The sequence below is a fragment of the Plectropomus leopardus genome, chromosome 19 (genome assembly GCF_026936395.1).
Source record: "Plectropomus leopardus strain MGB_pleo_1.0 chromosome 19, ASM2693639v1, whole genome shotgun sequence".
NCBI lineage: Eukaryota > Metazoa > Chordata > Actinopteri > Perciformes > Serranidae > Plectropomus > Plectropomus leopardus.
The window spans coordinates 22,763,346-23,015,084 of NC_142194.1; the positions used below are offsets into that span (position 1 = coordinate 22,763,346).

The 251,739-nt window shown below is 37.9% G+C and overlaps 11 protein-coding genes and 1 long non-coding RNA gene across 17 annotated transcripts; 3 read left to right on the top strand and 9 right to left on the bottom strand.

Annotated features, from left to right (window-relative positions):
* Window positions 1-6,744: 6,744 nt before the first annotated feature.
* ubtd1b (ubiquitin domain containing 1b) lies at window positions 6,745-25,708 on the bottom strand. The gene is made up of 4 exons (XM_042507459.2): window positions 25,018-25,708; window positions 13,648-13,875; window positions 13,397-13,554; window positions 6,745-12,866 (listed from the first exon to the last, which is right to left on the bottom strand). The coding sequence occupies exons 1-4, from the start codon at window positions 25,097-25,099 to the stop codon at window positions 12,597-12,599; spliced, it is 738 nt and encodes a 245-aa protein (XP_042363393.1). The 5' UTR covers window positions 25,100-25,708; the 3' UTR covers window positions 6,745-12,596.
* A 1,116-nt stretch (window positions 25,709-26,824) lies between these two features.
* Window positions 26,825-48,779, top strand: mms19 (MMS19 homolog, cytosolic iron-sulfur assembly component). 2 transcript variants are annotated; one of them, XM_088070346.1, is made up of 31 exons: window positions 26,825-26,946; window positions 27,437-27,485; window positions 28,283-28,383; window positions 29,098-29,183; window positions 29,373-29,447; window positions 29,945-30,014; window positions 31,877-32,005; window positions 32,137-32,198; window positions 33,327-33,413; window positions 33,527-33,601; window positions 33,759-33,836; window positions 34,840-34,978; window positions 35,864-36,018; window positions 36,757-36,835; window positions 37,734-37,856; window positions 37,939-38,020; window positions 38,204-38,301; window positions 39,055-39,216; window positions 39,672-39,827; window positions 40,320-40,419; window positions 40,800-40,902; window positions 41,194-41,271; window positions 41,364-41,490; window positions 41,583-41,689; window positions 42,845-42,901; window positions 43,034-43,220; window positions 43,537-43,619; window positions 43,767-43,931; window positions 44,035-44,094; window positions 44,927-45,027; window positions 46,071-48,779. In XM_088070346.1, the coding sequence occupies exons 1-31, from the start codon at window positions 26,832-26,834 to the stop codon at window positions 46,099-46,101; spliced, it is 3,120 nt and encodes a 1,039-aa protein (XP_087926472.1). In that variant the 5' UTR covers window positions 26,825-26,831; the 3' UTR covers window positions 46,102-48,779. The 2 variants fall into 2 exon arrangements, with proteins under 2 accessions (XP_087926472.1, XP_042363392.2); XM_042507458.2 differs by having other exon boundaries at window positions 26,836-26,946; window positions 37,731-37,856.
* A 1,580-nt stretch (window positions 48,780-50,359) lies between these two features.
* Window positions 50,360-58,170, bottom strand: zdhhc16b (zDHHC palmitoyltransferase 16b). 3 transcript variants are annotated; one of them, XM_042508475.2, is made up of 10 exons: window positions 57,851-58,170; window positions 54,737-55,045; window positions 54,457-54,651; window positions 53,614-53,702; window positions 53,492-53,520; window positions 52,890-53,023; window positions 51,551-51,636; window positions 51,323-51,446; window positions 51,150-51,220; window positions 50,360-50,595 (listed from the first exon to the last, which is right to left on the bottom strand). In XM_042508475.2, exons 2-10 carry the CDS (start codon window positions 55,010-55,012, stop codon window positions 50,493-50,495), a joined length of 1,107 nt encoding a protein of 368 aa, XP_042364409.1. In that variant the 5' UTR covers window positions 55,013-55,045; window positions 57,851-58,170; the 3' UTR covers window positions 50,360-50,492. The 3 variants fall into 3 exon arrangements, with proteins under 3 accessions (XP_042364409.1, XP_042364408.1, XP_087926473.1); XM_042508474.2 differs by having other exon boundaries at window positions 54,737-55,040; window positions 57,851-58,167; XM_088070347.1 differs by lacking the exon at window positions 57,851-58,170 and having other exon boundaries at window positions 54,737-57,796.
* A 163-nt stretch (window positions 58,171-58,333) lies between these two features.
* On the top strand, window positions 58,334-115,596 carry vps35l (VPS35 endosomal protein sorting factor like). Of its 2 annotated transcripts, none has more exons than XM_042508572.2 (30): window positions 58,334-58,514; window positions 59,804-59,903; window positions 60,465-60,647; window positions 61,308-61,427; window positions 61,538-61,562; window positions 62,486-62,565; window positions 63,482-63,610; window positions 63,714-63,798; window positions 63,873-63,929; window positions 64,058-64,154; window positions 65,449-65,496; window positions 66,030-66,123; window positions 66,995-67,195; window positions 67,330-67,376; window positions 68,267-68,378; window positions 68,543-68,659; window positions 68,748-68,801; window positions 69,671-69,751; window positions 69,868-69,930; window positions 70,026-70,111; window positions 70,232-70,312; window positions 70,485-70,548; window positions 71,833-71,931; window positions 72,014-72,091; window positions 72,220-72,334; window positions 72,864-73,003; window positions 73,178-73,343; window positions 73,692-73,810; window positions 114,951-115,097; window positions 115,246-115,596. In XM_042508572.2, the coding sequence occupies exons 1-30, from the start codon at window positions 58,498-58,500 to the stop codon at window positions 115,342-115,344; spliced, it is 2,904 nt and encodes a 967-aa protein (XP_042364506.2). In that variant the 5' UTR covers window positions 58,334-58,497; the 3' UTR covers window positions 115,345-115,596. The 2 variants fall into 2 exon arrangements, with proteins under 2 accessions (XP_042364506.2, XP_042364505.2); XM_042508571.2 differs by having other exon boundaries at window positions 58,338-58,514; window positions 114,948-115,097.
* On the bottom strand, window positions 106,610-119,568 carry LOC148186362 (uncharacterized). The gene is made up of 4 exons (XR_015775051.1): window positions 119,333-119,568; window positions 119,027-119,164; window positions 117,455-117,582; window positions 106,610-107,317 (listed from the first exon to the last, which is right to left on the bottom strand). It is a non-coding gene; the product is annotated as an uncharacterized LOC148186362 (long non-coding RNA).
* Window positions 119,569-121,193: 1,625 nt separating this feature from the next.
* Window positions 121,194-133,500, bottom strand: get4 (guided entry of tail-anchored proteins factor 4). The gene is made up of 9 exons (XM_042507899.2): window positions 133,316-133,500; window positions 132,119-132,197; window positions 129,608-129,689; window positions 128,682-128,831; window positions 127,225-127,363; window positions 126,751-126,891; window positions 126,341-126,416; window positions 125,414-125,486; window positions 121,194-124,447 (listed from the first exon to the last, which is right to left on the bottom strand). The coding sequence occupies exons 1-9, from the start codon at window positions 133,453-133,455 to the stop codon at window positions 124,356-124,358; spliced, it is 972 nt and encodes a 323-aa protein (XP_042363833.1). The 5' UTR covers window positions 133,456-133,500; the 3' UTR covers window positions 121,194-124,355.
* A 1,351-nt stretch (window positions 133,501-134,851) lies between these two features.
* Window positions 134,852-141,219, bottom strand: LOC121959108 (SUN domain-containing protein 3-like). The gene is made up of 9 exons (XM_088070364.1): window positions 140,018-141,219; window positions 139,153-139,243; window positions 138,837-139,042; window positions 138,596-138,727; window positions 138,371-138,489; window positions 138,090-138,263; window positions 137,895-137,984; window positions 137,499-137,606; window positions 134,852-135,538 (listed from the first exon to the last, which is right to left on the bottom strand). The coding sequence occupies exons 2-9, from the start codon at window positions 139,239-139,241 to the stop codon at window positions 135,524-135,526; spliced, it is 933 nt and encodes a 310-aa protein (XP_087926490.1). The 5' UTR covers window positions 139,242-139,243; window positions 140,018-141,219; the 3' UTR covers window positions 134,852-135,523.
* A 60-nt stretch (window positions 141,220-141,279) lies between these two features.
* On the bottom strand, window positions 141,280-145,214 carry lrrc18b (leucine rich repeat containing 18b). The gene is given in 4 exon segments (XM_088070365.1): window positions 141,280-141,364; window positions 141,366-141,766; window positions 142,652-142,916; window positions 143,346-145,214. Coding segments are annotated over 3 exon segments (723 nt in total). The 5' UTR covers window positions 142,913-142,916; window positions 143,346-145,214; the 3' UTR covers window positions 141,280-141,303.
* Window positions 145,215-154,534: 9,320 nt separating this feature from the next.
* vstm4b (V-set and transmembrane domain containing 4b) lies at window positions 154,535-176,696 on the bottom strand. The gene is made up of 8 exons (XM_042508386.2): window positions 176,021-176,696; window positions 172,341-172,748; window positions 162,298-162,351; window positions 161,984-162,091; window positions 161,810-161,843; window positions 161,592-161,716; window positions 159,530-159,594; window positions 154,535-158,500 (listed from the first exon to the last, which is right to left on the bottom strand). The coding sequence occupies exons 1-8, from the start codon at window positions 176,202-176,204 to the stop codon at window positions 158,375-158,377; spliced, it is 1,104 nt and encodes a 367-aa protein (XP_042364320.2). The 5' UTR covers window positions 176,205-176,696; the 3' UTR covers window positions 154,535-158,374.
* Window positions 176,697-180,653: 3,957 nt separating this feature from the next.
* Window positions 180,654-188,151, bottom strand: LOC121959297 (transmembrane protein 273-like). Of its 2 annotated transcripts, none has more exons than XM_042508547.2 (5): window positions 187,862-188,151; window positions 184,801-184,854; window positions 182,243-182,350; window positions 182,036-182,061; window positions 180,654-180,983 (listed from the first exon to the last, which is right to left on the bottom strand). In XM_042508547.2, exons 1-5 carry the CDS (start codon window positions 187,920-187,922, stop codon window positions 180,954-180,956), a joined length of 279 nt encoding a protein of 92 aa, XP_042364481.1. In that variant the 5' UTR covers window positions 187,923-188,151; the 3' UTR covers window positions 180,654-180,953. The 2 variants fall into 2 exon arrangements, with proteins under 2 accessions (XP_042364481.1, XP_042364479.1); XM_042508545.2 differs by having other exon boundaries at window positions 180,654-180,932; window positions 187,862-188,101.
* Window positions 188,152-194,003: 5,852 nt separating this feature from the next.
* On the top strand, window positions 194,004-203,506 carry LOC121959360 (uncharacterized). Its single transcript, XM_042508635.2, has 3 exons — window positions 194,004-194,172; window positions 194,255-194,348; window positions 195,644-203,506. The coding sequence occupies exon 3, from the start codon at window positions 195,765-195,767 to the stop codon at window positions 201,918-201,920; it is 6,156 nt and encodes a 2,051-aa protein (XP_042364569.2). The 5' UTR covers window positions 194,004-194,172; window positions 194,255-194,348; window positions 195,644-195,764; the 3' UTR covers window positions 201,921-203,506.
* A 1,247-nt stretch (window positions 203,507-204,753) lies between these two features.
* Window positions 204,754-210,106, bottom strand: LOC121958473 (bone morphogenetic protein 2). The gene is made up of 5 exons (XM_042507417.2): window positions 209,681-210,106; window positions 209,283-209,422; window positions 208,760-208,876; window positions 207,326-207,515; window positions 204,754-205,825 (listed from the first exon to the last, which is right to left on the bottom strand). Exons 1-5 carry the CDS (start codon window positions 209,982-209,984, stop codon window positions 205,416-205,418), a joined length of 1,161 nt encoding a protein of 386 aa, XP_042363351.2. The 5' UTR covers window positions 209,985-210,106; the 3' UTR covers window positions 204,754-205,415.
* Window positions 210,107-251,739: the final 41,633 nt, after the last annotated feature.

The following is a 251,739-nucleotide window of genomic DNA, read 5'->3' on the forward strand; positions in this document are numbered from 1 at the left end:
TTTAGGTGAGCACCAGGTGAGCGTTAGGTAAGTGGATGAGAGTCCGGTGAGAGCAGGAGTCTGGGAATTAACTTTTAAGTCACCATAACTAGTCCTAACTCACACACACAAAGCAGACACCCATCGCTGTGCTGAGAGGATTTTACTCCTTCATCTATTCTGGTTCAAGTCCTCTGTTATTCAAAAGTCTGCATGCAAAGTTTGCATAACAATCCCCTGTATTTATCCCACAGAGAGCGTGCACACACTCCTCTTATAAACATCCCGATGACTCAAGAATGACCTCCACTTCCTGTAAATCAGTGCAGATTACCGTAGGTTCATTAACATCAAGGACACATTACACCAAAAGGGAACAGCAGCAATGATGACAGGCTCTATGTGTTTTTTTATGTAGTTAAAACTATCCAAATATATCTGTTTACTGCTAAGAAACAAGGCATATTTGGAAAATGAAGTTCCACCAAACAAAATCATCAGCATGTAAAATATTCTCTCTCTGTCAGTCACAAAGTAATCAAATAAAAATCGAGATTTTACACAGTTTACAGTGGGTCAAAATATTTACTCTGAAGAAAAACTGTGATGAAGGAAAAATAGAAAATATCTGCTGAAGTGATAAAAGCTGGAAAATCACTGGTGATGGAAAAGAGTGAGGGGAAAGCAGGAAATAAGACAAAATTAGAGCTTAAACAGGGCATGGTTACACAAGTAGCTGCAAGAGTGTTTCGTCATTGCAAAATCCTACAGCACCATCAGTTCATAGCTTTGTTGTTGTCTTGTTACTTTCTGGGTTTCTGAAGAGGAAATTATACTAATGAGAAAAGTGTAAGTCAGCACTCCAAGCTGGGGACCATCGAGGTTTCTCAGTATGTTTTCCAAGCCCCAGCTATCTGTTGCAAGCTCTACAAATTTTGCATACACTACCATCTTTTTAAAGTCCATTAAAACCAAGTGGTAGCCTCAAGGCTGAAAAATTAACCCCACGCGGAAGTTCTAAAAACTGCAGTTCCCCCACTGACCACTTGAGGCTGGCTCCAAATAGAGACAGTCCACAGTTTTATTTCTTAATGTTTCTATTTTTTATACATTAACTGAATGTTGTTTATTAAGAGACAAAAATGTCATTAGCTTCTTTCTTGTAATATTTTCAAAAGACATGCTATGCTATATAAAATAAAGAAAACCTGCTAACCTGTTTTGTTAAAGTGAAGTTGATGTTTGCCTGTTGTACAGGCTAAAATGTTACCTCAGGTCTATTAATACATTTGCCACATAACCTTAAACAATATTTTTTGCATTTTTTGTCTCCTTCCCGCTTAGGAAGATAAGTTAAGATAAGTTGTAATCAATTTGTGTGGCTTTCTTAAAGACTGGCTTTTATTTCACTCCCTCTGATAATTAGCTTTAGCGTTAGCTTTTGTACAGTAACGGTCAGTAGAAGTGAAGCCACAGAAGTTGTAATTACAGCCTATATAAGTCGGGAATTTCCAGCTTTGAAGGAAACATAGTGTTTATGTCTAGTGGGGGTGAGGATGCATGAGACCTGGAGGCAACGAGTCCCAACTTTCTCTGGACGCGGTTTTTATTTTACTCTCATTTCTGATTCACCACTTCCTGTGGTGCAGACTTTCCACCATACTGACAAGACAATTTCATTTGACCAAATGTACAGCCGGGTTGTAGCTTTACTTTGTAACTCACTGTGACAAGCTGGGTTTGTTTTGTCTTTTTTGGGAGTTTTTTTTATGCAGCATTAGTAAGGCTTTTTTTTTCTTCATGACTACTTTGGTCCAATTTATCAGCGTTAGGTCTTCAAGCAACTCATTTCAGTACAATATGTTACACAACAAGGAAATAAAGACAAACTTGATTATTAACTTGCTGTACCAGTTGGTGATTAATTTGAGCACTGTAGTTTAATTTCATCTCCTAAAATTTCATCAGACTTTGCAGTTCATCGGGGAGGATGAGTGTAAAACTTTATGTGTCCACTCAGTGGTTTTGCTGCACAGAGAAAAAAGTCAGAGGAAATTGCACACACACATTATGATGTGGGAGTTTCATAAAACACATTGACTGAGATTCAAAGCTGAATTAACAACCAAGCCTGAAACAATGTAATGTCCAAACCCTCTGCGCTCTGTGCTGTGGCGTCAGGTCATCCTGGGTCTGTCGTTGGGGGGAACAGAGTTTAGAAGAAGGCTAGCTGGGCGAGTGACCACAAACACAGCTCTCCCTGTGAAATTCCACCGTCAATAGGGGCTTTTTCCAGGCCCGGTGCACCACAACCCTCCAGAGATCCTGTGTTTGCAGAGACTGAGACCAAGAAAGAGACACGACTGAAAAGTTCCCTGTACAGACAAGATGATTGTGCAAGATGTGCAGCATGACAGCAACAGTAGGCAATGTTTTCACAGTACAGTATCAGTAAGGGACTGTTCTTTATATATCAGAGAAAGTGGGGAGTCTCTCGGGTCTGACTTCTTTTCTTTTTCTTTTTTTTTTACCCTCCCCAAAGTTTCAAATACTTTTTTCCTTCAGCCTCCCTGGGTGACTTGGGGAAAATGCTAACCCTCCCTTCAACATAAATTAGTTATTAGATTTAGAACTTAATTATTTGTAAGTTAAAAGTTGAAGATGAAATACTGGAGTTGATAAGAGCCATATGTTTATTCTTTTTTCCTCTTGTCATGCATGTTGGTTAGTTCATGCAAACTGTTTAATTTTGGCCAATTTTTAAATGGGACACGTAAAAAGTGAATTTGTTTGATTTGGTTATGGGTTTTTATTTTTCGAATGGAAGCTTTTGTCATTAAACTATTGGAAAACGAATCACATCATCATCGTTTTTATAAAAACAAAAATGCTGAAGAAGAATTAAAAAAATGCTGAAAATGTTTAAAGGAAACTAACTCGACAACATTTTTTCAAGAAAAATAAATTGCCAAAAATTTTTTGAGGTAAAAGCAGACCAAAGTTCTTCATGAGACATGTAAAATAAAATAATTTTTTAATTAAATATTACTATTTTAAGCTCAGATTTGGGGGTTTTTTTTGGCTGTGATAAATAATATAATTTAAAAAAAAACATGTACCAAAATGTTTTCTAAAAAATCTGCTTACAAAATACAATCATTTACATTTTAATGGCCCTCACCAAGACAAAATAAAAAAAAAACAAAAACACACAAGTCCTTTCGCAGTGCTTCAAACATCATTTTACATGCCTCCTCCTTTTTACACCACCTCTCCCCCTGCATACATAAAGAACAGTCCCTAAGGAAGCCTCTAATGGCTATTTACTATGACAAAATACTAAGTAATTCTGAGCACAATGGCTCCATTTTCTGCTCCAAACACTCAGCCGATGTCTCACAGCCTTCTCCTGCCTCCCAGACTGGAAATGATGCATTTTACAGTTCTGGTGTGTTTGTTGTAAACAGAAGTAAAATTTGGTAATTAACATAACCACAGACACTCACCACAGCTCGGCAGAAGCTGTAATTCTCTAGGTGGAAAAGAGCGCCGTCCAGAAACTTTAGAGAAAACTCAAGAAAGACAATCCCATTAGGAAAATGTCTTTATTTATCAGAGGAATGGAGTGGCTGCAGTGTGACTTTTTTGTTGTTGTTGTTTTTGTTTTTACCGTACCCAGAGGCACCAATACATAACACACACACTAACAAAATTGCACAAAAAAACTCATAAAAGTTTTAAAATAAAATATAAATCACTTTTTTTTTTTCAAAAGAAAACAAAATTTTTAATGAGGCATATAGAATAAAGTGATGAAAGGACAGTTGGAAATTTGCAAATTTAATGATAATTTCTATTTTTACAGATTCTGACTATGACAAATGTTGTCAATTTCAAAGGAAAAAATAAATCGGCTGTAAAATAAATACAAAATAAAACCACTTAAATTTGCATGTCCCTTCCCTAAGCTAAAATACAAACATAAGTCAGTCCCCCGTGCTCAAAAATTATTTGACATGCTTCCCCCATTTGCACCACCCTCTCCTTCCTCATAAAAATTAACAGTCCTTTAGTTAGTTACCATCCCATCCATGCTGTTTGATTAACAAGTGGCTGCTGGGAAATGCAGAGACATTACAGCGATGTGAGGCCTCAGTTGTTGAACCCTGTGCGTGAGTAACACAGCCTCCAGCCCACCTCTATGCCCATAAAGCCACCTTTGAATGCAACTACCATGCCCACACCCTTATTTTGACCGTGTCAAACAGCATTTTGGGAAAATGTAGGAGTCATTTTCTCGGTTCATGTGCTGTATTTCACTTATTAAGTCCTGTCATAAGGATGTAAAAATAAATCCTCTTAAAAAATAACTTATTCTTGGTCCATATTTTCATCGAGTGAGCTGCTTTCAAGGAATACTGTAAATCATGTAAATCATGTCTGAATAAGTCAGAGGCCAAAACAAAAAAGGCTGTGTGTTACTTTACCCTGCCTTCCTTCGCTCACTGAATATTTACACAAGAGCAGAGCACCATCTTGTGGTAACAATAAATATCTTTCTTTTTTGTGGAGACACGTGTAACATAAAGTCCAACTGAATCAGATTTCTGCCACTTTAAGGCCAATTTTAAGTTTTTTTAGACACCTTTATTCAGGAAGAAGGAGTAAGGATTATAACAAAATAATGTTTTTTTCCACACTAAATTTAATTTAACAGTTTTAAAAACATGTTTGAAAATGAAATCAGCATATAGATAAGGGACAAAAAAAAAAAAAGAAAACATTTCTCTTGAGTAAGTGCTCCATGGCTGTTTTTATGTAAAAGCTTTGTTTAACCCTTTGAAACCTGGATGGAGATTGGGTTCTCTTGTGCTGTATTCAGATGTGTTTCGCAAGTATTTAAAAAGTTTAACGCTCTTCAAAAACAAGGAAAACGGGGGGAAAACAACTGCAAGAAATTGGTAAAACGTTACAAAGAAACCCTGAACATTTATGCTGAAAAAAGGAGAGAGTTCCTGTCTCATTCAGCATTCATCTGAGTTGACTGACTGTAATCAAGTGTAATGGGACACACCTGGGCCCAGTGTTCCCAGTACAAATAAGACAGAGCTGCATTGATTAGTGTTTGGCTGCATGGCAGATGTCCTCGCCACAGCTTTGCTTGTGTCTTTTGTTTCCGTTGTCTTTGTTGCTGCATAACACTTCAGCAGCACATTTTCACTCCTGGCTTGGCTTCTTTTTTGTTATGTTTGTTAAGAAATCACTTTATTTACTAATTTATCTGTGCCTCCCTCTTTTTGTCCCACCTAAGCGCTGGGTTAAGACAAAAGGTACATTTTCTGTTTTACAACTTGAATCCTATAAATAGAAAAAAAAATATTTGACTTAAAAAAACAAAACAAAACAAATATTGTGTGGGTTCACAAAATCAGGCTCCTATTCACTGTTTATCAAGCACTTCATACCCTGTGACATCACAAGTTTAGACTTCTCTGGCTTCTGGCTTTAAGAGAGTGGCTCATGTTCACAAGTATTGACTGAACTTTCCTAAAATGTGGAAATAACTGAAATTTAAGTTGAGGTGACGTTCCTCTTTAAAAGTAAGGGCATCTGGTGATTTCCTTTGAAGCTTTGGCTTCAACACAACGCCTAGTGTGGGTTGGGGCCTCAGGTTGGATACCAGTGATCTAGCACATAAAGCCTTTGAAACCTGAGAAACCTGATTTCTTTCAAAATCATAGGAAGAAGGCAATGAGCAACTTAACAAAAAATGAGAAGTTGCAAGATATTATCTGAAAGTAAGCCACAAAAAAAGTCAAAAAGTTAAAAAAGGTTGTCTGATGAGCAAAAACAAGTAACCAAAGAATTATCAAAAAGCTACCATAAATGTCTATGAACAATTGCAAGATTACAAGAAAATTCTGAAAATAAGCAAATAAAATAGTATAAAATTAGTTTTAAAAAATTCAAGAAAACTGTCTAAAAAAAGTAGAAAAACAGATCTGTAAAACAGAAAAATAGATCTGTAAAATCTGTAAAAAAAGTTACAAGAATATCATCTGAAAACGGAAAAAAAGCAAAAAATTATGAAAAGAGAAGCAAAAATTCATAAAGTAAAAAGCAAAAACAAACTGGAAAATGACCTTAAAGTGCAAAAAACACTCCCCCTCCACCGCCAGTTAATTTTCAGGCCACCTTTTATTAAGCTTTTGCAATTTGCATGACATTTCTTGCCAAGTTCCTCATTTTGTTTTTACCATGTTTAAGAGGAAAATCAACCCTGTTTCTTTAGAATTCACAGGTTTAAATGCATGTAAAAGGTGCCTGAATGCAGCACAAGATAAGATCCAATTGTTGAAGAGTTAAAGATGAACTGCATATTATTATGGATTTTGTATGCCCTCCCCTTACAACAGAGATTTCCAGCTTTCGTCGTATGGAGTGACACTATACAGAATTGCTAGTGGGAAAGGGACTGGTTTTGGTAACTGGTTCTTCTTTAAGTTTACATCATAATAATATTGTACAGTACAGTTTGAAACAATGGCCATTACTTTTTAATAAAAATGAGTTGAAACTCAGAGCATTGGGCCAGACGAGAACAAACATCCACCAAAGCTCACCTCAGCAAGGACGCTGTAACAAGAGATGCTATCGATAAAGTTGTCAACAAAGCTTTTCCCCACCCTGAGGCTCAATGACACCCCATCCTTCACAGCTGAGACTCGCAGTGCAGATTGCTGAACAGACACTGGGTGACAAAAGTTGTATAGGCATTTTTAATGTTTCGGTATTTACTCCGTGAAAGACAAGAGCCCATGTGAAGACATTACAAAGTGACAGACATAGGAACAGCTGATTATCTGACACATTTACCTGTGGATTGACAATACTCGTAGCTGGTGCTGTATGAAATCTGTATTCAGAAGAACAAACTGATATGAGGTCTATGTCTATTGTATTGCACATACAGAGAAAAAGGCTTGTTCAAGTTTGCGTACAATGATTAAGAAATAGCTGAAAAAGGCATGGAAATAATTTTTTAGAAAGGTGATTGTGATTTGCATCAAGACTGAAACTGGACAGAAAAGACACAAAATGGTGATCTTTTTATAGAAAACAAAACATTTTCTTGATGTGGCTCCATTAGGTTTCATCTGATCTTCTACGTGATCGAACTGCTTGAGCATGTTGCGACAGGAGCGGTGAATAAAAACAAGGCACATAAAAGCTACAGACGGGGAAGAAAATGAAAGAATTATAACATGATAACTATGAGATACATTCACAAAGCAGGTCTCGATTCTTTAACCTGAATTGCCTGAAAATCTATTCTGGGATGTAACCCAGATGTGACACGAACATGACCCAAAGTGACAGACAAGCAAAGAGGCAGAGCTGAGATTTCTCTTTTGGATACAATTCACATGGATTGAATCCCCCTCCTTAAAATTTCTATCAAGTAGTACAATTTCAAAAAGTTGATATTTGTTTATGTCTACGCGTCACAAATAAATATAAAATTCAAGTGTCCAATAAGTGTCAAAAAGTCAGCTTGCTAAAGTCAGATAAATTCAGGCACCTAAATCCAAGATCAACTAGAATTACGGCCTCACGGTTGTATGCCCTCGTCATCAGTTTACATCTTTGTGAAAACATGGATGCGTCACACTCGTCTTGCCCCCGGCAGCACAGACCATCTCTACAGTTAGCACAGTTTCAAGATTAGTGCTCCCAATTTGTTATCTGACCAAATGTCTCCCCTTCTGTTCCTGATTTATGGGGTTGGGTAATAACAAGAAAACTGTTTTGTTTTTTTTTTTACATTATGGTGTCATAGTGAAGTTGACCTTTGACAGTACCTTGACTTTTAATCTTTGACCACCAAATATAACTATTCAGGTTCTTCTTGACTCCTAGTGGACATTTGTGCCAAATTTGATAAAAGTCCTTCAAGGCCTTTTTGAGAAACTTGAGAAACCATGTTCACGAGATTGAAACAGATACAAGGTCACAATGACCTTTACCCACTAAATTTTAAGATCTTTGTCAAGTGGATGTTTGTGCCAAATTTGAGAAAAATTCCATTCAAGGTGATCTTGGGACATTGCATTCACACGAATGAGACAGATGCAAGGTCACAGTGACCTTGACCTTTGACCACCAAAGCCTGATAGATTTGTTGTTTAGTCCAAGTGGACGTTTGTGCCAATTTTGGGAAAACGCCTTCAAGGCATTCTAGAGTTATTGTGTTCATGACAATGAAAGAGATGCAGGGTCACAGTGCCCTTTGACCACAAAAATGTTATCATCATCATCATTGAGTCTACGTTGATGTTTGTGCCAAATTTGAAGAAATTCCCTCTGAATGTTCTTGAGATATCAAGTTCATGAGTATAAGATGGATAGACGGAGGGACAACCCGAAAACATAATGCCTCTGGCCATGGCTTACCACCAGCACGGAGGCATAAAGACGGGAACTGGAACATTCAGGCTATTAAACATGATAATGGTAACATTCTGTCAGTCATGTGATCTAAGAAAGAGAAATTCAGATGAGCAACTGGAAATGCTGGACACCTGATTTTTTTTTTTTTTTTTGAAGGATGTGTAATCAGGAATTTGTGATCAGAAAAGCTGACAATAGTCAAACATATAAATGTCTCAAGTTCACGTTAATTTGAGAGTTCAGTGAAATGTCTTCTGCTGGATATGGTTTCTACATGTCCACACGATCCGTGAGAACAAGAAACCAAAGCTTTTGATATTCACAGCGCTCAGACAAAAATCTGATATGTCACATGTGACGGGGAGAAGACTTAAACTGTGCAATTTGAGCTGCAGTGTGAATGTAGCCACCGTGTGTAAATGTGTTCAGACAGTCAGGCCTTGAGCTGCCAGTGCTGACTCAAGGCAGATTTGTCTGTGGTTGACATGTTTGTGTCCTCTGGCAGCCACTGTGGTCAGTGACAAAGATGGAGGTGCAATTCTCAACAATTATCTTTTCTGGACAACAATGAGCTGTACTTGTATTTACAGGCTAAAGAGCAGGTACTGCTCAGCATCAGAGAAAACAGCTTTTGCAAAGAGTGTTTCTTGATTTATGAGAAGTCAATCTTTATCTTTATTTAATTTCTATTTTTTTGTACTATAAAATCTTACTTACTTAAAATAATTGTGAAAACTGACTGCCTTGAGAAAAGAAAGTAAATACAGCTATTAATCTTAATTTATGTTTAGTTCATTTAAAATTAAATTTACCTAAAATTTCACAGTATATACTTAATTTCGGGAAGTTGCCGCAACTTAAAAAATGACACATGACATTATGTTCTTTGTTAATGATAGCACCTTAACTTGATCATAACAAAGAGGATTTCATCAATGATGAATTTAGGAGATCTGCATGTTCTGTTTTCTTAACATGTTTAAGAAATACAAATATGATTGATTCATTTGCAACCAGTGGAATACAGATATATAGCAGAGTAGGCTAAATTTACTTAAGTTGCTAAACTTAGAAAGATTGATTTAATTAAACTTGTCATTTTTCAATTGCAAAAACTTCACCATTTTAAGTTATTTAAAACTAAATTTGAAGTAAACTCAACAATTAGAGATAAAGTAAACAAAGTAAGTAACTAGTAGTTATATCTATATATATTTTTCAAGGCAATCAATTTCCTAGATTTTTTAAAGTAAAATCAGCTTGTTCAATTTTACAGTGTAGGAAATGTCCCATCTCAGTGAAGAACTCACAGCTATTTAAAAACAATAAAAGTTGTTGATTTAAATGTTTCTGCTCAAGCAAGCAAACATTTGAGAGTCACAACATTTTTGGAATAGTGTCGCTCCCTTTGCCCGCCAGACAAAACAAAAAGTCTAGTGTCTATAAAGTTGTATAGTGCTATCAGGATGCTGCCAATAGAGAGGCAACAGAAGTGAAATGTTACATTTGTTCTGATATATAATGAAATAAAAAAAAAGACTGACACTCCAAGTAAAGTAGACTCCAACATGGTGTCTACTTTAAAGGTTGTTGTGTTTAAATCTCTGGACTTTCCCTTTAAGCAATAATTTTGCCAAAACACTAAAATCAATAACTTCCTGCATGAGTTGATAGTACTGCCGGTTCCACTGAGAATCACCTGAAAGTTCTTTGCGTCACTCGGCTCATTGTTTTGATTCACCGCTCCATATAGACTCCCAATCGTTCTCATCAATCTACGGCTGAAACCAACCCAAGAAAATCTTGGTCGATTGAAATCGATTGGTCGATGGGGGGAAAAAATCTGCACATTATTCTAGATAGAGCACAGATCGATAAGTCACTCTGCCTGGAAGCATTGTAGGTGGTGCCTTGGCGTTTTTTTTTTTTTTCCTGTCACAGAGCTCTACATTAACACTTACTGACCAACCATCCAACCAGAAGTGTACAGTCCTACACCAATCTCACATATAAAACCATAGACTGTATAAAATAATGGACATAACAGATGGATAAATAAGACTACAGAATGTTTTCCTGTAGTTCGTTTTAGCCTCGCATTAGCTTTTTACCTCTCGCAAATTACATTAAGGCTTGAAAAATCCAAACTGTTGTTCATTTGTGGAGATTATCTTGCTGAAGAAAACTTGTATCATAAATGTGTGTTTACCAAAGAGCTTTTTTTCTGCAATGATCAAAAATCCAATGGAAAAATCCAATAGGCTTTTTGACAAGGTGAACTAAGGCGACGCAAGTGTCTCCGGGTTGGCCTACAGAAAAACATCATCCCTGGGCCACTCTATATAGAATAGTGAAGTAATGAGTCCTAAAACGTGGAAGTCCGTTAGTCTTTTAGCAGTCCTGGTTCCCTCGTCTTAAAGTCTATGGGTTTTTTTGGTAAAATGCCTTAAAGGCATTTTAAGGTCTGTGGTTAACACAGGCTAAAGGTATTGAGATGTTTTGTTCTGCAACATAAAACACGTCAATTTTTGCACTTTTAAGGTTTTACTCGTCCTAAAAAAGGCGGTAGCTAACAAATGGCTAAATGGGACTACAGTGTTTGTCGGGGAAGTTGGCGTCATCACAGCGGACACAGAAACGCCTTTACAGCTTTACAGGGTCACACTTAAACTTGTAGATTTATCTGTTTATACTATTTTTCGATCGTGTTTACTCGTGTTACTCAACATGGGACCATAATTCACGAACATGAACACAATTCTGTATTGAAGAAGACTAAACTCATTAGAATAATGTTAACTGAGGTCATAAATGAGGTGAGAAAATCATTTTCTCAAACTTTTTAACAATTTGACATCTTTTTAATACCAGTGGGTTGCCCCCTGCTGGCCATTAGCAAGAATGCAGGTTTAAAGCACTTCTGCATACGTCCAGTTCTTTTATACAGTCTATGCATGAAATACATAAGCAAACATTTCTGGCAAACAAACTCAAACAAGCCGGTTGCTGGTAAAGAAAGTCAAACATCAAGCAAACAAATGTGACAGATACTTGAAGTTTTTGGACCACATCAAGCATAAAAAGGCAAATGAATACTGGATTTACATTCATCAGGTGCTGAGAAAAAGGGACAACAAGCCCTAAGCAACTGAACTGACTACATCAGGGCTGTGCTGCTGCCCCCTAGTGGTCTGGGGGTCATTAAGTGGTCAATAATGCAGATTTTAGGACCAACATTTTTTGCATGGGAATTTCTCTTTCACTAATATGATATGATTGACTGCAAAGCTATGACCAGGGAAACAGTCTTGTGCCTGTGAGCTACTGAAATGTATCATACCGGCCACATATTTATTCCTTTTGCCCAAACACACACACACACACACACACACACACACACACACACACACACACACACACACACACACACACACACACACACACACACACACACACACCTGCCAGCACTCACACATTAAATGTCATGAAATCATTAAAAAAAAGGCAGCAAGTATAGCTTGGATTGATCTTCCTGAATCTAAAAAAATACAGAAGGCTTTTCCTAGTGGTAAAACTAGCTGGACATTACCCCTTTTTTTTGTTTCATCTTGTAGAAGGCACACAAACTACCACAAGTATAGTAATTATCTTCAAATGTGCAAAAAAGCTTACATTATTTCCTCAATAAAAGAAAGAAAAAGTTCTGTATCTCCTTCTCTGCCTTCGCCTCCTGTCTCTGTGAAGGAGAAAAAGGAGAGTCCACGGGCGTTCAGAGTAGAAATGTGCTTTAGATCCAACACCTCTGCATTTCCTCCATTGGCACTTAGTTAGCATTGGTGCAGACATAAGGGCAGAGGTGGAGTCTGCGTGTGCAACGGGATGTGCACGTTTTGTATGTGGTTGAAAGGGCTGCACATCAGCATGACGAGTTCTGCTTTACAAGAGAAGACAAGGATGTCCAGAGTTAGTGTGAAGGAACAGACCCCCCAAAAAATACAATGACGTGGTACATGAAAGAAAGCAGCACTTTTGAGTTCCTCCCTCATGTTTTTGCTCCACAATTGTACCTCCACAGTACGATTTCAATACCAGCATAAGTTATCCAGCAATGTGAGGCACCTCTGGTCCTTAACTGTCTCCCCTCCATCTGTCCTCTGTGTCCTTTGTTATTCAGACAATGGCGGGGACGCAGTGTTGGTGGGTGACAGCTTAGAGCCTCGGAGGGCCTGCGGGTTGACAATGACCTGGATGACAAAGTCCTTCTGGATCTTAGTGTCCTGCAGCCGTGTCTTGTCCGTAAGCAGCTTCCCAGAGAAGAACCAGCGCTGGTGGGCGGCGTCGATGTCCTCCTGAGCCTGCAGCTGCTTCTTCAGAAGCCCTATGGTGTCCGCCATGCTGGCACTGAGGCGCAGGTCTGTGCCCGTGGAAAGTCGTACCTACGGTGAACAGGAAATGTGAAAAAAGTTAAAATTGTCTTTTAATGAGACAAACAAGACTTCTTGTAACACCAGCTAGCAGTGTTCCAAGAGGATACAGAGACATCAATTACTGCAAGAAGAGTTTTTTTCCAATGGACCCTTTTTGTGTCCCACCACGTTTTGCTCTGTACTCCAAAAACAGTTGAGCAGGCTTGTTACCTGGTCAAACCTTTGAACGTTACGCTTTAATGTTATGACTCTTGAAACTCTATTGCCTGACACCCAACAACTATGTCTAGCTAAATACACACTGCAGCACTCGGCTAAATGAAATGGGCATCGGCATGTTTCTTTTTTGTCAAGCTTGTCCTACCGAGCACCAGTAACCAAGGGTGGTGGGACTTTGGATCAGTCAGCTGGTGGGTTACATTTAATAAAGATGTTAATGTCCATTTTAACAAATATTATACATTTGTTAGAAACGATTAAACAAAGATGAGAAACTCAGCTCCCAATAAGTCTTTAAAGAGCTTTAGCTGTCACAGTACCTTGAGCTGGAATTCCTTCTTGGGCGCGACAGGAGGTTCGGGGCTGTCGCCGGGGTCGTCGTCATTGCGCTCTGAGATGAGGTTGACAGGTGGAGCCAGGCAGTAGACGGGAAGCTGGTAGCGGTTCCCGAGTTCGTCATAACACTCTGCAAGAGTACCTGAAGACAGACGTCGAAGAAAACGGGACAAGTTGTTTAAGTGACTGAATGAGTAAGAATTGGGTAGTTTGGTGATGTGATTCCTGTCCTCACCATGTGGCAGTGTGATACTGGCTCCATCCACTATCGCCTGGGCCAGCTCGTGGTCGTTACACTCCAAGGCTACGGCCGCAGCTTTTAGGGCATCCCAGATCTCCTTACGGCCCTCGAAGGCCGGCGCAGTGTCCCAGAACTCGTCCCGTTTGCTCCGGAGCTGGCCCTCTGTCATCGGATAATCGCTCTTCCACTTGGGACGCTCTTTCTTCAGAGGCTCATTACGTCCTGCGATGGGAAGGAAAAGCAAAGGAGGATCATTATAGATAATGAAAATATGTGTGATTTCTGTTGGTTTAAAATAGTCCGTGTTTACGGGAGACTCTTGGAGAAAAACTGCTTCTTAACGCTCATGTTTAGCCATTTTTTAAAAAAGAATAGGATTTGTTTTTATGTCACAGTGGCACCTGGTGTAGGTCTTATTCCAGTCTGCATATGACAATCTTTAAACAAAGTTTCCTAATATTTTTGTATTTCTTTCTAGATTAAGTTATCCTGTTTTTTGTTTGTTGATTTTTGTGATCCATTACACTTCAGTATGTAAGTGATAAGAGGCTGAAAATGGGTATACCTTTGGTAAAATTTAAGACAACTCCTCTACCATTTCCTTTCGAACTTGTGGCCCTGCAGACTGAATGAGAGAATTGCAGCTGTGAATGCTAGATGTTGAAAAGCTGGCTTAACACTGCAATGATGACTTTAAATTGTAAAAAAAGTGAAGTAGTAGGAATAGTTACAAAAGTGGAAATGGGTTTTATCAGAAAGAACGTCATTGAATAGTTGAATGATACCAATAAAGTACAAATGTGGAATATTTCAAAGCTTTTTAAAAGCTGGCGGCGAACTCAAGTACTGGCTTTAATGAGTAAGAAGCAGTAGGAAAAGCTAGAAAAGGGGGAAATGGGTTTCATTGGTATGAATGTTACTGAAAAGTTGAATGAAACTAATCGTATACCAAAATGACGTGAAATATTTTAATGTCCATTTAAAGCTATCACCAAACTGAATTACTGTGTTTAATAGTTAAATAATATTTAAAAAAAAGATTTTTTTTAAAAAAATTGAATATTTCAAGATTTGTTGAGAAGTTTACGCTACACTAAGTTGCTGGCTTAAATGCGTAAGAATGAGGTGATGTAATAGGAGTAGTGCAAAAAATGGAAATCAGTCTAACTGCAAAAATACAATTAAAAAGTTGAATAATACCTATCATTTTTTTTAAATATATGGAACTGAACTGCTTACTTTAAAGGTTGAAAAATACCCATAATGTAATAGAATATGTGGAACTACACTGCTGGCTTCAAAAGTTGAATTATGCCAACGATGTATGAAAGATGTGGAACATTTTGAGGTTTGAGTTGAGTTTCAAACTGAAAGTATAAAAGAGTTAAACTTTTAAAATGAATTCTGACTGGAGTGGAATCTATGGAAATATGTTTAATGCATTTTCAGTACCACAGATTTAAACTTCCATAATCACGCGTCAATTTGCACCACATAATGAAAAGAACTGACAGACTGATTCATGAATAACAACATGTTTCCATATAACTCATATCCTGTGCTTTCATCTCTTCACATATCTGGTGGCGGAGAGAAACGCTAGCCGTCACCAGAGACAGAGAACATCTCACCCCACCCCTCCACACTATGTCATCGAATCTAAAATTAGGAGGTCATTCAGAGTTTGCAATATGCATGAAGAATGTGTAGCCTATATCTGTCTGGTAACCTTACCTGTGTTTCCCACCATCAATATTAACACAAAGTGCACGAGGCCAGCAGAGCACTTACAGTATATTAGTGGAAGCCTGAGCACAAAGACAGCAAGGGAACTAACATTTCTGATCAGCAGTTTAACATCTGAACATTCACTCGCACTTCTGCAAGCTGTGGCTAACTGATCAATGCAAGAGAATTTACTAAAACTGCAATTTTCTGGTGTGAAATTTCTAAATATGGGAAGTACTTTTAATCATGGGTGTTTTTTAATAGTTGCCAACTGCCAGTCACTTTTATTTATCCTGTTAAAAACCAGTGGTGGAATGTAGCTAAGTACATTTACTCAAGTACTGTGCTTAAGTGTGAATTTGTGGTACTTGTACTTTACTTGAGTCCATTCTTTCCTGCTTTATGCTTCTAGTGCACTACATTTCAGTTGAAAATACTGCACTTTTTAGTTCACTAAATTTGCCCAACAGCTTTACTAGTTACTCTACAAATTGATTTTTGCATTAAAAGTCTAAATTTATCATGACATTGTGTTATAAAGTACAGTTGGAATAATAATTAATAAATTAGGCAATTGACAGAAAATTACATAGCTATTTACTATTTTTGATCAACATTACAGTCATTTTCTAATTTAGTTTGAGTATCTTTTAGGTTTTTTTTTCTTTCTAAAAAAAGATTTTTTGTGGATTGGATACTTTCAATACTTCAAGTACATGGTTATACTTATTTTTACTTGAGTAATATTTTCAATGCAGGACTTTAACTTGTAAAAGATTATTTTCATAGTGTGGTACTTGTAATTTTACTTAAGTAAATGATCTGAATACTTCATCCACCACTGTCAAATACACCTTTAGTACTCGTCAAATTCAGGTCCTAAGCCTCAGCTTACATCTCCAAATGCCTGAGAGGCAGAGATGCCAGTCACTGATGAGTGGACGGATGGAAAATGAAGAGGAGTATGAAGGAGACCGCACACATCCAAGAGGTTGCGTTTCTTTCAAACAAATTATTTATAGTGCAGGCGGCTTAGGAGGAGTAATTTGGAGGACGCGGGGTGGTGTAGGATTAGCACTCAGAGAGGAGCGAATCCCAAGTGAAGCAAAGGGGCTTCCTCACCGCCACTCAGCCACAGTGTCAGTGGACATGTGGCGTCAAATGGGGTTTAAAGTGCAATATCTATGCTGATATGCTCTGTATATTGCAACATAAGACACACAAGTAGATGTTCAAACATATGGAAGAATGACGTTTAGGTTTTTCCAGTATCCAGGGCCAAAACACACAGCAAACTTCACTACAGGTTTTCAAACTTATTTTCTCAACTAGTGGATTAATCATCTGCTCTTTTTGACTATTTTAACAATTATTTTGTTTCTTATTTGTTTTTAATTCAGAAGTGCTTTTACTTTTATTATTCATTATTTTATCTTTTTTTGTTTTTTACCCGTGTTCATCTTTTATTGGTCTATTTATCTTATTTTATTGTTTTTAGTCCTTTATTTATGTTAATTCATGTGTATTATCATCTTTTAATGGTCTACTTTTAGTATTGTTATTTTGGTATTGTTATTTTATTCAATTTTAATTTTGTTTTATTGGTTCTGATTGAGATCTTTGTATCTTTTATTGGTTTATACTTCTATTTAATTATTAACTTGTGAGGATTTTTTTGTTTGTTTTAATGGTTTTGATTCACTTTTATAGTTGGTTGCTGGCTTCGCTTACAACATGTGCAATGGTATTAAGTTTTGCTTGCTTGCTGTGTTAAACATCAGAAAAATAGAAATAAAAATGGCCAAGGTCACATCACCAAATACCCAATTGCTTTTTCTATCCAACAATCCAAAATAGAACAATTTTTAGATAACTGTGATATAAAGGCAAGAAAATCAGCAAAGGCTCACATTTGAGAAGTTGGAGCTCGATATGTGGATATTGAGCTTTCTTTCATAAAAATTGACTTAATTCATTTATCACCATAATAGATTTGCTTTCTTTCAAAAAAAACAGGGCTCAAGTTGTAGCCAGGAACAAACTCAGTGACCCCATGGCAAAATGATACTTCCTGTTTACGAAGTGGGTGGTGTGTGTGTGTGTGTGTGTGTGAGCGTGGGGAGGGCAATTTTGTCTAAAGTGAACCCACATTATTGTGTGACTTTGAAAAGCCCCAAAATATAAAAATATGTAACTTCTTCTCAAATGGGACGGCTCTGAGGTTTGAGGCATGGATCTATAGATGTTTTCCTGTAGGCCAACGCAGACGTTATAGCAGAAAATAAACTCTGTAGCAATCAGAAGTTCATGATACTATCAAGTTTTGTTTAGCGAGATAATATTAACAAATGAACACAACTTTTATGATTTTTTTTAAGTGTAAATGCAATTGCCAGACTTTAGCATTGCCACCTACACTGTAAAGATGTGTTTCGCATGATGTTCTGTGGCCTCGATAGCAATCCCCTTACATAAGACACACATAAAAGTTTCAAAATTCACAGTCGGGTACTTATTTATTTATTTTATGAATGTGGAAGTCTCTTTAGCTTGTGATAACCACAGACTTTATTTCAGGTACCAACTGACTTCAAAATAAGGGAACTTGAAGGGCAAAAATGCTAACTCATTTCTACATTTTAGGCCTCATTCCTGCAGATCACTATTTTTCACAATTATAATAACAATATAAATAAATCATCTTTATTCTTGTTGTAGACCGGTTTTATGAGTTTCTACTCAACTATTGATATCATTACTAAAAAGCAAGTACTGTTGTGTTGTTGTTTTTTTCAAATATTTTTTACACTTGTTAAAATGTTACCTTTAGAGGTGCCGGTGGATACATTTTGTTACCATTATATATATATATATATATATATATATATATATATATATATATATATATATATATATATATATATATGGACAAAAGTGGTATCGATCTGCTGACTCTTAGTGAAAAATAAACTACGTGCACTTGAGTAAATGTCAAACTCTTCTTTTACAAAACGGTGCACTTGTCCGTTTTGCTGTGCATCCATTAATAAGCTTTTATGCAGTTTGATGAGCCATGATTTAGCACATTTTCCTTTCTCTCTTTACTTACACGTGTCATTATGCTACGCTAATAAATGCCTTGCTACATCACCTTACTTAGGAAACCATTAAAGTTGTCTGAAGAATGTCGTAGTGTTGTGAGCTACCCAGTGATTTCAGCTGGAGTGTTTTGGCGACTCCCATTTCTGAAGAAGACTTAGGCTGGTTATCTCTCAGTGACACATTGAGTCAACATGACATTTTACAAAGGATATTTTCTGGAGAGTCAACTTTAAAGTTTGATTAAAATCACCAGAAGAAGGGGGCGAGCTATGAAACGGAGACAAAACATTCAGAGGAGCTTTATCTTTCTTGCTGTAGGATGTCTGGGAATATTTTAGACTTAAAATAGAAGTTTCTTATTTTAAGAGGTTGACAGATTATCAGTCTGACCAATTATTGGGGCTAATATTTTGTAGATTATCTGAATCTGCATATTTTAATGACTGGCAATAAAATCCATTGATGTCTGCATGGGGGGAACTTTTATTTCGTAAAACCTCGGGGTGCTATTTTTATTTATTCATTTTTATTTAAAAATATGTACTTAAATTTATTGAAAAAAAAGTTGCATGGAACTTGCTTTATATGATGTTGAATGTTTCCCTTTTTATTAAATGTTTGCTAAAGGCATTAAAACAAAGTGTTGTGTTTGAGCTTATTATATGCCAAATTCTAAATATTGAAAATAAGATTTTCATTTTTATTGTACATGCATATCGGTTCCAAATTTTGGTTATTAGTTTCATTAACTGCTTATAATCTGTATCGTATCATATTGGTTCTGCCATTGTACTTTTACTGTACCTTCTAGAAATCGGGATACAGAGCTAAACTCTCAAAATACTAAATGAAACCACCAGCTAAAAAAAATCCTATTTTAAGAAATAACTGCATGAGCAAGTTTTAGAAATAAAATGTAAAAAGTCATTTTTATGGCTGTAAATGTGGTTTGGTGGACTGTGTGTGAAAAGCAGGTAGGAACAAAAAGGAAGTGTGGCCCTGTTTTATCAAATCTAACTGTAGCACACCAAAACAGAGACATGAAGCAACGCATAACAGACGCATGAAGCAATATCAGGATGTCTTCATCCAGCTGGGCTCATAAAAACAGGTGACACGTGATGAGGCTGAAACATGTTGCACTTCATGAAATACGTCATAAACAAATGATCGTACAGACGGCTGTATGTCGGGACACAAACATAACAACACACCCAGACGTGGCTGTTAAAAGGATCACCTGCTTCTGAGGAAAACACATCGTGCTGCTGTGGCCCTGCAGAGACATTTAACAGCCTCTCACATTCCCCCGAAATGAGGCAAAGAATAGATGTGGGGTGTTTTCTGCAGAGAGCCGTGAAGTGGAGCAGATCACCAGTGGACAGAGAGGAAGTGCACCCTTTTAACCAGACTAAGACGGGATCTATGTCTGACTTCCTCCGGACACACATGCACACACAAAAACTCCCACATGCAGTAATCCTTGTAGCCGGTTATCTTATCATCAAACAAGGGGCGCATTTGGCTTTCGGCAGCTACAGATAAAGTCAGCCTCTCTACCTTAACAAAGTCCCGTGTAGCATCTGTAATAATACTTTTGGAAACATTCTCCGCAGACCAGGAATGCATGAAATTTCTGCACAAAATGTTTCACAAACACCCTCTGCAATAACAAATTCAAGGGACTTTTTGGGCCCAATAGAGTGGTGCAGGAAAGAGTCCTAAAACCCACAAATGAGTTAGAAATTCATCACTCCTGGATGCCTTGTCTTGAAGTCCTTGTGATTTTTGATGGGTTTTTGGTAAGGTGCCTGAAATACGGTCTGTCATCAACACAAGTTGACGAGACTTTAATTTTGTTGTTCTACGACCTAAAATACAAGAAAATACCCCACTATGAATTTTGAAGCCTTTACATGTCTTAAAAAAAGGCAGTTCCTAACAAGTGGCCAAATGAGAGTACAGAACATCATCACATTAAACATAGCAGCTTTGTTGTGGTGATGACATGAAGTCACATGACCATAATTTAATTAGTTTACCCTAACGTTAGCTTTCACTTCTGGCGATTGCAATTGCAATTAAAAATCCAAAAAGTGGCGGTCATTTGAGAGGATATTCTTGTTGAACAAAAAGTATCATAAATGTTTGTTTGCCATAGAGTTCATTTTCTGCAATAATCCAAAATCCAATGGAAAAATCCCACACGCTTTGACGAGGGAACCAGGGCAATGTTAACTTCTGTGTTGGACAGCACATCATTCCTGCAGCACTCTTATTCCATCTAATTTAAGGACTCAATGTGGTATAATTTGAGACATGGATCAAGGTTGATTACTGTTATCACACTGAGAATTTCTGTGGAAACTAACATGCCTTAAAAAAGCTTGACAAAAATTAAAAAGAGTCTATTGTGAAAAAAGATTGGACGAACTTCAGTTTCTGGTGAAGTTGCACGAAGTAAATAAATTCAAGCACTTTCAGTGAGTTTCAATTTATGTTTATTTTCAATAACTTCCAGGACCTTGAAATTTCTTAACCCATAGTGCAAAGTATAAATAAATAAATTAAAGATGCCACATTAGCCTTCAGTTGTACTTGACTTTGTCTTCTCACTTGGCTGTCTGTTTTTATATGGGTGTGTCGAGCAGCGTAGATTCAGTCGTGTCAGAGGAGCCAGTCAATGATGCAGCGGGACATGATGCGACTTGTTTGATCGAAGCCTGCGTGAGTGAGGAGTGTCGTGTGTGTGTGTGTGGGGGGAGTGTTGATACCAATCAGGGTGGGAAATTACCAGAAGCCAAAGCCAGAGGAATCTTGACTGTAAACTCCAAAAAGTCTATCCATCTGACACTTTAGCAACAAAACAAAAAGAGACAAATTATTTTGAAAGTCATATTCTGCTCTAAAAATCCACATCAGATGTTCATTTTGGAATACAGCCATGTGGCCAAGAGTCAAAAAAAAAGGCTTTGAGAAAAATGCACAAGGCTGGACTTGTTGTTAAAAAAAAGGCTTTCTGATGTAAACTGGAGACAATTCTTGTTGGAAAAAGATTGAAAAACTTTCCATCAGTAAAGTTTGAGGAGACAAAGGGGACAGAGCCTGCATCCAAATGAATAACAGACACTTAAATTCCCAAACAGTCACTATGACGGGAACTTCACTGCTGGGAAGTGGCCTTAAAGGTCATTTTTCATCCTAAGTGAGTTAATAACTATATAAATCTGCATATCTATACACCCTCTAATAATCACACCATATATCATAGAAACTCAATATCACTGACATTGTTTTCTGGGGTCGAAACTGTGCAGAAATTCAAAACGTCTGCCAATTCAGCGGTGCGGCGCCTGCGTCATTCAGTTTAGTCTGGTTGTAAATATAACATTTACTCTCGCTAAGTGCTGAGGCAGCAATCCAAATTCCATCTGTCACTATCAAAGACAAGTGTAGGGGAACAAAACGTGGCAGGTCGCCAGTGTTTATCTGCAGAGGAATGTTATCTTCCGGGAAGGTGAGCAAGTAATGGACATGAACTCTCTGATGTGAACGCTCGACATATATCAGCAACTTCAAGAATCGATGCAGCCTCTGAGTAACAGCAGCATCCACATTACCAGTGCAGAGGGGTTCACAGGGCGACCATACTACCACTTTTAAGGCAGCAGCTGGCTCAACAAGCTCACCTGAGTGGGATTAAAATGTGAAGCTGGAAATTGCTGGGTGAGAAAATTGCCGGCCTTGTCATAGGTGCAATGTCAGGCGAGTGTAGGTGTAGTGTGGGTGAATTTGGCTGTTATCAGCACTGAGAGTGGGTCTGTGATAGCAGAGTTTGCACATTCTATGTGTAAATAAGAAAAGGACCTTTCTTCATTGTCTATATCTCTTCTCTGTACTCAGTGTGTTACATATAGTAGATGTCAGTCTGCACGCCTCCAGTTTGGAGAAGCAGGCTGGAGTTCTTTAGTGGACAGTTGTCAAAAACAAAACATATTTTAGTCACCTAAAAAAGTCTATGCTAAAAAAAAAAGGCAAAAAACCCCAATATTTGTTTGAGTGTGTGTTATATTGAGTGTATTTTCAGTGATTTACCTTTCTGTCAGACAGCCCGTTCACAAGTCTTCAGCTCCCCGTCTATGCTCTCATCAAAGCCACGAGACTCCATTAAAAAAACAGCAATTTTAGCTTGCAGAACACAGGAGCTGCTGTGGTACTGCTGCTTTCATCAGTTCATTTTTCTGAGATATTGTGTGATTTTGGTGAATTCAAATTAGGCCTTTTAAGTCACACAATAACACAAACAAAATAAATCTTTGAAGCAGCCGTAGACCAGAAGCTCCTGCTTTCAGTTACGTTAAATTTTTTCCTCAATGGGGTCTGGCTTTGACAACAGTGATATAACAGCTCATTTTTCTGTCAGAAAGCACTGTCTGATATTAAGGTGAAACAGTGAAAATACTCTCAATATAGCGCACCGTTAAACTGATACTGATTCTTTTAGGCAGGGCTTTCTATGGATGTCTCAAAATTGTTTTATTGCTGACCCTGTCCACAGAAGTGCATTGCTTAGCTTCTGCATTGGACTGCTTGGACAGCGTGTCAACTGACACCTTCTGTTTCTAATAAACTGACTATGGATAAGTACCTCATACAACCCCACTTCAAAAAAATCTGAACTTTCTCTTTAACATGTGAGCAGAATCCAGACATACAGGTGAACTGTAATGCATACAGCGAAGACTGTGTCTCTAGTAATCAGATAACTGCTTGTCCAAAATCTCAAAATGCAAACTGGAAGCCGTCAGTGTCCTCCCATTTTACTGCTGTGGAATTTATTTCAGCAGGCACATCAGCACTTGTGACTGAACAATAAAGACGCTATCTAATCAACCCACATGAGTATAAACACTGGTCCCAGCATGCCGATGTGCAGTTTTATGTAGAGGAGATATGTAACACAGTGTGAATACAAATGAATCCCTGACCATGGAAAAGGACCACCCAGACTGATGTGCCAAGCAGTTGTTTGTTCTGTTAAGCAGCAGTTGGTTTCCACATAGAAAAACAAAGGTGAGCAAGGAGGTGAAACCCAACCACAAGTGGTCACTTGAGATGCTTCTGAGTCTGATGCAGGAGTGAAATACACCTGGACACAGTGGGTCTCAACCACACTAAGGGCTGTTTTTTTTGCACTTTAGAGACCAAGTGTGTAGGATTTAAAGGGATATATTGGAAGAAGTGGTACATTAAGTATTTTTTCTTTTGTGTATAATCACCTAAAAAAAACTGCATTATTTTCGTTACCTAAAAATTAGCAATTTATATATACATAAGGAGCAGGTCCTCATCTACAGAGATCACTATGTTTCTATGGTAATCCATAAAGGATGAACCAAGCCCTTTTTCTGAAGCAGTTCACTAGGGACACTATGAAGTCCCTTCTTCATGCCGCCATTCATAGACAGAGCCAAACAACAGCACCATCATGCCACACCAGTGTGATATTTTAGACAGCATGCTGGCATTGAGGAAGCAAAAGAGGCATTACGGGCATGACTTGTAACACATCAGCCTCTAGTGGGACATATAAAACATGCAACAGTAGCGCTTTATAAACAATAACAATGCCATAATATGTAAATAACAAATGTTTACCGTCCCTGTTTCATGGCGACTGATCTCGTTCTCTGCTACGAGGGTAAGGAGCTCCTGAATCTCATTGTTTTCCAAATTTGCTGACATTTACAGCCACCGTTCTTCTTTGAGTTAGTGGCTACTGCTAATTTTTAAATCTCCTGCGATGGGTTGCACACATAACACATTATCAAAATTTGACAGTTTTGTGACAGTTTGTCAGTTAGCAGCTCCTCTGTAGCAACCAGTGTCAGAACAACTTTTTTTTCTTATTACATGAAACTGCTTCATTCAGTGTTTTTACCAGTTTAAATAACCAGATGTTTGTTTTGAAGAGACAGAGACCTCTGCGGATAATTCTGCTCACAATAAAATAAATCAAAAAATCCTGAACATCCGGATCTTACATTATCAGAGATAAAAGGTGAACACACATTAGCAGGTTTGATTTATAATGTGAAACTCCTTTTTTCAGTATTTGTAGGTAATTAAGCTCCAGCTAAGAACCTCATGAACAGTAAATACTGAAGATATTCTAAGTGGGAGAAGTTTCATCTGGTTGTAATCTGAAATCCTCACCACTAGAAGCCACTAAATCCCCCTAAATCTTACAAACTGGACCTTTAATGTGTTGAATATATATGTAATATGCATGTAATTGACCAGAATTGGACAGTTTTCCAATGTCACCATTTGCAACAGGGGTTACCACACTGAACTGGCAAAAAGATGTAAAAAGCTGCATGATTTCGCAATGCCATCACTAAAAGTACATAAGCGGAGGGTAGAAGTAGTTGTGCTGCAAGAATAACAGTTTTAGAAATGTTATGACTTAGTAAACCACACACACACACACACACACACACACACACACACACACACACACAAAAGTCTCACCTCCTCGTCCACCATTCCTGGACGAGCCTCGGCTCTGTGTGTCCTCCCAGCCTTCCCAGTATCTCCCCACACATCCTCCCATGGTTAGAGGGATTGTTTCCACGCGTCGTACTAGCTGAACAGGGGGCCCATCACGGCCGAAGAACTAGGTCCGAAGAGGATGACAAGTCCCAGATCCAATGCTGCAAACCTAGAGATCATCCGTAGCTGCAACGACGGAGCAGATCTAAACCTGGAAGATGCTGGTTTAATGTGCGTTTTCTGTCTTTTATGTGTCTGTTTTGTTTGTGTGTGACACCACAAGATTCAGAGATCGCGACCCGCACGTCCGTTTCAAGAGTCTGCCAAACCAGCAAACATCTACCAAACCGTTCTTATAACCAGAAACATATCTAACTTGCCCGTTAAGTTAGTTGTAAACGTTGAACAGCGCGCACCTTCCTCGCTAACAAGCTAACAGGGCCAACCAGCTAACCAGTAAACACAAACTTCCGCGAGCTCGTGAGCATTTCCCCGCGCGTTGAGTTTCTTCCAAAAAAAAGCAGCGGATAGTCCCCGCAGACCTCGATTTACCACTTCAGTTCTTTGACGTTGTCTCTTCAGATTGATTTTCGTTAAATCCCCTGATCGATACTTCCTCCCCTCTCTGCTGGTAAAAGGTGACTGGCGGCGGAGCTTGCGCCACACAACTTTTTTGCGCTTGCGCGTCAGCACGCAGGCAGGTGTTGGGTTCTCTGACGTCAGGATGAAAGCAGTTATGAATGGACGAGTCTGCAAATAAGGAGATATCACTTTACCTGCAGATATATCATACTAGTGGTAATTCATTCAAATTATTTTAACGGTAAAAAGCCTAAGTAAGGGGTTAGTCGGTGTATCTATCACGATAATTCCACGCTAAGTTGTACTAAGTGTGTGAATTCTGACAGCACGTGAAGCTAACACCAAAATAATGTTTAGTTAGGGACTGTTCTCTATTTATCAGAGAAGGGGTGACTAGGGTGTGCCTTTGTTTTGTTTTTTGTTTAAATTAGTTATTAGTTTTCAAACCATTTGATGTTTTAAAGGTAGAAGTTAAAATCCTGGAATTGAATTAAGCCTTTTTTTTTACCATTTCTGTGCATGCTGGTTAGTTTGTGCAAAAGGTTTATTTTTATTTTTATTCTAAATGAGACATAGAATAAAGTGATTTTGATAAAATATTACTATATTAAGCCCAGATTTAGTTATGTACCTCCCACATAAAGTGATCAAGAGCTGCAGGAAATTTAAAAATCCATATACAGTTTCTGGTTATGATAAATAGTTGTAATTTAAAAAAAAATGCGTTCCAAACCCATTGGCTCATTGGGTTATGAAGACATGTTTTCTTAAAAAATAGGAAGTAAAATATGGAAATCCACTTTTTAAAGTTGAATTCCCCTCCCCTAAGCAAAACAAACAAACAAAAAAAAATCAAACACAAAAACAACCCTTCCTCCCTATCCCTTAAAAAATATTCTAAGTGGCTTTATGCACCATCCCCTCCCCACTCATACATAACAAACAGACCGTTGTCATTTAAAAATCCAGAATCGTATCTATCGCAGTGAATTCACAGTGAACACGCACTAATTTCTACAGCACTTAAAGGCATCACCAAAGAGTAATGTTTGGTTTTCATAGTAACATCATAGAAATAATGATAAATCACAAGTGACATAAATATAACGTAGAATTACCTGAATGTAACATGGTATTGTTCGTTAACATCAGCATTACAAAAGTTTTTGGAAAATTATTCACATTTGCGTTTCACAACTAACTTTTCACGCATGCGCAGTCTCCGTTCCAGGGGCACGATGGCTGCGGACAGTATCCTGCTGCTGTCTCTGGTGGAGGAATTTGTCTCGGGACTGCAGGACAGCAAGGCCAAAGATACAGCAAAAGGTACATTAGTCTTTATCACATTTCTAAAACAAGTTGTTGCGAAAAACCCTCCGCTGAAGCTGCTGAGGTGCCGCTTTGAGGATGCGCAACACGGCATGATTGTTAGCTAAGTTAGCGCCACAACATCCTGTGTGGGGTTACAGCCTCATGATGCTAAAACACACCGCCTGTGACACTCGTCTGCTCATTTGGTCACAACAAATACACACATGGAATGTGTCTTTGGCGTTTAATTGTACTGTCATGCGACGGTAATGTGAATTTTGATGCTAGTCCGGTGTGGTATTCACCGCATGCTGCTTGCTAGCTGCTGTGTTTTGTCTGAATGAGCATCCTGTCAATGAACTCAGGACCTTTGAACTCCAGTATTGTCGCTAGTTACACTGTAGTTAACTACTAGAGATAACTTGGTTATACCGCGGTGTAGTTATGTCTGTTTTCTTATTTTACATTTGCTTTGCTACATTTCACTGAACTTGTCTCTGTTCAGCTATCAAAGATGGACAGTTTACAATACTGCAGCTGGCGGAAGCTCTGGGGTAAGCTATCAACATTTTTGTCTGATATTACTGCAATAAGATAAACAATATAAAAAAGCCTTCACTGTAATATAATTGGTTTTTTCTTTATCTGCTTTAATTTGATTTTAGTATGCGTTAAACTAGGGAGGTATGGATGCAAAAAAACGTTAACCCTTTGAAATGTAAGCAAAGTGGCTAGATTCTTTGAAAAACATGGGGCGAAAAAGAAATGGGCAAAATATTAGCAAAGAAATAGTGAACAGGTTACAAGAAAATCACTTGAAACAAAGCAAACAAACCTGTACAACAAACATGAAAATGACCTAGTAGAAGTGCTAATAAAAATGTATTTATTATATTATTTCTTCAATATTTCTGTAACAATATTTGAAATATAAAATTGCTACAATGATAAATGTAATTCTTAGGACTTTCCCCTATTTTTCAAATATTTTTTAAATACCCCCCCTTTTTTTTAAGACTAGCTTTTAGGTAATTTTTTGGCACCTTTTGTTAATTTCTTGTAGCTTGCAAGACATTCCTTACCAAGTTGCTTATTGCCTCTTTCCCCCCTACCAATATGGTTAGGTTTCAAGGAGTCAAATAGCTTGTTAGAGCTGATTAAATGTAGCAAAAGAAAACTGATACTGACCCAGGTTTCAAGGGGTTAATACATTTAAGTGTGTAAACCATAAATTGTAAAAATGTACACACTATATTGTGGAGTTATCTATTGCATGGCATAAATTAAACTTGGTGGCACTTATGTATATATGTAATAGTAATTAGCATTTTCTTTTCCTTCTATGTGACAGACTGAGTCTGACCAGCTCTCAGCCTCACACTCGAGCCAGAGGAGTACAGCTTCTCTCTGAAGTTTTACACGAATGCTATGGAGGTCTTACAGAGAGAGAAGGTATATGTCTTTTCTTATATTATGTATAAATATGTCCCACTCTCTTCTTGTTTGTTGTGTAGGTACTACAAACAATACAGACAAGTTGTTTTGGTGCATATTATCTAGGGATCAACATATTATTGGCCCGGCTGATTAGCAGGGCAAATATTTAGCGGATGATATTTCAGTGATCGCTGATAAAGTTAATAAATGAAAAAGTATACGTGTTACACTCAACCAGCACCAGAGAAGGCAGTCTGCAATACATGCAAAGAAAGTGTCAGCATGGGAGGATCTTTTGCTTTGTAAAACCTGAAGGAGCTGTATTTATTTATTCATTTATTTTTATTAAAATTTTTCACTGAACTTTATAAAAAAGTTGCAAGGAACTTGCTGTATAGGATGTGGAAAGTTTCAGTTTTGATTCAACATTTGCTAAAGGCATTTAAACAAAGTTTTGTGTTGGAGTTTGTTGTATTCCAAATTCTGAATTGACAGAAATATCTTCATTTTTTTATTGTAAATGCATATCTGTTCCAAATATCAGTCATACTTTCATTAAGTACTAGTAAGAATCAGCCCTGAAAAACCAATATCGACTGACCTCTAAAAATTTCATCTCAGTGCTTTGTTGGTTGATATAAAGAATATGTTAAAGCAAGCAAATGTATCAAAATAACTGTATATTTGTGTAAAGAGTGATATTTATCTTCCTGTCTCTGTTGTTCCCAGTGGAAGTGCTCCTTGCCTTTTATGAAAACCGCCTAAAGGACCATTACGTCATCATCCCGCCTGTTTTACAGGGGCTCAGAGCGCTGGTGAGTGTCTTCCTCCAGCAGGATGTTTCTGATGTTGTTGTTCCTAAAAATCCATCAAATATTAAATGACTGCCAAGTTTGCAAGACAGTTGCTGCTCGGCAGGCTTTAGAATCATTTTGAGGAGTTCCAGATGTGTTAGTGGAAATAATGGAGTGGAAATAGTGTGCGCCTTACTTTTTTTTTTCCAGACAAAATGTACAGTGCTGCCTCCCGGCTCAGCTGTGTCCATGCTGAGGTCTTTGTTCCAGGATGTTCATGTTCAGGTGAGACTTCACACAGAGTTAAAATAAAATTCTAGCAAGCAACATTTTACGTTAAAATTCACATGTCAGGATGTCTGATATTTAAGAAAACATGGAGAGTTTTGAAAGGGGGATTTATACAAGAGTGGATTTAGGTTTAATCTAACAGGTACAAAATTGCACTACAATCGTTTTTTAATTGAGTTATGTGGATCAAATGCAACCGATCAACAGGAAAATCCTCGGTGAAGTAGCAAACGAGTCTAATATTCATCTGCTGCTTTTTGAAATGCACAACAGCAGTGAATATTTTTCTCTCTTGTATCTCGAGGTATGCAAACACACACCCATACAATATTTCACCATACTGCTTGGAGTGTGGGATGATGCTGTTCCATGTCTGTGAACCACTTCCTCTTTTATTAAGCATGCTTTCCAAGTAAACTTGACTCATCTAAACTGTTGTTAAATGTGGGAATTGTGGGTAAAAAAGCTCATAGAGTGTGTTTGTTTTGCAGTCTTTGATGCTGGCAGAGAGAGCCTGCGTCTACAACATGCTCATCAACCTCATGGAGACCAGAGAAGCCGGTAAGAGACGGCACTTTGTTTGGCAGATTAGTAAAGAAATGCACAAACAGCTTCTCACTGTGACTGCGAGAGCTCTGCTGAAAGAAAACGTCTCTGGTGAAGATGTAGGTGATTTCGAACTGTAAGGCGTGAGTTTTGGAAGTCAAAAATCTCAGCAGTTGGCTGACTAATCTGGTTATTGCTGACACTAACTCTCTCCAGAGGAAATAGTACTCACACCTTCTTCTGCTTTGTTTGGCAGCTGGATAATTTGCCTGCAATGCATGTTTTTGCATAGACGTATTGTATAGGAAGCAAATAGAAGGATGACAATGAAGTGTTTGTGCGTGGCTGCCAGAAACACACAAGCATGTAGAATGGCAGTGTGACCTCACCTTCTCAGTAACACTGTTAAGAGTGCTTCAATAATGTTTTTACTGTGTATCCATTTATAAAATAAAACTTGATTTACAAGAAAATTAAATGGGCCGTTCACTGTCTCATACTGGCTCTGTATTGCGTATATTTCCTCTTACCTGTAATGCCATTTATCAATCATGATTGTTTTGGTGTGAGTTGCCGAGTGTTGAAGACTACGGCCGTAGAGATGCCTGCCTTCTCTACAATAAGTAAATGACACTTGATGTGCTCAAAGTGGCAAAAATTACATTTGAAAAACTACACCCGCTAACCATTTGACTATGCAGAAAAAAATGTGTGTCTACTCATAGACGAGAGGCATTAACGGCGTCCTTCCCAGCTGAGCTGTAACATAGAGTTGGGTCGATTTCCGGTTTGTCCTGTCAAATGTACGAGCTTAAACCAGTTTGATTTTATGCAAAGCGGCTGAACTGACATTTGTCATTTTGCCACGTTCTGGCAAATTAAAAAGTAGCCTAACTCAGCAACCTGTGCTGACGGTGTCACGGTGCTAAATCTAACTTGTATTGCATTAGTGATCAGAAACATAACAATGGGATGATGATAATGTTATGTTTAGACTAAAGGAGCCACTACTGTCTAAGTGTCTGGTTGTGAGGGGAGCACAGCAATTTGAAGGAGATCAAATTACAGTAGAGGGAGGAGGGGCAGAGCTGCGCATCTCATGTTTGTTTTCATGAAAAGTTCATTTGTTTTTTGGGCTGATGACAGGAGACATGGCAGAGTTAGTCTCTCAAGAAAACTAAATCTGCAACAGCATGGTGACATTTTGGATTAGAAGCAGGCAAAACAGGTGTCCTAACAGGCTGCAGAAGACGCGGTGCATCATGTTGAACTGAGCTTTTGTCAGATGGCCTGTTTCTGTTTTTAGGCTACTCGTTGCTCAAAGGAAGATGACAAGAAGGTTACTCACCACTCTTTTAAATAGTAAGGTCTCTGGTCTAATCTGGAGCACAGCTAATACTTACAGGGTTTGTTTACATGATGTGACAAAAGTTCATCTCTAACATATTCAGTGTGGAGAGAGAGCTCCGATTTTGCGGTGTGGCAATAGTCTAGTCCCGTCGGTCCAGTCTGGCTCTTAATATTGAACAGGTTTGAAAAATTACAGAGGAGAGGAAAAATATGTATTTTTGATTTTGGGGTGAACTGTCCCTTTAAACCTCTTGGCAGCTGATAAATCCTCTAAGGCCAAATATTTGCTGGTCATAGATTCACTAGTTTTTTTTTCTCAATTTCATCTAATAAAATGAATCATTTGTTGCGATTAAGTTTAGATCAAATTCATCCTAACAACTTGAAACTTGAAATCATGTTTTCAGGAAAAGGTATGTCGTGTAATTTCTCCAACTTGACGTTCGCGTCCCCATTCTCCAAACGTGCTAAATTGCTGTCTTGCAGAACTTAAACAAAATTGTGATTCCTGTTTGACTTTTCCACAGAACTGAAAGGTTTGGGAGCGGACTTTGTGTTTGGTTTTGTCCAATCAATGGATGGAGAGAGGGATCCTCGCAACCTGCTGTTAGCCTTCCAGATTGCCAGAGACATCATCCTCAGAGGTTATGATCTAGGTGAGAATGCATACACGTGCACAAACACACATACAGCATCTCTCTTCACTTTCTTTGTCTTTTTCTCAGTCCATTGCACACTTTAAGTATGACTCTTTCGCCTCCCGTTAATTTCCTGTCTGTCGTCTCAGGTAAATTCACAGAGGAGCTGTTCGAAGTGACGTCCTGCTATTTCCCCATCGACTTCAACCCCGTAAGTCCCTGTTTACTCAGCTGCTTTTGCCTGAGAGCTGACGAAAGCAGACAGAATTGTCATCAACGACTTCCTGTGACCTCAGGCTCAATCTGTACAAAACAACAATACAGTGTCTGCCTCGTCATCTGCTCACTCATATTTCCAGTCTCTACCTCACAGAGGATCACAGCTCTGTGATCCTCTGTTGACTCTCTGCACTTTGCCACAATGCTGCTAATATGATGTTGGGTTTTGTGTGACATAAGGATCGCAACATTGTCTCACCAGGTGATAATGAAACAAACTGTAGTAGCATGGCCTGAAATATGTCAGTAGATGAAACCTGACAAAAAAGCAAAGCTGTAAGTAGTGTATCATCTATACAAATTATGATGCTTAAAGTTCAGGCTGTGTGCATAAATGTATCTCTGGGATTGCATACCTTTCAACATGGAAAAGTCTCGTGGAAAAATCTGAGAAACTCTCTTTGGAAACCCAGAAACACTTCTTTTTACACAGTTCATTTTACATGAATTATCAAACTAATCTTTAAATTCACATCAATGCTTTACTACAATTTAGTTATTTGATAAATACCAACCCGATATATTTTAGACTGATAAGGTAATAGAAAACCTGACAGTTATTGGAATATAGACAGTATACATGTAAAATATAAGTCATTGAATATACATTACCAGTGTTAACATACAGAGGAGTGTTTGGATTGGATCTTGTGTGTCACAACAAGGGCTGCAGTCAACCACAGAAAATCCTTGTTGACTAAAATTCAACAGAAACCCCGAATATGTTTTCAGGGTTTTTTCAAGTACGTCTGTACGTCTGTGACCTTGCGTTCATCTTATTCTTATGAACACAAAATCTCAAGGAGGCCATGAGGGAGTTTGCTTAAGTTTGGCGCAAACATCCACTTGGACTCATTGATGTACCGTTTAGATTTTTGTGCATAAAGGTCACGGTCACTGTGACCTTGTGAATGAGATATCTCAGCTTTTCTAACTGCAGAGCCTCTTGTTTCTGACTGAGTCATTACATCTGTGAACATGTGGAGGTTAATTTTCTTATTTTGTGTGTTATCTCTTCTTGGCTCACCCTCTTCTGTCCGATACACATCACCTACATCAGCCTCCCAGCGACCCACATGGCATCACCAGAGAGGAGCTCATACAGATGCTAAGGGACGTCCTTACTGGGACACCTAAGTTTGCTGAGGTAAGACAATCGATGAACATTTACATTTTGCTTGTTGGTGCAGTGGAGGTCTTGTGACCCTCTTTCTGGGCCTAAAGGGAGTTAATTTGCTGTTTATTACTTCACTCTTTCAGTTTCTGTTACCTCTCATCATTGAGAAACTGGACTCAGATGTTCAGAGTGCAAAGCTGGACTCGCTGCAGACTCTGGTAAATCTCTATCTTCTAAAATATGCTAGAAGATAGAAGAAATATGGATGATACACAGTTGATTGTCTTTGAAGCAACACAGTCACTCATTACAGCTACAGTGGAGCTGCTCAGGAGCGATGCCTGGTTTCTTATCTCACCACACTTTATTTTTCAGACTGCTTGTGTGTCTCAATATGAACATAAGGATTTGGCGGAATTCCTCGAGGGACTGTGGGCGTCGCTGCGCAGAGAGGTTTGTTTGAGATACAAAAAAAATATTTTACTATTACTATTACTATTTTACTTGTGATTTTGATTGATTTGATATGTGTATGTGGTGTCTCAGCTTTGTAAGGAAATAATTAAACAATATTGTTGTTTTCTTCATAGGGCTGTCAAGCGATTCATTTTTAAAATCGTAATTAATTTCCATGCGATTAATGCGATTTTTTTTTGTTTATTGAATGTTTTCTATCCCATTATTTTGCATTTCAAAACAGTCATGAAGTACATGTTGACAGGGCAAAGCAGTTTTTACCAGATTGTCTTGATGAGGAATGAAATTACATTAAAAAACTGCATGAGATTAGCATAAACTAGACATTATTTATTTGGCCCCCTGACTGAGAACACAGCATGACATGGTCGCATCTCTTTCGTCACAGTCGCATCACGATTAACATGTTAACGCTGACAGCCCTAGTTTTTTTGTGAAGATGACATTCTAGGTGCTATGAATAAAAACATTTTTTCACACTGTAGTGTTCACTACATGCTACGTTCACATCCACCAAGTTTGGAATATTTTCTTCAGACTGTGCTGTGTTTAGTCTTTTAATTTGTTGTTTTTCCAGTTGTAAACAATACCATGAAGTCACAGTCTTCTTACAATAGAACTGATGGTTAATTCCTCAGAATTGAGCAAGTAATTGATCGCATCTAAAGGAAATTATGCAAAAATCAATGCATTATGGGAATAAAGAAACATATACAGTTTCTCATGTTGTTAAGATCAATAAAAACGAAGCAAAGTCTGGATCAAAGCTGATATTAAGGATTTTCTTGTGTTCTTGTACAAATTCCTCATCCTCCAGACGCTTGAAAAACATTTGATGAAATTATATAAATTCACCAGAGAAATTTGTTACCATCTAACAGTTTAGTCCAAAGTCAATGCACTGTTAGGTTGATCACCTCTCAGTGAATCTGAAGAACAAACTAATGTAAAATATTCCCCTCTCGTTGTTTCCCTGCAGGTGTTTCAGACAGCGAGTGAAAAGATCGAGTCTGCCGGCCTGGCTGCTCTCACCGCACTCACTTCCTGTCTGTCTCGCTCAGTCCTCAACTCAGACTCTGAAGACTCACTCAGCACCTTCCTGGATCTTGTTCTCAAAGGTGAAATGTTGTGAAATGCACAAAGATACATTTGGTCCTGGAGTTTCTAAAACTTGTCAAACGAAAATTACAGTCAGTTTTATTAAAACTCCAGTCTGAAAACACAAAAACATCAAACCTTGAAAACACTTGTTGAATAGCTAATTGTGCTGATGCAGGTGGAGTGACTGTAAGGCGGTAAGAGAGGGCGTGCAGATGGAACTGTCAGAACTGTGGTAATGGGAGGGTTTACTGCAGCGGAGCACTGCTCAAATAGATGGGCAGGAAGCTGAACCACAGTGACTGTTCAGGCCTTTAATTTCAAGGAACTGCTCATACAGTGAACACATCATGTTAACAGGGTACAAGACACAATGTTCGCCTCAAATGAGTGGAACTCAGCAACCAATATCACAGACTAGTATTAGTTGATTTCTACGGGCCAATAGAATCATCATTATTTTAATCTGAAATTGTTGAAACTCCAACAGATATATGCAATGCTTTATAAAGTTCTTTTACATCCCCAAAAAATTGAAAGATGTATTTTAAGGGTGGAAATGCCAGTGAAACAGCATGTGAAACACGCAAACTCATTAATGAAACCAGAATATTTCATTGTTTGCTACTCTTAAAGGGATAGTTCAGATTTTTTGTTGTCACATGCTTTACTTTAATGTCAGGCAGGAAACTTAAGCCATCATGTTGTTTCTACAAAGCCAGACTCCTTTGAGAAAAACAGTGATTTTAAATGACTGAATACAGGAGCTGCTGTTTTTTTTTTGTTTTTTTTAAATCTCATTTTTAATAAAAAACTAGCTGATGAAACATGAGAAATATATATAGTATGTGGAACAAGTCATTTGTTCGTGCTCTTGTTTTACTTAAAATGTGATGTTGTTCCAGACTGCAAACATCACCTGTGTGAGCCAGACCTGAAGCTCGTGTGGCCCAGCGCCAAGCTGCTACAGGCCGCCTGCAGCGCCTCCAACAGGGCGAGCCACATCATAACAGCCGCGGTCATGCCTTCGCTCGTCGAGCAGTACAACAGCAGAGCACAGGTAAATGAGAAATACTGACTCTTAGGTGAAATTTGGTGTTTTTAACCCATGGACCCCATTTTCCATGTTTTTGTCTAAGTGATTAATGGCAACACCACTTTTAGAAACTGGTCCAGTATTGAGCGAGAGTGCTGCAGCTGGCAGCTGCCAAACAGACTGCAATATAACTATATGGGGCATATGCGCACTGTCAATTTATTTCCATTAAAAGTGGTTGTTTTTGCCACTGAAAGGCTCAGATTATTATTCTGTAGGTCTGACAATGTATGAAAAAAGATCCCTACAGATATAGACCTTTTCATTAAGGAGTCAGATCCTTTTCTTTTTAACCACAAAGAGCTCCGAACTTATATTACCAAACCCACCTGACTCCATTTAAATATACAGTCAGCATGTTTTAGAAAAAGTTGAATAATTGTCTGACAAAAACTGGACTTTATAAATACATATAAACATGTTAGCATGACCAAAACCTTACTAAACTGAGTTTTCGAAGTCGGACTAACACACCCAGATAATTTGATCGGAAGTCAAGCTATTTTGTCTTGCGAAATCATCAACACCTCAATTGGACCTTGACTGAACTAGGTGTTCTCCGCATGCTCCTAGACGTCACACAGGCCTCCCTCGATGTTAAGGGATAGTTATTGACCCTAAAGTCAGAATTTAACATAGTATGTCATGATATCAGTAGCACTTTTTAAAAACCGGAAAACTTGAATCCTTCTCTTTGTGCAGTGTTCCCACAGACGAACATTACTGGAGGTGATGCAGCGATTTATCCAGTCAGTGAAAACCAGCCAGTCGTCAGAGAGCGGTAAGTGCTGTTTATTGCCGTCTCACTTTAGGCCGCTCATGTGTAGGGTTGCAAAGGTATGGTGCGCTCCCTATTTGCAGAAACAGAAGGGGTATGCACCTCTTAGGGGTTGATATTTAAATGTACTTTAGCCAAAAGATCAACATTAGTCTAAGTCGACGCTATATTTAGAGTATTTTCACCACTTTACCTTGTCGTCACACAGCTTTTTTCTTTGGAACTACGTTTCTCATCTGCCGCAAGCCAGCTTTTTGGGGTCAGAAAGTGCTGTTAGCGTCTGTTACACGATCCGACTGAAACCAAATTTCACGTTTCAATACAGAATACACTTAGTGTATATTGTATTGTTTCGATGGTGTTTTATAAAGAGGTGTCAACCCCTTTATACAGCTTTGTAATGCTGAGCTGTTGGGTGCACTCTGTCTGTTTCTGTCAGCTACTGTATGAAATACACTGACTATACATAAGTATCTCATACAGCCCCACTTCAAAAATCCACAGCTATCGCTCTAATCTATGTCTTTTTTGAATGGCAGTCGGATACAGTCTTTATATCTAAAACTCATGGGCTTTACAGCTCATTAGTTTCATGACAGGCTTAGACTGTGGTGTTTGTGTTTGAACGTAAACTAAAACCCCCCATGCAATGATAAGAATGAAAAGCATGCTTCTCTTGACATTTAATCATGAGATTTCCAGATGTGCAATGACGTGTATGTTTATGCTGTTAGTTCGTCATTAAGGAACTTCAAAAAGTGATGATGATCTTTTTGTTTTTTTTAAATGATTGTAACTGTGTTTAGGTGCTGTTTATGCAGAACCATGGAGCCTAGCTTTCAGGTTTTAACTCATCGGTTTCTGTTTTTTCTGTCTGTGTTTCGTCTCTCCGCATTAGAAGAGGGTGTGCTTTTGGTCTTCCGTCCGTCTCTGTGCAGCGTGGTGTTTTCAGCTTTGACAGAGACTAACGGCAGCCTGCAGATCACAGCCACCTCTGTACTTACCTCACTCGCACAACAACCAGGTGAGATGCAATAACATCTTCACAGCAGAGTCAGATTTGGTCAGGACTTTTTCAGATGTTCTAAATCTGCTGTCCCTCTCAGGCCTGCTGTTGGACTCTGATATCGAGCTGGCTGTAGATCACCTGACCAGATTGCTGCTGACAGAGGAGGACACTCAAGTCAGGTCAGCTAGTGTTCAACATACTTCCACCTGTCTCTCCTCTGTCATCCTTTTATTCATGTGTTCTCACTTCTCTGTTTACCTCAGTTGCCCTGACACTCATACTGAGTAAATATTTGTTGGTCATGCAGTTGAACTAATCAGAAATGATATCTCTTTGTGTCTTTATGCTGTTTCTGCCTTCAGTCTTGCTGTGGTGGAATGTGCTGGAGCTTTAGCATCACTGCACCCAGCAGCCTTTATCGCTAAACTGATCCCAAGACTAAAGACAGAGATCTTTTCTGGTGAGGGAAAAGCACACACAAAAAAAATGAATAAAAACACTACAGATACTAATATTTGGATTTCACAATACTTAAAAAGTACCTCCCATTGGATTTCTCCATGTTGTTTTTCTCACCAACAGTGAATTTATTTAGTAGTTTTGACACTAATAAGCAAAAATGTTGTTTTAATTTTGAAGTGAACATAAATCTCTCTACAAACTAATCCAACCACAAAAATTTCAAGACATGAAATAGTTCATTGTGCTTCCAGAGGTCTATCTTTGTGTGAAAAATGTGACTCAGAGGAAAGTTATTTACTGTACAGCTGCTCTCTTTGTCCCAAATACAAGGTTACTCTTTTGGTGTAATCCTTGTGAAGGTGCACATTGAATTATTTGTTACTAAATTGATATCTATACTTTTTTTTTTTGCCCCCGCAGCAATGCCGAGGCTGGAGGCATTATGTTTTGGGGTTGTCTGTGCATCAGTCAAATTCTTCTGAACACGATATCTCAAGAAGGCCTTGAGGGAATTTCTTCAAATTTAGCATTACGTCCACTTTGACTCAAGAATGATATATTTGTTTAATTAATACATTTTCATATTATCTTTTAGGTGTGTTCTTCCTTCGTCTTGAAATTATGTTTTCTTATCTTTGAAAATGACAAAAAAATTTAAAACAATTCATCCTATTTGCCATTAAACATAAGGTCAGCGGGCTCATTATTAATATACTCTACAAACCTTTTTCTCTCCATCTCCTCCGCTCAGAGCCCATGGTTCAAGACAACAACAGCGTAGCTTCTGACCAGCATTCCCATCATGCACTGCGCCAGCGGTGTTTGTCTGCTCTGGCTGCAGTGTCCACCCAGCCCAGTGTTGTCCAGGAGAGCACCCCTGTCCTCTTGGAGGTCCTCAGCTCAGCACACACAGGTAACCTGTCTGGAAAGATGGATTTTCTTACTTGATTGGTGGAAGTCGGCATTAAAAATAAACCGATCACACAACAACAACATTAGATTAGAAAACACACGTTAACTAAAGCAGACTTTTTGAGCTGTATGGACCACACAAAGAAAACTCGTCTAGATGAGCTTCATATTATTTCTTTACTCCAAACACAAAAAGATGTTAAACAGGATGAGAGCTATGATACAGTAACAGTACCCTGCAATTTCTGAAATGTGAGTGTCAGTACAGCTAGCTGACATTTCAGATTTCCCATCTGCATTGTGTTTGTGTCAAATGACCAATATCTGTCTTTGCATGCAGTGATATGTGTTTAAAATCACTGGAATTGTCTTGTGGACTGTCTAATGACCTGAGAAAGAATCAAATAAGACGTTTCCCGTGAATATTGTCATTTCTTGTTTTTTTTTTTTTTTCAGGCAGTGTTGGTTTCTCAGTGGGGGAGGTGGTGTTGGCATGTCGCAGCCTTCAGAGAATAGCGGAGCAGGTTCAGGACACCGAGGAGACGGGACGATGCTTCCATGATGTCATCATCCCGCGCCTGCTGTCTCTGGCGCTCCAGGCAGCACTGCAGGGTGAGCAGCTCCTCTTTACACCTATTTGAAGAACACAAAAATTAAGAAGATGAATTATTGTAGCTGCAGCCATAAACTCTAAGGAACCCATGCAGAAAATTCATCCTGTCTTGTTTATCATGCGTCTGCATTTGTGTGTGTTTGCGTGTGTGTGTCCCTTTGTGTATAAGGATGTACATGTCTGTGGGTGGGGATCAGGCAGGGTTGTGTGTTCGTTGTGTCTGTGTGTATGTGCATAATAAGTATGTATAAATTTGTGTGAGTGGGGACACAGTGTCTAATGTGATGACTGTATATGACTATGGTGTATATGTGGATGGTACCTTAAACATAATTAGGTCACGAAATCGGATTATTTTGAACAATGATTATGTAACATACTGAAAATGAAATGTATTGTTTTCAAAATCGTGTCCACCCAATAAAAGAAATAATTAAAACAAAGAATTATTGTAGCTGACATTCAAACATTGTGTACTTCCTGTTGTGTAGGTGAGGCGTCACCTGGTCGTGGTAGTCCTCTTCTGGAGGACGTGGTTCTGTCTGCCATCGTGCCTGTCATCAGTACTTCCTGCTCCAGACTGCAGCCAACGTCAGTACAAACTTAGTTTGGGTTTTTTTTCAACGCATTGTGATACCTCTGTATTTCATGTCTTTGTTCAGAGTGATCTTAGTGGTATACTAGCTGATCACCTGCTTTGCTTTTCTAAACACAGTTCATTGTTCTTACACTCATGTTGTAGTTGTGAAACTGTATTCAGATTAGAACAATTTGCATTTACATGATGTTTATTTTATTTTTTATTTTTAAATTTAAATCAGAAAAAAACTAAGACACTACTAGTTCCTGTCTGTCTCACACCTTGTCTTATCTTGTCAGCCTCTCTGATTTTTTTCTAACAAAGCACTGTAAAGAGCATTTTTGTCATGAGGTTTGCTTGGCTTCCTTTCCCTGTCTTTGATGTTTTACAGGTTGGCAGGAGAGACGGCGTCGAGGGCTGTGTCTCTCTTCCTGGAAGGTGACGTTTCATTTTTGCCCGACAACTCGTTCCCTTCACACATCCGGCTGCTCAAGGTTTGTATGTATACGGATGTGTGTATATGAGTGGCTGCAGGTATTCTAGGGCTGTTATTTAAACATTCGTATTTTGCTTAACACTACAAATTCTTTATCACGGCCTCACTGTGGATTCATTAACAGTTAGATTAAAAATTTTTTTTTTTTTAAATTCACTGAAGAAGGTGCAACTGTATTGCAGAATTATTACTTGTATTATTTTTATTTTCCAGTATTAATTTAGGGGTTGATTTTCTTTAGATTTGCAGCATTTTTTTAATGTCAGCGATGCATGTTGTGTGTCCTCAGAAGCAGCAGGGGGACTCATGGAGCCAGTCTCAGATGGTTTGTCTGCTCATGGGATGTGTGTGTTCATTACCTCGCAGCGTGAGTCTCAACTTGAACACTTAACTCTGTTTTTAATTGTTAGTTGTTTCTCCAACTGAAGGCGTATTCTGGGTGTGGTGTGTGTCATGCAGGTGGAGGTGCCTCAGATAGATCAGCTGCTGTCAGAGCTGGAGGAGATGAGCTGCACCTGCAGCCACCCGTTCTCATACACCTCGGCTGCAAAGTGCTTTGCTAGTCTGGTTAATAAGAGACCGCAGGGTCAGTTTGCATTTTTACAGTCCTTGTACCAAAAACTGAGAGCCTATTTTTGTCAGCTGAAATCAGTTGTAATGGTTTGCATTCTTCTTCAGGTGATTCTCTGGACAGCCTCATTCAGAGCACCATGAAGAGAGTGTGTGCTGAGATGGACACTGCGTCTTCATCTGTGCGCACTCAGGCCTTCACCCTCATGATCTGGGTAAGAGTCACACAATTGTTTGCATCATTATTTCTCTCTGCTAGAATAATTTTGACAAAAATGAAGATATTTGGTATGTGAAGATACACAAAGGTTTAAAGATCCAGCGTGTAGGATTCAGGGATATATTGGCAGAAATGGAATATAACGTACAAGGTAGATTTATGTTTAAAAAAATGAAATTAAAATTTGTCCTAGATCCTGCTACGTCTTTGGAGTTGAAGGATTAGTTGATTAAATTCATCAGCTATAATATAATCTTCATCTGCGGAGATCACCATGTTCATTGTAGAAATTAAAATTGAGAGGAATCATTTTACATGTGATGCCGCCTCTTACATTCAATTTTGCCAAATATTAAAATTTATTAATGGATCTGCTTTGTCATAAACAGTCAGTGCAGCTGTTGTATTTGTGCTTGTGATTGTAATAATTCTAAGCTGACACCCGTGGTCAGCTGTGAAGTGCACCGCAGACGTTAAAATTCACACTTTAAATAGCATTAAATAATTGCAAAACAAAGCGTTGACGGTGTTAAATAATATCTTCTAATACCAATAAATATTGCCAATTACGGCTTTTCATATAGTTTTCACATAGTTATAATGCGTAAAATTGCTGCAGTGAACCTGACTTTATGCACAGTTTGCAGTGGAGACATCGCCATGGCTGTCACACACACTCAGCCTTCTTCTATCACCTCCACCAACACACCTGCACCACATGCACATATTGATGATGTAAATGAGCTGGATCCCAAGTTATCAGAAACAAAAGGTGACCCCCTGCAAGCAGTGACCAGCCGCTCGTCTCCGACATGCCAAACACCATAAGGGAAACACTTATTTGTATGTGAAACTGCTTTTTCGGGTGTTTTCACCAATTTTAATCACCTGGTCTGTTTGTTTTGGAGACTTCTGTGGATAATTCAGCTCCCGGTAAAAACCTGAACAATACTGGAATTCTAACCAGGAGACGTTTCAGCTGGTTGCAAAATGCAATCCTTACTACTAGGCGCCACTGAATTGCTCCTTAAGCCTTATTTCACGTACTTTACTATTAAATGTCGATCAGCAAATCAATTTCACTGATAAATTCAGAATTGGATGTTAATATAAGAAGCAGTGAGTGCAATAAAGTGTCTCATGTTTCCAGGTTGCCAAGGCTCTGCTTCTCCGTTACCACCCTCTGTTCACAACACTGACTGACAAGGTAAAAACAGGAACACACACATGCAACCTTAATAAAGCTTTATTAAATATTCACCTTTTGATTTATAACATTTATTCTTTCCATTTGGAATTTTTAACTTTTAATTTTTCGTCCTGCTGTGTATGTTTGCAGCTCTTCTCTCTGCTCGATGTCACTGATCTGGGTCCGATGGCTGCAGACGGATTTTCGCTGCTGATGAGCGACTCTGCCGACATCCTTAACCGCGGCTGCCACGCTGATGTCCGCATCATGTACCGCCAGCGCTTCTTCAGCGAGAATAAAGCCAAGTTGGTCGAGGGCTTCAACGCTGCGCCGCAAGGTACGAGGTAACAGTACGGTTTAGGTGACTGGTTAATTAGCAAGACCCAAATGGAATATGAACATTATGTTTTACAGTTTTTAGCTGCAATTCTAAAGAGAAATTGCAGGATTCTTGTAGGAAAAAATATTCTCACCTTGGGTTAAATAGATGCTTGATCATGCCAACAAACTCAGTGTGCAATGTTTACAATATGTAAGAACAAATAACTTTCCAGATGACTTGCTGTTTTTGAGGTTTTGGACTTCTTCGCCTGCAAGCAGGTGTTTCTGCTTAAGTATTGCAATAACTTTATTTGTCTGTGTCTCTTCTACAGAGAAGAAGCCCAACTACCTGAAGGCTCTGTCCAACATCGTCAATAAACTGCCCAAGCAGGTTCAAGTCACTGAACTACCAGCGGTGAGTAAGGAGCAAACTGCTGCAGTCAAGTTCATTTTAAAATAATTCTTCAATTACTGAAACCAGTGGCCACCTGCCGCTTAATCAAACAACTTTGAAAATCCAGATAATTATCAGCATAAATGTGAAGCTTTTGTCCCTGTCCAGCTTCTGTTTCTGCTGTTGGAGGCCTTGTCGTGTCCTGACCTTGGCGTCCAGCTGTCCACCCTGTCCTGTCTGGAGCCCGTCCTCATCGACCCCCCACCTGCACTCATCCAGCAGCTGGAGGCTTTGGTCAGCAGGTTGCTGGCCCTCACCTCCAGTCCTGCCATGGTGAGTGAGACTTCACACCTCGGAGTGTTTTCTGTTCTGATCCTGACAGTCAAAATTGTTAATGAGCCAGAGCTCTAACCAGGGTTGTGTTTGTTTCTTGCAGGATGTAAGGATCGTCTCATTGCGGTGCATTCATGCAGTTTCCCGCTTTCCCGAACATGAGGTAAAACTCAGAATTGTTTGTTTTAGATATTTGAGAACCTTGTCACGTTTCCCTAAATTTTGTATTAAGAGTCCTCTTGGCCTACATTTGAGTAAAAATCTGTTTTTAAAAAAAACTTTTTTTTTTACAGAGGGGAATCCAGAATGTTCCTTAAAAAATTCTCAATAGAGGGTTCCAGCCGTCATGGAAAACCTGTAAAATCATGGAAATTTTACCTCAGGACTGAAAAAGTCACGGAATTAGTAAAAATCAACATTCAAAAATCAAACATTTTTTGAAAAATCATGCAATTTTTTGTGTGTATTGACATTGTTGCAGAAGTCTTCTTTGGATAATCTTCCATGTAAATTAACATTATGGCAAATTTATTTTCGGTAGTTGGCAATGAAAAGCAGCTCTAATATGTGTGACGTTTTACCATTGTGTACGTTTCTTCATTTACTTCCCGCGATCTTTCTCTACCTTCATGGAAACCAGCAGGCTGAAATTATGTCGAATAGAGTTTGAATCAAAAATGTCTGAAAACCTCCATGCAAGTGGGAAAGACATTTCAGAAGAAATTATTGACTGTGCAAAGTGAGGAAGAATCTAACGTGTTGTGTAGATTATATAATCAGTTTAAAGCTGCTGAAGTTATGATTTTCCCAGGAGAATATTATTATTCAATAGGGCCACCATAGAAAATAGTGCTCTACCTGGCCCATTGAAACACTGCATATTTGTCCTCTATGTTGAAATTATTGCTTTGTATTACTTTTTGTCATGGCAGTGGAAGAAAATCTGCATCAGACTGCTCACTGATGTAATATTTCTTTGTCTTTTACTTTTTCAGGTCATGCCAATTAGGGCCCGGGTGCTGCGAGCTCTGGCCAAGCCGCTGGACGACAAGAAGAGGCTGGTGAGGAGCGAGGCGGTTCGGGCAAGAGGAGAGTGGTAAGAATCAGAAAACATGCTGGAGGGTATTAAAAATACTCAAATGTGAAATTCCAATGTATCCCTTTTGATAGATTTTACCTTCAAGATTTTTATGCCTCCACATCGGCAATAGCCCTTGCTGGAGTCATGATGTTTTTGGTTTGTCCGTCTGTCCATCCAAACCATTTTCGATATGTCAGGAACACCCTGAGGAAATTTCTATACATTTGGCACAAATGTTTAGTTAGACAAAACACTGAAAGCATTAGCTTTTGGTGGTCAGATTTTGCACAAACGTCCAGTTGGACTCACTTGAACTGATTTAATTTAGATTTTCTAATGTCACTGTAACCTTACGTCTGTCTACCTATTGTTCTTGTTATGTCAAGAACACTTAAATGGAATTTCATTAAATTTGGCACAAATGTCCACTTGGACTCAAAACGATGAACTGATTTTATTTTCTAGGTCAAGGTCATTGTGATCTAGTGTCAGTTTCATTCTCATAAATGCAATATGGCAAGAAGGGCTTGAGGGAGTTTCTAAAGATTTGGCACAAATGTCCACTTAGACTTAACAATGACGTAAATAGAATTTGGTGGTCAAAGGTCACGGTCACTACGACCTTGCATCTGTCTCATTCTCATGAATGCAATATCTCAAAAAGACATTGACGGAATAATCTCATATTTGGCACAAACGTCCACTTGGACACAACAATGATCTGATTATAATGTTCCTGGTGATAACTAACTAAGCTAACTATGACAGAATTTCACACAAATGTCCACGAGGATATTTCATAGCAAATAGGTCAAACTTCAGTGTGACATCGCAATAGTCTGCATAAACACTTCTCTGGCCACGTGCATGCTCCCAAAACACACACGGCTTTCTTCTTTTTCCATAACACGAATTGGCAGATAAACACCCCAAATCTGAAAGTTCTGTTTTGTTATTTTGTCTGTAACACCCTGGTAACTTTAAATGGTCATGTGCAACATTGCTCATTTGTAGTTGGTCTATCACAACAATGTGTGTCTTCCTAATTTTCCTGATAGGTTCCTGTTAGGAAGCCCTGGGGGAAGTTGATCATCCTGCTCAAACACAACCCAAACCTCCCATCCTCCCTGAGCTTGAAAGAATCCAAACGTGGGAAAATCCAGGAGCAGGAACAGCCCTCTCCTCGGTTTGCCTCTCCAGTGCTCCTTCCACTTCTCTTTCAATCTTCCAGCATCCCTCTTTCCTTCTCACTCTCATCTTTTAAACCAGAATCCCTCCATCCTTCACCTTCCCTCCCTTTTTACTGAAATGTTTTTGTTGTAACTTACTTTATCTTTAAACGCACAAAAAAGAGTATATGGACTGACTGTGGAGGGTCGTCTTAAGTTTAATGAATGAAAATAAGCAGTTTGTTTAATATGCAACACAACTCATGTACATCGATGTCTTCTCACTTTGTATTGGAGAAAATGTAGCATCAGATTTCATGGAAGCATCTTGGATGTTAATAATTTGAAACATGATTCTCAAAATGAATTTTAAATCACAATACAATCGCCGCCACACTGGCCCAAAGTTTGATATTGTAGGTTTCGTACATGGTCCTTTCAGCATCTCAAGTAACTATGCACCCCAGAAATCATTACAAAATGATAATGAAGTGAAGGACAGTATTTTTGATGTTAGGTATTAATAAGTAAGTCTTATCAGCTTGTTTTTCTCAGTTAAGCAATAAAACAATCAAAAATTTGGTACATTTTTGTCAAGATTTTAGCAACAGACTCATATAGATGTAAGAAGGTTCTGATATTTGAATTGGCTCTTGTTTAAAGCACTTTGAATGTATCAGCTCCTATATGAAGAGAGAAAACACACATATGTACATTGGATGGAAAAGTCACCGCAGTGTGTATGGGTGATGAATGATCTCAAAAACTGTGGTTTAACACTTTCTCGCTTTTTTCTTTTCTTTTTTTTTTTTTTTTAACTTTATGACCATTTTGAGAAGTTTGGCTGCTGGAAATCTAAATATGTAGAGTTAACAGCCAGTTGATAGCAGAATTGACTCCAGCAGACACTTACAGTCTTTTATCGTCTCGTATGGATGAATGTGTAACTGAGCAGTGATGTCTTAACAGCTGTGTGGGGTTGTTGAGACCGTGGAGAACGTGCCAAGTGTCCTGCCATTGCTCACAGGATGACAAGTTCATGAGTACTTTTACATGCACAAAATATTCCTTTTTTTCCCCTTATTCCGAAAAAGACAATATTCCTACTAAGCTGTTTACGTGGCAATATTCCATATAGTCTAAAGGGATGATAACAGATAATCGATGCTCGATTAATCGGTCATTGAGCATTTAATCGAACATGTGAAATTTAATAGATAGGCTATAAAATGCTGTCAAAATGTATGTAATATGTTTCAGTGAGCTTTAATAAAACAAATTTGGTATTGTTTGAAATAAGCAACGTTTTTTTCCCCCAAATAACGATTAATCAATCATTAATTCTACAGAAAAATAGTTTTGGTACCAGGCTGTAAACATGTTAATCTCTGCCTTCAAGTTGTTGTTTTTAAACGTGTGGGTCTATGGGGATGGACTTGCTCTTGGAGCCAGCCTCAAGTGGCCAGTAGAGGAACTGCAGGTTTTGACACTTTCGCATTGGCTTCATTTAGCATGCCCTAACATGTCGTTTATCACACCCTAATGAAAAAAACGTCTTGCTTTTTTGCATCAAAAAATGTTTTATTCAGTTTCCTAAGGGTGGCAGGCTTGTTGGACCTCACAGAGGTCAGTGTTGTGATATTCTGGCATTTCCAAAAAGCAGTTAATATCCAAGTCTTCAGTAATTTTTAAAAATAGGTTTGTGTCTTCTTTCAACCAGAACTTTTCTTTTGGGCATGTTTCTTTACACCAGCCTGCAAACTGCTGGTGAGTTGGTTTGTATACAGTGTATCCATGACAACACACAGAGCAGATATGAGACATCTGTCACAATCTGCAATAAAAAAACCCAATTGAGACGCATAGTCTGAGTGCGCTATAATACATGTCCAAATAATGCTATTACAGTCTGAATAACATCAGCATATCCCACGTCTCAATCTAAAAATACTACATGCTGAAAAAGGCATATCCAAATAAAATACACCGTTAACATGACCCACATTAAATTCAAAATATTGTCATATTAAGGAACAATAATGGAATATCATAGTGCATGTAAATGTACTCAGTGTTTCCCACCTCCACTGACGAGTTGGATTTTAAGATGCATTTTACATAATAAAATACCTATGTTGAGGTTGATATAGGTTAAATTATGATTCTAAGTTATGTAAACAATTTTCTTAACATCTGCCTTGTATTGTTGCTATTATATCATTATTATTGTCGAGTCATCGCAGTAAGGTCGGCTGAGTTTGGACCTCACATCAACTTATGCCAAGGAGACAATATTTAAAATGTCTAACTTAAAATGCCATTAAACATTTGTTTGTAATAATAGAAAAATGCATTTAATGCCATTATTTATATATATATATATATATATATATATATATATATATATATTATAAATGTCAACACTTCAAACACAAAATATCAAACAGGTGTTTTATTAAAAAAAAGACACAGTGGAGCACAGCTCCTATTGGTTACACATGATATCACAGCTGTATGTCATGTTTCTATGGCAACTACAGATCCAGCCAATCCATCATTAAGTCAAATCTAAAAGGGAATTAAAAATCTGGAATTACATTTCACAGTGCCTGATTCACTCATTTAAAGTGCCTCATTTTAAAGGCTGAACATCCAAACAAGGCACACGGCAATTTCGTGGTCAGTGTCAAAGACAGAAATGTTAAGGAGGATAAAATAAGAACGAGTGCTGTGCAGATGTGTTCTTCTTTACCTAAACTAGGAAATAAATAAATGATTCAAGTCTAAATTTCAAGACTAGCGAATCAAACTTTTGGTTTTTTGCTCATCTTCGGCACCAAAACATTAGTTCACAATTGTTCTCTATCCTGTTTGCACACGCTCCCCAAAACATTACAGTGAAAAATTGCAGGTGTAAACATGCAGAGTAATAAACCTTTAAACACAGATTTTTGAAAATGACAATTATTTAAATAATCACAGTACATTTATAGAAAACATTTGAAATATGTTTCATCTCACCACTTGTTTCCCCTACATTAAGAAACACTTGAATTTGTCCTCAGCCCAAGACACATTACCACAGTTATTATGGACAACATGTACAATCAAAACTAAAGAGCTCTTGAAGAAACAGTCAAAGACATATCCCAAATCTCTGACTCAACTTGAAGTCATGGATCGATACAGCATTAGTTATTAATGTTGCTATGTACTGCACTTTATCGTCAATGAACTGTCAGCACTTTGAAGTTGAAACTTAGAAGATCTGTTTTGTTTTCTTTCTCTGAATGGATCAAATCCTGATAGTGAAACAAGTCATTTTGTGGGGCTTACGATGTTAGAAAAGTTCTTTTGTTTGTTTTTTTGGCTCAGTTGCACCATGTAATATATAGGAAATTGTAAATGCCTGTTTTGACAGATATATCAAATTGGCTTTCGAAGCCCAGCACTGTTCCTGGGGCGAGTCTGTTGTGTTAGCTGTGCCTACCCTCTTTGGTGGACCACCCACTGTGTTACCTTCTCCAGTGAAATACTGTGACTTTTATTAAAATGAAAATCTTCGAGATTACTTTAATTCCGCTAAATTAAAACAATGTGAACAAATAAGACCCTCTGAGAAGCCAAACTGAAAACAGATGTTTACCTCTGTTTCATATTTGAAAGCATTGACATCAAAACTGAAATCAGATTGCAGCCACCAATCAAACTCAAATATTAGTTTACAATGTGCGTGTTGAGGTTGGAAAATGCAACACATAGCACTTTTAATACGCTGTTAACTGTGAGCTCTGGTGCTCTCCAGTGCCTTTTATACTGCCTTATCGCCCATCCATCAATCTTACTACCACTTGTCATTAGAGGCTGTCATGTTGGTGCACAATTTTCAGTCCAAGAGATGCACAAAAAGAGTTTTTGTCTTTTTGCTAAAGAAAGACTTGGGCTTCACAACAATGCTGGCCAGCAGCATAATTTAAAATTCAAATCAGTAAACAGCGCTGCAGTGGCAGGGTGATGTTGGCTTCTGGCAAGGTCTACAAAAAGACCTATTGATCGAGGTGGACAGGTGGAAATGATAAGACGATGAGACACTAGTGGTTATTTCCATGTGGTTCCCACTTCAAGCAGTGCAAATACAAACGCAGCAAAAAACCTTTGTGTTTTTGTGTTACTACAAAGCTTTTCCTTTGTCACTTGATTGCAGCAGCAGGAGCTTCTTTTCTTTGTCACAGCAGTGTGACACATCAGTCACGTTATTCGCAGTGTAATGCAGGTTTAAGAGTTTTTTGATATGGTTTGGAGTAGAAAGGATCAGATGGCCATTGGGTCTCTTCTGGTGAAGGTGCAGTCCCACATGATGCCGTCCCCGTTGGGAATATGGCTGGAGGGCAAGAGGACCCGCGTGAACCAGTGACTGCAGAACAGAAAAAAAAAAGTCTTAATTGTGACTGGAAACAAGGAAGGACATTTTCATTTTCATGTCTAGTTCAGATGAGTTAGTGACTGCGTTTATTGGTTTGCTCGTTCGTCACAGGAAAAAACTTTCAAATGCAGCTTTAAGTTACTGTCTTTTAGGTTTTCAGAAGTTTTCATTTTCACAATAGCCCTGATGACCTTGACCAGGTCACCGTGACCTTGTGTCTATCTCATTCTCATAAACGCAATATCTAACGAAGGCATGGAGGAAGTTTCCTCAAATTTGGCACAAAAATCCAGTATTCAAAACCATAATAAAGGGGTGACATTTGGTCAAATTGACGACACTAATCTTGAAACTGCTGATTGTGTGGATCTTCCGTGCCACCGGGGTGATGATGTGTAAGAAGCATCCATGTTTTCAAACAGTGAATGTGTAATGCACTTTCTTTTACCACGTTAACCACAGATTGTTGCCAAATCAACTTTGACTGAGATTTAAATGATCACATTTTTACAGGCACCGTTTAGGAAAATGGGTTGTGAACTCACCTCCTTTTTTCCACACCAAGCAGTAACCTCCAGTTGTTCATCGTACCATGATGGTATGGATTTCTGAACACCTGCATTTGAAACAGAAGAAATATTAAAAGCTGTTTCTGCGCCATTTTCTGATGTTTGATAGCACTCAGTGGTTCAATACTGATTGTACAGAGTATCTGTACTTTGCCCGTCTCCATGAGTCTTTTGGTCTCTTTTCGGTTGATGTGCCGCTCCACGCTGGTCTCTCCTCTGCTGATGAGTATGCTGTGCCACAGGGTGAGTCCTCCCAGAGCTACTGCCACAGAGCTGCAGGTAGGACACATTACAACCTGAGCTGTCTGCATGATGTCATCAGCCTTTATCTGATGTTTAAACGGGGAACACGCGGTACGCGGTGAAGGGTTCCTTACCTGGTGAGCACCCACAGGAAGATGACGCTCTTGTGAGCAGTGCTCTCTGTGTAGGTGTCGGTTGGTGGAGGGGTCTGGTAGTACCTCTGAGGGCGACAGGAAACAGTCAGGCCTACATAATTATACTGGTGTCAAATATGGAGGTTTTTTTATTTTAGATCTGATCTGAGGATGTTTTAGCTCTCGCTCCCTGAGGTCATTTTGGCTCAGGATCAAAAGGCTGCTTATGGTATGGGTACGTGCTGGATCCTGTTCCTCGTTAAGTGGTGTTTGGGTGGTAGAGAAAGTAAAGTAAAAGTACTAGTACTACACTGTGAAAATACTCTGTTAAACGTAAAAGTCCTGCATTGAAAATGCTACTTAAGTCAAAGTAAATATAATCAGGAAAATGTGTTTTAAGTATTTAAAGTAAAAGTACACACTTCAAAAAATCTAGAACCCCCCCCAAAAAAATTAAAGAAAATATTAGAAAACTGAGAAAAAAGAATATTTATTAACTTAAATGTTTTATACTTAAATGATTATTAAAACAACTGCTTAAGTACTTGATTAAGAAAAAATAAATAAAGAGCCTCAAACTCAAACTATAAAAAATAAAATGAGTTAAATATTTATTGAAATAATCACCAAAGTACCCAATTCAGAAAAAAATGAAAAAAAAAACACCCCAAAAAACTCAAATCTGTTCAAAATAAATAAAGAAAAAAACAAAAACAGATGACTTAAAAGTAAATCAAAATGGTTGCTGATGAATTTTCGGTCGTCCAGCTATTTGATGATTAATCTACTAATCATTTCAGTTGTACTAGTATAAACTATTGGGAGTTTAACTCATAACAAAACATATTGCATACAATATTTTTTACGTTTTTTGCAAAAATCTTAATTTGTAAAGAAAAAAAGTAATGTAGAAATGTAGTGAAGTAAAAAGTACAATATTTCCATAAATGCAGTACTGATGGGTGGCACGGACTTCCAAACTATCAAAGTAATTGGTATTAAAAGCGTAGGGTTGTTTGTTTACCAGCTGGTGCACAGCCGCCTTTGATATCAGGCCTGGATCAGATGTAAACGTGAGCGCAGGGAGCAAAGATCTTTTTCATGTCTCCTGTTTCACTTATCATTTGCCATCTGAGCTCGTCTTCTGTTGTCTTGCTGCCGTCTGGCAGGTGCCACCATACAGAACAATTTATCAGCTTCTCACTTAAACTGAACGCTGTCTTAACCCGTACCAGTAGCATCAGATTTGGCTTTATTAGGTGAAAGTAGCCTAGAGGTCGACCCCCAGATAGTGGTGTTCATTTTTAGTTTAGAGGCGAGATAATTCTCCTGGCCTCACCTCTATAGCGCTGTAGGCATCCAGAAACAAGTCCCTGCTGCTGACGCTGCAGTAGATGCAGCCCAGGGTCATGTAAAGGCAGAAAGAGAAGAAGTAGCGGTGGTTGAAATGGCCCACGCAGTTGTTCAACCAGGCTGGAAGCACGTTCAGGTCCATGTGCACAAAGTGGGAAATTTAAAAATACTTGAAACTATGGCTGCTCCTGGAAAGCTGGAAATTTGAATCATCAGCTGGAGATCCTCAGTAGACTGAGACTGATTCAAATGTTTTTTTCTTTGTAATGTATTTCTGGGGGTGTTTTGGTCCCCACACTTTGCAGCAGAGTGAGCGCTCTTGACTTTCTTGCTACTCTGTGCAGCTTGTTACTATATGACGTGAATGCTGCTGTCACGCTGATCATCCTATGGCGCCCATTTCAACTTTAAAACTTTTTATGGAAATCAAAACGAATCAGCAAATATTCGTATTAAACTATCAAATCTGATTCAACTAGGATAATTCTGAGTTGGGTACAGCCCTACATGAAACATTTACAAATTAAACGCAGTAAAACATTTTTCTCTTTAAATTTTTCTTTTCTGTTTCGATGTTTGAAAGGATACGACAGTGGTGGTCCATCTTCAAAACACACCTGTAATATAACAGAAACAGTTCAAATTAGATTTAAAAGAGACAAATCTGATGAACTCTGTGTGTGATGCTAATTATTATTTGATTATCCTACATGTTGCAGATGCTGCAGTGGTGCGTCCTGGCCGGTTTTGGAGCGATGCATTTCTTACAGATGGACACTGAGGGAATGTGAATTTTTTCCTAAAAAAACAAAGTTAAGGCCCTTAATGTTGATAACAACTTCTGTAGTCTCATTTAGGCACTTGTTAGCAACTTTCTTTAATAAGATGCATAAAAGCTTCAAAGTTTGTGAGTGGGGTATTCACTGATGTGTTTTATGTCATAGAATAAGCTTGTGTGATAACAACAGACCTTATTTCAGACAACAAACTAAAATCCCAATTAACTTGATAATTGCCTTGATAACTCCTAAAACACACTTCAAACTCGACAGAAACAAATTAAAACTCACCCAAATCATCTTGATTACTCTGGCTAGCAGTCTAATTACGAAGCCAACTGTTCCAACAATCACCAGCTCGTTTGGTTAAAATAAATCCTTAATTCACCAAGTTAGATGAGAAAAACATGCCGTGATTCCCCACAACCTCTCTGCTTTTGCTCCCCGCCGGCTGTTTACAGTTCTGTAACTTTTCCTTCCACCACTAGATGTCGTCGTGTCTTTCAGCTCAGCTGCCTGTTCCATCGGTAGAGACCAGAGACTGAGCTCTGGTGGTGCGTGCTGTGCACTACTTACATAGAGTTTAACAGAAAGCGGGATATCATGTTGTCACCCAAGCCTACCGGGACTGCTAACTCATTTTAGGTTTTAGGACTCATTCCTGCAGCACTCTATTGTAAGTAAGACGAACACCATGCAGTCAATGCTTTACACACCTTTAGCCATCAAAAACAAACTGTCTAACCATTCCAGCTCTTTCTAGGAGTTTGTTACCTTGGGCGGGTGTCCTGCAGAGGTGGTGGTGGCCTTGTAGTAATGGAAGACCACCATGACGAGAAGCCAATGACCAAAGCAGAGGTGCCAAAGGATCCAGTACACGGGGTAAGTGCTGAGGATTGTGGGTAGGACGAACAGATAGACGATGACTACAACTGAAGTTGTCAGCAGTACGACGAGACAGACAAACACCTGCAAGAGGGAGAGACACGAAGACAGGGTGATGAATAAAGTTTGGGGGATTAGAGAGAAGAGAAGCATGCAGAAAAAGACTCACCACTCCAAACCAGCGCGTCACATTGTCCACAATCCAGTAAACGGGTTCAAACGCACAGTCCAGCAGAGTGTCTGCGTTGGTGAGGGTGTTAGAGTACAGAGATTTGAGCAGCAGCTTGCAATAGCTCCACAGCACCGACAACCTGCCGCTGATCCACGGCTTGGTGGTTCCCCCACTGCCTCGACTTCCTCTCTGCGGGCGGCACAGCCGGCACCAACGCAGCGCCAGTCTCATGGCCCGGGAGAGCTGCCACCTCCAGCTGCTGCCCATACGCATGCCACCGCCACCTGCTCTCCTACACACTCTGCCCTCCAGGCACACACAAACGCACAGAAACACACACCAGCAGTTACAAACGAGGGCCGCGTAGAACAGCAGCTCTTCATAGCGGAGCCTGATGGCGTTTTCCATTGTCATCTCCGCCTCTGAGTTTCTCGCACATTTAAAACTAACAGCCAAGACGCAAGATGCAGTACACTAAGGGACCTCCGCTCCTAGAAAGCAACTTGTGTGACATCACCCTCTGTGTGACACATGTCCCTCAAAGCAAACAGGGACGAGCTATCGGGTAATAAGCTACACCCATCAGCCCCTACAAATAAACTTCTCCTGTTAATAATTCACAGCAAATCCAGACCTCCACGCCAAAACCCTCTTACAGAGGAGACGCAGAGAGGTAACTCTATAAGAGGGAAATGCAATGAGATGAATGTCTTAAGACGGAAATAAAGTAGCCACCTGATCCAGGGCATCATTTCATGAAAGTGAGTATAGGTTACACAGATAAGGCTTGTTCGGGTTCTCCAAAATGGGATGGCATTAATAATGAGAGGGACCTTAAGTGACAGTAACAGTACGGCTTGACAGCAGGCTGCGACTCAACTATCCAGTGTCCACTGAAAATACCAAAAAACGTCAGTAAGTGCAATAATTGATCAAGCATAACAACTGTAAATGTGACAGATGATGACACTGATAGGTTTTCCATTCTGCATTTAAACTAGGGGTTGACCAATAATAGTTTTTCAGGGCTGATACAATACGATACGATTATTACTTAGTAATGATACCGATAACCAATATTTGGAACCGATATGCATTTACGATACAAATGGAAACTTTTCTGTCAATATTTAGAATTTGGAATTTAACGAATTTAGGAAAATGTCTTCAGCAGATGTTTGGTCAAAACTGAAACCTTTTTTTTTCTAAAGTCAAGTGAAAATTAAACAAACATACCAAAAAAAGATAAAATAAAAAGAGCTCCCTGAGGTTTTACAAAGTTAAAGTTCCTTCCATGCTAACATTTTCTTTGCACAGTCAATTATTATAATAAATGTATTAATAAATCATGATAAACACATGAATTACTCTGTAACATAAGTTTAATTACCCTACACAATAGTATGGAGGAGAAACTAGTGAAAGAAACAAAGAAAAAATAAGAAAAGACAAAAAAGTCATATTCAGGGCTACAACCAAATTTCTTAAAAATTATAAATCTGCAGATTACTAGAAGATTAATTCATCGTTTTGTCTATACAGTGTCAAAAATGGTTTTAAAATCCCTATAATGATTCCTCAGAGTCCCAGATGACTTTAAATAACTTTATTTCACTAACCACTCAATAGGGCTGCAAGTAAACATTTATTTTCATTATCGGTTAATCTGGACATTATTTTCTTGATTAATGAATTGTTGTGCAAACAGGCTGCTCTAAATCTGGTCTACGTAGAAAAGAAGATCACTGTCTCACTGTAATGAGCTTGACTTTGCCCTCTCCCTCTGTTGTGTCTCAGTCTCTTATTCCCGCAGGCTGCTGGTTCTGCAGATACAGTCTGCTGCAATTTCTTTCATTGATGATTATGTTCCAAAATATGCAAGTATTATTTCAAGTATTAATGAAAAAATGCAATAAAATCTGAAGACAGACTAAATAGATCCATACCAATGTGGTCATTCAGTAAAGTCTGTGGTTGTGGTGATTAGGATATTGTGTACAGCTAAAACAAATAGCCAATTAATAAATCAAGAATGGAAAACAGTACACTGTGCCAGGCTCGCCGATATGGGGATGCGCTGTCTTTTCTTTGCTATATGTCATTGTAAAATAAATATCTTTGGATTTGAGGCAGCTGGCCATTATTTTCTGACACTGTATAGACTTAATTAATATTTGGTCAATAATGGAAAATAATCAGAAGATTAATTGATAAGAAAAACTAGTTGTTGCTTCAAGCCCTAAATTTATTATTCAACGTATTCTAAGGGATGGTACTGTATTTATCGGAGTATGGAGGTGACTAGGGTGCCATTTTTTTTTCTTTAAATTTCAAATCATGACCCTTCCTGGAGTTTCAAATATTGTTCCTTTAGCTTCCTTCAGTGACTGGGGGAAAATGCATGACCCTCCACCATAAATAATAATATTTCACTGTGTCTGGCTGTGATAAATAGTGTGATTTAGGGTATTTGTAAAGAAATAATGTCTTTAAAACCTGTGCGCGGCTTTTGGGGTTATAAGATACTTTAAAATATATACAAAATATGATAAAAACCTTGAAAATGTATTTCAAGTGCCTCCACCATTCTGCACCACCACTCTTGGTTCTCATAAATAACGAACAGTCCCTAATGATTTACCCCTTCAAAAATTATTATCCACCCCTGTAGGGTAAATTAGATACTATGTGAAAACACCAACAGTCGCACCAAGAGAACTGTCACACTGTTATACATACAAGTGTTGAATATCTTTGTGTAGTATTTTGGGTGTCAGAGTATCTGTTATTATCATGTAACGTCAGTTCTAATAACAGCACAACGAATATCTTTGTCGAAATGAAGAATCCAATGAACGATTGAGATCAAACTATTTTAAAAATCAAGATTAAGACTGATTACACAGACTGATTGGATAACTCTATACAGAATTGTAAATATCTACTTTAATAGAAGAAACCATTCTCCCGTTTAGCTACAGTATGTCATGCTTTACCGTTTGCTAGCTGCTAGCTGCCTCCAGCTACCTTCATTCCGCCTCGTTAAGAGTCATTTTTTAAAATATATTTAGCACACCAACTCGGACCAAACTTGACATTGACAAACTGTACCTGGTCAGGTGAAGTGGGCGGACAAGCCTGTCGCACTACTATCAGGTCATGGTGAGGTTAAACCGGGTTAAACTGTTAGCCATGTCTCCACTGACTGCAGCAGAACCACAGCGCCGAGCGGCGGAGCTCACAACGATCGTCTATTAAACAGGAGTCTCATACAGCAAGCAAGCGGATGCGTCTTCCGAATGTTCTGGTCACTGGAGAAAAGATGATTTTAATTAAAATTAGCTGTAAGACAAAAGTACAGTTCCAGAAAGGGTAAATGAGCTTGACTGATTTACTCCAAGTAGCCCATGATACAAGAAAAAGTCGGGGAGAGTTCTTCAAAAGAGTTCAGTGCCTAAGTAGGACCTCCTGTTTGGCTCCACATCTTTGATGCAGCTTTCTTAATCGAGCGCAATGTATTCTGGGAAATGAAGTTATATTTTCCTGCAACAGATCATGAAAACGTCTCTTTTTACACGTTGTTGTTGTTACACGTGATAAATTACATAGAGGAACGAATGAAAAAAAAATCAGCCCTTAGGATAATGACCATAAATATCTCCCCAACCGCACATTTGAACCCAAAATAGCGCTTCTCCAAACCATTTGTAAAACTAGGAAATAGAGGAAATAGTGTGTTGTCACATGACTGAAGAAAAATGGCTGTGGTGCAGTGGTGAGAAGCTCCTTTCTCATCTTCAAAAACTGCGTGACTTTAATTTAAAAGGCTGGAATTGTGTATTTGTTGATATCGAGCGAGTTTTGAGAACGTGCATGCTGTGAATACGTGTGTGTCGCGAGCTTAATTGTAGTTTAGCGTCTCGAATGACATGACAGCTTTCCTCTGTAAATTGTCAACATTACAAATCAAATGCAGTATCACCAAATGGTGTTGTGGCTGTGGCCTTCATTTAAATGGACTGTTGACTATGGTTTGGTTGTATTGGGTGTTTTTTTTTTGCCACCACTTTATCTCTGCATTTAAAATATTAGATCCTAGTGAGGCTTAATGAGTGTTTTCTCAAAGGTTTAGATATTTTGAAGTGGAGTTGTGTGGGGTTCTAATCCATAGTCAGTGTTTTCTAAACAGTAGATGTCAGACAGCATGCTCCTAGTTTGGAGAAGCAGGCTGAAGTCTGATACAGAAGCACAGCAATGCACTATCGTGGGCTGGGGAAGCTGCAAAACTTATTTAAAGTCTCCTTAAAAAGAGTCCCACCCAAAAAAGTAAATAGTAATTTAATTGTACGCTAGATTGACAGGATTTTCAAAATATACCGTAATGTTAGACATTGGTTTCCAGTGTTGCTTTATTCAAAGCCTGATTCCACTGAGAAAAACACTGATATAACATCACTGAACACAGGAGCTGCTGGTCTGCCACTGCCTCAATCAGTTAGTTAGTTTGTTATTGTGTGACTTAGATGTTTAAATTTGTTCAATGTGTTTCTCAATGGAGTCTGGTGGCTTTCACTACAGCATATATGGAGAACTGAAGCATTTAATGGCTTTATTGTCGCATCAGGCTGTCTGATTAAAAAAAAAAAACATTGAAAATATTCTCAATATAATGTACACTTGAACTTATATTAATTTTTTTAATGGCAAAAATGCCTCTAAATCTCTCCACAGCAGTAGATTGCTTAGTTTCTGAGAAACTTCATTCTGCTTTTCTAAACTGGGACATGCAGACTGACATCCACTGTATGTAATACACTGACCGTGCATTACCCCATACAACACCGCTTAAGAAAATCAGAATTATCCCTTTAAAGTCAGAAGAAGAGCAAATAATAAGCTTTCAAAACAGTTTTAGAATTAGTTAAATGGTTTTACATAAATAAACTGTATGCTCTCTCCAGTGACTGTTCAGACTGTCACTTTAAGCCCACATGGTGATTGGAAGGTTGTCAGTATTAACAGCTGAATCTGGTCTGGTCTTCTGTCCGTCTGTCATGTAATAAGGCGTTCCCGTGGGCGCAACTACGCGGCAGAGCTGCAGAGATGTCATCCCGAGGCTGCTCCGGTTGAGTTTGGAGACTACCATCCCCTCAAACCCATCATGGTAGACCATCTGTTGTTCCCACTGTCTCCCTGCACAAACGCCACTAACATGCACACATGCACTCACAAAATGTTGTCATTTCATAATGTGTCATTTATTTAATCATGTTATTTTAAAAGGAATTACAATCAGCTGTTGATGTAGTTAAATGGACAGTTCAACCCAAAATCAAAAATACACATTTTTCCTCTTACCTGCTTTGCTGTTTACCAGTCTCGATAGTTTTGGTGTGAGTTGGTTAGTGTTGGAGATATCGTCCGTAGGGATGTTTGCCTTCTCTCTAATATAATTGAACCAGATGGCACTCGGCTTGTGGTGCTCAAAATGCCAAAAAAATACATTTGAAAAACTTACTCAAGATAATCCACAGACTTTCTTACGAGCAGGTTCATGTAGGAACTATTTTCTTTCTACCGAAGTAAAGTCGCCAACCACATAGAGGGAAGGGTTTATTTTTGATTTGGGGCTGAGCTGTCCCTTTAAAAGCATGATTCAGTTATTTCTTGCATTTCATCAGGTGTCCCTTTAACACCTCTGACTTCCCCTCTCCTCTCCACCCAGGTAACAGACACAAAGACTCGCCGTGGAGCTCGTAAAGGCAGTACTTCCTCATCTTCCTCCTCGTCCTCCTCGGCGCCTCCAGACCCTCTTAGCTCCATGCTTGATGGGACCGACCCCCTCTCCATGTTTGCAGCAGCCTCGGCCAGCGAGGCTCCTGTCATGTCCCACAGCGCCTCCACAGGGGTCAGTAATGTTTCAGAAAGACACATACAGAGAGGAATAATGCTCCAGAAGCTTTTCTACTCAGATTTTTTTGTTTAAAATTGCACTGGAAGCTCGTTCAGAGACAGGCTGCTGTTCCCAAAATGCACCCTGAGCCATAAACCTGGGGGGACAAGGAGGGACTGAGGAGGAGGACTATGAGTCCTGACCATGCACTTGATGCACAGAATAGACTTATTTATTTATTTAACTAGTACAGGGGCACTTAATGCACTTAAATCTGATAGTTTAGGTTGTGCGCATATTTATTACAATTATTTTATCACAGAAACCACATGGTTTTTACTCTGCACTTTAACACCCATTTAATGGCTCTTTTATTTGTTTTATTTAAATATGTTATTTTATATCCTTTTTAGATTTTATACCTCTTTTATCTTTGGTGTGTTTTTTAATGTTTTTTGTGGGGTTTGTTGATTTTTTATTTTCTATGTCTGTACAACAAGGAACTGAGAGGCTGGAAACCTGATTTTTTTTTTTTTCGCTTTTGGATTTATAAAGTTACTATCTATCTATTGAAAATTGAAAACATCAGTTATTGGCATTAGTCAATCTTAGTCAACACAAATTGAAGTGAAAATGACAAAACTTGCATGCTAAGGAAAGATGTTGTGCTTCCAGGACCTGGGGAGGAAGAGGAGGGAGAAGGAGGAAGAGGTGGTTGGACCAGACTTTGAGCCCTGGTCGTCAAAACGCGGAGAGATCCTGGCCAGGTTCACCACCACCGAAAAACTCTCAATTGTGAGTCGTAACAGCAGAGATTGAGTTGTGCTGTCACTCTACACTAAAGACGTTTCTTTAATCAGTCTTTGTAAAGCAGAAATCTTATTTCAGTTTCTTTGTCCTCATAGAATCTTTGCATGGGTTCAGATCGAGGTAAGACCTTTGTTTTTGTTTATTTATTAAAACACTTCATTTATCCGTGCTAAACTTGTTGTTGATATCTTTCAAAAACATGGAAAAAATAGGCATGAGCTATTTGGCAAAACATTTCCCACAAACTGAAAGAAATTAGCAAAAGGTGAAGAAAAAATTACATAAAATTTGCTTTATAAAAGTAAGAGAGAGAATTAGTAAAAAAAAAAAGAGAGAAAAAAAAGAGAAAAAAGGAGAAATGTCCAGAGAACTTTAATTATAATTATTGTAACTTTATTTTTAAAATTCTGTTACTTTTTTCCATTTTAATTTGAGCTCTTTTTTTCTAGTTCATTTCCATGTTTTTTTTATTCCCTTTTTTGTGTTTCAGGTAAATTTTATGTTTTTGCTAATTTCTTGCAAATTTGGGGTAATTTCTTGCTAAGTTGCTTATTATCCTTTTCATGTTTTTCAAAGAAATCCGCTGTTGAAGAAATACTTCACCCACAAAATGACAATTTGCACATCAACTGCGCTCCTAGTGTTACACTGAATTTGTGAAGGAAACAGTTTTTCTCGCATGTCTCCACTGCAAACAAAGAATCCAAACATGGTGAAAATTCTTGATGAATTGAAGTAAAAGGGATTTGTGTTTAACAACAGCAAAACTATATCAAAACATCTGTTGACAAACCCTCACACAGCCCCGTTTTTACTCAAGTTTTAATCATCCTGTTTACTGCCAGGGGCCGATGCGGACCCTTGATCGCGTCCACGTGACCATAGCTGTCTGTGGACATTCTTTGCAGAAAGTATGTCAGAGTCAAATGATTTTTGTGGGTGAAGTGTTCCTGTAAGTAATCTTACAAAAATATCAGTACAGAGTCTGTGTGGGTTTTTATCACAGTGGATAGCTGAAAAGTTTATTGTTGTTGTCGCTTTAGGAAAAGCTCCCAGTCCAGGATCCTCAGCTGTTTCAGAGAAAGTTCGAACTCGTCTGGAGGAACTGGATGATCTGGAGGAGGTATGTTTTTACAGTGTGTCCATATACGTACAGTGTATTTGTATGTCTAAATGGGACTTTTTACTTTCAAATCATCTGCAGTCCCGGTATGGAAAGAATCAAATTGGACACCAAATGCTCTGTTTGTATTTGGTATGCATACACATTCTGTAAATACTTTATTAAAGGTACTTTCATAGCCTCCATTGGTGATTAACCCTCTGAAATCTGGAGTGACATCATTTTTCTTGTGCTGCTTTCAGATGCCTATCACAAGTATTTATTTTAAACCTTGAGCAAATTGATGTGATTTTTTTTTTTCATAATATATGGAAAGAAAGACTTGGCAATTTAATAAGACATTTTCTAGAAATTGCAAGATATTAGTGGATTTTAAAAAATTATTTTTAAAAAGCTGGGGGAAAATGTCTTAGAGAAAGATAAAAAAAAATTGGGAAAAATTATATTTATAATTATCATACTTGCATATTTGATATTAAGTTACAGATTTGTTATACTTTATAAGCATCTCCCTTTCTTTCTTTCTTTTATTTATTGTTTTATTTTGTATTGTCTTATATTATATTATATATTTTGTATTTATTGTAATTTTTTATTTTGTGTTTATTTTTTTTAATTTAAATTCTATTTTATTATTGTTAGTATTATTATTATTGTTTGACTAATTTTTAGGTAATTTTCTTGTACGTTTTAGTAATTTCTTGCTAAATTTTGGGTTGTTTCTTACTTTCATTGCCTTTCCATAATTTAAAGAAATCAAACCAATTTGCTTGTGCCTCGAAGGATTAAATCAGCTGCAAAATTCATCAATACAACAGCTTTTCATTGACGTAAACCTCATTCTAGCTCGACAGAATGACTCCATATTATATCAGGGATGTGTTTTGGTCTAACTTGTTTGTCTGTGTGTGTGCAGGGTTCCCAGAGAGAGCTGCTGAACCTCTCCCAGCAGGATTACGCCAACCGTATCGAGGAGCTGAACCAGTCCCTGAAGGAGGCCTGGGCCTCGGACCAGAAAGTCAAAGCCCTGAAGATCGTCATCCAGGTAATCCAGCAGCTAAAAACACTCATCCCCAAAATAATGGAGCAAAAAAGTCTATGTTACCTGGGTAAAAAACATGAACACCGAACTTTGGTCTGTGATCCAGTGCTCAAAGCTTCTCTCCGACACCTCGGTGATCCAGTTCTACCCCAGCAAGTTTGTCCTCATCACTGATATCCTCGACACTTTTGGTGCGTAGAGAATCCTCTTTTTTCTTCATTAAAAACACTGCAGGTATTCTGACTGCGGTCTCACTTGTCTGCAGGCCGGCTGGTGTACGATAGAATCTGGACTATGTGTTCAGACCCACGACCCCTACCAGGTAGTGATTGGATTCTGCCATGTACAGTCATATTTCATTCTAGCATTTCACCTTTTTTTTTCTTGCTTCTGAGGTGATGTTGTCTGTGTCCTTTGTTCAATATTCCTTTTGGCTTCTGCCTTCCTCAGAGTCGTTCACCGTCGATGATGTGAATGACACGGCCAAGGAGACGTGCCTTAACTGGTTCTTCAAGATCGCGTCCATCAGAGAGCTTCTGCCCAGATTGTATCCTTTACCACCATCAGCTGGGCTTTATTGCTTAACTCTATTCTCAAGAACGCTTCACAGAAAAAACAAAACCAGTGTTAGGCCTGTTTTGACTCAGACTTACCTCTTTATCGGGCCTTTTGATCCCTCCTTCTGTTGGCTGATTTAATCCTCCCTGCTGGTGATAGCCGTGGAAAGAGGTAATATGTTTGCGGGTTGTCCATCCCTCCTTCCCATTTTTGTGAATGTGTGATATCTCAAAAATGTTTCTTCAAATTTGGCCCAAACGTCCACTTGTACTCAACAACAAAGTCAGTTGTTGGTGGTCATAGGTCAAATATCAAGGTCTTGGTGATCTTGTCTATCTCATTTTTGTGGGTGTGATACTGAGGGAATTTCTTCAGATTTGGCACAAATGTCCACTTGGACCCAATGATGACCTGATAAGATTTTGGTAGTGAAAGTTCAAGGACAAGGTCACTGCGACCTCACATCTATCTCACTCCTTTGAATGCAATGTTTCAAGAACATCCAGTGGGAGGTTTTGGGTTGTTTTTTTTTTTTCAAATTTGGCACAGACGCCTCTTTGGACTCAATAGTGAACTTTTGTTGGTCAGAGATCAAGGTCTCTGTGACTTCACAAAATGTGTTATTGGCCATAACTCAGGAATTCACTTGCTAATTCCGCCAAAATTTTACACAAATGTCTAATAGGAAAACGAAGAAATGAGGACATCTAGGCTGTGTGCGAGGTCCAAATGCTATCACTTTTGACCCCAACAAACAAAACGGGGGTCCACAAACCAATGGGTGACTTTTGCGATAGTTACATTCATGATTTTATACAATGTTTGCCAAAATTTCAAATGTCAGCATCACTGTGACATCATAATGTTCTGCAAAAAAAACCACTTTCCTGGCCAATACGTAGCCTCATAACTCAGGAACAGAATGAGAGACATTTGGTCAGATACTGAAGTGTTGACACTAATATTGAAACTGTGCTAATTGTATAGATCGTCTGTGCTGCTGGGGGAAGATGTGTGTGGTGCGTCCATGTTTTCACAGACATGGATATAAACTGTAACTGCAACTTGAGTGGTAATCAGAGGCATACAGCCGTGAGGCGGTAATTCTGGTTTACTTTTCCCAATGATAAGTTTGTCAAATGGTTCCATCCACATCCGCTGCATCGGTCTCTTTTTATAAGAAAGGTAACATTTAAAAATGAGTCTATAATGATTTGGGGCTGTCTCCATAAAATCCCTAATGATCACATGTGGAAGTGTGACTCCTTGACCTCTGTGAACAGTTACGTTGAGGCTGCCATTCTCAAGTGCAACCGCTTCCTAAACAAGAGGTTAGTTTGATCCCCTAATGGGCTTTATTAGTCAACTTATTAGATTTTGCACCCCAATTTCTGAATAACACTTTAACATTTTTTTGTAATATATATATATATATATATATATATATATATATATATATATATATATATATAAATATAATATGTCTGTGTGTGTGTGTGTGTGTGTGTATATATATATATATATATATATATATATATATATATATATATATATATATATATATATATATATTCTGCCTTTTCTTGCTGGCCAACAAGGCAAATGCTCTACAAAACATTTTCATCTGAAGAAACGAGCTGCAGCTTTATAAAAATCCCAATTTTAAAACAAATACGAAAACATCCCAAACAACTACAGCAAAAAAGAATTGGCTAAATAATTTATCTTCTAATTAAAATGTCTGTTTATGGTTATTTGAAAGATTTGGGATGTATTTGTTTCAACAGACCAATCAAACAGACCTTTTTTGGTTTTTAGACAAATAACACAGCTTGCTTTCTGCACCTCTGTCCACCCTTCACAGCGGTATTCCGGAGACGCTCCCTCGGCTGACAGCCATGATCAGAGGGATCGGAGACCCTCTGGTGGCAGCATATGCAAGAGCTTACCTCTGCAGGGTGAGATTTGCTCAACTCTTCCCATGTTTCTCTCCTGTCTCTTATTTCTGAGCCTTTTCTTATCTATCGGCTCATTTCCGCTGTCAGTTGAGTGGGATGGTAAGTATGGAATCCCATTTATTGGTGAAAATCAGTTAAGCTGTAAATCATTATAATGAGAAACTTTCTCAAAATAAGGACTTGTTTAGCTCAAAATAATGAGTTTTCTCAAACAATGACGCAGTACCTCAAAATACTGAGAACCGCTTTTAAAATAGAGCTTTTTCAAAATAAGGAACTTGATGATGAGAAAATGAAAATGATGAATTATCTCAAAACAATGATTTAGTACTTCAAAATAATAACGTATATCTGAATAGTGAGTAAGTAACTCAAAAATAAGGAGAACTTTTCTCAAAATAATGAATTTTCATAAAATAGGCAGTTCAAATTGATTGCTTGTCATAAAATAGGGAGTCAGTATGTTCAAAATAATGAGATAATTTCTCAAAAATAATGATCTCAGAATTTTCTGTAAGTAATGACATAGTGTTGTTTCTAATTATTTTGAGATACCAACTGATTATTTTGAGAAAATTTCCCATTATTTTTCTTTCTAAATGAACTCAAGTATTTGTTATACATGTGAAAATGGGCCTCCATAATAATGAAAAAAAACAAAACATTGCATTTTTTTATTAGTTTGTTTTGAATTTTTTTGCTGTTCTGACAACTGAATTTTCCTCCTGGATGATTTTAAATTGTGTTTGAATGAATCTATTATTTTCTTTCGCTTATTGTTAATGTTAACCACCTCCAGAGTAACACTGTGAATGGTTAAGAGAAACAAATGGCCTGGGGCCAGAGATAACAGCGCTCTCTCTCCCTCCAGGTGGGCGTTGAAGTCGCCCCTCACCTGAAAGACAGCCTGAATCGCAACTTCTTCGATCTGCTGGGCACCTTCCGGCAGGTCAGCGGGGAGAGCGTCCAGAACCAGCTGGTCCTGCAGAGAGTGGAAGTACCCGAGTACCTGACACTCTACTCACCCGCCATCAACTGGATCCTGCAGTGCATCGCCTACAGAGCTCCAGAGGCACGCAGACACACACCTTTTACCTGAGCTCATTTAGCCTGAATCTTTCAAAGTGAAGATGTTGAATGTTGCCAAAAATAATCAGCTTTCACAAGCATGTGTGTTTTTAATGCTGTTTGTTTTTTTCATTTTAGCCTCTGCTGACGGAGATGATGGAGAGATGCAAGAAATTGGGAAACAAGTGAGTTTAGTAATAATGACGTGGATTGAATTTGTAGGCTTTTTTCTTCTTGGTGAGCGATTACTGGGAGTTTCCATTTTTATCAGGAGAGAAATATTAAGTCTCATTTAATATCATTTCAACCTGTCTTTAAGATATGCATTCGTTTTTCAGATCACTTTAATTGTAAGATGTTCAACAGGACAGCGTAGAAAAAAAATGCCATTCAGTTTTATTTACATAATGGCTGTCTTTTTTTAAAAAACATAGCATGATTTTATGCAATTAAGAACGGAAGATATAGATAATCGAAAAATTAGAATGAGCAAAAAAAAAAAAAAAACAAACTAAGATAAATACAAAATACTACAAAAATATTATAGTGTGCTGTAAGAAATGAATAATTATTTTATTTAATAAAAGGCAGCAGAAAACAGAAATGTCTTTAGCCTTGAAAGAATTGAGCGTTGCAGCAGTCCTGCAGTTTTCTGGGAGTTTGTATCAAATATGTGGTGCACAAAAACTAAATACTGCTTCCCCGTGTTTAGTCTGGAATCTGGGGACACAAAGCAGGCCTGTCCCAGAAGACTTGAGAGGTCTGGATGGTTCATACTGTAGCAGAAGGTCAGAAATAAACCAAAAATATTATTTAGAAATGAATTCTCTGACAGACAGGAACCCTGGGGAAAGACCTCAGGGCTAGAGTGATGTGATCCACTCTCTTGGTCTCAGTGATGAGTTGAGTCTTGTGAATTTTTTGAATTTTATTTTTCAGAATATGCTGCCTACAAAGAAAACACAATGAAAGTAACAAAAGCTTCACACCACTTTTTTCAGGTGTTCCAGTGGTTACTGGTGGCAAAAAAATATGTCCTTTTTTAAAAGATTTATTGTGTTTCTGTTTCCACTAGTGCTTTGCTGCTAAATTCAGTTATGAGAGCGTTCAGGGCGGAGTTTGTGGCTGCCAGAGCCACCGACTTCATCGGTATGATCAAAGACTGCGACGAGGCCGGCTTCCCAAAGGTCAGAGGACACGAACAGCTGTAATATGGTGATCCAATGAATGTAAATGATTAAAGGAATAATCATAAACTTAATGTTTGGGAAATAGTCTACTGTTGAAGTGAAATTGTTGTCTAAATGTGGCTGAAATATGAATGGAAGCTTGACTGTCATCTCCTCTGCAGCATCTGTTGTTTGGATCTCTGGGTCGCGGTCTGGCCTGTGCCGACCCTCCAGAATCCGAGCGACTGACGATCCTCAATGAAGCCTGGAAGGTCGTAACCAAAGTCCGCAGTCCTCAGGTACTGTCACAATAACGCTGCTTTCACACAGGTGTTTATTCCCATGAAAAAATATTCACTTATGACTGTATATGTTGTTGTTTTTTAGGATTACATCAACTGTGCTGAGATCTGGGTTGAGTTCACCTGCCGACACTTCACAGTGAGTAAAGCATGTACCACCTTTTAAATGTTCCTCTTGCTTTTTATGCCTGCACACTGGTGTTAGTTGTGGGTGGAGGCATTATATTTTCGGGCTGTCCATCCGTCTGTCTGTCTCATTCCATTGAACGCAATATCCCAAGGTTGTCTTGAAGAATTTCTTCAAATTTGGCACAGCTGTCCCTTTGGGCTCAGTAGTGAACCGATTAGATTTTAGTGTTCAAAGGTCACTGGGACCTTCCATCCGTCTTATTTTCATGAAAGCAATATGCCATGAGGGCCCAGTGGGAGCATCATCAAATTTGGCACAAACGTTCACTTGGACTAAACAATGAATTGAAAAGAATTTGGTGGTCAAAGGTCAAGGTCACTGTTACTTTGCATGCATCTCATTCTTGTGAATGCGAAATCTCAAGAACACCTTGAAGGAAGTTCTTTAACTTTGACACAAACATTCACTTGGACTCAACAATGAACTGATAAGAATTTGGTGGTCAAATTTCAAGTCACTGTGACCTTTTGTCTGTCTTATTTTTGTGAATGCAATATTTCATGAAGGCCATGAGAGAGTATCTTCAAATGTGGCACAAACGTCCATTTGAATTTAAGAATGAAATTATTAGAATTTGTTAGTCAAAGGTCAATGTGACCTTACAAAATATGTTTTTACAAAATTTCATATGAATATCTAATAGGATAAAATTATGACGTGTTCCCCTTTAACCTTTTATATCCAAAAGGTTAAATGTTGACTTTACTATCACATTATAATTTGCAAAAACACTTTTCTGGCAGTAATTCTAGTGATTGTGTGGAATTTGAAATTCCTATCACTTTTAAAATCACTTTTCTGTTGTATCTTTCTTTCAGAAACGTGAGGTCAACACTGTTTTGGCTGACATCATCAAACACATGACCCCTGACCGGGCGTTTGAGGACGCGTATCCTCAGGTTAGCAGCTCAGCAGCTAACAGGACAATTCACCCTGCTCACTTTAAACTGAGCCGTCATTCCTCCTCCTGCAGACTGCTCTGTGGTGACTCTGTTTCATTTTGTTTTGCATCCAGTTGCAGTCTGTGATCAGGAAGATCCTCACCTACTTCCACGATTTTTCCGTCCTCTTCTCCATGGTGAGAAACCCGCACTTTAAATGGACATGATGGAGCGTTTTCACTCTGAATGCCTGAAATAATCAGTAAGTTCTGACAATTTGTCTTTTCCCAAGGAGCGTTTCCTGCCATTTTTAGACATGTTCCAAAAGGACAGTGTGAGAGTGGAGGTGTGCAGATCCATCATGGAGGTCTTCATAAAGTAAGAGCCACCGCAGAGTTTAATAAATGAGTATTATTTGCTTTGTAACAAAAAAAGCACCAAATGTGTAAGTTCGTGTTTAAAAATGTTGGACTTCTAATTGGTCTCCATGTCCTGCAGGCACCAGGTGGAGCCCACTAGAGATCCCGTCATCCTCAACGCCATGTTGCACATCTGCAAGACCATGCACGACTCTGTCAAGTAGGGTGTTTGTGTGTGTCTGTGTGTTTGTCCTATATACCTGCAAATACTTAGTTGTTGTCTTAGTACTTACTTAGTTGTTTCAGGGGCTCAGGGAAAATCATTTTTGTCATTTTCTGATGTTATTTTCTCTGGTGACAGCCTTCACTCACCTGCCTGCTCTGTGTTGCAGCGCTCTCACTCTTGAGGATGAGAAAAGATCTTTGGCTGTGCTGATCATCGGCTTCATCCGCATGGTGAGATTTCTCTTTTATTTAGTTATTTCATATTTTCTTGTGGTTCTTCATTAGTCCTACTCTTAAAGCTTTCTCACTTCCAAACTTATACTTTTTTTTCTAAGGGGTAAGTCATTTCTTTAAAAAGCTCAGCGACATAGTTTTTAGGAGCAATTACTCAGTCAGGAGGAAACAGTGTATTATAGGCAGCAGGGGCAGTAATCACCTTTTTAACATTGGTGCACCATTTTCAATGTATGCCTTCTATGATCCAACTGTAAAGGGGGCTCTGGGCGTAGCGCCCCACAGGAGATACTTTTAGAAACTTAACAGCAAACTGACATTTTATAGCACCTTTTCCAGCCTACAAGGAAATTATTATTATTTTTTACATTCATTACTATGACTTTTCTATGACATTTTCATGTCATTTTTATAACATGCTTTTCTGTAACTTTTGTCATCTTATGATTTTTTACAACATGCTATACTTAAACTTTTTTGTCATTTTGACATACTGGACTATGGCTTTTTTGTGACTTACTACACACTGACTATTTTGTCTTCTTTTTGTACATATTGGACTATGACTTTTTATGTCAACAACATACTCTACTATAACTTTTCAATGCTATTTTTATGACATTTTATGTAATTTTTTGACATAACAGATCACTTATTTCTGCTTTTTTTTATATAATTATTATATATTATATAGGACTTTTTCATTATCATGACATACTGTACTATGACATTTTGTGACATTGCTATTACATACTAAAGGAGTACTTTTTCTGGCACACTATGACTTTTGAATGAGTCTTTTAAATGACGTTGTTATTACATGCTATACCACTTTACTGACTTTTTGTTACTTATTATTTAAATATTTTTCATGACATACTGTACTATGACTTTTTAATGACTCTGACAGTGTATTTTGTTTATGCCTCAGTGTTGGGGACTTTTTACAGCTTTACAACATATTTCTTGTGTGTATCTCCATCTACAGGATGATTTATGTGTACTTTACTAAAATAAACTAAAGTGCCTATGCTCATAACTATGAAGAAACATGTATTTGCTTTTGATCTGTTTTAGTTATCTTTTGGACAACGATGGATCTCTAAAACACACAGAAGTAAACTGCGCAATTCAAATGTCTTTTCACGTCTATTTTTCTGAAAAATTAGATTTTTGACTAGTGCAACAGTTAATTATTTGCTTCTCTATCTGTAAATAAAGAATGAACTATTTTTCTCATCTAACACTTATGTATTCTGTCTCGTACATCGTTGCGTTCAGGTTTCTTTTGGCCGTGACTTTGAGCAGCAGCTAAGCTTCTGTGTGGAGGCCAGAGCCACCTTCTGTAACCTGGAGCAAGTGATGGTGCAGCTCATTCACGTCAGTACAAATCTGTTCAATTTGTGTGCGATATTCATGCACACACACGCACCATCCTCAATTTTGACCTTGGTGTTTCCAGACGGTGAACCAGCTGGCAATGGAGACCAACAGGGTGATGAGAGGCAGTCACTCGCGCAAAACAGCGGCTTTTGTCAGGGTGAGTCAACACATCTGATCACTACAAGCCACCGTACATTCTTACTGGATGAGATTTCAGCATTCCTTGAGAAATACTGATCCCAGCTTCAGGCTATTCAAGAACTGTTTTCTTTTCTTCTCCTTCAGGCATGTGCTGCCTACAGTTTCATCACCATCCCGTCTCTCAGCAGCATCTTCAGTCGTCTCAGCCTCTATTTGCTGTCTGGGCAGGTTGCTTTGGCAAACCAGTGTCTTTCCCAGGGTGAGCAGCTGCTTTCCTTCATATTTAAAACGAGTGAAAATTCAGGGCATGTTCAGGATTTTGTGTTTAAAATTTTAGGTGAGGTTGGAACATTTGGTTTTAGCCAAGGTTGGAGGCATTATGTTTTCAGGTTGTCCAACTATCTGTCAGGCACATTAGTGTGAACACGATATTTAAACAACACTTAGAAAGGAATTTCTTAAATTTTTGCATTCAGCATTCACTTGTAGTTCAGAATAAGCTGATTACATTTTGGCAGTCAAAGGTCAAGGTCACCTTGACCTCATCAGTCTCATTCTTGTGAACAAATTGTACTTCTGGCTTTCAGTGATTCCTAACTTTTTTTTACATATCTTCCTCCTTTCTTACCTTCCCACTTCCTTTCCTCCCTTTCTTGATGAACTCTTCTCTTTCTTTTTTTCCCTTCTATCTAATTTTTTGTTACCATTCATCCTCATTGTTTCATTTTTGCACCCCTCAACCTCTATCTCTTCCCCTCTCTCCTCCATCCTTCTTTCCACTTATACAGCGGATGCTTTCCTAAAGGCAGCGGTCAGTCTTCTCCCTGAGGTTCCTCGCTCCATCAGCGTGGAGGGGAAACTTCGCTCTTCTGAAAGCTTCCTGCTGGACTTCATCAACAACTTCCTAGCTACGCTGCTGGTTGTTCCGGTAACACAATCATTTGGAAAATCATCCAAAGCTGAAACATTTTTGGTTTTTCTCATTCCTATGTTCAGATAGCTCAATTAGGAGTTCACTTGTTAAGAGTCAAAGAAGATGAGGCACCAAAACAAAACGCTAGTCTCCCTAAAACACCCAATGTATGTGTAAATGTGTTTGCAGGACCATCCAGAGCATGGTGTACTCTACTTAGTCCGTGGTCTGCTCAACATGGTCCAGGATTACACCTGGGAGGAAAACAGTGACGCCAAGGTGCGGGTCTATATCAGCGCTCTGCCCCTGTTGGCTGCCATGAGTCAGGAAACCTACCTCTATTCCATTCCCAAAGGTACAGGTGTTTCTGATACACTGCAGTCCTTTACTCAGAAATCTAAATCACTTTCCGTGTTTGTTTTATTTTCTCTTGTAAAGACAGTCAACACCTTTACTTTTGTTTTTCTTTGGGTCCTTATGTTTGGAATACAAATCCAGGATTTTCAAGAATTTCAGACAACAGAAGTCCCTAATTCCCCTCAAGATTAATATCTGTGCACATGTAGATAACCCAGCTTTGGTATCAAAGCACTGCAGCTCTGTTTCTGTTCGACTTTAGGACAAGGGCTCCATTTTGTTGTTGTATTGTTTTGTGCGAGTAGTTTTCCAGCTAAATAGATCTTTTTGATCTTTCTCATCTCAGTGGACTCCAATGAGACACTTTATGGAGGAGACCCCAAGTTTCTATCAGAGATCAACAAGCTGTGTGAAACTCTGATCGGACAGATCCTGGACCACCTGAAGGCCCTCGGTCGGGATGAGGTAGGGCTCACTGCTGTTTTGCAAAAAAAAAAAAAAAAAAACTGTAAGAAATTAGTCAAATTATTTTACATTGGAAAAACTCATGAAATAGTATTGGTTTACAGTGTCAAAAAAGTAATAGTGTGATATGTTGAAAAAAAAGTTAGAATAGCATGTGTGAAAAACTATTGAATATGCCATAGTATAGTGTGTCAACATAAACTGCCAAAAACGTCCTAGTATACTATGTTGAAAAACTGTGGTTAAAAAGGTCACAGAATAGTATATATGTAAAAAAAAAAAAAAGTATAATATGTTGAAAAAGTCCTGTCAGAAAACTTACAGTATAGTATGTCGAAAACATGTTGTCAAAAGAGTGTTGTAAAAATCATCGTAGTATAGAATGTAGAAAAAATGTGTTTAAAAACGTAATAGTATAGCATGTCGAAAAATGTGCTATAAATTCTCACACTATATTATATAGAAAGGAATGCTCAATAAATCAGAGTATGCTATGCTAAAATAAGTCAAAGTACACAGTTTTGCAAAAAGGGCTCAAAAAGTCATAGTTGACAAAAAAAGGCCAAAAAGAATCCTAGTGTATTATGTTGAAAAATCTGGTTAAAATTGTCACAGTATGCTACGTTGAAAATATGTTCTCAAAAATGTAATAGCTTTGCATGTTGAAAAATCTGGTTAAAAACATCATATTGAAGTATGTCAAAAACATATCGTCAAAAACATCATAGTACAAGACATTGAAAAAATCTGTTCAAAAATGACAATTAAGTAAGTCAACAAAATACGCTCAAAAATGTCACTCTGAGAGAATGAAACACAGGATAAATATAGCCGCCTTGTTGTTGAGAGTGGCCGACATCTAATGGGACTATGCATGGCAGGGGCATCCTTTCCCTTGAGACAAGCCCAAGCTGACTGCATACCTCCTGGTCTGCTACTTTGGAGCCACTGGCTGCTTTTTTTCTGCTGCCTCTGATGCAGCTTTGATGGCTGAGCGCTGACTCTGGCCTCTGATTCCCAGCTCTACATGCAGTCTGACCCCATTTTGCCCTGGGGCTGACGCTGTTCTTGCCCGACGGACTGCATTTTCAACCTCTTTCCATGTCTGAGAGCTGGTCTCAATGTGATGTTCTGAGGGGTGATTTGGTGGGATGGAATGGTGAGATGTTCATAATGGCTCATAGAGACACACCATGAGATAGCATGTAAAAAAGGGCCAAAAAAATCATAATATAGCATGTTAAAAAAAAAAAAAATCCAAAAAATGCATACTATAGTGTGCCAAAAAAATCTCAAATTTTGACTTGTCCCAAAAATCGCTGAAAACTGGTTGTTATAACCCATAGAGACCATCCATAGCGTAGCACATTGAAAAAGGGCCAAAAACAAGCATTTAGAGGCATGTTACAGTTACAGTCCAAAAACAGCTCCAAAACCCATAAAATAGCATGTTGATAAAATGACGAAACAGGCAAGGCTATAGTATGGCAAAAATGGCAAAATTTGGCATGTCCAAAACCCATAAATGAGCATTTTGAAAAAATGACAAAAAAACGCAAGGTTAAAGTATGGCAATAATGTCAAAATTAGACATATCCAAAAATCATCTTAAAACCACTTAGTAGAGCATAAAGAGGCATGTTATAATATACAGTATTGAAAAAAACATCCAAAAACTGCCCCAAAACCCATGAAATAGCATGTTGAAAAAATGAGGAAAAAGGCAAGGCAAAATGGCAAAAATGTCAAAATTTGACATGTCCAAAAAAAAGCAGCAAACCACTTAGTATACCATACAAGAGCATGTTATTGTGTATAGGGTTGAAAAGACATCCAAAACGGCCCCAAAACCCATTAAATAGCATGTTGAAAAATTGACTAAAAAGCAAGGCTATATTATGGAAAAAATGTTAAAATTTGGCGTGTCCAAAAAAACAGCTGAAAACCACTTAGTAGAGCATACAAAAGCCTGTTATATTGTACAGGGTTCAAAAGTCATTCAAAAATGGCCCCCAGACCCATAAAACAGCATGTTGAAAAAATTAGGAAAAAGGCAAGGCATGGTATGGCAAAAATGTCAAAATTTGGCATGTCCAAAAAACAGCTGAAAACCACTTAGTAGAGCATAAAGAGGCATGTTATAGTATGCAGTGTTGAAAAAACATCCAAAAACGGCCCCAAAACCCATAAAATAGCATGTTGAAAAAATGACGAAAAGACAAGGCTATAGTATGGCAAAAATGTCAAAATTTGGCATGTCCAAAAAACGTCTGAAAACCACTTAGTAGAGCATAAAGAGGCATGTTATAGTATACAATGTTGAAAAAACATCCAAGAACAGCTCCAAAACCCATAAAACAGCATGTTGAAGAAATGACGAAACAGGCAAGGCTATAGTATGGCAAAAATGTCAAAATTTGGAATGTCCAAAAAACAGCTGAAACCCACTTAGTAGAGCATAAAGAGGCATGTTGTAGTATGCAGTGTTAAAAAAACATCCAAAAATGGCTCAAAAACCCATAAAATAGCATGTTGAAAAAATGATGAAACAGGCAAGGCTATAGTATGGCAAAAATCTAAAAATTTGGCATGTCCAAAAAACAGCTGAAACCCACTTAGTAGAGCATAAAGAGGCGTTTTATAGCATGCTTTGTTGAAAAAACATCCAAAAACAGTTCCAAAAGCCATAAAATAGCATGTTGAAAAAATGACGAAAAAGGCAAGGCTATAGTATGGCAAAAATGTCAAAATTTGGCATGTCCAAAAAACAGCTGAAATCCACTTAGTAGAGCATAAAGAGGCATTATATAGTGTACAGGGTTCATAAGACATCCAAAAACCATTCCAAAACCCATAAAACAGCATGTTGAAAAAATGACAAAAAAAGCAAGGCAAAAATCTCAAAATTTGGCATGTCCAAAAAACAGCTGAAACCCACTTAGTAGAGCATAAAGAGGCGTTTTATAGTATGCAGTGTTGATAAAACATCCAAAAACGGCTCCAAAACCCATAAAATAGCATGTTGAAAAAATGACGAAAAAGGCAAGGCTATAGTATGGCAAAAATGTCAAAATTTGGCATGTCCAAAAAAAAGCTAAAAGCCACTTAGTAGAGCATAAAGAGGCATGTTATATTATACAGTGTTGATAAAACATCAAAAAACGGCTCCAAAACCCATAAATTAGCATGTTGAAAAAATGACGAAAAAGGCAAGGCTATAGTATGGCAAAAATGTCAAAATTTGGCATGTCCAAAAAAAAGCTAAAAACCACTTAGTAGAGCATAAAGAGGCATTATATAGTGTACAGGGTTCATAAGACATCCAAAAATGCCCCCAAAACCCATAAAACAGCATGTTGAAAAAATGACAAAAAAAGCAAGGCTATAGTATGGCAAAAATGTCAAAATTTGGCATGTCCAAAAAACAGCTGAAACCCACTTAGTAGAGCATAAAGAGGCGTTTTATAGTATGCAGTGTTGATAAAACATCCAAAAACAGCTCCAAAACCCATAAAATAGCATGTTGAAAAAATGACGAAAAAGGCAAGGCTATAGTATGGCAAAAATGTCAAAATTTGGCATGTCCAAAAAAAAGCTGAAAACCACTTAGTAGAGCATAAAGAGGCATTATATAGTGTACAGTGTTGATAAGATATCAAAGAATGGCTCTAAAACCCATAAAATAGCATGTTGAAAAAATGATGAAAAAGCAAGGCTATAGTATGGCAAAATGTCAAAATTTGGCATGTCCAAAAACAGCTAAAACCACTTAGTAGAGCATAAAGAGGCATTATATAGTGTACAGTGTTCATAAGACATCCAAAAATGGCCCCAAAACCCATAAAACAGCATGTTGAAAAAATGGCAAAAAAAAGCAAGGCTATAGTATGGCAAAAATGTCAAAATTTGGCATGTCCAAAAAACAGCTAAAAACCACTTAGTAAAGAATAAAAAGGCGTTTTGTAGTATACAGTGTTGAAAAAACATCCAAACACAGCTCCAAAACCCATAAAATAGCATGTTGAAAAAATGACGAAAAAGGCAAGGCTATAGTATGGCAAAAATTTCAAAATTTGGCATGTCCAAAAAACAGCTGAAAATCACTTAGTAGAGCATAAAGAGGCATGTCATAGTATGCAGTGTTGAAAAAACATCCAAAAACAGCTCCAAAACCCATAAAACAGCATGTTGAAAAAATGACAAAAAAGCAAGGCTATAGTATGGCAAAATGTCAAAATTTGGCATGTCTAAAAACAGCTGAAACCCACTTAGTAAAGCATAAAGAGGCGTTTTATAGTATACAGTGTTGATAAAACATCCAAAACAGCTCCCAAACCCATAAAATAGCATGTTGAAAATATGACCAAAAAGGCAAGGCTATAGTATGGCAAAAATGTCAAAATTTGGCATGTCCAAAAACAGCTGAAATCCACTTAGTATACCATAAAGAGGCATGTTATAGCATACAGTGTTGATAAAACATCAAAGAATGGCTCTAAAACCCATAAAATATCATGTTGAAAAAATGGCAAAAAAGCAAGGCTATAGTATGGCAAAATGTCAAAATTTGGCATGTCCAAAAAACAGCTGAAACCCACTTAGTAGAGCATAAAGAGGCATTTTATAGTATACAGTGTTGAAAAAACATCCAAAAACAGCTCCAATACCCATAAAATAGCATGTTGAAAAAATGACGAAACAGGCAAGGCTATAGTATGGCAAAAATGTCAAAATTTGGCATGTCCAAAAAACAGCTGAAATCCACTTAGTAGAGCATAAAGAGGCATGTCATAGTATGCAGTGTTGAAAAAACATCCAAAAACAGCTCCAAAACCCATAAAATAGCATGTTGAAAAAATGACGAAAAAGGCAAGGCTATAGTATGGCAAAAATGTCAAAATTTGGCATGTCCAAAAACAGCTAAAACCACTTAGTAAAGAGCATAAAGAGGCGTTTTATAGTATACAGTGTTGATAAAACATCCAAAAACAGCTCCCAAACCCATAAAATAGCATGTTGAAAAAATGACGAAAAAAGGCAAGGCTATAGTATGGCAAAATGTCAAAATTTGGCATGTCCAAAAACAGCTGAAAATCACTTAGTATACCATAAAGAGGCATGTTATAGCATACAGTGTTGATAAAACATCCAAAAACGGCTCCAAAACCCATAAAATATCATGTTGAAAATATGACGAAAAAGGCAAGGCTATAGTATGGCAAAAATGTCAAAATTTGGCATGTCCAAAAAACAGCTGAAACCCACTTAGTAGAGCATAAAGAGGCATTTTATAGTATACAGTGTTGAAAAAACATCCAAAAACAGCTCCAATACCCATAAAATAGCATGTTGAAAAAATGACGAAACAGGCAAGGCTATAGTATGGCAAAAATGTCAAAATTTGGCATGTCCAAAAAACAGCTGAAATCCACTTAGTAGAGCATAAAGAGGCATGTTATAGTATACAGTGTTGATAAAACATCAAAAATGCCCCCAAAACCCATAAAATAGCATGTTGAAAAAATGACAAAAAAGCAAGGCTATAGTATGGCAAAATGTCAAAATTTGGCATGTCCAAAAAACAGCTGAAAACCACTTAGTAGAGCATAAAGAGGCATTATATAGTATGCAGTGTTCATAAGACATCCAAAATGCCCCAAAACCCATAAAACAGCATGTTGAAAAAATGACAAAAAAGGCAAGGCTATAGTATGGCAAAAATGTCAAAATTTGGCATGTCCAAAAACAGCTGAAATCCACTTAGTATAGCATAAAGAGGCATGTTATATTATACAGTGTTGATAAAACATCAAAAAACAGCTCCAAAACCCATAAAATAGCATGTTGAAAAAATGACGAAAAAGGCAAGGCTATAGTATGGCAAAAATGTCAAAATTTGGCATGTCCCAAAAAAAAGCTAAAAACCACTTAGTAGAGCATAAAGAGGCATTATATAGTGTACAGGGTTCATAAGATATCCAAAAACGGCTCCAAAACCCATAAAACAGCATGTTGAAAAAATGACCAAAAAAGCAAGGCTATAGTATGGCAAAAATGTCAAAATTTGGCATGTCCAAAAAACAGCTGAAACCCACTTAGTAGAGCATAAAGAGGCGTTTTATAGTATACAGTGTTGATAAAACATCCAAAAACGGCTCCAAAACCCATAAAATAGCATGTTGAAAAAATGACGAAAAAGGCAAGGCTATAGTATGGCAAAAATGTCAAAATTTGGCATGTCCAAAAGACAGCTGAAATCCACTTTTTATAGCATAAAGAGGCATGTTATATTATACAGTGTTGATAAAACATCAAAAAACGGCTCCAAAACCCATAAAATAGCATGTTGAAAAAATGACCAAAAAGGCAAGGCTATAGTATGGCAAAATGTCAAAATTTGGCATTTCCAAAAAACAGCTAAAAACCACTTAGTAGAGCATAAAGAGGCATTATATAGTGTACAGGGTTCATAAGACATCCAAAAACGGCTCCAAAACCCATAAAACAGCATGTTGAAAAAATGACAAAAAAAGCAAGGCTATAGTATGGCAAAAATGTCAAAATTTGGCATGTCCAAAAAATGGCTGAAAATCACTTAGTAGAGCATAAAGAGGCATGTCATAGTATGCAGTGTTGAAAAAACATCCAAAAACAGCTCCAAAACCCATAAAATCGCATGTTGAAAAAATGACGAAAAAGGCAAGGCTATAGTATGGCAAAAATGTCAAAATTTGGCATGTCCAAAAAACAGCTGAAACCCACTTAGTAGAGCATAAAGAGGCGTTTTATAGTATACAGTGTTGATAAAACATCCAAAAACGGCTCCCAAACCCATAAAATAGCATGTTGAAAAAATGACGAAAAAGGCAAGGCTATAGTATGGCAAAAATGTCAAAATTTGGCATGTCCAAAAAATGGCTGAAATCCACTTAGTAGAGCATAAAGAGGCGTTTTATAGCATACAGTGTTGATAAAACATCCAAAAACGGCTCCAAAACCCATAAAATATCATGTTGAAAATATGACAAAAAGGCAAGGCTATAGTATGGCAAAATGTCAAAATTTGGCATGTCCAAAAAACAGCTGAAACCCACTTAGTAGAGCATAAAGAGGCGTTTATAGTGTACAGTGTTGAAAAAACATCCAAAAACTGCTCCAAAACCCATAAAATAGCATGTTGAAAAAATGACGAAACAGGCAAGGCTATAGTATGGCAAAAATGTCAAAATTTGGCATGTCCAAAAAACAGCTGAAATCCACTTAGTAGAGCATAAAGAGGCATGTTATAGTATACAGTGTTGATAAAACATCAAAGAATGGCTCTAAAACCCATAAAATAGCATGTTGAAAAAATGACGAAAAAGGCAAGGCTATAGTATGGCAAAAATGTCAAAATTTGGCATGTCCAAAAAACAGCTAAAAACCACTTAGTAGAGCATAAAGAGGCATTATATAGTGTACAGGGTTCATAAGACATCCAAAAATGCCCCCAAAACCCATAAAACAGCATGTTGAAAAAATGACAAAAAAAGCAAGGCTATAGTATGGCAAAAATGTCAAAATTTGGCATGTCCAAAAAACAGCTGAAATCCACTTTTTATAGCATAAAGAGGCATGTTATATTATACAGTGTTGATAAAACATCAAAAAACAGCTCCAAAACCCATAAAATAGCATGTTGAAAAAATGACGAAAAAGGCAAGGCTATAGTATGGCAAAAATGTCAAAATTTGGCATGTCCAAAAAAAAGCTAAAAACCACTTAGTAGAGCATAAAGAGGCATTATATAGTGTACAGGTTTCATAAGATATCCAAAAACGGCTCCAAAACCCATAAAACAGCATGTTGAAAAATGACCAAAAAGCAGGCTATAGTATGGCAAAATGTCAAAATTTGGCATGTCCAAAAAACAGCTGAAACCCACTTAGTAGAGCATAAAGAGGCGTTTTATAGTATACAGTGTTGATAAAACATCCAAAAACGGCTCCAAAACCCATAAAATAGCATGTTGAAAAAATGACGAAAAAGGCAAGGCTATAGTATGGCAAAAATGTCAAAATTTGGCATGTCCAAAAAACAGCTGAAATCCACTTAGTAGAGCGTAAAGAGGCATGTTATAGTATACAGTGTTGATAAAACATCCAAAAACGGCTCCAAAACCCATAAAATAGCATGTTGAAAAAATGACGAAAAAGGCAAGGCTATAGTATGGCAAAAATGTCAAAATTTGGCATGTCCAAAAAAAAGCTAAAAGCCACTTAGTAGAGCATAAAGAGGCATGTTATATTATACAGTGTTGATAAAACATCAAAAAACGGCTCCAAAACCCATAAATTAGCATGTTGAAAAAATGACGAAAAAGGCAAGGCTATAGTATGGCAAAAATGTCAAAATTTGGCATGTCCAAAAAACAGCTGAAAACCACTTAGTAGAGCATAAAGAGGCATTATATAGTGTACAGGGTTCATAAGACATCCAAAAACGGCTCCAAACCCCATAAAATAGCATGTTGAAAAAATGACGAAAAAGGCAAGGCTATAGTATGGCAAAAATGTCAAAATTTGGCATGTCCAAAAAAAAGCTAAAAGCCACTTAGTAGAGCATAAAGAGGCATGTTATATTATACAGTGTTGATAAAACATCAAAAAACGGCTCCAAACCCCATAAAATAGCATGTTGAAAAAATGACGAAAAAGGCAAGGCTATAGTATGGCAAAAATGTCAAAATTTGGCATGTCCAAAAAACAGCTGAAACCCACTTAGTAGAGCATAAAGAGGCGTTTTATAGTGTGCAGTGTTGAAAAAACATACAAAAATAGCTCCAAAACCCATAAAATAGCATGTTGAAAAAATGACAAAAAAAGGCAAGGCTATAGTATGGCAAAAATGTCAAAATTTGGCATGTCCAAAAAACAGCTGAAACCCACTTAGTAGAGCATAAAGAGGCGTTTTATAGTATGCAGTGTTGATAAAACATCCAAAACGGCTCCAAAACCCATAAAATAGCATGTTGAAAAAATGACGAAAAAGGCAAGGCTATAGTATGGCAAAAATGTCAAAATTTGGCATGTCCAAAAAACAGCTGAAATCCACTTAGTAGAGCGTAAAGAGGCATGTTATAGTATACAGTGTTGATAAAACATCCAAAAACGGCTCCAAAACCCATAAAATAGCATGTTGAAAAAATGACCAAAAAGGCAAGGCTATAGTATGGCAAAAATGTCAAAATTTGGCATGTCCAAAAAACAGCTGAAAATCACTTAGTAGAGCATAAAGAGGCATGTCATAGTATGCAGTGTTGATAAAACATCCAAAAACGGCTCCAAAACCCATAAAATAGCATGTTGAAAAAATGACGAAAAAGGCAAGGCTATAGTATGGCAAAAATGTCAAAATTTGGCATGTCCAAAAAACAGCTGAAACCCACTTAGTAGAGCATAAAGAGGCGTTTTATAGTATACAGTGTTGATAAAACATCAAAAAACGGCTCCAAAACCCATAAAATAGCATGTTGAAAAAATGACCAAAAAGGCAAGGCTATAGTATGGCAAAAATGTCAAAATTTGGCATGTCCAAAAAAAAGCTAAAAACCACTTAGTAGAGCATAAAGAGGCATGTTGTTGTATACAGTGTTGAAAAAACATCCAAAACTGCTTAAAAAGTCATAAAATAGCATGTGTAAAAATGACCAAAAAAGCAAGGCAGTATGGCAAAATGTCAAAATTTGGCATGTCCAAAAACAGCTGAAAATCACTTAGTAGAGCATAAAGAGGCATGTCATAGTATGCAGTGTTGAAAAACATCCAAAACAGCTCCAAAACCCATAAAATCGCATGTTGAAAAAATGACGAAAAGGCAAGGCTATAGTATGGCAAAATGTCAAAATTTGGCATGTCCAAAAAACAGCTGAAACCCACTTAGTAGAGCATAAAGAGGCGTTTTATAGTATACAGTGTTGATAAAACATCCAAAAACGGCTCCAAAACCCATAAAATAGCATGTTGAAAAAATGACAAAAAAAGCAAGGCTATAGTATGGCAAAAATGTCAAAATTTGGCATGTCCAAAAAATGGCTGAAATCCACTTAGTATACCATAAAGAGGCATGTTATAGCATACAGTGTTGATAAAACATCCAAAAACGGCTCCAAAACCCATAAAATATCATGTTGAAAAAATGACGAAAAAGGCAAGGCTATAGTATGGCAAAAATGTCAAAATTTGGCATGTCCAAAAAACAGCTGAAATCCACTTAGTAGAGCGTAAAGAGGCATGTTATAGTATACAGTGTTGATAAAACATCCAAAAACGGCTCCAAAAACCATAAATTAGCATGTTGAAAAAATGACGAAAAAGGCAAGGCTATAGTATGGCAAAAATGTCAAAATTTGGCATGTCCAAAAAACAGCTAAAAACCACTTAGTAGAGCATAAAGAGGCATTATATAGTGTACAGGGTTCATAAGACATCCAAAAACGGCTCCAAAACCCATAAAACAGCATGTTGAAAAAATGACAAAAAAAGCAAGGCTATAGTATGGCAAAAATGTCAAAATTTGGCATGTCCAAAAAACAGCTGAAACCCACTTAGTAGAGCATAAAGAGGCGTTTTATAGTATACAGTGTTGATAAAACATCCAAAAACAGCTCCAAAACCCATAAAATAGCATGTTGAAAAAATGACCAAAAAGGCAAGGCTATAGTATGGCAAAAATGTCAAAATTTGGCATGTCCAAAAAACAGCTGAAATCCACTTAGTAGAGCATAAAGAGGCATGTTATAGTATACAGTGTTGATAAAACATCAAAGAATGGCTCTAAAACCCATAAAACAGCATGTTGAAAAAATGGCAAAAAAAAGCAAGGCTATAGTATGGCAAAAATGTCAAAATTTGGCATGTCCAAAAAACAGCTGAAACCCACTTAGTAGAGCATAAAGAGGCGTTTTATAGTGTGCAGTGTTGAAAAAACATACAAAAATAGCTCCAAAACCCATAAAATAGCATGTTGAAAAAATGACAAAAAAAGGCAAGGCTATAGTATGGCAAAAATGTCAAAATTTGGCATGTCCAAAAAACAGCTGAAACCCACTTAGTAGAGCATAAAGAGGCGTTTTATAGTATACAGTGTTGATAAAACATCCAAAAACGGCTCCAAAACCCATAAAATAGCATGTTGAAAAAATGACGAAAAAGGCAAGGCTATAGTATGGCAAAAATCTCAAAATTTGGCATGTCCAAAAAACAGCTAAAAACCACTTAGTAAAGAATAAAAAGGCGTTTTATAGTATACAGTGTTGATAAAACATCCAAAAACAGCTCCAAAACCCATAAAATAGCATGTTGAAAAAATGACGAAAAAGGCAAGGCTATAGTATGGCAAAAATCTCAAAATTTGGCATGTCCAAAAAACAGCTGAAAATCACTTAGTATACCATAAAGAGGCATGTTATAGCATACAGTGTTGATAAAACATCAAAAAACGGCTCCAAAACCCATAAAATAGCATGTTGAAAATATGACGAAAAAGGCAAGGCTATAGTATGGCAAAAATCTCAAAATTTGGCATGTCCAAAAAACAGCTAAAAACCACTTAGTAAAGAATAAAAAGGCGTTTTATAGTATACAGTGTTGATAAAACATCCAAAAACAGCTCCAAAACCCATAAAATAGCATGTTGAAAAAATGACGAAAAAGGCAAGGCTATAGTATGGCAAAAATCTCAAAATTTGGCATGTCCAAAAAACAGCTGAAAATCACTTAGTAGAGCATAAAGAGGCATGTCATAGTATGCAGTGTTGATAAAACATCCAAAAACGGCTCCAAAACCCATAAAATAGCATGTTGAAAAAATGACCAAAAAGGCAAGGCTATAGTATGGCAAAAATGTCAAAATTTGGCATGTCCAAAAAATGGCTGAAATCCACTTAGTATACCATAAAGAGGCATGTTATAGCATACAGTGTTGATAAAACATCAAAAAACGGCTCCAAAACCCATAAAATAGCATGTTGAAAATATGACGAAAAGGGCAAGGCTATAGTATGGCAAAAATGTCAAAATTTGGCATGTCCAAAAAACAGCTGAAACCCACTTAGTAGAGCATAAAGAGGCATTTTATAGTATACAGTGTTGAAAAAACATCCAAAAACAGCTCCAAAACCCATAAAATAGCATGTTGAAAAATGACAAAAAAGGCAAGGCTATAGTATGGCAAAATGTCAAAATTTGGCATGTCCAAAAACAGCTGAAAACCACTTAGTAGAGCATAAAGAGGCATTATATAGTGTGCAGTGTTCATAAGACATCCAAAATAGCCCCAAAACCCATAAAACAGCATGTTGAAAAAATGACAAAAAAGGCAAGGCTATAGTATGGCAAAATGTCAAAATTTGGCATGTCCAAAAACAGCTGAAACCCACTTAGTAGAGCATAAAGAGGCGTTTTATAGTATGCAGTGTTGATAAAACATCCAAAACGGCTCCAAAACCCATAAAATAGCATGTTGAAAAATGACTAAAAGGCAAGGCTATAGTATGGCAAAATGTCAAAATTTGGCATGTCCAAAAAACAGCTAAAAACCACTTAGTAGAGAATAAAGAGGCATGTTATAGTATACAGTGTTGATAAAACATCCAAAACAGCTCCAAAACCCATAAAATAGCATGTTGAAAAATGACTAAAAAGGCAAGGCTATAGTATGGCAAAATGTCAAAATTTGGCATGTCCAAAAACAGCTGAAAACCACTTAGTAGAGCATAAAGAGGCATGTCATAGTATGCAGTGTTGATAAAACATCCAAAACGGCTCCAAAACCCATAAAATAGCATGTTGAAAAATGACCAAAAAGGCAAGGCTATAGTATGGCAAAAATGTCAAAATTTGGCATGTCCAAAAAATGGCTGAAATCCACTTAGTATACCATAAAGAGGCATGTTATAGCATACAGTGTTGATAAAACATCAAAAAACGGCTCCAAAACCCATAAAATAGCATGTTGAAAATATGACGAAAAAGGCAAGGCTATAGTATGGCAAAAATGTCAAAATTTGGCATGTCCAAAAAACAGCTGAAACCCACTTAGTAGAGCATAAAGAGGCATTTTATAGTATACAGTGTTGATAAAACATCCAAAAACAGCTCCAAAACCCATAAAATAGCATGTTGAAAAAATGACCAAACAGGCAAGGCTATAGTATGGCAAAATGTCAAAATTTGGCATGTCCAAAAACAGCTAAAAACCACTTAGTAGAGCATAAAGAGGCATTATATAGTGTACAGGGTTCATAAGACATCCAAAATGCTCCAAAACCCATAAAACAGCATGTTGAAAAAATGACAAAAAAAGCAAGGCTATAGTATGGCAAAAATGTCAAAATTTGGCATGTCCAAAAAACAGCTGAAACCCACTTAGTAAAGCATAAAGAGGCGTTTTATTGTATGCAGTGTTGATAAAACATCCAAAAACGGCTCCAAAACCCATAAAATAGCATGTTGAAAAATGACGAAAAGGCAAGGCTATAGTATGGCAAAAATGTCAAAATTTGGCATGTCCAAAAAAAAGCTAAAAGCCACTTAGTAGAGCATAAAGAGGCATGTTATATTATACAGTGTTGATAAAACATCAAAAAACGGCTCCAAAACCCATAAATTAGCATGTTGAAAAAATGACGAAAAAGGCAAGGCTATAGTATGGCAAAAATGTCAAAATTTGGCATGTCCAAAAAAAGCTAAAACCACTTAGTAGAGCATAAAGAGGCATTATATAGTGTACAGGGTTCATAAGACATCCAAAACGGCTCCAAAACCCATAAAATAGCATGTTGAAAAAATGACAAAAAAGGCAAGGCTATAGTATGGCAAAATGTCAAAATTTGGCATGTCCAAAAAACAGCTGAAACCCACTTAGTAAAGCATAAAGGGGCAGGTTATAGCATACAGTGTTGATAAAACATCAAAAAACGGCTCCAAAACCCATAAAATAGCATGTTGAAAATATGACGAAAAAGGCAAGGCTATAGTATGGCAAAAATGTCAAAATTTGGCATGTCCAAAAACAGCTGAAAACCACTTAGTAGAGCATAAAGAGGCATTATATAGTATACAGTGTTGATAAAACATCAAAAACAGCTCCAAAACCCATAAAATAGCATGTTGAAAAATGACGAAAAAGGCAAGGCTATAGTATGGCAAAAATGTCAAAATTTGGCATGTCCAAAAAATGGCTGAAATCCACTTAGTAGACCATAAAGAGGCATGTTATAGCATACAGTGTTGATAAAACATCAAAACGGCTCCAAAACCCATAAAATAGCATGTTGAAAATATGACGAAAAAAGGCAAGGCTATAGTATGGCAAAATGTCAAAATTTGGCATGTCCAAAAACAGCTGAAACCCACTTAGTAGAGCATAAAGAGGCATGTTATAGTATACAGTGTTGATAAAACATCCAAAACAGCTCCAAAACCCATAAAATAGCATGTTGAAAAAATGACAAAAAGGCAAGGCTATAGTATGGCAAAAATGTCAAAATTTGGCATGTCCAAAAACAGCTAAAACCACTTAGTAGAGCATAAAGAGGCATTTTATAGTATACAGTGTTGATAAAACATCCAAAACGGCTCCAAAACCCATAAAATAGCATGTTGAAAAAATGACAAAAAGGCAAGGCTATAGTATGGCAAAATGTCAAAATTTGGCATGTCCAAAAACAGCTGAAAACCACTTAGTAAAGCATAAAGAGGCATTATATAGTATACAGTGTTGATAAAACATCCAAAAACGGCTCCAAAACCCATAAAATAGCATGTTGAAAAAATGACCAAAAAGGCAAGGCTAAAGTATGGCAAAATGTCAAAATTTGGCATGTCCAAAAAACAGCTGAAATCCACTTTTTATAGCATAAAGAGGCATGTTATATTATACAGTGTTGATAAAACATCCAAAAACAGCTCCAAAACCCATAAAATAGCATGTTGAAAAAATGACGAAACAGGCAAGGCTATAGTATGGCAAAAATGTCAAAATTTGGCATGTCCAAAAAACAGCTGAAATCCACTTAGTAGAGCATAAAGAGGCGTTTTATAGTATGCAGTGTTGAAAAAACATCCAAAAACAGCTCCAAAACCCATAAAATAGCATGTTGAAAAATGACAAAAAAGCAAGGCTATAGTATGGCAAAATGTCAAAATTTGGCATGTCCAAAAAAAGCTAAAACCACTTAGTAGAGCATAAAGAGGCATTATATAGTGTACAGGGTTCATAAGACATCCAAAAACGGCTCCAAACCCAATAAAATAGCATGTTGAAAAAATGACCAAAAAGGCAAGGCTATAGTATGGCAAAAATGTCAAAATTTGGCATGTCCAAAAAACAGCTGAAACCCACTTAGTAGAGCATAAAGAGTTTTATAGTATACAGTGTTGATAAAACATCCAAAAACGGCTCCAAAACCCATAAAATAGCATGTTGAAAAAATGACGAAAAAGGCAAGGCTATAGTATGGCAAAAATCTCAAAATTTGGCATGTCCAAAAACAGCTAAAACCACTTAGTAAAGCATAAAGAGGCATTATATAGTGTACAGGGTTCATAAGACATCCAAAAACGGCTCCAAACCCCATAAAATAGCATGTTGAAAAAATGACGAAAAAGGCAAGGCTATAGTATGGCAAAAATGTCAAAATTTGGCATGTCCAAAAAACAGCTGAAACCCACTTAGTAGAGCATAAAGAGGCGTTTTATAGTATACAGTGTTGATAAAACATCCAAAACGGCTCCAAAACCCATAAAATAGCATGTTGAAAAAATGACAAAAAGCAAGGCTATAGTATGGCAAAATGTCAAAATTTGGCATGTCCAAAAAATGGCTGAAAACCACTTAGTAAAGCATAAAGAGGCATGTTATAGTATACAGTGTTGATAAAACATCAAAAACGGCTCCAAAACCCATAAAATAGCATGTTGAAAATATGACTAAAAGGCAAGGCTATAGTATGGCAAAATGTCAAAATTTGGCATGTCCAAAAAACAGCTGAAACCCACTTAGTAGAGCATAAAGAGGCATTTTATAGTATACAGTGTTGATAAAACATCCAAAAACGGCTCCAAAACCCATAAAACAGCATGTTGAAAAAATGACAAAAAAAGCAAGGCTATAGTATGGCAAAAATGTCAAAATTTGGCATGTCCAAAAAACAGCTAAAAACCACTTAGTAGAGCATAAAGAGGCATTATATAGTGTACAGGGTTCATAAGACATCCAAAAACGGCTCCAAAACCCATAAAACAGCATGTTGAAAAAATGACAAAAAAAGCAAGGCTATAGTATGGCAAAAATGTCAAAATTTGGCATGTCCAAAAACAGCTGAAACCCACTTAGTAGAGCATAAAGAGGCGTTTTATAGTATACAGTGTTGATAAAACATCCAAAAACGGCTCCAAAACCCATAAAATAGCATGTTGAAAAAATGACCAAAAAGGCAAGGCTATAGTATGGCAAAAATGTCAAAATTTGGCATGTCCAAAAAACAGCTGAAACCCACTTAGTAGAGCATAAAGAGGCGTTTTATAGTATACAGTGTTGATAAAACATCCAAAACGGCTCCAAAACCCATAAAATAGCATGTTGAAAAAATGACAAAAAGGCAAGGCTATAGTATGGCAAAATGTCAAAATTTGGCATGTCCAAAAACAGCTAAAACCACTTAGTAGAGCATAAAGAGGCATTATATAGTATACAGTGTTGATAAAACATCAAAAACAGCTCCAAAACCCATAAAATAGCATGTTGAAAAAATGACGAAAAAGGCAAGGCTATAGTATGGCAAAATGTCAAAATTTGGCATGTCCAAAAACAGCTGAAAATCACTTAGTAGAGCATAAAGAGGCATGTCATAGTATACAGTGTTGATAAAACATCCAAAAACAGCTCCAAAACCCATAAAATAGCATGTTGAAAAAATGAGGAAAAAGGCAAGGCTATAGTATGGCAAAAATGTCAAAATTTGGCATGTCCAAAAACAGCTGAAACCCACTTAGTAGAGCATAAAGAGGCGTTTTATAGTATACAGTGTTGATAAAACATCCAAAAACAGCTCCAAAACCCATAAAATAGCATGTTGAAAAAATGACGAAAAAGGCAAGGCTATAGTATGGCAAAAATGTCAAAATTTGGCATGTCCAAAAAACAGCTGAAATCCACTTAGTAGAGCATAAAGAGGCATGTTATAGTATGCAGTGTTGATAAAGCTTCCAAAAACAGCTCCAAAACCCATAAAATAGCATGTTGAAAAATGACCAAAAAGGCAAGGCTATAGTATGGCAAAAATGTCAAAATTTGGCATGTCCAAAAACAGCTAAAACCACTTAGTAGAGCATAAAGAGGCATTATATAGTGTACAGGGTTCATAAGACATCCAAAAATGCTCCAAAACCCATAAAACAGCATGTTGAAAAAATGACAAAAAAAGCAAGGCTATAGTATGGCAAAATGTCAAAATTTGGCATGTCCAAAAGACAGCTGAAAACCACTTAGTAGAGCATAAAGAGGCGTTATAGTATACAGTGTTGATAAAACATCCAAAAACAGCTCCAAAACCCATAAAATAGCATGTTGAAATATGACCAAAAAGGCAAGGCTATAGTATGGCAAAAATGTCAAAATTTGGCATGTCCAAAAAACAGCTGAAATCCACTTAGTAGAGCATAAAGAGGCATGTTATAGTATACAGTGTTTAAAAAACATCCAAAAACGGCTCCAAAACCCATAAAATAGCATGTTGAAAAAATGACCAAAAGGCAAGGCTATAGTATGGCAAAAATGTCAAAATTTGGCATGTCCAAAAACAGCTAAAACCACTTAGTAGAGCATAAAGAGGCATTATATAGTGTACAGGGTTCATAAGACATCCAAAAGTCCAAAACCCATAAAATAGCATGTTGAAAAAATGACCAAAAGGCAAGGCTATAGTATGGCAAAATGTCAAAATTTGGCATGTCCAAAAAACAGCTGAAATCCACTTAGTAGAGCATAAAGAGGCATGTCATAGCATACAGTGTTGAAAAAACATCCAAAAACAGCTCCAAAACCCATACAATCGCATGTTGAAAAATGACAAAAAAAGGCAAGGCTATAGTATGGCAAAAATGTCAAAATTTGGCATGTCCAAAAAACAGCTGAAAATCACTTAGTAGAGCATAAAGAGGCATGTTATAGCATACAGTGTTGATAAAACATCAAAAAACGGCTCCAAAACCCATAAAATAGCATGTTGAAAATATGACGAAAAAGGCAAGGCTATAGTATGGCAAAAATGTCAAAATTTGGCATGTCCAAAAAATGGCTGAAATCCACTTAGTATACCATAAAGAGGCATGTTATAGCATACAGTGTTGATAAAACATCCAAAAACGGCTCCAAAACCCATAAAATATCATGTTGAAAATATGACGAAAAAGGCAAGGCTATAGTATGGCAAAAATGTCAAAATTTGGCATGTCCAAAAAACAGCTGAAACCCACTTAGTAGAGCATAAAGAGGCATTTTATAGTATACAGTGTTGAAAAAACATCCAAAAACAGCTCCAAAACCCATAAAATAGCATGTTGAAAAAATGACGAAACAGGCAAGGCTATAGTATGGCAAAAATGTCAAAATTTGGCATGTCCAAAAAACAGCTGAAATCCACTTAGTAGAGCATAAAGAGGCATGTTATAGTATACAGTGTTGATAAAACATCAAAGAATGGCTCTAAAACCCATAAAATAGCATGTTGAAAAATGACAAAAAAGCAAGGCTATAGTATGGCAAAAATGTCAAAATTTGGCATGTCCAAAAAACAGCTAAAAACCACTTAGTAGAGCATAAAGAGGCATTATATAGTGTACAGGGTTCATAAGACATCCAAAAATGCCCCCAAAACCCATAAAACAGCATGTTGAAAAAATGACAAAAAAAGCAAGGCTATAGTATGGCAAAAATGTCAAAATTTGGCATGTCCAAAAAACAGCTGAAATCCACTTTTTATAGCATAAAGAGGCATGTTATATTATACAGTGTTGATAAAACATCAAAAAACAGCTCCAAAACCCATAAAATAGCATGTTGAAAAAATGACGAAAAAGGCAAGGCTATAGTATGGCAAAAATGTCAAAATTTGGCATGTCCAAAAAAAAGCTAAAAACCACTTAGTAGAGCATAAAGAGGCATTATATAGTGTACAGGGTTCATAAGATATCCAAAAACGGCTCCAAAACCCATAAAACAGCATGTTGAAAAAATGACCAAAAAAGCAAGGCTATAGTATGGCAAAAATGTCAAAATTTGGCATGTCCAAAAAACAGCTGAAACCCACTTAGTAGAGCATAAAGAGGCGTTTTATAGTATACAGTGTTGATAAAACATCCAAAAACGGCTCCAAAACCCATAAAATAGCATGTTGAAAAAATGACGAAAAAGGCAAGGCTATAGTATGGCAAAAATGTCAAAATTTGGCATGTCCAAAAAACAGCTGAAATCCACTTAGTAGAGCGTAAAGAGGCATGTTATAGTATACAGTGTTGATAAAACATCCAAAAACGGCTCCAAAACCCATAAAATAGCATGTTGAAAAAATGACGAAAAAGGCAAGGCTATAGTATGGCAAAAATCTCAAAATTTGGCATGTCCAAAAAAAAGCTAAAAGCCACTTAGTAGAGCATAAAGAGGCATGTTATATTATACAGGGTTCATAAGACATCCAAAAACGGCTCCAAAACCCATAAAATAGCATGTTGAAAAAATGACGAAAAAGGCAAGGCTATAGTATGGCAAAAATGTCAAAATTTGGCATGTCCAAAAAACAGCTGAAACCCACTTAGTAGAGCATAAAGAGGCGTTTTATAGTATACAGGGTTCATAAGATATCCAAAAACGGCTCCAAAACCCATAAAATAGCATGTTGAAAAAATGACGAAAAAGGCAAGGCTATAGTATGGCAAAAATGTCAAAATTTGGCATGTCCAAAAAACAGCTGAAATCCACTTAGTAGAGCGTAAAGAGGCATGTTATAGTATACAGTGTTGATAAAACATCAAAGAATGGCTCTAAAACCCATAAAATAGCATGTTGAAAAAATGACGAAAAAGGCAAGGCTATAGTATGGCAAAAATGTCAAAATTTGGCATGTCCAAAAAACAGCTAAAAACCACTTAGTAGAGCATAAAGAGGCATTATATAGTGTACAGGGTTCATAAGACATCCAAAAATGCCCCCAAAACCCATAAAACAGCATGTTGAAAAAATGACAAAAAAAGCAAGGCTATAGTATGGCAAAAATGTCAAAATTTGGCATGTCCAAAAAACAGCTGAAACCCACTTAGTAGAGCATAAAGAGGCGTTTTATAGTATGCAGTGTTGATAAAACATCCAAAAACGGCTCCAAAACCCATAAAATAGCATGTTGAAAAAATGACGAAAAAGGCAAGGCTATAGTATGGCAAAAATGTCAAAATTTGGCATGTCCAAAAAACAGCTAAAAACCACTTAGTAGAGCATAAAGAGGCGTTTTATAGTATACAGTGTTGAAAAAACATCCAAAAACAGCTCCAAAACCCATAAAATAGCATGTTGAAAAAATGACGAAAAAGGCAAGGCTATAGTATGGCAAAAATCTCAAAATTTGGCATGTCCAAAAAACAGCTGAAAATCACTTAGTAGAGCATAAAGAGGCATGTCATAGTATGCAGTGTTGAAAAAACATCCAAAAACAGCTCCAAAACCCATAAAATCGCATGTTGAAAAAATGACCAAAAAGGCAAGGCTATAGTATGGCAAAAATGTCAAAATTTGGCATGTCCAAAAAACAGCTGAAACCCACTTAGTAAAGCATAAAGAGGCGTTTTATAGTATACAGTGTTGATAAAACATCCAAAAACGGCTCCAAAATCCATAAAATAGCATGTTGAAAAAATGACGAAAAAGGCAAGGCTATAGTATGGCAAAAATGTCAAAATTTGGCATGTCCAAAAAACAGCTGAAACCCACTTAGTAGAGCATAAAGAGGCGTTTTATAGTATGCAGTGTTGATAAAACATCCAAAAACGGCTCCAAAACCCATAAAATAGCATGTTGAAAAAATGACGAAAAAGGCAAGGCTATAGTATGGCAAAAATGTCAAAATTTGGCATGTCCAAAAAACAGCTAAAAACCACTTAGTAGAGCATAAAGAGGCGTTTTATAGTATACAGTGTTGAAAAAACATCCAAAAACAGCTCCAAAACCCATAAAATAGCATGTTGAAAAAATGACGAAAAAGGCAAGGCTATAGTATGGCAAAAATCTCAAAATTTGGCATGTCCAAAAAACAGCTGAAAATCACTTAGTAGAGCATAAAGAGGCATGTCATAGTATGCAGTGTTGAAAAAACATCCAAAAACAGCTCCAAAACCCATAAAATCGCATGTTGAAAAAAATGACGAAAAAGGCAAGGCTATAGTATGGCAAAATGTCAAAATTTGGCATGTCCAAAAAACAGCTGAAACCCACTTAGTAGAGCATAAAGAGGCGTTTTATAGTATACAGTGTTGAAAAAACATCCAAAAAACGGCTCAAAACCCATAAAATAGCATGTTGAAAAAATGACAAAAAAGCAAGGCTATAGTATGGCAAAATGTCAAAATTTGGCATGTCCAAAAAATGGCTGAAATCCACTTAGTATACCATAAAGAGGCATGTTATAGTATGCAGTGTTGATAAAACATCAAAAAACAGCTCCAAAACCCATAAAATATCATGTTGAAAATATGACGAAAAAGGCAAGGCTATAGTATGGCAAAAATGTCAAAATTTGGCATGTCCAAAAAACAGCTGAAACCCACTTAGTAGAGCATAAAGAGGCGTTTTATAGTATACAGTGTTGAAAAAACATCCAAAAACAGCTCCAAAACCCATAAAATAGCATGTTGAAAAAATGACGAAACAGGCAAGGCTATAGTATGGCAAAAATGTCAAAATTTGGCATGTCCAAAAAACAGCTAAAAACCACTTAGTAGAGCATAAAGAGGCATTATATAGTGTACAGGGTTCATAAGACATCCAAAAATGCCCCCAAAACCCATAAAACAGCATGTTGAAAAAATGACAAAAAAGCAAGGCTATAGTATGGCAAAATGTCAAAATTTGGCATGTCCAAAAAACAGCTGAAACCCACTTAGTAGAGCATAAAGAGGCGTTTTATAGTATGCAGTGTTGATAAAACATCCAAAACGGCTCCAAAACCCATAAAATAGCATGTTGAAAAAATGACGAAAAGGCAAGGCTATAGTATGGCAAAAATGTCAAAATTTGGCATGTCCAAAAAAAAGCTAAAAGCCACTTAGTAGAGCATAAAGAGGCATGTTATATTATACAGTGTTGATAAAACATCAAAAAACGGCTCCAAAACCCATAAATTAGCATGTTGAAAAAATGACGAAAAAGGCAAGGCTATAGTATGGCAAAAATGTCAAAATTTGGCATGTCCAAAAAAAAGCTAAAAACCACTTAGTAGAGCATAAAGAGGCATTATATAGTGTACAGGGTTCATAAGACATCCAAAAACGGCTCCAAAACCCATAAAACAGCATGTTGAAAAAATGACAAAAAAAGCAAGGCTATAGTATGGCAAAAATGTCAAAATTTGGCATGTCCAAAAAACAGCTGAAACCCACTTAGTAAAGCATAAAGAGGCGTTTTATAGTATACAGTGTTGATAAAACATCAAAAACGGCTCCAAAACCCATAAATTAGCATGTTGAAAAATGACGAAAAAAGGCAAGGCTATAGTATGGCAAAAATGTCAAAATTTGGCATGTCCAAAAAAGCTAAAACCACTTAGTAGAGCATAAAGAGGCATTATATAGTGTACAGGGTTCATAAGACATCCAAAAACGGCTCCAAACCCCATAAAATAGCATGTTGAAAAAATGACCAAAAAGGCAAGGCTATAGTATGGCAAAAATGTCAAAATTTGGCATGTCCAAAAAATGGCTGAAATCCACTTAGTATACCATAAAGAGGCATGTTATAGTATGCAGTGTTGATAAAACATCAAAAAACAGCTCCAAAACCCATAAAATATCATGTTGAAAATATGACGAAAAAGGCAAGGCTATAGTATGGCAAAAATGTCAAAATTTGGCATGTCCAAAAAACAGCTGAAACCCACTTAGTAGAGCATAAAGAGGCGTTTTATAGTATACAGTGTTGAAAAAACATCCAAAAACAGCTCCAAAACCCATAAAATAGCATGTTGAAAAAATGACGAAACAGGCAAGGCTATAGTATGGCAAAAATGTCAAAATTTGGCATGTCCAAAAAACAGCTAAAAACCACTTAGTAGAGCATAAAGAGGCATTATATAGTGTACAGGGTTCATAAGACATCCAAAAATGCCCCCAAAACCCATAAAACAGCATGTTGAAAAAATGACAAAAAAAGCAAGGCTATAGTATGGCAAAAATGTCAAAATTTGGCATGTCCAAAAAACAGCTGAAACCCACTTAGTAGAGCATAAAGAGGCGTTTTATAGTATGCAGTGTTGATAAAACATCCAAAAACGGCTCCAAAACCCATAAAATAGCATGTTGAAAAAATGACGAAAAAGGCAAGGCTATAGTATGGCAAAAATGTCAAAATTTGGCATGTCCAAAAAAAAGCTAAAAGCCACTTAGTAGAGCATAAAGAGGCATGTTATATTATACAGTGTTGATAAAACATCAAAAAACGGCTCCAAAACCCATAAATTAGCATGTTGAAAAAATGACGAAAAAGGCAAGGCTATAGTATGGCAAAAATGTCAAAATTTGGCATGTCCAAAAAAAAGCTAAAAACCACTTAGTAGAGCATAAAGAGGCATTATATAGTGTACAGGGTTCATAAGACATCCAAAAACGGCTCCAAAACCCATAAAACAGCATGTTGAAAAAATGACAAAAAAAGCAAGGCTATAGTATGGCAAAAATGTCAAAATTTGGCATGTCCAAAAAACAGCTGAAACCCACTTAGTAAAGCATAAAGAGGCGTTTTATAGTATACAGTGTTGATAAAACATCAAAAAACGGCTCCAAAACCCATAAATTAGCATGTTGAAAAAATGACGAAAAAGGCAAGGCTATAGTATGGCAAAAATGTCAAAATTTGGCATGTCCAAAAAAAAGCTAAAAACCACTTAGTAGAGCATAAAGAGGCATTATATAGTGTACAGGGTTCATAAGACATCCAAAAACGGCTCCAAACCCCATAAAATAGCATGTTGAAAAAATGACCAAAAAGGCAAGGCTATAGTATGGCAAAAATGTCAAAATTTGGCATGTCCAAAAAATGGCTGAAATCCACTTAGTATACCATAAAGAGGCATGTTATAGCATACAGTGTTGATAAAACATCAAAAAACGGCTCCAAAACCCATAAAATAGCATGTTGAAAATATGACGAAAAAGGCAAGGCTATAGTATGGCAAAAATGTCAAAATTTGGCATGTCCAAAAAACAGCTGAAACCCACTTAGTAGAGCATAAAGAGGCGTTTTATAGTATACAGTGTTGAAAAAACATCCAAAAACAGCTCCAAAACCCATAAAATAGCATGTTGAAAAAATGACGAAACAGGCAAGGCTATAGTATGGCAAAAATGTCAAAATTTGGCATGTCCAAAAAACAGCTGAAACCCACTTAGTAGAGCATAAAGAGGCGTTTTATAGTATGCAGTGTTGATAAAACATCCAAAAACGGCTCCAAAACCCATAAAATAGCATGTTGAAAAAATGACGAAAAAGGCAAGGCTATAGTATGGCAAAAATGTCAAAATTTGGCATGTCCAAAAAAAAGCTAAAAGCCACTTAGTAGAGCATAAAGAGGCATGTTATATTATACAGTGTTGATAAAACATCAAAAAACGGCTCCAAAACCCATAAATTAGCATGTTGAAAAAATGACGAAAAAGGCAAGGCTATAGTATGGCAAAAATGTCAAAATTTGGCATGTCCAAAAAACAGCTAAAAACCACTTAGTAGAGCATAAAGAGGCATTATATAGTGTACAGGGTTCATAAGACATCCAAAAACGGCTCCAAAACCCATAAAACAGCATGTTGAAAAAATGACAAAAAAAGCAAGGCTATAGTATGGCAAAAATGTCAAAATTTGGCATGTCCAAAAAACAGCTGAAACCCACTTAGTAAAGCATAAAGAGGCGTTTTATAGTATACAGTGTTGATAAAACATCCAAAAACGGCTCCAAAATCCATAAAATAGCATGTTGAAAAAATGACGAAAAAGGCAAGGCTATAGTATGGCAAAAATGTCAAAATTTGGCATGTCCAAAAGACAGCTGAAATCCACTTTTTATAGCATAAAGAGGCATGTTATATTATACAGTGTTGATAAAACATCAAAAAACGGCTCCAAAACCCATAAAATAGCATGTTGAAAAAATGACGAAAAAGGCAAGGCTATAGTATGGCAAAAATGTCAAAATTTGGCATGTCCAAAAAACAGCTGAAATCCACTTAGTAGAGCATAAAGAGGCGTTTTATAGTATGCAGTGTTGAAAAAACATCCAAAAACAGCTCCAAAACCCATAAAATAGCATGTTGAAAAAATGACGAAAAAGGCAAGGCTATAGTATGGCAAAAATGTCAAAATTTGGCATGTCCAAAAAAAAGCTAAAAACCACTTAGTAAAGCATAAAGAGGCATTATATAGTGTACAGGGTTCATAAGACATCCAAAAACGGCTCCAAACCCCATAAAATAGCATGTTGAAAAAATGACCAAAAAGGCAAGGCTATAGTATGGCAAAAATGTCAAAATTTGGCATGTCCAAAAAACAGCTGAAACCCACTTAGTAGAGCATAAAGAGGCGTTTTATAGTATACAGTGTTGATAAAACATCCAAAAACGGCTCCAAAACCCATAAAATAGCATGTTGAAAAAATGACGAAAAAGGCAAGGCTATAGTATGGCAAAAATGTCAAAATTTGGCATGTCCAAAAAACAGCTGAAATCCACTTAGTAGAGCGTAAAGAGGCATGTTATAGTATACAGTGTTGATAAAACATCAAAGAATGGCTCTAAAACCCATAAAATAGCATGTTGAAAAAATGACGAAAAAGGCAAGGCTATAGTATGGCAAAAATGTCAAAATTTGGCATGTCCAAAAAACAGCTAAAAACCACTTAGTAGAGCATAAAGAGGCATTATATAGTGTACAGGGTTCATAAGACATCCAAAAATGCCCCCAAAACCCATAAAACAGCATGTTGAAAAAATGACAAAAAAAGCAAGGCTATAGTATGGCAAAAATGTCAAAATTTGGCATGTCCAAAAAACAGCTGAAAATCACTTAGTAGAGCATAAAGAGGCATGTCATAGTATGCAGTGTTGAATAAACATCCAAAAACAGCTCAAAACCCATAAAATCGCATGTTGAAAAAATGACGAAAAAGGCAAGGCTATAGTATGGCAAAAATGTCAAAATTTGGCATGTCCAAAAAACAGCTGAAACCCACTTAGTAGAGCATAAAGAGGCGTTTTATAGTATACAGTGTTGATAAAACATCCAAAAACGGCTCCAAAACCCATAAAATAGCATGTTGAAAAAATGACCCAAAAAGCAAGGCTATAGTATGGCAAAAATGTCAAAATTTGGCATGTCCAAAAAATGGCTGAAATCCACTTAGTATACCATAAAGAGGCATGTTATAGTATGCAGTGTTGATAAAACATCAAAAAACGGCTCCAAAACCCATAAAATATCATGTTGAAAATATGACGAAAAAAGGCAAGGCTATAGTATGGCAAAAATGTCAAAATTTGGCATGTCCAAAAAACAGCTGAAACCCACTTAGTAGAGCATAAAGAGGCGTTTTATAGTATACAGTGTTGAAAAAACATCCAAAAACAGCTCCAAAACCCATAAAATAGCATGTTGAAAAATTGACAAAAAAAGCAAGGCTATAGTATGGCAAAAATGTCAAAATTTGGCATGTCCAAAAAACAGCTAAAAACCACTTAGTAGAGCATAAAGAGGCATTATATAGTATACAGGATTCAGAAGACATCCAAAAACGGCTCCAAAACCCATAAAACAGCATGTTGAAAAAATGACCCAAAAAGCAAGGCTATAGTATGGCAAAAATGTCAAAATTTGGCATGTCCAAAAAACAGCTGAAACCCACTTAGTAGAGCATAAAGAGGCGTTTTATAGTATGCAGTGTTGATAAAACATCCAAAAACGGCTCCAAAACCCATAAAATAGCATGTTGAAAAAATGACCAAAGAAGCAAGGCTATAGTATGGCAAAAATGTCAAAATTTGGCATGTCAAAAAACAGCTGAAACCCACTTAGTAGAGCATAAAGAGGCGTTTTATAGTATACAGTGTTGATAAAACATCCAAAAACGGCTCCAAAACCCATAAAATAGCATGTTGAAAAAATGACGAAAAAGGCAAGGCTATAGTATGGCAAAAATGTCAAAATTTGGCATGTCCAAAAAACAGCTAAAAACCACTTAGTAGAGCATAAAGAGGCGTTTTATAGTATACAGTGTTGAAAAAACATCCAAAAACAGCTCCAAAACCCATAAAATAGCATGTTGAAAAAATGACGAAAAAGGCAAGGCTATAGTATGGCAAAAATCTCAAAATTTGGCATGTCCAAAAAACAGCTGAAAATCACTTAGTAGAGCATAAAGAGGCATGTCATAGTATGCAGTGTTGAAAAAACATCCAAAAACAGCTCCAAAACCCATAAAATCGCATGTTGAAAAAATGACGAAAAAGGCAAGGCTATAGTATGGCAAAAATGTCAAAATTTGGCATGTCCAAAAAACAGCTGAAATCCACTTAGTAGAGCATAAAGAGGCGTTTTATAGTATGCAGTGTTGAAAAAACATCCAAAAACAGCTCCAAAACCCATAAAATAGCATGTTGAAAAATGACGAAAAAGGCAAGGCTATAGTATGGCAAAAATGTCAAAATTTGGCATGTCCAAAAAAAAGCTAAAAACCACTTAGTAAAGCATAAAGAGGCATTATATAGTGTACAGGGTTCATAAGACATCCAAAAACGGCTCCAAACCCCATAAAATAGCATGTTGAAAAATTGACAAAAAAAGCAAGGCTATAGTATGGCAAAAATGTCAAAATTTGGCATGTCCAAAAAACAGCTAAAAACCACTTAGTAGAGCATAAAGAGGCATTATATAGTGTACAGGATTCATAAGACATCCAAAAACGGCTCCAAAACCCATAAAACAGCATGTTGAAAAAATGACCCAAAAAGCAAGGCTATAGTATGGCAAAAATGTCAAAATTTGGCATGTCCAAAAAACAGCTGAAACCCACTTAGTAGAGCATAAAGAGGCGTTTTATAGTATGCAGTGTTGATAAAACATCCAAAACGGCTCCAAAACCCATAAAATAGCATGTTGAAAAATGACCAAAGAAGCAAGGCTATAGTATGGCAAAATGTCAAAATTTGGCATGTCCAAAAACAGCTGAAACCCACTTAGTAGAGCATAAAGAGGCGTTTATAGTATGCAGTGTTGATAAAACATCCAAAAACGGCTCCAAAACCCATAAAATAGCATGTTGAAAAAATGACGAAAAAGGCAAGGCTATAGTATGGCAAAAATGTCAAAATTTGGCATGTCCAAAAAACAGCTAAAAACCACTTAGTAGAGCATAAAGAGGCGTTTTATAGTATACAGTGTTGAAAAAACATCCAAAAACAGCTCCAAAACCCATAAAATAGCATGTTGAAAAAATGACGAAAAAGGCAAGGCTATAGTATGGCAAAAATCTCAAAATTTGGCATGTCCAAAAAACAGCTGAAAATCACTTAGTAGAGCATAAAGAGGCATGTCATAGTATGCAGTGTTGAAAAAACATCCAAAAACAGCTCCAAAACCCATAAAATCGCATGTTGAAAAAATAATGAAAAAGGCAAGGCTATAGTATGGCAAAAATGTCAAAATTTGGCATGTCCAAAAAACAGCTGAAATCCACTTAGTAGAGCATAAAGAGGCGTTTTATAGTATGCAGTGTTGAAAAAACATCCAAAAACAGCTCCAAAACCCATAAAATAGCATGTTGAAAAAATGACCAAAAAGGCAAGGCTATAGTATGGCAAAAATGTCAAAATTTGGCTTGTACAAAAAAGCTAAAACCACTTAGTAAAGCATAAAGAGGCATTATATAGTGTACAGGGTTCATAAGACATCCAAAAACGGCTCCAAACCCCATAAAATAGCATGTTGAAAAAATGACCAAAAAGGCAAGGCTATAGTATGGCAAAAATGTCAAAATTTGGCATGTCCAAAAAACAGCTGAAACCCACTTAGTAGAGCATAAAGAGGCGTTTTATAGTATACAGTGTTGATAAAACATCCAAAAACGGCTCCAAAACCCATAAAATAGCATGTTGAAAAAATGACGAAAAAGGCAAGGCTATAGTATGGCAAAAATGTCAAAATTTGGCATGTCCAAAAAACAGCTGAAATCCACTTAGTAGAGCGTAAAGAGGCATGTTATAGTATACAGTGTTGATAAAACATCAAAGAATGGCTCTAAAACCCATAAAATAGCATGTTGAAAAATGACGAAAAAAAGGCAAGGCTATAGTATGGCAAAAATGTCAAAATTTGGCATGTCCAAAAAACAGCTAAAAACCACTTAGTAGAGCATAAAGAGGCATTATATAGTGTACAGGGTTCATAAGACATCCAAAAATGCCCCCAAAACCCATAAAACAGCATGTTGAAAAAATGACAAAAAAAGCAAGGCTATAGTATGGCAAAAATGTCAAAATTTGGCATGTCCAAAAAACAGCTGAAAATCACTTAGTAGAGCATAAAGAGGCATGTCATAGTATGCAGTGTTGAAAAAACATCCAAAAACAGCTCCAAAACCCATAAAATCGCATGTTGAAAAAATGACGAAAAAGGCAAGGCTATAGTATGGCAAAAATGTCAAAATTTGGCATGTCCAAAAAACAGCTGAAACCCACTTAGTAGAGCATAAAGAGGCGTTTTATAGTATACAGTGTTGATAAAACATCCAAAAACGGCTCCAAAACCCATAAAATAGCATGTTGAAAAAATGACAAAAAAAGCAAGGCTATAGTATGGCAAAAATGTCAAAATTTGGCATGTCCAAAAAATGGCTGAAATCCACTTAGTATACCATAAAGAGGCATGTTATAGTATGCAGTGTTGATAAAACATCAAAAAACGGCTCCAAAACCCATAAAATATCATGTTGAAAATATGACGAAAAAGGCAAGGCTATAGTATGGCAAAAATGTCAAAATTTGGCATGTCCAAAAAACAGCTGAAACCCACTTAGTAGAGCATAAAGAGGCGTTTTATAGTATACAGTGTTGAAAAACATCCAAAAACAGCTCAAAACCCATAAAGTAGCATGTTGAAACACTGACAAAAAAAGCAAGGCTATAGTATGGCAAAAATGTCAAAATTTGGCATGTCCAAAAAACAGCTAAAAACCACTTAGTAGAGCATAAAGAGGCATTATATAGTGTACAGGATTCATAAGACATCCAAAAACGGCTCCAAAACCCATAAAACAGCATGTTGAAAAAATGACAAAAAAAGCAAGGCTATAGTATGGCAAAAATGTCAAAATTTGGCATGTCCAAAAAACAGCTGAAACCCACTTAGTAGAGCATAAAGAGGCGTTTTATAGTATGCAGTGTTGATAAAACATCCAAAAACGGCTCCAAAACCCATAAAATAGCATGTTGAAAAAATGACCAAAGAAGCAAGGCTATAGTATGGCAAAAATGTCAAAATTTGGCATGTCCAAAAAACAGCTGAAACCCACTTAGTAGAGCATAAAGAGGCGTTTTATAGTATGCAGTGTTGATAAAACATCCAAAAACGGCTCCAAAACCCATAAAATAGCATGTTGAAAAAATGACGAAAAAGGCAAGGCTATAGTATGGCAAAAATGTCAAAATTTGGCATGTCCAAAAAACAGCTGAAACCCACTTAGTAGAGCATAAAGAGGCGTTTTATAGTATACAGTGTTGAAAAAACATCCAAAAACAGCTCCAAAACCCATAAAATAGCATGTTGAAAAAATGACGAAAAAGGCAAGGCTATAGTATGGCAAAAATCTCAAAATTTGGCATGTCCAAAAAACAGCTGAAAATCACTTAGTAGAGCATAAAGAGGCATGTCATAGTATGCAGTGTTGAAAAAACATCCAAAAACAGCTCCAAAACCCATAAAATCGCATGTTGAAAAAATGACCAAAAAGGCAAGGCTATAGTATGGCAAAAATGTCAAAATTTGGCATGTCCAAAAAACAGCTGAAACCCACTTAGTAGAGCATAAAGATGCGTTTTATAGTATACAGTGTTGATAAAACATCCAAAAACGGCTCCAAAACCCATAAAATAGCATGTTGAAAAAATGACAAAAAAAGCAAGGCTATAGTATGGCAAAAATGTCAAAATTTGGCATGTCCAAAAAATGGCTGAAATCCACTTAGTATACCATAAAGAGGCATGTTATAGTATGCAGTGTTGATAAAACATCAAAAAACGGCTCCAAAACCCATAAAATATCATGTTGAAAATATGACGAAAAAGGCAAGGCTATAGTATGGCAAAAATGTCAAAATTTGGCATGTCCAAAAAACAGCTGAAATCCACTTAGTAGAGCATAAAGAGGCGTTTTATAGTATGCAGTGTTGAAAAAACATCCAAAAACAGCTCCAAAACCCATAAAATAGCATGTTGAAAAAATGACCAAAAAGGCAAGGCTATAGTATGGCAAAAATGTCAAAATTTGGCATGTCCAAAAAACAGCTGAAATCCACTTAGTAGAGCATAAAGAGGCGTTTTATAGTATGCAGTGTTGAAAAAACATCCAAAAACAGCTCCAAAACCCATAAAATAGCATGTTGAAAAAATGACCAAAAAGGCAAGGCTATAGTATGGCAAATATGTCAAAATTTGGCATGTCCAAAAAAAAGCTAAAAACCACTTAGTAGAGCATAAAGAGGCATTATATAGTGTACAGGGTTCATAAGACATCCAAAAACGGCTCCAAAACCCATAAAACAGCATGTTGAAAAAATGACCAAAAAAGCAAGGCTATAGTATGTCAAAAATGTCAAAATTTGGCATGTCCAAAAAACAGCTGAAACCCACTTAGTAGAGCATAAAGAGGCGTTTTATAGTATACAGTGTTGAAAAAACATCCAAAAACGGCTCCAAAACCCATAAAATAGCATGTTGAAAAAAATGACCAAAAAGGCAAGGCTATGTCAAAATTTGGCATGTCCAAAAAACAGCTAAAAACCACTTAGTAGAGCATAAAGAGGCATTATATAGTGTACAGGGTTCATAAGACATCCAAAAATGCCCCCAAAACCCATAAAAACAGCATGTTGAAAAATGGCAAAAAAAAGCAAGGCTATAGTATGGCAAAAATGTCAAAATTTGGCATGTCCAAAAAACAGCTGAAACCCACTTAGTAGAGCATAAAGAGGCGTTTTATAGTATACAGTGTTTAAAAAACATCCAAAAACGGCTCCAAAACCCATAAAATAGCATGTTGAAAAAATGACGAAAAAGGCAAGGCTATAGTATGGCAAAAATGTCAAAATTTGGCATGTCCAAAAAACAGCTGAAACCCACTTAGTAGAGCATAAAGAGGCGTTTTATAGTATGCAGTGTTGAAAAAACATCCAAAAACAGCTCCAAAACCCATAAAATAGCATGTTGAAAAAATGACAAAAAAAGTAAGGCTATAGTATGGCTGTTACAGCCCACAGATGTTAAGTCTCGGGACAAAGGGAAGCAACACAGCGCTGTGGTTTTTAACAGGTGGGAAAATAGTTTATTGTTCAACACAAGTATAAATGAATGAAAAGTTCCAGCATCACACACAGAAACAAACGAACAAAGGGAGAGGTCAGCGGGTGGCGGCAAATGAGTAAAACAGTTGAAACACCTTATGCCTACCAAACCCACTCCAGAGATTACTACAGCTTTCCAAAAAACACAAATAGCACAACCAGCCCTAAGGCCTAGTGTGTTAGACAAAGAGTTAACTGAGGTGTGTTGTGATGACAAAATGTATTAAACATGAAATACAACAAAGCTAATTTAGAGCCCATCTACCTCACACACAAGTTAACATGAAGTACCTAGCAAACAATCATAAGTTTACATCAACCATATCAGCACAAAACCGAGGCGAACAGCTCATAAATAAGCACAGCCGCACACTGGCAAAGGTATGGCAGGCTTAAATAGACAACAGGAAAACACTTCAATGGAGCAAGCACTCATCAAAAGGGAGGAAGGCGGGACCACTGACACCACCTGATTGGTTGGCAGGAAGGCGTGTAGCAGGAGAAGGAGAAACGAGCCACAGGCAGAGAAACACCCCAGAGTACGGGAGGAAGGAATCCCCGAAGACGTGGCGATTCTCCGATGACATCACCATCCCCAGTCACGCTGCCTGAATAGTTAATATAGCATATAAAAAATAGCATGTTGAAAAAATGACGAAAAAGGCAAGGCTATAGTATGGCAAAAATGTCAAAATTTGGCATGTCCAAAAAAAAAGCTAAAAACCACTTAGTAGAGCATAAAGAGGCATTATATAGTGTACAGGGTTCATAAGACATCCAAAAATGGCCCCAAAACCCATAAAACAACATGTTGAAAAAATGGCAAAAAAAAAGCAAGGCTATAGTATGGCAAAAATGTCAAAATTTGACATGTCAAAAAATCAGCTGAAAACCACTTACTATAACACATAGAAGTGTGTTATAGCATACAGTGTTTAAAAAACATCCAAAAACGGCTCCAAAACCCATAAAATAGCATGTTGAAAAATGACCAAAAAGGCAAGGCTATAGTATGGCAAAAATCTCAAAATTTGGCATGTCCAAAAAACAGCTGAAACCCACTTAGTAGAGCATAAAGAGGCGTTTTATAGTATGCAGTGTTGAAAAAACATCCAAACACAGCTCCAAAACCCATAAAATAGCATGTTGAAAAAATGACCAAAAAGGCAAGGCTATAGTATGGCAAAAATGTCAAAATTTGACATGTCAAAAAATCCGCTGAAAACCACTTGCTATAACACATAGAAGCGTGTTATAGTATACAGTGTTTAAAAAACATCCAAAAACGGTTTCAAAACCCATAAAATAGCATGTTGAAAAAATGACGAAAAAGGCAAGGCTATAGTATGGCAAAAATGTCAAAATTTAGCATGTCCAAAAAACAGCTGAAACCCACTTAGTAGAGCATAAAGAGGCGTTTTATAGTATGCAGTGTTGAAAAAACATCCAAAAACGGCTCCAAACCCCATAAAATAGCATGTTGAAAAAAATGATAAAAAAGGCAAGGCTATAGTATGGCAAAAATGTCAAAATCTGACATGTCAAAAAATCCGCTGAAAACCACTTACTATAACACATAGAAGCATGTTATAGTATGCAGTGTTTAAAAAACATCCAAAAACGGCTCCAAAACCCATAAAATAGCATGTTGAAAAAATGACCAAAAAGGCAAGGCTATAGTATGGCAAAAATCTCAAAATTTGGCATGTCCAAAAAACAGCTGAAACCCACTTAGTAGAGCACAAAGAGGCATTTTATAGTATGCAGTGTTGAAAAAAACATCCAAACACAGCTCCAAAACCCATAAAATAGCATGTTGAAATAATGAGGAAAACGGCAAGGCTATAGTATGGCAAAAATGTCAAAATTTGGCATGTCCAAAAAAAAAGCTAAAAACCACTTAGTAGAGCATAAAGAGGCATTATATAGTGTACAGGGTTCATAAGACATCCAAAAATGGCCCCAAAACCCATAAAACAGCATGTTGAAAAAATGGCAAAAAAAAGCAAGGCTATAGTATGGCAAAAATGTCAAAATTTGGCATGTCCAAAAAACAGCTGAAACCCACTTAGTAGAGCATAAAGAGGTGTTTTATGGTATGCAGTGTTGATAAAACATCCAAAAACGGCTCCAAAAGCCATAAAATAGCATGTTGAAAAAATGACCAAAAAGGCAAGGCTATAGTATGGCAAAAATCTCAAAATTTGGCATGTCCAAAAAACAGCTGAAACCCACTTCGTAGAGCATAAAGAGGCGTTTTATAGTATGCAGTGTTGAAAAAACATCCAAACACAGCTCCAAAACCCATAAAATAGCATGTTGAAAAAATGACCAAAAAGGCAAGGCTATAGTATGGCAAAAATGTCAAAATTTGGCATGTCCAAAAAACAGCTGAAACCCACTTAATAGAGCATAAAGAGGCGTTTTATAGTATGTAGTGTTGATAAAAGATCCAAAAGCGGCTCCAAAACCCATAAAATAGCATGTTGAAAAAATGAGGAAAAAGGCAAGGCTATAGTATGGCAAAAATGTCAAAATTTGACATGTCCAAAAAACAGCTGGAAACCACTTAGTATAACACACAGAAGCGTGTTATAGTATACAGTGTTTAAAAAACATCTAAAAACAGCATCAAAACCAATAAAACAGTATGTTGAAAAATTGACCAAAGAAGCAAGGCTATAGTATAGCAAAAATGTCAAAATTCGACATGTCCAAAAAACAGTTGAAAACCACTTACTTTAGCAGAGAGAGGCATTTCATTGTATACAGTGTTGAAAAAACATCCAAAAACAGCCCCAAAACCTATAAATTAACATGTTGAAAAAATGACCCAAAAAGCAAGGCTATAGTATGGCAAAAATGTCAAAATTTGGCATGTCCAAAAAAAAAAGCTAAAAACCACTTAGTAGAGCATAAAGAGGCATTATATAGTGTACAGGGTTCATAAGACATCCAAAAATGGCCCCAAAACCCATAAAACAGCATGTTGAAAAATTACAAAAAAAGCAAGGCTATAATATGGCAAAAATGTCAAAATTTGGCATGTCCAAAAAACAGCTGAAACCCACTTAGTAGAGCATAAAGAGGCGTTTTATAGTTTGTAGTGTTGAAAAAACATCCAAAAACGGCTCCAAAACCCATAAAATAGCATGTTGAAAAAATGACCAAAAAGGCAAGGCTATAGTATGGCAAAATGTCAAAATTTGGCATGTCCAAAAACCGCTGAAAACTACTTAATAGAGCATAAAGAGGCATGTTATAGTATACAGTGTTGAAAAAACATCCAAACACAGCTCCAAAACCCATAAAATAGCATGTTGAAAAAATGAGGAAAAAGGCAAGGCTATAGTATGGCAAAAATGTCAAAATTTGGCATGTCCAAAAAAAGCTGAAAACCACTCAGTAAAGCTTTGAGAGGTATGTCATAGTATACAGTGTTGAAAAAACTCAAAAACCCAAAACCCATAAAATAGGACGTTGAAAAAATGACGAAAAAAGCAAGGCTATAGTATGGCAAAAATGTCAAAATTTGACATGTACAAAAAATAGCTGAAAACCACTTAGTATACCATAAAGAGGCATGTTATAGTATACAGTGTTGATAAAACATCAAAAAATGGCTCCAAAACCTATAAATTAAAATGGTGAAAAAATGACACAAAAAGTATGGCAAAAATGTCAAAATTTGACATGTACAAAAAAATAGTTGAAAACCACTTAGTAGAGCATAAAGAGGTGTTTTATGGTATGCAGTGTTGATAAAACATCCAAAACAGCTCCAAAACCCATAAAATAGCATGTTGAAAAAATGACCAAAAAGGCAAGGCTATAGTATGGCAAAAATGTCAAAATTTGGCATGTCCAAAAAAAAAAGCTAAAAACCACTTAGTAGAGCATAAAGAGGCATTATATAGTGTACAGGGTTCATAAGACATCCAAAAATGGCCCCAAAACCCATAAAACAGCATGTTGAAAAAATTACAAAAAAAGCAAGGCTATAATATGGCAAAAATGTCAAAATTTGGCATGTCCAAAAAACAGCTGAAATCCACTTAGTAGAGCATAAAGAGGTGTTTTATAGTATACAGTGTTGATAAAACATCAAAAAATGGCTCCAAAACCCATAAAATAGCATGTTGAAAATATGACGAAAAAGGCAAGGCTATAGTATGGCAAAAATGTCAAAATTTGGCATGTCCAAAAAACAGCTGAAACCCACTTAGTAGAGCATAAAGAGGCGTTTTATAGTATGTAGTGTTGATAAAAGATCCAAAAACAGCTCCAAAACCCATAAAATAGCATGTTGAAAAAATGAGGAAAAAGGCAAGGCTATAGTATGGCAAAAATGTCAAAATTTGACATGTCCAAAAAACAGCTGGAAACCACTTAGTATAACACACAGAAGCGTGTTATAGTATACAGTGTTTAAAAAACATCTAAAAACAGCATCAAAACCAATAAAACAGTATGTTGAAAAATTGACCAAAGAAGCAAGGCTATAGTATAGCAAAAATGTCAAAATTCGACATGTCCAAAAAACAGTTGAAAACCACTTACTTTAGCAGAGAGAGGCATTTCATTGTATACAGTGTTGAAAAAACATCCAAAAACAGCCCCAAAACCTATAAATTAACATGTTGAAAAAATGACCCAAAAAGCAAGGCTATAGTATGGCAAAAATGTCAAAATTTGGCATGTCCAAAAAAAAAAGCTAAAAACCACTTAGTAGAGCATAAAGAGGCATTATATAGTGTACAGGGTTCATAAGACATCCAAAAATGGCCCCAAAACCCATAAAACAGCATGTTGAAAAAATTACAAAAAAAGCAAGGCTATAATATGGCAAAAATGTCAAAATTTGGCATGTCCAAAAAACAGCTGAAACCCACTTAGTAGAGCATAAAGAGGCGTTTTATAGTTTGTAGTGTTGAAAAAACATCCAAAAACGGCTCCAAAACCCATAAAATAGCATGTTGAAAAAATGACGAAAAAGGCAAGGCTATAGTATGGCGAAAATGTCAAAATTTGGCATGTCCAAAAAACCGCTGAAAACTACTTAATAGAGCATAAAGAGGCATGTTATAGTATACAGTGTTGAAAAAACATCCAAACACAGCTCCAAAACCCATAAAATAGCATGTTGAAAAAATGAGGAAAAAGGCAAGGCTATAGTATGGCAAAAATGTCAAAATTTGGCATGTCCAAAAAAAGCTGAAAACCACTCAGTAAAGCTTTGAGAGGTATGTCATAGTATACAGTGTTGAAAAAACTCCAAAAAGGGCCCAAAACCCATAAAATAGGACGTTGAAAAAATGACGAAAAAAGCAAGGCTATAGTATGGCAAAAATGTCAAAATTTGACATGTCCAAAAAACGGCTGAAATCCACTTAGTATACCATAAAGAGGCATGTTATAGTATACAGTGTTGATAAAACATCAAAAAATGGCTCCAAAACCTATAAATTAAAATGGTGAAAAAATGACCCAAAAAGTATGGCAAAAATGTCAAAATTTGACATGTACAAAAAATAGCTGAAAACCACTTAGTAGAGCATAAAGAGGTGTTTTATGGTATGCAGTGTTGATAAAACATCCAAAAACGGCTCCAAAACCCATAAAATAGCATGTTGAAAAAATGACCAAAAAGGCAAGGCTATAGTATGGCAAAAATGTCAAAATTTGGCATGTCCAAAAAAAAAAGCTAAAAACCACTTAGTAGAGCATAAAGAGGCATTATATAGTGTACAGGGTTCATAAGACATCCAAAAATGGCCCCAAAACCCATAAAACAGCATGTTGAAAAAATTACAAAAAAAGCAAGGCTATAATATGGCAAAAATGTCAAAATTTGGCATGTCCAAAAAACAGCTGAAATCCACTTAGTAGAGCATAAAGAGGCGTTTTATAGTATACAGTGTTGATAAAACATCAAAAAATGGCTCCAAAACCCATAAAATAGCATGTTGAAAATATGACGAAAAAGGCAAGGCTATAGTATGGCAAAAATGTCAAAATTTGGCATGTCCAAAAAACAGCTGAAACCCACTTAGTAGAGCATAAAGAGGCGTTTTATAGTTTGTAGTGTTGAAAAAACATCCAAAAACGGCTCCAAAACCCATAAAATAGCATGTTGAAAAAATGACGAAAAAGGCAAGGCTATAGTATGGCGAAAATGTCAAAATTTGGCATGTCCAAAAAACAGCTGAAAACTACTTAATAGAGCATAGAGAGGCATGTTATAGTATACAGTGTTGAAAAAACATCCAAACACAGCTCCAAAACCCATAAAATAGCATGTTGAAAAAATGAGGAAAAAGGCAAGGCTATAGTATGGCAAAAATGTCAAAATTTGGCATGTCCAAAAAACAGCTGAAACCCACTTAGTAAAGCTTTGAGAGGTATGTCATAGTATACAGTGTTGAAAAAACTCCAAAAAGGGCCCAAAACCCATAAAATAGGACGTTGAAAAAATGACGAAAAAAGCAAGGCTATAGTATGGCAAAAATGTCAAAATTTGACATGTCCAAAAAAGAACTGAAAACCACTTAATAGAGCATGAAGAGGCATGTAGTATACAGTGTTGAAAAAAATCCAACAAAGGCCCCAAATCCATAAAGTAGTATGTTGAAAAAATGACAAAAAAGGCAAGGCCATAGTATGGCAAAAATGTCAAAATTTGGCATAAATAAATACGTAACTATTTATTCATGTTTCTATTAATTTAGGAGTATAATAAATAAATACGTAACTAAAATAAGTAAATAAATAAGGAAAGGGAGTAAGGGCAGAAAAGGCAGTTATCAGATTTCGAGAATTGTTATTATTTTTCCTGTGATTCAGGAAAGGGGGAAGAAAATGACAGAGAAAAGTAATAATAATGACAATACAACAATAATAATATTAATCATAATAATGCAGAGTAAGAAAATAATACTACTAATAATAAATAATTTTAAAAAGGATTGTGAAAAGAAAAGTTTTTTCCATTGCTGTTTTGACCGAACAGAGGTTATAAATAATTATAATAATAGTAATAAATATAATGGGGGGTATGGTAACACTGGTTGTTATACCCAACTAAAAAGAAAAAAATAATAATAAAAGTGATTCTTGTTGTGATTGATTCAATGCATTAAACAAAATAAGAACCTTAAGAAAAGGGAAATGAAAAAGAAAATTAAAAAAAAAAAAAAAAAAAAAAGAACAATAATACAGAAAATAAAAATTAAAATTAAAAATTGCAAATCAGTGAATAATTTAATAAATCAGACAGGAGGTAGAGGTAACGGAAAAAATTAAATTAAAAAAATAATAATACCAAGTTTGGCACGTTAGTTACTGGTTGCTCATAAACACGGGTATTGGGTAAGAAGTAATAAGTGAATTAATTATTAAGTCAGGAAAAAAAGAGCAATAACAAAAGAAACTAACAGACAAGTCAAAAATATATAACGTGAAGTTATGTATACAAAGAGTCGGTAACATTCTATGCCATGACATGTCTCAGCATGCTATTTTATGTGGTTTTCAGCTGTTTTTTGGACATGTCATATTTTGACATTTTTCTCCATACTGTCGTACGGCATTTTCCGCGTTTTTTTCAACATGCTATATTATGGTGTTTTTTGCTGTTTTTGCAACATTCTATGCCATGGCGTGTCTCGGCATGGTATTTTATGCTATTTTATATGGTTTTCAGCTGTTTTTTGGACATGTCATATTTTGACATTTTTTGCAGTACAATAGTATGGCTTTTTCTGTTTGTTTGGTTTTTTTTTTGACATGCTAGTGTTTTGGGCCATTTTTGCAACATTCTATGCCATGACATGTCTTGGCATGCTATTTTATTTTACTTTATGTGGTTTTCAGCTGTTTTATGGACATGTTATACTTTGATCTTTTTTTGCCATATTCTAGTATGGCGTTGTCGGTCAGTTTTTCGACATGCTATATTATGATGTTTCGATACATTTTTGGAGAACATAATATATTTTGACGTCATAGTATAGTATGTCTTCCAAAAATTGATAAAAACTTCATAGCATAGTCTGAGAAAAACGTCCAAGTGTGGTACATCGAAATCATTGCCAAAGTAGTCATTGTATAATGTGTGGAAAAAACTGCTCAAAAAGTCACAGAGGAGTATGTTAAAAAATTGTATTTTGCTGCACTGAATTTACCTGAGACATTAATTTGTGTTTAAACTAAAATGTCTGTTTTCTTGTTCTCTCGCAGCAGAGTACTCGCCGTCAGGGCGCTCTGGCCTTTTCCCTGTTTGGAGTGCTGCTCGCCCATGGTGACTTGAGGAACAACAAGCTGAGCCAGCTGGCTGTCAACCTGTGGAACCTCAGCCACAAACATGGATACTGTGAGACTCGTGTTTCAGTGAGTTTACACCCACACCTCCAAGGAATTTAACAGCAGCACACTGAATTGTCTGAATGTATGCTGTGCTTGGCTCAGCTTTCAGTAGCATATATTTGAGCAGAAATGATTAGTGTGAACACAGTCTTAGTGACTTTTTGTCTTCCAGGTTCGGACGTTGGAGTATATCAAACACCAGGCTCAACAGGCTGACATGAGCCACTTGTCAGATACGGTCCAGAGGCTGGCACTGCAGTCTCGCACCTGAATGTCAACATAGACCCGGTATTGATTTGTGTAGACTTAGGTACAGAAAACTGTTCATGTGCCAAAATTCCTTTGTTTTCCTTTTTTACTATTTTGAAACCTAAAAAATAGCATATCACAATTAAATATAGCAAACTGTTAAGAAAGTTCTTTCAAGTTTTGTTTGTTGCTTTAATTCTGTGCTGCAATTGGGGGGGTAGATATAGATTAAATAAAGAATTAATAAATAAAGTATGCTACAAAACCGTTTAAAGGAAGAGCTTTTCTTTTCATGTTGTCCAGCCATTTATCTACGAACAAGCCGGTGACATTGAGCCAGTTTTTCCGACGTGCTATGCTGTGACTTTTTGAGCATATTTTTTCTGCATACTCTTGAATGACTCTTTGAGCAGTTTTCTTGTTATATAACGACTTAATATGATTTTTTGGACGACATACTATACTATGACATTTTTATAAATTTTTGGACAACATACTATTCTTTGACATTTTGATCTGTTTTTGGACGACATACTATACTATGACTTTTTTAGGATTTTTTCGAGGACATACTATACTATGACGTTTTTATCCATTTTTCAAACGACATATTCTACTGTCATATTTTGATAATTTTTTGGACAACATACAATACCATGATGTTTTTACAAATTTTTGAAAGACATACTATACTATGACGGTTTGTACTATTTTTGGACAAAATACTACTCTATGACGCTTTGATCTGTTTTTGGATGACATACTATACTATAAAGTTTTTTATGATTTTTTTGGACGGCAAATACTATGACATTTAAGATTTTATGGACGACATACTATACTATGAAGTTTTTATAGTTTTTGGACATCAAAGTATATGATGACAGTTTTATGACTCTTTGAACAACATGGTACTCTATGAGTTTTTAAAGGACTTTTTGGAGGACATACTATACTATGACGTTTTGATGATTTTTTGAACCACATAGAATACTATGACGTTTTTATCTATTTTTGGACGACATACTATACAATGGTGTTTTTGTCCATTTTCAGATATACTATATACTATACTATGATGTTTTGGTCATTTTTTGACAACAGTAACTATGACAGTTTTTTCCTTTTTGAAAGACATACAAACCTATGACACTTCAATTTTTTGACATCAAAGTATACAATATCAGTTTTATGACTCTTTGAACAACATGGTATACATTTTTATGCATTTTTTATGAAATATTCTGCTGTCATATTTTTATCATTTTTTGGACGACATACAGTACTATGATGTATGCATCAATTTTTTAAATTTTTTGACATACTACATGCTAAACTTTGTCGTCAAAAAATAGAGCAAAACATCATACTACACTATGGTGTTTTTATGATTATTTTTGACCACATAAAATACTATAACGTTAATGATTTTTTTAACAACATACTATCCTATGACATTTTTATGATTTTTTTAACCACATACTATACTATGACGATTCTATCCATTTCTGGATGACATACTATATTCGGATATTTTTACAACACTGTTAGGTTTTTATCTATCTTTGGATGACATATTATACAATGGTGTTTTATTAATTTTCAGGTGACATAACCTACTATACAATGACCTTTTTGTCCATTTTGGGACGACATAGTATACTATGACAGTTTTTTTATTTTTGAAAGACACAATACTATGACACTTTTATCAATATTTGGACATCAAAGTATACAATGACATTTTTAAGACTTTTTGAACGACACGGTATACTATGCATTTTTATCCATTTCTCAACCAAATGCTATACTATGATGTTTTTATGATTTTTTGAAAAACATACTATACTGTGCATTTTTATCAATTTTTGGGCGACATAGTATACTATGATGTTTTTATCAGTTTTTGGACAACATACTATACTTTGATATTTTTTGTCAATTTTTGGATGACATACTTTACTATGACTTTTTTAAAATTATTTGTAAGATTGAAGATTAGAATTATTATTAGCAGTTATTTCGACATGCTATACTATGATTTTTCCCGACATATTGTACTGTGGTTTTTTTCAACAACATAGTCAATAAATTACATCACAACACCTACATTACAGTAAACAATTACTTACCTGGACGAACGAAGATGGTCTTGCCTTTTCTATCTGCTCCCCAAGATCCATAAGCCTCTGAAGATGTGGACGGTCCTCTCTGTTCTTCCAGTCAGCTGGCCAGTCGTCAGTGAGTGCAGCTCAGAAACCTTCAGGTGGAGAAAACATTGACCATCTTAGTAATCCACTCTCAAAATTACACCTCAGCTACATCAAGGGCACACACAAATTTGTTAATAAAATAAAGCACCTGCAGGTACTGACTCACACTCTGCTCTTTAATATAGACACAGACTCACTGAACAACAACAGAGACCCATTTGGGTCTACAGGCAAATATAAATATCCAGATCCATCCAGACCCGAGCTACATGAGATCACAGTAACCAAAAATGAGTTTGAATTCAGTAGCTGCTATCTCCAGATGTGAGGATGTGTGATGGAAAGGAAATACTCACTGTCATAAGCAGATATTTACCTGGCTGACTGGTAGGAGACAGCTTCTCATGAAACAAACAAAGCAACCATTCATTTACTTCTGGGGCCTTGACAATATGTTTGGTCTCTGGGTTGTCTTACACAGAATTTGAGACATTCCTCCATGCTATGAATTCTCCCTACCAAAACAACAACAACAACTAAAAACCTGCAAAAAACAACACTTGAATTCTTGGACACAGGGGTCTTCTTTTGTGTTTCCAACAACCAAATGAAACAGTTAGCTTCAATAGTAATTTCAAAGACATCGACAGACAGGCCCTTCTATATAAGACCAGTAACCATCTGAAACACACCTACGGGGGTCTGATCAAATCCGAGCTGACCTTGCACAGAAAATGCACGTTCACCACCAGCACCCTGTTCAGTGCGTTATGGGTAAGAGGATACTCAAAGCGCTTTCTTAGGATCATCAAAGCGGAGGTCAGTGACACACTTAACCTAAATAAGATTTAATACTCCAGCAGCACATTCATCCAGGCCTTTTCTCATCCCTCTGATTATAATCTATTCACAAAGCTCATAAAACTATGCACAACATTTATAAATATAACACTGCTAAAAATATTAATAAAAGTCATAGTGCAATCATAGCACAGTGTGTAATGACAGTTGTTTATTAAGGCAGCTGGTGGCTGAGTGGATAAAACATATGACACCTAAATGTAGGTAGATCTCTTGCTGCAACGGCCTCAGGTTCAATTCCCACTTTTGTCCCTTTGCTGCATTTCATTCCCTTTCTCTCTCTCTCTTTCTCTGTCTCCACCTTTCATGTAAAAAAAAGATATTTTACAGTCTGCCAAAAACTACTCAAAATTGTCAAACCATGGCCCTTCGAAAAAAAACGTCAGCGTAGCATTTTGAAAACATTGTTCAACAACAACAAATGCTCATGGGAGAGTATGTCAAAATCACTGCAAAAAAAGTCATAGTTCAAGATTTAAAGTGAGCAAAAAAGAAAAAATACTTCTCTCTGGGTGTTATTTCTAGTCTAGTGGGCATCTTTAACACAAAGAGAAACGGACAAAGGGAACAATAAGGAACAGATATGCTGCAAAGTTTTAGCTAGTTAAATATTTTCACACACAGGCTAACCTCTAGCTCACTGGGTAGAGTCTGTGTCTCACGTGCATCAGGCTCCATTAGAGGTCTGGGTTCAAGTCCAGCTTACAGCACTTTCCTGCATGTTGCTCCCCTTCTCTGTCCCACATTTCCTGCCTCTCTCAACCTGTCCTATAAAATAAAGGGAAGTTAATCTTTAAAAATTGACAAACATGCTGCAGTAATGCCAAAAATAAAATATTTAACTGTCATAGGGCTTTGTCGGAACTATAAGTTATTCTGTAATGTCCACTTGTTAGGTGCAGGTGTCATCCTGCATGTTAAACAACTAAAACTTACACTTCCACCTTCAGAGCTGTTCTCTGTATCGCTACATAATCTAATGTAAAAGCTTGACTGCAGTCACATGATTCTGATGACGTGCGACGTTCAGATGGCGGGCAGGAAGTAAACAGCAGCTCTGACAGTGATGGAGGAAAGTCAGACGCTACTACAAAAGATAGTAAGTAGGTTAACCACTCTCAAAGGTCGGGTGAAACGCCTCTAAAAACGTGGATCATCGCGAAAGAGGACAGAGAAGTCAATGCAGCTCGTTGTTATTGCGGGATTAGTTATTTAAATGAATGTGTATTTGTGTAACGCTACGCTGGTAACTGCGATTTACGGGTTAATGGTGTTTTAGCTTTTGTTTTAAATCATTAACTAGCGCACATCCACAAGTGAACTTTGCTTAATACTTTTTTCCATTTCTCGTTGATAAGGAAATGTCTGCTCTATTGTTGTTCAGTTATAGAGGTACTAACTCCAACAAATCAAAGAAACAAGCTAACTTCAGTGTTACAGAGTAAAGGAACAGTTAACTTTAAGCTAATGTCACATAAACAAAGCCACAAAAAGCAAGTTACTTGTAACGAAGTGGTCACTACACAACGGGCATTATCCGACTCCGCTCCTCCAAACCGCAGACGAAGGTTGGCGAACCTTTTTCCGGCGTTTTTCGGTCAGCTCTTTGCATTTTTCCCCTTTGTGAGCTACAATCTTGGGCACTCGATAAAAAGTGTTGTTGGTGTCTCGGTTAGACCGCTCAGAGCAACAGTAAACAACGCAGACATCAGCATCATGACTGTTTGGTTGCTTCTACAGTAGAAAATCACTTCCTGCCTTCTGTTTGTATTTCGCGCCACAACGTCGCAGGGAAGTGACGTAAGTGGGATGACGTTTTTTTGTAGGCCAACCCGGAAGTCAGCATCGCACAGGTTCCCTCGTCACCCTTATGGGATTTTTGAATGGGATTTTCGATCATCGCCAAAAAAAAAAAGCTCTGTGACGAACACAAGTTTATGATACTTACAAGTTTTGTTGAGCATGATAATAAATCACAGGTGAACACCACTATTGTGTGTTTTGAAGGGTAAATGAAATCGCTAGACGCAAAAACGCTGTAAGTTCTGCACAGAACCGTTCAGCTGTTAGCCTAGCTCACAGACTGTAAATTAAGATTCTGTAGTATCTTGATTCAGTGTAGCACTGGACTGTTTATGTTAAGGACTATAAAATAACACAAGTGTAATCTGACGATTCTTAAAATAACATCTGTACAGATGTGAAGCCCAGACTGTCGGCTGATCTGATCGGAAAGCTGTTGTGATGTTTTAAATATATTGATGTAGTTTGAGGGTGGCAGATGCACTTGCATCCAGCAGCAAACTGATACGATGCTGATTTTCATGTCAATACAAGTGAAATGAAGGTTAAATCATGAACAGAAAGATCGCCTGTAAAAACTTGAAAGATTTACAGTTTCATCAATACAATAACACGTAACTGATAACTGATATAGGGATATGATGAGATCTGAATGAATAGGAATCAAATCTAAATCTCTCCAACTTGATCACAGCTTTTTGTCACCAGCGAGGCGCAGTTCAGCCTGAACTAACCTGTTACTTCACTGTTCTGTATTGGATTAATAATGGTTTTAACATGTCCTATCCTTGTATTTGTTAAAAAAGACCCTGCTTTGAGTTTAAATATTAAAATACATTTCTAAACTGTTTGTTGTTTGAAGTACAGGGCTAATATACTGTTTTGCTTAATACATACACATATTTCTTATGTTAAAAATTACAATTTTGCTTTTCTTTCTTAGTACACAATGCACTAACTTTCCACAGAATAAAGAAGTGGACAGGACAATATCTGTTTAGAGACATTCTCAAACTCTTCTCAGTTGTAGTTTATTTACTCAATTAGTGAATCATCGAAAAGGCAAACACTCCCCTTTAGTTCTGAAAGGAAAACAAACGATCGAAAACAAAAGCGTGATGACACAGACAGACAGGTCTTTGGTCACACACCTTTTTAAACTGCCAGATAATAAAAAGGAGAATTCCAACAAAACTGACTTTGAGGTTAACAAAAAAAGGAAGTGAATAATTAACGGTGCGTGATATGAGCATGTTGTTGTTGATCTGACTGATGAAATGTGAGCTGATGCGGAACCTAAAGGTCAGTTTTGCCTTGAATTCCCTTTAGACCTCTGTGATGTAGCAGATAATCCTGTCACCAGAACAAACACAATACTGTTAGAGTTCAGTCTTTTAAACATTTGAAGTTGAAGACGACTGCTGCTGTTAACCCTTTGAGTCTGTATCTTTAACATTAAAGAGCAATGTAGTCGCAGCAGAGTATGTACACTATTTCATCTGTCCCTCTGTAGCACTACCACATTGAGCCAATCCGTCCCGTACATCAAAAAATTGAAACTCATGAAACAAAGATTTATGTAAACAAATGAGTAAAATGTTCAAAATGACCCAATTTACTAGTCAATAAGTTATTAAAACAATTAATTTTCATTGAATTTGAACCTTTCTTCATTATTATCCAAAACCTAAAATCATATTCCCTCAACATGAGTATTATCAAGTTTTGTATTGTTCAGTTAAATATTTCACTGTTCTGATTCATACAATTATTTTATTTCTTATTTAGTATAAGCCATTTTTGTGTTCCATAATTACACAAAGGTAAATTAACATTACTTTATTTTGGAAGACCTAGTATTAAGTTGGAATTTGTCTACACGAGGGAGATATGACCCCTTTTAAGATTATCTGGAGCACAATTAGAGCTTTTTTTTGTCTTTTTTTTTTTTTTTTAAATCAAACTGACAAGACCTGGACTGATCGAGTGTCACCACGAGGGTGAAGAGAAGCTGAAGAATCAAATGTGTGAGGAAAGAGAGGTGTCGAGAGGAACGACAGAAGTGTGTTCTCTAAAGGCCGATAACACTGATGAAGAGCAGCTTTTGTTTGACTCACACTTCTGACTGTGCACTGGCCGAACGGACGCAAGAGAATTGATCCACTTGTAAATAAATAAAGAGGAAAATGAAATGGAACAAAAGAATGAGTGAGGAATAGTCAGGTATCCAGCTAGTTTGGATTTTAGCCTTTTGTAACAAGAAAAGCAAAATTCACTCCAACAGAAAGGTTTTCACAGTGTCTCATTTTGCTCCTTCAATAAACTTTACAGACTTTGAACCCCAACTTGGGACTTTTTCAAAGCGACATGTAGAGCCAACGACCTGCTGAACACAGACTTTAAGTGCTTCGAACACCTCATTGCCAGACTGTTTTACGACTCGGCAACTGTTAAAAAAAAAAAGAGAAATTGGATTTTTCCACACAGTTGCTCTTGAAGTTGCAAACAGCAGTTCAGCGAGTGCACAGTAAAACATGGAATCTCTACAATGGAGCTAGTTTTATATGTTTGCAGTTATTAATCACTTAAATAGAAATGACCCATGGAGGAGACACTGAGCAGAAAGGGTTTGTTTGGTTGATTTTTAAAGGGATAGTTCAGATTTTTTAAAGCAGTGCTGCATAGGGTACTTGGTGTATTACATACAGTAGATGTCGGTCAGTACACCACCAGCTAGGAGAAGCGGGCTGGTTTGGGAAACGAAAGCTAAGGAATGTACTGCTGTGGACAGAGTCAGCAGCAAAATGTGTTTTAGCCACCTAAAAAATCTATTACACTCTTAACCTTTCTGTCAGACAGCTCGCTCCTACAGGAAAGACGTGAATGTCTTCAGTTCCCCATTTATACTCTCATCAAAACCAGAGACTCCAGCGACAGAAACAGTGATTTAACATGACTGAACACAAGAGCTGCTGGTCTACCACTGCTTTAATCAGTTAGTTAGTGTTATTGTGTGATTTAAGTGAACCTAAATTTAAACTCCAAAGTCCCATAGTAACACAAACAAACAAACTCTTGGAGGCAGTGGCAGACCAGCAGCTCCTGTGTTCAGTGATCTTAAATCACTGTTTTTCTGAATGGACTGTGGCTGTGAAGACAGTGATACAACAGCTTCACTTCACTGTTAGAAATCCCTGTCTGACATTAAGGTAAAGCAGTGAGAATATTCTCATATAGCGTACACTTAAACTAATATACATTTATCAGTTGGGTCTTTTATTAAGTGGCCAAAATATATTTTGTTGCTGACCCCATCCACAGCAGTACACTGCTTAGTTGCCATGTCGAACTCCCAAACTAGGACGCGCTGACTGACATCTGCTGTTTGTAATATGCCATCTATGGGTAAGTACTCCATACATCCCAAATTCAAAGATCTTAAGTATCCCTTTAAGGTGTAAGAGGACCTTTAACAATAACTTAGAAAGAGCTCTGTTGTCTTTGTCCATACTGCTGAAGGACAAAGAGATGAGAAAGTGAGAGATGGTGTTGACTGCATTTAATTTACTACTTAATGAAGAGAGTTTCAACGGAGAAAGCTGCTGAAAAATGCAAACAGCCACACGGTGGCTCTGATGGAGCTCTGTGTGGCAAACAAAACAGTGGAGTAATTGTAGTGAGTTGAGTAAGCCCTCTTCTAACGATGTCATCTACAACGTTATGAAGAGGGTTTTTACTTGCGATGCTATCCTCTCCACTGGGAGACCATCCCCATCTCTTGGGAGCAGGTTTTCACAGGGAGAGGGTAGTTAAAAAATAATAATACACCCTAAACAAAGAGCAAGAGTCCAACACTAACAAAAACAATGATTAAAATAAAATAATATAATAATCTTACAATATTTCAACGCGGGAAGAGTTTGCAATTTGGTGCAGTCAGTCCCGGCAGTGCTGAGAGGGATGTTTTTGGCGGCCTGATACTTGCTCTGATTTTAAGACTGGATGGGTGGGGAGGGGTTTCTGAAACAGCACGCCTCTGAAAACACGGACCACCGCCTCGCCCCACCCACGCTGTGGAGGTGAAGGAGGGAGGCGGCATGGTTGTCCTCGTTTTTTTTTTTTTGTGTTCGTTTGTTCTCTTTGTCCTCGGGCAGGTTCAGTCCAGCTCGATGGGGCTGCTGTCCTCCTGGGCTTCTTCAGCGCCGTCGTCCTCCTCACCCGAACCCATCAGGCTGTTGAGCAGGTTTCCTGCAGGACGCAACACAGCGAGCATCATTCTGTGCTAACAACAGGGAGATGGTTTACAGTACAACATTACTTAATTGAGCAGATTTTCTTTTTCAAAAGGTGTTTGAATATAATTTGTAGCATTTTGAAGAAACTGTTTGACATTTTGGGAAATACACATCTAATGTCTTGCAGAGAGTTTAATGCGAAGACTGATACCACTCACATATCTGTATAAAAAATATATATATGAAGCTTAAAAACTGGACACAAAGGAAAACAGCTAGACTGGCTCTGTTCAAAGGTAGCAACTTCTTTTTAATACGTTAACTACAGAAAATACGTTGAAGTGAGATCAGTGTCTCGTCTCTAAAGCGTGTGGATCAGCTTGCAGCAAGTTTGACCTTCAGTGTGCAGAAATCTCCAATCAGAGCTTCCTGAGAGAAGATCTTATCTTTTCACATTTCAAAACCTCTCTGAGGAGGAAAGATAGGACACCCAGGTGTACTTGTTACAGGGTTCAAGGGTATGAGATTTTCACGATACGATAACAGTCTCGGAAAATGTAACCTTTTCATTGTATTACAGAAATATCACTATAAGCAGTCAGAATGACCGTTAAAGGAAAAGTGAAATTGCCCACGGTGTCCATCCTCTATCTGACACTCAGCAAGAAAGCCAGTGAGCATAATTAAGAAAAATAATTCTTCAATGTCTATAGTTAACCAATACACATGAAACTTAAGAAAATATGCATTCGGCTATCAATGTAGTCAGATTTAATGCGGCACAACTAATCCATACACACTGAGGGCTGAACAGTGTGATTTTCGTAGTGAACAGTGATGTAAAGTTGAGTCTTTTCAGATCACACAGAAAACAAACCTTAACACAAAACTCAGTGACACTAACACAGATGATCAGTGACTTTTGGTGTAAACAATCCGTAACATCAGTTCATATAAACTTAGTCTTGGTTTCACTCACCTAGCAGTCCGCCGTATGATGGAGACTGTTTGGGCGGAACGCCAAAGAAAAGCTGTCCTATTCTGTCAAGATACTGAAAAGCAGAAAGGTGTCCAAAAGAAGAGGCAGAGGAGGACAGAGAGACAAAGTTGTGAATAGGACAAGCGTAAAAACATGTCTACATGCACTGAAAGTAGGGGTGTGCTGTATCATACCATATAGAGCACAACAACATGGTCATAATAAAAAAATGTAATACCATGATGATGGCAATATTGAGACTTTTTGACATAATTTCACACAGCAACATCAACCAGGGCTGAAAGCCAAATTGCTACCAGCTCAAAGAGTTACGGTCTAGACCTGTTCTATATAAAAAGTGTCCTTAGATAACTTTTGTTATGATTCGGTCATGTACAAGCATGACTTGACAGTGGAGCACAGCTTATAGTGATCACAGTTACACTGCTCAATCGCCTGCACAGATCAAACAGCTTGAGGGAGAATCATTCTAAACACTCTTTAAATAATTTGCCTATAGTAATTAAATAGTCTGCTTTTTCATTTGGGGTCTTTTCATTCATGAAAACATCTGGAGAAAAAAAATTAAAATGACAGTAATTATATATATATATTTTTATTCCCATGATACTTTGCCATGCAGTAACCTGTGTGTTTCCAGTTGGCTCTTTGAAGCTGCTGCTACATGCACATTGCAATCATGACAGGAAAAATACAGTCATTCTCTCATTGAAATGCAGTAAATAGTGAAGCTGCCTGTAATAAATACACAAATGCAAGTGAGACGGCAATCTGCGTCACATCACAACACATTTATGTAAAGTGCAATAGAAATGGTAATAGTGGTGCACTGCAGCTGCAGTCTCATCACTTAAGGCCATTTCATACATGATGCATTGGAAGAAATAACTGAGCATTCACACTCACCTCATTATACATGGGGTCCCTCTTCAGGGAAGGTTGATATTGCTCACATAACACTGTGAAAACTGTTAATTTACCCCTGAACAAACAGAAATATTGTTTCAAATAGTGTACATTGTTATACTTTATCTAGTTTTCAAACACAGACAATTAACTGCTGCAAAGTACTATCTCAGTAGTTGTTTACAAATGTAATATAATAGCCTATCAACATGAAAATATAGCCTAGAATTAGCTTTGTTGTATTTGCTTTGCTAGCTTAAATAGTTTGTTACATGCTCAGGGCAGACAGATGACGGAGTCTTTACAAACATGATTTTTTGACAGGTCTCAATAAATTCAATACAATACAAATAAAATACAAATTACTAAATAAATATAGACCTAGTGTTGAGAGTGTAACTCCAACTCACCCTTCCACTGCCAGCAGCAGAAACCAGATAAAGTTTAGTAGAGGCTGGACAAAGGGAGGGCCCTTCTCTATGGACGGGTGTTTCTCTGTGTATGTGCTGAACACCACGGAAGCGCTGTTTTTGTTCTTTAAGCAGAGGAACCTTGAGGGTGGAGGTTCAAAGAAGGAAAGGACAGAAATAGAAAAGGCACACAGGATATAGACAAGAGGGAGACGATGGGAAAGAAAGTGTGCCACAGATTAGAGAGAAAAGGTGGTGCAGAAACAGAGAAATCAAAGGTGCTTTTAATAAAATGCTGACAGACAGAAAAAGGATCTGACTGCAGCCACACGTACTGGAGGAGAAAGCACTGATACCACTTTTCTCTGCTGGGCATTCTGAATACTACGGCTTTATTCATACAAATACTTCACTGGCTGATTTTAGCTCTAACATCGTGCCGATATCTAAAACAAATACTGGTATTTCGCTTACTGTAGGACGGCCTGCGCCACAAACATGTCGACCTCACTGCGGAAGCCTCGTGACGCTGAATACTCCACCAGCATCTGTGCACAGCCCTCCCCGTCAGACGAATGCAGGAAGTGGTAACGAGACTCACTGTAGTTTTGCTCTAAAAAGCAAAAAATATTTCAATATTCAATGCTTTAACAGTTAAAAAAAGAATGTCACAACTGATGAAATGATCTTCTCATAAAACTGTGCTGTCGATGCAGTAGAGACACAAATATTTTTTAAATTGAGGCCACATGACCAGAAAAAAAACAGAAAAAGGGGCGTGGCATTTCACCTTTATGATTCCAAACTAAACCCCCCCCCAACTGAATCAACGTGCAGAAAGACGTGTGCATCTACCGATAGCTCACCTAGCACCACAAGCAACAGCTCAGCCGAGAAGGATGCAATTTATGATTCAGTCTCGTGTATCATGACTCTCTTGTCCATAAGCAGATGCACAATTATTTCTGCGCAGTGATACGGTTGGTGGCTGTAGTTCAGTTGAAAGAAAATAGTTTCTACATGAAACTGCTCACAGCAAGGTCTGTGAATTACTTAAAGTAACTTTTCAGAAGTATTTTTGGCGCTCTAAAGCACCACAAGTTTTTGTGTTCACATGCACCAGCCGTGTATGCAGCCTGTTGCGATCGCTCCTGGGCAATTTCCCCTTGGGGATCAATAAAGTATTTCTGATTCTGATTCTGATCCTGAAGCCAAGTGGGATCTAGTTCCACTGAAGTGGAGAGAAGGCAGACATCTCTGTGGCTGAAATCCTCAACACTCAGCAACTCATAGCAAAACAATCTAGCCTGATAAATAGTATTACAGTGAAGAAGGAAAATTTGTTTTTTTTTCGATCTAGGGGTAACCTGTCCCTTTTAACTTTTACACAGGGGCAGGGCAATAATATCTAGGGCAACACACACCCATAGCAAACACTGGCTATGATATTCAGACTGAAGAATTTGTCAGTGTATGAAAGCTGGAAAGTGCCAGTCTAGGGAATGAAAATGGAGCTTTTTTGGAGCATAAACATGTGTCAAGCATAAACGTGTCAATGCTGAGAGAGGCGACAGTGGCACGATTGTCATGATGAGGGTTAACATGCATCATCATGCTGCTGGTGTGTGAGCTTACAAAGAAAACAGGTGTGGTTGTTTTGATGCACTCCATATGTTGCCATTGTGTTTTGGATTTCTCGTAGCTGGTTTTATGGTAGCATGTTTATTACTGTGAAATATTGAGGTATTAGGATAAATTGTGATTTTTAAGAGTCTCGAAAACACTTTCAGTCAGTTACCAAACATTTGCTGGTTATAGCCTCTCAACAATCTGTTTTACATCATTAGATTTTAAATATTTATTGTGAAACTTGTGAAAGGCATTTGTTGTTATCTTGTACATTTTAAATATCGAAATGATTAATTGTTTACCTTTCCACAAGGTGACAGCTAGCAGCTGGTGTAGTTTTGGGTGACCCAACTTGCCGGACCCTCCTGTGGACCATTTCAAGGCTCTGGACACAAACGCTACTCTCTCTGGAGAGTTAGGGTCCATCGGGCTGAACAGCTTAGCCAGGCTTTCTGCTCAACACACACACACACACACACACACACACACACACACACACACACACACACACACACACACACACACACACACACACACACACACACACACACACACAAAACCCAACAACATTAGAGAATGTCCTATGTTTTCTCCTCATGAAAGACAGACTTATCTAAATGTCATGAAACTGTATTGCTGCAGCATTAATGAAATGTCCCAAACAGATCCAGCAGTTCGGTACAGTAAGTATCATAGACAAACAACAGTGGATCTGCACTATATTATTTATATTTATTTTTAAAGCACAATCCATCACACACTGCAAGATGGGTATGCCAGCAAATGCCTCACTGCATTAAAAGAGTGGTACTTATTGATCAGGACATACTTTTAAGTATATAATAAATGTTTACGTTTTACATTTCAACATTGGCCCTTTTTCCAATGGTAACATTATTCTCGTAAAGCCTTATTATCTTTCATAAAAGGATGAATTATATTGGCTTTTAATTTGCATTCAGAAACAATGGAATAAAATTTGAATTCTTAAGTTTCCTCTTTAGATGTGTTTTGAGGCTGCTGTGAAATGCACTTTAGGCATGTTAAACAATGAACACAGTGACAATGCAAAGGCAAATTTCCCAGCAAGCTGATGGAAACATGACTTTCTCTTTCACACAATGAAAGGACAACAGATACAAAACACATCAAATGTCCAGAAACGATGCCTTTTAAACAAATATTTTGATTACAGGTAGTCTTTCAAAGGCTGAAGGCCGCCACTCACCTAATGTTTCATCATCAACTTTTGCCTCAGACTTCTCCAGCACCTCCAGTACCAGCATGGACAGGTCTGCTGCACTGTTTTGCTGGAGATGAAAACACAGCAAAGTTTATCTTTAGTTTCATAATTTCAGGGGGATTTGGTGTTTTAAATGAGTACCCTGGGGGCTAGGAGAAAGAGCTTTAACGATCATTATGTCATGAATTTATGACCCAAATGGCATCTAACTGATTCCTGGCTTAACATCCACAATCATAACGTTTTTTTTTTCAATGTGTGTGTGTGTGTGGATGGTTATCTTACAGCTGGAAACGTGATAATGTCCATGCAGCATGCTTTTTTGCTCAGTCTTGTTTCGGTCTCAGACAGGACTCAAGATTTTATTCCAAGACAGGTAAAAACCACAACTACAGCGATATCACTGAAAAAGGGCGATGAATAAAGACTGTCATGTTGATTTAAGCTCCTTAGTGTTTGAATTTGTTTGCTGATGAAATACTATGAAAAAAATCCTACACATAAACATTCACCTCTGCAGCTCTCTTTGATTGTTTCATCAAGAAATTTCTCATGGTGGCTACTACAAACACACACACACACACACACACACACACACACACACACACACACATATATATATATACAGTGTGGCAATAAAAGAGGTGAATGACTAGAAATCATTATTTGTTTTCTGAAGGCATTTTTAAGGAAATGTGGATCTTTCAGATCAATTTGAGGAGTGGTTCACATGTTATACATTTTATTGTTTGTCATTGGGTTGTGATTGTATTGTTATTTTGTTGTTTTTATAGTGATGTAGATGACACACAATTGTACATATATGCTGAACCAAATGATGCGTCAGCTATTAACACCATCACTACCTGTCTGCTGGTAATAAATAAATGGATGAGCAATAACTTCTTAAAGTGAAATAAGGACAAAACTGAAATTCTATTCGTCGGCCCTAAAGCAAAAAGACAAATGCTTTTAAATAATCTGGGGAATTTGACTCCCTGGATTAAATCTGAGGTCACAAGTCTTGGTGTTATCCTCGATTCAGATCTTAAATCCACAATTAACAAGGTGATGAAAACATCTTTTTTCCAACAAAGAAATATAGCTAACGTACGGCTATTTTTTAATCAAAAAGATGCAGAAAAACTGATTCATGCCTTTTTCTCAAGCGGACTCCGTTACTGTAACGCACTTTTTACTGGTTTACCAAAAAAATCAACTGAGACACTTCAGCTGATCCAAAACTCTGCAGCTCGACTGTTATTCAGAACCAAGAGGAGAGAGCACATTAGTGCAGTTTCAGCTGCTCTGCACTGGCATCCTGTATCTTTTTGAATTGATTTTAAGGCCCTTCTCCTTCCATACAAAGCCCTTAATGGGCTAGGACCAAGTTAATTGCTAACTCTCTTGCTCCTCATGTGCCTTCATGAACGCAACCATTATATGCAGCTGGTTTATTGGAGGTTCCAAAAAACAGCCAGAAGAAAACTGGGGATGCAGTGTTTGTCACTATGACCCAATGCTCTGGAACACACTGCCTATAGATATCAAAGAAGCCACCTCACTAAATATTTGTAAAAGAAAACTAAAAACGTATCTCTTCACATTAGCCTTTAACTAACACCGATGTAACGGCTTTGCATTCTGCTTCACAATTACACACTGCTGCATCTCTTTAAAATGTTGTATTTTCCTCAATTTTATGCATTTTAAACACTCTACTTTTAGCCTTATTTTTATCACTAATGTCAATATTTTTTTTTATTTTCCATTTTATGCATCTTGTGCATTAATTTTTGTCCTTATTTTATCTTACTTTTTACAAGTATTTTCAAGTTGGTTTTATCCATGTGAAGATGCATTCTATGTATTCTATTATGACCTTATTTTCATGTGGGTTTTTATTATGTCTTTATTTCTTCTGCGTCTCCTTATGTGATGTAATTTTTTTTCTTGTGAAGCACTATGGGCTGCATTTCGTGTATGAAAGATGCTATACAAATAAAGATTATTATTATTATTATTATTATTATTATTATTATTATTATTATTATTATTATTGCAAGCTGCCATGCAGTGTGGGACTCACATTGGTCAGGCCTTGACTTACCCTGAAAGTCTTGTTCTAGTCTCTGTGTCACTCTCGGTCTTGACATGTTCTCAGTTTAGGTGGTCCTAACTACAACACTTATATACAGTGTGACATGTGACAATCTCATTTCAACATTAACTTTCTGCACACTGTCACACACAAAGATAGAACCAATAAAAAGGTTTTACTCTTTCATGCACTAAAGATGACAAGCTTTTAGACACATCTCTGGTTTTACAATAATGATAAAGTGAATAATGCTGTCCAACAAAGCTACTCTGCAACATAACGTTGTAATTTCTCCCCGTGGGTTCATCCATTAACACATACACACCTGACATTTAACACTTGGTGTGAAATATATCAGGCCAGCTAATCTGGCAGAAATGTAGAGCAGCACATACCTGGTTATAGCTGAAGAAGAGTAGAGCGCCATTGTACATCAGCTCCCTGGCCTCAGCATGTTTTGCCTGTGACATGTACCTGATGAAAGACAGGAACATTGGCATTACCCCTTATCAAGACAGACACAAGATTTGTTTACGTCACTCAAGACTATGGGGCTGCAAGATAAGATACATGCAGGCTGGTGTGTGCTTCAGATACAAAACAAAGTATCAGTGTGAATACTGCAATGAGAATAACAATTTTCCTCAACACCACACGCCAGCTGCAGCATTTTTAGACTACCCATCTCGCATGTATGAAAGGATTTCAAGTGTTAACATTGCAATTGTGACGCTGGTCATGAAAAGTGGCAAGAAAAAGACAAAAAGCAGGATGTTAAACGTACTCTGTGCGAAGGAGAACTAGCTTTGACTTGTTTGGATTCACAACACATCACCTTAAATATCAAACTATGCTCCAGGCAGATATCCAACCAGTTTTGAATGACAGCTAATTAATTTATTACCCAAAACAGCATCCAGATTTCTCTGCTGCTGTGTCCTCTGGGTTACGAACACCAGAAAGTGTATGAATGATCATTAATGAAATCGACAGACACTGGAAAACACACCAGTACTTATGACGGACGTATTCTAGATTTTGCAAATTTGACCAATGGTGACGTAAACATGACCAGGTCTAAATCACGATTAAATAAATAAACTAGACAGTAGGTAAAACGATACATAGCCATCGTAACGTTAGCTAGCCCAGATTGCGGCGTTGCTGTATGTGGCTGTCTGGCTAAATGCTAACACAGCTGGACAGCTTCAACACAATTTGGGACAAAACAACAAGCCGCTAACATCAGTAATTTTTGCATATGATGTATTTTCCAATAACGTAAAAACACTGCCTTGTATGAGCGGGCCAAGTAACTATGTGTTCGGCTACCATTAGTTGTTTTGCTAAACACGTAGCTAGCTAACTAGCCGTAGTTAGCAGTCCCATTTTGTGATTGTTGATGATTGACAGCACAGCTGTCCATACAGACGGACGTGCTAACACGAGTGGGTGGGTCCTAAGTGGAAGTCACCCAATCACAAACGGACAAGCATATAAGCAAGGTTGACAGCAGAATGATCTGGAACAGGTAGGCCCTAAAGCCAAATGACTATTACAACAGCACCCATTGACGTGAAACGGACTCTTACCTAAAAAATAAAGTCCTGTACATCTGATGTGCTTCATAGTAATCCCCTTTTTCTACACTGGCTCGCAGTTTTCCTTCGACCCGCTGTACGCCTCCACGGTTTCTGGCACTGGAGCACCTCAGAGACTCCTGCTCCGACATCGTGGTTGCACCGCAGCAGCGCTCGAGCCAAGTGTGTTGACAGTGGGAAACCGGAAAGCTTTAAGCAAAACGGACCCTCTTCGCCTGCCGTAGCCGGCGTGCTGTGGTCAGAGCCGCTGAACATAATATTTAATAAATACTTATTATCAAACAATAATTTCTTGTCTAAATCCGTGACCTTTTTCTCAAAAATGTACGAATTAAATCTAAATATATTATTATGATTTTTATCTTGTAAATTTACAACTTTAATCTCGTAATATTACTACTTTTTTCTTGTATATTTGCGACTTAAATGTCGTAATATTATGACTTTATTCTTGGACATTAACCATTTGTTTCTCATAATATTGCTACTTTTTTTCCCCTCGAAATTGCGACCTTATTCTCCTAATATTATTCATATGATTATATATTATATAAAAACGACATTTAAAAAAATAAAAACAGAGAAGCAATTTATTAAAATTATTAAATTTATTATTTATTATTTTATTTATTATTATTATTTATTAAAATGTATGTTGTTTTTAAAACATCTGGATTCTGAAAAAAATTAATTAAGGGTAAGCGCTTTTTATGTAAATCTTATTTATCTATTATTGTATACAGCTTAATTGCATTTTATGTATTATGCATTTGAAGGCATTCAAATAAGAAACAATCTCATCATTAAACACACTAAACCTAGGGCTTCATATATTTGGCTTGTGCTGATAAAACTTTCACAGTATGAGAAATGTTATTAACCAGAAAGCCATCCTTGCTGTTGCCCATGACAACTCCATAAACAATGAGAAAAGTTTTAAGTTGGAAAGTTTTGGAGAAAATCGGTGATGTACATCAAGCCATGAAGCTTAAGTAAACACATATTGGAAAAATAAACAATTTGTGGTGTCAGCATCATCACAGAATACAAAATTATTGGTTTCAGTTCTAAATTATTGTTGTAATTATTTACTGGATAGAATTTGGTTTGGATTTAGTGGGAAACACAGATGCAGCTCATGAAACCTTGTGACCAGCTGAACACCCAGGAGGTAGCATGGTTAAGGAGAAATTAAAGGACTTGGTGTTAAGTGAAATGTTCACCATCACATGGTTCCATGAGGTTTGTCTGAGAAGTCTCTCCCTAAAGCCATATGTTATTAATTCCATATTATTTTTTGGCTTGAAATGACCTGCATATTGTTAGAAATTGGTAGAGGAAAAAAAATGTATATGTATTTTTTAAAGTTAAAGAAAAAATGTCCAGAAAATTATATGTCTCATAATCATAAATCTATATTTAAAATTATTTTACAGAATTAATGTAATTTTTAAGCACTTGTTTGTGTTTTTGCTTTGTTTAGGGTTATTTTGCTTTTCCATTGTGATTTCCTTCCTATGTTATTAAAAGAACATGGGAACATATATATTTAAAATCAAAGAAAAAAACAACATTTTTTGAGGTCATTTTCTTGTTTTTTTTTTTTTCTTTTGCTTGACTGTAACTGTTTGCAACTTTTTACTAATTTCTTCATAACTACTGGGCCAACACAAGCATCCATATCTACCAACTAGTATCTTTAACCAAATACTGGATACCAGCAAAAAATAAATAAAAAAGTCAGTTAAAAACATTGCCAATCCATCATGTACAATGGTGGATGTCAGCGGATGAGAACAACTCAAAACCAATTCACTATTTGGTAATATGTAGTGTTTAAAATGAGGTGAAAGTGGGATTTTATGCACCAATTTGTGCCCTTTTTGCGTCTTTTTAATAATGCCATTAAGGATTTTTCAGGATTCAAAAACATTTTAATGAAATGTCAAACATTTAAAAAGGCTACTGTCACAACTCTAGCTATTGAATACATTCATTCTTTTGATTTTGTAATGCACCTCAATAGAGCTGGGGCACCGCCTACAGACTGATTAAAAACAGGAACAGTTGGGGTGCCTGGTGGCTCAGTGGATAGAGCCGCGCCACATTTACAGAGGCTGTGTCCTCGCCGCAGTGGCCTCGGATTCAAATCCAACCTCAGCCCTTTGCTGCATGTCTCCCCCTCTCTCTCTCTCCCTTTCACAGCACACTGACCTGTTGATAAAAGGCAATAAGAGACCCAAACATTTTTCTTTAAAAACAAGAATGGCACATTGAGCAAAAGACAAATAGATGTTGCAATAAGGAGAAAAACTAAAGCTCTTATTTGGGCACATTATGCACCATGATGGATGATTCATTCCCCCATAGAATACAAAGACATACATGCGTTCTGAGACTTAGCTGTGGAGCATAACTTTATGTGTGATACTTTGTACTAACATCAATTCAGGCTGTTGTATTAGTTTGGAATGGCTGCAAATTACAGTCAAGTTAATGTGACTGTACACATTGACTTGACTGCTGGATTAATAAGTGTTGGTGTAGGAAAAAGCCAAAAGGCAGTTCGTCGATATACAACAGTGGCAGATTTTTCTACAGGTAATGTAATCGGGGCACCAAAATTCCCTTTATTTTCTCAACATTCACAATCATCAAGTAAAGGGGAAATATTGGAGTGGAGTGTATGTGGAGAGTATAAGACGACATAATAAACAACTATAATAAAGGCAAAATTCATGTGGGGCACAGTGCAAAAAAACAGAATGAAAGAAAAGAAAAAGGACAAGTTTTACAAATCTGTATCAAATTGTATCCTTTAATTATTTGTTCTTTTTTATTGTTTATTGACTAATTTATTGCTGATATAATAATAATAATAATAATAATAATAATAATAATAATAATAATAATAATAATAATAATATATGAAAAATAACCCTGTCTTCACGGAGTAAGAGTATCTGAGGGGGAGTTTTTCTCTGAGAGCTGGACTTAAGCAAACAATCACTTGAGGACAAGAGCAAGACAGAGGGCTGAGGCAGATGATGCAACCGCATCTCTGTTTTTCAGCCTCGTAGTCAGACAGTTGGCCTCCGACTCTCTCAGTTAACATCTGAAAGGTACCACAAGAGATTCAGATGTTCTCTTACCAAGTCTGAGCAAACAGGCCCGCAAGACGACAATATTTGTCTTCCAGCTGCACATATCAATAAAATAACAGAGTCTGTACCCACACGTTTTCTGTTAATGTTTTGTCTTTTGCCTTTTAATAAATAAATTTATATATGGAAAAAATAAATAAATAAATAATGCATGTTTATGAAGCTGTGGTCACTAATAAAGTGTTCATATTTCGTCCATCTCAATTCATATAAAAAAATGGGTGACATAATAGAAAGAACTTTGATTTTAAGGAAAACCTGTTAACTTACTGATTTTAAAAAACAAATTTATATATGTTTGCCAACATTTTAGTGACTTCTTTGTTGGCCAACAGGGGAAAATACACTGCAGCTTAAGAAAACACATGCATATAGATAAAATACAAGTGGATTAAGAAAACACCTTCATCAATTTGAAGACACGTGCAGCATTTTGAGAACACGCTGCAAATACCACAACACAACACACGAAGAAAGCGCTGCAAAGCCTAATACACAACACATTAAGAAAACAAAAGAGACTCAACGGAAGTGTGGTGATGCACACATCCGCATGCACTTGTTTTGGACGCTGTTTGTAAATTACATGACTGGAGCCGGATATCGTGGTGCTGTTGGAAAATGAACTAAAATGTACGTGTTTTTTTTTGTTTTTTTTTTTACTGTAGTCAAGCCAGTCTTTCTTTATTTCTAAAAGAAATAAAAAACAATTTGCTCAGGTTTCAAACAGTTAAACAGCTTGTAAAAGGCATCTGAATGCAGCACAATAAAACTGCTGTCGATCCAGGTTTCAAAGGGTAAATGTGTTGTGCAGTGATATTTGCAGCAGATTCTCCAAATGCTGTGGATGTTTCTTCAAACTGATAAAAATGTTTTCTTAGTTTCTTTGTGTTTTGTCAATTTGTACTTTTTTTCTGAAGCTGCAGTGCGGTTGCTCCTGTCGACCACTGTAGACTACAAACTTTATTACACAAATTTAGCCAAATTCAGTTGTTTTGAAATTGACTTACCTTGTACTTGCCATGGACCCTGAAGCTGTAGAGGCAGGTGTAGTCCCTGTTGCCCCAGTTATCTATAATCTGTAGCTTCACGTATTTAAAGATTCCTTTGTCCGCATTCTGGTAAGAGACAAGACAGGGGAACGAATAGAGAGTTAGCATTGTACAAGAGACAAAAATGAAAGGACAGGACATCAGAGATAACGACACCTGGCATATGTGTGGACATTGTATCTGCATGTTTTTCATCTAGTTTTAATCGCAGCTCAACTTCTATTCGTCATATCAGTTAGTTTCACTACTGCAGTTTAACCATTAATATGACATCAGTAGGTTTTATTCTCAGAACAGTGAACAGTTAAAGTTAAGGCAATGAGAGCTATACTGTCGAACTTATATCATATTTACAGGCAGTTTGAACGTCTGAAACGCCGCCCCGTCTTCATCGTACATCAGTATCCTCAACAAGGTGCCTTCCTCCTCCTCGGACCTCATCCCCTGGAGAATAAAAGAGACAGAGATGAACTAAACCTTCTTGTGCACTTCGTGAATAACTATGACAAGTATGAAGGACATATCAAGGACAATGGCATAAGAACTTACGTAGACAGAAAACACCCTGGGTGCACTGGCGATGTTACCATTCGGGGACTGGCTTTTGGAGATGTGGCCGAGTGTCACATGACTGATGGAGACAGGGTGGGACAGGGAGATGAAAAGATGCCCTTGGTCGCCGGAAAAGGCCCAGCATCGTCCCGGATGTAATGATGATTGTCCCTGAGGGGAGAAAAAGTAACATTTTAGTCTCCACAGTTGATAGAAAACAACTCTTTCTCCATGTTTTTCATATTAAAGAACAGAAGTCGCAGATGTGTATTTCGTACCTGGATCACTCTTCTCCGGGTTTTGCATGAATGCCACCAGGAGAACACTCTACTCCAAAACATTCCAGTCCCTTGAGGCCAATATGTGTCTGATGATAAAGAATGTACGACTCTGGCGCCTGCATGCAAACAAATCAATGAAACACATAAAGTTAGAAATCAACATTCAAAGACACAATAAAGCTCATGTTATCAGTCATGATGAGATGGCTGAAGATGACTTACCTTGTGATTCTAACGCAAAGTTTGGCATTGCGTCTGCCAGAGGAACAAAAGTGTGCACGTGGTGTCTAAGGAACTCCACCTCTTGCTGGACCGTTCTCAGCTGAGCGTGCATTTGTATGTAGTGTGTGATTCCTGAAAGTTAAAAATATGCTTATTGACCATGAACCTCAAAAACTAAAATAAAAACAACTTTACCAGATTTTACTTGCATACAAGAAGCAGAAAGTCTGAAGTCACATACCAACACCCAGAAGAAACAGGAGCAAGAGATGGCTGATGATCCCAAAAGTTCCTGTCCTCGTGTCCGTCCTGGTGTTGTGCTGGTGAGTGAGGACTGCGGCGGCGTGGGGGCTCATCAGCTCGTCATCGTCAGCCATTGGCTCATCGTAAGCAGCCATGTTTCCATGTTGGTGACCATGGCCATGAGCTTTCCTCCTCCAGAAAATCCTAAAAGACACAACAGATGTTAGAAAAGTCTGATTCATGTGGAGATTTATAAAGTGCTAACCCCATTTATACAAATAAAAGCACAACATGTGCACGTAAACACTATTTACCTGTACAAGATCTCTCTGTAGGACACAGTCGGGGCTCCCTCATCCGTATAGTAACCTGCTTCCTGCAGGCGAATGCTTCTCCTCAGCATGACTGGAGAAAGATAAAAAGACAGAAAACTGTCAGTGACACACATTAACACACTCTTAACGACTTATGGTGTGTATTTTTTGATAAAAACATTAGAATAAATGGCAGCTGAAATACAATTGTCAGCACATATTCATCTGTCTTCCTTCTCCCAACCAGTGAGCCTTCATTTCAAGTTATTTTATCTAAAAAAACAACACAAAGATAAACAAAGCTACAAAGCACATTACTAAGAAGGCTCTGAGATTCAAAAAACAACATTTTACAAAAAAAAAATCAGAAAACACAACACTTTAGACAGCACAACAAGATTTACAAAACATGGCAACATTTCACAAAACACATTTAGAAAACAATTCAACATTTCATAAAACAAAGCAGCAAAACAAAAAACACTGAAACATTTGGTGAGATTCAAACCAAAACAGGTTAGCTCTGAAATGTTGAGATTTGTTAAATATATTTTGTGAAATGTGTTTTTGAAATGTTGTGTTTTAACCCTCAGGGTTAACATACAGTACACTATATAATACTTGAACCACCAAAATAATTTGATAGAAAATATAACTCTTGACATTTGCTGACTGGTTCTACCTGATCTTCAGGGTGTTTTATGCTCTGTTGCTGATTAGCATCAGTATAAGTATATAATGCACAGGGAGTGACTGAGAGATTGGCAAATCCAGGCTTTACACAGTCCACTCGAAAATTTTAAGACATGAAGTTTGCAAAAAGTTTTTAAATCAAGTGTGAAGTGTTTAAGTTTAAGTAACTTACCTCTTATTTCTCTGGTGTGTAGAAATCGATCAGATGAAGGTAGAAGGCAAATACAATTATTCTTGATCCTGCTACACTGCTGGAGTTGAAGGTTGATTTGATTCAAATCAGCAGCTGCTATGAAGATTCCATCCGGTTGCTTGGTGATGTTGCTGCTGATGGCATCGTTCAATTCCTGCAGTGCATTTTCTGAATTTACATCAGAGTCTTGTGTCCAAATGACCCCCACAAGGTCAGACTATCCTGTGCAACAGCTTGATCCGGGATGTCAGGTGTTAACCATGTCTCTGTGAAGATGTCAGTGCCACCATATCGTAGAAAAGTCGTGCTTCAGCAGAAGGGGCCATGGTATCGAAAAACACAGACAAATATAACAAAGCTGAAATGTCTGATGAGGTGTTGAGCTTAGAGTCTGCATCATCTCAAAGCAAGGTTCACCATTAAGCGAATGACACCACAGAGACCAGGGAGCTCCCCAAACAGGTCCAGGACAAATTTTTGGAGTACAGATCCGCGTTGGGATAAAAGAAAATATCTCAAGGTTTAACCCTTTGACATCTTGGTCAACATCACGTTTTTTATGTTGCGTTAAGTGACTTTCACAAATATTCAAACCTTTGAACCCTGAGCAAATGAGTTTGATTTCTCAGAAATCTCAGAAAAAAATGTCTCTAAACTCTAATTCTCATAATCATAACTATATATTAAATATATTTGTTGCTTTTGCTTTTTCTTTTTTTGTGCATTTCCATTGTTTTTTCCTCTAATTTTCAGGTAATTTTCTTCCCATGTTATTTCAATAATATGGGAACATATATATTTAAAATCAAAGAAGGGGTCATTTTCTTGTATTTTTGTCTTTTGTTTGTGGTTTTTTTACTTTAAATTTTTGTGCTTATTTTGAGGTAACAATCTTGCAACTTTGTACTAATTTCTTCATAATTATTGGGCCATTTTTTGTTAAGTTGCCTGTCGTCCACTTTTCATGTTTTTGAAAGAAATCAAGACAATTTTCCCATTTTTCTAACTACAAAACTTGAGTCAAAAACAAAAGCATCCATATCTACCAAGTGTCTTTCACTCAAACACTGGATACCAGCTAAAAAAAAAAAAATCAATTAATAACACTGCAAATCCATCATGTTCATGTGGTGGATGTCAGCAGATGCTGTAGAACAGCTCAAAACCACGTCCTTATTTGGTAACATTTAGTGTTTAAAGTGAGGTGAAATGAAATAATAATTTAAAATATCCTACATGTCTTTTATGATTAAGTGTTTCTTGCCCTACATCTCCTTGTCAGCCTGACTCATCAGGTCGGGTAGACCCAGTACTTTTGGCTCCTTCCTCCAGCTTCCTCCTCTCAGTCTGGCACTTTTTCAGGCAGCCCTCACACAGGAAGCTCTCTTTGACCAGGTAAAGCCTCTCTGGGATCATGAGCAACTCGTGGCCTGCTGCCTCCTCACTGAGGATGGGGTTCCTGTCCAGGTTGACCCGCTCCAGCTTGCTGAGCCTCGAGAGGCAGCCGGGGACGCGGGTGAATCTGTTGTCAGAAAGGCCGATGTGGTGGAGCTCCTTCAGAGCGGCGATGGAGGAGGGAAGAGCTTCCAGCATGTTGAGACCCAGCTGCAGCGTGTGGAGTTTCTTCAGCAGGCCGAGCTCGCTGGGGAGGCTCCTCAGCCGGTTGTTACACAGGTTCAAAACCAGCAGGCTCTGGAGACGGCCGATAGTCACGGGGAGCTGCTCCAGCTGCGAGAAAATCAAGTACTTTATTCACAGTAAGACATGCAATGAATTACAAATTACAACTTTAAATTGCAAGCATGTCCTGTAGTTGATGAAATACTTTTATTTTTTCTCTTTTTTGTTTCATGCTCTTGTGTTATTTGTTTTTAAACATGGCTTAAAAGGCAATGGCCAAGAGATGTCCCACAAAGTGTAAAACATTAGGAGAAGATGACGAGAAAATTATGTGAAATTTTTAAAGAGAGAGAGAAATTATTGGATAGTTTATTACTAATAGTAAAAAATAAAAAGGGAAAATGGCCAGAAAACTATAATAATAATAATAATTATGATGATGATGACAGTTAAATATTTTCTCTTTTTTTTTCCTAAAGTCCGTTACCAACTGGGTAAACTGGGCATCAGACCCTCAGGTGGCTCGAAGGCTCCAGGATGATCATGTTGCGTTTGCGTTTACTTGATAAATTGCTATATATTTGTTTATTAAACCACAAAAACCTAAATATAAACCGAAAGCGCAGGGGGCTTTAAAATGAACCCAGAATTGCTAGATCATTTTGAGACCCTATATCATACAGGGATCATGAGTTACAATCTAGTTTTAAAATGTTTATCATTTCCGTTTATCTTGTGCTCATATGGCACGTTTTTTTATAAGAATATATGTCCGCAAACTAACATACACAGGACACAGAGTGGGAAAAGACAGGTGTTCAATCCAGAACTGCATAAAACACATGGTGGCACTCAAACACTAACATGAAAATATAAAAAGATATATGATGACTGACTATTAATAGTAAATAGTAAACCTTCATAACAATTGAAAACTACATTTCCTACAATGCCACTCAAGACCTTTTTTGCTCAGTTTTCAGTCATACTCACATAGTTGCTGTGCAGATCCAAAACCTGGATGCTGATGAAATTCTCAATAAAGTCCGGGACCTTTGTGATCAGGTTCCTGCTTAGGTCCAGTTCATCCACCTCACACAACTTCTGGATGCACTTTGGCACCACGGCGACCTCTTTGAAACTGAGATCCAGGCGTCGTTTTCCATCCAGCGTCAACTCCACGCAGTTCTGAGCCTCTTTCAAAGTGATGGTTTTACTCTTATTAGCCTGCTTGCTTTTCTTTCCTTTGGCCATCCTGCTGCAGGGAGACACAGGACAGAGACGGCTCTGTAGTTAACAGTATTCAGTGATGCACTGTGACAGAGGAGTTGACAGTGGAACCGGTCTGTAAGATTATGTTACTCAACAGAGTCCAGTAGCTGAAACAGTAGACAAAGTTGAGTTTTACCTTTCTTCTTAAATATCCAAAACATCAGCACCCATTGTTCCATGACAAAACAAATTAACTAACACTCTGCATGAGCTTTATTCTCATGCAGAGAATAAAGTTAAGCACTATTCCACTGGACTGACTTGCACTGAATGACAATGTGATTCCCGCTGCATCAGAACTAAATAAAAAGACATGAGGAAGTGCTTCATAATAAGAGTTAAAGTCAATGTTCGGGTGTTTTCAACAAATTTCTTTTAAATTATTTAATGATCCAGAAATTCTTTGATTTCTTACCAGCATGTGTGAGTCAGTCTTCTCAGATCCAGCTCACCTGTCACAAGAAAAAAGACAAAAAGGACTCAAAACATGTTCTGCAATTTGAGCATCACATGACCTCTCTATGCACCCAGAGAGAGATAAATATAAACTCGTCAAATTGCTCTAGTTAGTCGAGAAAAGAGCTGACATGATTCTGTCTGTTAGACTTTCTTGGCTGGGCACTGGGTTTGTTTTCTTTAGTTTCCTGGCAACTGCTGTTTGCTCTCCATTGACTGTAAGACTGTGAGCAGCTACAGCAGGACACTTTTGGGTGTCTGTATTTGGAAGACATTTTAAAAGATTACAGTGAATTTTCCTAGGATTACTCTGTTTTAAATAAAAATCACATGATGGTGTTGATTTTGCTCACTGATTGCATGTCCTGTATTTACCAGTGTCTGCAGGTATCATTGCAGAAAGCTAAGGCAAGGAGTTGCTAGGTGTCTAAAAGTAGGATTTGGATTTTGTGCATAAAATTCCAACATAATCCAAAAGACTGATGAAAGCAAAAGTATGCAGTGGGTTTTTTGGTGTCCTGATATCCTGCATAACACGATTCTATCACTCTATTAAACTCAACATTTTTACAACTTTTCAAATTACATAGACCAGATTTGATTGGGCTAGAGTAGGAGTTAAAGTGCAGTGTTTGTAAATGGCCAAAACTGCACTAAACTGCTCCTATTGGGTTCCTATTGGGTTTAGGGTATATGAGACTTTTTTTAAAAGTCTGGACAACAAATTTTGGTCATCTGCATCAAATTTAAAGGTGGGGGCTTTTACTCTGAAAGCTGTTGGGGAGGCATTATTGGGTCATTTTGCCATAGCAGACCTCAAGACCCATAAAATATCAAAATCTTGACCAGTTCTGATATGTGTGCAGAGTTTTGCAAATTTTTTGAGCAGCTTTAGGTCCTAAAAAATGCAGTTTATCTGAAAGAATAATAATAATTCCTTAAGTTACAGTATTGTCTTCGCAATGGTTGGTGCTCCGGCCCTAAATATGAGTTCACAGTATACTGACCTGCTTAACTCTGCTGTGTTTGTAAATAGTTTTCAGTCTGACCCCTTTACCAAGCTTTAATATGATACAGCATTCACATGGCTGCATGAATCTCTCTCTCTCTCTCTCTCTCTCTATCACACACACACACACACACACACACACACACACACACACACACACACACACACAGAAAGACTGTCAGCAGTGAGTTTAATGTATCACTTACACTAGTCACCTCAGACATTACTCAGCCATTTAAATTTAGCCTCATGCATGTCATATGATGCACTTGTACTTCATAGGAATAACACAAAGTACCTCCTACCAGCCAGTAGGCGGTGCTCTCTTTGTACAAATCACAGTATCATGGCAGCATACCTTGAAATCAGGAGTTGTACAGTTATTCTTATCATGACAATTTTCCATATTAAACAGGCATTTGAACCAACATTTATTTTTTTAGGTATATCACCATCTGAATTCACACTAGAAATATACAGATATCTATATAGGATACTTAGATTTGCAGCAATGAGGCAGATAACAAGGGACTTGTTAAAACCTAATGCACCTTAAGCTAACAAGTGGAAGATAAATGTGAACAGCATTACAGAAACGGAAAGAATGACCTATAGAATCCGAAAATTGAGAAGTGAGAATATTTGAAATGGTGGAATAAATTGATTACATATGGAAATCATATTTAAGCAATATTGATATGATTGATATTGATTCGGCCCTGAAGGTTTCTTAAGGAGCCCTTATTTTGGTTTGTTTGTTTCCTCATTGGTGTATGTAGATATGCAGGTGACTACCTCTTTCTGCCCCCATTTTACACTCTTGACATTTCCTATAATTGGCTTCTCTATTTAATTTTCTACTTTTTACTATTAGCCCAATTATTTCCTCAGTATAATATATATATATAAACAGTTTTGAAAGTCAACACAGATGTAAATTCTAAAATAATTAACACCAGCTGAGTGGTCATGTTTACAAAGTTCATGTTTAAGATTGTTCAGTAGAGACTCCCAGCTGCATAAAACCAGGTCAGCCCACTTTGTGTGATTTTGTTATGTTAGGTAAGCTAAAAAAATCCAATATACTCTGCATGGCTCTCAAGTTTGCTTAAATTGCAAATTCCAAAAGTAAAAGCAGTACTTGATTAATTGGGAATGCTAACCATGTTTCTCTAAATCAGAGTTTTGGTCGCAGACGTTATTCAAACCTGGTTATTATATGTAAGTCTGCACACACTAACCTAAAATCAGGTCAGTTACATCAAGAAGGGAATATCATGTGCATGTAAACACACTTGAATCATGGCAATAAATATAATCATCCCACAGAAAGGAGAAAATCGCGTTGGGTTAGAGGTTAGATTCCACTCTGTCTGCCGAAGCAGACGTGGCCATGGTATTGTAGACTGCGGAAAACGTAGCCACAAAATGCCATATGTTTTGTAACGTTAAACTGCAGACAAAATCCAAACCCATTTACTTCCTCCTTGTTGAACAGACATGCCCACTTCTTGCTGTGGTTTTTTGTTTTATTCATTTATTTATTTTCAATTCTCCTGAAACAGCAGGCAACAGTTAATACTGTAAGCCTGAGTCATTTCCCTCAGCAGTGTGAAATGCAGGTCAGGAGATATGCATGTCACACTGAAGGAAATGGTGCTGACCTAATTGCGTGAGGTACTGCACACAGCAGTTCAGATTACATTTGATGATTAGAAATGTGAGCAGTGTGTTTGAGTGTTGCTGTGTGTTTATGTGCATGTAGGCCTACATCTAAGCCTTTTAGAGTGCGACAGAGACCCGAAGAAAGGCAAAGAAATAAAAAAAGTATGAAAAGACCTTGATCTTAGCTTAAAAACAAAAACATTCAGCATTTGATGACAGTCAACTCCTAAAATAAAGCCTCCATACATTAACTAGCATGTTGATCATATGTGTACCAGCAGACAACATAAAACATGGTTTAGGCTATAACAACTGTGGCTACCAAATTTAACAACAAAAATGCTAGTTAGTTATGGTTAGCTTCGGTGACTAACAAACTTTACAACACATAGTAGTTTTTAGTTTTATTAAAAGCAAAATAAGAAATGCTTTTTAGCTGTTAGCTGTAGCTAACAAATTAAACTAAACGATAAATGCTTGTTTGCTAGTGTGCTACTGCAGCTATCAACAGATGCTATCTTGTCAGGGTTGGCTAATGTAGCTAACAAACTAAACAGCATGATGCTAGTTAGCTAAGCTTTGCTACTCAGGCTAAAAAAACTAAACAACAGCTAGGGTTGATCACTGTGGCAAACAAACTAAACAAATGTAATAGTTAGCTGGGTTGGATCTTTTGGCTAACATGGAATACAACAAAAAGGATAGGCTAGGCCTACTCTATTTGTTGGGATTGGCAAGCTAATAAGCTAAAAATGTAAACTTTGAACTGTGATGGGAAAAAGCGGTTTTAAGAGCTGATTAACTTACTTTAGCTATGAATCAATAACATTGTGTTTTGTAAAAAAAATTCATTTTTTAAAATTATTAATTAAGGTTTTATTGCAGGCTGATGGTTCTTGTTCACAATTATTATTTTGAAGTATTCCATCTGTAGTTTGAAGAGGGACAGTCCCATTAATATAAAAGCAAACTGATATGACTGCCTCCAAAATTTCATGTAAAATTATTACATATATGGAAGTCACAAACTCTACCATGATAATCAAAGATAGTCTATGACACATTTCTAAACTATACCATGTCATAAAAAAGAACATAAGTAACAGACCCAGCACTGTCGTACAACACTATGGTTGCATGAACTTGACAGCAAGGATTTCCTTTCTTTTGTTCCCTCACTCATTTCCTTCCTTCCTGTATTCCTCCACAGCACTTTAACAACATTTTGAAACACTTTCCTGCTGGTCACCAACACAGTTTCTTACATAAATATTCAATGTCTCTTGTTGTGTCAATGTATATAACACATTCATAATTAATGTCCTACAAGTTGACATACCAAAGGCAACAAACATGATACTTGATATAAAAGCAATGCTGAATCAGATGAATTAAAAGACAAACACACAGCAAAACATTAATAGTGTTACATGGCATAAGCTACACAGCGGTGAATTGTCATCAACCACTTCTCTGTTTTATTTTTGTGTTAAGCTCTCACTTCCTTTAAAAACTGCTTTGGTGGGACAGTGTGATGAGCACAGGAAAGTAAAATAAGTTTGGAGCTGCAGAGTCACTTCAATGGGACTGCATAATAACTAGACCAACTAATTAGTTCATTCATGAGTCCAAGGGATGTTTGTGCTGAATTTGAAGAAACTCCCTATGGTGTTCTTGAGGTATTGTGTTCACTAGAATGACACGTATGCGAGGTAATAGCGACCTTGAAATATGACCACCAAAATTTAATTACTAAATTGTTAAGTTCAAGTGGACATTTGTGCCAAATTATAAAAAATCCTCTCAAGGTGTTCTTGAGATACCACATTCACAAGAATGAGACGAAAGCAAGGTGACAATAACCTTGACTTATCACCACAAAAATGTAATCACTTCATAACTGAGTCAAAGGAAACATTTATGCTGAATTTGAAGAAACTTCCTCAAGGTGGTCTTGAAATATCATGTTTACAAAATGAGACAGAGGCAAGGTAACTGTGACCTTGACCTATGAACACCAAAAAGTGGTTGGTTCATCGCTGAGTCCAGGTGGATGTTTGTGCCAAATTTAGAAAATTCCCTCAAGGTGTTTTTAAGATATCGTCTTCACAAGTATAAGAAAGACGAGGTCATAGTGACCTTGACCTTTGACATAGGACCATAAAAATCAAATCAGTTTATCGTTGAGTTTAAGTGGATGCTTGTGCCAAATTTGAAGAAATTTCCTGTGCTTGAATGGGACAAATGTACGGACGGCCAACCCGAAAACAGAATGCCTCCAGCCACAGCTATGGGAGAGGCATAGTAACACACTGCAAAACAGGGGCAGCTCCGAGGTGTGAACACATGGAACTGATGTATATGAACTGTGTGACATAAGAAGATGATGCTTTTACATGCTGAGTAAACCTCTACAGGGTACATAAAGTTTTAAAAGGAATGCATAAATGTTGCCAGAAGGATGCAGCTTTATCCCACTTGGGATCGGACACATGGCTTCAGTTTGTCACAGAGACTTCTTCCTTTCCAGCGTTCTTCTGCATACTTTGTTGTCTTTATAAACTTGTTTAGGCCTTCTGATCCAAAGCAAGAGTAAAGCTGCCTTTTGCGCAGAGATGAGTGATAGCTCGTTGGACATGTTTAAGAAAGCTGGCACCGCAGGGGCAGAGGCATTCATGTGTTTATCTAAGCTTTGAATGGATGTGGCTTTCCTCCCCTCTATGTGACTGTTGTCTTTGCTTCAGAGCTGCAAGTTCAAAGAGCCCCTTTCCTTTTTGTAAATGTTTGCCCACATTTTATTCAGGAAAGTCTAACACAGACTTGACAGAATATTCACCAAGCACTTCAGAAAGTGTTTTTGGGTGGGTGAGTCAATTAGTCATGTGGTAGGTGTTTGCTTATGATGAATGTAATGACTGGGTCAGGATTAGTTTATTGGCACTGTGTATAAAGAAATGTCTTTGACTGTTTTAGAGCCTAAATTAGAGGACATAAAGTGATCAGTCATTACTTATAAGTGCTCCTTATTGTTTCCACTAACTCGCAGAAGGAGATTCATTTAGCAAATCATGTGAACATAAAACCAAAACACATTTCTATAAACTTGAACATAAGCGATAATTTGCATCTGCTATACTTTCGTACCCAGAAGATGTGCTGTAAGAATTTGGTCCTACATTTCGGGTGCAAGTTCAAGTTCTTTATTGTCATATGGTCATTACTTCAGTAGTAATTTAAATGCTTGGATGTCATGCTCCTGCAAGCGCTGCTCATACAAATATGCATTTAAAAAAATGTCACTAAAGTAAAATGTTATTAAACTAAAAACATGGAATGATGGAAAAAAGTTATACAATATAAAATATATACTAAAGCATAGTAGGGTTGTAGATACACGAATGAATTAATATGAATTAATGTGGTACATAAAGGTACGTAATGAGAACAGGTTGTAGGAAGGGACACACATGAATATAGTCTATACTATGATGGATAAATGGCTTATAAACAGGTAGTAGTAAATATGTATACTAAGATGTAAACAGTAAGTAACTTAATGTATGTACTTAATGTATAGTTACATGGGTTGGGTTTAGGAAAATACCGTAGTGTAGGTTGGGTTTAGATAAAGTAAAGTTACATGGCTTAGGTTCAGGAGTAAAGTAACATTTAGGGTTTAGGTTTAGGGACGGAATCATCATTGAGAAACATCAGGTTACGTATTTAAGGTAGAGATATGTAAGTTGGGTTTAGACAAGTGAAGTTGTAAAGCTTAGGTTTAGGAAAAGAAACATGGTTGGACATTGCAAAATCATAAACTCAATGTAAAGTTATGTAGGTTAGATTTAGTTAATTAAAGCAACGTGGTTTAGGTTAAAGCAAGTTAAGTTATGTAAGTTAGGTTTAGGCAAGTAAAGTTGTGTAGCTTAGGTTTAAGAAAAGAAACATGCTTGGGCATTGTCACGTTACGTACTTAACGTAAGTTACATACGTAGGTTTAGGTATGCAAGTTACACAGGTTTGGTTAGAAAAGGTAAGTTACATACTAGTAGGTTAGGTTTAGGAGAAGAAACATGGTGACAACATAGTAACCTAAGGTCACTTGGTTTCACATGGTAAACAAACAACGATCTTCTGGACGAAAGTCCTATGTTGTTTGACCCATCCAGTCCCCCAGCCTGCCCTGGATTTTATACTTCGTAATTCTTTCTTTCCATCAGCTCATTTGTCACATCATCGCGGCCTTCCTGATTACATGGGTTATATACAACTTCTGGTGCAGTAAGGGTATTATAGGTGCGGCAGTAGTATAAAGAAAATGCATTCCTTGCATGAGCTGAACCCATGCTATGGCAGGAAGAGGGCCAAATTCTAACCACCACACCACCAGGGATAGATGAAGCTTTTGACACTGTCAGACTTTTGACACAAGTTGTCAATGGTAATCAAAGCTTGAAATAGGCCCTCAATGGATAGTCGGGCCCTGCGATCTTGGATCACTGTTTTGGAATGAAAATCGAAGCTTTCACATTATTACAAAGACTGACTTGCATTGGGGAATAGTTTATAAACTCAGCATATAGGTGCCTTAAATCATTGTGTTAATGAATTATTAAAGGGTCTAAATAATGAGTAACTTTGGTGATTCGAATCGTTTTGTTCATTTCAATGGATGACAGGTAACAGTATAAAAACAAAGCAAAACCTTTCAACTCCATTGCCAGAGGAAAATCCTGACCTAACTTTATTTGCTTCATCATTTAGATTTGCACCCGTTTACAATCTAGAGAGCCATTGTAGTATGATGTCATAATTTCGGGGAACCCACAAGGGTGAAAGGCAGCCAGCCGGTGAATCTGGGACGGGCTGTTTCACATTAACTCTGCTTGGCCTGCAGTTCCACACTACAGCAGAGAGTGAATCATAGTACTGAGAGGTGACAGTCGCCCTGGACTGCAGACTAATAAATCTTGCAGTGAAATGCCTCATCAGTTACTGCATCTGTCAAACAAATCCAAGTGTAAGACTAATATGAAAAAGCTGTTGGATACAAAACGAGACATGCAGATACCATCATCCTCCACTATTTTTTAACAAAGGTTAACTTTAAAGAGGCAAATCTTCTTTCTTTCCCATTTTCAGAGCTTTTTTCTGTATTATTCAGTCTCACCAGGATTTTGCAGTCACAACAATTAAAGCAAATTCAGCCAGTCTCCATGAATTCTGAATGAGCTTGCAATTTTTTGTTTAATCACTGCAAATTTGACTACATGAAACGGGTTAAATCTTATTTTATTGTACAGCTGCGTGGAGCATACGGATTCACTCAGTCCCTCACTTTGTTTATCATGAGACTGCTGCTGCAGGACTGCTGCTGCAGGACTGGAGCCTTGCACGTGGAACAGAGTCCCACACACAATCAGTAACAGGGCTAACTGTTGCATTAGGCTAATACAAGATTGTTTGTTTCCAGCTGACTGCTGTCGTGTGAAATGGCCACAGTTACATTGTGTCACTCGCCAGCGGGAACGTTTATGGTTCTGGTATGGTGCAGTGCATTCTGGCAATTGTAGAATTTTTAACTCTTGAGCAAAAGCAAACGCTGTCTTTGTTTTCTCTGTTCATGTAGCACCAATTTGAAAAGTATTTTTGTCTTTCTGCTGCAGACACTGACCAATTTAATTAAAAGGCCACATGACAACCAATGCTGGGATGTCAATGTAGCACAAATGGCTAGGATTAGGCAACAAAATCTTAGATGGTTAGGTTTAGGAGAAGGAGACATATAGTAAGGTGTAGAAAAAACCCCATCACATTCAGAAAGTGAACACTGGTCCCCCACATGAAAGTCCAGGTTTGCTAGACCCATCCACCAACCCTTCCACACGCCCTATAGTTGCCCTTGCATTCTTATATTACATTGTTGCCAGCAGCATTTCTACCTGATGCTGTATAGCTGCGTTTAATGCAGACGCAACAGGTTCTGTCTGGCCACATTGTCAAGTGATGCGGCAGGTGCTGTCTGGCCATACATTGGTGTATAATAACACCGTGACCCTCTCAGTCCACCTGGGTTCTTGCTTGATGCTGTCCAGCGGTATAACATGGACGCTAAAGGTGGCTTTTGGGGTTGTGATCTTGTGTCAAAAGCACTGCCAAAATAGCAGTATTTTACTAGTTTGGAATAAGAATGGGCTGGCAATACTTTGTTAAGGCAACAGTTTGTTTATAAGGTTAGCCTGTATACTCCATTGTGTTCCTATAGAAACAGATGGAAACTCACTGGGTTCAGGCTGATATCCACGTAGGTCTGGTTGAGGACACTAACTGTTTGGTTTGTGTGGACATGACTTTAGAGCAGTACTATACTTTACAGAACAGAAGGAGGAAGAGGTCACTGCTTTAACATGGACTGACTGTCAAACACTGGACATTGGATCCGAGTTCTTCCAGGACATCCAGTTCTGAGCCTTAAATTTAATTCCTACTTCCTGTGATTTCCACTCGCTGAAGTCTTTCATTATGCGCTTTTCTGCCTGGAGGCCAGTGTACTGCAGCTATGCATTACTGTAACCACACAGGATATGTTTGGTTGTAGACTGTGTGTTTACTATGCATTGTATTTCTATGGACTGAGATGATGGCATGCATGGGACCAAATGAGCATAGACGCACGCAAGAGTTTAACAATAGGTTTTGTTTGGCTGTTTTACTGGTGACATCAGTCGTTTCTTTTTCAGGGAGCGTCTGCAAAAGCCCGGTGTGTCGTGCTCAGTCAGGAAATTAGCATCAGCCCTACGCTTCCGAACCTTTCTACAAATATGGAATTTCTTTTACCTCCTTTTCCCTTTGCTTTCCAACAATCGCACCCACTTAAACAATTTTTATTTACCTTACTGATCATATTTTACTACTATTGAACAACTTCCTTCCAAGTCATCTACTGACCTGTCTTTGTGTCAACTCTCTGTGTTTTCTTTGTGGGTGAGACATTTTTATAAGACCTTTGGGGTTTCTTTTGTCCCACTCACACAGTGAGCTTCCTCTCTCTTTTCCTTTCAAAAATAATTTGGAGGTTGGGAGTAAACTAAACCCAACGTTTAAATCTCCCCCTCTCTCATTACAGCGCCTCCACCACCGCAAGAGCAGCTGACACCCATCCAAGCTACGAATGGCTGCGCCCCTCTCATGTCTCTTCTTTATGTCAACAAGGAGGTAAAAAGTAACCAGAGCAAGGGAATCTGAGCTTTGATCGCAATATAGATATTGCTTTAACTGATGACCAACAGTGGATGCATATTAATATCATGTGAAAGCTTCAACAGGTTTGTTGGACCCCTTAGTGTGGAGTTCTGGGCTCTAAATGCAAATATGCTTTAATCTAATCCATTAGATTAGTCCAAATATTTTTATTGGCTGAACTAGGACCATACATCTTTCATGGAGTTAATGGGGCATGGTGCAAGCGGGGTCCAAGTCATATAATTTTTAAAAACAACCATACTATATGAGCTTTCTTTGACCAAGAGAGGAGCCAGGGCACTGCTTTTAAAAACTTCAAGAGTTGAGGAGAATCAGCTTTATGTCAATTAAATTAAATTTTCAAAATACAGATTATGTGGGTTAACTTTTTTCCATTATTATGTAATGTTACACGCCCACTTCAGACCCTTAAGTGCGCAATGTGGCCAATTCAATTAACTGTAATACCAAGACACGAAATAAATACCTCAGAGTTGGGCTGGGTGATACAGCTTTAAAAATATGGACAACATTTTTTGGTTATATTGCAATACACAATATATATATTGACATTTTGGTCTCCCTTAAACTTGAGAAGGCTTGTTCCCACTTAGTGTTTTGTGTTTTAAAATAAGTGTACTATAATTGTCTTTTTAGGGAAAAAGACAACCAGAGTATTTGAAGAACAATGGATTGCCAAACACATGTATAATACAGACACAAAAAGCTATGCAGACACAAATGTATAAACTAGATTGTTGTGGAACTACTTAAGATTAATAACTACTCGTTATTAACAAGATCCTCAGTGGCCGCATTGTCATTTTGATTGGAAAGTGTTTTATTTGATGTTTGACATCTGACATTTCAGCACCAACTGTTTATTCTTTTAGACCACTTTTTGTCCAGATAATTTATTTAAATCTAAATTTAATTACCAAGTATCTCTCCTGGTTGAATAGCATGCTAATGTTCAGCAGGTATAATATTTATCAAATTCACCATCTTAGTTTAGCATATTGGCATGATTCGATTTGCTAATGAGCACCACTGCAAAGTACAGCTGAGCACCTGGTAATGTCTTTAGTACTGAACTTTTTTAACAAAAAATTTACCTGATGATAAATATTATTATATGGGAACATTAAAAAGTCAGAAAAGTCAGATAATTCAAATGACAAGTGATACATTTTGACTCGCTGGTGATGCTCAAGGAAAAGTCAGGAGACCACCAAAGTCAAAGAGTTTTATCCAAAGGGGGTTACAAATATATCTATATACTATCATGTGCATCCAGTAGTTGTGGAGATATTTTAGTCAGGACATACAGAACATAAAGCAATGCTGCTACCATTGCTAAAACCCCTTTCGTGCATCATACTACTCACATTCATTTGTATATTTATTTCACTTACTGATACACACTACTGTACAGAGGAAATGTACAAAAAGAACAAGTGAAAAAAAGCAGGAATGTTGATGAACACAGAGGTCAGTGGTGGGCAGGGTGAGGGGAGAGGGAGAGGCACAGTTCACACACATGGTTCTCGTTAGTGGACTCCCATTAAGGACAACGTGGTCTGGAAGAAACTTTACATTTCACAGTCTAAGGGCATTTTTACGACACTTCTGCCCGCCACTGAAAAGTCACTTTCAGTCATTTCATACATGGATAATACATAACAAGCAACTGAAATGTACAAAAGAGAACAACAATGGAAAACCGGAGTGGTGACACATAGACGTCGATAGTGGTTTGAATTAAAATGTATTATATCTGCAAAAGGGGAATAGTGAATGTCAACCACCAGCTTGCTGTAAAAATGGGTTATTAAGTTGAGGTGACAGCTGGAAATCTTTGTCCTATCCAGTTTTGGGATTTTTTGAGTGTTCCCTGCCTGGCAGCCATTTTGTTATCAGCTTCTGTGCAAAAACTGCTGGGGGTTCATCAAATCAGAAACGACACACCGATGCGACCATCCACAGCGCATTCTTGGAACCTTCTTGACTTTCTTGACATTTTTAAACAGATACAAAAAACCTTTTTGTGACTGTAGTCTGATTCTTTCGTTACACTAATTTCATAAGCTATTGGCTAACTAACCCAAGTTTCTACACAGATTCTTAAAAAGTCATTACAAAATCAAATACAACATAGGCCTATAAGTGCACTCGTTAATGTTTTATAGAAAAGTAAAATCTAAATACTTTTTAAATATCTGGTTACCTGATAAGTAGCTGGTTTAGCTTGGCTGAAAGTGTGCAAAACACTTAATTGCCAAAAAAAAAGTGTCAGTATTTACAAGGTACAAGGTACAAATCACAAGGTATAAGGTAAAAGGTAGATTTAACCAATTTAATCAACCAATTTAACCAATCTGTAAATGACAGATGCGTTACACTAACATCTTTTTATGTAGTGGATATGTCGAAAATCTTTACAACAATGCTGTAGTTAGCATGCAACTAGGATAAAGCAAAATAACAAACAAAACTGGTTATGGTTAGAAAAGATATTGTTTTGGCTTATAGTACCTTGTTTGGAGGGCAAAATCCTAGTAGGAAAAGCAGCGATGTCTCTGTAAAAAACAACTGATTTTCAGTGACTCTTAAAATCACAACTGTTTTGTTGTTTGTTGGTCTCCACTTTGGCAGACATCTCACCTAGCTGACACACTGTCCTCCATCCTCCTCCACCACTGAGGACACAGTCATCTTATATTAAATCACTTTACAAATGTTGATATGATATGTATAAAACATACAAATGCAATGTATTTATGGTTTGCTTAAATGTACAATACCAACGTTTTTTTCTGGCAACTAGCAAAACGTAAGACTTGTATTTGTGAGAGGCTCCATCTGCACATATAACTCCACAGAAGATAGTGGGAGTCTTGGGGGAAGGGAGGGATCCGGTGCCTTTGTGTCTGGGTTTCAAGTTCACTGTTTAAAAAACTCTCCTTTGCTTTTCCATGCCTGAATCCAAAAGGATCATTAAATGGAAAAAGAAGCCTAAGCACTTTCACACTCAAATTCATGGAAAGTGAGAAAGCAAGGGGACCGCATCAAGGTATGTGGGAGTACAGCCGATATGGCTTCTTATCTCATCTCAAACAACAAAACTGCCTTAAAATTTGGAGTAAACTAAGACTTTTTGTTGTGGAACAGTCCAAAAACAGGTCTTAGTTTGTCCCTGTTTGTAGTTCAGGTGTCATAACAGAATTTGGATTTATAGCATGTGTCTAAGTGAGCCCACAAGGGTGTTTAGCCTATATGTAACTCCACCTCTGCATGCGTGTTTGTGTGTGTGTCGCTAACGGCCTGTTAAGTTGATGTTGGCACCAGATGAAAGGGCATGCACGGTCTCACATACTTGCATGTGAAGGGAGGTCGGGGGGCAAATTGCTACTTTAATATCAACTCTGTGGAGTTGTAGTCCTTACAAACAGCAGTCTGACAAACAGAATCACACTGAACACAGATGCTGTAAGGCAGATAATGCTGGAAACACACAGATCACATTTGAAAATGCATTGGTTCATATCCATAACAGCGGATGTCTTAAAGTTACTTTGTTTGTAAATCGGTTTGGACATGGTTTCACCATGATAGTGAGTTTAAACAGCTGGCTTACGAAATGTCAAAGACTTATGGATCTCAGGAACCAGTATGACATGTTGCTGCTTACAGATAGAGCCCTCATCTGATATAATGTACAACAATGCCACCATCTAAAACAATGTGTATCTATGAGTTCAAAGGAATAGTGCAAAATTTGGGGAAATAGCTTAGATGCTAAGACTGATACTTATTTTATGTCTGTACATTAAGCATGGAGCTATTAGCTTAGCTTGGGAAAGTCCCAAACACTGGAGGAAGGTTCAACACCCTGCTGAAAAAAACAGCTTGACCAGCTTAAGATGGTTAAACTGGTTAACCAGCTTGTTTGACCAGCTTAAGGTGTGTTTTGGCATTATTTTTGATGGTTTAGCTGGTCATACCAACTTGTGATGGCCAGTCTAGCTGGATTATCCATGAATCACCTGTAAAATTGAAACCAAATCATTGTCCTGGAGTATGGAGAAATAAGAGTTTAATAAAGAGTAAGTATGAAAACCAAAGGGCATAAATTAGTTACGTTTACTTTATGCACCTTTGTCTCCACTACTGTTATGCAAATACTGGGAGTTGATTTGTAGAGATACACAGTCAGTAGCACTAATTCCCCAGACAGGAGTGCTTTTCCAACTCCCCTAAGCCTAAAACCTTTTTTTTTAAAAAAAAAAAGAATTTCTAGATGTTTTTTGAATTTTTTGCATTTCCACTATTTTACAACGTGCACAAAGAAAATACACTTGAAAAAGAAGTGGAAAACCCGCCCCATCCAAGTTGAACGGGACATGGGCCAAACTAAAAAAAACAAAAAAATCAAAGCACAAGTCAAATAAATTTTCACTAAAGTTGGTTTCTGTTATTTCAGGTAATTTTTAGTATGCTGCTAATTTTTCTAGTAAGTTTGGTTTTAAGTCGTTTTTTGATGCTATAAAAAGGGGGTTTGACATCATGATTGACAGCTATGTGTGTCAAACATTGCGCTTGCGATCAGTGGCGCTGTTAGTGATTGGGTCAGAAGGGCGTATGGGTGGGAATTCAGTACCATGGGTCCACTTAACAAACCAAACTACGCAGACTTTGGTGCCTGTATCTGGGATTATAGTATCAGGTGATACCATGTTGCAAACGCTTGATGTGAACACTCAGATTAGCCTGCGAGTTCATGTATTCAGCCTCCCTCTGACTTCATGATAGACAAATCTGGTTTAAATCAGCACCAAAGTCTTCCACTGTGTTCCCAGTTTAAGCTACACAGGATTCAAACATGGTGCAAAAGAAAAAAAAATGAAATACTCCAGTATGCATCTTGGTCACATAAAAAAGTAATATCAAAGAACATAAAAAAAATCATATTTACAATTGTGTCATAATTGTGAGACATAATTTTGCCCTTAATACAGACTATAAATAGACAATTCTTTTTACATAAGGCACCGTAACTAGTGGCGTTCTTCTCATAGCTGCTGCTCCCCAAACAGTATCTGAGCGTACACAGTGCCGCTGCACGACGCCTTGGTTTCTGGAATTGGCTTTACCAGATCCAGCTCTGCATAGGTCAGATTCTCCTCCACTATCTTCGGCTGTGGATGGAGGAGAAAGAGGGCAGAGGGAAATAATGATGGCAGAGAGGGAGGTGGCACGGGAGGGAAGTGGTGTCAGTGGTTAGAAAATGAGCTGGGTGGTCGAGAGAGATTTTTATGCAGAACTCATCAATAATCTTAAACTTGAGATTCCTAGTACAAGTACAAAAGAAAGCTAGACTCCAAAGAGTATGCTGTTTTGTAAATGTGTGCAGGTTGTGTGCAGATGTCACCATACAGGATTCTTGGTTTGAGGTTGCCAAAATTCAATTACCTCTTGTAGCATTCTGTGCCATTAAAATGCAGAATCGCTATAGTCACTATATTCCAGTGACAATTTAACCCAAAACCTGGGTTATGAGGTTCATTTTATGACATTTTCTGGTACTTTTGATTACAGACATTCCGGTCTCATGATGGTAGCTCACCATTATATTTGGCACAATAATATCAGTGGTGTATGACTATGAATGCCTTGCTTGGTATGGTCATTTTTAGGCCAAAGGTACCAATGTATTGGCCACAACATATATGCAAACCAATATGTGTGTGAAGAATTATGATTAACCCTTTGAAATAAATTAGCTCGATTTCTTTCAAAAACATGACAACAAGAAAATGAGCAACATAAGAAAAAATGACCCCAAAATTTGCAAGAAATTAGTAAAATGTACAAGATAGATAAGAAAAACAAACCAAGTGAATGGCCTAAAAAAATGGCTTAAAAATATTTTTTATTCTATAACATATTTTCAAATAATTTTAATAATTTAATAATTTTAATTTTAGTTATTTGGACAATTTCCCCTAGCTTTTTTAAAAATGTAATTTTCTAAATCTACTAATTTCTTGCAATTTGCTGGACTTTTTTGTATAGTTGCTCATTGCTTTTTTCCATATTTTTGCATCAATTTGCTCAGGGTTCAAAGGTTAAAATACTCATGAAAGGCATCTGAATGCAACACTGAGTTGCAACAAAAGTGATGTCAGTCAAGGTTTCAAAGGGTAAAGGCTATGCATAGAACTCACCAACACCACTTTCCTTGGTTGTGGTTTTAAAAGTTTGGGTTTCCGTGTTTTGTCTCCAATGGGAGCTGCAGGGACAAAACAAAAGTCAGCGGTTTTGCAGAGATCTGTTTGGCAAATATAGCTAATGTATATATCTGCGTGTCCAACAAGAACCAGATCTCTTCTTCATAACCGTAAACTTGACATGTCATCTTTTTCACAGTGTTTAGACAATTCTGAGTATAATTGAATCATTCAGCTCAGAGCTTAAAACTGCATTAGTCTGTATTTTATACTAACAGTGGATCAAATAACAATGTATAATGTCAGAGAGGTTGCTTCAAGACATGAATCCGCAAATAGTTGTCACCCAACCCTGTACTACCTCTCGGCTTTCAGGCTCATTTATACTCCCGTCATGTACGAAATGACGTATGTCCGTTTCAAACACTGTAAACGTCCTTGCCCTGATACTTCCATGCATCCTTTATGTTTACATAGATTCAGTCAATAGATGGTACTAAAGGAGGAATGAAAAGTTTCTCATAACCAATGAGCGAACTGTGGAGGAGGTCATAATAATGTATCTTTTAACAGAGGTAGTGCTGTATACGGTGCTGGTCTGTGAGGCCATTCAAAACATTGTGACATGTAGCCTGATAATTCCTTCCAGTATATTATCAGTTTGCTCCCTTCTGAAATTTTTTAAAAGGTCTTTGTTGTCCCTTATGATCATATGTGCCTTGAACTACGCTACACCGCCCTGATGATCTCTGGTGGTACTGCTCCATTTCGTCCTTAAGCTTTCAGGAAACGTGCATAAATATGAACAAAAATGAATGCAGAGAACGTACAGAAGGCTGCATCTGTCTCCTTACGCCTATCTAACACTGAGTATAAACATTCATCTTAGAAGAATCATCAACTGTTTGGAAAAGGGCTAGCGCTTCCAAAAAATACCCAGCAGGTTATTTGATGAACTGTAGTCCATCACCATTGGCAAGTCGGGAGAAAAGTGATAACATCTATCTCATTGAGAAAAGCATTCAGTGAGATTCTTTGTCCTTTTTTTAATTAGAAAATACTCTCCAATAATAATAATAATCATAAATGATCCTGTAGCAGCATTTGCGCTCAGTTCTTTATGAGCCAAAAACTTCGCACTCGGTGTCATCACACACACCTGTGTTTGTGTATTTGTTTTGTAGTTAAAATATGTTGCTCTTAACTGATGCCCGTAGTGGTATTAATAAAGTGATTTGAATTTAATTGAACTGAATTGAATAGAGCTGAATTGAAATGCCTATTATATGCTACTGAATGCAACCAGAAATTTAGTGGTGTGACAAGACATCAAGACAGCAAATCATGCTGCAGCCACAAGTGATTGGTCAGGCAGGCGAAGGATGCATGTTTATGTAAATTGGTCGCATATAGTCTGCATGCACCGTGACAATTTTAATTTTTTGTCTGATCCTGCAATTCTCGCTTGATCTTTGCCTAATCTCGTGATACTGTAAGAATCTAGCTGCTGTGCCAAATTAACTTTGTTTTGCAAAGTAACATCATTTGCACAGAACAACATTAAATGAGACAAGCCCTAAAATGCTTCAACCCCCAAAACAGCAGTATTTCCTTTTCAAAACATCAGCAATGAGTTAGGAGGAAATTTAAGGATTTGGGAGCTCTACCGCATCATGATGATCACTAAGATGGAACTGAACTCAAAATAACTTACTTTTTTTTTTTCTTTGCTTTCAGTGAAAAAATGATGCATTACATTCCACATGCTATCCCATAGCTCAATAGTTTATATGTGGAAGGGGCGGATGTTGACCTCAAATGCCGGCATATCATCATGTTTGGAAGCCAAGCAGAACAAAGTGAACCATGAGTAAACCTCAGTGTGGACTAATGCTCATGCTCATATGTTTCTGCTCACTGACAAGAATGAGTCACGGGTTTCAGCGATTATTTGCTGCTACAAAAATATTAAACTTGGAGAGATCTACCATAAATGAGATACTATGAGCTACATACGACAAAACTGTAGGAGTGAATGCAGCCAGAGACTCATATTTACCTTTTGCTGGTATCTCTGGTGGTATTTCCTCTTGGTAGTCTCTGCTCCTTTTCTTCCTGTACCTCCTCTCCTTCTTAGGCAGAGCAGGAGACACACTGACCACACTGGTGACTGTTTCTCCTGAGCTGGATAGAGATCAAATAACCAGAGATTTAGTACAACTCAGACTTTTGAATGTTTGTAAGCTTTTTTGTCTATGTGTTGCCCTAAAATCTTACCTGTTCTGAGGGCTTTTGACCAAGTGGTAATTATCTGTAAAGACATAACACAGAAACTTAATAACTGGTGTGGAGACAATTTAATTTAACTGCAAACTTGAGAAGAAACAAGAGCAGTTGAAGAGAGAAAAGGTGGAGAAAATAACAGAAACAGGATATGATGTTGCTGCTAACCTTTTAACCTCTGCTTCCTCTGTATGTACTGACAGGTTACCGTCACCGTGAACATGCACATGCACAGCAAACCCACTGAGCAGATCAGCACTGCACACAGGTACACATCTGAAACACAAAAAACATGTACACACACATAATGCCTATTGCTTTACACAAAAATATGCAGGAAAAAAAGAAGTGCATGTTTTACAGAGCTATTTCAGGCACTGCACTATATCCTTTGGGTTGGGATATTTTTGCCTGCCAAGGACGATACAGTGCCAGTCCACCACAAACACACACACACACACACTAAAATTATGACGACTTACCTTCAAACAAGCTCCACAGGCTTTCTTTGGCCTTGGTGGCCGGTAGGACGTGTACTACATGGAGAAACAGCAAGAGAGAGGAGAAGCATGTAAAGTCCATAGTCATCACTGTGGCCTCCCTGCCGCCAGATTACACGCTGGCTGTAGTTTAAATAAAGCTAATTGTAGGAAGACAACAAGCTGAGGTCGGCCTCCTCCCTGCCTGATCCTGTCTCTGAATCACTGTCCAGAGGGCTCAACCTTAACCTTTGCTGGGAGAATTAATGCAAACAGTTGGTTTAGAGTTTTGAATCATAGTAAACCTTTACCTCACATCCACCCATGCTCCAACCCAAACCCTGCCACCTTCATAACAAAGTGTAGTGGTAAAGCCACGCAGCCTGTGCCCATTGTGTCCAAAATGGCTGCATGTTCCACATCAGACTTGTCATTTTAATTTTTTGGGACATCAACATGAATATCAAAATGTTGAAAGGAACTGATCTAGCCCGTTCTCATTCTGAAGTTGTCCATTACCACTGCTTTGGCGGAAGATCCTGACACCAAAGGCCACCTTTTGAGTCTGCATGATACGCCACTGGATGGCATCAGCTGAGAACGCGGATGAACAGAACTGTTCATGATATTATAGTAGGCCACCAGACAGCTGGATGGCACCTGCCGTGGCAGCATGACACACTGCTAAACGACGTCAGGATTTTGGATTTTATTTCATAGACACAGTAACAAGAGAGATCAGGAAACACAATAAAAGAGAGGTATGACACGCAGCAAAGTTCTATTGCTAGGAATCTAAACATAGATGTTGCATGTAAGTGTTGGCTTTAACCATTAGGCTAGCAGGAGGATGCAAAATTGTGTTTCCTAGGATAAGAAAGGCATGAGCAGCCCTACCCTCATCTGCCTGAGGGACTTTGGTCTGTATTTTTTTTTCAAGTTGGTGCAAAAATTCACAATGCCAGACAAAATGTAAAGAAACATTTGCTCCCTTGTTTCTCTCTACTGGAGATACCTCTCTTGCTGTCACCACTCTCTCCCCCTGTCATTGGTACTGCGGCAACATGAAGGGTCTGAGCTGTCCTCCCTCCTTGTCTTCACACTGTCTCTCTCTGTCTCTGTGTGGTCTACATCCTTTATTAAATCCTCCTCGTCATCATTATCCATCTGAATATTACTGTCTGACCTGTTGAAAATCTGCTAACTGAGTTATGAAGTAATACTGTGCATCCTGTTCCTTTGTCTTACTGTTAGGTTTTGCCACATTTCCTTCTCTGTTTTTTATTAAAATTACTCTCTCTGGCATCTTAAAAGATGCAAAAAAAATGCAGAAATTCAAACCTTTTCTGAAAACTTGAATGATGGACAAAAGTTTCAGTGTCAGTGTGCAAATGTGACTGACATACTGTGAGGTTGAATATATTTTTAAAGGCGTGACAATTTTGGTCAGTACAGACGTGGTGTGTAATGACTTGATTGGCTTACCCTGACATTCTTACACTAACCAGAAAAAATCTCCCTTCTCTTGCCTAGACCTAACCAATCCAACTTACGAAGGCATCAAGTGCTAGTCAGTCAGAGGCAGAGTAAGACAGGCCATTGCTTCGCTATCTTAGGAAACACAAATTCTTTCAGGGAAGGTGTTGTCAAAATGCTCAAGTCCAAGGAAAGTCACTGGTCATTGGAGTACAAGTCTATATCAAGTTGCAAGTCTCTTTTGGTTTTGGTAAGTCAAGTCTAGAGACATAAATTTGTGACTCATGTCCAAGCAGTGACTTGAGTTCAAACCTCTGCTAAACTCTGACTGGACAGTTAATGGCTGAGGGAAGGATTGAGCCAAAACTCAGTTAAGATAAAACTATAAAATGCACAAAACAATGCAAAAAAAGAGATGCTCATTAAAATAAATGTGACAAAGTCTGTTCGGAGCCACCACATGCCAGCATAGAGGAGATAACTGCTACACCCCCAAAATCAAATATAAGCACCGATGGGGAATCAAAGGCATTTGAATGCAGCCTTAATCTGTGTAATGACAATCCCCACTATGCACTGCTCATGTCCAAAATGTCTGAGAAAATATGTTTCCCATACTCAACTTGAAATCTTGCCCCACGTTCTCACTCATTTCTCCACCCCACCTGACCACAGTAGTCTTAACACTGCTGTACTCTTGCTGAGCTGGTGGTAGGAAGCTTGTGAAGTAACACCCACTAGGGCATCTTGAAATACCCCAAACCGCCAGCAGCTGACGACAGGCAGGCTCGCCACGCCGACTGGAGACTTTCCCATAGCCAGACTGGCTGTGCTGCATGCTGACGGACTGACTAGCTAGAGGCATGCTTCAGATTATCTCAAAGCGTGGATCCTCCCTGCATGCACTGAGCCTGCATTTGATTTTGACTTGATATTTTCAATCAGTTCCTTTTGGCATTGGATTTCCGTACCAGTATTCTTGGAGTTCCAGTATGATCCTTCTGTGCTGTTAACGGGAACATAGTTATCAGTTGTTTTAAACCCAGGTGCTTGACATTTCCACCTTGCTGGAATACTTTCCTTAACCCTTTTTTCTAGACGGTTGGTTGAAAGGCTTTTATGGAGCCAGTAGTCCTCAGGCTGTTCTCTGATGGGAAGATACCTTTGGATTCAGTCCCCATCTGTGAAAGCACTAACCCTACACTGACCATATGTGACCTACATTCAGCTGTTTGGACACACCAACCTTAATCACATTTAAAGTCAAGGTAGAAAAAAAAGAGCTCAAGATTTGGTTGTGGATTATTAGATTTTTTTTGGCTAAATATTGACTTTGGAAATATGAGAAGGCTGGCTGTTTTAAATAGTTTGGGACTGTGCAAAATCAAAGCCTGCTTTTAATCTAAGTTTAAACCAAACATGGTGAAAACACAGAATATCAGAATCAGCCACCTTATCAACTTGACGCTTTGGCTTTTCAGACTTTTAAAAAACATTGCCCCCAATGAAAAAATAGAGAGCAAAATTAGATGGGGTGTAGATTAAACAACATAATAATCTCAACACGTCGCCTGTTTTGCTGTCCAGGCAGAAACTGACAGAAAATTTAAGTCATACATAGTCAACAGCCATAGTTTCAACAGCTCATAATTTTGAAGCCACAATAGCTGCACTGGACCAATAGCCCCTTTGCCTGTCAGCCACCAAATCAACTCAGTTAATCACTGAGTCAAAGTGGAAGTTTGTGCCAAATTTAAAGACATCCCCTCAGAGAGAATGGGATGAGAATGGGACAGATGGATGGATGGATGGATGGATGGACAATTCGAAAAAATAATGTCTCTGTCCAAAGCTTTCGTCAGCACAGAGGCATAAAAACATGCATTACACCGCATTTTTCAAATCTATGCCAGACATTCACCCAAACAAATACGTGTGTCGTCATCAGACCTTGCTACTTTGGACAAAGCTACCCTGATATTGTGACTCTAACCCTGACCAATCTCACTCCTCATGCCTAAACATAACCAACCCAGCAAAGAAAGGTAACAAGTACCCAATCAGAGGCAACGAAGAGAGAGCCATGCCTTTGCCATATTAAAAAAGTTCAGATGACGTCATTTTGCATAGGAATTGGCCTTGTACTTCTGTTTGGAGAGTATGTGGTTTATTTTCAGAGAAACGACCCTTCAGAGCAATACATGTTTGTTCTTGGGATACCAGGCTGTCAGACAAATGGGCTTTCAGTCCAGTGAAGGACCGGGTCTCACCAGTGATTTTTCAAATCAATTCAGTTGTATTTCACATAGTCCTAATATGAATTGTTTCCCAATTTTATTCAATATTAACTCAGTTTGGAATATTACAGTTACAGTAGCGCTTTTATTTGGATGTGAAACAGATTCTCAGAGAAGCTATAAGCTATACAAGGAACCCTCTAACTTAATGCATTATAGAAAATATAAATGTTTACAGTTACTTTTCATTTGATATTTATACACCGCAGCAGTCAACAACATAAAGTGAAATACAAACAAATATGAGTATTCATAAATACATCCAAAATAACATGCCACGAGGTTTGGCAAAAGGCATTCCTGCACAGTGAAAAGATGCAAAGCAACAGAAATATTGATGTATTCTGCATGAAAACTTTTTAACTAAAGTAATTTGGGTATCATGCCTTTGTAATAAACACCAATATTGATTTGTAACTGTGATTTAACTACAGTTTTTTTCTCAGAAACTAACTCATTGAAATTATTTATTTTGTAATTTAATTCTATCAAACATTACTACCCAACACTGTCAATACTGTAACGCTTCCTTTCCCCTATTACCATCACTGTTCATGAAAATCTTGTAAATTGTAGATGATAGTATCAGTGGTAGAACTACTGCAAATACCGACAGTTTTGTTGCAGTTTCTGGTTGAAATATAATTTCAAACACACTTTCTCCCACCTCTTTGAGATGGCAACTGATTTAAGTGAAAGACCCACCCTTCCTTCACAGTAATTTATTTGCAACGTAAATCTCGATAAGATCTATGACGGTTATGTGGTGTTTTTGCCTCTGGTTCTGTGTCACTCTGTCAGTGCGGCAGCTGTGCATGTTGGAATAATCAGATATGGAATAAATCTGGTGTGCTGTACACCATAAAACTGACTTTTATCCTCATCTAGAAAATGGCTTCTTTTTAAAGCAACTTTTGAATGGATGAAGACAGCATGGAACTACAGTGGAAACATTCACACAAACTACTTTTTGTTCATCAGAGCTGCATTCACTTGCTGACTGTGTTTCAGATTTGTGGTTCTTTTTGTGCCCCAACAAACCCAACACTGTAAACATCAATACACAGACAGCGGGAAGAATGGTCCTCTGTGTCTTCACCATCCACTGAGTCAGTCACTGCTCTAATTTACTGTATTATAAATGACTGGAGATGAATGGAGGCACACAGTAATGATGTGTATCTTAAGGCTTTAAATAATTCACCCTTTAACTTCCTGTTGTGCATCCGTTCTTCTAAGACAAGAGAGTACATTTGCTCTCTGTATTCCAATTATGGGACAAACATAGTTCTATTTTGTTGGCTTTAAAAACAAAACTACAGACATGTTTTTGACCCCAGAGCTACGATAGTTCTGTTTTTTTTTCTTGTGCCAAACAATACCCAGAGTTCCCTTTTCTTGCTATACTTAAACCAAAGCCACATCCGTGTGCCGTGCATCCTCCCAGAAGCACCCTTAACTTCACCCACATGTGCCATAGAAGGAGTTCAGTTTGTTTATGCCAAGAGGAGGCTGCGTCTACACTAACAAACCCTCTGACCTCTCTGGATGTGTTTATTATAGCAGCAGTAAGTAGGGTAATGGGACTTTTGTGTGATTGTGGAAACACCTGGTCACCTAATGTTGTCTGACCGCAGGAATTCTATCACTTTGACGTCACACACTTGTGCACATAAAGTCTCGTCATCTGCTGTTTCTCAAGCGAAGTGGGGTCCAGGAGCAATGGTCCCGGAGGGGTTTTAACCCCTCAGATGTGTAACTGATGTTTATCATAGCTGTCAACTGTTGGGGTGGATACTGTGAGGGGATACCAAAGCCTGCTGGGACACTGGGCAGAAATAGTGCAGTTTTCCAGTGTTTTTGGAACTTTGGCCTCCCATGACAATTACTCAGATGCTGTTTAGTGCGCTTCAGAGTGTTTGGTCAATATTCATCATTCAAATGGTGACAAAATTGAATGTTTTCCTTTTGCGTTTACATTGTTTCCCCTGCAATTTTATAACAGAGTGCATGACAAACTGGGTGTATAAAGTTTGAAAGTAGGAGCCATATACCATGCAGGAAAGGTCTAATAAAGGATGCTATTTAGCTGCATTATGGAAAATGCAGGAACCAGCATTTCTTGGAGCTAAACTGACCCTAAAAACTTAAAATCAGAATATCCTAAATTTATATCTGACAAGTCCCCCAACTTTATGGAAGTTGTTGACTGTCACTGGCCTATTGGCAATTAAGATGACACTTGGCTATGGCAGTGGCTAATGTTTTTCTAATGTGTCACATTAATATTGTGACAATCAGTAATGCACAATCAGTGCATTGTAACCACATTGATAGAGTACAATATTAACAGGGTAAATTTTATCTGGACTTTACGTCCTCAACTAAACAAAAATGTATTGTGATTGCTGCTCCAAGAAGACACCACTGACCAAAGTTATATTACATTTCGTACCATTTAAAATAAAAATTTCCAGATTAGAGTCACTCTGAATTAGTAATAACTTACTGATAAGTAATAACTTTTATTACTGGATTATAATTAGGTCAGCTAAAACTTGAAGTCAGATTTTCAGAAATCAGATTGGGATTTCTATTAGGACCTAATGTTAATTTTAAATATTTGCTTTTCCATGTAATTTCAAAGTAAAGGGTTTTACAGATATTAATGTCCAGTATATGTCACGGATATTGTCAAAATATGTGCATATAGGGGAAATACAGCTTTTGTTCAAACTTGATGGTATAAACAGCACACTAGGCCAGTAAATATCCAAATTACAAGAGGCTACAAACAAGGGAGGTATTTTGAGCTTCTGCTGTATCATGAAAAACTAAATAATGTTGTGTTATTTTCTATATATATTGCCATTCACGCCATGGTTGCTGTATTCATTTAAAAATGTCGCCGTAGGCTTTTTTATTAATATCTCTGAAACCACAATGGACCGGCGCTTCCTTGGATGAAAATAACTCTCCACATCCTCAACCACAAAAGGTTGAGAGCCAGACACGAGCCGGCTGCCCGCTCGACTGTCACTGCAGACAAACATTAGAACTTTACCTTCCTCAGCACAACTATCTCTTGTTCCAATTCTGCTGAGTCTCTCTGGACTCTGTCTGTTCTACTTTTGGGAGGGAAACTCCATGTCAGGGCCAATGTCAACAGCTCTCGGTAGGGACTGTGTGTCTGCCCGGGGCCCAGACTTGGCCACGGACACCCTGAAAGTCGCGCTTCCATGGAAAATGTGGTGAGCAACGTCTAACGTTGTTGAACACCGACAGTACTACAGCAATGAGCTTAAATAATGTGAAATGTCTTTAGATTGTCTCAAGGATCAGTAATGCACCCAAATAAACAACTCAAAGCTGCAATTTCATATAAATGCCCCTCCAACTGCTTTCTGCTGATGTTTTCTGTAACGCAACAACGACTGCACCTACAGCCAACTCATGAAGGTTTCTGCTTTAGAATTTGCTGCTCTAAATGTTTGGAGTCTCTTTCTCTGTCTCTGGCAAAAAAGTGAATCCCTAAATCTGGATAAGCGTTAGCATCACCATTCACAAAAACCCAAACTTAATTAACAAAAGGAAACACAGACAAGGACATCCTAGTTCTGCTCCTATTGACTGACAAATGTAAACACAGGACAAAGCAATTAACTGTTCACTTAACCACTCTACTAAAAAGTAATTTGGTGATGGGAAGAGTGACTGATTTCACAGTATTGTTTCTTTTGAGTTGATACATGTATGGTAAGGGTTCAGGTATCAAATTGCTCAAATTTTGATAATTTTTACAAAATATGGTGTAAATTAACTGCTTTGCAGTTAATTTTAGCTTTATTAGCTAGGTAACTATAGCTGATGAAATCTGCTAGCAACAATTTTCATTTCAGCAGGACAATTGATGCTTACAACTGGAAATGTGTACTTCTGTTTAATATTGAGGACCCATTGTTTACAAAATGACTTGCAAAATTTTTGTGGTAAACCTGCCTACAATATACACATTAGATACATATTATATATCGTTGCAAACTATTTTGCAAGGACAAAAGCCTGAGAGACGCACAGGAAAAAAAATCACAAAGCTTTCAAAGTGTGTTTCTGTCTTTATGAAAGTGATGGATTTCAGGGCTGTATCTGGTACCAGCGAATTTGTCATCTATTCCACTGTGTGAATGTCTCATGTGCCACTGAAACCTCACACTCTCTCTGCTCTTTCTCCAAGACCATCTACTCAGTCAAAGCCGCTGCAATGGTGGATCCTTTTTATCTCCAGACTCGCTCCTAACCAATAACATTTCCCCTCCCAAATCAAAAGCAGGACAGTGCTTTTACTCATGAACCCACTGCACTGGCTCCTCAGCCAGATGGATTACATCACCCAGTTGTGGTCAGAGAAAATGCTACTGGAGATGTAGAACTGCTCCCTGAGGACAAAAGCTTTTCTGCTAACTTCAGTGTATTGTTATCACATTTTGGGTGTATTTGGGGATCCTGTTAAGGTCTACAAGCCTATGAACATCAAGCTATTCACTTTAAACTGCAATTTTTGAGGCATTTCACAGAAAAAGCTGCACAAAGAGTTGTTACGCCGCCTCCCTCTACTTCAGGTCCAGTCAGATAAATGTGTTCGCACAAACTATTTAAAAGCGGTCATAGTTGTCTGCTGCTGGCCGTAAGGGATCTCTGCAGACAAACTTGACCTCTGTGTAAAACTTTTTTTGCGGTCGCACTATTATCAAAACAGCATTTGACATTGCCTCTGTTGTGGTTGCAGACGTAGCTGTCATGTCTCCGCCCTGCACCATCAAAAGCAGTGATGTCATTCTGTGAGAAACTGGGCTACAGCTACTGGTTTCTTCTTCCAAGTGTTATGTGAGGGAGCCTTGCGCCAGAGGTTCCCCACCTCGTTTGGCTCTCAGGACCCCAATTTTAGTTCTAACTGCACTTATTAAAGACATTTCGCTGCCACTGGATACTTTTCAAATGACGGACAGGAATTGTAATGAACTAAAATCACAGCTCTGTGATTTAGAGTCCTTAACTCACCATGTCTGAAATCCTAATGCATAATGGGCAACTGTTCATGAGATCACAACTCCAGGGTTGGAAAACAAGCTGCTAATAGTTATATAGATACATAAATTCCAGAGTAGAATCTAAAAAAATAGAGCATTGTGTTTGCTGCAGCAATTGACAGTTGACTGCAGTTAATGACTACACTGAAAATAGGAATATTGAATTTAAAATGTGGTTTATCAAACTTACATTTACATTTTTTATTGAACTTCTTATAGTTAAGTTATTTTTGGTATTATGTATGACTCCTGATGTTTCAAAACTCGGTGGGCACATCTGGTAAAGCTATGAATTGGCTTCATTCTAATCTGAAAAATAGATATTTAAATGTTTGTATCCTTGTAAGCTCCCCCTCTGTTTGGAGTTCCTCAGGGATCTGTCCTTGGACCAATCCTCTTTTCACTGTACATGCTTCTTCTTGATGATTTGTTTACTTTCAAGACATCTTGTCACTGTCATGCTGATAATACACAGATTTATATCTCTGCCAAACCCAATAACTTGCAACAACTGTCCCCTCTCCATGATTGCTAAGCCAGTGATTGGTATATCTAAATTTCCTCTCCTTAAACCCTGACCAAACATGAATTCTTTTAATTGGTCCTGATAACTTTACTTCTGTGGTTGATAAGTTCATTGGTCCATTTCATTTAAATATCAAACCTATTGTGAAGAATCTTTCAGTTTATGTCTTTTCATTTATGGTTAGGAAAATATTGCGGATGTTGCCACAAACGCGGCCAAAAAGGCCATAACCAAAGCCGTTGTTTGTTGGTATCAACATGTGATGCTCTGGGAGTGAGACCAGGCTGGAATACGTCATGCACATTAGGAGCACCCACGTCTGAGCCACCCTTTCCTTGCTAAGTCATTCGGCAAAATATGAGTGTTTGGAACATACTGATCATATATATGGACAGTGGGAAAATGTTTTTTCTAAAAGACTGTCTGACATAAAACTTATCATTGGGACAAATCCAAGGTGACCATAACCCCTGCTCTCTGTGAAGAAGCAAACTACAAACTCTTCAAAGCCACCTGTCATGCCTAAGTCTTTCATCTGAAACGTCTTTGGGTGGAGCATCCCTTTAAGAACTCTACAAGCAGTATTTTTACCAACTTCAATGTTGACTTTGGTATTCAAAAGTGGAAAAGCATGGGATAAAATAAAAGAATAAGTCTTACCTCTGAGCTCAGTGGCGGCGGTGCTGTTTGACGAAGCCTTCCAGCGATCCTGGTGCTTTTTAAACTCCTGCACCCGACACATGTAGAGCCCACGGTCCCCCTCGGACACGTTCAAGATTACCAGGTCAAATATCTTCCCCTGCTTCACCACTGTCAGCTTCAGTTTGGGCCACGGGAAACTCTTGGTGTAGTTGCCATAAAAACGGGCCTTCCTCATGTTGACGCGGGCGATGAGGAGTTCATCCTCTGGCCGATCAGTGCCCTCTGGCAGGAAGGTCCATTTCACCACTGGCAAAGCAGCGTTGCGGCGCCGCTGGGACACGACGCAGGAGAGTGTGATGTTTTGACCCTCCTGGGCCACGGTAAAGGGGGATGGGATGATGGTGACGTTAATGGCCAAACACAAATCTGGAAAAGATTTATGTGAGTTATTTTAGAGCTATTTGGAGCAGTGTGTGGTATCAAGATGTCTGGATTTGTCTGGATGACTGATGTTCTCTATTATTTAACACATTTCTGATTATATCCAACCCTTTCATAATCTGAAAAAGATGTCAGAGAAATTCAAGCAGGTTATGTGAAAAACATGTGAGGTCATGCTCGTCTCGTGTTTGACTGCATGTTCGTTACAGCAACCCTTTGATTCTGACAGAGTTGAGGCATCTCTTAAATACATTCAGCTGTTTCCTGTCTTTCCATTGTTTTGCCCATTGCACAGATGGTTTGCTAGGTTGTGAAAAACGTCACGTAAAATGAAGTGCTGAAACTAGTAACGAATCCTTTTTCTTTAATGTTAGCAGCCACATGTAGACCAGTATCATTAGCTAATTTTAATTAAATCAATTGCCTGGAAAAATACTAAATAAATCTTTTCTCGCTTCATTTTGGTCCCCTTTCCAGATTTGAAAATGTTTGATGATGATAGTACTGACTACATCTTTAACTTTCACACTCCCTGCTACACGATGGCCCAAAATTTGTTGTTTGCCAACCAAAAAAAGATGAAAACGCTGTTTTACTATTGTTAATGCTGTGTGGAATCAAGAAGACAGAAGATGGTAAACCAGAAGAGCTGGGTCAATTTCAAAACAAACAAATTTAATGCCAATCCACTGAACCGACATTTGTAATTATGACACGTTCTAGCAAATTAAAAAGTTGCCTAAATCCGCAACATTTACTGATTCCTTCCCCGTGCTAAATCCAACTTCTATTGCATTAGTAATAGGCAATATGACAGCGTGATGAACATAATATTATGTTTGTAAAAATGATTCACAGAGACAATAGTGTCTGACAGGTCGAGCCCAACATAGCAACATGAAGGGAATCAAGTTTAAGCAGAGGTGGGAGGGACAGAGCTGCGCATGCCATGTTTGTTTACTACAAAGTTTATGTTTTGAGGTTTGATGAGAGGAGAGAATACCAAGTTAGTCTCAACATAACTGCACCAACATTTTGGATTTGAAGCCAAAGAAAGCAGTGTCAAAAAACAACATCCATGTCAGCTGGCTTGAGAGAGTTTGCTAGGGAGCTGCTAAGGTATATGATCATGGCTAATGACACGCTAGGCTAAGTGGGAGTGGCTACTTTGTCCTTTCTAGTAAATATCTTAAGGATGCACAGATTTTTTGCTGATATCCAATATGCCAAAATAGTGTATAACAACTCATTTGGCCAATAAATGATACCAATATAGATATATCCGTTTTTTTTCCGCAACTAATTTTAGTGATCACCAAGACACACACAAAACATATCAGTTTATCAGACTGGCATGTAATCCGCATCCTGGCTGATTCTGATATTTCATGTTAGAGCCAATATCGGCTGATACTGATGATGCGCTGATATTACTGTGCATCCCTTTTCTTAATATAAAACGTATTTTCTGTTTAAAAAGTAACGTTATAAAGGGGGGCTACTCATCCATCTTTTATGTTGTTACTGCTGCATATCCAGTCTGATCTCCAGCGCACAGCCGATATTTATGTGGTTTGTTTACATGACGTGACGGATGGATTGATCGTGGACAGGGAATTTAGATGTTACGCAATGCTACGTAATAATAGTTGGATGCTTGTTTGCTGTTGGGGCACGGTGTCAATGTTTCACTCAGGAGCAAATGCTGAGTCAAGGGCATACAATTCGGTGTACCAGTCCAATCTGGCTCTCAATGAAAAATTTGACACCGGTCCAACCCTCGTCAGTAGCATATTCATTTAGCTTATTACTGTAAGACTTGACAGTTGGTAAGTTCTGAAAGGTTTTAAATTTGAGTATTTGGAATTTTAAGTTGACTTAAAATGTTAACTGATAAACCTAAACTCATAAAAACCAAAATATTTAGAGATTTAATCAGCTGATTTGATTAAACTTCATTAAAATTTTACAGAGTACGACACTGAGATACCAGAATTATAAAACTCCTATAATGCTATAGGAGTTTTTATAGCAAACAGATCAATCATTCTTGACACTGGAAACAGTAGTTAACCGAAAAATTTCAACTCAAGGTCCACTTACTCGCTTGCTCTGGAGCTTTCGATTGTCGATTATTTTCATTATCTCAGACTTGTCAACTACTTGTTGTTCTAGAACGAAATTGTTATTGTGATTGTTTAATGTTTTAGCCAACATGGACAGAAAGTCCTAAAGGTGCTCAGAATAAGTCAAGGATAGATCATCTTATTAGCCGAACACCATATCTTCATGTAGTTCAGATCTGTTCAAAATATTCAGTGTGGTGTCAAATTGTTGTCACATGTGAGGGGAAATTTAAATTGAAGGTTGTTCATGAGAATTCATGGAACAATAAACAAGATTGTAAGCAAATGATTCTACTGAAATTTTACTTAAAACACAATTCTGACTAACTGACTTGAAATAAAGGTTTGTTACACTAATAATAGCTGTGCGTCACACCTGTAATCCCAACAGTTCACATCTCTAATGGAATAGTTGTTGCTCAACAGCCTCCTTCCCATCATGCTGACAGCAGTGTTGTTTTTGGCACGTGACGACATGCGTTGGACGAATATTGAGGAACGAAATTTACTGCTGCATGACAATATATCACACATCTGTTTTTCCGACTTTGCACAATTTCATACTTCACACTTTCCATGACACACAGGCATTTCTGCTGTCTCACAACTCAGATGCTTTCAGCTAATTAAAATCCATGCCACTTTTTTGTCTTTTATTTATTTTTGAGTGACAAAACAAAACAAGGAAAATATATAGTTAGAGAGGCTTAAAAGCGTTGTTTTGGTGATGCATGTTGACTTTGAACTCTGAAACTGTTTAATTAAATAATCTGTTTTGACAGAAATCCCTATAAATTAATGTAAAAGCTCTGTTTTACTTTGAAAACCACCAATTTTCACTTTGTATTTCCCTTTCATCTCTGTAAACACATGCAACTTTTATAAACTTGTTATTTTCCCGCCAACACACCCTGCAATCTAAGTTGGAACTAAATTCATTTCTGTGGAAGCAGGACAGTATATGAAAAAGTTTTAGCGAACAGAACTTCTTATCTACTCAAACTACTTTTCTCCATCTCCCCAACATCCCCTCTCTCAGATGTTTTCTGCAAAGCTTCTCTGAGTAACAGTGGAAAACATTTTGTCTACACCACATCCACTTTGGTATGAAGCAAAATAAACTGTTCCTACCTCCAAGCAGTGCTCGAGTCAGGAGAGCGAAGACCACAGAGGAGATCTTCATTTTCCACGGCTGCAGCCTCCATAAACTCCCAGTTAAATGCCTCTGAAGAAAAGAAGCCCCAAGTTGCCTCCTCCTCTTCTTCTTCTTCTTCTCTTTTTTTCCTCCCCAGCCCAGGAGTGTAATATGAAACATTGGACTCTCTGTTTCTACACAGAACCTCCCTCTGCCCCTCCCCCATCATGACAGTGAAAACACATTTGGCACATGCACATGCACACGCACACAGAACGCCAGAAACAGACAGGTGTGCATGTGTGAGGACACACACATGCACACACTCACACACCTCTGCTTCTGGCGAGTGAGTGGGAAATGTAATTTCCTGTGCAGGACGGAGGGGAGGGGAGGGCTGTGTTGTTGAGATTGACGCCGAGCAAATCACACTTCCAGCTGTGGAGGACAGCGGGCGCAGACCAACGTCTTTTATTTTGGAACACACACATCTGCTGACACAGGGGAAGGAGGAGGGTGCTGGTGGGCGCAGTCTGTGTTTGTGTGTGGGCATCTTTGCGGCCTGCGAAATGATGGAGAAGAACATTTTATGAGGATTCATTCTGCATTTAATGTTACTAAATTATCCCACAAGTGTTAAACTGGTGTGGTTGCTCATCCTGCCTTCAAAATTGGTCCTAAAACCCCATATTAGTGAAATCGTTGTGTGTGTGTGTGTGTGTGTGTGTGTGTGTGTGTGTGTGTGTGTGAATCTATCTCTCATCATCTCTTGTCCCATGTAACGGGATCCCACAGTGAATCTTTGTACAGCTCTGGGTTTTTGGGACACTCTACAGGCTTTTATCAAACCTCAGAGAGCAGTGCTGTGAGGATCTGGGACACTTTTGATATACAGATAATAAAGGGGGCAGGCTGCAGGGGCCTCTTACGTGCTTCTAGTCTGGCGTCAGAAGTCCCCACTTTACCAAAGCTCTTAAACCTTCAGCGGTCCGTGCAAAATGTGGCGTCGTGTTCACCAAATTACGGCTCAAAACACTGTGTAAGAGCCCTTGCTTATGCATTTTATCTTCAACCCTTTGAAACCTGCACAAATTGGCTTGATTTCTCCTTCAGTTTATCAGGAAATTGCCATGTTCCTCATTGCCTTTTCCCCCCCAAGTATTTAAAAGAAACCAGACCTATTTGTTCCTTTTCAAAGGTTAAGTGCTTGTGAAAGGTACTTAAATGCTGCATAAGAAAACGACTGATCCAGGTTTCAAAGGGTTAATGAAGTACATCAGAAAAAATAGAAATTTGCAGTAGAAATCTGGTTTCTCTCAACATGCTAGTCCACAGCGCTGGAGTCTTCTAGTGTAAGAGAAACTTTGCAACAAGCTAAAAACTAAACATTCAGCATTTCATACCTGCATGAAGCTGTTATATTTAAGATCGTACATATCAAGCAAACACAGAACAACATTAATCTTCATCTAGAGTTGCGTCTCTTGTAACCTGATGAGTGCAAAGGCCCAGACACACCAAACTGACACTAAAGAAATAGTGGTGACTAAAGCCTAATGTTGTGTCGCTATTGCCTGTGTCCTGGCCAAAAAGTTGTGGTTGAACACACTATAAAGACTACTAACTAACGGCTAACTAGCGTGTGTCTTCTGCGCATGTAAGAAAATAGCGCTCCATACCAGCAGGTGGCAGTCGTCAGTTTTTAGCATTCAAAAGTTAAAACCGCAAGACTGATCAAAATAGTTTCAAGATACTTATTCGCCAGTTAGCACATTAACACAATATTAAAGGAACAAAGCTTATTTACCTTACGCCAAAGAACAATAACACAAACCAGTATAAACCCTTTCTGCTGACGAGCTCATTAGATCAAAAAAAATCTTACCTTATATAACAAGTTGGTTTTGATTTTCCGCCATCTTGATTTTAGTCATTTCTTTGCTTTCTTTAGATCCGTTTCTCTTCACTTGCGCTGAGTTAAACTGACAATTAGAGTACTTTCTCTCACCGACTGGCCATGGGTCCAACGCCAAATTGTCATGCTAAATCGTCCATAAAATAGCCAACAATGGCTGACTCATACCAACTATAGGTGTCACAACGTAAAAAATATAAAACCAAAACACTGACCTAACCGATGCTACAATCGGAGAAACTGCAGAGTTGGGTAATAATTCTTTGTAGCTTCATCATCAAGCGACAGGTTTTACATTCCACATTCTCATTTGATCCATTGTTATGATAAAAACATTGATGCTTGCAGCTTCAACAGTTCCTTCTGAGGATGGAGCCACAGTGTAACATTAGCTTAGTAATCAGGCTGCAGTAAACAGGACTTCTACAGCTGCAGCTCTGTCTCTATGAATTGTGCAATACAGAACAGTTATGAATAAATAGGTGAAGAAAGGGCTACATCTGTTAGTTATTATTCGGTGTTTGTATATAGGATATAAGAGAAGGTTTTTTTTCTTTTATAGATTCTTTTTCATCCATCTGTGGGCTGCAGTCAGTCTCAAAAACTTGGCAGTGGACTCAAAGTCCTAATTAGGATGATATAGATCATATGGTAGAGTTGAAACAGTGCCAAAACAAGATATCTATGGCCTCAGCAAGAGAGGTGCTTGCAATAGCGTACTTGTGCAATGAGTTACATTTATATTAAACTGATATTTATACAGTTTGTGATGGTTTTCAAAGGTTGAACCTTGGCTTCAAAGCCAAAATAGACAATAAAAGTGAAATCACAAACAACCTCTATTCTGTGACAACTGGACAAACTCCATCTGCTGATGAAGATGTGGTGATTGAAAACTCCAGAACAGCTACTAAATTGACCTTAATAATAACAGTAATTTTGGTTTCGCAACAGCTAAAATCATGTTTGCCTTTTAATAAATCCCTTTGGATCACAAAAACATCTTTAAAGTGACTTTTTTTGGAAACAAAAACTGTTTTGGCTTCACCAGTAAAGTTAGCAGTACATTTCAAAATGTTAGCAAAAAATGTAATCTAAAATTTGGAAGCAGTCTTGGTCTACAGTTGATCAGTTGCTGTGCACTTCACCTCATATTTTGTTGGGAAAACTTGGAGGACAATATTTTTTTGAAGTGTAGTGATTCTAAGTTTGTTGCCCGATATCAGACAGTTTCCATCTTGGGCATTGCGTCTGCTCTTACTGATTCGTGTGGGGGAGAGGGATTCAATTTCCCCCCAACCAGTCACTAAAGACCCATGTATCCGTCTATATCTAATGTCAATTTAAGTTCACATTGATGCATAACTTTGCCAGCATTTGCCTGGGATTTTTGAGGGGAGCGGATCGAAGTGAAAATAAGCTACGATGTCGGGGGTGATATTAAGAAGACATGTCGATTTAAAACAGCCTCAATAGCAATGTGTACCTTGTCTATAGCAGTCAGCATTGTTGTAATTACTATTCATCAGTTCCAGCACATTGTTTGAAAAAAGCATTGCAAGCATTTGTCCAACTCAAACATGGTAAACATCACTGTCCACATACTTCCATGCATCCTTTATGTTGGCATAAGTAAAGCCAATAGATGGAACTGGAGGATTGAGTCTTTGGAGTCTTTCACTTTTTAAGCAGAAACAAACGAGGCGACAATGGAGGACATCGTAATAATTTGTTCTGTTCTGCCATTTTTAAAAATCTCTTTGTTGTTTCCTACAGATAAATCTAGCTTGAACAATGCTACACTGGCCCCCGTGATATACCGTACTGGTGTTACTGCTCTGTTTTGTCTGTATCCTTAAGCTTTCAGAAAACATGCACAAATATGGACAAAATGGATGCAGAGTACGGACAGAAGGCTCCACCCGAGCCTGTATCTGACTTTGACCATGAATAAGCCCTTAGTCCCACTCAGTCAGTTTGAGCTCGATGGAATGGGCTTATTCCAAGTTCTGGATGCAGACAAAAGTTTGCACTCGTCTATACTGTATAATATCTTCCTTTTGAGTGCATTACAAACAGTGATTTTAAGAGTTTTTCTTACTTTTTTTCTTTTCAAACTTTGCTGTTGTCTGATGCTTTGTGCTTGTCTGGATTACTGTTTCCTGCTAGATGGCATGCCCACAGTGCCAGTGCTATTAAACTATTTCTTTGAAAGATCCTGCAGGTGTGAAAATGTTACAAAATAAAGCTGGGATTAAGCTGGGATTAATGTACAGTAATTCTTGTTTTGATGCTGACGAGAATGTTGCTTCATAAAGGGACACTGGGATACATTATCAATATCCAGATGTGATTAATTATGTCATCAATTAAACCTCTGGTGTGAAGGAGAGTAATCAAAGTACCAAGATGTGTTAACAAGGCTGATCTGGTGCTCAGATTTGAAACTGGTATTCAGTTGGTTTAAGGCTGTTTGTTTTTTCTTCTTAGAGGCAACATCTCCCCCTTGTGGAGAATGTATGAATGCATGAAATGCTTAGTAGTCCAGAAGATTTCTGCTGAGTGCTGCCAAATAATCCAGTATGTGTGTCAGTGGGGCAGTTGGATTTTCACGAGGTAGAGTGAAACAATACATATATACACACAAATATTCAGGCTCTTAAATGGCTGAAACCTTAAATGCTAACTCTACAGCCAAATCAAAATGCATTACAAAGTCTCTTCAGACATTTATTATGAAAACCATAATAGTAATGATGTTATAGCCAAAAAATGAAATGAGGTAAAACAGATTGATGTTTTTGTGACAAAACGTGAGGCAAACGTGACAAAACAGCAGGCCGCCTGGTTGACCTTTCACCAAGATACCACTTTTGTGGGGGTCACATCATCCTGCAAATCACTCAGCCTGACCTTCACCACTGCATGTCACTGGACACCACCGCCATGGGCTGTTCTGATTGGCTGGTTTTTCTCAGATGGAGCATGTGAAGCTGTGGTTGAGAGTTCAAAAGTTATGGGAACCTATAGCTTTTGATAGAAACCTTTAATAGACAAAACACAAGATTCTTAGAAATGTGATTTTTTTGTATAATATTACAAAGTATTTGTCTGTCTACTTTGTCTGTCTTCACTCGACAATAATTCATGATTAATGCAAAAATTACGGAAGAGTATTTAGACCAAGCATATGGGGAAAAAATAGTGGAGGAAGATATTAAAAAAATGAAATGCTAAGAATAAAGCCTTAAAAAACTTTCAGTATTAGTTCCATACACAATAAATAAATAAATCAAAAGAGGAAGATTATTAAATTTATTCTAAACATTTTGACATCGTTTTCAACATTTTGACTTCATCTCATTTGATGTTTTGTCTTTATTCTCCACATTTCAGCTTTATTCTTGATGTTTTGTCTTTATTCTCCACATTTCACTTCATTCCTGATGTTCTGTCTTTACTCTTAACATTTCAACTTTATTCTCAAAATGCAAAAAATAAATAAAACATCTCCCTCCTCTGATTTATGTTTTCTTTTGCATGTCACTTATACATGACACAAAATTCAACTTTGTTGTTGACATTGCCACCTTATTGTAGACATTTAAACTTTATTTTCAACATCTGAACTTCATCCTCATCTCGACTGAATTCTTAAAATGCAAAAAAACAAAACAAAACAAAACAATCTTCTCATCTGATTTATCATGTGTTATGCTTGAAACTAATACTGCAAGTTTGATTTTATTGTCAATGTTTGAACTTTATTCTCATCAATTAGACTTTATTCTTAACAATTAGACTTTATTCTCAAAATGATATACGGAAATCAAAACCAAAACCTGCCTCCTCTGATTAATTTCCTGGCATTTACACTGAAAGTTTCACTTTATTCTTAACATTTTGACTCTATCTTCGTAAGGCAAAATATTTAAATAAATCTTCCTCTTCTCATTTTTAACCCTATGCCTGGGCCTTACATTCTTCCATTGAAACAAAAACCAAAAGGGATTATTAAATTAAATATGTTTTGATTGTGTAGTAATTAGTATGTCTGTACTTTAATTATGATCAGTCTTTCAGGTTAACATCTTACCTGTGAAGGTCTCTTCATATTACCACCTGTAGAGAAAAAACTGTTTGAAATATAAGTACACCATGATGTTCATGTACAATAGCATACCAGAAATTTAGGACAATCTAAAAAGACAGAAGTGAAAGGAAGAAACAAGTTGTTAAATCATAAAGTTCACCGATTATAACAGTGAAATTCTGTAAAATGATCTCTTGGCCCAAACCTTACCTGTGTCGTTGTTACGGACATGTTTTCTGATGATGCATATCATGACAATAATGAATATGGCAGCTAAGAACATGCCGATCCCACCTCCAATCAAAACATACTTGATGTCTGGAAGGAAAAAAAAAACAGCGGGCATCATCCACCCATGAACAAACAAGATGCAACACCTGTGACAAAACATAACATCAGTTGGGGAAATGCTAGTTCAAGTTCGGACCTTCTGACATGCCAAACAGCATTAAAGAAGGGGAAAAAGGAGAGGATGTTTGATTTCACAACTTGTTTACTCTGTGGAGGAAAAAGGTCTCAGTCATGGTGTCAAGCTCCTTTCCGAAAATTTATTGCGTCATCAGTGTTTGCAATTTGAATCCGGAACGTCTAGGAATCACTGTGGGGGCTACAGCTGGTTAGTGTGAGCCAACACTCTTGTGAGAGACTTCTCCCAAAAAGGGAATCGTCAAATTTCTGCTTAATTATTCACTACAAAAAAAACAAAGTGTTTGGAGGTTGTCCAGCTGTTGGCAACTGAGGCCAAGTTCAACAGCAAACATTAAAATAACCGACAATGCCACAGTATGATATTATAGAGCAGTTAATAACTCACATTAAAATAGTTTTGATATAAGAACCGAGACTCAAATACCAGCCTATGACGACCATGAACCTCTTCTGTCATTTTGTAATCTTTTATTTTTGATGCAGCCTATTGTATTATCTAAAATGTAAAATATAATTTAAAAAACCCAATATCTAATTGTGACTCCCCATTACTGGTTGAGACCAGTTCAATTATGAAAAAAGGAATTACTGTTATTTTCACAAAAGTAAATAAAAATAAGCAAAAAATAGCATAACTGATTTCATTTTCTGCTTTCCCCTCCTTTTAATTATCGAATGACCACTAACATGTTGCAAGCCCTATGGTGTTTTTCCCGAGGTTGCAAAGGACTGATGTACTTAACGTTAATAATAAATGAAAACTCAGGTTAAATAATGAAAGGTCGGATTTAGTCAAGTCAACTGGTAGAAATTATACATATTTATACCTATGTTTACATTAGTTTATAATCACCTGAACATAAGATTCATTGTGTTTTTCTTAACTTAAAAGGTGTTTATTTTTACATATGGAGCAGGTCCTTGTCTTAGTATATAGCCATGTTGTCCTACATTAGAGTGCCCCAGTAATGAGTCCTAAAACCTGGAAATGAATCAGCATTTCTGCACCTCCGCTTCCTTCATATCAAAGTCAATGGGTTTTTTGAAAGGGGTTTTTGGACTGATATAAGGTCTGTGGTTAAGACGTTTTGTTCTATGTACATCAGCAAATACCCCCTGTAAACTTTGAAGCTTATATGGGTCTTAAACAAGATGGCTGCTAACAAGTTTCTAAATGAGACTGCATAACGACATTGCAAAGAGTCACACCAAACACAGCTTTAAGGCCTCATACGACGTGACTATATTGTAGTTCATGTATAGACTAGTGTTACTTCTGGTGATTACATTTAGGCTTCAAAAATCTTTAAAACAGTGTTCATTTGTGAAGATTATCTTGCTGAACAACACGTGTAAGTATCATTAATGTTTGTCGCAGAGCTTATTTTCTGCAATAATCCAATGCAATGGAAAAATCCCATAGGTTTTTTGACAACAGAACCACGGCAAAGCTAACTTCCGTGTCAGCCTACAGAAAAACGTTATCCCTGGAGAACTATTGCCCAGAACACACAAACCAAGCACCGTCTCTAGATAGGGCAATGCATTTCCGTATCAGCCACATCCAACTGTAATCCCAGCTTGTTAAAAAATATCTCCACTTGATCAGTACCGGTCAGGTCTACAAGTGACATGCTAGGTATCCTCCGTCTATTGCTGACATTCTGGGACACCTTGTTAGTGCACCTGTTAAATGTATTGTGTCTCTTCAAAATAAGCTTTTGTTTTTATAGGAAATGTACAGTTTCTGCCTAAAACCCCTTATTTTTAAGTTTATTTCCTTATGCAGCAAAAGCACGTGGTTAGTTTTCAGAAAAAAAAAAACATCAGCTCAACAGTAATAAATGAAACAAACAGCATGCTCCCAGGTGAAAGTCCAGGGCTTGTTGGACCCATCAACTGCTTCTATAGGAACTTTCCAGCTCCTTATATTACATTGTTACAGGCAGTGTATCATGCTGCTGTGACAGGTGGCTTTTGGCGTTGGTGTCTGACGCTGCAAACACTGACCAAGCGACAGTATTTGAAGAGTTCAGGATGAGAATGAGCCATCAGCCACTGTAGTTCTGCTACACGCAACCTACAACTTCACTGCTAGGTGACACACTGGACCTTTAAATGTCATTTTGTAATTTAGCCAAACTGACCCTTTAAAGGTTTTGCTCTAAAAAATAAAAACTACACAGAATTTAATAATTGATTTTTTAACAGGAGCTTCTTTAGAAGATGACACTCTATTATATGGGTTCTATGTTGTTGGTGTTACAACAAAGCATACACTTACTGACTCATTGGAAATTATCTCAAAATGTTTGTATGTTTGTTACTTGTTGACTCACCCAGCTGTTCTGTAGAGTCTGCTCCATCTGCTCTCACACTCCTCAGCAGACAACCTGAAACACATTGTTTTCACTGAATTATTTTCAGGTCACAAAAACAGGAAGGAGTTAACGTCACAGTGCTGCTGATATCAGATAATATATTGGGCGTTCTGCACACTTGTACAATACTCAGGGATCATAACATCAGGCTTTCATGCACCTGCAGTATTGTGGAGTACTTTTTAACATTGTCTTGGCAGTAGCACAGTGAATGCCTTGCTCAAGGAGACGTTGGCAGTGGTCATTTTTCCTAGCCTCAGGTTCTCACCACTGAAGATATGAGCCGTCCTTAACAGGACGCGGTTAGAGAGGTTAACCTCTGAACTCTGGCTCCTGCCTGAGATAACATACAGTAAATACCTAAATTATTTCAAATACATTCTCAATATGAAGGAAATACATAAAAAAGGCTTGGAGGAACACACACTCACAGGTAAACACATACAGTTCACATATTTTATTTTATTATTTATTATTTTAGACCCGGCTGGACATGTGGCTGCTCGTCAGCACTATCACTATTTTTTTTCTCTTTGTATTAATTTTATGTCTCTCTGTGGTTGTTTTGCCCCTTGTTGTAATCATTGTAAGTCTCTTTGTAGCTTTTTTGCACATATTTGTAGTTGTTTGCATCTCTTTGTAGCTGTTTTATAGGTCTTTGTAATTATTTTGTGTCTCTTCCTGGTAGTCGTTTGTGTCTCTTTGAGTGACGTTTTGCAGGTGGAGGCCACAGGGGCCTCTGTCATTTTGAGCCTCTGCCCTTTAGGTCCATTCAGTAATCCATTCATACGTGCAATGTTTGCAACCTGAATTATGCAAAAACCCATCCACAGGGCATTGAAATATGTTCCCAATTAAATTAAGTCTAAAGCATTTATTTCACTATGAAAATTAAGGTAAAGATTTAGATTACTGGCCAAATTGTCTACTAAGGGGTGAAAAATACTTAATGTGTCAGCTTATAGTGAGCAAATGTGGCAATTGAAAGGTTTTAGTTGATTCTTGGTTCATGTTATTTTCCTCGGCTTGGTGCACACTAGCTCCATGAGATCATACACAGACCTCAACACAATTTAGCAGTTTTGGTGAGATTTTAGATAGCTGACATGCCAGGGAAATTTAAGTAGTAGACATCAAACTTTATGCCTAAATACCCTTGAGCCAGGCACTTAGCTGTTTGTGTTCAGATGCCAAAGGCCAGAGGAGCGATACTGTGGGTGGTGAGGCATGGCTGTAACTGAGAGTGGAGCAGGGTGTTGCTGAAACAGAGCATACAAGCTCAGCAAGCGACTATCTTACATTTTAAAACCCTCAGTCGCATTCCTCTGGCAGCTCTACGACCTGGACTGTTGTTACTAAGTGAGATCATAAACACAAGTAAATCCAGCTTCAGCAGAAATCATTTTTTCTTGTGGAGGCAGAAACATGCATTTTCCTTCGAGGAAAGCATAACAACAGGTTAAGTACCTTCCTGAAGATCATAAACTGGAGTTCAAAGTTGGCTGTTGGCTGTTGTAGGGTTTGAACTTGTGACTAGTCATGGGGCAATCTATGTGTTATGTATCAGTCTATGGTAATTTCATCTTAATGTGCCCTGAGTGTTGGGAGAGATAAGGTTTCCAGTGACCACAGAGCGACCTCTTACATAATATGTCCAGCAGCCAGACCACAGCCGGTTTGACAGCTCTCTGCAACTTCCAACTCACAGCCCAAGTCAGGACACAAATACAAGTCTCACGGAGAGACACTAAAACAACATTTACTACAAATAATGTTACATTAACATTGTTGTACTTTGGTAAAAAGCCTTAAATTGTCAAACTTAATGGACTGATTTGTTACGTTTTCATGAACCCTACCTTCCTTCAAAAGCAGAGTAGCAATGCCTTCATATTTTGTCGTGGTTACTGCCTAAAAAAAGATCAGATAACCTAGCCTGCACTCTATGGCTCCAAATATAAGGGGAAAAGGCGGTATTTAAGAAAAAAAAAACTTTACTTAGTAGAAGAAAATAAACATTATTTTTATTTAAAACTAGCATAATTTAACGGGACAGTTTACCCAATCAAAAATACATATTTTTTTCTCTTACTTGTACTACTCTTTATTAGGCTAAATCGTTTTGGTGTGAGTACTGATTGTTAGAAGTATCAGCCCTAGAGTTGTCTGCCTTTTCTCCAATATAATGGAACTGGATATTAATATTGTCTCAATGGATTTTATTTTCCATCTTATGTTATGTATTCTGTGTATTCTATTTTTCTTCTTTTTTTATCTTACTTTTACCAGTACTATCGAGTGAATTTTATCCATGTGAAGATGCATTCTATGTTTTCTTTTCTGATTTTATTTTTATGTGTGGGTTATGTCTATATGTGTTCCATGTCTTCTCATGTGAAGCACTTGCTGCATGTAATTTTTTTGTGATGATGCACGTTGGGCTGCATTTCTTGTATGGAAGGTGCTATACATATCAATTTTGTTATTATTATTAGATGGCACTCGGCTTGTGGTCCACAAAGAGACAAAAGATCATGACAGGATGGGGAACACAGAAGTCTTGGCTTTCTACAACAAAGATACATAATGCTCTAGTTATTATGGTTCTCTTATTAGATCAAGATATATACAAGATTATGCAAACAGCAATCTCTCATGCCCATTATGACAGAGAATATAGACATCTTAGCTTTCTGCTGCAAAAGGAATGAATGCTCTAGCTATTATGGTTATTTTTTTTAGATCTATTAAAACAGAATCATACAAACAACAGCCTAAAGGGTTAGTATTGTGACTTGAACATTTCTTATAAAACACTTTATATCTATGAACAAGCAGAACATAGACACCGGCTACCTATAAAAAAAATAAAATAACAACAAATAATTCAAGAGGTTTTTGAGTAATGACATCAAAACCAAATAATGTTACAATTGCCCCCATTCTCCCCTAGTTACTGTCTTTTGGCTTCATATGGTAGTTCATCTTATTACTTAAAAGAAATATCCACAGTACTCACCAGTCATGAGGACAGTCCTGATGACAGCTGGCAAGCTCACACACATCTGCAAGGCGCTCATCTCTCGTGGTGTTTCTGGGTAGTGTGTTAACGTCTTGAAGTACTGTGAGTCTTTTCTCACACATAGTGACAAGCGGTTTCCTGAGTGTGTGGGTTTTAAAGCTTTGCTGATCAAAAGATTATGTGTTCATCTGATTTTGGTTGAATGTCCTATATGCTGCTGTATTGTGAATTTTTGAGAACTGCACAAACTTTTCAAAAACCTTTGGATGAAGCAAACTCTTTAACTTCATTCTAATCACAGCATGATTGTAAGAAAAAAAACTTGTTGAAAACACATGAAAAAACTCTGTATAGTGTATAGTAGGATACTGCATTGTTGTGTTAGACCTGTTTTTCATCATATCTGTGTCCCGGATTTTTTGGTGATGCACTTGAGTCATCCTTAACATAACTCCTCCTCAGCTCTATAATATGGAGAATAAGCCATCGCAAAGCTATAGACGCTTGTTAGCAGCTAACTCAGTAGCACAAAGCACACATGTCCTCTGAGCGCAAAAGGTGAGCCGCTGTGCAGCTACTGACTCTTGTTAGCAGCTAAACAAGTAGCACAGAACATACACACCACATACCAAACAAAAGAGCTGCTGCGCTAAGACAGACTCTCTGTTAGCAGCTAATAGCAGCCAACGTAAGTACGAAGCACACACCAAAGCAGACAGGCTAGGTAGCTGATTTGAGCTAAAATGACTGAAAAATACATTAGTGACAGATATTCTGTGTTTTTATGATTGTGGTATTTATCAGACTTGTTTATTCTTGTATTTATTAGACTGAAAGAACTCAGAGAGCTCGCAGAATGTAGCAAAATCACCACTCACACACACCACTAAACATATGCTAACACAATGTTACAATCTAACGTTAGTAGTAACCAGTCTCAGCTACTTTAGCGGACGTGCCTCCAGCGTGCTAAATTTTTCATGATTTTGGAGCCTAACTTTTTTAGACTTTACAATTTTTTTATCATTCAATTTGTTTCTGTGAGTAAACAGACAAGGCTGTTCTCAGAAACTGTTTGTATGTTTTTCTACGAAAAGTAATGCACCCAGATTCATACATAACATCTAGTCTTCCGACGACTCAAAGCACTTTCACACTACATGCCATGTTCATGTGTTCACACACTGCTGGCTGGGGCTACCATACATGGTGCCACCTGCTACTCAGTAACCAATCACACACACTCACACACTAATGGAACAGCCATGGGAGCAATTTGGGGTTCAGTATCTTGCCCAAAGATACTTTGACATGTTGACTGGAGGAGCCATAGACTGTACCGCCAATCTTTCCATTAGTGGAAGACCTGCTCTACCTCTTAGCCTCAGCTGCCAGAAGGCTGCAATCATGTGACCAATACCGGGAGTAAACACGGACGCTGTCCTGAGCAGTTTTGGGGTGGTGGATGGACGCGCATGAAACCTTGTGAACTTTGAGTCATTTGAAGGTGTGTCCTCACCATGTTTCTTTTCTCTAAATCTAACCTCCGCAACTTGATATTAATTACGCAACTGTACGTTAAGGACACAACGTCATTTGTGGGCCGCTAATTCGTAAGATATCATTCAAACTAATCTATGAAGGTACATTGGACAGACTTATTATACATTGCTCCCCAGGCTTTTTGTATGTTTTATATTTTCAATCATAGCACTTTAAAAATCAAAGCTATTTTAATTCATGCCTTTTAAGTCTTCTCTATTCTTTCATGTATTTTCAGCTTGCACCTGCTGACTAAGAATCTTCATTCAGTGGTTGGCACTGATACATGTTGACAGATTGCTAGATGTAGGTTACTGATGTCTGAATGGAAAGATTTGTGGGCCAGATGTTGCAGCCATGATGCTCCTCAGATTTATTACTGGCAATAAAATATCACAGGTCAAGGTCTCGTTTGTCAGCCATGTGTAGCATCTTAACTCTTCATTCGATGGTGATGTAACTGCATTTTAAGCACATTATTGCCCCCTTTTTTAAGCCGCCTGCTGTATCAACCCTCAGTCTATTAGTTATGCAGTCCTGTCATCACTCCCTTCACACAGGGCGAATGACGGCTGGCTGTGTGAGAAAGTTATGTATGTTAAAGCTGCAGGCTGAAGGCTCCTTCGATTTTTATTACTATGAAATTTGAAAAATACATTTCTTCCAAACAAATTAAAACATATCATCTTTGAATATAACGTAACATCCGTATTTCACACATTACAGCGACCTATTAGAAACTTTCATTTCATCATATACAGGAAATGACAAGTCATTGCAAAATTAGCTTTTGCTGTCATGCGGAAAAGTCATACAGGTGCTCTGAAACAAAGCTATCTTTGCATCACCTTTGTTCTGACGATACTGCCCACAATTCAGAATGCATCAACATAAAAAGCCTCCTATGTATATATTTCAATTCTCTGACACTAGATCTTAATATCCTCTGTATGTGATCATCCTCCAGCTGTTCTAGAGTTACCATACCTGGCTTAGTAGCCTGTCAGTCCTAAAGGCCAGTTATCCCTCTGCTGGACCGTCCCAGTTCTCAGTGGGCATGCAGGGGCATGATGAGCCAGCCTGCCTGCTGGCTCCCTGTGGTTTCATGGCCAACCAGAGCACATGTTAGTGTCAGTCATATTGGCACAAACAAAGACTGAGTCCTGACCCTACTGCATTGGACTTCATTCTTTGGTGTCCGTTATGCAACTCATCTTTCTGTCTGCTAGCTTTCTCTTTTAAAGCTATTTGCTGTTGTCTTTGTATAACAGGTGTATATGATCCAAAGCAATCAAGTCTTTTAAGAATACTATATATTATTAATTGAGCTCCACATAGTTTATATTCCATGTACATGTTCCTGTGAATGTATTTTCAATGCTGTAAACTGTTAGCTGTAAACATTAGCATGCATTAGCTAGCATGAAAGTCACTGGTCAGAGCTGTTTTAGCTCACTTACTGTTGAGCCTAAATTATGAACCCTTAGACTTCTTCTATTGGACTCATTTGTCAGAGTGCCTCCATGCACAAACAAATGCTTTGGCATAAAATGACATATACTGTATTTACCATCTGCTGAAATACAAAATAAGACATTACAGTTACTCAAGCAGTTAGCCAACAGTTTGGAGGTATTTGCTGACTACAGACAGCTAGCTTAGCCCAGGTGACTTTTTGCATGCAGGCTTACCAGTTGCTACCTCGCTAGCTAAGAATAAACAACAGATAAATAAAACAACTTACTGGAAGGGCGTGTTCATCCTCTTTTGGTGGAGGCCAAGCAAAAACCCCCAGGGCTGAAAAGGAAGCCAACGTAGAAATGCCAAAAACAGTTCCTCAAATGTCCACTCGCTTGCTGGCTCCAAAACAGAGTCAATCCCCATAGACCCCAATGTTAAAATGCCCAACTTTACAGAAGAAATAAACATGTTTGCAGCCTGGTAGAAAAAACAGTTTGGTCACTGCAGCTAATTTCAACATTTATAAGAATTGTATGGGGGATGAATTTTTATATAACTCATCTGTTCATCTCTGATTTTATTAAGGCAAAAAGTTATATATATTTAAAGGCGGTCCCACTTTGAGTGACAGGCATCAGAATGATCTTATCTTAATAGGTATTTACTGATGAACAACTACATTAAGCCAAAGTGAGTCAGCACTCAGCAGCAGTTGTACCAGTTGCTAGGTCGCTAAGAAGAAATAGCATATAAATAAAACTTACCAAAAGGTGTAATCATCCTCTTTTGGTAGAGAATAGCCACATGCACCCCGCTTCATCCCTGCAGTAAGTTAACACATCCAGGATCAGTTGCTCCACAACTCCTGCATGGTACGACAGACAGCAAACAAACAAAAACCTTGAAATTTCACAGCCTGGGAATGATTCCTGAATTAATTATTGAATTTTAAAATGTAGGCTAATTTGCACCTTATTCACAAAAAATATGAAATTAACTTTTTATGATAAAGCGACCAGATTAAAAAAAAAAAAGAAAAAAAGACAACCAAGGACATTCCTAGTTTGGCGGTCAATATCATTAAAATATTAAATGTAATTGTCTATAAAACAAAAATGTCTTTTGACAATGGCAAGTCTCTCTGTAATAAACTATGGTGCAGCTCAACTGATAAACTAATTCAGTTAGGGTATATATATATATATATATATATATATATATATATATATATATATATATATATATATATCATATTCTATTGGAAAATTTTTTTTTTTAATATGTCTTTATCCTATATATCTCTATCACTTTTTCTGTGTGTGCAGCATGGAGGACACTATGACTACATCCAGGAGGAGACAGGAAAAAATGACTACAAAGAGATGCAAATAAACTACAAATACACACAAATTAACTGCAAAAAAGGTAAAACAATCTAAGTGACAACAACAGGCAACAGAACACAAAATTATCTATAAGACACAACAGAACAACAGACAAAATATCCAAAGATACAAAACCACAAAAAGATGCATCATGACCATAAAGAGATTAATATTAATAATACAATTTTAAAAAAAGGAACCACAAAGTCTCTGTGTCTCTGCTCTGCTCTGTGTAGCAGTGCTGGTGGGGTCAAATGTACATGTCTATGCCCAGGGGCTTGTTGTCTCATAATCAGCCTGTGGACATGTGGTGTGAGAGTGTGTGAGAAGTGTCAATTGCGTGAATCTTGGGGAGTAACTGTAGCTGGCACAAGCACTGGGACTAATTTACTGTTGGAGGGTTGCAGACAGAAAGAGATAGGTGAATAAATGGCTAGAGGAGGAGGTTTAACGTGAGAGGGGAAGAAGAGGGCAGGGCAGGCCCATGTCAGGCCTTATTCTGGGCAAGACATGAGTACAGACAGTAAAAGGGAAATGCCCTTACATATAGCATCTCTGCTCACAACATGATATCCCCGCATTTCTCTGCAAGTAAGTTGACCTCCCCAAAACAATGCGGGGACTTTTGCCGGACGAAAATAAAAACACCACATTATCTTTAAGCGTAATCATTATAATCGTCATCATACTATATATATTCAATAGAGCTGGGGCAGTTTTAAGTTACGTTTTTAATTTTATTCATGCACTTTGACTGAGACATGGTGCAACTTCACAGGTTTTGCCCAATAATCAAAAATGTATCTAATGAATAGACCCTTTTGTGCAGAACATTTAAGCACCTCCAGCAGTGAACATGTGCAAGGTTTGACTGATTTGCTGAAGTGCAGAAGGTGCAGTCTGCAGAGAGGCAGGCTGTTACCTTTTGAAATACAACATGACAGAAATAGACCAGCTTAAATATGGCACCTTGATGGAGCAGAGCCACGCACTGTTGATGCTGGAGCCATTTAGCTGTTGCTGGGGAAGTTGTGGTTTTGTGATTTGAAAACTCATTTTCTGCCCAATACTCTACTGAAACAAATGCAATACATGATGGTGATGCTACAGGCAGTATGCATATTGTTCTCTCTCTCAAGCAAAATTGAGCCACACAGTATTACTCAAGCCCTCCACTTTCTCCATTTAGGGAATGCACAGGGTCAAAATTCACATGTGACCTCACTCATTGACTTCCTCTGACTCACGAACAAGTCAACAAAAAGTGCCCCTCCTGTTCGACTTAATCTCACAGCAACAACAGCTGCATTGGTCCTAAAACTAGACTACCCAGTCATACTGTTTCATGTCCACAACACGGCCTTGTAAACAGAGGCTGAACAACAAGAACCAGCCCAGGGACGCCATATCAGTCAGCAGACATTCAGACACCTCCGATCTCCACCTCAGGGACTGTCACGCTAATTTGGAGTTGTGTGATGCAATAGGCTATATCAGACAGTTTTGTCTCCCTGGATGACATGGACAGAAAGAGTCACAAGCTACATGTTATTTTGAGTACAGCCCACCTGTCTGTGTTGTCTCCACTGAGACTCAGGTATTGATATTTCATCTTCATTGACATCTTTTCAAAGGTACCTAACAGCAAAGAGAGGGTCCACGAGGGAGCCTATCAACCCTCACTGCTTCCTTACAAAAATAACCAATGACAGTGTCCATTTCACCCCACTACCCTGCCTTGCCCTGCCACTCGACACCCACTGCTTATTCCAATGTGAGCGAGCTAGCCACGTCCTGTGTTGCTGCTCAGTTTGGCCACACCGACTTGTGCGTCTATTTTGGTACCCTCTGAGCTCGCTATCGGGACCCCTGGCCACACCAGTGTATTTGAACATGGATCTGAGGGCTTGACTCACTTTGGTGAGTTTTCTTTTTGTTTCTTTAAGAGAAAGAGATGGTTTATTGTGAATAACAACGTCTAACTATAATTTATTATCGGCAGGTTATTCTGAACTGGATTCTACATTGAGGATTTGTGTTTGATGCCATAGTCTGGATTGGACGGTTACAGTCAGCATGGAAGATCGATCTTGAAGGTGAGGGAGCAGTGTGATTATATGGATGTTTACAAGGACATGAAAAAATACAGCAACAAACAAAATATAAGATTTAAAAAGTTTTAGATTCTGGCTAACTATTAATGACCAAAAAAGTCCAACAGCGCAAAGCCCCCTGGATATTACTGCGATACAATCATAAAAGTCATACAATTTAAACTCATATTAAGATATCTTTGAGAAAATTATAAAATTCCAGTGGTTGCACCCGCATACAGTATAGTTAACTTAGCTATCGTTCCGTTGGTATAAATACACAAGCAGATGCTGGGAAAGTACCGTGGTTGCTAACTGATCTCTGGTTATGAAAGCTGGTAGACTGTTGGCAGGCAAAGTCTCCTGGAAAGCCAAAACATTTTGTAAGTCAGGCTCAAGATACAGTAAAGTCATGAAGTTCTAGTAATGTTACCTGGCGTGTTAGGTTCTAATAATAATAATAATTTGTCTTGTTGGCTGTTGCAAATGTACCAACCTAACATAAATTACTTGATAACTGTGACTGCATTAAAACTACACACTTTTAATAAACAAACACAATAACTGAACCATTGAATGTCTGTGTTTATATTTGTCTCAACCTCATCTGCTTATAAGGAGAGTCATGGTTATGCAGATAGTTGAAGAGCTGAGTTATATGCCAATGGCTATGCTCCCAGGTCAGGAAATATAAATGGGTTAATGAGCTATTCTAGGACCTCACCCAGATAGCTAAAGTAAGCTACAGTAGAGCAGCTGCTGCTGAGGTGCTCTGTGATGCTTTACTTGCATTTCCTGCGCTCTGTGGTGTTAACCTGCAGGCACGAATATTGCTCTGGAGCTTACCAGAGGAACTGTCTACATCTCAACACATTCAAAGTGATTGGATTTGAAAAGGACCAATGTGAAGCATATCTTTCCTTTATACAACACACACCAATTTAAATGTTCATCTTTGCTAATAACATCCCTATAAATGGACTAGGAGCTTCTCTCATAGTTACCAACAGTATGCTTAGTGCTCACAGCTAAAGGCACCATTAAGTGCTTAAAATAGCCAAGCGCATGGCTTGAAGTGTTTGTCTGCTGCCTGCATAGTGACAGCATGGCTGAAGCTGGCACATGTCAGGTACATAAAGGTCATCACTGCAACTACTGAGTTCAAAACCTTTTATAGTAATCATCAAACTACATTTTTGTGAGTTTTTGAACTGCACAAATGCTGGTATGATAACAGCGGACAATGTGTGAGTAGATTTTTAACACTGACATTGATTTCCCTGTCTCCTTTTCGGAAGATTACACATCCCACCACTTCCCTGATGTCAACCTGAGCTGGATTATAACTGAGGGATCTACAAGAGCTGTAGAGGAGGCAAGACAGGTGATGCACAAGACAGAGAGAAGCTTCTCAACATCATGAGTTGTGTGGATAAGCGACACATGAGCCACCGGATGGGGAGCATGCTCCACCATCGTTTCCCCAATGGCTTCTCTGACTTGTTCATGGACGAGACTGATCGCGAGGTTAGCACCCTCACCGATCGGGCCTTTCGAAGTCTCTGCGTTGGAGATGACGCGGTTTACAATGATGAGTTCTTGTATGGATATTCACCTTTCAGTTGCCACAAACCTTTGGCAGGGGAGCCTCTTAAAAAGACTCACAAGGACTCTAAAAAGCAAGGGCAAAACAAAAATGACAAAAATTATGCCCAACCTTGGAAACAGCAGCAACAGAAGAATATATCAAACATGTCGTCTTTCCTCAAAGCATTCAGTGCCACGGAGAAAAGCTGTGAGGGAATGTTGATCAAAAATGGAGGTATGACGGACTCTAACGGGGAATCATGGGATAAGTCTGCACTCCGCAGCATCCAAAGAGAGCTATCGGAGTTCTCCTCGGATTATCACGCCAATCTCACAGACGGACATTACAAGAACCATCATAGGCATCACTCTGGTAATGGTTCGTCAAACAAAACAGGCAAAGATGCTGCCCTTCCCTCAGGAAAATCAAAGAGCAAAAATGGGAAATCTACAGTCAAACTAAGGAAACTTAACATCAAAAACTTTTTCCTCCACAGTGAGTTTAGCCCTTTCCAAACATGGAGAGACTTTAACCAGTTCCCCTTTGGCCAGGAGGACAACTCTATTCTCCCCACAGATAATATCCCTAAATGGTATGACTTGCCCTTTTACAAGGAGCTGACAGAGGCACACAGAAAAGAGACTCTGCATACAGAGGAGGTGCAGTCATGCCAGAAAGCAGCAGTTGAGCCCACTCCTCCCACTGCTCCTAAACCCATCCCTCCCCCTCCACCGCCGAAGGTCCTGCCAAAGCCCTCAGCTACTCCGGCTGAAAAGAGGTGCTCATCAGATGTAGGGGAAGGGAATGCTGCCCCCTGGAGACGCAACAGGTCCAGGGCAAAAAGTGTGATTCCAGTTAATCAGTCTGGGATACCACCTCAGGAAAACAGTTTAAAACCAGTGGATGAAAGTCTTTGGCTGGTCAAAAAGGAGGCGAGATCAGTGGAGGTGAAAGCAGTTGAGGAAGTCAGCTCCGTGGCATCAACTCCCTTCAGTATCTGCCAGCTGATGACTCCACTTATCCCCTCCAGACAACCGACAGAAACATCAGAAATCCTCCAATCCGTCCTCTCGCCCTCTTCTCTCGACCTTCCACTGAGGCCGCATTCTGAGGCCAAACTGACCCCTGAGCCTCCAGTCAAGCGGGACAGTTACAAATCACTCGCCTCTAGCATCCTCTTCAACCTCAAGGACAACAGGAAAAGGGTGAAAAGCCGCTATAGTCCTCCTAAATTCAAAACGTTAGAAGTACCTGAATGTGGCACTCAATCTCCACAATCAGATATAAAATATCCACAAGCTGGATCTGAGGGCTATGCGTCTGGCTTAAGTACTCCTGCCATTTCAAAAGATGAGCAGACAGTCTGCAGTCCTGTTTTGGAATCAGTCAGTACCCCAACTGTCGTTCTGACTAAGCAGGACACTGATAGACCTCTTTCGGATGATTATTTGTTATCAAATCTACTGCAAACCAAAAGGGAGGTTGGTGAGGAGAATCTTATCCCCCCCCTTATACACTCGAAAAAGACCAGGAGTCCCAAAGCTAAAAAGCAAAACTACCCTTCTCTGAATTTGTACAAGAAGGCCAGCCCTGTTGATAGTGATATGAAATATCTCCAAGTCCCTCTGAGCACCAATGCTCCAATAGACCAACCAAATGAGCTTTTACCCCTCGTGCTAAACACAGACCTCTCTCTGACAAACACAGGGCTTTCACTGTATACTCTGAATGTCAACAAAGATCATTCACCCATAATTTCACCCCATGCATCTGAGAAAGAGTGGCTGTCATCAAATGAAGGGAAAATGGCACCACATGTATCAGACAAAACAAAAAGACCTGACATTAAAGAAAAAGACTTAAGCTCTAAGGAAAAAGATACTAATGGCCAAACCATGAGTACAATGGAAGTCATCAGAGCAGCAAAGGAAGCAATTAATGCAGCCAAAAATAAAGCTCTATCAGCAGCTCAGTCAGATAGCATCAACAAGCCAGACACAGAGGAACTGAGAGGGAAAGAGATAGATAAGAAGGCCTTTTCAAAAGAAATGTTTTGCAGCAAGAGTGAAAGTTCAGTACATGCAAACAATGTTTTATCTCCAAGTAGAAATGAGGCAACACCGCTTAGCAAAAAGGGTAATGTCAAGAAAGAGCCCCCGCCAGTTCCAAAGAGAAATTTTGCCAAATCTGATATCCAACCCTCTCTTCTTGAAAAACAACAAACACAACCTGTTGACAAGCTAACTAATGGTGATTCGGCAGATGCTAAATTAGACTTACCTCCAGACGAAAATGACCAGAAACAGGGTAAACTCAAACATATATTCTCAGCTAGACAGAACAATTACATAAAATGTCAGAGATTCGCAGTGACGCATGACGACCGAGGAGAGGAGTTTGAGGAAGGCAAGCTGAAAGTGAACACAAGAACGGAAGCGGATGAGGGGACAATGTCACCCAGAGAAATGAGAGATAGTGAACATATAATCAATGATTTGCATGCTTTGAAAGCACTACAGAGAGTAAAGCTTGGCGATCGTGTTCTCGAGAATGCAAAGAAAAAATTAGGAATTAACATAGATGAGGAGGCCAGGGTGAAGAATGATTTGATCTCAAGGGAGTTAAGGAATATTAAGAAAGGTATGTTGTCTATGAGAGGGAACACGATGGCTAAGAGAGACCTATTTGCACAAAAAGAGAAGGATCAGAGCAAACAGGAGACTTTCACAAAGATAGACAGCAATGTTATAGTAAACAAAGCACTTCTAAATGACAATTATGACAAAGCCAAAATGGCACTTGAAGAGATCATTTCAGACAGGCAGAAGAGGAAGAATAAATCAACAGAGCAGGACGCAAATCCAGTATATGAAGAAAATGCAGAAGAAATTTATGTAACAATGGTAGAGCAACACAAAAAAGCCACTAAAGACTCTCTGACAGAGGCCAAGGAAAAACAAAATGACAACACTCCTACACTAAAAGAGAGAGACTTAAAAGAGAGGTTAGGTGATCTAAGAGACCACAATCACATGAGGCAGATCCTGTCGCAAACTGAACCTAGACTTGTTGAGATGCATAGATCAGGTGGTAGGTTCCCGCTAGCTGTCATGGACAAAATGGATGATCCTGAATCACAAGAGGTGAGACATATAGTGAGACAGATATCTGAAGAGAGCACAGAGAGTCTGGTTAACCAAAATGAAGGCAAAAAGGGAGACGTTCCTCCTGTTCCTCCTAGGAGCAAAAAGGGAGGGAGTAGAAGAGATGGAAGTGTTACTACGGACACTGACAGTCTGAAAGATGGAGTTGAGGAGGATATCTTTGTCAAAGATGTAAAATATGAAAATGGTGAGGTGAAAGAGATGAGGATGACAGGCTCAGGAACACAAGAAGTAGATAGTGACCTGTCCACAAGAGAATTTGGTCAAAGTGAAACCAATCCTGAAGAGAGGTGGAGTTTGGTAAATAATACAAATACAGCATCATGTGAGTCTAATTTACCTCAGAAATACCCCCAATATGAAAATATATTGTGTTTATCACCAGAGGCTAGAGGAAATGAGAATAAGGTAAACAACTTGCATGCAGATTTAAGCCCCACAATGGAAGCCACATTTGAAAATGTCAGGGCACAGGAAACATGCAAGGTGAAGCGGAGAGCTCCTTTAAAACCAGACTATTTGAACACACCAGATGACAATATAGCTAACAATTTAATGGCAGAAGAACCTGACAAAATAAATCGAGCTAGTGTGGAAATAAATTTAGATGCAGAGGCTCTCAGTGAAAGCCCCCGGGATATAATATCACCATTACTACTTGTAAATGGTGTTAGCATCAATCAGAGCCCTCCTGATCAAGCCAGCTTGTCCTCAAAGTCATCCTACTTCTCTGCAGAGAGTGCGTTACACAGAAACCCAGAGACCGAAGCAAATGTTTACCACTCTCTGGAGAACTTGATTGGAGAGGTGGAGGATGTTGATGAGATGATGCGGAATATTTCACGAAACACAAAACATGATTCGGACAGGACGGAGGTGGATTATTACTCTTTCAGTGATCATGAAAGCGAGCCGGAGATTTTAAAGTCTCCTCTAAAAGAGACACAATGCAAGACCAACCAAGAAACAGACAATACCAACACAGTTCAAAAAGTAACTCATGACGAAAATAATCAGACACCAATGTCACCCTCCAACATTTTCTTGCCAGCTGCAGCGATCCCTGCCTTATTTAAGGTCAAAGACAACACATTCAGTAATAAGTTGAAGTTGAAGCCTGTACAACCGTGGTCACCAAGAGGGAGTATTAGTGGTTCAGAGAAGGGAGAGGAGGTACATCAAGTAAAGGAGAACTCAGAGCTCCCTTTAGCTAATGAACCAGCCACAAGAGTTATAACACCAATTCCAGATGAAATCTTCAAACCTAAAGATACTCCATCAAACAGTTCACCTCCCCCACCTCTGTCAACTCCAAATCTGCAAAGTGAAAAGAAACCACAAACTGGATGCTTCCTCACTGTCCCACAGGAGGACGACAGATTGTCAGGGGTGAGTCCGTCATCTGAAGGAGTGGAGAGCTTAACAACCAGCACAGCTGACACAGCAGATGAGATGGGAGTGAGTGCTATAGTGACAAAAGTTCCCAGCGAATGGTCAGGGTCCACCTGCAGTGGTAATGACAGCCAAACAGGGCTGCCTAAACCTCCAGTCGTCCTACCCAAATCTGAAAAGGCTGTTCTCAAAGCCATGAAGCTGACAAATAGAAGGATGAAAAAGGAAGAGGCCCAGAAGCCATCCCACAAAACATCACAAAGCAGCAGCAAACATAAAGGGGATAGACACAAGAGTGACAAATCAGAGCACAAAAACAGCAGCAGAAGTAGCAAGAGCAGCGAGAGAAATCACAGAGAGAAGAGTGAAGATGGTCGTCATCACAGTCAAAGCCACAAACACAGTGATGACCACAGTGAGCAACTACCCTCTGAAAGAAGAGACCACAGCAAGGAAAAACAGCACCGCGACAAAACCGACGTGCGCCACAAGACTCGGAGACAGAGTCATGATTCAGTGGGAAGCAACACCCAGAACAGTGAAGCTCTACCTGGTGTTGCAACAGAAAGGCAAGGACGCACCAGCAACAGACACAATCGAGAGAAGCCAGAGCAAAGACACTACAGTAGCGATAGAGTCATCAGTAACGTACCTGTGTACAAAGCTCAGCTAAGCGAGAGACCCATGTCGGACAAACCATTCCACCGAACACAAAGCATTGATAGGTACCTAGGAGATAAAGAGGAGCGTAGGCTCAGTATGGACACATCAATCAATGAGAAGCTTGATCCAAGATCGCAGCGTATAGAAAAATCCATCATGGACGAGCTTCAGCAGAGAGGCAGAGCCAGAGACAAGGCAAGCAAAGCCAACCCAATCAGAAGGAGTCACAGTATTGATGCATACCCTAACCCTAACCCTAACCCCAACACTTCAACCCTGTCCCGCCAGTCAAGCCACAACAGCCAGCTTTCTCGACAGTCTAGCATAGAACACGCCATTGTCACGCAGTCCTTTCCTATGACCCAACGGAAGCTCCTCCAGGATCCAGACTCCGGGCAGTATTTCTTTGTAGATATGCCCATACAAGTCAAGACGAAAACCTTCTTTGATCCTGAAACAGGAAGTTATGTGCAGCTGCCAGTCCAGCCGCCAGAGGGTGCCGTTCCTCAGGCATCCCCCTTGGAGGTTTTGACCCCACCTCTAGTTGTTTACCATGGCTTTGTCCCAGTGCCTCTGTCTCCCATGGCTCAGAAAGCTACCATCCCAGCCCCTCATTTGGAACCAGAGGGGTTCGGGCAGAGAAACGTAGAAAGGTTGAGGCAGATGCACTGTACAGAGGGGCATCCATATTTAGAGCCCGTCTATGGTCAACACGACCACATGTTAGGGGAGTTTCTAGGAACTGAGGAGCTGGACTGTCCGAGCTGATAGACCATGAGGTTTGAAAAGAAACACCTACCCTCTGTTTACACTGTTTTGCCAAAAGTGTTTCAGGGTAGACGTCTTTTCAACATTAACATCTTTGTATTGCTTTACTTACCTTAAAGGGTAACGTCAGTTTTTCTCAACATGGATTCTATTTTTCCATATTTTTGTGTATAGCTGATTAAAGTAAACAGTCATTTTTGAAACTGGCCCAGTATTGAGTGAGAGGGCTGCAGGTGGCAATAGTGAAACACGCTACACTGTAAGCATTGTGGGCAATTATGCAAAGGATCTCTACAAAGATATTTTTGAGACCATTTTGTTAAGAAGTAAAAAACATTTTGTTTAACCAGAAACACTGCCAAAGTTGTTACTGCCAAAGCCAAGACCCCATTTTAATAAACTAGTTCTGTTATCATAAAACAAACCACTGTACCACCCTGACGCAACAATTTCAAACTCTGATTTGGTATTAAAAAAAAACTTTATTTACGTAGTTAAGTGTGACACTAAAATGACGACTTTGTGTTTAGTGGGTTTGATAATGGTAATTTTGGGGCTCTTTCTATTTAAACAAAAAGAATCTTACTCTTAAACATATAGGTCGACCTCTGTAGGGATCCTTTCCATACATTGTCAGACTCAATATAATAATCTGAGCCTGTCAGTGGCAAAAAACAAACAAAACAAAACAAAAACAGCCCTTAGTGGTTGCATTGCAGCTTTTTGCAGCTGCAGCCCTTTACTCCAAGCCTGGACCAATTTCAAAAGTTGTTGTTCCAATTAGTTAGTTAGACACACAAAAATGGGGGAATATGCTCCAGGTTGAAAAATTACAACATTACCCTTTAACTTTCATGAGACACAGAAGCTACTGAGGCCTCAACAGGTTTTGTGATGAGTTCGACTCAAGTGTAAACTGACAAAAGATAGTGAGTTTGTTAATTGTTGTTGAATGCTGTTGTTTGAATGTGAGTTGAAGGATTTGTATAAGATAACGTGCAATTTTTTTTTTTTAGAAAGACGAGAGACATGGGCGATCCATGTACATAATGTATTTAAGTTTAAACAGAGGGTAAGCTTGAATGTAAATGTGAAATATTTATTGTAAATGCTGAGAGTTTGTTATATACAGTGGTGTTGGGGTCTCCACTGCTTTTCAGGTATTGTGGCTTTTTGTTTTATTTTATTACCTGCCTTTGTGGCATTGAGATTATTTTTCACATGACAGTTTGCAGTCACTTAGAGATACTTGAAACAAACAGAATTCACTCAAAAAAAATAGTAATTTGTTTGTTATTGATTGGAACTGATCTTGCCTACACACCTGAACATATAAAAGATAATGCATGCTAAAGTTGAAATTGCCGTTGCACCTGTTTAATGTGTTTGATACAAAACAAATTTATACTATCTAAAAGCTTGAACTGGCAATGTTGCAATGAATGTTTTTTAATACGCAGAGGACATGAAGGAGAATTTTTTTGTTTTGCAAGTTTGTTGCATTGGCAATTTTTCTAAACTAGAGTAAAGCAGGGCTGAATTGTGTCTGTGATCCATTCCAATAAAAAAATAACTGTTGCCACAGACTTAATTGTCTTTGTGTTATTCATGTCATTCTTTAGCTGAACTGTATAAACAAATTATATTTAAAAACTGCTAAATATGACAATTAAAGCTATGATCAGTGATTAAATTACAAATCAATTACAGAGAAAAGTAACATGAATTTTGTTGTGCTCAATGCCCCAAAATTGGGGGAAAAGGTGGAAGGTCAAAGGAATAATTACTTAAAAAGTTGCTGTGGGGAGATTATTAGATAACATTAAAAAAAGGAAAAATCAGAAAACTTTATGTAATTATATAGACAAATATATAAACATTTTATTTTTAGTGCTTTTCTAAAGGCTGTTTTCTTGTTTCTCCATTATTTCTACTTTTCTTTCTTGTTCTGCTTATTTTTTTTATTATCTCTTAACTTTTTTGCTATTTTTTGTTAGGTTGCTCATTGCCTTTTTTCTATGCAGTTTATTCAGGTTTCAAAGGATCAGTAAAAATAAAAATGACAATCTGATCGCGGGACCTCACCTTCGACCATATGCAGCTTGATGCACCCCTGAAGATACAGCAGAAATACAGCAATGGAGCAGGTTTGCAGTCCTCAACCCGAACACAATCTTGCCATCTGCTGGTCAGTTACTGTAATGACAGGAGTGGAGTAGATGAGTAAGTAAATAACAGTCTGTGATTTGCCAATCTGCGCAACAATATAAATACGAATTAAGACAAAATGCAAAAACCATGGAGGATTCTTTCTTTCTGAAAAATACTCATGTATTATTGATCCATCACTAAGGACAAAAGCTCTTCTCCACTGGGGGCCATGGAGGTGAATTATGTAGAATTGTATGTCACTGTTTGGAATTTTGCCTCTATTTGTTTTTGTTTTTACTCCAGAGCTGTGTCTCTTGCACACCTGCTCACCAACTTTTTGTAAAGCCCTGACCCCACCTGAGTGCTGTGGAGGTGCACGCCCATAAATGTCCCAAACACAGAACAAAAAAAGAAAATAGAGTCAGAGGGAAGAGTGTCTGTAGAAAAAATACACACTGTCAGTAGGTCATAGGTGATGATTGAGAGGGATTAACTCTGTATGAACCTAGAAAACCTGTATAGAATATTTTTAAAGAGATTTTAACTCTGGAATTCAGGTCTTTTGCAATCCAAGGACTTAAGTACACAAAGGATCACTGATTAACAGCTAAGGAATAGTTGTTTTATTTCTCAAAATTCTACAATATTTAAACATGTGCATGAAAATACAGCTTCTTAATAAACTCAAACAAACCATCATCTCCTCATCCAACCCGTTCTCAGTCTAAACTCATCAAATATAGCTCCTTGGTCAGTGATTTCAGCATCAGACACCGACGCCCAAAACCACCATTCGAGGAAGTATGATCCACCAGTGGACGGCATCAGTTTGAAACCTGTCAATAACGACAAAACAAAAGAAGATGGAAGTACCCATAGGGCAGCGAGGGGTGGGGGTGGGGTGGATGGGTCCAACAAACCTTGGACTTTCACCCAACAGTCCGCTGTTAACTTCCTAAGTGAATGTTTAGCCACACCATGATGATTTTTCGAAACTTAACCAAGTGCTTTTGTTGCACAACAAAATAAAAGTATACAAGGTGTTTTATGCAAGTTTATTTTGAAAAAGACTGTATGCATCTAACAAGCAGAAACTGTACATTTCCTGTGAAAAACGTAAGAGTATTTTGAAAAGACACAATGCATTTAAGGGGCGTTAGTTGACATATCTTCTCGGAACATCAATAACAAACGCAAGAGGACACCTGCCGCTTCATATGTTGGCGTCATTTGATGACGTGAACAACACTGACCAAGAGGCGATATGTGACGAGTTGGGATGAGAGTATGTTACCCCATCCCTTAGTGTCTCAGTGTTAAATAGTGCATGAGACACACAGCCAGTCAGTGACAGCCGCAGCTCAACGCCACCATGTCGTCATACTGCTTCAAAACCACGTTCTCCTCATCATCAAAATACAACAAACTGATGGACTGGAGTCTGTCAGGGACACAGCAGGGCGCTCCCACTTCATCACCAGAGAGCTTGAGAGCGTGCATGATGGAGCGTACGGTGGCGTGGTTGGTCGCCCTAAGGCTTCCCCCAAGTGGGAACGGGCAGGAGCCTTTACAGTGGTAGGCGTTGTATCCCCGGGGAGAGATGATCCAGCCGGACCAGCCGATCTCCTCAAAGTCGACGAAGAGGGGTACCCGCTGACAAGACTGAGAGCGGCCATGGGAGAGGGAACCTGGAGATGCACGTCTTCTCCTGCTTCGGTGCTCAAGGAGTTCTGATGCTGCAGGTTGAACTTGTCCTGTGAAAGAAGGAAGGCGATCATATTGAGTTAGAATGGCAAAATATATACTGCATTTTGTTATCTGTGATAATCATACTGTAACACAGATAGATGAATTGGCTAAATTCAGACAAAATGTCAACTGTAAAAAAAAAATAACACTATATAAGAGGGATAGTTCAGACTGTTTGAAGTGGAGTTGTATGTGGTACTTATCCATAGTTTTATCAACAATAAATGTCAGCCAGCACGCCCTCAGTTTGGAGAAGCAGACTAGAGTCTTACGCAGAGGCAAAGCAATGTAGCGCTTTTGATAGGGGTCAGCAACAAATCAAATTCTAGCCACCTTAAAAACTTATATCAATTCAAGAGTACGCTATTTGAGAGTATTTTCACTGCTTTACCTTACAGACAGAGAGACTGTTCAGACTCCATTGACAAAAACAGTAATGTTAGCTTGCTGAAAACAGGAGCTGCTGGTCTACTGCTGCTTCAATCAGTTAGTTATTTTGTGTTATTGGGTGACTTTGGTGAATCTGAACTGAAGCTTTTTAACACTAAATTCACACAATGACACAAAAAAACTTACTGATCCAAGGCAGCAGCAGATCATCAGCTGCTCTGTTCAGTGTTGTTAAATCACTGATTTTTTTCCGTGGGGTCTGGCTTTGAATAGAGCAATATCACAGCATCATTTTCCCACAGGAAACCAAAGTCATTAAGACATTAAGGTAAAGCAGGGAAAATATAAATATGAATATAATACTCAGCTCGCTTCTCCAAACTGGTGGTGTGTTGACTGACATCTATTGTGTGTAATATACTGTCTATAAATAAGTACCCCATACAACCTCACTTCAAAAAACTCTGAACTGTGCCTTTTAGTCCCCGTATTTTTAAGCAGTATATAAGCATCAATAACACATTATAATGTAGCATAGGCAGGCTTGTTAAGCTAAAGCTAAAAAGCTACTCAAGTTTAGTCACAATGCGGGTGTACTGAGTTTATTTACAACAGCAGACTCTAATTGGTTGATTCATAATTAGCGTCATTGCTGCTCTAGCAAACTAGCAGGAGCTATCTGGCTAACGTTGGTAGCTGTTCTTGAGCTTGCTAGCTTAAGAGAGAACGTGATTGGCTGTGAGGTGAGATCTCAGTGACAACACTGTCACGAGAAGTGACATTGTGAAAGTTATAAAAGTTAAATGTTTTATTAGAAAAAAATGGCATTATGAGATAATAATCATTCATTATGTAACAGCATGATGTTAAAATAATAATTTGAATTTCAATCATTTCTTTAGTTATTTCAATTTATTCAATTTCAATAATGTTCATTATATACTTTATTTAAATTATTTTTATTTCATAGTGGTTTTTTTTTTTTTAATTCTATCTAATATCCATCATTCTGGGATTCGATATAAAATGAATGTGCTACTGAAATGCAGAGTAAATCACTCTCTCATGCTTTTGCTCAGTACATTCCATCCTATGTAAGCCACCCATCACCTTACCCAGGTATGACTGGTTCGATGCTCCTGTCCTCCCGTCATCTGAGAATATGACCAGGTAGGCGTTTGTGTTTGTCTGCTCTCCATTCTGCGTCGATGAGGACACCACAGAGTCCATCCAGTTTCCAGAGGGAAGTGTGGTCACCACGAGGATGCCGTTATTCTCCTGGCTGTTGCGGATCCACTTTGACACCTGACATTCATTCATTAAACACAGTGGAAATACTTCAGAAACGTCTCATTATCAGCACAAATGAGATACCGTTCTGGTCAAACACAGGTGTAAATACATGTATACATAAAGTCCTAGAAATAAACAGAAAGTCCTCTTATCCCTGTAACATTCCAATCAACTGTTTGGTAGGGCACATTTTCTTACATCTTAATGAAAATGTGTTTAACTTCACTCAACCCAATTGAGCTATCTCTACCATTTGGTTTAGGTATGCAATGCAAAAAAAAAATCCACTAGAGGTCACTGTGTCTTTAAAAAGTCTGTCTTTTCCGGCACCTCCTATGGAAGTCAGACTCCAGACGTGAGGGCTCTGTGTGGTGACATTTTCAAAATTAGGTATATTTTTTCAACGTTTTACAGATTCAGAAATGTAACTTAACATATCGAATAAAAATAAAAACATGCTCAAACAAAGGGTTGATTTGGCCTTTTATGGTAAACATAGCGACACTAAAATAATGAATGAACATTTTTTATTAAACACAAAAAAGGATTAATATTCACTGTTGTCAAAATAATATATCTAACTTTATTCTATTATATATTTGATGAAAGAAACGACATTAGTGTGATTTTTTAGCATTTCTGTTTATATATATATATATTTTCAGAAAAATCCCAGAAATGGTAAGAAACTGATTTCTATTTATTTATTTATTTTTGAATTTGATGTATTAATCATGCCTTTTAATCATCTTTTGTTCTTTCATAAATGTCCCATGTTCTTTTATGTTCAGCACTTTGTGTTGCAGTTTATGCATGAATTGTGCTATATCAATAAGGCTATTATTATTATTATTATTATTATTACTGTAAGGGTACATATCTTGGATAAATACATGAAAACAATGCTAGTTCTGGTAATAATAATAATTCCATGGTCACAAATGTATAAATTTTGGTATGCTAACATATTTCAAGCAAATTTGAAATCATTTTTAATTTGGATTTTTTTTTCTTTCCGTTTTACCATTACTATGAGTGGCAATCTCAACTGTTTAGTTGAGGCCTGTAATCAAAAAAATATAGGGTTTGTTAAGAAAATAAACCTTGATTTTTGTTATTATAGCCCTATGGGTTTAAAAATGCAACCAAAAAAAAAGATTGTTTTTTTCTAATTGAGAACTTAAAGGGTTATTATAAAACCAACAAACAAAAAAATCTCTAAAAATAATACAACAAATTAAAGGGTAGAGTGTTACCATTTGAGTGACATTGAAGACTTCCCATCCCTGTGTATAAAGGGGTACCAGTCTGGAGGTGATGAGGTTTCCTCTCCAGGGCTTCACTCGGCTGTCCAGCACCTCATACAGATCCACCTACAGTCACAACACAGTAGTTAACGAAATTGTGTCCATAAAAGACTATTTTCTTGTCAAGATATAAATTTAATATTTACATATTTACATTGCCATAAATTGTGATTGTTTTTGCAAATTATTTCTACATGAAAAAAAAAATCAAAATCGGTGATTTCTAATAATCATTATATTTATTGCTGCAAAATGTATCTGGTGCAGTAAAAAAGCTATTTATTTTATTAATTTAGACAGCTACCAAAAGTGGATATTGCTATAAAATTGCCACGCAAAATATCATAATACAATGCTGTTTTGACTTTTTGATCTGTTTTTTCCTACAGTTCTCTGATGATGTTTACTTACTCAAGATTTAAATATCTACAAAAAAATAAAGTTTACATATCATCATCAAAAGTCATTTTACCTTATAGAAATGGGGCCCGAATGATTTTCCAAGGTAAAATTTCTGTTTCTTTCTAAACCAGCGGAACTCCGCTTTGATCATTTTCTCCTCTTTGCCAAAAGAGGACAGGTTGAAGAAGTGAAATCTCTCTCCAGCATGACCTGCAGGGTGGAAAAACATCAAACACAACTTTGTTGAAACGTTTAGATAATGTTTTGAAAAATACATTGCACAAGTTTTTTTAAAAGTAGCTGTTTAACAAAGACTTAAACTGCGCGTAATCGTGCGTAAAAGTTTGGATAACAATTACGCACTGTAAATGATAAAGTTTTTGCTGCTGAATGGCTTCCTTTTATTCCAAGTACATTCTTACAAAAAAGATTTTTTTAAAAAACTTAGCGCATGTCAGTTTTTCTCACCTTTATCCTCGAAACTCCGCACTATGTTTCCTTCCAGAATCTCCTTCTGACTTTTTGGGCGCCCGTCAGAAACCGTCACGGCGTTAAACAGATCCAACATAAACTGCGGCGCCTTCTTGTGAGGAGCGACCGGCGGACCTCGAGGTAAGTCCTTCAGATGGGACAACGCGTCAAGCTTTTCGCTCGCCGTGCTCAGCGCGTCGTGCCGCCCCTGTGTCCCCCTGTCCAGCGGGATGGCCAGCGGTGTGACGCATCTCAGCTGGAGCGCGAGGACGAGCCAGAGGCGCAGAGGTCCTGTTGTCATTTTTAGCGCGAGACGACTGAGCTCTGCACCTGAGGGACGGCAAGTGATAAGGGAGACCCCCGCTGCCTCTGATGATGACAGGCTGTCCCTGTATTCAGCTAAGACCCGGAGATGATTGGGCCGTGATTGATGATGGCTGACAAACAAAGGAAAGGTGAAAATGACCCGAGAGTCAGCCATAAAGATAAAAAATGGCTAATTCTGCTTAATCTGTAAATCCAGTTTATAGAAGGTCAAAAGCCATCTGTTTTATTTGACCCTTTTAACCAAATATAATCAGGAAGCACAGATATGTTTGACATTTGCAGGATTTTCTAAGTAATAAATAATGCAGAATGTCAAAAGATCGTTTTGAAAAAGTGATAAATCCTTCTGGTGGGCAGTGGCGGATCTTCGAGGCAATGAGTAAGGAAGAAAATGAAAAGGCAAAAGCCATCCATGGAACATGACAAAAACAAGAAGATGACATTTGCAAATTTGCACCTACCATATTTATTATTGTTGTTTAGCTAAGGTATTTAGTGGTGTTGATCTGATCTCTCATTATATTATGTTATTGTTTGTAATAAATACAATAATATAAAAGCTAATAATAATAATAATACTCGTATTAATCATATATTTTGCAATTGTATTTGTGTTATTATTTATAATTCTCCATTATAATTTTATTATTTATGCTTTTATTTTATTTAACTCTTAATTATGTTACACAAACACGTAGCGATAATATGGGATAAAATAAATATATAAAAGATTAAACCTAATTATGGCGAGGGAACAGAACATGTTATTCCACTGGTGCATTACAGTTGCTTTAGATCAGGGGCCAGTTATCGAGCCAACCAAATAAAGTTCCTCCATGATGATGTTTTGTCGCCGGCGCTCCCGTCATGTGTTTCTCGGCACAGCTGTCCGTTATCAGCACGAGGCCAGTTGCAAGAGAGCAAACGAACGAGAGGAGCCGTGACGCAAATGAACCGCGTTTTCAAAAGCTGCTTGTTAATGCGCACATTTCCACAAAAAAACGGTCACCGTGTCCGTTTGGACAGTGACTCAGAGCTGACACCGAAATCGGCGTGACACGTTTATTCCTCCGTTAAGATGAATCCGAGATGATCTCTAATCAATCAGGTCAAACAAAGGGGATCAAATTCCCAAGACCATCATGCTGATCAATACCCTCACTTTCCCCGCAATTGTTAATCAAACTATTGGCGATCACACGGGGATGATGATCCCCTCTTTTAGGAGCCATTACTCATGTTTAAGGCCCTCAGAGTGAATTGATCTCTCTTGTATCACTTAGCAGCCACACTGTCAGATAAGCCTCAGGATGGATAATAGCTATAAACACTGTAAACAACAAGATACCAGGATCCAGTGATGATTGGATTTGCTAAAAACAGCATTTCTATCTGCATTTATTGTTAAAAAAAATAACACTTTCAGCTTTGTTATCAGTGGAGAAGTTATTTTGTGTGATTACTCAAATGTTAAAGTTAGAAAAACACTGTTTGAGGTGAAAATGAGATGCTGAGGAAGCAATTACTTAAAGGTGTTGTGCGCTTTTTTTCCTTTTTTCTAAAAGTATGGTTGTATAATTACTAATTAATTACCTACAGTAGAAGTCAGTCAGCACGCTCCCAGATTGGAGAAGAGGCTGGAGTCAACATGGGAGCTAAGTAATGTACTGCTGTGGATGGGGTCCAGCAACAACACGTATTTAGCCATCTACAAAAAGTCCCACCAGTGGTCTAACACTGCCTCCAGGAAGATAAGTTAGGTTGTGTTATTGTTTGACTTTGAATCTGAACTAACTCTTTTTAATACCAAAGTCACACAATAACACATACTAAGTGATGAAGCCAGCAGCTGACCAGCAGCTCCTGTGTTTAGTAATGTTAAATCACCGTTTTCTCAGTTGAGTTTGGCTTTTGAGAGAGTGATATCAGAGCTTCATTTTCCCGTTAGAAATCACTGTCTGACATTAAGGTAAAGCGTGAACATACTCTCAGCGTACACTTCAAGTGATATTGATTTTTATAGATGGGACTTTTTTAAGTGGCTAAAATACATTTTTTGCTGACTATATCCACAGCAGTACATTGCTTAGTTTCCATGTTAGACTGCAGCCTGCTTTTCCAAAACGGGAGCGCACCGACTGATATCTATTGTATGTAATACACTGTTTATGGATAAGAAGCCCGTGCAGCCCCACCTCAAAAAATGCAAACTATCCCTTTAAGGTGCAGTGGAGCACAGCAGTGAAGCTGAATGACTTACATGTTAGCCGTGTGTCCTCCTGTCATGTGTGTGATTGCCTTCACGTGTACTGTATGTGTGTTTGCGTGTGACATCAGGCACGAGAACGTATATGAGACAGCTGGTGGGTGTGGGGTGTCCTCAAATGTTTACACTGACCATGTGCTAATCACAGATAGACCTAAAGGGAAGCCCTCTGACGTAGACGTGAGCATCACCAAACAGCTAAGGACAGACGAAGGTGTCCTGTGCACGTGGCTGCGTTTGCAGATATACAGGGACCTTTGCGACAGAGCTGAGAATCATAGACAGGAGTTTTTTGTTACAGATTTTTTTTGAGAAACATTTAGCAGGACATTGATTTTAGGCTGAATGAATAGTTTGGCATTTTGGCTAATTTTTTTATTTGCTTTCTTAGATGAGACAATTGACACCACTCATGACACCATTTGATTAGTTAAATGTGAGGCTACAGCCAGAAGAAAGTTAATTTATCATGAAGATTGGTAGCAACTAACCTGATTTTGACTGAAGATTGAAGAAATTAAAACTCAAAATGACAAGTTGTGGTTTTTACAGGGGGTCACATCTTAGACTGGAGCAGTGACTTCCAGCCTTGCGATGAGGACGAGCCTTCATGAAGTAAAAACCTAACCCTGTAAAACCTCAATTAAATCCACTTCAGCCTGAATCTGGAATGTGGTTAAGGATTTACTTTTTCCTTACACAGACACTGATTATCTGCAGATAAATGTTAAAAAAGGCTCACAAATCTTTAAGCGTTTTTCACAGCCAACATTTTGACTTATGGTCCAGAAAGCACAGGTGTTACTGACACCATTAATGATAACTCTGCTCTATTCCCTGTGTCTTCACAGGGGGTCAGGGACCCCTAGGGGGTCCTCAGAGTTACTGCAGGGTGGTTGCAAGATTATTGTTTGGAATTTTTTTCCTTTTCAAAAATTAAAATATGTCTGAAAATATACAATTAATAAATTCAACATATTCTATCTTTTCCTAAAGCTTATCTTTGTGAAAGTGGGGTTTCTTCCAAGCAGCAGCCTCTAAAGCTGAAAAATGAAGCCAACTTCCTTTAATGTCCACTTGAGGCTGGCTCCAAAACAGAGTTCATCCCCATTAAAAGTCCGACTTTACAGCAGAAATAAACAATGATTTCCTCCTTCAGCTACCTGAAAAGTAAATCCTGGTTATGACTGAAGCCTGAGGCTAATGTGGCCCTCTGCCTGACTACCTTTATCAGCCCAGTTTAATATGCAGTGCAATTTTATACAATACATGTAGTAATACTGCTTCATCTTACACTCTCTAAGCAGTTAAATGCAAGACTGCCATCATTAACACCTGTTATAACTGTACTCTTTCTATTGCGACATGTCTGATGTCTTCTATTAAAAAGTCCCCTCTGTCTTCCACACTGATGTCACCAACACACAGGCCTACCCTTTGCCAATTCTTTAGCAGACTCAGGAGTAATGTACGGAGGTCTTGTGCGTCATCTTTTTGCTCATTTTATCTCAGGTTTCACTTGCTCCCGTATGGATGCAGTTCTCTCATATGAACAGCAGATGGGGCTGTTGACTCAGGCATGGGGAAAACAAGAGGCACTGGATCCTCAGTTTCACTAATCATAAGTATGATCATATTTCAGGAGACACTTTAATGTGCATTTATTTCAATATAGTGTAGGCATCTCATGGTTTTAAAATAATATCGCTGTCAGTCCTCCTATAAGAGAACCTAATGAATACATTTTTTAAAAACATTTTATTGATTTGATATATAAGACCCTATGGCAAATACGTTAAACGTGCTTTTCCCAGGAGCCCCCAGGGGCCTGTTAATTAAAATTCATAATGTTTATCAGATAAAATGGATAAACGAGGCAAATCTAATGGCAGCGGCCCCACACAGGTCAGGTGTACAGAGGGGTGTTTCTGAGTTTGAGGGCATGATTTTATTTTTTATACCCTCTGGCACTTTCTACATTCGAAGTAAAATCAATTGATTCATTTTCATTTTAAATGAGAGACTGGTCGAAGGCCAGATTTGGCCCACGGGTCGTAAAGTTGAGATCCCTGCCCCATGGCAACTTGAACAAAGCGTGGATAAACTCTACCAAGGTGCGTCTTAAAAGTGACAAAAAGGTTTAACATGAAAAGGACCCCAAAGTGATGCTACGCTAACTCGAAAATAACATCATTAAAAGAAAAAGAAAGGATTTGAATGGCTAGTTATTAACATGTAAACATATTTGATGCATATTTACTGTATAGTTGAAGATTTGTCTTCCAAAATTCATTCGCTTTTAGTTTGGCTCTGTATTTATGATAGTAAATGGTGATTCAGTATTGTTGCCTGAGAACTGACACAAAGCATGTTGGCGAGGAATCCTTCAGATTTCATGGATGTTGCTTTAGCTTTAGCATGCTGTCGTCTACTCTTTCACCCAGCGCCGCCTGGCTCCACATCTGACGAGTGTGTCCATGTGTTAATGACTTCACCTTGTGTTAAATACCTCGACTGAGGCAATTAGAGACACATGGAAGGCATTTGCTACAAGTGCTGGCCACTGCTACAGCTCTGTTTGAATGAATAATGAAGAGGAATACAATCACAGCCAAAGTGGAAACATATGACAGGGGTGTGGAAGTCAGCCACAATGTAACGTGATGTTTCAAAAAAAATGCATCTCTATTGGCTCTGACCACAAACAAGTGGGGTCAGCAGGCCTGTTCAGTGCTGTTGCTGAGGTTACAGGGGCAATACTGTAACTGATATTTTCACTGATAGATGATGAGCTTTAATTGTAATTGCACAGTATTCTACTTCGTTTTCTATGGGAACAGTTTGACATTGTGAGAAATACACTTATTTGTATTTTTGAGTTGGATAAGTAAAGATATATGGCACTGTCATGCCTGTGTGCTAATAAGGAGGCTACAGACAGCAGATGGTTAACGTAACGCGGCATATAGACTGTAAGCAGGTAAACAGTCTGGCTCTGCCCAAAAGTAACAAAAGTCCACCTACAAGCATCTCTAACATCAACACACTCCCATCCAAACTCGTCAAATATTGCCGCTTGATCGGTACCATTCAGGTTTACAAATGACCAACATGTTCTCATCCCAAATTGGAACTTTTTGCTGCTTTGCAGTAGACGTCAGCGTCTACATATGACACGTTATGTATCCTTCTGCACCTGCTTTTGACATTTCGGGACGCTGCTACTTGTGATGTCAGAACAAGCAATAATAGCACACGGCAACCAACGCTGAGATGTCAATAAGAACACACGCTGGCACGGATGACTAAGATTAGGCAAAAGAGGAACATGGGAAGGTGTAGAAAGAAAACATCACATTCAGATGGCAATCGAACTCCGAACTCATGCACAAATGTCCGGGGTTTGTTGGACAAATCCACTGTCCAACACTACCTGCCCTAAGGGGACCTCTGTGATCCTGATCTTGTGTTTTTACTGACAGCATTTCAACCTGACACCGTTCGGCAACGCATCATGCAGACGCAACAGGCTCAGTCCGGCCACTTTCTTAACTGATGCCACCAGTGTGTGTATCATGTCCCTGCAGCGTACAATAACTCCGCAAACAGTTCTGTACGGGCATGTTCTCAGCTGACGCCATCCAGCGGTGTATCACACAGACACAAAAAGTGTTTTTTGGTGTCAGGATCTTATGGCAAAATCATCACAAAAAGTGGCGGTATTTGACAACTTTGGAATGAGATGAGGCTGGGCAAACACATGTAACCTGGATATGGACATATGTTTTAGGGCCTAATTAGATCTGGTGACCTGAAGGATAGTAAACATGTTATCATATTAACATGTGTTCATCTGTGAAACAAATTCAGCATATTACAGTCACTAGTATGCTACTTATAACCCCAAACAGCTGAGAAAAAAAACATAAATCTTGAAAACGGAATAAAATTTCCTTTAAAACGTCAATATGCTCTAAGACGGGTCATTTCTTTGCCTGTTCTTTTATCCTTCACATTTTCCTTCCCCTCTATGACTCCCTCTAAGGTCAATCTAGACATACCTCCTCCTAAAGCTCTGCTTTATAAAAACGTCAAAATATAGTTTAAGTACATTTTGCCGTAAGGCGAGCTGAAAATGAGAGTATTTAGAGAACGACGCACCGTAGAAAGTCTAATGAGAGAAATGACAGACATCAATAGGGGATGACAGAAAAGACAGACTGAGACAGAGAAAAAAGACAGAGCGAGACATAGAAAAGTGAAGATTTAGACTGAATCAGCCAGGTTTCTGTAAGCCTCCACTGCCATACTTGAGACAGGAGTATTACAGTAATACTCACTGGAGCCATTAGGATGACTAGAGGATATCCTCCTCAGCTCCAATAGAACTGATGAGAGGAGGAGTGTATGTGCTGGTCAGGTACAGACTAGAGGACTTCCTGCTTCATCTTTCCATAAATGAAGAATTGGCCCGCCTCTACATATATCATTTTCATGATGGAAGAATGCCTAAAAGTTCTCGTGTGCAAAAGTGTAGTTTGTGTGCTCGTAGCCTATGTGTGCATGACTACCATGTATGAACGCAAAGGCATCTGTAGACACCAAAATAATTATTGTTAATTAAGAAAACAATGGATAAAAAGAAAGAAATGGGCTACACTGATGTTTTAAATTGGTATTTTCAACCAAAAACAAAGAACAAATTCCATTTAATTACATTTTTTCTTTCAATTTCAGTGAACTGACCCTTTAAAGTTAAGCCATGTCCCTCCCCTTCTGGCGGACAACTATGGGACCATATTTCAGAAAAAAAAATTTTAAAAGAAAGAAGTGCAGTAGCTAACGGCGACAAAAGCTTGCTTGCAGATCTTCAAAAGAGAAAACTGATATTACTCTCATGTCTATATAGGGATGATTAGCCAAACTTACAACATACAGACAAAAGTAAGGGGAAACAGCTAGCTTGGACCAGCAGGTCCAGCAGAGTTAAAGAGTAAAAGTAACCCTAGATTTGCAAAACTCTCACCAGCTACTTCAAAATATTCTTGTAATGCTGTTTCGTGGTATGAGAATGTTGTGGTTAAGGTCTGGCTAGTGGAAAAATGTAAGTTTGCTTATTAGGATAAAAAACCCCTGAGATATGCCATCTTGAATTCAAGGGGGGCAATATTTTTCACAATCACTACAAAACAACAGAGAAATAGTGGAATAAGTAAATAGATAAAAAAATAATAGAAATACAGTTATAGATACGACAATGTATACATGCACAGCCAACAAAAACGGACAACTCGCAAACAAAAGACAGAGAAAAAAGCACTGACTGATGAAAAACTGAAAACATTACAACCAAAGGGGGGCAATAATAGATAAATATTGGAGTGTGGGAATTTGGGTTACAATGATTACTTGAAACATGGAACAGGTAATCTTGCAGGATTTTTATATCCTTAAAATTGGTAAATACCTAGCATTTATTGGTGAGTTTTATTACTGATTTTGTGTGTCTCACTCACTGCGGGATTCCACTGCTTTCATTCCCATCATTAGGAGTTTAAAAAGAGGGATTTGGTAAGTTATTAATAAATAAAATATTATTTTAAGATATAAAAAAGCAACATAAGAAAAAAGGCTATTCATAAAATCCTTCTTTCCATGACTGCATTTTTAAGACTTTTAAAATTGATTTAAGACCTTTTAATACCAATTAAGGTCTTATTTTTAGATGAATGAATTCAATGCATTTTAAGACTTTTTAAAGATCCACAGAAACTCTGCAATAATTTCAAACTACAGGATGAGTTAGCAATGTCATTATTGCACAAAAATAAAATGCAGACAAATAAAACCTCACTTCCTTCTTGTTCCCTCTTCAACAATTTGTCTGAATTCAATCTTTCGTCTCATTCAAATCACAGCTAATGGAGAAACAGAAAGGACATTTCGTCTTGCCTCGAGCTCCAGAGTTAGTGGTATTGTATGTGGCTGTAGACCAGTTATAGTTTTTATTTTTTTTTAGACTCTACATCCCGTTTCCCCCTCTGCTCCGCGTGGCGACCTCACCTTTCTGTCATTAAGTGAGCCAGACGCTACTTCATCAAGCAAATTGTTGCGGTTTAGATGATATTCCTGATCGCTGAAACATACTTGTTTCCCTCATTGCTGTGTGTTCATTTGTCTAATATTTGCGGTAGAAATTGCCTTATAACATTCACCTGTTCCCAATTATGCTGTTTGTTATCACGGTCGGCCACCTGCATGGTCTGTGAATGCGTGCGTGTAAAACATTCATATTTGATTGCATAAGTGCGTCTACCTTGTTCTGACCGTATGTGCACATGCTTGTTAAGGTGGTAGTCCTGGAGCTCTTTATGTTTAGTATTTAGTCTGTATTTTTGTTGCTAAGCTCTCATTGCTGAAGCTTTTTCACTGTGAGACAGTTTGTTTTTCAGTAGGCTTCGCTCACATTTGCTCCTCTTTCTCTGTTTACAAACTGGACATGTAACACTTCCTGTTTGTCAGAGGATTTCCCCCCCAAAAAAACAAAACTTGAATGTTGACAGCAAATAATCCAGTGCCAGCGTGTTCAGCCACTTTGGTGCCAGTGATGAAGGAACACAGGCCAAGACTGAGTAAACTGGTGGCAGGAGGATGAAAGGAGGGAGCGAGGGAGTAGTTTAAAGGCAGAATGAAGTGGTTACAGCCTGGCCGGAGCATCACTGTCCAAAAAATTTTAATTTCAAGCAATCACAACAGATTTTATGCTCAGAGCCAGAGAGAAATAAATCACAACTGTGCCAATGACATGCTTGGTCTGCAAGTGTTTACTCAACATTATGAACAAAAAGTTAAGCAAACAAATGAAAAAGTGACAGTAGAATGGTGAGCATGTGATTGGGGTTAGACTTTTTAGGTGATATCAAATCACTTTTTTTCTCAGTGGAGTCTGGCTTTGAAGAGAGAGATATAATGGTATTATTTTCCCTTTGGAAATCCCCGTCTGACATTAAGGTAAAGCAGTGAAAATACTCTCAATATGGCATACACTTAAATTAATAATGATTTTTTTAGGTGGGACTTTGTTAGGTGACTAAAACACGCTATGTGGCAACTGACAATTATTGTGGGTAATATACTGTCTATGGATACAATCCCACACAAAAACTCAAGCTATCCCTTTAAATGGCATTAGTATTAGATTTACATTTATAAAGCAGCCAGAAACATGACCTTAAATGACTGCTAATTTTGCTCCACATCTGCTAAACTTGTAAATAGGCAATATCTGAATGCTGTTGTTCTCAGCTATTCCCCCATGTGACCAAACAATGAATGAAAGCAACTTAAAACTGACCAGTCATCATTTTCACATAAAGAAGTGAACCAGAGAAATGGAGAAATGGGGTGTGTTGAAGGGATGGTTAGCAGGAGGGAAATTTAAGAGCATCTCTCTCTCTCTCTCTCTCTCTCTCTCTCTCTCTGTCTCTCTTTTTCATTATGTGCCAACATCCTTTGGCTCCTGCAGCTCGACTGATGTAGATTAAGGTGGACTGGCCAAATAGACTGAAGTAGCCCAGTTGTTGTAGCTATGGCTCCAGTGGCTCCGGGGATCCAGGCACGTGGAGCAGCAAATGTTTGTTAATTCCATATGTGCTGCACCAAGCTGTGCTTATACTTCCATATTATGTGTGTGCATGTGAGTTAAGTTTCCAGATGAAGCAGGGGTTTATGTTATTTAAATTGGCTCATACATCATACTACCGGCCCATTATTTCTGAGGTCTGCTATCTGAACCACACATCTCCCCCTCTGTTTTTGTGTTCTTTATTTGCATAAACTGGTCACCAGTTTAAAAAAAAGTTGATCACAAATGGTGCGAGGGAAAGCTGGAGCGCTGCCTATCTGCTTCAATTTGTTCTTTCCATTTTCTTTACCGCAATGCTGCAGTATCTGAGATTTCAGTTAGAAGGAAAACACGGGAAAAAAGTTACTCTGAGTCTGTCTTTCAGCAGCCGAGCTGCAGACCAAAAGATGACCACACTGGACCAAACCCTCGGAGAGTACACTCTCAGTCAGTATATGTGGAGTGCTGGTATAAACTTCCCACGGACCTGACAAGGAGCTTGACATGCCATAGCAGAAAAAGCACACGTTTAATTAGTTATTTAATGATGGCTGCAGTCCATATAGGTGTTCTAGATCCCAGGACTCAGCTGTTGTATATGCAATCATGGCTTACAGAGACACTTTCGCCCTCAAGGCCTGCTTTGATATTACACACACTCCTATCGCTCTGCGCACAAAATGTAATTTTCAAGCTGTAATTTTCAATAGTATACATTAATATTATTTTCTACTTTAATTGAGTTAATTGTTTTAACCAACATCAGTCCTAATCATAAATATCAAACATTTATTACTTTTCAAAACTTTAACTTTAACGTTTAAATGTCATGATGCCACTATGTTTTTAGATGAAAACCCTCCCTCAAATTTTCAATATAGTACATGGTAAGCACATTTTTTTTCACAGCCTGGGATGATTAGCAGCAACATTGATCATAAAAGTGCACCTAGTGGAAATAGCATGTATTTTCACCATATGCCAAATACAGTCTAAAATAAAAGGAAAAAAAAGGGCATCATCCGGTGGAAAACAGTAACAATTACAAATTCCAAGGCCAGAGTGACACCCACAAATAATGTAATTTGTGATTTTATGCTTTGATGGCTGTGGGATCAAAAATTGCAGTTTGAATGGGCATTTTTTGCACTTAACAGTATGTATATAACAATTTTGTTTACACTGTGTATTTCAGACTTATTGTACGAGCTGAACTGGAAATTCCATGATTGAGCAAAAATACACAATCATGCCAAAATGTATGCCATATGCACAAACAAAACCAAAATCCTAAAAAAAGAAGAATGAAAGACAAGTAAAATGAGTCAAACAGTCCCTGAGGGTTAGAATAGTTGGGGCTGAGCTACTACATTAAACACTTTATGTCTGTCTTTGAAAAGAGGTAAAACTGTAGAATATCACATCTCTTTTTATCGGAAAAGTTGGATGTGTTGCTCCTCAGCCTGGGCTGACAAAGTCGTTAACAGATCGTCCCTAAGCAAAAGATCAATGTTAATACTCTTTGTATGTCGTCTTGAGTAAAAGTTTCAAGTCTACGCATAAATGTAATACATAAAATCTTGATTGCAGAGGATAAAGAAACCCTAGATGCTGATTTGTGGTCAGTTTTCCTGCTCTCTCGCTGATGGTCTAGGATTGGGATTTGGGATAGGGGAACCCGATCCAGGCCTGTTGCTTCTGTCTGAGAGGAGAGCGGCATATGGAACGCATCCACCACATACATTCATTTTTCATCATCACCCTCCTCTCCTTTCTCCATTGTTGTGCTGAGCGCCTAATGGGACTCTGGTTGACTGGTGGGCCGTTTATACGCCAGATGCTCTGCACTCTTTCATGCTCAGGACTCTGGGAATGGCTCTTGTCTTCTAAAGTGTCTTTAAACGACACGACGCCTCAGCATTAAGAGGTAACAACTTTCAATAACCAGAAATCTTGTAAGGTGATGTCGGTTAACTGGCTCATAAAGTCCTGTACTTAGCCCTGCAGTAGGTGTGTATGTGGGCCAAAAAGCACAAGAATTTTTCTTTTCTGTTTCAGGTATTCCTAAAAAAAATGTTTTGGGATTTTTTTATCAATGTATTTTTCTTTAGGAAAGTAAAATTTATCATTATCTATGTTTTTTCATTTTCGAAACCTACGCAAGTTGGCTCAATTTCTGTTAAAAACATGGGAAGAGGGCAATGAACAATTAAAGACATCACCCCACCAAAATTATTATGAAAGACGAATAACAAAGAAACAAAAAAACTAAAAAGAAAATAAGATAAAAAATAAAACAAGTTAATTACCTGGAAAAGGGCATATACAATTTTACATTTTAAATACGGAACTATGATAATTAAACATTACAATTTTTCCTAGACTTCTTAACATGTTGCTCATTGCTTTTTTCCCAACTTTTTTTTTGCACCTATATAAGAAAAGTGATGGCCCTCTAGGTTTCAAAGGCTTAATAAACTTTCAGTTGTGTCTAAAATAACCTGTATGCATTTCCTATGGATATGTATAGGAATCATTCATCATTTTAAGTTCTTCCTCTTAAGTATGTACACTACTAAGATGTTATTTTATGCAGCAAGATAACTTTACATTTGATAATTATCTATTCTTTATATCAAAAAGAAAAGTTCTTTTGAATACAATTCAAACAAAAAACATTCATAGCTGTTTGACAAAACATTTGCTATCATATAACAAAGAATGATGGTCTTTGGATTGAGAACGCAAACAGCATCAAAAGAAGAGAATGTCAGGTAGAAAAATGACTAAAGCAATTATGCAAAATGCGACATACAACAAGTTTGTGATGATCAAAGCCAGAAACAGGAAGTTTGTCTAAAAATGCAAATACATTGAAACCTACACTCTGCATAGCAGTATTTACTGCAAGTTTAAGTTAAAGAATAAAAAGTACAATTTGTGGATTCAAAGCCTTAAAGAATAGGCAGAAAAAAAAATCTTTATGGGGGATACATGTAGTTTATTAGTTAATTTTTCCAAAATGCACTGTGAAGGAGTCAGCCAGTTAAATGTTTAAAGGAAAGAACACATGAAACTAAATATTTCTTTTATGTAAGTTTTCCTCTCCTCAGATAAAGGCTTAAAAAAGAGAGAAAAAGAAAGATCACGGCCAAGGCTCTTTACCTCTTTGGCTTTTCGCTTCAGGCAGATTGTGGTTTTGTTGCAAAGCCTCCATGAACAATCTGAGACAGGCCTCATTTATAAATAAGTGCCTCGATTGCATGGAATTAGTAGATACTGTGTGTGTGTGTGTGTGTGTGTAGTAGACACCCATAGTTGGACGGATTTATAAAGTGTTTATATAAAGTGTGAGTGGGACAGCCGAAGCCAAATGTAGCAAAGAATCTTGAGTTTCAACCCAAATGCTTGTTTGAGGAGAAGCTGATAACAGTTCGGTTTGACTGCAATTACATTTAATTAATGACCAAAAACTCTTTTGCCACAGCCAACCCCAGTTTTTATAGAAACACACACATGCACATGCGTAGACATACATGAGTTAGGGTGAGGTGTGAGGCCTGGCCGAGGAACAGCTACTGCTATTTGACTTCTTCTATAATGGATAATTACATTGTAGGAATGTTTATCACTGCTCAGATTGCGGAGCGGTGTAGATTAAGTTCCCCCTCTGTTAAAATTGTAATGAGTGACGATCATTGAGCTTATTTAAACAAGAGAAACTTCTAATAAGGTCTGTGTGAAAGTTTAATCTTTACAATTTCTTTACTGACAAACAGTGACTAAAAAATGACCTTGGGTGCTTAAATTGATGTTTTTAGACAGCCAAATTACAAAAGGGCTAGAAAATCAACAAAGAACACAATGTCTTATTCCCCCTTGATTTGCTGTTTCATAAAAATAACATGACTGATTACATTATAAGGGCCTAATTCACAATCAAGAAATCGTAAATTGTGACAGTGATTTAGACCAAAAGGGAACAACCACAGCTGAGCGTCGAAGTTATGTTAAATGTGTGTATAGTTTGCTAATTCTTAGGGAGGGGGCCCCGTGATGCGATATTGTCACGATATTGAAGTCATGATACGATATTATTGTGGTTTTACATGATTTGCAACATGCTAAGTATTGCAATAACATATATTGCGATTATTACCTTTTTTCAGCTGCAAACTATGTCCCCAATTGAAAACTTTAAGATCTTTTATTCTAATAAGATAAAGTTTTCAGTCTGTTCATCTCACTTCAGTCATTTTTACTGCAGAAAAAAATCTAGTGAACTGAAACAGCAAATTGATTTTATTATTCTAGAAGGTTACCAAAAGTTTAATCTTCATTTGTGATATTACTTATTTATACAAAAAAAATAATGATTGTGTCCTTATATAGATACAATATTGCTTCAGTAAATTCTTCTTCTTATGTGTGTCTTAGTAATGACTGGCGGCATAAAGGAGGGTTTTTTCTTTGGCTCATATAACTGCTGTCAACAGACAATGAACAAAGTGAGACAGCAAACTCTTAAGTATGGAAGCGCATGATCTTGCGCCGGGCGACATGATTAACATATTGCGTCTTTGTGTTAATTGTGACTTTAAGTTGAAAATTTTCAACTTGAGCGAGAAATTGGTGTGATGACATGTCGCCTATCAACACTGAGATCTATTTGAGATTGTCCTAATGTTACAAAGATTCAGAAATGACGGACAACAATGTCATTATCTGTCGGCACCCATAGCTCTACCACTCAACGCCAGGGCTGTACAGGGCAGAACCAAAAAGGGCTTGATGGGCTCTGAGATTAGTAAATGAAGCCCTCACATTACATGGTAAGTTCTGAAAATATATCTGTGACTTGTGTAAGCTATTTTGTTAAGTTGCTTCTTAGCAAAATGTAATTCAAGTTGGTCTTTTATTGTAGAAAATAAACAATGGATTGAGTGAGCCGGCAATACGCTGTAGTGACAGTAAGAAAAAATAATAGTGTTACCATCTTGGCTCACACTGCCTCAAAGCATGGAGCCTCTGTGTTTATTTCTAGTTATCGGTTATACTTTACTGCAAACAAGTTAGCCATTAGCTGTCTCCCCCAGTTAGTTAGCTTACAAAACTGTTGGCACAGCTGGCAAGGGTGAATATTCACAAATTGCAAAATGCTCAAAAAAACTCTCCAGAGACCGTCTATGCACAAGTAACATGATAAGATAGATATGTTTGGATATTGAGATCAAAGGGTGTTTCCTTTGTAATGACAACTGAATGGGAGATAAGTATTACATTTGATTTAAATGAAAGAACCCAAGCAAATGAAATAGCAAAGAAAAGTACCTGCCAAAGTATTATTTAGACCGCCCATCTACGTTTAAAGTAACTTTGTAATTACAGCTGGATAAGTCAAGTATTCAGAGGGAATTTGATGCCTTATTGAGTTCTACCCCTGATTTAGTTTTAATTTACGTTGTATTTCATTCCTACTGTGTTCCGTGTCAATAAAATAAGAACCTGGAAAGCCAAGCTGTTAACTGTATTGACTGACGTTAAATATCAGTATCTGGTTGCTGTGTTTGATTGCACACTGGTGAAAGTGGTTGCAGCAGAAACCAAAAATTGGAAACCTGAAAATAAGTCTGAGACACAAAAAGAGCAGCACCCAATGAGAGCGCATGGGAAACCAGGGTTGGGGTGAGGGTGCAGATTCATATACACATAGAATAATATTATTAATGTGAAAGAATAATGGGCCCTCAGCTTCATGGGAAATGAAAAGGGGATAAAGTGACACAATAAGAAGCATCAAAGATACAAAATAACTTGTTCTCACTCTTGGGTTGTCAAACGCTGACACTTTGTTACACCTTTCTCTACTCTAAGACAACACACAAGGAACCCTTTAGCATCCGTAGGAGACGCACCGGGCTTTCAACTAGCTCCAATCTAAATCCACCCACAGTCATAACAGACACTCAGAGCATTTGACGTGGCATGAAGTGTAAGAAAGTCCTCATGGGAGGAGGTTGGGGTTGATGGATTAGTCAAACAAACACAGGACTTTCACCCTGGAGCCTGCTGTTCTTGCCCCATGTGAAAACCAAAAGTCAATGTCATTTTAATCCAAACCACAATGTTTTCTGAAACCTAACCACGTAGTTTTATTGCCTAAACCTGTAGTAGTGTTGGTACTGAGACTTGTCTCCTGTCAATGTGGGAGTTTTAAAAAGACACTGTAGCATGTAACAAGTGGAAACTGTACATTTCCTGTCAGCATGGTAATTTATTTTGAAATAACACTGTTGGATGTAACTAGAAGAAACTCTATATTTCCTGTTAACATGGAAGTTTATTTTGAAAAGACACTTGTAGCTAGAGGGGTACCTAGAGGGTCTAGTTCGAAACGTAGGGCCACTGACTGTGTGAAAATGTGTTGAATATATACACAAACCATCCAGCTGGTGGAGAGCAGGTGGAGGTGAGATGGTGTTCATATATCTGACAACTCTGCACAACACTGAGGTGAATTCAGTCTTTTCTTTGATGCATACATTATATATGTCTAAGGAAGAATGTGTCACATATGTACCTGAAAACTATTGTAGTCTGCCACCCAGTGACCTCACACGGTTCTCTCAATATATCTTAATTTTTTACTCCAGATTTGGATTTCTTTCAGTGGAATAATGTAAAGTTTGTTGTTGGGACCAAAATGTCTTGTAGTCTGAGGAACAGAACATCTCAGAGATCCTGTAAATCTTGTAGTCTGCACATGGCTTTAATCTAACCTAATGATGATCGTTATGACTAATGGTTAGGGAGTGGTGGCGTTGATAGATTCCAGTCAAGAGAGCATTTAGTTTAACTCAGCCTCAGCTCATTACAACCTCTGTATATCAACATATGCCTCTTTATATCAAACTAAGTACTGAGTTGTTTGCTAAATGATTTATCTGCCACTGTGTCCATCATCAACTCGTTATGACAATGATAAATATGAGTAGAGGCTCTTATGGCCACAAACCATATTACATTACTGCTTTCTTTTTTCTCATTTAATGGTAGGTTTCTGAATCATGTATGCTAATGTATGGAGTCCCCCAGGGTGGCTACCTAGGACCTTTGCATAAAGAAAAACAACAATTTTTAATTGTCATCATATCTTATAATTTCATGTGTCTTACTCATTACATAGCTTATGCATTGATGACACTTTTTAATGACAAATTATGTGAATAGGTGTCACCCACTGGTGCATCAGAATAACAAACAACTGATATATAATGAGTAAAAAATGACAGCAGTTACAGTAGAGGTTTTATTCATACTTTTGAAATCATAGGAAAATATAAAGGCTGCTTTTCTTTATATTCATCAGTGATATGCTAGTTGTTTTAGAAGTCAGTTTAACATGTGATACCACTGTGTATACATCATCAACCAATGTTAATTTAAATAATACACTGAAGATTTATAAATGTATGAGTTGACTTTTTAACAACAGCCTTATGTAACGTTGTCACTGGCTGCAATATGGAGACACTGGACATAACAATTGTTTATCATTAACAGTAGCAGTATCCTGCATATGAGATGTTTAAGGTACATCAGTGAATTGTGGAATCTACTGATAGTCTGCAATTGCGGTGTTTAGGGGAAATCTGTAATGGGTAGCTACTGAAAATAACCGTGTTTACACTTATGTTACCTCCTACTAAATTGTGAACTTTTCTCAACGCTGTGTCTTTCTATACTTTATGTAATGAATTAATCAAATTTTCTCAAAAAGAGTGAGAAATTATTTTTCTTCAGTTATATTTGCAGCAGAAAGCACTTCACAAGATTTTTATGCAAGTCAAATAAGTTATTTTCTGATAAAATGCTTTCTGTCATGTAAAAGCACATCTTATCATATCACCTCATTTTGTGTCTTTGTGAACAGTTCTGTTGAAATCTCAAAACACAATGATTTCAGTCAAACTGAAGCATTACTGTCCATGTAACCGCAGCTATTGTTAACAATATGTATTTTATTTAAATATGGATCGTAGGTGTTTTCATGGCATCAGCTATGGGGATCTTTTTAAATAATAGCTACTCTGCTGCAGCCTGTTCCTGCCAAATCTGTTGCATTTAAGTCATGAGCCTGGAGTCAACACTATCAGCCGGTTAAATACTGAGGTCAAGTCACTTATCAGCAAAGATAAAATATTCAGTAGAGGCTTGGCTGGCAGCACATCAGAAAAAATGGAATAATGGTGTGCTGATTCGCAATTAGTTATTTTAAATATAATGTTTCTTCAAATAAGAGCACACACCATATTTCTCACCAGCTGAAGATGGTGAAGTAAAGACTGCTACGATTTATATTTGTGGTTCATCTGTGTTTAATTTGACTACAAAATAGCATATGGATTTATTAACTATTGAGCAACCAAGCTGTAGTCCCAGATGTTTGACTCCCACCAGGACATTTTAAAATGGAAATAATCTCATCAAGACAATTTCATCCTCAAACTAAAAATGAAACGTCTGTTCAAGTTCCATCAAATCATGTTGATACTTTTCTGAAAAATCTTGCTGACAACCCAGCAAAGCAGATGTCAGAAAATGTAACCTGCTTTCACAGTTTCACATGCAAAAACAGAAACAAACTGACACGTACACAGAAGAGGTACCACCAAATCAAAGCTAAAAAGACCCAAAAAAGACAGTTTGATTTCATTACCGAGTGCTTCCCGCTGCCATCTTGCTCTCTTTGCATCTCGAGAGCAACTCGTTCTGAGCCCAGGGGGCAGGAGAATCTCCTCTCATGACTGAAAAATGGATTTAAGATGGAATGACTGTGTTTTTGATTTCTCCATGGGAGTCTGAGGTTCAAGGGAGGATAAACATATCTCCTTTGATGATGGAGAGACACAGTGAGAGACAGAGGAAGGGACATGGTGAGGGAGACATATGCAGTGTAGAGTGTTGTCCGTGTGACGGATATCTGTTGAATTTCTTTCCCTAAAAGTACTGTCTATAACTGATGCCAAAGAGGATACTGAACTAAACTGAAAGAACGACAGACACAGACGCTGACTTCTGTGTTACATCATTGTTTTATCGATTTAACAGACCTCACTGAAGTCTGATGACTGCTGAATTGGCTGGGAAAGATGTGGATAGTTTTTCAATGGAAATAAAGTTTTCTAACGAAATGATACTGTCAAGACATGAGCTGATATTAAGAGTGGCCTAAATGGTTTTTATTTAGTTTTATGCTCTAGAAATCTTTTTGATAAAATCCAGTCACAAAAGAAATAGAAACCAAGACATTGTGGTTTATAATAAGCAGCAAGTCTAAAGTAAAGACAGCATTACTAATCATCAAAGCTGCAGGGTTCACACACCCTTCAATGATGAACAAAACCTAATAGTGTCTTCAGACCAAAAGTGATGCAAACGTTTTGCTCGGCAAGACTGCAAACAAAGTTTGCACCAGGTGGCCCATGAACTCACATGGGCCTTCTTTTCCTCCACATGGACCTGAGGAGAAATTTCTTGCAAGCTTTGTGGCTCTGTCCATAACAGTCATGTTACGTCTAATTAAAGATGTAAGAAGCATGAAGCATTCATGTAATGCACAACTATGCCTGAATAACAAAAATCCACCACGTGGAGTTACTGTACATCAGTCTTTTTCAACATACTGCCTGCCAGCCCAATTTGGTTCTGATAGGGTGCCAAGTGGCCCCACAACCAATTACTAATTCACAATGAAAATAAAGTGATTTACACTGGGAATTGTCTTTGTATTTTTAGCAGAAGTGTGTTTAGTATAAGGTGCCAGAGTGCATAAAACAGCATCAAAATAGAGCTCATTAATCAAAATAAGTGCCAGTAGAGGATCCCTAACAACCCCCGACAGAGGTCCTTGCTAAGCCCCAAATGTCCTAAAACCCTAGAAATGTCCTAAAATAAGAGAAAACGTCTTGAAATACCAGAAAATGTCCGAAAATTCTAGAAATGTTCTAAATTCCCCCAAACTGTAGGAATGTCTTAAAATCTTAACAACATCCTAAAAACTGAGAGATTTCCTAAAATCCTAGAAACGTCTTGAAATCTAAGAAATGTCCCACAAGTGTAGAAATATCCAAAAATCCCAGAAACGTCCTAATATCTGAGAAATGTCCCAATAGGCTAAAAACATCCTAAAATCCTAAAAATGTCCTAAAATCCGAGAACTGTTTTAAAAATTCAACATGTATGGGGCTGCTGCAACTGCCTCCTGATATTTTGCAAAAGTGCAAGCAAAGCAAGTTGAGGAATGACTGTATGAATAAAATGACAAATGGTTGTAAGGTATCATTAGAGGTGAAGCAAAGGAGAGGGATGAGAAAGAAAATGAAATATCTCAAATCTGTGCGAGCCAAAATAAACTAAAGACAAAACCTTCTAAATGGACTCTGAGTGTGCTATCCTGCAGAGGTGATAACAATTAGAAAATAGTGTTATATTTTAAAGTAGACTCCTTTTTTCATTATGTTCTTTATACTTTTTAGCTTCCAAAACTTAAATAACTTTACTTTATTAACTGTAGGGTTCATTGGGGTCATCTGTGTGTTGCTGTAGCTGGTCCAAGACAAACAGAGGAGACTGGGGCCCTGCAGCGTGGACGTCAAGTAGCAGGACAGCACTCTTGTTATTTTAACGTCTACCTCTCTCCTGTTTATGGCTCTACTTCTGTATTTATGGTTTGGAATCCTGCTTGTGTTGGTTCTTCGGAGTGCTGCTCGATCCAGTGATACACAACGGTTGCAGCTTCTGTTATTTGTTCCCAAAATTCAGCCTGAAGCCAGTTTTCATCGCTACGCCTGTGTGTTCTCGCAGATTTCCTACTTTTGCCCAGTCCTGCCAAATCAGTGGGATTTTTGGGATCTGAGTCCAAAAAATTCTGCATCCAGCTACACCAGTCAGCCAAGTGTATGCAAGTCACTTATGGTTTGCAATCATACTGTGAAATACATTATTTAAGACGCATAAACATGAACATTTACACTCAATCACATATGCATAAAAGAGGTAGACCTTTAAGCCTTCATTCTGCCTTTTTCCCTAATGACACTGACTCACTGCGAGAAAGAGTGGTGATTGGTGAGAAACAGATGAGATGGTTTTGTTGGATGTCTGTTAGTTGTCTGAGCCTCTCTCCAGCTTGCTTAAATGATGTCTTTACAACCATTCGGGCCAACACTAAAAACTTGTGGGATCAGAAACAAACAGTCCAATCTGACAGATCACAGTTTTGGTGGTCTCCTACGGTTACATTTTTGAGGAGGATTAACTGAAGCTCAGTCTGAGAGTGCAGTAAGGTTTTTTTTTTTTCAAATAGGTATTTGCACTAAACTAAATCCAGTCCCCCTTTTCCACCAAAATTAATGCGTGTGCAGGATTTTTTTTTTTTTAACGCGGAAAAACCCTTTAAGATCTGGAGCGACATCACTTTTCTTGTGCTGCTTTTACACGCCTTTCTCAAGAAATTGGTAGATTGAGAAAATTATTTTTAAAAAGCTAGGGAAAAAACGCTCTTAGCCATGGTTGTTATTTTTGTTCCTAACAGTATGACACCATTATGTGAACAGTGGAATATTGCCATTATCTCAGTATGAATTTTTCTTATCATATTAAAAATTATACCTGTATTATCCTGAAACATATGATATGGGCAACCACAACCACACACCGGTGTGTCATACTGCCTGCTGCAAAAGGTGCCATCCAGCCACTTTATGAACTGACTAAGCAGCAGTATTTTATGACTTGGGAATGAGAACGAGAACAGGCTGGCTGTATACATGCTCCTAAAACCCAAATAATACAGACATATTGCACATGTCTAAAACATAAAAATGCCAAAACTGGTCCAAAAAGTCCTGCTGTGAAAAATCCAAATAGAATATGCTGTTTACATGATGCGTATCAAATTCAGAAACTTGTCATATTCGGGATAATAGTGGAATATTAGTGTCCATGTAAACGTAGTCACTGCATATGATAAAAAAAAAACAACAACTTACTGATTGAGGCTTTAAACACCATAACAGCACATTTTCAACAAATCTCTCAAACCTACTGAGATCACTTGATAATAATCATACAGAGTAAGAGCAAAGAGAAAATAATCTGTCAAATATAACCAGCTGATTTTAGCTTTCATCATACAATGTGGGAAATGAGAGGAACAGTAACTGTGTGTGTGTGTGTGTGTGTGCGCGCGCGAGCGTGCCTGTGTGTCGGAGGCTTGGGGAGGATTCGTTCCCCTTAAAACAACCAACATTTAATTTTCATCCATAGGTTCAAAATGCCAGGATTTATCCAAATGATATCGAGTTACGCTGTTGGCTTTGACATCCAAGCTTGGCTGCAGTACAGAGTGCCTGCCCACCGCTTATTCTCCTCTCCGTTAAAAGGCAAAAAGTGCCAAGAACAATATAAACAAACTGCACAAGCTTCTTGAATTCATTTTTAAAATCACGTAGCTCAGGAACAGTTCCAGAGCATGTGCGCTCTTTTCTTCCCATCAAAACTGCCCCAAATTCACACAGTTTCATGTATTAGTCAGAAGTTATAATCATTATCAGACTGATCATTGTCTGATTGCACTTTACTGTTGCAATATCAGTCTTTACTTCAACGTTAGTCTTATCCAACATGAGCTAAAAGAAATGAAAAATCTGCAAATGAGGTGTATAAACAGGGTGTGCACAATTACTAATGTTGAGTTCACACTGGAATTACCGTAAATATATGCTTCAAGCCAGACGGGAAAAATGTTCTTGTCAGCTTTTTGGTGAGAAATCTAAACACAGCATGAAGGAATGATTATGTCCACTTTGCATACATCACAGAGGCGAGTCAAAATAGATGAATAAAATTCTCCAGTTTCAGCTGAGGTTGACTCTGAAATACTCAATATAGCATTAAAACTATTTACCCTGCAGTTGAAATTAGCTGTAGTAATCACTGACTTGATTTATAATGATATGACGTAGCTTTTTTTAAACAAGAAACAGCACAAACTTCGGCATGTGGTCCATTAACCCTTTGAAACCCGGATCAACATCACTTTCTTGTGCTGTATTCAGATGCCTTTCACAAGTATTTAAACCTTTGAACTCTGAAAAAAATTCTCTCTTTTAAAAACATGGGGAAAAAGGCAAGTACCAGTTTGGCAAGAAATGCCCCACAAACTGCAAGAAATTAGTAGAATTAGAAATATATATTTTTAAAAAGTGAGGGGAAAATTTCTGGAGATCTTTATTTCTAATTACCATAATCATATATTTAAAAATATTTTACAAAATTATTAGATTTTTTAAGCAGTTTTCAGAGTCATTTTCCTGTTGTTGTTTTTGTGTTTTTAAACTTTCCAATTTGTTTTTTGCTTGATTGCTTGGGTTTGGACTCTTTTATGCAAACTTTCAGGTAATTTTCTTTTTCTTTTTTTTCATGTTTTATTAATTCTTTGCTAATTTCTGGGTCATTTCTTTCTAAGTTGCTCATTTCCTTCTTGCCATATTTTCTGAAAGAAGTTCAGCCAGTTTGCTTAGGTTTCAAAGGGCATTGGGGGCCTCCCTTCTTTAATTTCAATTGTGAGGTACATTTCGTTGAAAAATCTTTTTTGTTATTGTTGTAAATAATCGTATTAATAAATAAATAATATTCTATTATAGAAAAGTATGATGACTAATGAGAAGGTGCTGCCTACTGTCTTTGTGTATCAAAGGGTTTACTTTCTCTGCCAATTGGCATTACATTGGGATTTTCCTGGTGGGCGCCGATTGGTTGATATCACCCACCGTAAATAACTGGATTTGAGCTGAAAAATTTGATACCCAAGAAATGCTGCCAGATGATTTTTCTGCCCAATTAGGTGGCTTTAAGATTGATTATGTTGGTAACTGGCTAATATATGAATATTTGTAGTAATATTCTACATATTCCTGAATTTGGGTACATTTTATGCACCCAAAAGTATAAGCCTGTCATCCACTAGTGGTTTCCAGGGACCTCCGTTCTGCTGAGACTGCTGCCGTCTCTTGGCAAAGTTGGTGGTACAGAGCTTCAGAGAGCAGAGCATTGGGACAATAACACTGCTGTATCACCGACAGAAAGATAATAAGATCCAAAACACAAGATTCACTCTCAGTGGTTTCTGACATGAGAAATACCTTCCAAATACTATGATTATAAACAAATACTATGATTATAAACTAGAGACTGCCAAAAATATACAGAACTTTAAACCCAACAAGTGGAAAAGTCACTGTCACAGTCGCTCTGTATCACCATCTGTATGAAATAATGTAAACAGTCACTGTTGGTAATACAGAGCATGATATGGTCTAATCACATCTTGCATTGCAGAGTTGATATCAACAGGTGAAATCCCACGCTTAACTATAATCAAAACCTACGCAGTGGGACTCTCACTAACCCCTTCAACTCCTCTCTGATTCATGTTTCTATCATATCTTGTTCCCTCTGTTTCTCTTTTCTGGCGTCTCTTGTCTTCTGTCAGTGTGAAATTCCCTGAAGGTTTGGCAGAATTCATGAAATGTCTCCCATCAGACATCTGCTCTGGCTTTCCTCTGCATTTACATCTGGCAGAAGATTTGAGCATTGTTGTTGTTGCTTTGTTCCAACTACTGGGAGAGAAAACTCAAGCAGTTTTTCTGATTGTCCTCATCCACAACAATTCACAATGAGTGTTAACAGCACAAAACACTTTGCAGTTCCCTGAGGTTCTGCTGTACCAGTGTCTTTTTTCATCTCCTCAGAGTACAAATCTTATGAACTATGTTTTCATTTTCAAAGGCAATATGAGATATCAAAATAGTTGAGAGAAAAGTTTATATGTTTTTAATCAAATGGCAGTAATGGTTGTATGCGTCCGTGCACTTACAGTTTACATCTATCTCTGTAAAAACATACTAATTCAGTATCTGACAAATGTCTCTCCGAGTTATGACGTTGAATAATGGACAGAAAAGTATTTTTGCAGAACATTTTGATGTCACAGTTGACCATTGACCTCTTGGATATAAAATATCACCTCATCATTATATCGTATCAGACATTTGTGTGGATTTTAGCATAAACATTCTTGGGCAAAGACATGTTTTCTAAGGTCACAGTGACCTTTGAATGCCAAATTCTAATGAGTTCATTGTTAAGATTAAGTGGATGTTTGTGTCAATTTTTAAAAAAATTTTCTAAAGGTGCTCTTCAGATATGGCATTCACAAGAACGGGCCATGGGGCCGCTGTGGCTATCCCTGGCACAGAGGCATAAAAAAAGAGTGTAAAAGATACTACTACAGAGTCTCATAATATTAATATTAGAGTGAATCAGTGGAAGGACATGTTGGAGATGGATTTGATTCAGAGATGAAAAGTTGCTTCATATTGACAAGTGTCAAGTATAACATTTTTCCCCAGAATAGCAGTGGAAAACATGAATTATTTATAATCTGATGTGGCTTCATGTTGGCAGTCATGAACCCCAAATAAGCAAAATGTTGTATGTTTTAATGACAGATGAAGGTTGTGAGTAATGACTGTTCATGCTACTGAAAATTTGAACCTCAAAACGACTGTTTCCAACTGTCTTCCACAACCATCCTGGAAAAAAACAGCAGGTAGGTGTCTCCCACAAACTCTATTTGTTGCACAGGATGTGATACATGTCTCCAGTTTCCTTGGAGGAAACAGAAGGATTTAAAGCTGTTTAAAGCAGCAACAGAGGTCCTTTTACAGCTCAGAGGATATTTTGGGTGTGTTATAAACTAGTCATCAGGCAATGAATCACTTCAAAATAAAGTGGATTTTGGGCACCAGTACACTGATGAGTAAGTCACAGTAAGCTAAACTCAAAAAGATGCATCTCTGAGGTTCTTTTCACCATAATTGAGCTAAAATTTATTGTAATTATCTTGATTGCCACATAGTTGCCACATTTCTGTACATGTGAAATACAGAGTTGAACACTGTGCTCAATCAGGCAGGTTGATCACTACAGACACTACACACATAAGACAACACAATGCCCAGAGCAAATGTTAGCATCATATGTTACTGCAAACCACATGTTTTACTTGCATGTTATTATGTTGTGCATCTGAGGAAGCTTTATGTTTCAACAATGCTGTGGTGACATGGTCAGGTTAAAGCACAAAGGACACTTGGTTAAGGTTAGGAAAAGACCATGTCTTGGCTTAAAATAGCGAGTTTTGGGGTCACAAACCCAGCAGAAAAAGCAGCCATTTCTTGGTTTAAAAAAAGAGAAAAAAAAAACACTAATTCCACTTATGGGCTACAAACCACCCACCATTGGAGCCTAAAAAACTGCTGGAAAAACACAGACAGGTTGCGACAAAACACCCACATTTGGAGACTAAGAAACTGGTGGAAACACAATGATCACAAACAAAAACCCATGGTTCAAGCCCAACATTTCAGTGGAAAACACCCATGATTGTAGCCTAAAAATCTGCTGGAAAAAGCATAGACTGGTCACTACAAAGTACCCATGATTGGGGCCTTTAACTGTTGGTGGAATCATACTGACCTGTTGCTACAAAACACCCGCAACTGCAGAATAAATAGACAATGAAAGCACACTGGCGAGACTCTACAAAAAAAACATGATTGGAGCCTGAAAGGGCACTTGAAAAACACTGACAAACTCCACATTTGGAGCCTAAGAAATTGATGGAAACACACTGAAGGGTCAGTTACAAAAACCCATGATTGGAGCCTTAAAATCTTATAGAAACACACTAGCAGGTTTCTATAGAACACCCACGACTGGAGCCTAAAAAGACACTGGAAAAAAACTGATGAATTACAACAAAACATCCACCATTGAATGTTAAAAAGTTGCTGGAAAGACACAGACAGGTTGCTCCCAAACACCCACATTTAGATCATGTCAAGTGCCTTATGTAATGTATTGCAAGCTAAAAAATTCATATGATCCTTTTCACTAAGCGTGTGTTACTTATAGGTTGCTTTCTAGGTGTCATTTTCTGACAATATACTCAAACTTTTGAGTTCAGCAAAGATGTTAAAAATACAAAAAAAAGTTTTGGAATTGGTGGATGTTAACATAAAGTTATTCACCACAGCCGTCTATAAGTTCTCCTTCTCATAACCATTTTTATTGTCCTCTCCATCTGTCTGTCCTCTGTCAGGTGGATGAGTCTAGCAGAGAGCGGGCCTGTGATAGTTACTGATATATAATGAGTGTTATGGGCCTTTAGGACCTAAAGTCTGTAATCTGTTAGAGTGTCCAGCTGGCTCTTACAGCTATCCTTACAGGGGAGGGAGAGATAATGCATTTTCCATTACAACAGTCCTCATGATTACAGTCAAATGCTCTCATCACACGAGTTTCTCTGTCAGCAGTCATATAGGTAGAAATACATCACAAAAAAGGCACAGAGACCAATTAGTACACTGGGAATAATAATAATAAAAGGACCTAAATGCAATGGAAATACAGCTTGTATTTCCATGGATATGTTGGCAGTGGTGTATTAAATACAGTATAGCAGCCACTTAAGCTGCTAATGCTATGAGTCTCAGCATTTTTAAGGCCACATAATGCAGGCTTGGTTCCAGAGGTAAAGATGAAGTTGGAGGTCAATGGTCTTTTTTAATGCATTACCTGCATTAATACATTATATTTCAAAATGTTTCACATTTGTTATAATGCTTTTCATAACAATAATAGTAAAGCCCAACCGAAAATAGATTTTTGCTAAATTGATATTTGGAAGTATTTGTGATAGTGGCAAATAGGCTTTTTTTTTTCTCAACATAAACAAGTAACATAATGATCTTGATACAATTCCCTTATTTTTTAAGAGAATTGTGTGGCCTGTTTTGGCAGCTTGTTCGGTGGCTGTCAGTGAGTGATTCTGATAGATAAGGCACCCTTTAATGTCTGTGAGGGGCACACAAGGTTTTCAGCTATCTTTAATGTAAGCACATCCCCGGGAGACAGTCTGAAAGTCTGAATGGGTCAAACAAACATAGGACTTTCCCCAGAAGACTGCTGTTTTTGTCCCGTATAAAAGGTGAGTTTTTTTTTAAACTACATTATGTAGTTGATATCTTGTAACATGTCATTCATCACTAACTCACTGAGTTTACACACATTTACACCACTGCAAAAGGGGCTGGCTAAAGTGTCATAATTTGAAGCTGCTGTATCTGGTGAGTTGTGAGTGAGAAATGTTGAAATGTAGGAAAGACATTAACTAGCTTTGATGTTTGTCAATGTGCAATCAGCTTATCAGTGCTGAAGATGGATGGATATTGTTTGTCTGTTGGATAAACTATGTAATAAAGACACTGTTTCTAAATGACCTCAAATCTAGTTTGGCATCTGCCTGGCTGATATGTTGGTCTAGCTCGCTAAAATAGAAATACAAATCCACAAAAAATGGAATTTAAATTTCTTTATTGATAATGCATTAATCTACTTGAATACATGTTTAGTGTTCTTGAAAGATACATAGTACTGTCTTATCTTTAATGTACTACTCTAACATCAACTGTGAATAAGAATGTAGAATACTTCCTCTTTTTTATCACCTAAAAACAATGCAGAATAGGGGAAAGGACATTTTCAGCTCTGAGTAGCGTTTGAAGGCCTCTACGCACAAACCTCCACCAAAAAGGCAGAACAACTTATGTAACCTAGAAGGCAAATAAATGGCTGAAAAAACAGAACGTGAAAACTGCGAGAGAGAACATGTTTCTGTTCCAAGCAGAAATGGCACCCTTGGGTAAGCTCCAATTTGAGAACTCCTGTTTGTTGCCATGCATCCTGATATCTGGTCTTTAGTTAACACTCCTACAGAAAAATCTGATGATCTTGGCTGTTTTTCCCCTTCTTTTTATGCCATCATCACTTGGCATGGTAAGATGAAGGAGATGATTTCCGGTCTGGTGCTGACTTACTGCAGCTGTAAAGCACTTCAGCAAAGAAATCTTACTCATCAGTTTATGCTTTGACCATGGCTGTTTTAAAAATGTCACATCTTCAATGTCAAATAAGCTCTTTAAAAAAAAGGAAAAAAAAAGCTGCAGTTCCTAACGTGACCTAATGGGGCCAGTAAAGGACCATGTAAAAGCCAAGCTCACCTCTCAGCAGCAGATGTGTGCTTTAGCACGTCTGCCACAGGAAAGACTTAATTAGAAGTAATAAATAAAAAACTATTGACACCATATGCTCTCTATTTCTCTGCTGCTCCTTTTCTCAGCTTTACACCTTTAGCAGACGCTCACATCCCCAGAGAGATGCAACAGGTACAGGTCATGCAGGGATATACAGACGACAAGGGGACTGAACCCTACAGCTGCCAAACAGGGACACTCTTTCCCTGCTCTTGAATGCTTTATTCACAGCTGGATGGCTTGCTATTGTTTTGAGCAGCTTGTCATGGAGCTCATTGAGCCCTGAGGAACTGGTGGAAAGTGTGTGTGTATCATCCAATAGCTCCTAGAGATCAAGATCAACTATCCCACTCAAAACATACACACATTAACACACTATCTGAGTGGGAAGCATGTTTTGAAATAAATTCCAAGTTCCATAATGTTCTGAGAAGACATTCAGGCTGAGCTGCCATATGTTCAGACACTATATAGATGGTAAAAAAAAACAAAACAAGAAAAAAACATCTTTACCTTTTACAAGAAAGAACTTTACAATAAAGTTGTGAACTGAAGAAAACAGATGTGAGTAACTTCATAAAAAATGTTAGTCATGATGCCCAAATGGTGTAGAAGTAACAGGAATTAGCTACAGAAGGTTATATGTAACTGGCTGTCCTCTAGAAAGACCTGTTTCATAGTTTTGCTTATAATGACAGATCCTTTTAGCCTGTCTTAAAAAAAACTTCTACAATGACATTGCTAAAATAATTTAAGACACACAGCTGTAATTTTCCACCAACCCTGTGCAGTTAAGTAGATAATGGTGCTGTTTAGGCAAGATGTGTCAATTTTTCAGTCTATTCTTAAAATTAATTCTTGCCGGCAAAGTCCAAGGCCAAAAATACAAATTGAGAAAAGGGTGCTGTTTGTGATTAGCATAGTTCTTCTGCTTGTAAGTGGTACGTTTACCACTACGCTCACTGTATCCTCATACAACGTTTCATATGATATTTAGGACATAGTGCCTAAGTTATGTACTTAATATTAAGTTATGGACTGAACATAAAGTTATGTGGATGAAGATTAGGCAAGTAAAGTTACTTTGGTTAGGTAACAGAAAAGAAACATAGTAACAATGTACCTTGAAATAACTAAAAGGTGAACCTGGTTTCACAATGACACAAACACTGGTCTCATAGGGAAAGTCCTATGTTTGTTTGACCCATTACCTCAACCTGTTTCAATATATAGAATTTCCCTATTTATACAACTTCCTTCTTTACTCCCATCAGTGCATTGGTCACGTGATTGCAGCCATCCCAATTAGTGGGATATACAAGAATTGCTGGCTCATTATTATTTGGGTTATATATGAATTGTGTTGCATTACTTTTTGGATGGCAGTATCTGTCACTTTAATCCAAACTTGAGTTTCTCAACATCTGTTTGACAGATTACCATGCCATTGTGCTTTAGAGTGGAAACATTACAATGACTTTGGTGCCACCATGAGGTTGAGATTTGTTTTTATTACAGTGAAAAACACAACAAACAGACTCATACAGAAATTATGCTTTTCAATCATTTCTTATGAGGCATGAGAAGTGAATCTTGTATTAATCTGCAGAGACACTGCCCTCTGCCTGGATTTTCTTATTTTCTGTGCTTGGGATGTTGATGGTAGTGCACCTCTACAGTGTTCAGGTGAAGCCGGGGATTTTATGAAAAAGTAGCAACTTATTGCCAGACTGTAAGCAGCAGGCATCTAACAGACACGATGCTGCAAAAAAACCTGCAAATATAGCAAGGTGATTTGTCAAACAAGAGTGATTTTGGGTTTGGCTTTTACTTTTTTATGAATTTTATGAATGTCTATGCTGGATAATGGTTTAACGTAATTCTAGCATAACATTTTTAATGTCATTTTTCAGACCTGTGGGAACCAAAATGAAATTCCATCCAACCCAATTTTATTGAGGTGGCAGCAGAAATCTCCAAGAGATATGGTAACTATCTGTATGGCTGGATGTAAACATAGGGTAAGTTAGACTTCGTTGTTGTTTTATAGTTTGGGTAAACTAAACCTTTAAGCGTCTCTTTTGGCAGTGCGTTGCCCCCATCTGTCTCTCCATCTCTCTCACACTCGCTCTTACCGTCATGATCTTCCCTCGTCAGTTACAGTACATGATCTCAGGGATTATCAGCCAACAATCCTTGGCGCTTGTTAATGATGTCATCATTAGGGTCCCCATGGGGATGTTGAGGTCAGCCGAGGAATGATAAAGGGCCTTAAGTTAAACACCAGAATCGTGTTGTTAACCCCTAAATTGGCAGTACAAACAAGATTACTGTGTTTTTGGAGGAAGTCGGTCTTTGGAGACTTGGCTGTGGTGGAGCAGACTGTTCCAGGAGTCTGGGTTTCTGTGGGTGGGACTGGGAAGATGGGCACAATGTGGGAGGCTGACAGAATACTGTCTGAGAAGAAATGAGACTGTGGCCACGGCATTGCGCTTGCTGTAGGCTCTTCTCTTTGTCTTGTTAATCATGGTTGGCTTTTGCTGCGAAGTACTAATAGTTGGAATAAATGCTACACACAGTTACAGTGTGCTATACTCACTTGTGCAAAAAACATTAAGTTGACCACAGTATGCAGCATAATAACGAAAAAGAACAAAAAATGAAAAAAAAAAAAAAATGTGGCTAAACTACCAGAAACTCTGGCTTGCTCTTGTGTAGGAGAGGTGGTTGGGCCTTTTGCATATCTGTGCCCAGGGGCCAATTGTCTCATAATGTGCCCATGAATGTTTGGCGTCAGAGCATGTAAAAACTGATGAGTCCTACTATAGTCAATTTAGAGTTGAAAGCTCTGTAGTTAAAAATGGGTACAATTCTGGGGACATCTACAACCTGGGACAGGCCACCAAAAACGGGGACAGTCCTGGGAAAACAGTAATGTTTGGTCACCCTACTTAACGCACAGACCCTCTCATTTGACTTTCGGCAAGAAGGAGAAAAATCATATTTTCCAAAATATCATACTATTATTTCAATAATTATCACTTCTTTGTGGCAGCACACCACGATTAAAACGTTTGCCGTCATGTTCTTTTTTAGAGCTAGAACTTTTGGAATATATTGTATATTCCAAAAGTATTGTATATATTGTATATTGTATATTGTATATACTGTTCGGTTATCCATTGCACAACATAATACTTTAACATAATGGAAAACACACTAAATAAACTTCAAGAAGGTGACTGTAATGTTGAGTGTTACTTAAGCTCCTTTCGCTTACTGGCAGCTCATTGAAGAATAAAGACTGCCGTCTAAATATAGTGTACAGGTGTATTATTGCCCTTGTATCCAAGTAGCTAGCGTGTGGGGAAGCCCCGCTCTGAGCTAATGACTGCTGTCGATCAGCTGTTTGCCTGAGTCAGCACGTAATCTCCCTCTGGTACAGCACATGACTGACACTTCAGCACCTCACACTCTCTGCCAGGTGTGTAACATAGGTGGGTTTAATACTTGTGTGTGTGTGTGTGTGTGTGTGTGTGTGTGTGTGTGTGTGATGACCCCTGCAGCTGCAGTGTCACTGACATCAGCTTTTGGAAGACCTCTCTAATTAGACCTGGCTGCCCTGTCATCACATACTGCTGTTATCCCCCGAGCAGATGTCTCACATACACACACACTAACACAGAGGTGCTCACGCCCCCACACAGGTGTCCTGAGCCGTGGCAAATATCATAGCAACCTTTTGGGAAGCAGGACGAGACAAAACATGACAACAAACATAACATGTAGAAAGAGAGCTTAAATTCAGGTGGCATAACATCAGACAGAAGCTGCATTACTTTTCTCTGTTATCAGTGTATCCCTATTTTTAAGCAATTTAAAAACATTAAATGGCACATTAAGTCTTTGAAACTTGGGACTACATCAGTTTTCTTGTGCTCTAGGCACTGAGCAACTTGTTAAGAGATGTCCCACAAATTGTAAAAAATTACTAAAAGGTGAAAGTGACCAGAAAATTTGTTTTTTAAAGAGAGAGAGATAGAGGAAGAAATGATTAGTTAATGATAAGTTAATAAGTTAAGAATAATTCTAAAAACTAGGGAAAAATGCCCAACTATATTTATAATAACAATAATAATTATCATATTCAATTATAATTATATTCAAGTATTATTAACGATTTTATTCTTTGTTTTGTTTTAACCATATCTCCTTTTCTTTTCTTTCTCATTTTTGGCTAAACTTTGGGTAATTTTCTTGTTACTTGTAACCGGTAATTTCTCGTCATAATTTTGAAAGGTATGAAGCCAATATGCTTAGATTTCAAAGGGTTAAAATGCTAAAACTAAAATGCATAAAGACAAGACAACTCAAACCCCAGGGTTATGTTTAACAAATTAAACTTTAACCCTGCAGTTATCAATGTTTTTACAGACTTAATAGATCAAGTGATTATGTTAAATATGAAAGATATCACTTGCAGTGACAAACCCACACAAAATTACCACGAGACTGCAGTTTCCTTCAGTTCAACAGAGCATTTCAGCATCTTTCAGCTATTTTGGCTTTCCAGCCTGCAACTTTGACAGTCTCTCAGCTTTCATCAACCTTGTTCCCACTTGCAGCAGGTAGGCTAGCTGGGTTCATTGGAAAATTTGGAAAACCAACACTTCTCAGCAACAAACGGCAGTATTATACTGCTGCAACAGGTGCCATCTAGCCGTGATATAAACTGATGACAGTTTGTGATGCTGCCGGCAACTACTGTAATAAAAACAGTGAGAAAGTCTGTTGAGGATGGGCGGAAGGGATGGTGGACAGGTCCAACAAACCCTGGACTTTCACCCAGGAGTTTGCTGCTTTTAAGAATTTTGAGCCAAGCCATGTGATGCTTTTTTTCTTAACCTAACCGGATGCTTTTGTTGCATAAGGAAATGAATGTAAATACGAGGTGTTCTGTATTTTATTTAAGACGTTGTACCAAGGACACTTGGTACATCATACATAGAGGTGAATGGCACTGGTCAAGCGGCAATATTTGACAAGTTGGGATGACAAAGCTTTAATAAAAGTGAATATTTTACTTTTATTCCTCAAGTGACAAAAACACAACTCCAAACAAATACTCTTTTTTTTCTGTGCCTGCTGGGTATATAGGCAGCTGTTTGCTATCACATTCTAAAATGAACTCCACAAAGTTAGAATTTTGTATGTTCTGTTTACAGCTTGTTCTGCTTCTCCAGGCAGCTAAAAAATCAACTAGCAGACTAAAGCAGTCTGCTAATTGATTCAGAGATAAAGCTGATTTATGAGATTTGTTTGGCAAGTTTCTGAAGTGCAGTTGAAACTAAATGTCTGAACAGAAAACTGGTGTTGAGTGATTCACCAACAGATTATGTTTAATGTAATGTTATAACACTTTCTTTAATATTTGTGCATGGCAACTACAGCATGGTTAACATATGGATACACAAAGGGCATATTTCCTTCATCATGACCGAGCTGGGCTTTATTTACACTGATTGCCATCTTAAGAGCAATGTGTGACGCTGCTTATTTTTATTTTCCTATCATTTCTGCATTGAAACCTACCTAAACTGTGTGCAGCGGCAGCAGCCTGGGTCACTTCCAGCTGCGAGTACATCAGTGGGTGACTAACCTGGCAGGACGTAGACTGTGGCAGCTGGTAGTGATTCAGCAACATCAGAGCATTTATAAAACGGATTGAGCTTTTGAAACCACACGGACCGAATGTGTTTTAACTGTGTTCTGGGCAATGGGACTCTCCTCGGGCCAAATGGCTTCAAGATTACAAGCGTCACAGCACAATTCTTGCATCTAAAGACAGAATTTAGTGGTTTTGTTCAAGAGCTCAACAAAGGCTTTATTGCTGAACAATGTTTTACATGACGTAATTTGGTAGGAAGTGGGAAGAGAAAGGGGTGCAGGAATGGTATTGCAAATGAATTCTGTCTCTGCAATCATGCTCTGCTAACCTGGATTAAATCTCAAACTAATCCCACAACTGTAAACACAAAATACTCAGTTCTGCTATAAATATTTGAGGATTACTACGAGGCACACTCCTTGCCAATCCTCCCCTGCAATTTACTCACTTTTGTGAAAAAAAAAAAAAAAACGTTCAAACTCACCCTCCCTGTCAAAAGCCCGGCTGCATATAGACACAAATTACTGCCTATTGCTAATTTCCCTTGTAATTACAGGTTCGGCTCCACTCTCGAATTCACTGATTATCCCGAACAACACAAACCAGAGCTGTCAGAGTGTCAAAAGAGGGAATTTCCAGGGTTGAATTCCACTGAAAAAGTCTAAAGTTTGGAGTAGGAGAAACACAGAGAGAGACAGATGCAATTCCAAGGTGGGTTACTGCTACCTTTATTTTCTCTAGTCATACTGCCATTTTATATATATATATGTGTGTGTGTATATACATGTGCACACACACAACAGAGTTCCTACAGCTTAAGGAAAGTTAGATTTAAGATGTTTTAAGACTTTTTTAAAGCAACTCAGTATTACATTTCAGACCAATGTTGCAATAACCAGTTTGAAGAAAAAAACATGAGCTGACATCAGTAACTTTGACATTAGATACCATCTTGCCCGAATGTTTGTCTTTTCTTAAAACATAACTCTTTTGGTCCAGTGAAAAAGTTAAATGATCTAAGTATTTCAAATACTGAAAAAAACATTGCAGAATGGAAAACCTGAAAAAAATTTAAAACATCATCATAAAAATATCTGTTTGGTTTACCTCGAAATACGCTTGTTTAGTTCTCATTTAATTGGTTCTGGTAATTGTATATGTTGTTGGTTTTTACAATCCTGATCTGTGCAATGTTAATATGAGAGGCATTTGGTAAATTATTTTAAAAAATAGATGTTACCATTTTTTTTAAAGCAATCTTATTAACAAAAAAGATTCATAAAAGCCTACTTTGCATGTCTGAGCATTTGTTAGAGCTTTGAAAGATGTTTTAAGACATTTTAATTTGAAATAAGGCTTTATTTTTAGATTGATGAATTCACTGCCTTTTTATGGATCAGCGGGGGGCCCTGCTTCACAGTGATAGGAACACGAAGAGGACAAAATTCTGACGTTTCATGTGCAGTGTAAAAAAGGGCAGCCAAAGTAGGACAGAGGTACAATGATAAAACAGGGAGTTTCCTTTTGCCTTCACTGACACTTTTGCCCTTCCTCTTGCTGCTGTGTTGTCATATCTCAGATGTGAGTTGTGAAATGGAGATGTGTCCTTTGACATCAGTCTGGAGCTGCTTGCCCCAACATGAAACCACCTGCGACCTATGTGAACCTGCAGGAGACGGATTTTTAGACGGAGAGCTAGCTCACACAGGGGCAGCCACTGAGGAAGTGCTCCTTAGTAAATACCAGAATTTTGTCTTAAAAATTAAATTGTCAAATATATGTTATAAGACTTAAAACTTATTGGCCACTATAGTCATTCCTGCCCTCAAAACCAAACACGTTCTCATTCCAAGGTTGTAAAAAAAAACCAAAAACGCTTTGTCAGAATTAATGTATGAATTCTTAAGTTATGGCAAAAAATATGTTTCGTAAGGTCACGGTGACCTTTGACCACCAAAATGTTATCAGTTCATTTTTGAGTCCAAGGGGACGTTTACACAAATTTAAACAAATTCCCTCAAGGTGCTCGAAAAACTTTTAACGAAAAAGGGATGGATGCAAGGCCACAGTGACCTTGATCTTTAACCACCAAATTCTAATCAGTTTATCATTGTGTCCACATGGACTTTTGTGACAGTTTTAAAGAAATTTTCTCAAGGCCTGACTGAGAAAACATATTTGTAAGAATGGGATGGTTATGAGGTCACAGTGACCTTCAGCTTTGACTGCCATAATCTGACCAGTTCCTCATTGAGTCCAAGCAGAAGTTTGTGCCAAATTTGAAGAATTTCCCTCAAGGTGCTGTTGAGATATCACACTAACAAGACTGAGATAACAGTGGCTTTGACCACAAAATGCGAATCAATTCATAATTAAGTCCGAGTGGACATTTGTGCCAAATATGAAGAAACTTTGGCCAAAGCTGTTGCTGGAACAGATGCATAAAAAAATGCTTAAATGTTTTTTTAATTGAATATTTCTATATAAAGCAACCTTTAATGAACATCATTTCCCATGAGCTGCAGACCAGGTGTGTCCTTGAAAATATCCAAGTCTAACCTTAAATGCTTTTATTTAATTGCTCTAATAATATCACAGACTGTTCTTTTTCATCTTTCTACAATAAAAATTAATGCATGTTTTAATGCCAGAAAGACATTTGAAAGAATAAAAAATCCATGAGCTATAACAGTAAATGTTTAATGTTGCATTACACTGTTTTCCTTGACATACTTAAAATGCACTGTGCTGCTTTTATTTTTATTGAACAGATTTGTCCAGATACCACGCATTTGTGCAAAGAGGAATGATAGTGAAATGCACTGTGTTACTCATCCTGTGACTGAATACTAATGTGGCACTGTATGGTATGTGTGCCGCATCAACCGCTTGTAAATCTGCAATTAGATCTAAACCCACAAAGAGATCCAATATGTAATCTGTGCTTTTTTTTTCTCTCTTGCTTGACCATTTATGAACAAATTAGTCTAATTACGCATAAATAGAAAATGGCTTTGGTGAATTTACCTCATTTTGTTTGTCTAAATGGGCCTTGTTACGGCTTTACGTAAGCAGCACAGACCCGGGCCTGATCCGTAACTCAAATGATGTTATCGAACACATGTGTTACCCAGGTTTCACTGTGCTTGGACGGAGGAAGAGGGGAAAGAAAAAAGGAAGGACACAGAGAAAGGAAAAGATAGATGTGATATAAGATAGTTGGATCTGTTTCTCTATTGATATTATTGCACCTTAAGTTGACAACCTGCATTTCTCCTCCTAGCTGTGTTTCATGGGAATTATCACCATGGTTTGAACACACCATCGTCCAATCAGATTGCTTGGCTGGAACTACCCACTGTGTAATTACATTTACATTATGACCAGTCGCAGGTCAGTCCTCGCCCTGCCAGGGCCGCACATTTCCCCGCCACGCCTTCTCTCTCCATGCTCTGCGGGCAGACATGTAGATAGCCCTGATAGAAGGATATGACATTTATACAGCCCTCGGTCTCAAGCCATTATAAATAGAATTATGTCACGGTCAACTGTGCTCTATCTGATTCTGAGTAATGGTAAAAATCCCCTCCCACGTATGCTAATGCTGTTTTTGCAGCCCCTGTTGGGAGAGGCGCAGCAGGCATGCCAAGAAGTTCAGAGCTTGAGAAAGTGAGTGGGTGAGGTGAGCGGTTGATTTTTTTCCAGTAAAATATTAGAATTAGCTGAGAGGGCACTTAAAATGCATACAGACAACATATTTCGACGTTTACGTTTTCCTTGATGTTGGTATTCTGCTGTATATTCATCCAAAGGGAATGCTCTCTGGCCAGGAGTGCAAGATCCAAAATTTCTTTTTTAAACATTTTAGCATTGTGACACTGGAGTAGCTGCAGCTTAGGACATCCATAAATTGTTGCTTGTTGGCTGGTGACCATGAAGTTGAATCAACGCCTCTCTAAAACAGTTTCATCAAAAACTGAACATAATAAAATTCATGATAGAAGTATTGCAGTACTGTTTCATAAGACTGTATTACTTTTAGGTAGCTGTACCTAATAAACTGACAAGAGAGTGTATAAATGCATTCAATATACAAATCAAAGAGTAATTTAACCAACCAGCTGCAAAGACATTTTCACTGCCCCCTCCGTTTTAAAGTTTCACCTCTGTCCAGATATGATTGGATGAGGTCAGAAGAGTGGCGATTCGTTAATGCAGGGTGCTGAGGCGTCACTGCCCTCCAAATATCTAGAGACAAAAGCCTACTTAAACTTAAATCAATTAGATAATAAAAAATACGTATGAAAGAATAAATGTTTGCTCGTACAATGCACCTGGTAGTCTGTTAGTATTCATTGAAAGTTGTACTTGGTTCACTACATATAGCCTACTTCCTAGGTGAAGTCCCTGGCCAAATGAGTGTGTATTAGACGCCCCGGCCACACTGCGTGCGTGAGCAGTGCATGACAGCTACCTCGCTCAACTGCTGCTACTGCTCACACACTTGCAGTGTTTTCATTGACAGCATTGTTGAGGCGCAGCTGCAGAGCTACGTGCTGCTGTAACGATTGATCTTCTACAATTAAAAGCCAACATTTCCCTAATCTATGGAGCCATGCAGCCATTGCATTGTCAACAACACAGTCATGCAAATATTTCATGAAAAAAAGCCTTGCATTCACAACTGAAGGGACTCTGTCAACAGAAACTTTGTCAGACGGCTATTATTTTGAAATGGAAACAAGAAGGTTGCGTACAACAGATATATTTGTGATTTTTTGTGACTGTGGCCAGCTAGTGTCATACAGAAAGGCTCCGCAAGACTCTCAAGAAACTCCACATCTGCAGGGCTGGGTGCAGAAAGAAAACATGTTACAAGTGGTTGCTTCAGATTTTCAGTCCCACTTCTACTGGCAGCAAATCAGTATTGTTTTAATGTTTTTTTAATCATGTAATGGGACAATTCTTGATGTTGTCTTTCAAGTTTACACCCACTACAAATGTCTAATGTGTTGTACTTACAGGAGATGGTAACTTAAGAAGAACCACAGAAATCAATCAAAAAAGCATCTTTATGAAAAATGCAAACAGCCCGGAAATAGGCATAGCACCTGGACAGTAATATAAGGCTATTATTTTTTAGTATTGCTGAACAGCTTGATGCATTGGTAGATTACTGATTACCAAATGGGGAACCACAAATATACATGATAGTGAATTTATTAAAACCTGATAAAAATCAGGTTTTAATTTATGTGGGGAAATTCTTTCTCTATTTCTAACCCCTACAAACTTTTTAAAGAGCACTCTGTAACCACAATTAAGGCCTGATGAGCAGCTCCAGGTCCAAGGCCAGTGGTTTAAGCTATCCATGAGCCATAGAAGGAATAATTTGAAGTATTACCGGTAATAGCATCAAAATAAAGAAGAAATTACTTTCTTCTACAGTAAATCAATGTCGCTTTTTCTTCTTTTTCATTTCATTTCTGGGGGCTGTTAAGAGACAGTCTGGGAACTGACGGGAACTAGATGAAACAGATGAGCCCGAAACAAGCCAATTACAACTCTTTATGAAAAATAACCCTGTCTTCACGGAGTAAGAGTATCTGAGGGGGAGTTTTTCTCTGAGAGCTGGACTTAAGCAAACAATCACATGAGGACAAGAGCAAGACAGAGGGCTGAGGCAGATGATGCAACCGCATCTCTGTTTTTCAGCCTCGTAGTCAGACAGTTGGCCTCCGACTCTCTCAGTTAACATCTGAAAGGTACCACAAGAGATTCAGATGTTCTCTAACCAAGTCTGAGCAAACAGGCCCGCAAGACGACAATATTTGTCTTCCAGCTGCACATATCAATAAAATAACAGAGTCAACATCCTTCTGCCCTCAATGCCAGCCACACACACACACACACACACACACACACACACACACACACACACACACACACACACACACACACACACACACACACACACACACACACGTAGGTTAGCCAACCTGCCAATATGCACACACATTCAGGACAACAGGAGATGTGACTGGTCTTTTCTAAACAGAGACAGAGACAGATGTTTCAGGGGTAGGAGTTGCTGCCGGGAGGTGATGAAATCGAAGTAGGTTAACAAGGACTATAATTCCAAAATATTTCTCATCTTCTACTTTGGGCCAGCAAACTAAACAGTCTAACCACTGGAGATGAAAATATTTCTATTAGTGTGGCACAGGTCCTGAGTCGGAGGGCGGTGAGCTGTCCCAGGACACGCCGGATTCAAGACGTCGCTTTAAGGTTTGAACTACAGTATCTGCCACTCAGTAAAGTTTTTTTATGATAGCATTATAAGCAACAATTAGTTTTGTAATAAGAGTGAAACTGTAAATAATGTGTGATGTAGACCATTGTGACAGTGTTCCTAAGTGTGTCATTAAAATTCTAACAGTAAAGGAATAGAGTTGTATTTACAGTTTTGCAAAAATTGTATCATAAAAAGAGAGTGCAAAGTTGGGAATGTGCATTAAGTTTGATACACTTCATGAATGCAATTGCTACAAGTGTTAATAGTTTCACTTTTAAACACCAAATTCCAATCAGCTTATTATTAAGTCGAAGAGAATGTCTGTGTCAAATCTGAAGAAACTCCCTCAAGTTGTTCTTGGAAAATCGCTTTCACAAGAATGAGATGAATGCAAGGTCAGTGTGACCTTGACCTATGGCAGCCAAAATCTTATCACTTCATCCTTCAATTCACTTAAATGTTTGTGCCAAATTTGAACAAATTCCTTTAAAGTGTTCATGAGATAACACATTCATAAGAATGGGCCGGCCAGATGTATGGGCGCACAAACAACCCGAAAATATAATATCTCTGGCCTTGGCTACCGCCAGTGCTGAGGCATAAAAATGAACTGTAAACAATGCAGGATTGTTTGGGTGCGGTGTGATCAGATT

Excerpts from the sequence above, each read along its gene's own strand:
- vps35l (XM_042508571.2), top strand. Across the intron at positions 63,611-63,713 it reads CCCTGAAGATCGTCATCCAG|TGCTCAAAGCTTCTCTCCGA; the intron begins GTAATCCAGCAG and ends TCTGTGATCCAG. Across the intron at positions 67,377-68,266 it reads TGCAAGAAATTGGGAAACAA|TGCTTTGCTGCTAAATTCAG; the intron begins GTGAGTTTAGTA and ends TGTTTCCACTAG.
- get4 (XM_042507899.2), bottom strand. The coding sequence starts at position 133,455 with ATGTCGGAGCAGGAGTCTCTGAGGTGCTCCAGTGCCAGAAACCGTGGA. Across the intron at positions 132,198-133,315 it reads TACAGGACTTTATTTTTTAG|GTACATGTCACAGGCAAAAC; the intron begins GTAAGAGTCCGT and ends GTCTTTCATCAG. Across the intron at positions 126,892-127,224 it reads GTGGCGCAGGCCGTCCTACA|GTTCCTCTGCTTAAAGAACA; the intron begins GTAAGCGAAATA and ends TCCACCCTCAAG.
- LOC121959297 (XM_042508545.2), bottom strand. The coding sequence starts at position 187,922 with ATGAGCGCCTTGCAGATGTGTGTGAGCTTGCCAGCTGTCATCAGGACT. Across the intron at positions 182,351-184,800 it reads AGACTCTACAGAACAGCTGG|ACATCAAGTATGTTTTGATT; the intron begins GTGAGTCAACAA and ends TTTTCCTTCCAG. Across the intron at positions 180,933-182,035 it reads ATATGAAGAGACCTTCACAG|CTTCACATGCTCCATCTGAG; the intron begins GTAAGATGTTAA and ends TCTCAACCACAG.
- zdhhc16b (XM_088070347.1), bottom strand. The coding sequence starts at position 55,153 with ATGACAATGGAAAACGCCATCAGGCTCCGCTATGAAGAGCTGCTGTTC. Across the intron at positions 53,521-53,613 it reads CACTGCAGCATCTGCAACAT|GTGTGTTTTGAAGATGGACC; the intron begins GTAGGATAATCA and ends GTTATATTACAG. Across the intron at positions 50,596-51,149 it reads CTTGGTGTGGAAAAAAGGAG|TCACTGGTTCACGCGGGTCC; the intron begins GTGAGTTCACAA and ends TCTGTTCTGCAG.
- mms19 (XM_088070346.1), top strand. The coding sequence starts at position 26,832 with ATGCGCAGTCTCCGTTCCAGGGGCACGATGGCTGCGGACAGTATCCTG. Across the intron at positions 41,491-41,582 it reads GGTTAATAAGAGACCGCAGG|GTGATTCTCTGGACAGCCTC; the intron begins GTCAGTTTGCAT and ends ATTCTTCTTCAG. Across the intron at positions 45,028-46,070 it reads GTTCGGGCAAGAGGAGAGTG|GTTCCTGTTAGGAAGCCCTG; the intron begins GTAAGAATCAGA and ends TTTTCCTGATAG.
- vstm4b (XM_042508386.2), bottom strand. The coding sequence starts at position 176,204 with ATGTTTCATATTACACTCCTGGGCTGGGGAGGAAAAAAAGAGAAGAAG. Across the intron at positions 162,092-162,297 it reads CCTGTGGAGCTTGTTTGAAG|ATGTGTACCTGTGTGCAGTG; the intron begins GTAAGTCGTCAT and ends TTTGTGTTTCAG. Across the intron at positions 161,717-161,809 it reads GTCAAAAGCCCTCAGAACAG|CTCAGGAGAAACAGTCACCA; the intron begins GTAAGATTTTAG and ends ATCTCTATCCAG.
- LOC121959108 (XM_088070364.1), bottom strand. The coding sequence starts at position 139,241 with ATGCTGAGGAGAAGCATTCGCCTGCAGGAAGCAGGTTACTATACGGAT. Across the intron at positions 138,264-138,370 it reads CCCGGAGAAGAGTGATCCAG|GGACAATCATCATTACATCC; the intron begins GTACGAAATACA and ends TTCTCCCCTCAG. Across the intron at positions 137,607-137,894 it reads TTCAGACGTTCAAACTGCCT|AATGCGGACAAAGGAATCTT; the intron begins GTAAATATGATA and ends GTCTCTTACCAG.
- ubtd1b (XM_042507459.2), bottom strand. The coding sequence starts at position 25,099 with ATGGGAGGATGTGTGGGGAGATACTGGGAAGGCTGGGAGGACACACAG. Across the intron at positions 13,555-13,647 it reads CAGTATCACACTGCCACATG|GTACTCTTGCAGAGTGTTAT; the intron begins GTGAGGACAGGA and ends GTCTGTCTTCAG. Across the intron at positions 12,867-13,396 it reads AGAAGGAATTCCAGCTCAAG|GTACGACTTTCCACGGGCAC; the intron begins GTACTGTGACAG and ends TGTTCACCGTAG.
- LOC121958473 (XM_042507417.2), bottom strand. The coding sequence starts at position 209,984 with ATGACAACAGGACCTCTGCGCCTCTGGCTCGTCCTCGCGCTCCAGCTG. Across the intron at positions 209,423-209,680 it reads GCGGAGTTTCGAGGATAAAG|GTCATGCTGGAGAGAGATTT; the intron begins GTGAGAAAAACT and ends TCCACCCTGCAG. Across the intron at positions 208,877-209,282 it reads TCGGGCCCCATTTCTATAAG|GTGGATCTGTATGAGGTGCT; the intron begins GTAAAATGACTT and ends TTGTGACTGTAG.
- LOC121959360 (XM_042508635.2), top strand. The coding sequence starts at position 195,765 with ATGAGTTGTGTGGATAAGCGACACATGAGCCACCGGATGGGGAGCATG.